Genomic DNA, 288,358 nt, shown 5'->3' on the forward strand with positions numbered 1-288,358 from the left:
TAAAATTACCATTTATGGAATTGGTAATTTCACCGAGAAATCTCGGTAAAATTATTGAACTTTCTCGGTAATTTTACTGGACCTTGGCAAAAACGCCAATATTTTTTATCGATTGTGGTAGAATTACCGAGATAAAATGGCAAAGTTACCGAGAATTGATCACCAATGAAAGTGGTATTCTTACCTGAAAAAAAACAGTAAAAATACCGGTTTTTAGGTCAGCTTACCAGTCTGTCTTGGTAAAATTACCAATAATTGGTAAAAAAGTGAGATGGTAAAGGTACCAACGGACCTCGGTAAAAACGCAGAGAATTTTTTTTCAGTGCACGTAACTGGATTTATGACGTTCCAGCTTTCGTGTCACGATTATATTTGGATAGATTTGGCCAAATTACCCTAACTGCATTGCGCGTTGCATGGTTTCCTCTCATTTTTTTTTTTTTCAAACAAAGAACTAAACAACATGGCGTCTTGACACTTTCTTGAATTCTCCTCAGATCATGAAGATTGTACTTAAAAAATTTCAAGTAAGAATGTTGCTTAATTTTCTGGAAAAGAAATAAATCATGACTTGAAATTAGGCAACGTTTGATTGAGTTCGACTGATTTTGATTATGTTATAGTTAATTTACTCTTAGAAAGCAAATGAACTTTTACCAGACTTTCTTCTGTTGCCCAAAAAATGAGATGTTATTTTACTTCCCAGAGCGGGGGTATAGGTGTAACCCCTCCACCCTTTTTTTACTTCACAAGGGTTACTTTACAAGGTGCTCTAGCGATAATCAGCGATACTTTCCGAGACGATTCTTCTGATCAAAACAATAGTTTCCCCCTTTTTCAGGAGTAAAACCCCTTCCAAGAAATAGCCACCCCGCCCCTAAAGTTCTATTGAAGCAGTTGCAATTCGTCTTATTTTGATAACCATGAATAACAATGAACTTTTTGAGAGCCACCTCGTTTATTGATTGCAATTGAGGGACTTGGAGGACAATACGCATCCGTGCAGTTTTTGATCTTCCGAGAAAGACGTATTTGAAGTTTTGAAATTACAAGGATCCTTATGGCGAGAAGAAAGTTCAAACCGACTTTTAGATGCTTAAAAATCGGAATTTCTAGGGTTTTCTAGCGGATGAAGGAGAGATTTGAGTGAGATGGGATTTGAAAGGATGGTTAAAGTATCGGCAACTCAAAAGGTGCCTTTGACCTCTCGTTGATTACACCCTTTATCGGCACGACAAGATGCACAACTCAGAGCACCGACCAATCGCATAACTCCATTCTCCTTGAACTTGTCTTATCCGATCAACAAACACAAAATCACAACAATCAAATGTCGGAGAGGTATTCGTATCCGAGTATCCGCATACAGTTAGTTAGTTAGTATATTTTGAGACATTCAGCGTCATAGGCTATTAACGTCTTTACAGAGAATTTTGAAAATGGGAGTAAGTACGAAAATTTAGATTTTTAAATTAAGAGAGGTGAAGAGTTTCAGAATTTTGGTAGTAACATTGGGTTCATCGCATGTACGTGGGTTTTTATTTCTGTTGATTGTATGGGAGTAGATCTGTGATTTGAGGTATTTGAGGGCAGAACAGTCCATAATTACGTGTTTGATGGTTAGAGGTGATACATTACAGAAGGTACAGATGGGTTGATTTTCTTCGGAGATGATATGATTGTGAGTGAAAAAAGTGTGACCTATCCTGAGACGCGCAATTTGGACTTCGCATGATCTTGTGAATCTACTACAGAGTTCCGAAATACATGCATAAAGCAGCTTATACAGCGCAGCCATCCGCTCTGCGACTCCCAATCCTCATTGCCCCCTATCCTCCCAGAGATCATTAGGCAATTGACACCTCCTGATCCGAAAAGAAGAAGAAAGAAAAAGTTCCATAATTCGAAATGAAGTTCGCTTTGTGGGTGCGCATCTATCGATGAGCGTTGAACCGGTGGCAACGGTGGACGACGACAGTAGCCGCAGAAGACGAAAGAGAGGCGTCTTGCCGGTGACTTTCTCTGAAAATCGGTGGCCGGCCGGCCGGGCCGGCACAGCACCGGCTGCGGCTCGTATAGGTCTGGTCTGGCGCGGAGTCACGTGGCCCCTGATCGGCGGGCAACTCGCACAGCCGCCAGAGACGCGGCCGCCACGCGTGGTAGTCGTGCGTCACTCGACAAGCCGCCAGGACCAGTGGCAATCAGTGATCAGTCCTCCTGTGTCGCGAGTGTTGTGCTGTGTTGTGTCTGTGCCCAGTGCTCCCCGCAGGACCCCCGGATTTTATCCTCAGCGGTAAGTCCCTCTACACTGAAAAAATATGTTGGATTTTACCATATCGACGGTGAAACTACCAAGCCACGTATCTCGTTTGCGGTGTTTAAAAATCTACGCTCGCATTTTATTTTTTTGAAGTAGACCAAATCAATATCATTCCTTGAATTTTTCACGGAATTTTCTCCGCACGAAGAGGAAAAATCACAGAAATTTTCAAGACTGGACGTTAAGTAGTTTTTCATTTAAAAAATAAAGTATGACAGGAAGTCTGCGACGTCGCAAACCGAGATACGTGGTTTGGTAGTTTCACCGTCGATATTCTGATACAGTGATACGAGTATGGTAATTAACACCAGACTCTGTGGTGGCATTTTCCATATCGTGGTAATTATCACCATAGTTCTGATGAATACAACCATGATTCTGGTTATTTTCACTGAATAGTATCACTGTTTAAGAAATCAGTGGATTTATAGTAGATGTTACCATACACTGGAAAAAAACACATTGGATCTAGAGTCCAGACTCTTAAAAACATCTACAAGAAAAAGTTCTCTTGATTCAATCAGAATCTAGCTTAAATCAGGAACCAAGTCTCTTAATTTAAGCGGATTTTCTTTTGATTTAAGCAAAAATCCGATTGAATCAAGAGTATTTTTTCATGTCAATGTTTTCAAGAGTCTGGACTCTAGATCCAATGTGTTTTTTTTCCCGGTGCAGTAATACGAGTATGGTAATGAACGCCAGACTCTATGGTAGCATTTGCCATATCGTAGTAAGTATCACCAGAGTTCTGATGAATACTACCGTGGTTATTTTCACTAAATAGTACGTATCACTGTTTAAGAAATCAGTAGATTTATAGTAGATGTTACCATACTTTTTTTTTTCAAAGTAAGTAGCAGTGTCTTACCAATTCATCCGCCCAAAAATGGTGAGTGCCTATCTTCTGAAGATAGCATCGTTTACGTCAATTTTGGGAGGAAAAAGAATATTTTGTTGGGGTGGTCGAGAAGAGAGAATAAACAACACAAAAACACGTTTTTTTATTCAATCACTAGGAAACAGAATCGACCAAGTATATGACAACCATAACCACGAGCTGGACTTCGAAAAATCATCAACGAATGTGGGACTCTTAAACGAAAGGACCAACCCTCAAACTCAGCACCGCCACTATCGCGCCAAAAACTTTGCCGGTCGAAGAAAGTCAAAGAAAAAATTTCTCATAATCCACCGTACAACAAATGGGCTACATTTTGCAATCAGGAACTAAAATTACTGAGCCCATCCGTAAATAAAATCATGTGCTTGGAGAAACTAATGGTACATGCGTCGTTTCTAAACTGAGCCAGATATTGCAGTTCCAAATTGCAAAATGCAGTCTAAATGATCTGAGTATATTGCCTCATTGCAAGAGGGATGCCTACAGAGAAGAAACAAACCATATACAGTTGAAGCTGAGATCCCTAGGTGTTGCTTTTTTACGTGTTCAGAAAGTCCAATGGGAGAAACCAAAAATAATAACACTTATTATCTCCATTTATTTCGATTTTTTTCACAACTTTGAAATAGTCACAAGAACAAATATGCGATGAATTGAGCTTAAAATAACTCTTCACTCGATCTCTCTCTAAAATTTGGCTCGGTGCATTTTCACTTACATCGGTCAAAACACAATAATCACAATTCTTCCTCGTCGCGCACCGCACGTTAGAGGGCGCGAAGCGTCCTCGGAGGGTTGGCCAGCGTAGCGGCCAAGGGACATAGCCCCCTAGAGTATAAAATATAAATATTTGCCGGACATTAACTAATACTGTAGAAGTATTTTCGAACACAAAACTTTATCATGCAATGCTAAACCTCTTCATCCCCTCATCATTCCCATGCGGTCCGGTTAAGCTGTAAACCAGATGGACGTATTTATGCTAAAAGGGACTATTTACATCGGGTAAACGTGCAACATAGTTCCTTTTAGCATAAACACGTCCAGATCTTCTCTGCTCTTATAGAATGACGTAAATCGAGAACGACTTCTTGACCATGAGGATGGTAAAAATGTGAACAAAGTGGAAAACACAAGATTAGTCCGTCGAGCCACGTTGAAAAAAAATAGGAGCAGGAACTGAAAATATGTTGCAAATATTAAAAAACAATTCCTCATAATGTTGCGATGGGAGAAGGGGAGGGAGCTGGCGTCGGAGAAAAATTAACCTCAGTTGTTAACCGCACCGTTTTTATTCGCATTCTTCAGCCCACCTGTTCTTACTCAAAAATGCCGTGGATTCATCAAACTTAGGTGATTAATTAAAATAATTGATCAGGTCGAATTGTCTCCTCGTAAAATAACATGTGGCTCAAGGTGATTCCTGTCGCATGTAACTTTTAAGTGTCTTTGTTTTATTATTAGCTCACCGAAGAGGACTTTAGGAGGACTTTATATGCGTTAGGATATTCGAACAAACTTTTACGGAAGAAACATGAAATTAACTGCAAGTTTGTTCAGCGATTAACTATATCATATTAGTCTCGTCTTGCCGGACCTTCTTTTTAAGCATTTAAGAAATGGACCAAGCTCACCAGAATAGCGCCAAGTTTTAGCGAAAGGTTTGAAGCTTTATTCCTCCGCAAGACTCAATGTTAAATAAGAATTTTAACGAATATTCCAGCGTTTGAAATATTTGGTCTCAATTTTGAATTTTTGACGGGAGAAAATTTACGGTTGCTTGAATCCATAGTCAATCCCAACTTATTGTTTTTCCAAAATGCGACTTGAGGCGTTTCTGTTAAAATCAATCCAATCGAGCCTCTGCAAAATCCAAGAAAAATAAAACTAAATCAGAAAATGAAAGTCAAATAGTGCGCAAAAATTATGAACAGCTTGAATGTACATCGACGGAAATGTTCTTAAATGCCGCGAAGATAGTTCAATCAACTGGAAATACCTTTTTAAGTGGTCGGTTACATCGCTCTTTGATATAACGAACAGGAATACCGCTACTGTGTTTTCCGATCTCCGAAGGAAAAAAAGGTATTTTCTGTTTTTTCGAAATTCCTGCCACCGTAAGTTAAACAGGAATTCCTGATGATCCAACATGGATCATCTCTCAATTTAATTTTACAAGTATTAGGTTGTCATTGAATTTTAGCTAGCTGATTCATCAATATCTAAAATTGCATGAGTTTAGGGCAAGACTCTTATTTTGATCAAATTTTTGAAACGTTTCATGTCAGTTAAATACTTCTGGTGCCTAGGTTTAAAATCTATCAGTTGAAATGTGCATTAATTGCTTTGAAAATAATTTTTTTTCTCCAAAATTTAAATTAATTATTCAAGGATTAATATGATGTCTTATGATAAAAGTATTCATATCACCATTTTGAAACGCCGCGCGCCGCACACAATCAAATGGAAAAACATTTCCTCCATTTCTTTATCAAAACATTTACACGCACGCACATATCACAGCACATGTAAACACAGTTGATGCTTCATCACGCACAAAAACCTCGTGAAACGAAAGATATTTAACCAGGAAAATAAACAGAAAATATTCAGGTTTTCCCCCAAGAGTGTAACATAGCCTGCAAAATAAAGCCGAAATCGGGACTAAGAGTCTCGCATTCTGGCAGCTGGCGGTTTTCACACGACCACTTTTACATTGCTCGTGGAAACTGAAAACGTGAAAAAATCGTCCGGCGCTGATTTTTCGCGTGGACTTGGAAACACTCAGTCTTATTCTCACTTCTCCATAGCCAGGAATGCTATTTAGACAGTTCAAAACTCCGTGCTTTCCTTCGAGATCAAAATGTCACAAATTGTTTTTAATTGAAACGTTTTTTTGCTCCCCACAAAAAAGCTAAAAGTTTGCATGGTGGTGAGCATGAATTTTCCCATGAATGTTGGGACATTAACATTCCATGGTTCCCTTTAACATTCAATGGTTGGATTTGAAGATTCTTTTAGTAACCTAATAAGTTTACCATTTATATATTTTATATTTTCAGTGTAAAATTCGTCGTTCCCCTCACGAAAGAATGTAACTCCAATGGACTGCATTTTGCAATTAGGAACTATAAATTCTAGCTCAGTTTAAAAACAACGTATGTACCTTCGGGTTCCTTGAGCTTATAAGTGTTTTTACAGATGAACCAGAGATTATGTAGTTCCGAATTGCAAAATGAAGTCCAACTCACCGTTGTCAAATTTTCCCTCGCAAATTGCATACTGACCGGGATAATCTTAGGAATTTCTAATTAAAAATCTATCTGATTTTCCTTCAGATTTCATGCGAAAATAAAAAATCTACTGGATGCATTGCACACGTAATTTATTTTAAAACGAATTAATTGTTTGTTCAATCCGGCAACCTCGGGATAAAGTTACGTTCCTTCGTTCGGGCGACGACGAATCGGTATTAAAGCTCCCCTCGTCAACTTGCGCCTCCCTCGTCTCGCTTCTTTTTTCTCGAATTTTTCTCCTTATTTTCGCTCCAATTTTTTCCCTCCGTCTTCTCCCTCTCATTGTTCGTCGAGTCTGTTGTCGTTCACCTGAAACCCAACAAGGCACTTGACACGGCGGGCGACGGGTGGCACAGAAACGCGTGCAATGTGACGGCGATAATTACGCAAGGAGCCGCGTGCCGGATGGCGAGAAAATTCAAAATTCCACCTTCTCCAACTCTGGACCGGGTCCCGTCGATTTTAAGGTTAAGTCCGTCAACCTCGACACCCGGCTGGCGTCGCGTTCCACTAGAGGCTCGAACATTTGTAAAAATTATTTAAATAGCTCGCGCCGCTGACCTGCCTGAATCTGTAATTTCATGAAATCTGGAGCGAATTTACAAAAAGGGCTCCAAGACACGCGGAGAGCATATTAAAGACGGGCTGTCAACAATTGGCCAGAACACAATGTTGGAATTAAGGCACTTGGTTGTATGAACAACTCGCGACGAAATGAGTGACTTTATACGGAAAAGTCATCTTAGAAAACTTTGAGATTTGAAAAATATTGCAATGGGGAAAAAAACACACTGGATCTAGAGTCCAGACTCTTAAAAACATCGTCAAGAAAAAATACTCTTGATTCAATCGGATTTTTTATTGAATCAAGAACCAAGCCTCTTAATTTGAGCGGATTTCCTTTTGATTTAAGCAAAAATCTGATTGAATCAAGAGTATTGTTTCTTGTCAATGTTTTCAAGAGTTTGGACTCTAGATCCAATGTGTTTTTTTTTCCAGTGTGTAAATACCTGATTTATCTAGGACAGTAAGATAAAACGCAAGGAACAAAGCTGTAAACGGCAGTGAAGGAACCTGAAAAGATGGGGGTTCTGGTTTATTTTAATATTTTCTAATTTGATGTTTTATTTCCGATCAATGATGATCGAGTGATAAGTCTAAGTTTTCCGGGTTTTTATTTTACCTTCTTTAGCCCTGTTACAGACCTTATTTATATTGACGGCCACAGGGAGAGATTAAAACATTGGTAAAAAAGGTTGAAAACATCATGAACATTAAAAAGATAGAACGTTTCGGGACATTCCCGGCTCAGTTTCAACAAAAATCAACAAAATAATAAAAAATTGAGAGGCTACCTGACCCAGTCGTTATCACGTAACCACTTAATTTATTTATTTGCTTTGATTTCTACAGCTATAAATGAGCCGGCAGCAGCTCGAAACGTTCGCTTTCGCAATGATTATGATGTTTTTAGCCTTCTTCTCCCATATTTTAATCTCTTTCAGGTGTGTTCGTAAATTCGAGCTATGTTTTCGTGGGCTTTATGACTAACTCTTTTGAAGACCGTCTAAGCTAATCCTCCGCACAGATTAACTTTTTCCCCAAAAATGTCCAACAATCCGTTGCAATTTAACAGGGCCTAACTTCTCCCGCAACATTCCTGAACGATGCGCCGCGGCTGGAACTCGGGCGGAACTGCAGAGATAACCGGGTTGATTTAACTTCATTACACTCGCCCGGGCCGCACAGTGAAACGAGCCAATAGGAGAGGTCGGACATGAAATTTTCGGCTGAAATTTCAAAATTCGATGTTTATTTCGTCACAAATTCAATTGCAAGGGGTGATTCCGCAAGGAAACTTCATGAAAAAACCAATGGACCCACTCTTAAACTTTCTTGCCACATGTTTCCGATAATATCGTCATTCTTCCCTCGAAAGAACGTAACTACATTTCAATGTTGCCAAATTTCCCCTCGCAAATTGCGTTTTTACCAGGCGAATATTGGACATTTCTATCTGAAAATTTCACCGCTTATTCTTCAGGTATCATGACAAAATAAGAAAAATTCTTGACAAAAATTTTACAGGTATTTTTTTTGTGGAAGATTGAATTTTTCAAGTCAATTGTGCAACCCTGGAATGAAGTTACGTTCTTTCGTCCGGGGAACGACGATATGAGCTTTCAAAGTTGTCGGATTGTGTCCGAACTCTACTAACTCGACCCACTGTGGGCCGCACTTAAGCTCGCAGTGAGTAACTTTGCATAGCCACCCCCGTCGCCTGATCAACCCCATTCAAGAGACCGGCACATCCGCACGAGAGAGAAGTTGGCCGGACCCCCAGATAAAGGGTCGACTCCGCGTGGGTGAAGTCAGTCGTGAATCCGCTTCTCACTGGGAGCCTCTCGACAGAAAGACGTAAGTGTAGGTCTTCGTAGGGAGGTATTTACGTTTTTTTACGGGACTGCGAGTGGAGAAGCAACTTGGTTGTCAGCTGGATGAGGGGTCATGGGGGCTGATGACGGAAGGGGGTGGGGGGGGGCGGAGTGAAACAAGGGCTCAATGCTGAAGATATAATTGAAGGGCTTTGGTGACAAAGCGCATTAGTGCAGTTTTTGCTATTTCGAAGGACACGTGTTGGAAGTTTCGCAATTACATGGATCTCTATTGCAGGAAGAAAGTTCAAACTGACTTTTTGATAAACTTAAAAATGGGAATTTGGAACCGAAATTTTTACAGAATATGCATTGAGACTAGTTTTACTTGAAATCGATAAAATCACATTTTTTTTTCAAAAACTGCTTTTATGCGTCTTTTTTCTAAGCACATCAATTCAACTGCATGTACACCAGAAAAAATACACCTTTTTTCGACGTCTGATGAGGTCTCCCTGCATCTCAAGTTTTTCTGTACTACTTTTTTCTTAGAACTAATATTTGCTTCTCAGTTGTTTGGTGAAATTTTGAATTTGAAACCCCTGATTCAAATTCATCAAAAATGTGCAACAATGAATAATCATCGATTCCCTCTGGTAGCACTGAGTTCCCGCGAAAACTCGAAAAATCAAAACCAAAATCTCAAAAAGTTGTGAACCTCCAAAGTTCCTCCAGGTCAGAGATGCCACCACTTCCCATTACATTGAGTGGTGGTGCGATTTTTGTCTCTCACAGTTTCCTCATGATTGTATCGTGGAACATGATCCTCTAACACTCGGTCTATCCATGCCTCACATCGCTTCTGGTAATTAAAAATCACAAACACAGCTAGCCGCGCACGCTGGAAGACTCACCCATAGTCCAGCCTGGGAGCTACCTGCTAACAAGCCCTCTTCAAGGAGCTATGGTGCTTATTTTAACAAGTTAATCATCTTTTTTCTCGAGTTTCTTGATTGTCATCTTCCCTTCTTCTATTTTTATTGCCCTCCCTCCCTCGCGATCTCCTCCTCTCTGCGACCCACCTTCTTACCACTCACCTTCACCTTGATTTACAAATCATTGCAGTCTGCGTTTAACGTCGCTTTGGATTATTCCATTTTTTGCCGCGGTTTCTCCCACTCGCGAGAGTGCCAAGTCATTTTTGATTTCCCGACATTTATTCAAATTGGCCTCTTGACGAGGTATAAATAAAGTACTACGTAAAACGTTTTCTTTTTAAAACACGGGACCACCAATATCACAATGAAACGTCTGGAAGTCAACTCCTTATAACAAAATAACATCGATCGAATTTCAAAAATACAAATTATGTCATTTCTAAAATTTGATCTATGTCGAAAATACTTGTTAATATCTCATTTAGGATTCGATTTTCGAGTTTTTCTTAATGTGCATCGTTGTTTACGTGAGATTTTGGTAAGAAAACATGTCCGCATGTTTTCTTTTCGCGGGTTGTTGTGGATATTTTCCCTGCTTCAGACCTTGTTCAGTGGCCCATTTTGTCCAGAAGCAACCGATGAGCGCACCTCATTAGCCGTTGGGATGTGCGAATTGCTCTCTCTGGATCGTAGAACGTTAGTTGCAGGGTGGATAGCCATATCGTCTACGTCCCGCTTCAAGTGGCCGGAACGCCTGGTTCGGAGGTCATAAATTGCAGATTTAGGAACCGTAATTCCAATCAATGAGCCCAATCACGGGTAGTAAAAGCACATAAAGGAAAGATGGCTTGCGTGATATTAGCTCTCTCGAGCACTATTATTCATGTCTCCATAAAGAACAACTTAATCAGCCAAAACACACAGTAGAATAACCATTTAATTTGGGGTGAGGCTGCCGGTTTTTTTTTTTCATTTATTTATTCTCTGTTTTGTGCCGCTTTTTCCCAAATTAAGTTGTTATTTTTTCTTGTCTATATGTTTTTCAGTGAAAAGAAGTGCGGTAGAACTGAAATGTAAGGGGTAGTATGGAACCTAGTTTTAACTCATACAAACAGTCAAATTATATTGCTCGCTTAACCAAACTATTTGGTTGAAATAACCGAATTTCTGATTTTCGACTCAGCAGACCTTTTCGTTCTTTTGAGAAAAGCCAATGATTTGGCTGGGTGTACGAAATGAAAATAGATTCCAGCTATTACTAGAGCAATCTAAGGTCAATTTAAACCGAGAAAACATGAGCACACACGCTTTCCTGCTTTCTTCCGCAAGCAATTGTGACATCTGAGAGTATACCACTATTCGGCCACTTAAGAGCTCGGATTGCCTACACTGAAAATTGAGGGCTAACTGACACTGCGAGGTAAAGTCATCGCTCCGCACACCTCGGTTTCCTGCTTTCTCCCTCGAGCAATCGTGACATCTGAGAGTGATATCACTTTTCGGCTACGGAGGAGCTCGGGTTTTCAATACTGAAAACTGAAGACAAACTGACCATAAGCTAAAATCAGGTATGCGTTTTGCAAAGTTTTTCCAGGTGGTGAAAAAAAATGTCGTTCCTATCCCCCTCTATAACTACATGCCCTGGTGCTTATCGCATTTTTTGGACAAAATTTACGTCTGACGATTGAAGTTTTTTTTTTTAAAAAATTAGTCAAAAAGGCCCCCGTTTTCCGTAATCGTGGGGTTATTCTGTACCCTCATCCCCGCCCCCATTCGCTGTCGGGCCCGGACCCCTTGGAGATCCTTGCAATCTGGGCCTTTTTCGACTTGCCCGCCCTGATTGCGTATACCGAACAGAACTAGATTCTATATCATCCGAACAATCTTAACTAGGTCTCAACGTTCTTTTTTCACTGAAGATCCCTTTTGCTTTTTGTTTAAAAAAAACTTACCCATTTGGCAACGCGCATTGCTGTAAAGATGCCGCAGGCTGTACTCCTCGCTGCAGTTTCATGAATTTCTCAATTTTCAATTCCGATAAGGAATGAACGCCGCCGCGTCTCTCCTGAAATTTTCGCGGCTTATTTTTATTTTCAGACTGCTCCATCTGCTTCAAGAAAGCGAAGTCGTCGGTGATGGGGCCAGTTTCCCTTTGTTTCGAGGGCGTGGTACGGTCTGTAGGTCAACCGGACTCAGACGAGGGGGAAAAAAACGAACCCGACCGGGCAGGAATCGCATCAGTGACAGGTTCCCGGCGCACAGTGGATCGAGTCGATTAGAGAGGTCGAATATGAAATTGTCGACTACAACTGCAAATTTTCATATTTATTTCGACACATTTCAAATTTCAAGCGGTGATTTGAGAAAACAATTTAACGAGGAAACCGATGAAATCACTTTCAGTACCCCACAATTTGTATAAATGGAGTTATAAGCGTTTAAAGTTTCCTGATTTTGTCCGATCTCTCCTATTTACTTGATCAAGTGTACATACGGCGCATAGTATATCGAGTCAATTTGAGAAGTCGGACTTAAAAATTTTGACAAAAACTGCTAATTTTTATGTTTATTTTGTGAAATTTTAAAGTTTAAGGGATGATTTCTGAAATAAGTTTTCCGAGAAAACCTATTCAATCAGAAAGGTCGGGCTTGAAATTTTTGACCAAAACTGCCAACTTCAATATTTATTTTGTGAAATTTTTATGTTTGAGGGGTGCTTTAAAAGTAAATTTCACGGGAAAACAAATGGGATCACTTCTAAGACCTCCACGTTTTGTAAAATGGAATTTTGAGCATTTGAAGTTTCCAAATTTTGTCCGACTTCTCCCACTGTTTTGTTCCATTGTGCGACGCACCGGCCCTCGCGGGGAACCGTGCGCGGTAAAAAAAACATGAGTTCGAACATATCGACGATGGAGAGCGGTCCGGGATAACGTAATAATGCACGAAATTAAACAGGAGAATAAGCACAACATGCAAATTCGAAAGGGCAAGGCTCTGATGAAATGCACTGAGATTGACCAACGCGAATTACGAGGGCAGAAATATAATAATTCAGAATTCTAATCTGGACAACGGAAAAAAATGAATTCTCAGAAATAAGCAGTACAATAGTTCAGTTAAATATCACATTAAACCTCATTAGCATATTATAAATGTCACTCATTTCTCCTCGTGTACTCATCCTTCGATCATAAAAAGTAAATCCGCCAGAATAACTCGTCGTTTCCACCACAAAGGAACGTAACTTCACTCCAAGGTTGCAAAATTGACTCAAGCAGCTCAAGTTTTTACAAGAATGTACCTGTGTAATTTTTGTTCGAAAGTAGCATTTTGCATGGAATCAGAAGAAAAATCAGTGAAACTTTCAGTTAGGAATGCCTAAAATTCTTCTGATATTGTAATTTGCGAGGGAGAATTTGGCAACATTGAAATGCAGTTACGTTCTATCGTGAGGAGAACTTCGAATTGGCCTCAAGCTATAGTCAGAAAACGTGTTCAGTTTGATACACGCCACCAAAATACAAGACAGCATGAATCGTGAAAACCACAAAAAAGCCTTTCTCATTGATTGATATCGCAACACGTGTAAAATTCAGGTTACCTCTCAACAACACACTCATGACTTACATTTTCAACTCACGTAAGTAGAATGTTTTTTTACTCACTGTGCGTAAAATAAACCAAGCGAACTGCATGGGTGTACATTCCTTTCCTCCAATCGCACCCGCAAAATTACACCACATTATATTGACTATCACGATTCGCATTTGATCATTTGTAACTACTCATTTCACAACTTAATATTGAATACAAAATGATTTACTTACCCATGAAGATTGGAGCACGGTTTCGCTGTTGTTACAGCTCATCAGGTGAACTTAACCCATAATCACTTTGTAGTATCGGTAGTACCACGACCGTGTGTAACCTACTTTATCGACATTATAGGAAGGAGATTTCATTGTTGTTACAGCTCATCAGGTGGACTTAATCACAATAAGATAGTACCACAACCATTCCTTAAATAAAGCTCACCGATTCAGATTGTGAGAATCGGTGAGCTTTATTTAAGGAATGGTTGTGGTACTATCTTATTGTGATTAAGTCCACCTGATGAGCTGTAACAACAGTGAAACCTCCTTCCTATAATGTCGGTAAAGTAGGTTACACACGGTCGTGGTACTACCGATGATACAATGTGATTATGGGTTAAGTTCACCTGCTGAGCTGTAACAACAGCGAAACCGTGCTCCAATCTTCATGGGTAAGTAAATCATTTTGTTTTCAGTATTTAGTTGTGAAATGAGTAGCTACAAATGATCAGATGCAATTCGTGATAGTCAATATTATGTGGTGTAATTTTGCGGTTGCGACTGGAGGAAAGGAATGTACCTCCATGCAGTTCGTTTGGTTTATTTTACGCACAGTGAGTAAAAAAACATTCTACTCTCGTATTCAGCGTGAAGCATTATGGAAGTAAATTTCAGACTTTTCGAATGCCCTCGTCGCAATTATAGAGCAAGTTCCCATACAAGGAAACTCATCTTTTTCACTGTAACAAAAGTTCGTAACAGGACCATTACTCTTCTTTAGTGGAAGGAACCATTAGAATGCTCGGGAGGTTCTAAGTATTATTTCCGATTCCGCTAAAACCCACGCGGTACCGTAAACCTCGGTTTACGCGAATTTCACTCACGCAGATCTTGTAAACATTTCCTCCCTGACTTCTCGACTTGGCACGTGGAAATCCAGTTGTGTTAATGTGCTGGCTGCTTTTATCGCGTCAGCGATATGGCTTTTCCGACCGGATCCGAAGGATTTTCCCTATCTCATAGGTCGAATAAAAAATTCTCCACCCCGACGATGACTGCAAAATCATTATTCGCTCATCGCTCGATGGCCCTTCCGGGATTCCGTATCGGAGGGCTGAGACCCTGCCGGAGCTTACAAGAAGTCTCCAATATCGAGATTAAAATGAAACCCGCTCACGGAGTTACATTCTGCTCTGCTAGGAGAGAACGCCGTATGAACATCCGAATGTTGCCAAATTTTCATGGATAAAATGGATTGCATTTTGCAAAAAGGAACCACTAGCATTGCAATGATGCTAAGATTGTGCAACTTCATCCTTTGCAATAAAATTGCGGAAATCGTGAAAAACTAAATTTAGATGGTCATTTTTGTCTTAAATTCACATTTTTTAGCGAGTAAAATAGAAACAATCAATGGATAATCAAGTTGCACAATCTTAGCAACATTGCAATGCTAGTGGTTCCTTTTTGCAAAATGCAATCCAAATATATTTGAGTTTAGGACGTGTTATCAGTATGCAAACGTCCAAGAAAACAGGGATCATAGTCCAATAAAACTGGAAATTAAATTATTGATACCGCAACATAGAGGAATAGTCGACAAGCAATTAGAGGGACCAAAAAAAAAATACCCCAAAATTCCAGGCCAAACTGCGGAGGTATGGTGGTTAGAACTTTTTAGATGAAAAAAGTCAGGTTGAGAAAGAACTATTTGAAATTCTGATTTGATATGTTTTTGCTGCATTCGCTAAATTGCCGAACTGCAATTCAATTTTACATCTTTCAGGTACTGTGCCACAAAATTTGAGTAAATCGTTGGAAACCGGCTTATTACGTTTTCCTCCCAAATTCGTTTCTAGCCGAACTTGACATAAATAATTGGCTTTACTAAGAATTATTTGTCACTGGAAACGAAGAGATTTTTCACAGTGGACAGTTACAGATGCTACATTGACATTTTTTTAAACACGCCGAGTTACCTTACGAATACAACTTTTTGATTTTAGAGAGCAAAATCCCCAAATTTTCCAAGAGATCCGGTGTTAGAAGTATTTTTGTAAGTTCCGAATGCTCATGTCGTCACCTTCCGGCCAAAGTATCACAAGTGCCACGCGACGTTCAACAATTCCTGGCGCCATTGTATTTTTTTACAGAGAAATTATTCAACAAAGCTTTACAAAAATCTCACTGAATTTTCTTCGTGCTGCCGATAAAATTTAGTGAAATTTTGAATTAGATTCAACCAAAAATTTCTCTTTAAAAAAAAAATGGAAATTGTGGAACGTCACATGACGCTTGTGATACTTTGGTCGGAAGGTGACGCTGAGTGTCTACAAGTCCGGAAAGTCTGGAAATAGCACTGGTTTTTTAAGAGCGGTCCGGAAGTACTGACAAATTGCGGAAATTCCGCAAGAAGGTCCGGATTTTTTTTTCACTTTTTTCGCAATTTGAGCGAGAAATTCAAATTTTTCAAATTTTTCAAATTTCGTCAATTGGAGGTACTGAAAAAGTACTGAATTCTTCTGTTAAGAAGGCATTGAATTTCTTGGGAATGTACTGAAGTACCACTGGAAGAGTACTGATTTTTGGCCAGCCTGTTTTAGTGGACATCCTGTGACGATATGACGTTTTTACGAAAGATATTTGTTCATTTTGGGGGAAAGCAAGCTCGGCAACAGTGCCGAGCGTGAGATGAAAACGGAGTCTGTAATTGCGGAGACAACTTTTTACGGTTGCAGCGGGTGGCGGACACCCCCCTTCCCCATGCGGAGGCACGGGACAGGGGAGGGGGTGCTCATCGAGTCATCGTGGCCGCTCAATGTGTTGCATCCTGTCTACTGCAGTTGCTCGCTAATGTTGCGGCTAAATGAATGGAACTCGACTAATTCAACCCGGCGCATGTAAACTCGCGCTCATTACACGCTCGCCTGCTCTTTCCCACACGCCGCTCCACCGCGGGTCGATACTATCGCACCGGCGCTCTATCTTTCCCGGCGAAAGTATCGAAATTCGAGGTATCGAAACCGATGCATTTCAGACTTAATTAAACGAAGTTACGTGTGCGTGATGCAATGATGTGTATCTTCCCCGGCTTATGTATCGTAGTTTTGTTTCCGATGCATTTCGGGCATGATCGTGCGAGCGGTCGATGGATCGATTTTCTTGGACACGGCTCGGTGAAAGTATCGAAGTGCAACGTACATGTCGATATTTTTGATTGAATGCATTTCGAATTGATCGACATTACGTATTCGAATTTATGTGCGATGCAACGGTGCATATCCTCCCCGGCTGCCGCATCGAAGTTTCGCTCTCGATGCATTTCAGGTATGATCATCCGGGTTCATCGATGAATCAATCCTGGACGGAGTATCGATGTTCGAGGTATCGATGTTATTGATGGAGTGCATTTTGGACTTAATTAGCTGTGTTACGTGTGTGGATTGTCGCGTGGGGTACGTGTCCTATCCTCTACGGTCTATATTGCTGGTCTCGGAAGTTGGTGGGGGATCGGCGCGATGGTCCGTGGGACGACTGGATATTTCGGTCGGGATAATTAACCGAGTTTCCGCGGGCAAATCGCGCATATTAGTTGGGGTTCCCGAGTCCTCCTTCCGGGTAAAGCTCTTACCAGGGCGTTGAACTGTGTTTTTGGTGACTTGTTGGGATAATAGGAGGTGTTTGGCAACTTACCGAACTATTTGAATTTCAGTTAGGGGAAGAAAATGCCGAACTATTTCTGAATTTTCGAAGTTTTAGCACAATTATCGAGGTTATAGATTTTATCACGCAATGCTCTTGCTTGGGTAATACAAGGAAAAAGGAATAGGCAAAATAAAGTTTAAAAAATTAGGAGATGAACAGAGACAAGAAACGGACCGGCCTCTTGGCGACAGGTGGAAGCTTTTAATTTTGGGGATTCAACAGTTCCATATGAACAATTGTAAGGGAGCAACAGTCATCACCCTAATTTCGGCTGTTGACCTACCTGCATGGAGGATGATGAGCTTCGGGTGACGTCATGGGCCAAAGAAGTTTCCCAAACTTCGGCCAATTTCGGCTTGTTTGCAAAACGAAACTGCCAACATGTAGTTGAACATCAACCACGTAGGTAAGTCAACAGTGGAATGCTGAAGTCCCGAAAGTAAAAGTTTTCTCCATGGCCAAGATACGATAAGATGGGTCTCTTGTCTCTGGAGATGAAGGACAGCTATCTGTGTAAACTAGCTCCTTTTGGGAGAATTTCATCATCTCTGAATACATTTTTTCTAGCTGGACTTAACTTTCAGGTCAAATTTGTTTTCAAGTTTGATAGAAATTCATGACTTCAGTGACAAGTGATGCAGATATTACTGGTGCCACAAATAGTACTCGAGAGGCGACGCGTAACCATGACCTTTCAAAACGAAGGTGCTATTTTGACTAATCGACCCCATTTTCAGCTTATTTTGGAACTTGAAAAATCAAATCTAAAGCTTCAGAGGTATTGGTTACAAGATTTTGATTTTATTTTTAGCGAACGCGGAGATTCAATATTCAGACCCTCAACTAAAAGGAACTATGTTGCACGCAAACCCTATGCACATAGTTCCTTTTAGCATAAATACGTCCAACTGTCAAACAGACGGAAACAAGTGGGAGGGAGGTGGGAGCCGGGCAAATTAATACGGACGGATGTTAAATGACGAGGAAGACAAAAAGAAGTCTCAATCGATTTATCCAGCCCCCCCCCCTCCCCCACTGCATCGAGGAGGACTATTTGTTCCACGGGATGCATACCGTAGTTCTCCACGTTTGCCAGATCTGGTGGCGCCTTCCTTCCGACGAGATGCCTGCAAACCACTCTGAAGCTGTGATTGTCGCATTTTCCTCACGTTGAGAAATACGAATTGGTCGAATTGTGTAGCTTTTATACTGTTTTCAATGGATACTGGGCTTCACATCTCTCTCTCTGTTCCTTCTCTCGTTCTTCTTCTTTCCCGTATTCACCTTATTCCATTTCTATTTTGATTCTGTTATACCAAGGGAAAACGCCGTATAAACCTCCAGGCGTTGCCAAATTTCCTTTGATTAAATACAAATTTATTTGGGAAATTGTAAATATTTTTTTGCCGATCTTTCAGACTATTTTGTTCGCAATTTAATCAAAAATATCTGAAAATACTAAGGGAAAGTATACATATATATCGTCAAAAATCCATGTTTTATTCGGGGAAATTTGGCAACTCTCAAATGTTCATACGGTGTTCTTCCTTAGCACGGCAGCATTATTGTTTTTCTGACTTGCCTTCTTTCCCCTCCTCAGCTTTTTCTTCTTTCCTCTTTAATTTTTACTTTTTTTCTTTCCTTCTTCTTTCTCCCTGTTTCTCCTTTTCCTTCTTTCTCTCTACTTTCATCCTCTGCCTCTTTCTCCCGACTGCCAATGCGTCAATGTGCAAGTTGCGTTAAGAGTCATAAGAACCACATTCGTCAGACGAAAGTTAAATGGGCAAAGCTCAGTCATTAGAACTCGCAAGAATCTTCACAGCCAGAACGCCTTAAAATTTACGTTTATGCAACACGGACATCCGTTACGTTCGAATAGTTGCATCCACGCTTTATCGGCATTATTTTTGCTTCCTATGTTTCTTCTCTTCTCCCAAAGGATTTCCTTTGGCTGCCACTGGGAATCTGGGAAGAACCATTTTCTGGGTTCTGTCGTTTTGACCTGAAAACGCCCTCAGTAAAGTGACTTGAAGAACTCAGCTCAAATGTGCACGCCGTCCGGCGGCGAGATGATCTATTATCGATATTTCTTCATTTCAAGCTATGATGAAGAATCGATTTCTAAGGTGTTTGTTGTGAACATCCTGTTGATCGATCCTTTTTCATGGGTTTGAATGGCAGATGAATCGAGAAATTGCAAAGCACGCCGCGGAGTAGCGAGGCGACTCATCTGTGTTTGACCTTTCCTGCTTTTCAATGTGCGCAATAATATGATTTCACGGAATGAAGCCACTCCAATGAATGTATGAATATATGAATGTATTCCAACGAATGCGGTTTTCTGTATCTCTGTGATCTCACACTGCCTATTCAGACCAGCGCGCACATCACGAAGCGTCGAGAACCAAGGTTGGAGCGCTGAATTCTGAATCCTCCACCAAGCTAATCAGAGGGGATCCTGTATCCCACCCCTCGGCTACTGGGAAGCTCCCTCCGAGCCCCCCCTGAAACTTATCTAATCTAAAGTCTGGGATATTCAAATAACATTTTTAGTTCAATCACATAAACATGAGTAGTCTTGCAGGGACGAACCAATCTCCCGTGCTAAGTAAAACACCGTATGAACATATATGCGTTGCCAAATTTCGACTGTTGTAAACCGAATTTCCTTGAGTTAATATATATTTTTTTCCAGAAATCCACATGCAATTTAATGTTGTGTTTCCGAAAATTTCTAGATAAAATATTCATTGGTTTTATTCACATTAAGTGTTTTGTTAGAAGTTTTGGAGCCTTCGAATGTCCGTGCGGCGATTTTTCCTATAATATATGGCATAAAACGCCTCTGTTAGTACTTGCGGTTTCGATTCATTTTCCTGATTAACGTTCACTAAAAGTGATTTAAATCGTTTAGGTACATTAGAAAAGTCACAATTTTGTGTCGTGGTAATAAAAAATGTAGGTCATATATTACAAATGAGAGAGCTGATAATTGCTCTATAAACAGACTGTTGATATTTGTAAAAATGATGAAAATTGAACGCAGGTTTTTGAAAAAAGTATGAGCAATAACTAAAATTTCAGTAGTCAAAGAGCTTGAAGTAATAATTATGATTGAGTATGCGAAGGATTTCAGTAAATTTCGCGCTCGAGGCAAAAATGCGACCGTCACTTTAAACAGCACTGTAATTTGCATATTCCTTAACAGTCCTAATGAACACTCAAACTTCCGCTGCGATTCTCGAAGGTGCGAATCGGAGAAGTTCAGCTTCTAGGCGTAAAAAACGTGTGATGCAGAAGAACTTGGAGACACCTAACGTTTCGCGACTATTCCTGGATATAAATCATCATCATTCGCCAATTTGTCATCATCCATTCTCCAAAAAATAGGACGCCACGTACCGATTTTCAGTTGTATGTGCCGCACAGTGGATCAAGCCAATGGCCAAGTTTGTACAAATTTGAAAACTTTAAAAGCTCATATCTCCGTTTATACAAAACTTTGAGGTTTCAAAAGTGGCTCCATTGGTTTCCTCGTGAAATTTTCCTGTAGTGACACCCCTTAAAATTTAAAATGTGACTATTTAAACATCAAAATTTTAGGTTTTATTTGAAAATTTCGTGTCCGACCTCGAGTTAGGTTAGGTTAATTGACTCTAATTGACTCGATCCACTGTGTGCCGCAGTCCTTGGTCCCCTCTCCGATTGTAGCGCAATCTTAGACCCCTTCAACCCCTATGCGTTACGAATTTTCCTTCACCCAAAAAAAGGTATGACTCTGAGACTCAAAAAAAAGGCTCGGAGATCCATAATTCCTAACCAAAGTGACTTATGCTCACTGGGAAAAAAACACAGTGGATCTAGAGTCGAGACTCTTAAAAACATCGACAAGAAAAAATACTCTTGATTCAATTATATTTAAGCTTAAATCAAGAACGAGCCTTTTAATTTGAGCGGATTCCCTTTTGATTGAAGCTTAAATATGATTGAATCAAGAGTCCCTTTTTCTTGTCAATGTTTTCAAGAGTCTCGACTCAAAATCCAATGTGTTTTTTTTTACAGTGCTTTCTGAGCCATACTTTATTGGTCTTGAAACCTATTAGCATGGCTCCACGAACTATATTTTATGGCTCCATGATCCATAAATCGGCCGGTAAGTCACTCTTCCCATATTTGTTTCTTGAGTGTAACGTCCCGTCAGGTGAATTTTTGTATCCGCTTAATTTTGGGAAATCTCGGGGCGTTCACTAAATCTCACGCGAAACTTTAAGAGGGGAAAATACACGCATGGCTCATCCTGTCTTGCCGTCAAAATCTCGTAGCTGACGGTTCGTTTTTTGGATCTTTCCCGGCGGTGCATAACGTTTGCGCACACTTTTCTTACCGATAACGTTTGCGCACGCTTTTCACGAATATCATTTGCGCACACTTTTTACCGATAACGTTTGCGCACACTGCACTATTTGGCAACGCTGCAATGATGCTACGCGTGTCACCCGAAAACCGGAGTTTGTTTTGATCCGGGCGGTCATAGTATCGCTTGATGATAAGACACACAAAAAAAAGATGATGAAATTATTGTTTTAACCAATTCGTATCTCGATAAGGACCTGAAAATTACGGAGTTTCTGGAAATGGTTCGTGAAGTTAAATACCCCGACAAAAATGATTCAGACGAAGAAAATGACCCGGAGGCTGTAAATGACTCTTTCAATGCAGACGAGCCTGGTGAATCCATTTCTGAAAATGGTGCTGATGAAACTTGCTCTTCAAATGCAACCTGCCCTAAAAACAGCCCTAAAACCCGTCCTTGCACTGAAGATGATTCCGGTGAAGACAGTGACAGCATTTTTAGCTGAAGTAACAGCGAAAAATCTGTGAGTAACCATATACCTTATTTTCTTAACTTTCTTCATTTTCTATTTTCTTCTTATTAACTTATTTATTCATTTACTTATTGATTGCTTATTGGAATTTATTTAAACGAAAATTTCCCCTCGTCCGTTTATAAATCATCCGTCCGTTGAATTGTCTTATCACGAAGCGATACTACTGACGCATCATTGAAGCGTTGCCAAATAGTGCAGTGTGCGCAAACGTTATCGGTAAAAAGTGTGCGCAAATGATATTCGTGAAAAGCGTGCGCAAACGTTATCGGTAAAAAAAGTGTGCGCAAACGTTATGCAGCCTTTCCCGGGAATAACGGGAGTGACACCTCGGAAGCCGCAGAACACGCGCTCATTGATAATCGGCGGAAGAGCATCGGGGCATTTGGTGGCGTTCAATATGCGAATCAGGCCCCGATGCCGTTTGTCGAGGGAAAAAGTAGGATGAGAGATGAGACAATGACTGCATTAATCCGACATTCCCAGCTCGTCGACGCCGTCACGCGAGTTTGCTGTTGATTTATTCCTCATCGACTCATCGGATTCCCCTGTTAACGTATCCTCACGCCGCCGAGTCCCCCGCGACGCAACCCGCACTACACAGAACTCCGCGTTGCCCGATTTTAAGTGGAATGGACCACTCATGGTGGCAAACAATTTCATGAAAAATAAACTCTTGAAATTTCACGTGAAATATTTCATGAAATTTCAAGAATTTATGAAAGATATTAAAAAATACCGGTTCCTTTTCATGTGTAGCAAAATGTAAAAATTGTGACTTGCCTCTATTTTTGTGTGTTTGAGTTCGAGTTGCATACTCTAGCCCCTGAAAAATATGAGGGACTAGCCCCCTTTCACGAAATATTACACTGAAATTTCCAATCTTTCATTTCTTTCTTACGTTTCATGCCACCCTGGGACCACTAGACAGGATGAAAATCATATTTAATCATGACATCACTAATACTGCCGTGCTAAGGAAAACGCCGTATGAGATTTCAGACATTGCCAGATTGTACGAGATGAGCTCCAGTTGAGCTTCGTCGGACCATTTTTAAGGTCAGGACGGCATCAGTATGGTAAATTTTTGAACACACCCTCGTATACATCCTCGCAAAAAGAATCGCATTTTGAGTTGGCTCCAGCCCAGAAATGCCAGGAATTCTCACGAATCTGCAACACAGTTATTCAACATCCCCTCCTCCTCATTCGCACATTCGTCGCTTTGAATATTGAGTTGGACCGCGGAGCAGTCATTGAAATGCACGGTGGGTTGATTGTAACCGAGTAACTTGGAACATTACCACCGCGCTAAGCAGAATCCGCGTAACTGCAAGCTATCCCCATTGGATGTACGTGGTTTTTACCTAGCATGCCGAGTATGTTGGCTGCGAATTCTGGCGAATTTCACCAGCCTCGAGCTCTCTTAAAGGACTGAATTAGTGGTGACGACACTGCAATAAAACACAACTTGTTTCGGCTGAAATAACGGTCTCGATCGCTTTTCGGCAACCACTTGCATGTGGCATCTATTACGTAAAGTTCCAGCTTATTGCTAAGCAGTTGATGCTTGAGAACGTGTTGAGAACTAACATGAGAACGGAAGCTCCCAATAACCATGTGTTCAGGTTAACAACCTTGTATTTACAGGCCGTTTATTAGCAATCTAAGCAATGTAATTGGGTGAGGCAAAAGTTAGTTCTGGAAGGCAACGCTACACTGGAAAAAAAAAGTCACTTGGAGTTCAGACTCTTAAAAACATTGACAAGGAAAAATACTCTTGATTCGATAGGATTTTTGCTTGAATCAAAAGGAAATCCGCTTCGATCAAGAGGTTTGGCTCTTCGATTCAAGACAAAATCCGATCGAATCAAGAATATTATTTCTTGTCAATATCCTTAAGAGTCTGGACTCTGGATCCAAGCTACTTTTTTTCCAGCGTACTTTCCGCTTGATGATGATTGATGAGGAACTTACTATGTATTAAAATTTAATAAAATTTGACTAGTGATGAGATGCTGGGGGCTGACTATATTTATCGCTCGTTTTATACCTCAAGCTTAGTTTTTCTTCTCTCCATTCCCCATCTTCAAGATTTCAAGATTTCATTATTTTTTTACGAGTATCACAACTCACTCGAGAAGCCTACAGGAACAGGTGCACCCTCCCGCCCTCCGGGTGACGCGACACTACACTGACGTGTCGAGAAAAAAACGACGTAACAGCATTAGAATGTTGCCAAATTCATCCCGAGTAAATATATATTTATGAGAGAAGGTACGAATATATTTCCTTTAAATTTTCAGAAAATGTATATTAAATTACTAATTAATTTCTCAGAAAAATTCAACAAAAACATTCCCTAATTTTCCAGAAAATTCGCGTTTCATGAGGGGAACTTTGACAACGTCCACATGCACATACTGTGTTCTTGCCTAGCATGGCAGTACGGGACGAGCCGGTGCAAAAAGCAGGTTAAGAGTCGCTGCCTCCGCATCCTGTTGCATCGTCGTCGGCCGTTGCGGTTGGGAGCGAAACCCGATACGCGTAAAATCGACGCACGGCTCTCACTTGTTGCATCACGGACCACGTTGTCTCCGCCCTGGAAACCCCGCATTTTCGCCAGTCGCAGGTCGAAATCCCACGTTTCCTTGCACAAAAAGGCAAATGCTGGTGATGACTCACCACTCGGGACAACACTTGACGCTCCAACGCGAAAGGGAGCTTGTCGATCCCCCGGGATTTTCGGGTTTCCAGGAGGTGTCGAGTTTCCCAGATTTCCGTTCGGGAGATTTTGTGGAACAAAGAGCACTGGATATGTAGCTAGTGGAGGATGTCGACGCACACTGGACCCAGTCAATACTGCCATGCTAAGGAAAAACGCCGTATGAGCCTTCAGGCGTTGCCAAATATCCTTTGATAAAACGCGAATATTATATTATATATAATATTTAAATTCCGCGAATATTTTCCTCCCAATTTTTCAGATCATTTTGTTCGCAATTTCACCGAAAGATTCTGAAAATTTAAAGGAAATATATACAAACATAAATGTCGTCTTATAATTTTAACTTCCGCCGCCGCACACGCACTGTGTTTGATGCAATGCGTGAAGTATTCATGAAGTCTAGTAGGCGCTACGGGCTACGCGTTTCACGCTGACCGCACTGTTTTTGACGTAATGCGTGAAGTATTCATGCAGTCTTGTAGGCGCTATGTGTTCCATGTCGACCGCTCTGCCGTCCTAAGGAAGAACGTCGTATGAACCTTCAGGCGTTGCCAGATTTCCTTTGATAAAACGCGAAAATTCCTGGTAAACTTATGAATATTTTCCTCCCAATTTTTCAGATCATTTTGTTCGCAATTTAACCGAAAGATTCTGAAAATTTAAAGGAAATATATTCATAACTTTCTTCAACAATAAACATTTTATCGAAGGAAATTTGGCAACTCTCGAATGTTCATACGGCGCTCTTCCTTAACACGGCAGGATAGGAGAAGTCGGACATAAGTTTTGTAGTTATCGGGAGAAAAACTGGTGAATCTTTGCGAAGACATGACAGTGTAACCACCCTGCTCCCCCGGCTTCGGAAAAAATCCAGAGTCCGAGGGTTTCGCCCTATCAATGTGCAAGTGGTAGTTTTTAATCCCCAAAGGTAAAAGGTTCAACCTCTAATCAGAGGCAACCTTTTCGTCTTCAACTGGAATAGCCAAGACGCTCACGAATAACCGCGAGGATCCCTCCCGACGCGAATTTCGTCTTCGTTATCCGCAAAGGCGTCCCGGGTCCAGGCCGCTTTCAAAAACGAGCGGAGAAAGTTCGCGGCATTCGCTCGAACTTCCAATTTCACCGCACGGCGCGGCGTTCGCCATTCATCGCGAACTTGAGCCGGGCATAACGCGAATTACGCTGATAGATTCTGCAGTGACTGACCGCGATCGTCGCGTTTATGCTTGGACGCTGCCGGATTTACCAGATTAATCGAACATTCCTCGTTTGCTATTTGGACGGGACGGGCTTTTTCCTCGCGATCTGGCAAAGCGCGCGCAGTTAAGCGAGGGCGGCACGCGATGCGCCGACTGTTTATTAGCTCGAGCTGGTAAGTCTGGTCGCGCGAGCAGCGTGGATAGTATATAAACGCCTCTCCATTGTTTGTTGTTTGCAGCGCGGCGCGACCGGTTATTGAATCGGCGTTTTGTTATTGATTTTCCTACATTTTTACCGTACAAATCCACAGCGAAGAGCTGTTTTTCCGATGGGTAGAATATTGATGATAATATTTCTGAAACCACGTATCTCAGTTTGCAATGTTGCAGATATCCTGTCCTGCAAGGAGCAGTGTACTGCATCTTCAGGAGCCACCTTGGCCGGAAATTCCAATATTTAGGAGCGATCTAATATTTTTAGGAGCCAAATCAAATTTTTGCATACGGGTCATGGTGATGCTGCGAACGGTGCGCACATAGGAACGCTTCATCGATACCGCTGCTTCCCGATTGCGAGGTCAATCTGTGAAATTTTTTAGGCGCCACGATGCCCCCCCCCCCCTCCCAATTTTTAAGCGCGAAGGTCCGATTTTTAGGCGCATTTGGCGCATGGCGCCCGGGGAAGGCAGAACTTTGGCAGGGAGTCGAAAAATTCGTGCTTGAGACCTGAAGTTCGGTTCATGAGGACTTCGGAAGTTTTTCGGCTCGTGCACCCTAAAATTTGAGGTCCAGATATCAAAGTTCCAGTCACGCACCTGAATTTTGGTTAATAGTTTGGTTTAAACGTCTATGGCGCGGCCGGCGTCAGCCGAACTTCAGTTGAGCGACCTGAACTTCGACAGATGGATCTCAAGTTTTAGGATGCACGGGCTAAAAACTTCCCAGATTCATCAGATTCGAATTTCGGGTCTCACCTTTGCCCTTCTGCGCCTTCTCCAACTTCTTTCGCCTCGCGTAAAATTACGGAGTCTTAAGATGTCTTCTCTTGGCAACAAAAATGTATAAAGCTCAGTCCAAATGCTAGTTAATTCATTCAAAAATGTCTCGCTCTGCGTAAAATGAGTTTATGCTTATTTTTCACACCACCTCTCGTAAATAGATAAAACGTTAACCATTTTTATTTATCGATTTCAGCACGGTTGACACGGATTAGTTACTCTCTCCTGAGCTCTGTCAAATTTTACTCAGTGGCGAATATCTTCCTAAATCTCATCTAGCCTTGAATCTTGAGATCAAGGTTTGACAACGCTGTAAAATCGCGAATCGTGCCGCGACTGCAAGTTCGCGGTCTCATCGACCTTACGCACTATCCACGTCCACGCTACGGTGTGCTGTTCCACATTGCATCCGAAGGTGAAGATGGGGTTACAGGAAGGGGGAATACAAAAGAATGGAATCAGATATCTTCCGTTGCCTCAAAAAATATTTAGGATAGAATTAGAATTGGGATGGATCTGCGACTCACAAATACCGCCATAATGTACACTAATGTACAGCTTAGCAATTTTTTCCAATAGGTACCGATCTAGTATATGCACTGGAAAAAAAACACATTGGATACATTTGGACACATTTGGAGTCCAGACTCTTAAAAACATCGACAAGAAAAATTACTCTTGATTCAATCAGAATCTAGCTTAAATCAAGAACCAAGCCTCTGAATTTAAACGGATTTCGTTTTGATTCAAGCAAAAATCCGATTGAATCAAGAGTTTTTTTCTTGTCAATGTTTTCAAGAGTCTGGACTCTAGATCCGATGTGTTTTTTTCCAGTGTATGAAAAAAGGAGCATCTATTCTAACGAAACTATGACGATAAAGATTCTCTCTCCTCTTAGCCATCATTGACTCTCATTTGAGAATTTTCTCTGTCTTGACCATAAACAGAAATAATAAATAAGTAAGAAAATAACTTAGGGTACAAATGTATTCTCTTTGGTATAATAACAATTAATTGGACGTATTTCTGTGAAACGGAATTAAGCGCCATAGGGGGAGGAAGGGAGAAGGGAACTTGGATTGGCGGGTGTTGCGGAACGCGATGCTCGTCCCGTCCTATTCGCGCAATGCATTTCCATGGCGCTCAGTTCCGTTTAACAGAAGAACGTCCAATTGTGAAAACTCGACATACATTCATAACTCCTCTCCCCCAAAATCATACAGAATCTCATCGCCGATTAAGAAATAGGAAAAGAGTATATGTGCCTCAAAGTTACCTTCCGCACGAATACCTATCCTCGTAAAAAGTATGAAATGTTGTACAAACTAATTTAAAGTAGGAACTCCATTAGAATTAAGCAGTTTTTTTCGTTGAATTTAGCTCAGACAATATTCGATGCATTTAGCAGTTTTTGTTTCTTTCCACGCGATTCAAATTCTCCTGGATAATATGCCTGCATCCTATATAACTTCGCAATTCATCGCCCCTCTGACGAAACGGCGATTCTCGACTCCTTCTTGAGCCCTGTTTTACACCTAAAACGATGCTTTCTGGGGCTCATACGGATATCAAGATACGTCCTTACGTCGAAGGAGCGACGATTTGTCTAATTTGCATTATGTGTTTCGACCAGAATGATTTTGCAAAGTTAGTGATACATGAGGAATGTATGGTTGCGATTTTTTTCCTCCTCCCATTTTTTGCTCTTTTTTTCTGTCTGGTCTTTACATTCTAATCCACGTAACGATCTCAGATCGGCAAGAAATTAAGAAAAGCGCAGCTGGCCTACACAATTACCTCAAAGAGATTATACATAAAGGCATGTATGTGTGCCGCTACCGGCCGTAAACATTAATATACCGCTGCATTAAAACACTTGATTAACGTTCATGTAAGCATGACTGCGGAGGTGCCCGCCATAAACCATTTTATGACAGGTCGAAAACCATTATCATCCGATTTCGGGTCAGAAACGATCCGGCCCAATTCTTCTTAGCAGTAAACGCACAGTCGCTGATGAGTTTTGCAACCGGCCAAGAGGGAGGAGTTTTTGGATGCTGCTCTGCGGGATAAAGAACGTGAAAGTCCGTCCCAAATTCAAGTTTTTCTGTCAATTCTGCAGATTTAGGGGACCGCGGTTTGAAATCTGAAGCAGTGAGAGAATATTGACCTGGGTGGTTAAGAAGACAGACGAACGGATGTGAGGTTATGGTCTGACCCCTGTTGGGTGGGTTGCGTGGGGGCAAAATCGTCCGATTATTATCTTGGTTTGCCTGTAATTACGCGTAAGAATCGTCAGTTCGGCAACATTTGGTCCCGTTTAATCGATGATTCTCTTCACAAATTCTCATTACATTGTTTTGCTTTCACGGTATAAATCAGTCACATGAGTAAAAAAAATCGCGATTTGATAGTGGAATCTAACATACGGACAGTTAATGATATTATCTGTACAAACACCGACTTTTTATATCCTTTATGAATTTAGATATCATCCTGTTACTTTGGAATAACGAGCAATTTTCGTAGACGCGGTGCAATTAGGGAAGCAATACTGATATGTTCAGTGAACCTGGAGTAAAAAAATTGTGGTGCCTCTTTAAAGGAAAAGAGGTATTGCGTTAAATTACTCAGCATGTTTGCATATTAGACTAAATATTACACCAGACTGAAGATGACAGGAATAATTCACCGAGCGTGGCGTACGGAGCGGTGACTTTAACTCACTGTCAGTTTTCCTTCAATTTTTAGTGTAGGCAATCTGAACTCCCACGTGGTCGAATAGTGGTATCACTCTCAAAATTCACGATTACTCGTGGAAGGAAGCAAGAGTCCTCGAACCAGGAGGACGTTTGACGTGGAGAGCGATGACTTAACCTTGTGTTTTTTGTCATGGAAACGGAGTTTTTCATGGGAACGGAGTTCCCCATGATATTAGAATCGTTCCGTTGCTTTCGCTATGGGATTCCCTATACCTCTGCGACCTTGAGCGTTTCGCCCAGTCTCCGATTTTTGGTTGATTTTCCGATGTATCAAAAACCGTTGTATTTTTTAGCCAATCATGTCTCTACGTCAAGTTGTGTTGATTGCTAAAATTCGCTTTCAGCGAGTTTTTTTCCACCTTGAGATGTCGTGTCTGACTGGTAAATCTGCGCAGAACCACGAAGTTCCGTTTTTAGGCAAATTCTTTTTTTTGGGAGGTTCCGATTGGTTATTTTTCGCCATCAGTTTTCTGTTCGTTGGTGCAAAAGATCGCCTATCTCGTTGCTCTTGAGAAGCCGCCATTATCCCACCTCAAATTTTAAACATAGATATAAAGAAATAATAACCATCGTACAAGGTGGAAAATTGCTCTGGAGGACCCGTTACGGATATATGAGCCAAAATCAGAACTCGATTGATGGATTTAATCCATGAATACAGAAATATTGCCTCAGTTTACTGCCGCGATAGCAAATGCATGGTGAGATGAACCTTGTGACACATGAAAGCATAGGCAAACAATGTCTCACAGAGAAATGCGCTTAGCTCATTTCTCTCATAAGCAACAATGCGTGAAGGTCTCTTCTGATAAGTCCCGCCCATTGCCCGAGTCTTTTGTATGCTATTTTTACTACATCTCCAGTCGATCCGTTATCGCCTAGTTGACTAAACCGCCGGAAATTTTTGTTTAAGTGTGGGCAATAGGCGATCGGGAGTTCGATACCCGACGATAGGTGTTACTTTTTAATGGTTGTATTGAATGTTTTAGACTAATCATCAAAAAATAATTAATACTAGATGATAAATGTACGAACATTTTCTCGTGAGTTAATATGTTAAACAAAAATACTGGAATATACCTCCTTCATATAATCAGCCACATGTTCCCCCAAATTAATGACGTTATTTTCTTTTTTCAATAAAGTTCATTTGCATTCAACGTTCGTAAGTTAAGCAAAAAGTACCTATTGATACAAATAGAAAGACATGAAAATAGTATGTCTAACATTTCAGTTGTTTTTTTTTTTTATTTATTTTTTGTTTTTTTGTTTTTTCAATAAAACAAATTGACTGAGACTAGAATCATTGTATCTCTGAAGACAAAAGCTATAAGTTTTTTGATACAGAAATACTAATATATTCATCCTTTATATAATCAGGGAGATGTTGACCCAAATATTGATGTATATTTTCTCTGTTCGCCCAAATTAATGATGGTATTTTCTTTTTTCAATAAAATTAATTTACATTCCACGTTCTTAAAGCAATATTTTTTCCAAAATTCAGCAAAAAATAACAATTTATACCTACGCAAAAAGTAAATAAATAAATAAATAAATAAATAAATAAAGCAATGACATGAAAGTAGTATAGGTAGTACACATCTAACATTTCAGTTACATCTATTTGAATGAAAAAAATGGGAACTTAGGAAGCACATAGGTCACTTATGATGCGTATTTGGGCATATGCGTGGAGTAAAAATATCATACTTTACGCCGAAAAAACGAAACTGAAAGTTAAATGCGTTAAGTTCCAAAAACCATACATAATCCAACGAAAATAAATAATTGGTTAATAACAGCTTTCTTGTATGCAAAGAAAAAAAATTAAAAATGTTAAAAAAGAGATGTCGACACAAAATTACATAGCCCCTTCAATTCTGAAGATACTACAAACGAACTGTACCTTAACATTTTCATATTCCAGAAGCAAAAGTTCCCATGACGAATATTGCTATCGCTAGCGATTGCAAAAACCAACTTGTTTATTTTTGCAAGGTATTTTGCTGCATAATCACTATGAAATTTACATTCCTGAATCGATGTAATTGTGTACTGAAGTATTTTTATGATTACAAATCTATGAATAAATACAAACAATAATTTCAAACACATACAATGATTAAAATTGACTCATATAAAAGTATAGTTTTTTTGTGTAAACAGGGGCGGGTCTATAATTTTCCCTTGGTTGGGCTTGGGTCCTTCGTGCATGTAGTAATTTTTACTCAGAATGAGTTTCACGGAGATTCCAGTGCTTTGGTTTATCATTCTTTTCTCCTCTATTCTTTGACATTTCCATAATATCATTACCATCTGGGCCCAGGGGCTCGCAGACTCTGAGGCCAGGGTGCCGATCGCCACCCCCGCATTATGCCTTTCTTGCATCAGTAAAAGTTAAAACTATGCGACCGAAATCGGCAACATAAAAAGGCGATGTTCCATCTTCATCAGAAGCGATGCATATGAATCACGAATCTTGGAAAAAAGAAGGATGTGAAGTGCGACGTGAACGGCATGAATATGAATTAGGGCTAGAGGAAACAATGCAGAGAACGGCAACAGAAGAGCAAACAGTCACCCTCCCCCTGCCCGCGAAAAATTCAAGATTCAAAATGGTTACGACAAAGTTGTCAACTTGCTCTGGAGAAAGTCTTCAACGAAACAATAAAATTGGGCGACCTTTAAGTTAACGATCAAAAATTTACCACTGCGCACTGGGCGGACGCTCGCTCGTCGAGAGACGATGAGAGGATTTCCACAATACGTATGTCGCAAACTTTTACTGGAGTGAGAAGAAGAGTCAAACTGCATTTTTCAATGGGATATTACTTTTTCTGGCACATTCCGATAACATAATTAATTGAAATGTGAAAGATTTAAATTGTGTTACAATTTAAATAAAAACGAATATTTTAGCGAATTCTGATTTTATCAATAGAAATTTGGTAACGCTCAAACCCTCACACGAGCTTTTGCAAGGCAACCCTCCTATCCCTCGTATTAACTTGAATCGAGTACATACTGTCTCATTGACCTAAAACCGCATTACTCGAATGGGAATACTATACATGGATCTGCGATTTTTCTTAGGTTGGTAGAACACATCCCTCACGGGAAGCGTCTCCGATGACGTCACATTCGTCCCCCGTGAACACGGTTAATCTTCTTAATGAAAAGAACGCTCTGAGTCGTTCGTATTTGCGGAAAAGCTTTCGCAGAATCGCATGACCCGAGTGGCGCAACCTGCACACCGCACTTGGTGAGCTTTTAATTGTATACATTCGCGCTAAGTCGATGGGTTTGTTGATCAATACGGATCAGATCAGTCTGGGCTAATTCTGATCGGATAAGTCCTTTAATTTTATTTGACGGTGATGTAGTTTTGATCAATGAAAAACTTTCATCCATAGAAAAACATCGTCATGGCCTGGAGCTCAAGGCTACAGCGGACTCATTGTTGGAATTGGTAGACACAGCTACAGACAAAGAAAACATAGGGAAAATGGAGCTATCCTATTGGTTGAAATGGGTGGTTCTTATAGACTAAGGGGGTAGCTGATGGACTAACTTTAGGGTCTATTTTGGGTTGACGTTAGTCAGTCTGTTACCTACCTTCCATACCTATTGTAACCACCCGCTTCTACTAATGGGATCCCTCCATATCCCTCTTGTTTTCTTGGTCTATAGCTTTGTCTGTCAATTTCATCAATCAGTCTGCAGGATATGGTATTTTTTCGCGCGATTCAGGATCAAGACTGTGGCAAAAAAGGGTGGATTCTACAGGTAATTTATAGAGAATACCTTTCTAAAAACGATTGACTTTTCGTCGAGTCGTGAGTTCGAAGTGCAGTTCAAGATCGTGCCAGGCAAGGCCGTCCACATCATCTAGTAACACTGTATCATGGCGTGTATTTAACCTTAAGTTGAATGGCAAGTGCATGCAAAACCTTAAAGTTGTCTCCTCTTCTTCTGTGTATATCATTATGACAGTGGAAAGCTTTGAGCTATGTTATAGATGTCTTGGAATGATAATTTCATTAATTAATAGCTATCCTTTAATACTTTGATTGTTACCAAACTGAATTTCTGATGCACCTTGTAAATTACAAGGGAAATATCAAAATTTCGTAATGAAATTTCTAATTTTCGTACCAAATTAAGAGCTCCCTCCCCTCCTCCCTTAGGAAGAAAACTGCTCGTTATGTCCTCTGCTGTGGTAGTCTACTGTCCATCACCCTCTGCATATTTCCATCAATCGGAAAAATATTATACTTGCTCACTTACGTTTAGTCCGAACTTACCATACAACTAGTATTGTTGCAAATAAATAGCTTGCCTTTATCCAAGAATCGCAAGCTTGTTTCCGTTCCCTGCCGGATTGACTTTGCTGAGTCCAATGCTGTCGAAACGAACATTTTTTTTCTACTTACTCATCAACAAATGAAAAGTCAGCGTTTTTACTTAAATTACGTGATTAGATTGTCTGGCATCGTCATGCACCACTCCATTAGATTCAGCACACTGGAAAAAAAAATACATCGGATCTAGAGTCCAGACTCTTAAAAACATCGACAAGAAAAAATACTCTTGATTCAATCAGATTTAAGCTTAAATCAGAACCAAGCCTCTTAATTTGAGCGGATTTCCTTTTGATTTAAGCATAAATCTGATTGAATCAAGAGTCTTATTTCCTGTCAATGTTTTCAAGAGTCTGGACTCTAGGTCCAATGTGTTTTTTTCCAGTGCAGGATCTCAACGTTTAAAACAAATTTTAGCGTCATCCGATAAAATTAATGGTCTATAAGCTCCAAAACTACCAAATTGGATGAAAAAAACCCGAAATTGTTGATAACTTTAATGGTTCGAATCAATCCAATCGGAGAAGAAAACGGTATGCACAAACAACGCATCAGCGTGTTTTTGATTCACCATTAACTCTACGGTGAGTTTGTGACGTCACGGTTTACGCGACGGTAAGAACCTGCTAGCGTTGGACGCATGACGACGACGCGGCGGCACAGCCAGGGACAAAAACCTTGACTCGGCTCCAAATCCGAATTGGCCGGAGTGAAAGTAACCCCGCAAGCAGGAGCGCGAGCGCGTCGCGACGCCGCGCCGCGCCGGCCGACGCGGGTCGGGTCTTGGGTCGGGATTTCATGCTTGATCAAGGCGCAGATATGCCGCGCCCGTGGCAGGTGCACGCCGCGCCGCAACGCGACGCGACGCCTTTGCGTTTTGCGCCACGGTTTTGTTTGTTTCTTGCATCTTGCGTTGCAATCAAGGTGACTTGATTACGCTCGCAACGAGCATGTATAATGGGCTAATTGCCGTTCCCCGACGCGACACCGGCCGACCCGCCGACCGACCACCCAAAACTCGCCCGCGTGCGAGCGCTCTAATCAACGGGGTTTTCGCGGGGGAACCTTTGAACCTCCCCAATTGAGTTTTGAGAATGGCGGGACTTGCAATCCGAGTTATCCCGTGATTTCGAGGGACATGCTACGGCTACTGTTTGTTATGGAATTTATTCCTTTGCTCATTAAGAGCTCTCAAAGTTGCGGTGGTAATGCCGGTTAGGGTATGTGATTACTGCCGAGTCCATCTACAGTCCGATTCTTCATGCACGATTAGGGCTGGACATACGATTGCGAAGTCGCAGATTCGCGTTCGTGTTCTATCTCTTCTTTCTCATTTTCTTACTTGAAGGGCTTGGAGAACAAGGCGCACAAGTGCAGTTTTTAAAAAAATTGAGATATTAATGGTTTCAAGTAAATGTAGTCTCAATGCATATTCAGTGAAAAATTCGCTCCCAAATTCCAATTTTTAAGCATCAAAAAGTCAGTTTGAACTTTCTTTCCGCCATGAAGATCCATGTACTTTCGAAGCTTCAAACACGTTTTTCTCGAAACAGTAAAACCTGCACTTGTGCGCCTTGTCCTCCAAGCCCCTCACTTGTTCATATTTTTTTCCAAAAAACTAGCCAACAGTTTCCCTTCATTTATACGATACAATCTCTTCACTTATCCAAAGATTAACTTATCAGTAAAGCCATTTTTCTATGCATGGTATCTACGTGCTCAATAAGCAGTACCTCAATGAACCACAATCTGCTCGCAGTGAGTAAGTGAGGAACTTTCTATAGGTGGAGTGGTGTCCTGAAGGTGACCCTTTTTTCGAAAGTATAAATGTAAAGTTTGCATTTAAGGCTGATGAAACTGTTGATTTGGCGCAGATGAATCAAATTCATAGGTTCTGAGAATGATTTTCACCCACCAATCTCTATCGATGATTTTCAGGCTGATTCTTGAAATTGTCAGACGAAGTTATAGACAAAGGAGACAAAGGGAAAATTGAGCAATCTTTAGGTTGAAACGGGTGGTTGGTATAGACTGAGGGGGAAAATGATGCACTAACAGGGTCTCTCCTGGGTTAGTCCTCGGTAACTTGACTTTTTCTAGCCGTGAATTTCCCACTTAAAGGATTACGCAAAGAGAACCAATATGCTATACGTTCTACCATGTTTATTTAAGCTATGAATTCATGCCGAAGCTAATCAAACCGCCAGGGTTCATCTTCAGGGCGAAAATGTATAAACAAAAACCAAACAAATACAAGACAAATTAACTACCAAGCACTCTTACTAAGCACTACATTGCAGACATTTCTCGCACTCAAAGGTGAGTGAAATCACCTGCGAGAGGATAGCAATCTGCCTCTATGAATCAATCTTCTTATGTTAAATGACCATGGACTGCTCTGCCCTCAGATATCTCCAATCACAGATCTACTCCCCTACAATCAACAGATATACAAACCCACTTACATGCGATGAACCCAATATTACTACCAAAATTGTGAAACTCTTCACCTCTCTTAATTTAAAAATCTAAATTTTCGTATAAACTCCCATTTCCAAAATTCTCTGTAAAGACGTTAATAGCCTGTGACGCTGAATGTCTCAAAATATACTAACTAACTAACTAACTAACTATGTTTTTGTTATGTGTTTCAGGGACCAGAGACTGATGGGTTAATCGGAGCCACGCGAAGCGGAAGAGCTGAAAATGTGGTTCGAGGACCCAGGGACTGAAGAGTTCAGGGGCTTGAACCTGAAAACGCTGGACGTTGACGAGGCCTACTTGAACATCACTCTCACACCAGATGCTCCTCAATCGCTGCACCTTTACTCTCTCACGAGCAACTGCCATCAGGTAAATAACCGACCAAGACTCCGGCTCGCTCCAGATCTGACATTCACTCCTTTTTCGTACAGTTCCAGTCTCGTCGATCCTCATCCAGGGATGTCGGGTCTCCGAAAGAAATTGCACGATTCCGTGTGGGAAAGACTAATAGAAAGCGACTCACACATAGGCTGCATTTGTCGATACCCAAGTAGCATTTTTCAATGGAAAAATTGCTGCATTTCAAAATTAAAATTAGATTTTTTTTCACGATTTTGCGGCAGCGATTTTATCGCCGAAAAATCCTATAGGATCCTATAGAATCCTATAGGATCCTCCTAGGATCCTGTTGATAATCCTATAGGATCATCAACATCTGAGCAATTGTCTTTGTAATTGTCGCGATTGCTTCTCTATAAAATTGCGTCCAACAAAATCGAAATTTGATCTCAATTAATCACTATGTTTTCTTCGATAATATTGCGATAAATAGTCGTCAATAAAATCAAGATTCTATTGAAAATTTATGCGATATAATCGAAATGTTTTATTTGATAATTTTTGCAACAAATCAACGTCGATAATCACTTATCGCGAACACTGATACTGGGGAAGGTGGGGGCGTAACGAAACCTCGCGTTAGGTTATTCTTGAGGAATTTCAAGGCTCGATTCTAAAAAAAAATTGGCAAATCCTTAGACGCGTCGCTACACTCGACAATTAAAAGTCGTGGGAATTGGTCGGATAGATATCCAGAACTCACTGATAGGTACAAAAAATCGCCTCTTTTTGAAATATATGTAGTTAAGGTTCAGAAATTTTGTGCATAAATAAATATGAATATTATTTTAGAAGGGGAAAAAAATAAAGATACATGGCGGCCAGGGACCCCCTCATTTCTCACTAAATCTGATCCAAAGTATACTTTAAAGTCAGAAAAACTTGCTAGGTAAAGTTTTCCACCGTTAGGCTGCTTCAATTATCAACTGCTTGGAGCTTTAGCAGTTACTTCTGAAGGGCTCGCATTTTAAATTCCTGACAATTTTATTTCAAAAAGTCCCAATAAATATGTCTCTCTCCACATCTTAAATTTTGACTAGAGCGTACATATCTGCGTTTTTCTCTCTCAAAAACAAACCCGAAAAATCACGTTTCGCAGCAACGTGGCGTGTAAATTTAAATTATGACCGCGATGCTTGACAAGAGTCAACAAAAAGAAATTTTCCACGAACTACACAATATTCTCCACGTGCAACAAAAAATTACACGGAAAAAGTTCCCGCTCCGGCAAGTCAGTTAGCGAATCACCGAGAGCGCTCGATAAGCCGACGAAATCTTGACCGGCCGTCGTGTATCCACCCGTCATCTGTCCTGCGAGCCAAGAACCACATAACCGCAATGTAAATACACCTTTCATTTGTGGTTTTTGATTAATGCAGATGATGGCGCCCTCTAGCTGGATAAAACCGCTTAACCTCGATGGAATCTTTACGTGTATCCGCTGTTTTCGTAGTGATGCGAGCGCGCTCTCTCCGACACCGGCAGCGCCGCGGAGGAAATAAATCGTGTGATAATTACCCGGACCGGTCTCATACGCTCTCATTAAATTACGACGATTACCGCTAAAGGTCATAAATTCATCATTCGTCAGTTTTCTGCGTTTTCGAGGATGTCGGGACCTTGTCGAGGCGGTTCGCAGGCGCCTCCCGCGAATTATCAGTCGCGCGTCGGTGAATGGTCGCAATTACTCCCGTACTCCTGTTCCACACCGCCGTGCTAGGGAAAAACGCCGTATAAGCCTTTAGGCGTTGCCAAATTTCCTTAGATATATCACGAATTTTCGGGAACTTTGAGAAAAATTTCCTTCCGATTTTTCAGAGAATTTCGTTCGTGATTTGATCCAAACAGTGTAAAAATTCCAAGGAAAGATATTGGTAACTTTCTTCAAAAATAATCATTTAACCGTAGGAAATTCGGCAACTCTCGAATGTTCATAGGGCGTTTTTCCTTCGCACGGCAGTACAGTGCTGAGGAAAAACGCCGTATGAGCATTCGAATGTTGCCGAATGTCTCCTTAGAGGATATACATTTTTGAGGAAAGTCGTGATATTTTCCCTTGAAATTTCCAGACACTTGAGATCGAACTACGAGCAAAATTGTCTGAAAAATTGGGAAAATAATACCTCCAATTTTCTCTGAAAATGCATGACGTGTCAAAAAAAATTGGCAACGTCTGTAGGCTCATACAACGTTTTTTCTTAGCATTGCTGCGCTCTGCCGTGCTTATGGGTAGATCGCAGTGCATTTGAAGACTGCCAAATTTACTCTGGTGGATCAGGAATTTTTTGGGAAGTTTTTAAACATTTTTCTTTCTATTTCTGGAAGAGTTTTATACGCAATTTCAGCTAAAATATATGCAAATTTCAAGAGAAAATATTTATAAATTTCCGCAAATTTCAAAAGCGTAACGGAGGAAAATTGGACAACAATTAACTGTTCATGCGGCGTTCCTCATTCGAATGGTAGTGTCCTGGAAGAAATAGAGGGGCAAATAATCACTTGTTCGAATGTTCGTGTTCCTTGCATTCTCATGATGATTGAGCTTTTCAGAGGGTGACTGATCCGAGTTATCTCAGGTCGTTTGGATTAAAACCCATATGGGAATTTAAATCCATTAAAAATGGATAATTAATCAAAAAAGGCATTGGATCACGTCATGGTCCTTCCTCTCTCCTTTGGCGTTTCATACTGGATGGGTAGATGAAGTAGCGAAACGCACTCTAGATCATTATTCCATCTCTAGGCTTGTGTTCATAGACACCCAAAAGGAGAACTTTAGGCTCTGTAAAGAGAAAATTCAACTTAAGCTTGTTTTCAAAGAGTCAAGAGAGTAGAAACTCAACACCTTGAGAAAACTCAAAATCGCCAATTTTGACATTTTCCCTGAATCCAGCTCTCCTGGAAGATTTTCTCCTGGAAGGTAAGGTCCCTCTTAACATATCGCGTAACAAATGGATCATTCTCAAATTACTGCGGGGAATCAATGCTGCCATGTGCTCGTAATGCAATCAATTGGACGTATTTCTGCCAAACGGAACTATGTGTATTAAGACATGAGCCCTGAATTCTACACTGAAAAAAAAAATATGCTGTTTTAGCACCTAGGATGTCAAAAATGTGCCTGGTGATCCCAAGATGCTGCATTTGCTGCCCCCGCAGTTAACTTTACATCCTATAAATGCAAATTCAACTCCGTGGGCAAAATCCTAGGTGCTAAAACAGCATACCATTTTTTTCAGTGTATACGAATATATGCATATCAGGGCTCACGTCATAATGCACATAGTTCCATTCGGCAGAAATACGTCCAATTCTCGGCGAGTTTTGGATCTCCAAATTTGTCTTCGGCGAGCTCCTCCCGGTAAAGTGGCCCTATTTAACCGCGCGTCACCTCCTCAAGTAGCACGATCATGTCACAGCCCCGGCTTTGTTTTCGGCTTTCACATTTCACGCGGAAACGGAGGAAGAGACATCTGCATCCATTGTGAAGCGTGGCGTATGGACGACCATGCGTTCGTCGGGCGCGGGCGAAGGATCAAGTTTTTCGGTTCAACTCCCGTGAAATGGAGGAGTTTCTCCTTCCGCAAACGAGTAGAAACCCGCGGATCGGTAAATTAAAACAACGCTCCGATCCCGCGCCGCCCCCCCCCCCCCCCCGCCCATGCCCCCCGGGGGCGGCCCGTGACCACTCATCCAAAGAGAATCGAACGAGAGGGAAATGAGTGCCGTCGCGATGCCGGATTTTGGAGCGTTGGTCGATTCTCGGATTCGTCTCTTGTTTTGTAACCTACTTTTCGTTTGGACAGATTTTCATTAATATTTTCTAAAATGCATACACTGGACAAAAAAAGAATCTTAAATTTGCCGCCGAGAAGTATTTCTTCTTAAATCAAGAATTTTGCTGGTTAATATAAGCTACTTTTTTGCTTAACCCAGCATTAATTTTCTTGAATCAAGAAAAGTCAGCTTAAAGCAGATAAAGAAAATTCTTGGCGGCAAATTCAAGAATTATTATGCTTGATCCACGCTACTTTTTTGTTCAGTGTACGCCAATCAAGGGGGGGGGGGGGCGTAAGCCCCTCCCGTTCGCCCGAAAAAAAGATGGACGATAAGAAAAGAAAGGAAGTCGGGAGGGCGCTTGTTTTTGGTAATTATTTATGACGAAATTGACTCAAACTGCACATTGCTTTTAAATTTTGTAAATTTTCCAGGGAAAGCCTCTTGGGCCCCTTCCGCCCAGCCCCCCTCCCCCCTCCGTGCTAAGTGTCTGGACCCACCTATGCGAAAATGTATTTAATGTTTTCAACAATTTACTGGAGAAAAGACTCTTGCATTGAGAGGCTTAAATTGGAGGCTTGGCTCTCAATTTAAGAAGAAATTCGATTGGATCAGGAGACTTCGAAGTCTTGGATCATTCCGACTTAAAATTTTGTTAATTTTTCCTTATTATCAACGGCGAAATTCACGGTGGGTTTTTTGACGGTATGCTTTAAGTCTTTCAAAACTAACCCTTGAGAACAAATTAGGTGACGTGAAATCCAGAAACTAATTTCGCTGGTTAGATGCGTCCATAAATGTGTAGTCGGATAAAACTATTAAGCCTTCCACCGCAAGGGGTTGGGCCATGGCGGCAGATTTAGGGAGCGGCAAATTTTACAATTATTTTAAATTTAAGTATAAAAAAAACTTCAGATTCAGAAAAAAATTACAAACGAGAAGAAGCGACAAAATCTCTCGTTTTCTGAGAGTATAGTGATTTCCAATTTTGTCGTCTTTCAGTGATACAAGAGACAGCACCTTTAATTAGTCGAGTTAAGAGACAGACCGAACACGCAATTTGGCCTGGAACGGGCGCGACTGAGAGAGAAATGATGACGAGGACTTGAGATGAAAAGGAGAAGCCCTCGGCGCGGCGGTCGGCATGTAACACATATTAGCGCCTACAAGACTGTACGGATACTTCACGCATCGCATCAAACACAGTGCGGTCACTGCGGTCAGCGTGAAACGGATAGCGCCTACAAGACTGTATGAATACTTCACGCATTGCGCCAAACTGCACAGTGCGGTCAGAGCGGCACGGCGGCGAAAGTTAGGATTATTAAACCACATTTATGTTTGTTCTGTCATAACTTTTTCGTTCATTTCTTATAAATGGAAGGCCTTGTCCACACAGAGATAGGTTTACGGAACTTACTTTCGCGCAAAGTTCGGTGAACTTTTGCTAGTAGTGTTAACAAGGCTTTCGCATAAAATGTGTCGAACGTGACTAAACGCGTCTTATGCACCCCTCCCTCTGTTGGTTTTTATTGATATTTCAAAACGAATGAGAAGGGGGCGGCAAAATAAAGATGGTCCATGGGTGGCAAGTAGGTTAATCCGGCCCTGGTGTAGTCGCGAGGTATCACGGACATATGAAGGCGATTTTATATCCTACATGCGCAAAGGCATGGCCCTGAAAGAGATGCTGAAGGGAGTTGAATAGCCTTGAGTCCAAGGCCGTCTCCATCCTGAAATTTTTTTGAAAAAGGGTAATTTTGTGCGATTTATAGGGATGTCTTATTTTCATCAATCCGCTTTGTGAACTAAGATCATTTCTGTTTACAGAAAACGCTTACCTTCCATGCCAGAATTTCAAAATCTCAAATCCTCCTTTCTTAGATTTTCTCCTCTCTCCTAGGTCGGTTGGCCAGAAATGCATTCTTTTTTTATGTGTATCGCTTTGAAGATATACTTTCACTTTGATGATGCCCATCAATGTTGATAAAATGTCAGGAATGCTGAGCAGGAGCAGAACTAGACACTAAGCCTTATCGAATTCGAGACAAACAACGCTTGATTGGAATAAGACTCATCAAGTATGATATCATCCAGCATACGTGCATCCAGTAGTGCGATAGATGTTGTTGATTTAGTTCTTAATAATGATTGGAAGTCATCTTGAATTACAAAAAATACGATTTTACAAAATACTATGCTCAGGGATGGAAGTAGATATTTATTTGAAGGAGCATGTACAACAGGATAGTCCACTCTGAGGCGCACAGAACCTTGTCCGCATAAAATGCACCGGAATAAATGCCGTGCCAAATTTTTCAAAAACCTAACAAAAATTCTCAGTAAATCTTTGAAAATACAAAAATTAGAGCCTTAAAAATAATGAAATCAATGAAACCTAAAAATCCGACCAAAATTCAGGAAAACCGGCCTAGTTACTGAAACTGCTCACATAATACATTTCAACATTTTGAAGATTTAGTCCATTTACAGCCATGCTAAACCGGGCTCCATGCGGTAACACGTCGATGTGCTGCGTTCTCGAAAAGATGCACCATCGCACAGTGAGAACAAAAAGAAATCGTGTGCGTCGCAAATTCTGGAGAGGTCGGGTATGACAAATTCACCCATTTAAGTATTTTGTCACATTTAAAATGTAAACAGATGATTCTTGAAAGGACATTTTAGGAGAAAAGTCCTTGTTTCATGCTCTTCTGTTTCGTATCAACAAAGTTATAAGTTTCTATGAATGGATCGCATCTAGCAAAAAGGAACCAGCGCGAACACTGTGTTTTAAAAATGTTGTTTCTTCACACGTATCTGAAAATTCTCCGAAAAGAGCAAATAGTTTTGGCATCCCACCAAGAAATTGTTAATTTTGAAGGAAATAACTGTGTAAATTGTAATACTGTGCATATACTAAGTATGTTTAAAAGAAAAGTAAAAGTTGCACCATTTTGAGAACACTGTAATCGCGCGGCTCCTTTTTGCTACATGCAATCCGAATGTGCCCTATCATGTCCGACTTCTCCAATTGACTTTTCCAGCTGTGCTTCACATCGGAACGGGAGAAAATCACCAAATTTCCTGAAGATTTGGCGGCCGTGATGTGAATCCGAGCGCCGCGTGGCGCGTGGGTGACAGTCCGGAATATTCAACAGGTCCGACCGCGACGGTATGGGGTGGGGGGGGGGGGGGTGCAGGGCAGGAGGGGACCAGGGGTCTAGCGGAGTGGACAAGCATGGGTTTCCGTTCGGAGCACTGATTGTGAATAACTGATTCTCTATTTCTAATTCCTCGGCTCTGATTTCGGATTCTTTTTTTGTCTCGTTTCAGTGTCCCTACTCGCTGGTGACGAGCATCGCTTTCTCCACGATTCTGACGGTCTCCGCCGCATGGCACACCAAGTGGCGCCTCTACGCGGACAAAAGCGCAACCTTGCACAAACCAGTGTCCGACTCCAGGTAAAAATCCGTCGCTTCATCTTTTATCTGATCCTAAAGAGTTATGATTGAGAAAAAAAAATGGGTTCGGCGACGCAATTTCATGTTTCCATATTAAAATAAAAATTAAATTTAACCATCGGCACGCGAAGGCTCATTTTCGAAAACGCAATTTCTTCGATTTTGTCTGTGACAATTTTTTCCGGTTTTCTTGAAAATGGACCTTCCAATTCTGTCGAGCTAAATTAAGGCGCCGTGTGAGCGCTCGAATGTTGCCAAATTTCCTCTCAGACATAATTAAATTTGGAAAAAAGTTCCAAATTTTTTTCCTTGAAATTTTCAGGCTGCTTAGATCAAATTATGAACTAAAGCCTCTGAAAAATCGGAAGAGAAATATTCGCAAATTTTCCTGAAAATTCAAGCTTTGTCGAAGGAAATATTGCAACGCCCAATGGATCATACGGCGTTCTTCCTTAGAAGAACGCCGTTCTTCGGCGTTCCTGGCAGTATTATTGAGATATGAAAGATGATTAACTCTCATGACAACGCTTTCGTCGACCGAAAATGGAGTATTTGGACCGAAATTGGACGCATCCAAACGAATGTAAGCTATCTACTTTTGAATATTTGAAAACTGACATTAGAGCAATAGCTTAGGGCTTGCAACGTTTGCTTTATGTATGTACCTCTGAAGTGTATTTGGTATACCCCCATTTTCAAAATTCTCTGGAAAGACGTTAATAGCCTATGATGCTGAATGTCTTAAAATATATTAACTAAGTAACTAAAAACAATAGTACGTTTAAGGACTAGGAAACAATCGAGAGCGCAGCTATGACAGCCAAAGACCAAGAAACATGAGCAAAAATAATACTGTTAAGAGCTAAGTTAAGTTGAAGTTGAAGATTTTACGGAGCAACATTAACCTGTTGATTATTTTTCTGAGCTAATTTTTATGTGAGACAACCGGAATACCCGCACGTATTTCTGATGAGATTCTTGTAACGGCAATGAAAATTCCACGTTGGAAAAATAAGAGTGCCGACTGTGTCAAATAAAAATACGATGAGAAAATTATATTCAAGATGTTTTACTGACGCTCCGTGCAATTTTCCTCCTGGCGAGGGCAGTATCACGCAAAATATAGGTTTGCAAGCGTGAAAACTTCGGAAATAGCCATCCATCTGCCACATGCCGACTGCCGTGGCGTGTCTTTCTACCAATTTGATCTCCGTTTGTGGTAGCTGGTAGCCCTTTTACATGTCTCAACGAAATTCCAAAAATACGTCTACGATTAAGTGCGTCCAATTAGACACGTGCAAAAAAAGTATAATTTTCATCATTTTCGGTTCAAGAAATGAACGTATTTCTGCCGAACGAAACTATGCGCATTACGACGTGAGCCCTGTTATGTATATATTTTTATGGGTCTCAGGGCTCATGTCTTAATACACATAGTTCCGTTCGGCAGAAATACGTCCAAATTTTAAATTGCCCACAAAAAATTGATGCGATTCCTCGACTCTTAGAACTCGGTGACAAATGTCTAATACTCACGGAAAAAACGGATTGCTGATTTAACAATAAAATTATTAGGAAATATTTCCGACATATTTCAAATGTACATTTTAAAATAGTGGAAAGCCAATTTAAACACTTGGGAACTTGGGTGGTTAAATTAGCATTTTTACTTGTAAAATCTACATTGAAACATGTCGGGCACTATTTTCAAGTACAAAATTCTTAAATCAGCAATTCGACAGCGTAAGTCCGCAATCGCATATTTCGTTTGCGGTGTCTGAAAATCTCCGCCTCTGTGTTATTTTTTAGAGGAGAACAAATTGACATCATTCCTAGAAGTTTTTGCAGAATTTTTTTCCCACAGAGAGGGAAAATCACGACAGTTTTAAAGAATTGCCGCTGAGTAGTTTTCCGTTTGAAAAATTAAGTATATGACAGGAAGTCTGCGACGCACAGTAAAACGAGTCAAGCAGAGAGGTCGGACATGAAATTTTTGACTAAAACTGCAAATTTTTGTGTTTATATCGTCACATTTCAAACTTTAAGGGGTGTTTTTTGAAGAAAAGCTCCTAAATAAACCAATGGAACCACTTTTAGAACTTCAAAGTTTTGTATAAACGGAGTTATGAGCGTTTAAAGTTTCCAAATTTTGTCCGACCTCTCCTTTTGACTCGATCCACTGTGCGACGTCGCAAACCAAGTTATATGATTGCCGACTTACACCGTCGAATTTCATTTTTCCCGTGCTCATGAATTTGAAATCGCCATTCTCCCTCATCGATCACGGCCCCTCGCCTCAACTTCACTTTCGGCTTGCAGGTTGCTGCACTGCGAGTTCTCATCTCCGGATTTGGGCGAGTTCGGCGTCTACGACGTCCTGGTGACCGAGGACAGATGTCACGTCCACACGGCCAAGACCCCCGTCAACATTTACGCACGTAAGTATACTGACCTAGAACCACTCGCCTCCCTCCTTCCTCCGGGTTCCGTATCCCTCCCCCGCACGGATGAGCCGCGGTGCGGCGTCATCGTCTTGATCCTCAACCCAGTAGCCCGATTTATTGCCCTCGGTGCGAGCCGCGTTCCCGAAACCGCGTAACTAGCAAGGGAACGGTGGATGGGATAAGTGGTTTCGGCGGCTCGGATAAAAAGCCGAGCAACAGCTGCCAAGCGTCTGCGGGAAGAAGGTTAACGGCGATAAACCGATGCTCTGCCGTGATAGCTGAGAGAGCAGTAAGTGCATGCTGGGATGAGCCCTAAGACACATAAAAACATGTACTAAGCATGGCTCATACAGAAATGCACTTACTGCTCACTTCGCTATCACAGGAGTGCCTTCTCTCGTGAAACCTTGGTTTTCGTACTCTGTTCTATATTGAGGTGAATCTACATCGGAGGCAAACAAGCATAGATTCGAGACATTGGACAAATTTTACTAAAGTACTCGTTTCAGCTTAAATTTGTTTAAAGTCATTTTTGCATCAGATTAGTCGAATCGAACACATTTCCAAGTCTTCCTCTGGAAAAAATCGGTGCAATTTCAAAAAAGTAACTAAATGACATGTAGCTTTCCAACCCTTGACTCAGATCCAGAAATAACAATTACCGCAAGAAAAAATTCAAAGAAGAAACCTCGTAAATACATTTTGATAATCTGCCATGCTGAGGAACGACACCTACGAATATTCGAATTTTGCCAAATGCACTGTTAGAAAACACTAATTCTTGAGAAAAATTATGAATATTCTTCATTGAAATTTTCCGATACTTAAGATCAAATTACGAAAAAAATTATCCAAAAATTTGGAAAAAAATTCTAACAAATTTTCCCAATGATTGGTGGTTTGCCAAAAGTAGTTCAGCAACGCCTGAGGGCTTATACGGTGTTTTTCCTTGGTATGACAGTAATCCAACCTAAATTATGACAGGAAATCCAGCGGAATTAATAAATCCCAAGAGCAACAGCGGCACCCTCAGATTTCCGTAAATTTTAAAATGAAAAACTTCCCGGGAACATTTTTTTTTTCGTTTTTATTTTAAACCTCGTATACATAAAAAATCATAATGAACTCGATGATATTAATGCTCCTACCATGAGCAAATCAAAACGAATAACTTGGAAGTTTGGTTACAACTGGCACAAGCCCAAACACGCACTCGACCACTACGCCTTGCCCCGCACTACCTCCAGGTCACTGATGACCTCCTCGATAATTCGACTCATCAATGTCTTGCACGACTTGCAATGACGGATATGATCGTAAACGCCGTACACCCGTTCAAAAAACTCCATCACGATATCCGCATTGACTGCCACCACATTCTCTCCATCACTGCGGAACCGTCGTGATATCTTCGACTCAACCGAGCAGTCCGATAATTCCGATTGCTTGCGCCTGCTATTATGCCCGGTGAACAAGCTTCGTCGCAGCTTTTCGTCCCTCCGTCTATCCCGGCACAACGGTCGGAAACACTCGGGCTCCGGTCGCTCAGTCGGTCTTTGGCGACGAGGGCACTTGCAGTCCTCCTTCAGGGAGTCGCGTAGGAGGGTCAGTTGCTTTTCCAGACTTTCGTGGCCTCGGATCGGCACGGCCTTGATATCGGAACAAGAGTATTTCCTGTCGTGAGACTCCCATGAGCTGACGGAGTCGCCAGGCACTTTCATTCTGGAACTCATTACCGTTTGGTCCGACTTCTTACACCCTCTGCCTCGGGTATTTCCCTCGCGGCTGCTTGAAATACTACAGCAACGGTCCGCACCAGCCCTGACTCGCGCGCACTTTTCGTTCCTCCTGGAGAATATCTCACTCGCCGACCTCCGAATCTCCTTGACGAAAGTCTCGCATCTTCTCAGCTTCGTCTCTGGCGGGGACTCGAACTCGATGGTCCTGAAATCACTGTCGCAAGAATCAAATAAAGCTATAGTAGGAGGTTTTTTGCCCCATCCTCCAGCTCCAGCGTTTTCTTCCAGGGGTTTCTCTGCCGCTAGCTTGTTTCTGTTCAACTCGTGGGTTGAGTGATTTTCGGGCGCAGAGCCACTTCTGCCCCTCACCCTAGCGCTTCCAACTACCGCAGATGCTCTACGATTAGCCGATACTGTTTTACTCCGTTCGATCTCCGCGCACGATTGATTGAACGCGCATTCGACCTCGATATGGTAGGCCAGATCGGACTCAGCGGTAGGGATATCGTAGAAGATCTCCGACCCTGTAGAGAGGTAGGAGGTGGACCTAGAATTCACTTTGTTAGGTGACAGTACTTTTCTCAGACTACTAAACCAAGGTTTTGTCGACGACGTGACGTCAACTTTAGAATCGAGTTGGGTGTATTCCGTGGTGCGTTGTTCCACCTCCGAGGAATCGCTGTTCAAAAGGTCCTGATCGTCCGTTGTCTGAGATGTTTGGTTCTTAAAAATTGAACCGGGGCCATACGAGGACATCTTGTCGACAAAAGTCTCGTCTACGGTCTTCAAAACTGTTACGAAGCTGTTCCGACAACGGGGAGATGACTGAGATTGCAGCTCTTCCGATCGTCGTTTGCAGTTGAGGATCTTCTCACAGCTGTCCATAAGGTCAAATGCCGACTTGATGAGGCGCTCATGGCTCTCTGATTCAATTGGAGGTGAGGCTGATTCTTCCGAGCTGGCTATGGGTTTTGGATGCTTTTCAAGTCTTGACGATTTCGGAGATGTGTTGGTCGATTTGTTTAATGCTGGCTCTAAAGCAAGAACACTTGTCGTTGCCTCTTCGTCGAGGAGAGATTTGGTACTAGCGGAAATTAAGCGCTCATCAATTGAATTTTCTGAGTATTTCTTGGAATTTTCATCGAAAAGACTGTGGCTTGAAGTAGGAAGGACATTTTCAGTGACTTGAGATGACATCTTTACATCTTCTTGCTTTTGCATACTGATGAACTTAGGTTGAGGTTGCTTGAAATTAATCGGTCCGGTATGTAAACTGTTACCATGGTGTTTCTTATTAACGACGCTTGAGTTTTCAATGTCCCTTTCTCTGTTACAGTTCCGAGTAAACTGTTTACTGATTAATTGAGTTCCAATGCTACGATTTTGCTGACCATTTTTCCCTGTGCTTTGTAAGCTCTGATCCTCAGTGATCTCCCTTCTGCTTTGAGGAAAATTATTATCAGGTTTTTGAATTCTGGCACAATCACTTACTGCTAATTCTGTCACATTCTGAATGATAATCAGTTCTGAGGAATTCATTTTCATTTCCTCCTCGACCATTTTCTCAGTTTCTGCGTTTGTATGGGTTCGTGTGATTTCGTTTTTAATGAGTGAGGGGACTCTTGATGATTTCGGCCGAAGTTTATGAATCAACATACCTGAGTCAGACTCCTTCACTTTTCCATCAAACCTACCCTTCAACGTGAGGTTTGAAAGGTTCCGTTTTGTGGTGAGTGACTTTACCTCTGCAGGCGTCATCTCTACGTCAACATCTGACGTTTTGTACCTCCCCGACAGTTGTCCAAGTAATCTAATTTTGGTTGACAATCGCCCTTGTCCATATGGTAGCCTTTTGAGTTTGATGAAGCGAGAACTTTCAGCATTGATGGGATCTCAAAGCATGATGTATTTACCTCGTCTTGTATTAATTGCTTCCAATTGCTTTTCGTAAATACAAGGTGGTGCAAAGGCTTTGCATCAGAAATATCAGGTAAGGTAGCTGGGAAGGAAAATTCGCTTGAACTGGGAGTTTTAGGCACCTTATCCGGCTCAATCTTTGAGTAAAAAACACTGCTAACTGGAAGTGTATCACCCGGAGTGAATTTTTTCGGCATTATAAAAGACTTACAACCAATTTTTTCACAGGTGAAGTTTGCGCTACTAGTATAAACAGATACACTAGAGGAGCTCTTTGGATCTCGGTCTGCTGATTTTGGATGTAAAATTTGATTGGACTCGCTTAGGAATTCGATAGCTTTTAACACTCGGTCCTCTGAGGAATTATCTTCCAAATTTTTTTCAGGTCGTTGAGCGTCCTTCATTCGCCCGTCGTTGCTTTCAAAATCTGACAAAAATCTTTCAATATTGACAATTCTCTGTCCAAGTGACTTGATCGAATCGTTAAAGTCCATTTCCGTTTCTGAAGTATTTATGCCACTCGCGCTCGGATTTTGTGAAATAACAGAGGTGTTCTCCTCAGGAGACATCGCTTCGACCCTCGAACTATTAGAGTCCATTGACTTCTTCAACCTAATTTTGTCAAAGCTTGATCCGGAGACTTTTTTGCTGATTGATGACTTGGCCGCTAACTGGAGGCAGATATTTGAAATGCGTGTTTTGCAAACTGTATCTCCACGGATGACTAAAAATGCATTTTTGTTACAGTTGGCGTTCGAGTATATCGGAGTTCTTTCACAATTGTCACACGAATTTTCGTTTTTAGTTCTTTCGCTGATCTCTTGCCATAACCTCTGCGGATTTACAGAGGGTTCTTCTGAATGTCTACCATTGTTGGAACTTCCATTGATATGTGAAGAATCATCCCCTCCAGAAGACAGCCGAGATTTGAATTCCTCGATCATGTCGTCCGAGAAACTGGCCACCGTTGAGTCATTTCCTCCGTTCATATTAAGGAGCATCGCGTTAAACGATTCATCTGAAATAATCTCCGACGTTTCTTTCATTTTTTGCTCGTATTTTTTCAAAACTACCCTTTTCACTACCTCCTCTAACATGAGGTCCATCAGAGTTCCTGAATTATTGCTCGTTATGGTTTTTCCTGAGATGCTTCCGGCAGAAAAATATTCGTCACTCGCCTCCTTCGTCGACTCCCTCAGGATAACCTCCCCCTCTTCCTTCAGTGGAGCTATAATAGATCGAAGCATTTTTATGATCCGCAGTATGTGTGCAAATTCCGTCGACAAGAAGTTATTGAGACTCGAATCAAGAAGGCATTCTCTTAAAGAGCATTTTGAGATGTCTTCATTTAGTATGGGTGATTCTTTTAAAGTATCTCTGGGGGGAACATTAACGTCATGCTTTGCTGAAGTTGAGGGAAAGCACTGCCTATTGACCATCTTCACGTCGCTGTCCAATCCATTCTCAATGTCAAAAGACTCGGATTTCTTAACGCTCTCGGGCACTGAGTGTAAAATTTCAGAAGATTTAAACTGGAAAATGTCCTCGATAGGTGCGTCTTTCAACGACCCCGTCAGAAGCATTTCCGTTGCTTTTTCTAGGCTCTCCTTGTGCCCAAACTTCATCAGCTCTACATCTGCCTGTGACAAATTTACTATCGGTTTTCGGCACATGCATTCTTCGTTGCACAATACTTTGTGCAAGATCATCCTCGCCTCGAGCAAGTACACGCTATTGACCTTACAAAGCATACTCAGACGAGAGCGCACTTCATATTTGAATGCATCATCTTGAAATGACCCTAAATCGTTGCCTCCAACCTCACGCACGGTCTCACTTGTAGTGGACTGCGTGTTGTCCGAATCGCAGCAGTCATTGGTCTTGTTCTGCCCCTCTGAAAAAGCACTAAACGAACGGTCACTAGTGTTTGAGATAGAGCTACTTTCATCTTCCGAGGACAGACAACCGATGTCTACATAAGACGAACTTGTAGCGTGAACTGGAATATCTAGCGATTCCTGGTTTTCAGACGTCGATAGAAACTGATCAAGCTCTGCTTCAAAATGACTCGATTTGATCGTATTTTCCTGATCTTCCTGCGTCGCTCGCCATAGTGCTGATAAAGAACTGACGTTGGTATTAGCACTGGTCAGTGAGTCAAACATTTTACTACGGACCGCGATTGCGTCCGCGCTGACACATCTGTTGCTGTTGGTGAGCTGGAACGAGTTATCGATATCTTGCAGACTAGCGCAAAGGTGGGCTAATATGTGACGATAGAGGTGCTGATCTGTAGATGTTTCTCGCTGGATCCTAGCAATGGTGCTATGTATCTCCTGCATGGGGAAAGTACCTCCATAGAACCATGGTTATCAGTGATGGCCAAGGCTTCCTGGATCTGCATGATTGTTTTCAGATCATTTTTTAGGCCTTTCAACTCGAAGTCAAGTTCTCTGACAGACGGGTGATTTTCAGATTCTTGGTTGACGGAACGGGGGGAATTGTTCAGGATCGAGTCGACAGTCTTCATGCGGGGAAGGATCTGCGCATCAAACCGTGGTCGGTCACAAAGGGCGAGCAGCACAGGTTCGATGACATTTCTTATGATGACTTTGCAGTAGGTGTAAACATGACTTTCCACCTCGGCGATGAGCTCAGGGCTTGGCACCGAGGCTGTTAAAACTGAGTTCCCCTGGGTTTTGGTCATGTTTTGTTCAGTCAAGTTCAGACTATCTAGTTATTGAGAAGCATTGGTGCAAATTCGATCTGAAAGCAAAACAAATTCTGTAAATCTATGAGTTCATTCCATTAGAAACCTACGCTGAAAAAAAAATCCGGCCTTGGGAGCCGCAATTACGGGCTATATAGACATGCTGTCCGTTCCGGGCTTAAAGGCCGAAAATTCCGGCTGCTGGAGCCGTAGCTTCGGCCTCTGAACCCAGAGCAATCAAAGCTACGCCTCTAGCAGCCGGAATTTTCGGCCCTTGAGCCCGGAACGGACGGTATGTCTATATAGCCCGTAATTGCGGCTCCCGCGGCCGGAGTTTTATTTTTTCAGTGTGAAGTAACCATCTCATTGGATTATCATTATAGAAATAGTTTCGAAGTTCAATGAATCCTAGTAGTAGTAGTTGAATATTCACGGTGTCTCTGAGTTAGTGTGCCAGACTTCGGGGATCGATTTTTAGGGTCGAAGTATTACTTTTTTCGTCCATAAATTTTTTCTAAAAACGCTTTTTTTATTCTCCCACGGCACACCCATCAAAATTGGAGATTTCCCCCAAATTTTTCATAACTCTGTCTCAAAGCGTCACAATGAAAATTGAGTTCCTTGGATAACTTTTAGCTTAATTTTCATTTTTTATGGTTTCAAATCCCTAAAATTTCGTGAAAAGACGGTAGGCAATATCTGTAGGTACATTAAAAGTGTCTGTAATTTTTGAATCGATGAAATTTTTTCAATTATAATCGCACCACGTGAAAGCAAGCTAACATTTGATGACAGACGGTTATTACGTTTATTATTACGTTTTACCAACAATGTATAGAAAAGCTCTTCTACTGCTAGCTATCTGTTACTTGGGATGGGCGAAAACATATGATTTTCCTTCAATTTTGTACGATACCACATACCCACTCCGGAGTTCAAATAGTTGCTCGCTTCATTTCTGCTAGTTAAAAGTGACGAATTGCAAGAATTCAATCTCGCTTTCACGAAAACTATGGAATGTAACCATCGGTTTCCTTTTATAAGATTTATCAATGTTGTGAAAAAACAAAATGAAAAGCATTAGCGATGATCTAAAATTTTGCAAGTATGACTCGTGTGTTTCGGTGAACTATGATAGAAACAGAAAGCAGGTAGAAAATGTCGAAGCGATGTTCTAGTTTTGCTCCACTGTCAGTACCGCATCTGCAGGCGCAATGTGACCGAGCCGTCATCACAGTATAGAACGCCTTCAATCTAGCAAGCGGCAATGTGGACATCCCCCGTGGTTAAATAGTTGTATCAAGAGCGCCTTCCACGATCGGAGTCAAATATTGATGAAATGCTCGCGAAAATCCCGCTTCTCTTCCGATTGCAACGTTGCACGCCGTCTTTATGTTTCATTTTGGTTTATTTAATTTATTTTTGAAGCCCAACAACAGCTTCTCTCAAAATTTTCCGAGAATTTGCCTAAATCATTTCAAAAGAGAAGATAAAAATAACAAAAAGTAACCCCAGGCAACGTGAAAATATTTTTATACTTCGAAATTTTATCTTTGATGGAACTGGGTCTCAGCATCATAAAAACTTCACAATGTAGAATCACATCGAAATAAACTTTACTAGTATTGTGTCAGGTTAAGTATTCCCTGTTAATTGTTTTTTTTTTTTTACATTAATCCTCACAATTGCCAATCGTTGTTCTAAAAAATCACTAACTTTCCTTTTTTTCTCAAGCTAAAAGGACGGTATTTTTCTAAATTCATCACAATTTTTAAGCAATCTGTAGCAAAACAAAATAACAATGATTTACCTTTTCAAATATATGTGGAAAAAAAAAATTAGGTTTGTTCCGGAGAAAAAAACATTGTAATAATGGGACGAATCAGCAACAAGGCTTAGATCAAGGTGGTCGAGTTGTGAGAGTGGTGGAAACTTCTGTCACCATGGATTCCTAAGATAGGACACGATGGACACTATAATTTGCAACGCAAAACTCATAAATTTGGAGAGAAAATTTTTGGAGCCACTGACATGACTGGATTTCAGTTTAATTGAATTGCGCGCACAAATAATTTATCAACATTTAAGTAATTGGGTGTATGTTAAAGTAAAAACGAGGATTTTGAATGGATTTCGGGGTGCAATTCCTCGTAATGAAGTTGTTCAATGTTTCCGAATTTTTATCCTTCTCGACGCGCCCCTTAACCTTTAAATCTGATAACCTCAAAAATTGCTGAAGATTTTTTCATTTAGTTTTGGGTGCATTCAATATTTGTTTTTAAAACCTATAATTTATTCCGTTCTGTGCGTATCTGACTAACTATTAAACCTATGACTTAATGACTTTTTCTGTTTTTCTTTTTTAATTACATGCGCCACAACTTGAAAATTTCCGCGGGAATTTTTAATAGAAGTTTTTCCTTTTATCAAGCCAATATCTCAACTAATGGCGCTTGCCTCTCTGATTTTTGTTTTTGCTGTTCGTTGAAAACTATAAAATACAAGCATGTGAATAGACTTTTCGCTAAATCAAACTTATCTCAGTTTTGGAAATATCAAGGGCAAAAGTATTGGAAGATTCTAAAACTTTTACTAAATCGTATCTCATAATTATTCTTTTCGTCCACCCCACCCCTTCCTCCCCTCCTTTTCTCCGCCTGTTTTACGAGTCCGTCCGAGCTCTTAGAAATACTTATCTATAAAGAGATGAAAATATGATGCAACTTTCTTCAAAATAATTGAGATAATATAACGAATCCTGCAGAACTTAAACAATTTCTTCGTTAAGATTTTTGGACATAATATTTTTTATCGAACTCACATGCGTCGAAGTTCATATCATTGCTCAGAATGGTAGTGCTCAGCAGTTTTGTGGAAAAGGGCATATCCACTAAAATTTTAAAAGGACTTTATTTCTTGCCCAATTCCTACGACCCTGTTTGTGCGATTGTGATCTCATTACGGAACGAATGTAGAACACCGGTTAATGTTTCGAACAGAAACATGAAAAATTGTTGGATAATAATGTTTCTTAAAACTATGTTTTTGGCGATGAAGCTCTTCTTCAAGTTACCTATTCAATTAATATGTAATTTTATGTTATTTTTCTTTTCAGCTCTGATACTAGCTGTCCTCGCAATTTTAGCGCTTTTGACGGGGTACATTATTTTGGAAAACTTCTTGGAATCACGGAAAAAAGTCATCGATGAGGTAGGATTTTCGTATTTTTTTCTCAAACATTTCTACATAGCGAGTACACGAGCCCTCCTAAGCAAACCCTTTTTTGATAATTCAAATATTACAAAACCTCACTAATAACATATTCACTTTCCGAGGAAAGTTTTAAATCAATTTCCTCGAAATTTCCAAAATCTTTAGGTCAAAATGTGAATACAACGCTCTAAAAAAATTCGAAGAAAATTGTCTCGAGCTTTCCAGAAAATGCATTTTTTTTTTCAAAGTTTGGCAGCCTTTGAATGTTAATATTTCGTATCTACATGGCAGCGTTGATCTTGATTCCTGACAGCGTGTATCCAAAATTGGCTCAAAGAGCAGCAAAACCACCGTACGTGTCAATGCACATCCATAATTCGTCGTCTCTCTGACGTTAGGGCGTATCTCAATTTCCTTATGAGCTCTGTTTTATATTTAAAGCCATGCTCTCTGGGGCCCATGCGGAAATCGAGATGCGCCCCTACGCCAGATGAGCGACGAATTTCTCGCACCCGATTGGTACCCATTATGCATCTGAAGCGACTTGATCCCGTCAAAAAGTGTGAGCTTTGAGGGATTGATCCTCGCTATCCGAGTCAAAGTTTATCGATATGCGGGTGTAAGATCAAAACGTACCTTTGAGGTGAGCCTTTTAGTCCATGCACATGACTCTATCTCTCCAGCGGACTGATTATTGAAAGTGATGGACAAAGCTATAGACAAAGAAGACATAGGGAGGGAGTATGGAGCGATCCTATTGGTTGAAATGGGTGGTTCCTATAGACAAAGGGAGAAAATGATAGACTAACTGTCGGGTCTCTCGTGGGTTGCCGTTAGTAAGTCTATGACCTACCTCCTTTGTCCATTGCATCCATCCGCTTCCACCAATAAGATCTCTCCATATCTCTTTTGTCTCCTTTGTCTATAGCTTTGTCTATCAATTTCAATAATCGGCCCGCAGAGCTCACATACAAAGGTAGTTACGTTATTCTGTTGGCAAAATACCAAATTGTGATGATCCGCGAATTTGTCACTCGATGTGCTCCCGACTAAACGCTCATTCTCTTTAAATGTACAAGAAGTGCCAGGAACGAAATGGAAAGCCGCTCTGCAGCCGTAAGTTTAATCTGCAATGCGAGTTGAAACGGTGCCTTTCGACGGCGGGATGTGTTTAGGATCCTGTAGAGAGGGCTGAAAGGCATCGGTGGATTCAACAACTTGGCAACATTGTTTTTCACCATTTAAACCCATGTAAATGTATCGATACATTGAGGGGCCAGGTGCTCCGATAAGAATCGATTATTTAACATAGTTTAAATTGAGGAAACCGCGTGTTGCCAAATGGCTGGATCCGCTCTGTGAAAGGGAGGCTGGGAGCGTTTTGCGTAGGATTCGAAGGAACATCACAATCAAAAGGTAAAAGTTGCGTAGAGTCAGCCCGGGAGTAAAAATGATTTTTCTGACCGTTCACTGATGAATAGACCTTAGTCAACTGGAGTGGGATTCTCCGAGGCTATAGTGTACATCGTTAAAATGTCGTTTTTCTCACGGCAGAACGTAACTACATTTCAATGTTGCCAGATTTTTTCGCGCAAATTTCAGTTTTACAAATATAATTTCGAGAATTTCTAACTGAATTTCACTGACTTTTCTTCTAATCCCTCGCAAGAATCAGACAAATTTTTGACACGAATCATGTAGGTTTACTCTCGTAAAAAATCGAAATGTTTGAGTGAATTTTGCAACCTTGGAACTGAGTTTCGTTCCTTCGTCCGAAAAATGAAAAAAGGACAACTGTTCACGGAACACAGCGGTTTTTGTCACAGTTGGTAAAAAAAATTGGATCCAGAAAATTCCGCGGAAAATTCTCTCGAGTCCTCCGAAAAATATGTATTGCAAGTTATTTAAATCAGTTTTCTGCCAATTAAATAAGAAATACTTCATTATAACTCAACAATGATGGATTCAAATTTTTAATTTTACTCCCTTAAATCCACGTTTTTTGAACTTCAAACTGAGATTTCCACACTTCAAACGATCGCAGTTTTCATCCGACTTGAAATTCTCAGTATCCTTCATCCCATAAAGTTTGTAAACAACTTCTTAGTTACGTTCTGGCGTCGATGACGCATTTAAAATATTTCGTGGAATAAGGTCCTTTTCCACGTGGACAATTAAATATTATTCGCAAGCTACAGGTTTCGTATTTTGGAGGTCCGCAATTGATGTAAATCAAAGCGTCACGTTTCGTGACCAGTGAAAAGTAAAATTCGATCACATAGCCTCCACGAAATTTTCGCGGTTTTTGGCGGGTTTTTGCGGTGCATAAATGTTTTTGCAGTCACAAAGGATACTGGCTCGCGGTCATTTGATGCAAGCAATCCCGGTTGCTCGTGGTTTTTCGCTGTTTTTCGCTGAAGAGAGCACAGGCACACGTGTCATAATGGCAGATCGATCTAGAGCATAATTACACTTTCCATGTTTTCTATTTGTGGTAGTCTCTTTGGAAGAGGATTTTACTCCACAAAGACTCAACATTGAGCTATATTCATACCAGAGCGAACAGCTATCAAAATATGCAATCGGAGTCATGATACAGTTTAATATTTTAAGTTCAAATAACGGAATTTAAAGGAAAAGCTACTTAAATTTCTTGTCTTCCGTGTGAAAAAAATAATTATCAAAACTGTTAATTTTGTTTCTTTTGGACATTGAAAATATGTTTATCACCCTAACTCGCAAAAATCTTGCCACTGAGCTATGTGGACTCAGGTATCTTATTTCCTGGACAATTCCTTTGGGCTAGAATTTTTTTTCGTGATAATTCAAATTAATATTTTTGTGCTCAGGCAATTGCACGTAAAGTCTGACATCAATCCCACGATAAATACGCTTAAAGCACCGATAACACAAATTGATTTCATAGCAAGTTATTGATACTGATACTGACATTAAAGTATGATGTCATGAAAATCTTGTCTGAGCGGGCCGGCTATTGGAATTGATAGGTAAAGCTATAGACAAAGAGGACAAATGAGATATGGAGTGATCCTATTGGTGGAAGCGGGTGGTTGCAATAGACAAAGGAGGTAGGTAGTAGACTAACTGAGCGCAACCCACAAGAGACCCTGTAGTTAGTCCATCACTTTCTTCCTTAGTCTATGGAACCACCCATTTCAACCAATAGGATCATTCCATACTCCGTATGTCTCCTTTGTCTATCGCTTTGTCTATCAATTTCAATAATCAGCCTGCTGAAAGGCGACCGAAACTGTGGAAGCACCAGCACCTCATCGGACCGGAGGCCGGAGTGCTCAACGACGTGGATGTTGAGGTGCTCTTGTTTAATGTTTACGCAACAATTACCCGGGCCAGGAACGAACGGAACACGAGCAACTTGGAATACAAGTGGCCATAATCGTTTGATTGTTTAATTGGGCCCACTCCGGCTCCCTGATGTAGCCAGCGTCTAGCCTCTCATGCGATGTTGCCGTCCTGCCTGTAAATATCCGCAATAACTGGAGGAAGTTTGACTTCGCAAGCTCAGGAAGTTATTTGCTAGGTCTTTTGCCTTGACGGAAGGAGCACTGGGAAAAAAAAAAAAAAAAAAAAAAAACCTTGGATCTAGAGTCCAGGCTCTTGAAAACATTGACAAGAAAAAATACTCTTGATTCAATCAGTATTAAGCTTAAATCAAAAGGAAACCGCTCAAATTAAGAGGCTTGGTTCTTGATTTAAGTACAAATCCGATTGAATCGAGAGTATTTTTTCTTGTCGATGTTTTCAAGAGTCTGGACTCTAGATCCAATGTGTTTTTTTTTCCAATGAGGTCTTCGAGGGACGAGATTGGCCCTTAGGTGTTTAGGGTTGAGGCCAAATCCGCTTCCTGGATTTAAGGACAATATTGTATATTTTTGGGATCCTGCACTAATTATCTCAGGGATGTTATCGAGTCCAGTCAAATTTCAATTCGGAGCTCAACAGTTATTTTTTACCCAATGATGATTAATAACTAACTTGTAGAGCAAAAAATCAAATAAAATTCGCCTGATTATAAATTTCGGGGTGAGTATTTTGTCTCCCTCCGACCTGAGTGTCACAAGCGCCATGCAACGTTTTAAAAAAATTCTACAGCGAAATTGTTGGTTGAATCTGCTTGAAAATTTCATTGAATCTTATCGGCAGCATAAAGGAAATTCAGTGAAATTTTCGGACAGCTTGGTTGAATTTCTCTGCGAAGATATAGAATGGCGGCGGAAATTTTGAAACGTTGCATGGCGCTTGTGATACTGCAGCCGGAAGGTGACGATTTTGCGACGCGAGTTTTTGCAAAGGAGGTTGGAATTGCGAAGTCAATTTTTCAACTTTTTGAACTTCAATCATACAAGGAAAAGATGCTGAGGGATTTCAAAAGATATTGTCTCCGACAACCGCATGAGGTTAAGGAACTTTGACTGGGCGGGCAGAACAAGTTTGTTGGTCTTAGAGGTACGGCAAAGTGGCCGAAATGTTCGGCCAAAGGGCTTTAACTCGTGGCTTTCTTGCTGGGACAATCCATTCTCAACCCTGTGTCAGCAACAAGATGCTCAAATTCACTGCGCGACCTAGGAGGGGCGCCTGAGGATTACTTTGGACCCTTAATTGGCCGTATTTCGACTTCCCGGCCAAACAGACAGTATTTTTGGCCCTAAAGGCCGTTATCATGTGAGTTACTTGTAGAAATGGCATTACGTTTGCCAGAATACCAATTTAAATGTTGCTTCTCTCAACCATACCACGGCAAAACACCCACCTGCAATTTGGATATGATTTTTTTTTTTAACATGAGAGAAGTCAATCGACGCAAAAATTATCTCGCCACCCTGCTTTCTTAGTATCTATCTTAGTCGCTATCTTAAGATCTGATAGAAAAACAACCTTTAAACTTCAAGGAAACTACGACAAATGGCCTATTTAATACCTTGAAAGCGGCAACCTGTTAAACCCGTACTTTTCCCCCGGAAAATATGAAATTTCAGCCTGACATTGCAACCCTAGCTAGTAATTACCTCGCAGCATTCAATTATACCACTATTATTTCGACTCAACTTGCAAACTGTTGAGTCAGCCCACGACCTTAACTTCTTCCCATTGAAGTAAAAATGCGGCCAAACACCTCCGGAATCAAAAAATTTAATTTAATTAAACCTATTGAGGCGTTTGAGGTAAAGCTGGAGGAGAATACGTTAGTAGAGTGGAAACACTCGGACAGCAGATCGTACCAATTTTTTGTCTCTCTTTCTCCTAGAAAAAGTCTGATAAATTCTGAGTTTTTTGTGGGCCAAGGTTTTCTCCTTGTAGACAGTCACACTTTTAAGGAAAATAATTCGTCATTTTTAAAATAATTATATCATGGGCTAAGACTACAAAGAAATACATGGATTGCTGATTTAACAGTTGAATTGTTAAAAAAATAAAAAAATAATAAAAAGTGTCCGACATGTTTCAAATGTACGTTTTAAATTAGTGGACAGCTAATTTAACCACGAGGGTGGTAAAATTAGCATTTTGTTATCGTAAAATCTACATTGAAAGATGGCGGGCATATTAACTACAAAATCGTTAAATCAGCAATTTCATTTTTTCTGCGTAACAACATTTCTGTTCATTTTTTTCCAGATAAACTAATTTTATTTCAGTCACAGAAGTATTAACCTCGCAGACTGATGGAAACAAACTCAAGATTTGGTGAGAAAAGTGACGGAAAAATGCACTCACATTTGAAATAATAGCTTGATAAGTGAATCAAAAATTTGAAATACTTTTAATTTATATAATATGTTTGCATATTTATAGGACGATCCTGACTATGAAAAAAGTCCGAAGAGAAGAGTGAACTGCGTTGACACGTTTCGAGGGTGAGTTCTTTAAAGTTTTGTTTTTTGTTTTTTTTCTTTCTCTCCAAAATAATACTCCATCAATGGGCACATTGATTACGTTTAGTTAATTTTGTTTTTGGTACTTGGGATATTTGCAATCTCAAGAGGACATTTGAAGGCCCTGGTAAAACTTGGCAGTAAAGAATCTGTGTTCCAAAATACCATAGACCTACAGCCGACTGTAAGATTTCCAATAGCTTCTATAGCCGGCAACACAATTTCTTATAGCTTTTTATAGCCGATGGCGATTAAGAAACAGCCTGACGATAAAGTGTATTCTATCCGTTACTAATTACGGATGCTAGGACTTAGTGAGTTTTTGGACTACCGCTCTCTTTTTGGGCCGTAGTATCTTGATTTATTTTGCGAGGAAAGCTTCGTACTTTTGAAGGATGCCTGCCATTCCTAATATGCTGGAGCGCCTTCAATTTTGTACGATACTGTGCAATACCTCTGGTGTGAAATAGTTGCTTCAAGCGCCGTGGTACGCTGCGGCGCAGCGCGGCGGGCGGGCAGCCAGCGCGAAACGCGAATTGGCGCCTACAAACCTAACAGGGATACTTCACGCATTGCGCAGTGCGTGAAGTATCCCTGTTAGGTTTGTAGGCGCCAGTGCGCCGCCGCGCCGCTCCACTTTGTGTTAGGCTCTAATATTTAATCTCGTGGAGTCAGCGTTGTTCAACTCATGATTTTGAAATGTTTGCACACTCTGTATGGATTATTCTCATTTTAATCGATGAAAACAAATATATAGTAAAGGAAAATATAATGTGCGTTTTGTAAATATTATGGTGATTCCGTTCAAACTTGCGGATTTACAAAGCACACAAATTTCTACACAATTTCTTATAGCCTTTTATAGCCGATGGAGAAAAAGCAACAGCCAGGCGATAAAGTGTAAAGCCCGGTGACAGGAACTATAGCCCGGCTTTTTAATTTTGTATCGCTTCGTGTAGCCCGACCGTATGATTTTTCCACTTTATACAGCCAGCTATATAATTTTCTATCGCCTTCTTCAGTCGGCTTTAAGTACTCCTATGGTATTTTGAAACGCAGCTCCTATCGCCAATTTTTACCAGGGGGCAAAGAGGCACAGCGCAGCCTCCTTAGGGAAGGAGGAGTTGCTTGAGGAACACGGCCTTTAGCCACTACTTACCAATAAAATAATAAGAAGAAAAACTGAAACCGGAGGAGAGAGCCTTTTAATTTCATTAATTCTCAAAGACCACTTTGTCATAAACATGTTGCAAAACGGACGGCAACAGATGCGAGAAACGATAAGTGTCCGCTCGGACCAAGAATGGGTGTTAATAATGAAAGCGTGCGCGCGCTTGGGAAGTTGTGAATAGTGCACTCATTAGGTCTCCTTGCGTGATCAGCTGATTGGAACTGGATGATGACGTAATGCTTTCACGGCGGCAGCTCCACATCGTGGGAGGACGGATGAGACAGGGTGGATCGCAATGAAAGGAAGTTACGGGAGATTCGAAATTTCAGGGAGATAATTCATGAAAATCCAAGAGGTTGTGAAATATTTCATATTTTTCAGTGGCTGAGAATGCAATCTGCACTCAAAAACACAGATAATGCACACAAAAAATTATTCGTGCATCTGCAGGACAAAAGAATCAAGTTTACATATAGTAGCCGTACGTGCATATATTTAAGCAATTTCAGCTGCATTATAACGTTTTCTCGAAAGTCGAAAATTGGATCGCATCAAACGAAAAGAAATCAGCGCGATTACAGTGTTGTAAAAATGTTGGTTCTTCATAATTATCTGAAAATCTCTCAGAATAGCAAATAGTTTTTGGTCCCCACCAAAAAATTGTTAATTTTAAAGGAAAATAATTATGTAAATATAAAGACTGTACATATATTGAGTATTTTCAAAAGAAGGGGAGAAGTTGCACGATTTTGAAAACACTGTTATCGCGCTGATTCCTATTTGTCAAATGCGATTCAATTCACATTTGCAAAAAATTTCTGCATTTTCATGAGATTTTTTAGAAGAATTTAAGATTACACATTCAAGAGAATCTCCCACCTTAGCCGGAAATAATGACTGAGAGGGAGGTCTAGACTCACTGAATTTCGTGTATCCAATAACCTGTAGTTCATCCTAAAAATGAAAACGAAAAATGCTATATTTAGATGTTGATTTATTCTTGAGTCCTCTCTCCATCCCCATTCATACTTTTGATCGTGAATCCCCCCCCCCTTCCTTTAATGAGATATCGTTGCCCCTATGACGTAAAGTCGTATATTAATTTCAACGTGCGAGCCTTTTTTTACTTATGAATCCATGCGTTCTGCGGCTCATGTGAACATTGAGCTACGCCCTCTCGTCAGAATGACTACGATATGTGGATTACATTTTGCAACAAGCAGCCGCAATCTCTGGCTCTTCAATAAAAGCACCTTTCTGCATAGAGAAACCGATGATTCATATACATTTTGTTTATAAAATGAGCCAGAAATAGTGGTTCCTTATCGCGAAATGTGGTCCATACGTCTGCCTATTATCGCAGATCCGACTGAGGGTAGTTGTGATTTTACGCGTATTGTGAATTGTATTTATTGTTATTTTCACGTTATATAATTTTTATTGCTTTGGTTTGCTGTTACAGGTTTGCGATCATCTTAATGATTTTCATAAACGACGGAGGGGCTAGTTACGTGTTTTTGGAGCATGCGACCTGGGATGGCATTCATCTTGCGGACTTCATTTTTCCATGGTATTTCTGAAATTTACCAATTGCATTGGGACGAATTGATCATCAGCACTTAAGCGATATAAACCGTTATCAATTTTGCACCAGTAGTGGTGCCGGAAATAGGCATTGATAAAAAAGAGAGTTTAAAGCGAACTAATGGACGTTACAGTGCATTGCAAATTCTGGTTCAGAGTTCATCGCAAAAACTCTCCGTTAGAATTGAAATTAATATACCGATCAAACAGCAATGTATTGCAATCATAACTTGTTGGGTCAAATTCTTAAAAACGCAATGCTGATAGAAATTTTCGTAAGTAGATATTTCTGCTATCCTCCCTGTAAATCCATCAGAAATAATCTGTTTTAAGTAAGATAACCTGCCTCGATATGTATAGATTGTTTTACATGTATTCAATGGACTAGGCTTAGTTTCGCAAACTGAAGAGAATCTACATTACTTTTCGTCCATTTAAATCTGGTATAAATAATCGGTTTTAAGTATGACACCCGCTTCTAAACATCGATTTTTTACATACGTTTAAACGGGCAAAGCTAAATTAAGAGAATTGCAATGATATCAGATTAGCACTCATCTCAATGATGATCCACGTCCACAGACACGAACTTTTCAAATGAAGTTGAATATTTTATCAGCTCATACTCATCTTCATTCGATCCGTACGAAAACGATAAAAAAACTCATATTTCTACTGAGGCACCGGTGAATAAAAGAGTAAAATTCTAGTTTCATCAACGATATCGTCCAAAGACCGGAGACGAGGTAACAGCACATAAAATCGAGAATAATAACTTGCGACGACTGAATGAGTTCGGTTCTTTAAAAAAGGTCATAGTTTACGATCCAAAACTACCCTCCGAGTTAAAACCAGCAGTCTGTCTCTCTCGCTGGTGACGCCACTTCGCGATGTAAAAAATAACAGTTCATTAAACTCAGCTCGTAGACGCCATTAACGTGAACTCTGCGAATAAATAGTCGTTTTTGCGATTAAAAACAATACATTATCCCAAGGATCGAAGCTTTACGTCCAAATGCGAAACTTTGCGAGGGCTTTTGCCATGCTTTTACGTAGATGAAGTTTCTAATGGCAGCCTTTAAGAGCTGGCATTTTAGTTCAGACGTATTCTTTTTCCACAACTGAGGTGCTTTTGAAACTCTTTAATTTTCCCAGGAAATATACTCACTCTCGAATGGTGTTCGAAAAAATGAGCAGAAATATTCTTTCAAATCTACAGCATAATTGGGTCTAATTCTTAATGGAGAATTCCGACTAAATATATTAAAAAATTACGCAGTACTCCCTGAGTCTCCTCCCCGCGAGTCAATTGACGGCTCCTCTTCTCCAAAGTCAAAATAAAGATAAATCCAATGTGATTAAACTTTGCATCTCTGAATCTTAAATAACCATAAAATGGGAATGTGAAAAAGGTTAACATGCGTCGAATTTCTGGTGCTAATGAATGTACTTACGTACCTGTATGAAGGTGAAGCTTTGAAATTAACAATTTTGCTGATCAGTATTCGATTGTAAGAGATTTAAAAATTCCTAAAAATAGCTGAAATTTCCTGGCGAAAATGGGCGCAGTTAAAGATTCAAAAATACGAGCAAATGGATTATTCCTTCTTTAATTTTTGTTTGTCTTTATTAAGTCCATTTTTAAACATTTAACTGCGTTGTCAGAGGCTCCAAAAATACTTGCCAAATTTCTAGTTTTTGACTTTGACAGATCCAAAAAACTGCCGTTACCGAAAAAACTTACGATTCCGCCTGATTAGGCGAAGTCATTAACTAATCAGAAGACCCCAGTGTTTCGTGACGATATTGGTTCAATTTTTTGTCAATAAACCAAAATAAAAAATAAATTTCTAAAAAAAAAATTAAAATTCTGATAAAATTAATTTTTTAAAAACTGTTAACCTTGATTCTTTTTTTTGCGTCTTAGGTTCTTGTGGATTATGGGGGTCTGCATTCCACTTTCCGTAAGGTCAAGTATGAAAACCGGCGCGCCGAGGTATCAAGTGCTCGGCAGGATACTCAGGGTAAGCATTTCACTAATTCACTACTGAATTCAACAATTAAATCACCATTACAAGATCAGGTATAAACGGAGTAATCTCATAATGATCAACACGAACCTTAATTATGAGGATCAGGATCATGCCCTCTTCGGCCACACGACATAATAGCTACAGGCGATAATTCTACCGTCCAGAGCAAAAATATCATGACTTCATCCTAATTTTTTCATTTTTCTCCGACAGCATTTTACGTCAGAAAAACCATCGAGGATTCATCTCTCATATTTTGCAAATTGCTACATTTTACTTCAGAGAACTTGAACGACAAAATGAAAACATGTTGAAGATTAAGACTCCCCGTTATGGAGCAGTATGTGCAGTAGAAAATGAAAATATTTAAAAAGAGTTACGGTGTTGATGCGGTGGGCGGCAGGATTGGCACCAGAGGTGATCAATCTAATAACAGCCACGATTTTTTAGTTGACCAACGCACCGCACCGCCCGGTCCGTACGCCACGCAGCTCGACGAGTGAGAGTGACCGACTAATGTGCCCTGCTTGGTAAAAACGCAGTATGAGGCATCAGACGTAACCAAATTTCCATCGACAAATCGAGAATTTTCACGAAAAATTGTAAATCTTTATCGTCAAATTTTTCACAGGATTTCGTTCGTAATTTGATCTAAAATGTATAAAAATTGCAAGGTAAAATATTCATAACTTTCTTTAAAAATTAAGATTTCCCAAAAGGAAATTTGGCAACATTCGAACGCTCTCACGTAGTTTTTACTTAGCATGGCAGTGTGGCCGTGCCGAAGAAAAACACAGTATAACCCCAAAGACGTCACCAAATTGCCATCGATAAAACTCGAATTTTTCCCGAAACTTTTGAACACTTTATCACTAATTTTTCACAATATTTTATTCCTTGTTCAATCCACGGTATCCTGAAATCTCGAGAAAAAATGCTCCTAACTTCCCTGTATAATAAATATTTCACCGGGGGAAATCTGACAGCGTTCCGAGAATCATAAGGCAATTTGCCTCACCACGGCAAGCCGGGTCGTGACAATCGTGACATCGCGATTTGGACAAGTGTGAAATCGTCATTGATTTGTCCCCCCCCCCCCCCCCCGCGCGTTGGTCTGTCCTTTCGAGCCGGGTAATTACTTTGTAATAAGCCTTAATCTGGATGAGCGCACGAATGCCCTTTCATCCAGTGGAGACGTGAGTGATCGATTATCGATATTTCCCCATTTGAAGCTGTGGTAAAGAATCGATCATCAATGTGATCGTTGCGAACACCCTGTGTATCGATATTTTTCCATCGGATTAAATTACGGATCAATCGATGTATCGTAAAGCACGCCACGCCACTGCTTTCGTCGCCTGCCTTCATCAAATAGCCTTGCCTCATACAATTTTACGCATTACCACCCCCCCCCCCCACGGGCGATCATGAATTTCTATTCCCCCTCCTATTTCTTTCTTCCGTATCCCTTTCCCCAACCACTTTGGTTTGTTGAGATTGAGCTTACAGTGGTTTTTCGCTGGATTGTAGGCATACAAATCGATGGTGAGCTTACGAAACCACAAATCTGAGTTTGCGACGTTGCGAATTTTCCTTTTTTTTCAATTGCGGCTGATTGTTGTTAGCGCACAAATTTTCTAATGATGTTTCCTGGAGCCGAATTTCGTTGGTCCTTACTCCGTAATTAAATATCCTTAGGGTACGTCTCGACTACACCTAAGAGCGACTCAGCGCTTCTGATAGTCGGTGGTGCGTTTGAACTGGTGATGTGAGAGACTCAAAAAATCGGCCCCTGACTCGTTCTGGTCCAGTCTCTGAAAAAAAATGCGGTTTTTTTCCTACCTACAATGAACGGCAGTAATTTTAGAACACCAGCAATGGAGACAGGTTTTTATGCAGCTCCGCCGTCAATTTTCATCTTACATTACTTAGAGCATTGTTCATCTTTCCGCCATTGCAGTTTGAAAATGATACCATACGAAATGCTTTTTTATTTAAATGCCATTTTTACTTATTTCACCCAGCGCAGATCAACGTCGAATCAAACTATTGCAGTGACCTGAAGACGAGGGACTTAAAAGATTCTAAAATCGGATTCATCCCTCGAATTTTAATTCGATTTTCGATCAAAAAAACCGAGTCATCGTTGTGACGTTGTTAAAAGGGGAGAAACGGTTTTGGAGTTAGGTCTTCATTCATAAACGTCAGACCATCAAAGCGGGTATATTTCTTTTGGGAGGGATGGGACATTTTTACTAAATTTTCAAGCCCCCTGCATGGAAGAGAATATCATCACCTAAAAACAACTCTTCACCCTGTCGTCCATCTCACCAACCACTTAAGGAGACAAATATTTGTTTTCATACACATTCAAATATGAGAGTACATAAATATTACTTACAAAACGCGCTGTATAGCCCCTTGGAGATCCCATAATCTTCCCCCCAAAACCAACTCAATTCCACTTCTTTCATTCGCATCCCGGCCCCCGCCCCCCTGAACCCACCATTATTCGAAAAAACCACTCATCTGTATGCTGTCGTGCTAAGAAAAAACGCCGGGTAAAACCGCGGATGTTGCCAAATTCACTCCTTTGAAACGTTTATTTTTTTAAGTAACCCACGAATATTTTTCGTTGAAATTTTCAGATACCGTAGATTAATCGCGAATTACTTATTCTGAAAAATTGGAGAAAGGGGATGCCTACAAGCTCTATTAAGGGTGCGTATTTTATCGGAGAAATATTGGCAACGTCTGAAGACTCATACGTCTTTTTCCCCTTAGCATGACAGAATGTAAGGTCTTTATTTGCGTTAAGCGGCGCCTGAGCTCAGCGCGGATGCCACCGTTAATGCACTCGTATGCTCGCACGACCGTAAATTCATACGAGCGTCATCGCGTTGAGCAAAAAGAACGTAACTGTAACAAAATTCCAGCGTAAAAGCGTGTTTTTCGTCTTGGGCAGGAGCGCGAAAGTGCACGGTATCTTAATAAAACGACGAAAGATTTACGAGGCATTTGGCCCAAAGGACGAGCGATGAATACCGTTGGCCATTAGTGAATTACAGCTTTTGAGTCCGTGCGCTCTATGCAGTTATGTTTTTTCTCCTTTTTTTGTTCAGCCACGACCGAAGGATGAAATAGGGACTGTTATAACAGAGAAATTTGGTTCGGAGTTATTTATGGGGCGGAAGCGAGAGAATTCAGGAATATTTGCATGCGCAGTATTATTTTCGGGGGTGTGTGTGACCCGTGCCTTGCACAAAAGGACCGAGATATTTGGGAAATGATTCTTAGGAGGATTCTTACTTATTCAATACTTATTTCGTCGTTCCCTCCACGAAAGAACGTAACTACATTTCAATGTTGCCAAACCCTTCGCAAATTGCATTTTCTCCGGAAGAGTCTTGGGTATTTTCGACTAAAATTTTAGCGGATTTTTTCTAATTTAATGCAAAAATCAGAAAAATTGTGAACATAAATCGGACTGCATTTTGCAATTTGAAGCTATAAATTCTGGCTCATCTGAAAAAAACACTAATGTGCGTGGGGAAACTAATGGCACATACGTTGTATTTAAACCGGGCCGGAATGTATAGTTCCTAATTGCAAAATGTAGTCCAATTGCACAGGTCTGTACATTCTTGTGAAAAATCCAAAATTTTCAGTCAATTCTGCAATCGAGTTGCGTGCCTTCGTCCGGGAAACGAAAACATTCTTAGAAAGATTCGTCGTTAATTAGAACTCAGTTTGTTATTTTTGCTTCACTTTACTCCCAAGAATTTTTAAAACATAACAGAAAAAATGTGACTGGTTGTGCCGGGATCCTAATTTTTGAGGCCCGACCACAATTTATCGAAAATAATGGTCATTTCTAATCCATTGGGGCAGAATCTCAATCTGAGTTTTGGCTAGACTGAAAAGCGTTGTGGTTGAGCCCCAATAAGTTAACGTTCAGCCAAAACTAAGTTGAAATAGTCAAAATTCAAACCAGCCAGTCCTTGACCACTTATTGTCAATGAAGACAATCACACAATTCTGAAAAATTTATGAATTTCTACTTCGATAATAAGTCGTGTTTCTGGTTTTTTTATCAGCGGACGTTCTTACTTTTCCTCATCGGCGTTGCACTGGGCACGGTGGTGGACAAGCCTTTCCTAGAATCAATTCGAATCATGGGTGTGCTTCAAAGAATAGCGATTTGCTATTTCGTTGTTGCTTTCTTCGCCACAATCCTGTACTTCAACGTAAACTTCAAGGTGCGTATGTTAAAATTTACCGGGAATTCAATTAACTTTTAAGAAGAAATGGCATCGAAGTTTTGCTCACAGTTAAAGGCTCAGATGATAAACTCCGGGGATATTTCTCCATAGAATAAATTCGTTTTTCATTTTAAGCCTCACATATTTACCATGAAATCATAATGCATCACATACATACGACATCCGTTCTTCCAAAAGTCTGCAATTGCATAATCGCCAATTTAAGGGAAGAGTAGGGGTCTCTTTCGTATTACTACTCGTTTTGCGTGATAACATTTAACAAGTGCACTCTTGAATTATGGGGAATAATTATAATTTAGAAATAATTTGTTTGTTATTTGTTGTTGTTGTAATAAGTTGTTTGTTTGTAATTTGGCCCTCTCCAGAGGAGTTTGAAAAAAAAAATAATAAAATTTTACCAAATTCACACTGAAAACTTTGCGACCTGTACATTTGCTGCCATATTAGAATGTGCCAACGCTAAACTACAATATATGAAGTGAAACAAACTCCTCAGAAAATATTTAACAATTTTCTTCGTCTTTCGTTTATTTATTTGTTTATTTTTTAAATAATTTTGATTCCCAATTTGTTCAATGGTACTCGATATGCATCTCTTAAAACTCATTTAGCGCACGTGATACAACTATTTCAACTCTCGTGTAGTCAAAATTACATACCCAATGAATTGAAGGAAAACTCGATTTGAACATCCAGTTCCATTCAACTGGACTCAACCACTATCTGCTGTGTCCTTGTGTCCTTCCGAAACGAGGTAGAAATAAATCCTCCAAACGGATGAAAGCACGAACTTCCATCTTCATCGTATAAAATTTGTAATAATTATAGACGCTGAAAGTGTCGAGGAGAAAGTGAAAGTCAGATAAGTGTGATTGAGCTTTAATATAATGCTCACCGCCTTAGGAAAAGCAGAGGCCACAACTTGGCACCAACGGCGAGGATCTGAATGGGATAAATTATCTATACCGAGATTTGAGTTTTCTTTTCTTTTACGTCTAATTACACTCAACGAAAGGGCTCGAGTTGTCCATTGCGAAAGCCACGAACCCTTGTGACCAATTTCTTGAATTCAATCTTGAGCCGGTGTCTCCAAACAAAAGGGTCAAGGGTCAAAAAATCTAAACATCACAGGGAGCTACTTTCAATGAGGGGATACTCTTCCTTCGCATTCTTATGACTCTTCTCAAGTCGATGAACTGGGGCTCAACCATTTTCTTTCCCTCTTTTCGATGAACCGTTGGCAAAAAAGAAGAGGTTACAATCTCAAGTGTCCTCTGACTCCATCTTAGGTCCTTCCAGCTTGAAACAGGGACGGGAGGATTGACTGTGTAATTCGTTTTGAATGAATTCCCGGTTCCACGATTTTCATCTTGAGTTGTCTGACTTGGAGAGAGAGATTATAATTAGGTACTTGAGGTCAACAATTTAGTTCCCCAGTTTTTTCTGATAATTGAACGGACTTATTTTCGTATGCCCGTGTTCAAGATTTCTTTCGTAAATACTCCTGAAATTAGAGTACTTTATGGTGAAAGTATGGACTAGCTCTCCTTGACTGCGCGGAGCTTGTAAGATGACAAAAGAATGGCGGACATCGTATATGCAGGCCATCCAAAATGACAGGGAGTTTTGGAATCAGCATTTAAAGGCAGACTTTATTTGATTGAATCACTGTGAAATTTACTCAAATTACATAGTTAGGCGTATTTATACAGTTTTGAAACTAATTATGTGATTGCGTTTGAAATATGCTTTTCAACCTAGACCTTTACTATGGCGAAGTTGGCAAACTATGCATCAAGCGATGACTGACAAAGTTTGGCAACAACTTCCTTCCATCCAAAGCCTCCGCCATTTTTCTAGTACCCATAGGTTTCCATGCGACCCAGTGGGCTAGCTCCATAAAGGCACTCTAATTCTGCTTATCAAAGTATCTGCAAGAAAGGCACAAAACAAAAAGCATCAGAGGCCCTTATTCGCAAGCCTTTTAAGGCTACGTAAAGAGAATGAATATTTCCCAAAAATCCCGACAACGCATTAACCGCCTCAATGACGAAAAGGTGGAGGGGAAGGGGGGTGAGAGCTGAGGCTCCAAAATTTCAGCTCAAATCCCAAGGGTCCAATTAGAGGGAGTTCTGTTACGTTGCAGGCCTGAGCCCACTCGAGAGAGGAGCAGCATCTCATACCGCCGAAATTTGATACCCAGCAAGCATTTTCAGCATCTTTCAGTTCGTTAACGGCCCAATCAAGGCGCACACAGAACACAGATCCCTTTTCGGAGATGCAGCATTTTCTACCCTCCCGCCCCCCTTGAGTGACGTATTAGGCCCCGTTGACAACAAATTGAGTCGGTGATACATCGGAACCGATGCGTCGAGTGTCAGATTTGAAAGAATGCTTCGAGAGCATCATATTTTTCGGACTGAGTTTTTACTTTCATCCACGTAAGAATGGAGCTCAATCTCTCATCAATTTACTTTCCTTCCCCCGAAGAAAAAATGCTCCGCCCGTTGGTACGGAAACTACGACAGGCTCTGCGTGGGGGCATAAGCTAATTTTTCTTGAGGTGTCTCAAAGTTTTGAGAGTGATCTTTCAATTTATCGGGCGGACATTAGTCAACTTCACTTCGTCCTAGGCGAAAGGAGGTTCTTGTAACGTTGGCAGTTTTGACCAACGGGTGAAGCATCATTGCGAGGACTAATAACTAGTATTCAAGAAGTGAGGTGGAAAAATGACACTTTTAGGTTGCAGTGTTTCAGAATATCCCCTGCTCCTTTATTATAAGAGAGACAAATGAAGCATTTTCTGTTAATTTTGTTCAGTACACTGTAAAACTATGAAGAACATTCCGTAAAAGTAACGAATTAGATACATTTGCTTTGGTCATGATGGACAGACGTTGGTGAAGATTCTTAGACATAATGAAACAGCAAAACGCATGCCCTTTCTGCACCCCACGCTTTAATCGTGATATTTACTTTCATTGACTTCGTCCAATTAACGCACTTGGCTTTTCATTAGGTTGGAAAGTTAAAAATCTTTGGTTAATTCAATCGGGGCTCATCAGTACGGAGTTGGTTTACTTTTTCCACCAGATGAAAAAAAGCTTCAAGATTGTTTTCAATGTCTATAAGCAATGAACATCCTCATTTTTATTTTCTTGCAGAATAAATTCCTTGTCGCCCTCAAGGACCTTATCATTCCGCTGCCACAATGGGTTTTCCACGGTGCAATCGTTGCTTTCCACACCTGGGTTGTCTTCACAATCGCCGCCCCTGGATGTCCCAAGTAAGTCCCTATTAAAATGGTTTTTAAATAGCACGATAATTTGTCTGGAATCGGGTAATAATCAGCTCTTCCAAGCCGAGGCCAAAATGGAAGGTAGCAATTTCTGATTTGGAAGAATTCATTTTTATCTTCACACTTCCAAAAAAATTCGTACTTGGATGAAAATGCTAATTAATTATGAACATAAGCAAATTTACCATACCTGGACCGCCTTCAGCTGAAAAGAACCAGACCGCGTCCGATATTGCCAAAAGCTGGGCAATGTAATTTTTTACAAGTCAACGTTTGTGCAGATTTCTTTGGAAATTTTAAAGAATTTGATTCGTACTGTACAGAAAATTCACTGAAATTAGCACAACAATCCGCTGTTTTCATGTAAAAAATGCATTGCCCATTTAAATTTGGTATTAAATTGTATGTGGTTTGGTTCTTATCTGCATGACACGGTCCAAACGATGATGCTAGTCAAAAAATTTCTGTAAAACTATTTTTTGGTACTGAAGGCATAAAGTGTTATACCCTAGAATAACTACATTCGTTACCTATATGCAAACTGCAAATATTTTATGTCTCTGATAAAACTAATAATGTTGCAAATCGATGGTAAAACTGCCAAACCACGTATCTTGATTCGCAACGTCACAGACTTCCTGTTATAAAATGAAAAATTACCTGACGTCAATTATTGAAAAACAGGGTAACATGAAACGTAAGAAACAAATGAAAGATTGGAAATTTCAGTGAAATATTTCATGAAATTTCACGAGGCTGTGAAATATTTCATATCTTTCAGCAGCTAAAGTATGCAACCCGCACTCAAACAAACAAAAATAGAAGAAAGTCACAATTTTCACATTGTGCGAAACATGTAAAGGAACCGATATTTTTCAATATCTTTTAAAAATTTCTGAAATTTCATGAAATATTTCACGTGAAATTTCAAGATTTTATTTTTCATGAAATTTTGCCACCCTGTTGAAAACTTAAAATATTCCATGAAAACTTAAAGGATTGGTATCGATTAATTCTCTCTCAAAAAAACAAGATGGGAACAGAGATTTTTTAACACCACAGACGAGATACGTTGTCTGATAGTTCACCGTCGAAATGCAATATTTTGAAGTGGCAACAAAGTTTGGAGGGACTCAAAAACGGGTCTGCTTCGAGCGGAAGGTTTGAGCGGAAACCGGAGTCTGGCGTCTGGGGCCTCGGCGGCCGTTGACGTCCCAAATTGCAATTTCCGATTAGATCTTCCGCCCCCGCGATGCCACCGCCGCGCCGTCGTCGCGTCGTTCACCTCCAACCGAAAAAAATCAACCCCCGCCCCTACGCCCCCACTCCCGCGAGTTGCTACTCCAAAGACACTCTACGCACGGCAAATATACGATTTACAGTCGTGCAGTGACAATGGACCACCAGACAAGGTACGATTTTAAACACTCTGATACATGTTTCGAACCAGAATTTAATGTAGAAAACGATTCTTACATCAAAAATTACTGAAATCCACTCCTAACTAAGATATTAACGTTATAATTGGACGTATTTCTATCAACGGAACTAAGCGTCAAAGGGGGAGGAAGGGAGCGGGGGGCTTGGATTGGTGGAGTTGCGGAACGCGATGCTCGTTCCGTCGTATACTCGCAATGATTTTCCATGGCGCTTAGTTACGTTTGACAGAACGCGCTATCCGGGATTCTAAAATCCTTAAAAGGAACTCAATTTGGCACTTAGTCCCGTTTAACAGAAATACGTCCAATTTTTACATTGGTCACAGGAAATTTGAATTGCTCGGTCACGAGAAACTCAATACTCTACGTGAGTCAAATCGCGCCTTACAATGGTTTCGGCAGGCTTCTCAATTGAGCACTGTTCCTTTCTCAACCTTGATCGTTCAAAGTGTAAACAATTTGCTATAGCTGAGCCAAAGCGTCATGATTGAGGCTACTATATTTCCGTATTGCAGAGACTGCCACGGTAACGTAACGTGCGGTTTGACTCAAGCAGACCATTGAGTTTTCATGTGCGGGAGGTTTGAATTCACGTGTCAAGAAACATTAAATATCTTGATTAGGAGTCGATTTCAATAATTTTCGTCGCGTGAATTGTGTTCTACGTTAAATTTTGGTCGAGAAACATGTATCAGAATGCTGAATTTTGTCCCTTGTCTAGTGGTCCATTCTGAAAAGTTGGCAACACCGGTTTTCCTCTGCAGCCTGCCTCACCTAGTATCGATATTTCTAATGAATTTAAATGGAGGAAAAACTTAACCACCAACCATTTAGCCACACTAACCACACTAGTTGGAAGCCAACTTGCCACCGTAGTCGAGGCACCACGCAGGATTCTAAATTATTTTGGATAGGATCCAAACCAATGACAATGTAGGGTGTCTTAAAATAAAGCGCTAAGCCAACAGAGCCGCCCGCACTGTATTTGGCGCAATGCGTGAAGTATTCACACGGTCTTGTAGGCGCTAATATGGAAGTCGAGCCGACCCAGCCGACCGTACCGCGTTTTGCGCAATGCATGAAGTATTCACTCAGTCTTGTAGGCGCTATTATAGATTCCAAGCCCACCGCACTGTGTTTGGCGCTCTTATTCAAACGTGCGGAGTTACGTACTTTTAATCTTGCTTAGTTGTTTGTGCCGATGTACAAAGGCCAAGACCCCATCACAAGGCAGAGAATCGATAGTTAAAAAATAAAAAGAACTTGTTACTAAAATGGAGTTTTTGCGCACACTAAATGGATTATTGTCATTTAAAATGTATACCGGTTGGTTTTTTTCAGTGCGCAGTGAACTGGACCGCGTAAGCAGAAAAGAACCATGCTACTTTTGCTATTGCCAAATTTAATTAATAGGGAAATTTAATATCTTACACGCGAAAACGGTTGCATGGATTTTATGCAGACTTCAGGGAATTTTCTGCATACTACGAAGTGAGTTCCCGATAATTTTCAAAGGAATCCGCACAAACGTTCTCTTATGAAAAATTGAATTGCCCGATTAAAGTTGGCAATATCTGATGCGGCTTGGTTCCTTTCTGCCATTCGCGGTTCAACTAAGGTGGTTTTCCCGTGAACGAAGACATATCGCTTTCCCGGGAACAATAACATGCACAATGTTTACTATGACCGCCAACTCCTGGAGGCGGGGGAAGAACCACTCCGTGTGGTCGCGCGCCCCCGCCTACACGATCGACCTATTTCAACCACCGCCTAACATCATCACTTCCCCAAAGCGCCCAAAGCGCATTCGGGGTGGAAAGACGGGGAATATGGAGATGTTGCATGTGTGAGGAATTTGCGATTTGATTGTTGATTCTCATGTAAAAGTTCGCGAGAAACACGATGGTGCCACTGGTTTTCTCTAAAATCAACTCCCAAGCTCAAAAAAAGCTCTCAAGTTGAGGCCAAAATGGAGGGGATATCCCACGCTATCCTGAGCTTCATCAAGACAAATTCTCCATGCAAAGATAGGGAGCAAATACATTAGCAGTGATGCCGTGTTTTCAGTTTTGGAGTCCCCAAATAAAGTGGCAGCCCTGTCAATGTATTTGCTCCCTATCTTTGCATGAAGAGTTTGTCTTGATGTAGAGGTGGACTCTCAGGATAGCGTGGGATATCCCCTTCATTTTGGCCTCGACTTGAGAGCTTTTTTTGAGCTTGGGAGTTGATTTCAGAAGAAACCAGTGGCACCATCGTGTTTCTCGCGAAATTTTACGTAAGAATCAATAGTCAAATCGCAAATTCCTCACACGTGCAACATTTCCATCTCAATCTAACCGACAATTCTGTTATGAAAACGAAAAACGTCTTAAGAACGTTCGGAAGTTGTCAGATTCCTTCTGATAAAGTGTAAATGTTCTAAAAAACTTGTGGTTATTTCTCAGAAAAATGTATTCGCGATTTAAAATTGGAAACGACGAATCGGACAAAATTAGGCCAGAGCAACGTAGATTTTTGAAAAATGTATGTCTTTGTGAAGTGTTACTAATCTGTGTATTTCTTGAAATCTATTTCAACTTTTCTGATGTATTTTTTTCAGAGGGTACATGGGTCCTGGTGGCATCCAAAACAATGGGATTTACAAGAACTGCACTGGAGGGATATCCGGTCACATTGACAGGACGATCTTGGGAGTCGAACACACGAGAATCTTCCCATGGTCTGGAGTGGTCAACGTCTACAAGGGTCTACCTTTGGAGTCAGAGGGAGTCTTCAGTAAGTATGAGCAACTAATGACTGCATGGCAGTGGTTAATTTATGCCAGAAAAGACCCCTAGGCAGCCGTAGTAATTCATTTGAGTATTGGTGTATCAAGCTATCCAAAATTGTCTTGCCTCATACTTTGTGGTTAATTATTTTCAATTCACTCAATTATCTTCATGCCATCTCTACTTTTCTATTCTGCAAGTTTCAACGATTGATCCTAAATATGTAAAATGAAAATTAAAATTCCACTTAATTTTTTGGGGAAGCTCACAATCTCCTTAACGTCCACGCGGAAGACACCAATAATCACGGTAGGGTCCAGAAATAGCTCCGAGAGAATATCAGCACGAGCATCAATCTCTATTCGCGGAAGAGAATAGAAATAATGTCAAGATAAATAAAAGCAAAGAAGTTCAAACAAAGAGAAACCTCGGAGAGAAGTACAAGTTACACTTCCGGCTCTCGGGGAAACGTGGGTTTACTCGGAACTCGCAGCAGGACGAATCCGAATATATTTAGTGAGAACGCAATTCTAAAAAACGAAGAAACCCTAGCGAAGTCCTTCTTATTTTATTCACGCGATTCCATTCATAGATTCGAATAAGCGTAATGAACAATTAGCACTATCGAGGCGAGTTAGGTGCACGAATGGGAGCCGGATCCATTCACCGGCTAAATCTGGGAACCATTCGGGTACCTCATAACGACCGACGGGAATTCTAATTAAAAGCGGGAATTGAAACTATAACGAAGTTCATAATTTTGACAAGGCACTCAACCCCCCTCCCCCCCCCCGCCAAGCTCCGCTTCCGAGCGCCGCGTGACCGATTTCAATATTCTTTTATTGCCGAAACTTCGCGAGTCCCGTTCGATTATCCCCGCCAACATCTGCTCGGTAGCGAATGACTCGTCCGGATTCTGCCGATCTGTAAAAGTTGTTCCCGTTTTTCCGGGGCTGCAAATCAAACTAACAGAGCTTTCTCGAGAAATCGGTGGCGGATTCGCATCGTGGATTCTCGGGAGATCCCGGTTTCTCGTGAATTTACGAGCGAGAGAGCTTTTGAGTTTTTAACCTGACCCGCTTCAGAAAGGGACTGAGTATTAGCCCAGTTTTGGTCGCTCTTAATTGGATTGAATTAACCCTAATCTGTCTGACCTGAGTCTTTTAAACTCAAGTCCGTATCTTCCAAACGAGACGTATTAAGGTGATTCGATGGACGCCATATTTTGTGTCAGAACGGCATGCGGTATATCGCATCAATTGGTTCCATTTTTTCAGCTACTCGTCATTTTTCTCTAATTTTGAGATCGCAATTCTGCTGTCAGGAGACTAAAGCACTCACTTACCAATATTTACAAAGAAATCCAACGTAATAAAGGCGTGGTTTTTTTAGAGAGAAAACATCGCATTCGAGTGCAGTTTCGATATCAGTATCGAATGCGATGCTTTCTCTCTAAAAAAAACCACGCCTTTATTACGTTGGATTTCTTTGTTAAAATTGGTAAGTGAGTGCTTTAGTCTCCTGACAACAGAATTGCGATCTCAAAATTGGAGAAAAATGACGAGTAGCTGAAAAAATGTAACCAATTGATGCGATATATCGCATGCCGCTCTGACACAAAATATGACGTCCATCGAATCACCTTAATTCTGAAAGGAACTATGTTGCTCGCAAACTCTCTATGCATATAGTCCTTTTCAGCATAAATATGTGTAATTAACAGACACATACGAAGAAAAGAAGGAATATAAAAAAATAATTCCTTTTCCCGTTTTTCCCTTCTACTCCTTATTCCTTCCTCCACTCTTGTCTTATATTTTTTCCATGTTTCTATTCTTAAGGCCGTAAAAATTAGTATGCTCTATATAATGAATGGCGATATTCATTTACTGATTCATTCATGAGAAAGTTAGATACTCATCTGTTTTTATGATGTGAACCTGACTGGATCTCAGATTCTCCTTGGTATTTTGATTCAACAATCATAGAAATAGGTCGTGACGTGGTTCTTCATCTTTATAATATATTTATTTTGCTTTTATAAATAATTTTAATTTAATGAAACAAACTTACGACATTGTTAGTTTGATAAGTTTGCTGCGGCTGAAAACATTTCCCCTGAGGATTCATAATAAGAAAGCGTTGTTGCCTTCTTCTTAGTTTTCGAATGTTTTTCCTCTCGCTCTTCCCGCTAGTTTCCCTTCTATTCTTATCATTTTCGAACATCAAAAAAGAGTTACGTTACCGACAGAAAAGAAACTAAAAGGAATAGTAATATTCCGTGTAAACTTGGTATTCTCACTCCAAGCAAACATAAAAATGGCAAAATTATTTTAATCGATATCAGTGATTGTCCATAGAAGAAGAGCACTAGCACTTCTTCTACAAAAACTAAAACATGAACAGTTATATCAAAGCATAAAGAAGTGCGTATCACACACATTTTTGAACAAAGAGCTTCCAAACACTCCAAGTTAGATCAGAAATGTGGCAATTTAAAGTTCGCCGTTGAAAAAACAGTTTTAAGAAAAATGTCCGCGTTTGAGGGCAGGTAATCGCCGGATTATATTGCTTCTTTACTCTCTCCGTTGGCACGTATACTGATCGCAAAGTATTTTTTAGTCAATAGGTCCCGGGTTCGAATCCCGGTGGTGGCGTCTAATTTTCACGGAATTGACGAGTAGATCTGCTGAAACAGATTCTCCTCGGTCCTAATCCCTGAAAATTGGAAAAGCCTGGAGCATGCACGGAGAAAAAAAACTTCGTGCGTGGGACCCGAAGTTTAGGTCATATGGATCTCTGAAGTTTTCGGATTGAGCATTCGAACTCTTAAGGTCCAGCTGCTGAGGTTTCGATCACACATCTGAAACTTCAGTTCTTAGGTCTGAAGTACTTCGGTTTTCGCATCCAAAGAACTTCGGTTCTCACATCCGAAAAACTTCGGTTCTCACATCTGATCTCACATCTGATCGGAGATCCCACGATGTCTACGGGCACTAAACATTGTCTAAAGGTGGCTGAAGGTGCTAGACACGAAACAATTAAACCAGCAGAAAAAAAAGTATTTTTTACAACACTGCGACTGAGATAAAAATCCACCGGAAATCCAATTTTCACGATCCAACTCGATAAAAATAACTTCACTGAAAATCCCTCGGTGAGCATAGGATCCTTACTCCTTTAGGAAGTATATTCCTAAAGTTTTAAAGCCATATCGGGGAAAAGTCAAGCCAAGTGGCAAGCTCCAGCAGCCGATCGGAGTAGAGTTACTCAACCAAGCGAGCGAGTTCGTCAAATACGAATTAGACGCTGCGCCGCACTCTTGCGGCAAGTTGACCTGCAAAGCCACCACTATTGCATGCTGCCTCGTTGAAGGCGCAGAGAACCTCTTCACTTGACTGCGCTTGAAGTTACTCGGCTTCATGTTGCTTTGTACCAGTCTTAGTTCTGAGTGATGCTTGGTAGCGTTACACTTTATACGGAAAGAAAATATCGTCGTCTTGAAGGGTAAGAAAAATTAGAAGAGAGGAAACAGAAAAAAAAACTTGCGAAAATCACTGTAAACTTTGATAATTATACAGTTAATTATTCGAATCAGAGTGCCCTAATAATGACGTAAGTAACCCCGCTAGTTAAGACGATTTGCTCCTTGTTAAATTGATATCAAATTGTTTTGCAACATTACACTATTTTTTCATTGTTTTTATTGACTGAGAACGAAGTATCCTGTTGGTGTAACTTCCCAGAGAATTATCGTGCAAGGGTAATCCAGAATTGCATATCACATACGGAGAAAAAGAGTATAGGAGTTATCCCCTAAAATTGCGGTAATCCAATTTGTTGGATGATATGGACACTTCCAATTCATTGCGCTAGTGCCGCAACATTTGGGTTAGTATCGGTAATACCACAATTAATTGGATCACCTTTACAATTGATCGGAAATGTCCATATCATCCAACAGATAGGACTTAACCCTTACCTCTTTTTCCCCGTGACTAACATACGCATCCAAGCAAATTACGAGTAGAGCAAATGTGAAATTTCTACAGTTCCGATTTGATTCGTATCAATAAAAGTCATTTTCAATTTTCAGGTTCCCTCCTGGCAATATTCCAGACTTTCTTGGGAGCTCAGGCTGGCTACATTCTGTTGCATCAAAAATCGGTAGCATCTCAAGTAAAACGATGGTTCCTGTGGGGTTTCACTTGCGGTTTGGTCGGAATAGGGTTGAACTACCCTTGGAGTAACCCCCTTATTCCAATAGTAAAGGATCTCTGGTGAGTTTGGATTCATGACATTTACATTAACTCCCTGATGTAAGAAAGTAATTCGATTTTGTCACCTTGGTAAGGGAACGGTACTTAATGAGTGTTTGAACGTTGAGAAAATTCCTTTGATAAATTATTTATTTTCTACATAACTGCTAACGTGATCTCTGGACACTCCCTCTTAAAAAATGTTAAAAAAAAAAATCTTGAAAAAAGAAGAGCAGAATAATCAAAGGGAATACACCATTTATTCAGTGCGATATTGCTCATTCTAAACCTCAACATTAATTGCTTCAATATAAACCACTTTTACGCCAATTTTGCATCGCAGTCTGCGGCTCGGATCACTGTTCGCCTTCATATAGGCGATTAAACAAAAACAGCTCCTACGTGTCAAAATAGTTGCCGATTCACTCAAAATGAAGGTGGATCACGTTTGTTATTCCGCATAGGAAGGATGACTTCTAATCCGTGGTTCCACTAGTGCCAATTCTGGTGGGTTGGCAACTCATTTCCTCCATTTCAACCCATTATTGTCAATAAAAGTCTGCAATTGATTAATGAAATTGATATACAAGACGATAGACAAAGAAAACAAAGAGCAAAAATTGCACGAATCTATTTGTTGAAACTAGTGGTTGATATAGACCGAGTGGAAAATTATAAAATAAGGCAAGCCTAGGGTGAGAAATAAGGCAAGTGTAAGGGTTGCTGTTTTAAGTCTATTACTCGCCCTCTTTGTCTATTGCAACCACTTGATTCCTCCAATAGGATTACTCATTATCTCTTTAACTTCTTCGTCTACGGTTTTGTCGATGGATTCCATAGCCCGCGGGTAAGGTAGCCTGGTTTTTTTTTTACCGACCGTTTTTACACATGCATTTAAATGAACAGAACTTTAAGAACTGCAAGAACCTTCAAAGGGGTTGAAAACATTGAATTCGCTTTTTTGTTCCAATATTCCAATTATTTCAAGAAAATTTGGGCAGATATTAAAAATTGTTGTTGAGCTCAGTAATAAAGTACGAACTTCTTGTAATTTTTTATTACATTCCTTGTAAGTTCTGACTATTTCTTTAAGATTTTGGCATTTTAAAGGAAACTTATTGGCGTGTCTCTCGTAATGGAACGATACTCATTATTTGTTTTTTCAGGACTATGTCATTCGTTCTGATCACTTCCTCGCTGGCCTTTTTCTTCTTGGGGATTTTGGCCATAATCTGTGACCACAGTCGTATATGGTCTGGCGCTCCATTCAGCTTCACCGGTATGTTTTGCTTGACACTTTCGCGGTAACTTATTCAGTTTTTATCGAGAAATGTTTTTCGGAAATTATCTCAGAGAGTCGAATCGGGTTTCGAAAAGGTTTATATTCCGGTGTTGCAAATTGATTCATACTTTGATCTTTAACATTGTAATAATCAATTCCACCCTCACAAGTTATGTCATTTATGGTTAACATAAATAATCATTTAAAATACTTTGCAAATCCGAGGGTCCATTGCGCGTTCACCTAGAAAATATTTGCAAAAAATATATCCAAAAAGCTAAGACCAATATTCATTTTTACATGTATTGAAGCCAAAGTATAAATTAAGTTTAATATTTTCTAATCTGCTTGTTATTTTCTTAACAAATCTAGAAGCTCGTTCTATGAAAATGAAAAATTATTGTATGATTGGGATAAAGCTAATCATGAACTTTTTTAAACGTTTATTTTTCTATCACACTCTTCACACCCTTCATCACAATTTAACAATACTTTTGCGCGGGGATCTTCAAATTACAAAATGATTTTCTAAAAAAAGGTGATAAACTTTCACCCGTAAAATTCCAAGAAACCCTTATTTTTTAACTTCAAATATATTGAAAAATGTATGGCTACACTAGAAGTATGGTAGACCGATTTTTGACACATTGATACTGCAGTGTAAAAATAACCAGTCATCCGGTAAAATTTACCATACTTTTGTTAAATACTATTACATTTACAGTATTTGCTCATTGAGTCCGTTATATCACTATTGCTCGACCTGGCTTTTTTTCGGTGTAAATTTGAAATCGATTCTTCCTAATTTTAATAAATTCCTAATTTTTTACATTTTCCTATTTTTCTAGGTAAAAATTCCACATTCCTGTACATCGGGCACTTTCTGTGCTATCAGATGTTCCCATGGCACTGGATATGGGGGAAGATGAACACGCATACCATTCAGCTCGCCGAAAACTTGTGGGGTCTCTCTCTCTGGATCCTATTCGCATACTATCTCCACCGCAAGAAATTCTACTTAACTTTGTAATCAGGCCCATTTCATATAACCTCATCATCCATTTTCCATCATGAATTATATCAAAAAGGCAGATCATGTTTACTTTGTTTAACATCCCTTGCCTCAAGACTGGATGACTCCACTTTTGTGGAACACCTCTTATCATGTCGGCACAGAATGTCAACCAAAATATTTTTGGTACACTAATATTTTCGCATTCAAGACCTATTTAGTGCCTCTATTATTGAACGAAGTTGTGTTCAGTTCATGCCGGAGAAGAGTAATACTCTCTTTCATTCAGCTGTGTGAACAATAAATCTATATGTCTCTGTAGTACATAGAAATTCATTCAACTGTGTGAACGTTCAATGAGTTTTTGAGTTCTGTGATCTGAAAAAAAGAACGTAATTTTTTTAATCATATCATTACATTTTGTACATGTTAGTTTGTAAGTAGGTATTTAAGTATTGTTTTCCTTAAATTAATGCATCACCTATGCAGGCAAGAAATAGGAAGGTTTCACTCCTTCAGTTACCTGATAAAAAATACTATAAATTTATGGAGCAAAATTTGGATATAAATAAAAATTAAAAAGCAATATCAAAAGTTACACAAGTTATTTTCTCAGATATCGATATATTACATTCCTCGCTTCATTTGCTCACTTTCTCTGTAACTAACGTGTTTCATGTAAAATAATCCGGTCATATTGATGAAGAGTAGAGGCTTTTTAAAGAGTTTTTTTGTGAGAGGTTTCAAATTATTACTAGGATTTCGTGTTATATTTATAATTACAAAATCACTTTCGATGGTCTCAGAAAATAAAAACAATTTATTTCATTTTTACACGGCGAAAAATTTTTCGTCCGTTCAAACATTCATGCTTTACTTCATCACATAGTTTTCATGTTATTTATTTTTAAATACATATTTTTATTTGTAAATAACAACGTGTGTTTTTTTACTATCGTCCATCCACCCATCCACCTAAAATATTTTAGTAAAGAAAAATGCTAGTTTTGTGACTTCATTTGTACTTGAACAGTTTTTAAGAATTGTCTCTATGTGACGTCATACATTGATTTTGTTACAATATAATATACCAAGTTTTTGGGTTCTGACAGTTGCAAAATGTCCTGTCATATTTTATTCTTTCAGAAGACGGCTGTTCAGCTTAATGCTATAAATATGTAGATTTCTCGAAGCCTCTCAGAATGTTCTGTAAAATTTTCATTTGTGGACGTCAAAATGATATTTCTTAAAGGCATTTAAGTAAAATAGTTTTGAAAATTTTGAAAATCTGTCATCAAGAGACGTTATCCTCTTCTACTAATACACCAATTCTATTGAACTTTTAATAGGCTAGCATCCCAAATACACACACATATTTTGTAACTATTCTGAAATGCCGATTTTACCTTACCTAATTCTGTTACTTCATAACTAGGATTGTTAAACTTACATGCTTGGATACGAAGTTATTATCAGATTATCATCATTTTTGCACCCTGAGTGTTTGCCTCCACTACGGCTGGGAGACCAATTTGCCCTCTCAATGGTTGGTTCATATGCCTAAAAGACAGTGACCATCTCGAAAAATCCCCTTTGAGGCAGGGGCAACCAGCTGGGGTCCGCAGGATTGCCAAACCTGTGATGGTACGCGCAGTCTCCCATACGGAACCCAATCAAATATCTTTTTTGGCGTACCTCCTTTTGTCATCTTTTAAACATGACCACAAGACGGTAATGTCGGTAATGATGTCGAAAACGATATCATTTTCGACTTTTGTGATCAGTGGTGTAGCGTGCTTTGCGATTTATCAATTGTTATGCCATTTAAACCTATGGAAAAGGATCGATAAACAGGGTAACACCTTATTAATTAATAGGTTTAAATGGCATAACAATCGATACATCGCAATTCACGCCTCGCCACTCTTTGTGATCCGATTTACTCTACCAGCACAGGTTCATTACATCCCACCCCTATTCATCTTGAACAACGAAATTGCGGAAGTTTAAAACAATAACCTTTATTTGTTTTGATGCGGTTTTATCGCAAATCCTTTTCGGTTTCAAGAGCTTCACGATAGTATGTATGTTCAGATGTTTTCTGGACCAATTTAACTTCACTAAAAAAAAAAAACACATTGGATCTAGAGTCCAGACTCTTGAAAACATTGACAAGAAAAAATACTCTCGATTAAATCGGATTCTTGCTTGAATCAAAACGAAATCCGCTTAAATTAAGAGGCTTGGTTCTTGATTTAAGCTAGATTCTGATTGAATCAAGAGTAATTTTTCTTGTCGATGTTTTTAAGAGTCTGGACTCTTGGTCCCATGCGTTTTTTTTCCAGTGTTACGCGCATTTACGAACGCTTCCAATCTGCTCTCGTGCATATTGCCATAAAAAACAAACATTCGATATCCTCCGACAAAGCTTTTGAAGCGGTCCCAATCTTCACTTTTCGAATCGTTCCCGTCTTCAAATTTCGGATCGGAATTGAGACCGTGGTCGTTATAACAACCAAGATACAAAGCGCTTTGAAGTTGAGTGAATTCTCTCACTCACCTCCCCCGCATCAGTGCAGCACTTACTACCATTCAACCAAGGTTGCCAGATTGTGTGAAAAAATCTGGAAATTTAACATTGAGTATAATTGAGAAATGTCCTGAATTTCCAGCACAATCTGGCAACAATGATTCAACCGTTCCGTGAAGTCTGAGACGGCCCAAGGGGAATTCTGTGAAGATCGCACAAGCCTGGATGCGATTCCCATCGGCAAACTCTGAGCAAAGTGTAAGAGAGCTATTTTAACCATGCTAAGCTCAATGAGGGCATTTTTAATATGTATCCAGAGACAATATGGACGTATTTCTGCCAATGGGACTATGTGCATTATGACTTGAGCCCTATTATGTATATATTCTCATAGGTCTTAGGGCTCATGTATTAATGCACATAGTTCCGTTTGACAGGAATGCGTCCATATATTTTAAAAAGTGACTTATGGATGTCCATGTTTTGCATTAAATACTACTTGGTTGGCTGTGTTCTATCGCTGCTTTGTCGTACCTACATCGGATGGAATTACCGATAAACTAAAGGCACGAGTTTCCCATGGTGCCCATTCTACCCGAGTTCTGCAAGACAAAGCCGACCAATCACACTCCGCCATTTCACCTATGTCATCTATGTCCGCCCGATAAACATAAAATTTCAAGAATCGGCCTGCTGCATGGGGAAACTTATTGCTTTATGCTGCTTTTGACACGACCCAGAAATTGCCGTGTCTAATTGCAAAATGCAGTCCATTTATTTAACAGGCCTAACAGAATTTGTAAAAACTCGCTTCGCAAAAATGCTCACTGCTATACCCTGGTAATAATTGGCAGTAGAATCTATGTTCCAAAATACCATAGATCTACGGCCGGCTATAAGATTTCCAATAGCTTCTATAGCCGGCTACGCGATTTCTTATAGCCTTTTATAGCCGATGGTGATTAAGCAACTCACAGCCAGGCTATAACGTGTATGCTGAACGTCACAAATTACGGATGCTAGGACTTAGTGAGTTTTTGGACCACTGCTCTTTTTTTGAGCTGTAGTATCTTGATTTATTTTGCGAGGAAAGCTCCGTACTTTTGATGGATGCCTGCCATTCCTAATATATTAGAGCGCCTTCAGTTTCGTATGATACTGTGCAATACCTCTGGTGTGAAATAGTTGCTTCAAGCGCCGTGGCACGCTGCATTGCGGAAGGCGGGCAGCCAGCGAGAAACGCGCATTGGCGCCTACAAACCCAACAGGGATACTTCAGGCGTTGCGCAATGCGTGAAGTATCCCTGTTAGGTTTGTAGGCGCCACTGGGTCGCCGCTCCGCTTTGTGTTAGGCTGTAAAGCTACGGAACCTTAGGCGCGTCTGGACGCGGCGTCCTGGACGCCGGCGGAAAATGCTGCTACCGAGTCGAGGGCGAGAAGACGCTCACATTTTAGAGCACGGCACCTTAGGAGCGGAATCCGTGGATTTTTTCCGCTCTGTCCGCCGTCAATTTCTCGAATTTTCGTTGATCGGACAGTATGCTCTGGGCCGCGAAAATGGCTGTACGCGCTTTTTTTTAGGAGGGTGTGGATTCGATCGACAAAAATCGACCGAAAAATAAAAACGTGAATCGATCGACACCAATCGATGGACAAATTACTAAAAAACTGGTGTCGATTCGATCGACAAAAAATGTGGATCGATAGACGAGAAATGATTGACAATTAAAAGGAAAACCGGTATCTAGTCAATCGACATGAATCGATCGAAAAACCAAAACGTGAACCAATCGACGTAATTCGATCGATTCACAACTTGGTCGATCGATTCACGGGTTTGTCGATCAACTCACAGGTTTGTCGATTGACTCATAGGTTTGTCGATCGATTCGCAGGTTTGTCGATCGACTCATAGGTTTGTCGATCGATTCACAGGTTTGTCGATAGACTCACAGGTTTGTCGATCTATCCACGGCTTTTGTCGATTGATTCACGGGTGGGTCGGTCGATCCACGGCTCTTGTCGATCGATTCACGGAATTTTCGATCGATTCGCGGCTTTTGTCGATCAATTCACGGCCTTTGTGATCGATTCGTGGGTTTGTCAAACTAAACACATTCAAAAATTGGTAGGAAAGGCAGCGGACTGAGCGGAATTTCTCGGCATCTTCGCTCCGATCTGTTCGCGACAGATCGGAGCGTCCTCGATCGGCGTTTTCCGCAGCGTCTCTTCGCCGCTAAGGTGCCGTCCCCGCGCAAAAATCATTAGACAGATTTATCGGCGTCTGGACGCAGCGTCCAGACGCGCCTAAGGTTCCGTACCTTAACATTTGATCTGGCGGAGTCAGCGTTATTCAACTCATGCTTTTGAAATGTTTGCACATCCTGTATGGATTATTCTCGTTTTAATTGATGAAAAAAAATATTTATTAAAGGAAAATATAACGTATGTTTTGTAAATATTAGGGTGGTTCCGTATCAAACTTAATGATTTCCAAAGCACACGAATTTCTACACAATTTCATATAGTATTTTATAATCGATGGCGAAAAAGCAACAGCCAGGCGATACAGTGTAAAGCCCGGCGATAGGAACTTTAGCCCGGCTGCATCATTTTTTATCGCTTCGTATAGCCCGGCCGTATGATTTTCTCCGCATTCTACAGCCAGCTATATGATTTTCTGTAGCCTTCTTTAGCCGGCTACAAGAATTCCTATGGTATTTTGAAACGCAGCTCTTATCGCCGATTTTTACCAGGGTAATCATAATTCATCATCTGGCAAATTTTACACTCAACAAGTTGCTCATCGATCAGTATCGGTCGGAAAGAATCGTTGACCTCCGAGCTTTATTTTTGCCTCACTCGATTAAATTGCTCGAATGTTGGTGCATGGTTTCTAAACTATATATTGCCTCTGTATGTTTATGTTTCCTGCCATGCTAAGGAAAAACGTCGTATAGCCGTTCATCATTTTCCAAATTTTTTCTGACGATTAGTGTATTTGTTTTAGAGAGAAGTTATGTATTATTTTTTTTTAAAAAAGACGTACAGTAAAATATTTTTACACGTTTCTGCTGATTCTTGCACGCAACATAAATTATTTGCTCACAGAATAGAAAAATGGATGCACTAATCATCCTTCTGAGAGGAGTAACTCAAAAATTGATCAACTTCTTAAGGAAATGTAACGTTCCAGGGGCGATAAAGTTTACTCAAAAAATGCTCCGCTGGCCTCCGTTTCCAGTTTATGACCTGCTGATTACTGAAAGTTTAAAGCTGCACGATAAGATATCGAAATGCGATATATTACATGATTAAGATAGGGTTATGCATTGTCTTGTCGTATCGACATAGATCCAATAATCGGACCGCTAGGGCTTCATAGAATAAAGGTCTGGCTGGCCTCCTCCTCTACTTCTAGTCCCTGGCCAAGTAGATGTGACCTTATGGACTTTCCATTAAATGGGCACCACTAGTCCCTCCTTTTGAAATAAATCGGTCTGCTCAAACTGCTCATTGAGTAGAGATACTCAATTTCCTGAATTTTAGTTCAGCGGACAAAATACTTCGGTCGAGTAAAACGAGGAATGAGATTATGCGTTCCAAAAAACTAGTAAAAACAAATTATTTCTAAAATGGCTTAAGTTAAACCCTTACTTAGATACGACGTAAGTCGTCTTTCTTCATTTTCGGAGTAGACTCACTGCTTATTCTGATCTTCTTTTTTTTCCACCACTTGAGTAGGATTTTCCTCTTTTCTATTTGTAAATAGACGGGTGGTTTCACGATAACTGGAATAGTTTTGTCACCGTAACAGACAAAACATTTTTCGTTCATGTTTTTAGCAGTAATGATAATCACTCGATTTTTTTTGCAAGAATCTACACAGGGTTACGTGTTATAACGCTTTTCAAAGATTTATTGCTCTACTTTTCAATTTTAATTTATAAATGGTCGACAATGAGTTGTCTGTTACGCTGACCGCGTAACAGACAGCACATTTTCGGAATTTACATGATATTAATTGAGAAGTGGAGCAATAAATCATTAGAAAGCGTTATAATACGTAACCCTTTGAAGATTAATGCGAAAAAATTCGAGTGATTATCATTTCTACTAAAAATATAACCGAAAAATGTTTTGTCTGTTACGGCGACAAAGTATTCCAGTTATCGCGAAATCACCCTTACGTATTTATTTAATTTATTAATTTATTTATATATTTATTTTCTGGATTTTATTTTACTTTCCTTTTTTATGTGGAAGATCCTTCCGAGAGCATTACCGCATACCGCACCCTTTTACTTTCATCCACCCGAAGATTACGTCACCCTCGGAGGATGGTGAGACTGGGGGCACGGGCTGAAAGTGAGTACAAATCGAGCGACGGCACGCGTAAAAAAAGGGGGGGGGCACACCGGGGGGGAGGGGGTTCCGGCGTGGTTACAGAGAGAAATGAGCGTATATATACAGGTGTAGTGACCTCAATTCCCAACACTGCGCGGCCTTGTACTTGACAGTGACCGTTTCACCGCGAGCTTGCGCGCGTCTTCACTTTTCGAATCGGAACCGGACATAAGTCACGAGGTAAGTCCCTTATCCATTTCGGGCTTTCCCTCCCTTCGACGCCCCCCGGGAAAACGCCGGTGTGAATAACATCCCTTAGCGCCTTTTTTCCGACTTACCCTGATCCGTTGAGCCACTTTAGACCCCCTCGTGCGGCTGCCCATGGTTGTTCCAGCTGTCTACCTTAATTCGAGGATATTGATGATCCTTTAAATTCGTGTATAACATTCAAATTTGGTTACGGTTAAGAGCGCAGTACCGTAGATTTCAAAGCGATAAAATCAACGAAAAAAGGGGTAAATATCACGTTGGATTGACGCTTTCAGGTTTTGGCGGCAATGCTGCCGTGCTAAGGAAGAACGCCGTATGAGCCTTCAGACGTTGCCAAGTTTCCTTCGATGAAACCCGAATTTATTGGGAAAATTGGGTATATTCTCCCCCAAAATTTTCAGACAGTGTTTTGCGCAACTTAATCTAAAATATCTGAAAATTTCAAGGAAAAATATCCAAGAATGTCGTCAAAAATACGTGTTTTATGATGGAAAATTTGGCAACTCTCGAATGTTCATACGGCGTTCTTCCTTACCACGGCAGAATGTATTACTCTGCTGTGTAACCGAGAAAAAACCATCCACAAAATTTAAAGAGCATTGGTATAGTTGTGCCTGATTGCCAATCAGGCACAACTAACATCGTCCAATCAGTGATTGGACGATTTTATTCAGAAAGTCCACCAGGTCTGGTAAAAGTGCCAATAATCAGTTTAAATAGGAACTCGTAGAAATACTTAGGATAATAATTACAATTCAACGAATTCTACTTTGAAGTATTTTTTCGATGTGAGGTGAAACAACTGTGGGTGCTATATTCGACATGCTTTTATGATTACTTTTTCGACAAATAACTGGCAAGTTTTAAGGTTAGAAGTTGGCAAAAAAAAGTACCCATACAACATCAGAAAATACGACCATCAAGCGGAATAATGTGGACTCGCTGCTGTATTGTTGAAAATGACATCAACTCATGCATATTTACTGCTTTTATTGTCAGAGTCCAGAAAGTAAAAATTCCTCAGTCCAACTAAAAACAAAACAAGCAGGAAGCTCCAACGCATTCGCGTCGGAAAGCGGCTCTGGCGACGGTAGGTAGTTGTTACGCGTTTACGGTTTCCTTGGTAACCTTTGTTTGCTATCAGCTGATGTCGAGTAGTATGACTAGGAAGCTCCAACCACGGCATTCTTCGAAAAAAGCGCGAAAACTTATAGATTTGAATTTTCAAATTTTAAACGTAAAGTACATTTTTTTCAGTGCGAGATTAAAGCACAGACCCGTTTTGAATTATTGACAGTATCACCATGATTCCAAAAATACACTACACAACATAGCATTCGCTCACAGGAAAAAGATATCAATTAAAATAAAATCAGTCCCCCCTAAACAGCAGAAAATGGCGCCGATTCCCATCAACCAACACGCGGTCTCTCCAATGTAACATGGTCCGTTGATACTCCCCAGCTGGGACCGTCCGGAATAGCAGCTCTAGTGCAAGCACCAGAGCCGCTAAAAGGCAAACTGAGCAGTGCATAGTTAGGTACTGATCAAAGTTATCTCACGAGATCGACTCAAACGGGCTTTTGGAAAAATATAATTTTTTTTTAATTTGTTGATAATCTGCTCATTTCCTATAATAGTGAAAGTTAAAACTGCTTCATTTTAAACGTTTTTACCAGGTTTCCCGGTTATATTTGCATCGTAATCCTTTTAAGTTGTGCGGAACACGTGGCTCCTCAGTTTCTTAAACTTTTTAATCACCACGTGTTCTCACGATAGGCGTATATGGGAGGTGGGCCCGGTCCTGTGGGCCTGCCCGCCGAATGAGACCGTATTTGATCTCTGGGCTCTCGTAAGGAGTAGATGCAAATACTGCCTCCCTCACCCCCTTTCACCCGAAAAGACCCTTGTAGTCATGAAAATGTGGAAATTTCTATATTTTAAAGTTTCTAATGAGATTTCCTCATCCTTCAGTATGCCATGAAGCAGAAGAAATAATGGGACACTGAGGGTTCACCCACAGAAAGAAGTAAAATTGCTGATTCAACAATCTTGTAGTTAAAAAAATGTCCGACATGTTTCAATGTACATTTTACGATAGAAAAATGATAATTTAACTACTCCCGTGAGTATATTAGCTTTTCACTATTGTAAAATGTACATTTATAACATGTCGGACACATCTTTTAACACTTTAATTGCTAAGTCAGCAATCCATTTTTTTCCGTGCCTCACGCAATAGAGGTACCTCAAAAGCTTCATTCGATTTTAGAAGGAGGTAGTTTTTCCGTTTGATATTGCATAGTAAGCATTTTCTCAAGTTTTTCATACCGTGTGTTTTTTCCGAAGGAGCATGAGGGCATTTTGCTTGCTACGAGCCTGTTACAAAAAGACGGTGGTTGTGGTACTTTGGTATTCTTCTCCATCCCTAAACTAGCATCCGAAGTGGTTTCAAGGGTTCTAAATAAATTTTAAGACAAAAAAGTTTATCTCAAACTCGTGTTTGCTGTGTTTTCAATGAATTATTTCGTTATTTATCCAAAAAAATAATGTCGAATCCTCCAATGAGTGTATCCTTTGCACAACCCGTTAACATTACCGGAAGCAAAGTCCAAGAAGACTGTTTGGTGACAATGCAAAAAAAAAGAGCCAAAATAACTAAACTTTCCTGTTTGGTGCGACAGTGCAAAAAATAAGAATCATAATAACTGCACTTTCATCTAATTTTGATGTTATGACCAGGAGCGTCATTTGAAGCTAAAGGTAGAATAAATTCCACGCATTAGAAATTTGGGCTTTTATGGTCGTGTATTCGTGTATAGCTTGAATTGTATTCCAAAAAAGGGTGGGTTACCCTTAGAACATTTCTACTTAATATGCACCGAATTGAAACTTTCGATGCGCAAAAATAAACTATCTAAGAGACATTTGTTCTTAAAATTCATTTTTGGAACATTCATGCGTTCAAAATGAGGAGAAATAGATCGCATTTTGCAAAAAGGAGCCAGCGCCATTACAGTGTTCTCCAAGTGGTGCAACTTCTTATTTTCTTTTCAAAAGACTTAATATCTATACAGTATTGAAACTTACACGATTATTTTTCTTTAAATTTAACAATTTTTGGGGGGAAAGCCAAAACTATTTGCTATTCTGGGAGATTTCTTGGATAATGATGAAAAAAAAAACATTTTTACAACATTGTAATCGCGCTGGTTCCTCATTGCTAAATGCGATCTAAATGGCCGATGACTTTTTAGACTTTTTGTATGAAGCCACCCTGCATAAAAATAGCTGCTAAAGGAACCGATGATATGACTTTAGAACTTCAATGATCCTTTAGCGAAGTATCCTCATACTCCAGGCTCCGTTTTGCGATGTTGTTTGTCGATCAAGGACATTCGACAAGCTATCGATAACGTGTCGATTACGAGCCCACGGATAATCATTCTTTCGACGGATCGTGGCGTCGAACGAATCGCTACCATCGACTGTCTCCCCTTCCGGCTCCTTCCGGGCCGAACTTCAAAAGCGAATGCAATCGTAAGGAGCTCCGTGTCGTGATCGCGATTCCGAATTAGCCCTAATGGTCTCGGATCCTCCGAAACGAGGATTCGGTACGCCACAATCACGTTTCAGGTCATCACTTCGCATGCTTTCGGTTTTTTGGCTCGGCACTCATAAAATTAGCGCGAGGGAACCCGCGCTGTTGCCGGATTGGTCTACCTCCACCGGCTTCTGTGGGGCTTAATACTGCGCCGTGCTAAGGAAAAACGCCGTATGAATCTTCGGGAGTTGCCGCGTTTCCGTTGGGAAATCACGAATTTCCTGGAAAATTTGTGAATATTTTTTCTCCAATTTTTCAGATAATTTTGTTGGCAGTTTCACCTTAAGTTCCTGAAAATTTCATGGAAAATTATTGATAACTTTCTTCAAAAATAATTATTTTGTGAGAAGAAAGTTGGCAACTCTCAAATGTTCATACGGCGTTTTTCCTTAGCACGGAAGAATAGTTATATCAATACACTTTAATGAAGGGTTTTTTCTCTCATCTAGTAAGCATAAAGTGAGGATAGAGAAAAAGCCAAATATCATACTCCTTAATATAAAATAGCGAGAGTAAAGTGTAACGCATAACGCCTATATAACGCATAATAACTCCTGAGGCGCAGGGCGCTTCAGGGGTTGGACCACGAGGCGGTTAGGGGGCGTGCCCTCTAGTGCTGAAGGAATGGTCTGTAGCACACAACTGCGGCTAAAAGAGTAAATTTTTTAGCGCAAACCTGCACGCATAATCAATATGGATCATTAAGTGATCATGACCAGTGTAAGTGATCACAAAGTTAAAATTCAGGAAATAAATTTTACGGCAAAATTTGGCTGCTGTGTGGACGGAATTCCAATCAAAATTGTGAAGAAGAGCTTATCCACGTTTGCCAATTTGTTGCTTATTTTTTATTCTTTTTCTTTGACAGAGTAGTGTTCTAACTTTACGAAACATGTTTACCATTTGTGGTTTTCACAGTTGGTCACTTGATTAGGAATGGAGGGTCGTCTAACATGATGAAAATTCTCTTTACGAATAAATCCATTCGAGAGGGATCAGATGTTACCCCCGCGGTTTTGGACGCAGTGGCATAAATCAAAGTAATGTAGATATGGCTGTGACCAAGTACGATTTAACGGCCATTGACCATGCTTCACTCCTGAAATAAACCCCGATGGTTTCATAAGACCATTACGTCTAAAGATCGCTGAAAAATCCAAACTTTTATTTAAATTTATCGTTAGCAAGTCCTTTATTTATTAAAACCAATAGATACTTGATAAAAATGACGCCTTCAAAATAAGTCTATTAAGTCAAGGGAATTCTAGAGTTAGAAAGGTTGTGCAATAGTCCACAGACAGGCAAAAATTTGCCAAATAAAAGTTAGAAATTTACTTGGTACTCACTATTTAGCGAGAATGTGTTTAATATATTCATCGCAAGCACAGCCATGTGCTCTGAAGCGTTTTCCAAATAAACCTTGAAAACCGTACACCACGTTTGACTTAGATCCAAAAATAATTGATCGTTCATTTTTTCAATACCAATTTATAACGCAAAATTTCCACGCGAGGGATCGATGTATCAGTTTTGATCAAACCTAACACTACGGAAGACTTAAGTAATTTCATTGAAAAAAAAACGCTGGATTCATTTTCTAAGTTCATTTTTTCAATACCAATTTATACTCCAAAATTTCCACGCGAGGGATCCACGTATCAGTTTTGATCAAGCTTAAAAATCCGAGAGACTTCAGTAATTCCATCGCCAAAGTTGACAACGCTGGATTCATTCGCTGGGCCTTAGCAGCCGCTGATAAAATCATTAGGCAAATAATGATGTTAATGATACTTTTGACACTTTTATTATTCCGCGTCGGAGCCCGGTTTCACTGTCATTTTTCGATGATACGTCTATGCGTCTGTGAGTTAACGTTTGGTTCGTTAAGTTCAATATATTCATCCAGACTTTCTCTTTCTCAAATTCTCGGGTCCTCCGAAATTTGATACGTCTGCTAAAGGGCACCAGGTGAGAGAATAGATTTAGACCTCCGTCAAATGCAGGAATCGAATATTGTAATGGTATCTCATTCATTCCCGTACGAAATTGGTGAGATTATGGGAGTAGAGAGTCACAGTGTGTTCGAGGTCACGGCCGAGTTGCTTGTTTGGTGCGAGATCGTGGTGGAAGGATGATGGAGAAGAAGCCGTCGAAAGAAGTTTCAGATGAGATTCTTAGTAGGGATGTTATGGGGATGTTCAGCGAAATGCCAGAGTCGGAAGGTCTAAAAAGAATCACGGGGGAAAAAAAGACAGGGTGTTGGATGATATGAGGATTTGCAATTAATTGTGGTAGTGCCCCCAAATAATTGCGGTTTAACCCCAATAAATTAAGTTACTAATCCAAATGTTGTGGTACTGCCACAATTAATTGCAAATGCCCGTAACATCCAACAAATTGATTGGGTAGTCTTATAATTTTACGGGATAACCCCTAACACTTTCTTTCCGCGACGAGAGGCTATTAGCAGTGAAACATTTTTTGGCAATATCTTCACCCCAACCCCAATAGTCTCAGTAATTGAGGACAAGATTCTCTGTCTTGGTCTTTGATATTCAGAAAACTGCTGAAAACTTAAAAGGTATACCACCTTTGTTGCAGAATCATAGAATTTGGGTGACTGAATGTCTGTCATGACTGAAAATCTCGGCTCCAGCTGTCGAGGGTTTGGGGTGCGATTATTGCCGAAAACTTTTACTTTTGTAGGATGATAGGTAAGGTGTTGCAAAGCATCACAAAACCAGCAAAAAAGGGCAAATTCAATTTGCAAAGTAATGTGTAGGAACGGTTTAAACCAGAGCCACCTCAAAACAGGGTAAGTAAGGCTACATTATTGCAGTTATTCTGGTTCTGATTGAAAACTTCCAAACCTTGAAACGCAGCAGTGCTTAAAAGCTTTATTGCATCATTGAGAACTATGCGAAGCCATTTTGCCGTAACGCAAATGGAAGCTAAATTACAAGAGCTTCCCTCATCGATAGTCAATGGCAGATCTGGAGAAGAGCCGAGGGGGTGGGAGGTGCGTAGCCATTCGGCATATTCAAATTGGGGGGTCTAACGAGAAATTATGGCCGAAGAGTGTAGGACTGGACTGAGGGGAGTTATGAGTGTTGTTCATTGACCTCTAATACTGCGCATTTTAGGGAAGAACGTCATCTTATGCGAACATTTTGTGTTGCCTTTTGGCTGATAAAAAGTCGAATAGTTTTCATTGTTTCCGAATCATTTTCTATAATTCAAAATGTTATGCATATTATGTTAAAACGTACTTAAAGCGTTTCTAAAGAGAAAATTGTACGATGAAATTTGGCAACTTCCGACTGCTCAAACGCCGTTTTACCTTAACCAGGCTAAGGAAAAGCGGTGCGTTGTTTCTTGACCGAGCAATCAGAGAGGGAAAAATTTACGCGAAGAAAGGAATGGGTATTATGGTGGCTGCATTTTTCCTATTCCCCTTCAATGTTTAAGGTAGGCCAGAAAACATTCTCCGCGCGGCCAGCAATAGTTTTCTGTTAGGAATTGCAGTCTTATGCGTCTCCAAATGTTGTCGCTCACCTGACGTGAGGACGTATCTCGATTTCCACGTAAACCCTGTGCTCCGTATATTTCAATGTTTCTTTGGGCGCATGTGGTAACAGAGGTACGCCCTTACGTCAGAGGAGCGACAATTTGTCATGCCGTAAATTTTGTTGCACTTCAACTAAAAATATTGATGCTTCCTTTTTTTTCGAAGTCTCAAGGATTGATAATAAATACGCAAAACTTAAACTTTTAGGGGAAGAGATGCTTTTTTCCTAGCGTGGACGTAGAAAACTCCACCGGTAAAGAACTCCTACTCTGCTCTGCCAAGGAAGAACGCCGTATGAGCCATCAGACGTTGCCTGATTTCTTTGGGCAAAACACGGACTGTCAGAGGAATTTGTGAATATTTCTCTATCGATTTTTTCAGAAAATTTCAGTCGCAATTTTATCTGTAATATCTGAAAATTTAAAAAAATAATATTCCCAACTACCATCAAAAAATACAAAATTAATCGCGAGAGACTCGGCAACATTTGAAAGTTCATACGTCATTACTTAGCACGGCAGTACTTGCCTCTTGCGGGAGCCCGGGAGATTTGAAAACGGGCGCTCAACACCATCCATCGCTCACGAGGAAACGGCGCATCGTCGACACCGGTGCGGCGTAGCAAGTGGACGACATTCCGTAAACGGGCCCAGCCGGCGAAAAATTCGTCACACGAAATGTGCGTCGTGAGGAGCGTGGCGCGGCGCGTCCTGGGCGCGACTCGAGAAATATTTCATAAAAAATTCAGCGCATCCGCGACGAAAGTTGTTATGAAAGTGGCCGCCGCCGCTCCGGGCTGCGCGCAGCAGGAAGCGACGCGACGCCGACGGAGCTTCCGAGAACGAAACGAGACTGACAGGACGCGCGCCGCGACGCTACACCACGCCGCGCCGCACCGCGCCGGCCGGAGCGGGCCCTGTGTCTAGGGAACAGGGAGGGCCTTTGATTTGCCTGTACTCGACGGGGCCTGCCCACTGGCTACTGTTGAGACCCGCCGCATGCTTCCTTCGCGTCACGTTAAAATAATTGGACTTACCATGAGTTTCTTGTGATTGTAAGGCCCTTGAAAAATGAAGTCAATAACCGATTACGTAGGTTGGTGATTGCTCGCGTTAGGTTAGGTTAGGTTAGGTTAGGTTAGGTTAGGTTAGGTTAGCATGATTCCGTATATAATAGGAGCGGAGACAAGATACCCTCCACTGGCCTCTTGGTGATAGGAGGAAGCTTTTACTTTCGGGGGTTCAACGGTTCCTTATGGACAATTACAAGGGAGCAACAGTCATCATCCTAATTTCGGCAGTTGACCTACCTACATGGTGGATGATGAGCTTCGGATGACATCATGAGCCAAATGAATTAGCCAAACGAATTTCCCAAACTTCGGCTATTTTCGGCTTGTTTCCGAAACGAAACTGTCAACACGTTATTGAACATCAACCATGTAGGTAAGTCAACAGTGGAATGCTGAAGTCCTGAAAGTAAAAGCTTCCACCATGGACAAAATACTATAGTGGAGGGCTGGCCAGAGGGTCTCTTGTCTTTGGACAGGAGTGAAGACAATACGAATCCATTTCTGATTGGTCCCCATATTTTTAGCCTCCAAAGTGTCACAAACGGGAATATAGATTATTTCACCGATTACATTGATTATAAAATAGAATGGATCGGGGAATTAGGGGCACGGCAAGGAACATGAGAGAGGGGACGGATACAGAAATTCGGGAATTGTTTTCTACGTGTAAGTTCTCTTTTCCCCGCGCAGTCAATATCCAATGAACGGCATTCCTGGCTGCATCGCATACCAAACTCTACTCTATAATACTTTTGTGCTTAGGAAAAACGCCGTATGAACCTTCAGGCGTTGCCAAATCTCCTCTGATAAAACACTAATTTCCTGGTAGACTTATGAATATTTTCCTTCCAATTTTTTAGATAATTTTGTTCGCAATTTCACCTAAAGTCCCTGAAAATTTCAAGAAAAAATATTCATGACTTTCCTTAAAAATGAACATTTTATCGAAGGAAATTTGGCACCTCTTGAATGCTCATACGGCGTTTTTTCTTAGCACGGCAGAATAGTGACGCGTAACGCATGGCGCTTGAGGTGTGAAGCGCCTCGCGGGTAGGACCACGAAGCGGTCAGGGGGTTCACCCCCTAGTGATTTACAACACCGGATATTCACCCTGAATGAAATCCCCCAGCTCGACGGCTGTGAAATGCGATAAAAAAAATGGAATCAGCCGAGCACCAGGTTCCTTCGACTAGATTGATGTGCGCACGGAAGCAATGAGGATTCAATGAAGATCCTGGAGTGCGCCTGATCAGCGATATGAATTATGGGGCAAGATTTATGTGAGAATACCTGTCAGTTACTGATCGTCTCAGTGGAGAGGTTAATAACACCGACTTACCGCGTTGCCCTGTTCGGGGAAGAAACAGCGAAACTCCAATGGAATCCTTGCGCAGGATTGTGGTTCTTGCGGCAGTTGAGGTTGCGAGTAGCTTCTGGTCGGATAAAGGAGGAGCCGTGCGCACTGGCATGGTTACGCCTACACTGCTCTGCTAAGGAAAATGCCGTATGAACATTCGAGAGTTGCCAAATTTACTTCGATAAAATGTTTTTTTTTGAGAAAAGTTATGAATTATTTTTCCTTCAAATTTTCAGAATCTTTTGGTGAAATTGTGAACAAAAGTATCTGAAAAATTGGGAAGAAAATATTCATAAGTTTACCAGAAAATTCGCGTTTTATGAAAGGAAATTTGGCAACGCCTGAAGATTCATACGGTGTTCTTCCTTAGAAAGGCAGTGCACTGCTCTGCTAAGGAAAATGCCGTTTGAGCGTTTGAATGTTACGAAATTTCTTTGGACGAAATTTTCGATTTTGAGAAAAGTTGTGGCTGTTTTTTCCTTTAGGATTTTGGGAATCCTTGATTATACCGCGAGTGAAATCTGCTGAGAATGTAGGACGAAAAATTGCACATGATTTTCGGGTAATTCATATTATATTTGAAACAACTTGGCAACATGAAAATCTTTATATGCTTTGCTTTCTTAAACTAGGCAATATACCTTATGCTGAAGAAAAGGTGTCGTCAAAACACTGAAAAAATTCCCAATTTTCACCAGAAAATGAGAATTTTTGTTTATTAATTTTTTTTTTTAAAAAAAAAAACTTTACATTTGTTAGACGAGCTCTAGAATTCAATTGAGCTGGGAATAGAGCAGAGCCTAGCAAGAACCCATTAATTAAAACAGTCAGAAATTGGATTGACAAACGTGTCCGGCTCGTACATAATTTTTTGCTTTTTTGAACTTCTTTTCATTTTTGGGTGTCCATACACCCACAGCAAGAATATATGTTGAATGCAAATCTCACAAATAAGTCGCGTACTTGAATTTCCACCCAAAAAGATTTGATCCGGAAAGGCAACAGTTCTTCCTGATAAACGTTCCTTTGCAACTCTGCTCAGTTTATTCTGAGTAAGGGATGGTGGGTGGCTCATCAAATGAGGTAATTTAACAGCTTCCTTGGCTTTGTTTGCAGTTTCGAAATCATTTTTATCAATTGTAGTTACGATGCGGGATGCAGCTTTATTGACACATAGTTGCCGTAAACACCAAGAAATAAGGTTTCATGGACGTATATCTACCAAACGGAACTATGTGCATTAAGCCATGAGCCCTGAGACCCACAAGAATATATGCATAACAGGGCTCACGTCATAATGCACATAGTTCCGTTCGGCAGAAATACTTCCAGGTGTTCTTCTCATCCGGAATTATTTAGTGCCCTCGTAAAATTTTTCAGATAGCTGCATGCGAGGTTAAGAAGAAAAAAATGCAAAACAAAATTCTTACGGTTTAAATAGCAATCGATAGCAGTTTTTTTCCACTTACGCTCCATGTGAATCAAACCCTATTACGCTCCTCGAATTAGCCATTAAAAAAGCAGAAACTTCATTTGACACGCCACACAGTAGATCGAGTCAATCAGATAGGTCGAACATGAAATTTTTGGCCAAAACTGCAAATTTTGATGTTCAATTCGTCACAATTTAACTCTTAAGAGATAATTTTAGAAGGAAATTTCACAAGGTAACCAATGCAATCACTTTTAAAATCTCAACATTTTGTTTAAACGGAGTTATAAGCTTATACTATTTACAAATTTTGTCCAACCTCTCCGATTGACTCAATCCACTGTGCGCCATCACAATAAATTAAAGCAAAATATTATGTCAAATGAGTGAACATTTAAAAAAAATTAGGATCTTGCAATTGGCACTTGCTCACACGCTTGACGCAAAAGAAGAATTTTGATTTGAATTTCTACGGATCGTGCTCGATTTGAGCTTGTTGGATGTGGCATCAATGATAACATGCCTCGGTATGCCTGTGCTGTAATGGCATTAGACATAAATTGGATTCCGGTCTATAAACAGCGTTGCTGAATCTGGTCTAATCTCCTTTTCACTATAAATATAGTACAATAATGCCTGCAGTCTATCTGGCATTAGTAGTTGCAACAACACCAACAACAAATAGTTCGGTCCTATAAAGCGTGTGCCAGGTGTTGGTCGCGCTTTTTTAAGGAAACAAAACTTTCGATTGAAGGGACCAGGCTGAAGAATTAGTTTGGTTCGGTTTGAAAATCCCTTTAAAGATTAATCACAAGATTAATCCAGTTTGAACTGTACTCAAAATTTAAACCACTGCACGTACGGTTCTTATTACCTACGTCCAGGCCCGCCACAAGGGGGGGGATACTGGGTCCTTGGTACCGGGGCCCGGGCCCTGGAGGGGCCCGTGACGCAGGTGACAAACCACTACGAATTCATTTGTAACCCTTGTCTCGCAAGGAAAAGTGAGAAAATTACCCTAAAAATTCCGCAAAAGGTGAATAAAGTTTCAAAAACACGATAGGGCACTATACAATTTTTCTTACTTTTTTAGAGATTTCTATCTATTTTCAAAATTTTGAGTACATGTAGAATGATATTTTTAGTAACTGCGTTTCATTTTCTTCCGTTGTCGAATGCTAAGAGGCTCCTGTCTGGGCATCCTCGACTTCAATGGCTCAACTCCCTTGCCATAGACGTACGGAAGGGGAGTCCAGGGGGGCCCGGCTCCCCCTAGAATTGAAAAGTATCATCTGCCCCCTCAAAAAAAAATTTATAGATGTTTTGAATGCAACAATTCGAAAGTATTTGATGCTGAAAGTAAAAAAAGGCGTTATTATTCTACAGAAATTGGTGGAAAATCTCCATCAAAAGAGCTTCAAAATGCGTCCAAATAGATTTAAAATTTCAAAAAATTTTCCGGGGGGGGCCCCCGGACCCCCCTCTGTGCTAGGGGCCCGGGCCAGAAAACTGGTACCAGGGCCCGAGATGGGATGTGGCGGGCCTGCCTACGTCAGGTCTTCTCCTTGTAGCATGGTTCGAAATGTACCCAATTTTCCGGGGAATAGGAATCAAGGATCATTTGTAAATCATTTAAATGTGCATTTTAGTTGGCATGTGGAAACTAAAAAGTCATGCTTGAATTGAAAATTGATCTTTTTGCAAATATACATTTTCTTTCGTACAAATAAAAATATATACAGGTGAACAAATAAAATAAAAGTAATTAAGGTTGTTATGATGGAGAAGTATCACTTGAAACTTGTCGCTACTAACAAACCAACACATAAAGTTAACCTGAAAATGCAACGAAATGAAACAAATTATATCCTGGAAAACTTCAAGATAGGGTCCATGCTCAACTCGCTGATCAACTAGAAAGTAAGAATAATCGCCAATTAATTGAGCCTACTGGCTGACACCAAAGATATCTCACTAGAAGTAATCTCAACACAGAGCCCAGTTTTCATGCTCTTAGTCAGCAACTTAAGCATATAGGATCAAATAGGAACTGATTTCTTCTATGGCGAGGCCGGAAAGCCATCACCGATAGCATTGATAAAATAGTGATTTTTTAAAGATTAGAGCCCTCGCCACACAAATTGAAAGGAATTCGTGAACATTTTGAAAATTTTCCGAAAATTACATGAGACAGAAAAAATGAATTCTCTCAAAACGTCTGTGTTGAAAAAATTAAAGTTACGCGCTTCAAGTTTTATGATTAAAATAGCATACATTTTGATGGGATTTATAATGGCGAAAAAAAGTTAGGATCAATATTGCAAAAATTCATCCTTTATAATTGAAAAATCTAAAAAAAGTACACGCCTAAAAATCGTGTATCTCTATCCCCGATCTGATATATCTCTTCTCATGCTTCTATTTAATCTGTAAATAAAAAATCTCCTTCCACAAATAAGGACAAGATAATAGTTTCCCTCGGTTTTCCGAAAGGGTGTAAGAAGTGCTTTGAATCCTGCTTCAACTTGTCTGTGTACATTTACAATGTTAGTGACTTTTTCACCATTTTTTGTTTTGAAGTTACTGTTAGAGAACCTAGAAAAGTGGGATAGGAAAGAGAAGAAGAAAAGAAGTCATCCCGAGGATAGTCTCGCAGGCAGCCACCTTAAAGGCAGGGCAACAAGAAATACTTAGGAAGAGAAAGAAGAAGAAGAGATGTAGAGTGAGAAAGAGTTGTCGAGAGAAGTTAAAAGGAATGTGAAGAAGAGAGAGGAGAGAGAGAACGAAGGGGCGTGAGAATGAGGATCGCCCTTGATGATAGAGTTCTTAGCGCCGTAAGGCCTAGCGCCGAAGCAGGGTGCCGAAAGAACCTGGCAACCCTGAAGAGGAAGTTTCTTGGCGCCGAAAAGCGTAACGCCGGATCAGGGTGTCGAAAGAACCTGGCAACCCTGGAGAAGAGGTTTCTTGGCGCCGAAAAGCGTAGCGCCGAAAGAGTGAGAGATGAAGTGCCGAATGGAACTGGCAACTCCAAGTACTTACTTGATACTCACTTTGTTTAAAGAAGTTGATTGTTGAGATGCTGGATCCTGCTCTTGACTTGTCTTTGGAAGGCTGGACAGCTTGCTTGACTTGATTGGCTTGTGCAAAATGATTAGCGAACCGGGCACTGCCCAGGTGAATCGAGACGCTGCCCCGTTGACGGGGTGGCCGAGCACGGATCGTTGCCAAAGGGTTCCATCCGAGCCCCTGACCCGGAAATCCCGGCAATATGAGAGAGACGTCCATAAATTATGTGTTTACTACGTCAAAGGGGCAAAGGTTTCGGTTTGTGCCCTTTAAGCGGCCTTTGAATGGACCGCAACGGCAGGTCTGCGGGGAGCGCGCTCTAGCGGCGAAAATAGTAAGCGCGGATCGCAAGTGTGCTCGCCGCGCAGTCGCCCGGGTTGTAAGGAGGCGGACAAGCTGATCCTTAACATCCTCCCCGCTTTGAACACCCGTGTTCAACTATATTTGACGCAAGGGTGTGGACCCAGGTGCGGACACCGGTAGGAGATCGCCATCTCAAAGTTCTGATGAATTTTCTCGTTTTGCGGGAGGAGAATGATTTGACTGGATCATCGTAAGAACATGGTGGATTATGAGATGGTAATCGCTTGAATTTGTATTTTGTTTTTGGTACGTCAACACGGGTGGATGAAGACCAGGAGCCATCCGATAATGGAGAAATCCGTGTGGGCCAATGTCGTTGAGGGGTAATTTTGTTGGGCGAAGAACGTTCGCTTTGTTTGGGGATAACGGAGGAGCTTGCCGCTGTTTTGATTCTAGGGGACGCATTTTGGGTCCGCAATTGAGTTAGGGTGAGGTTTCCCTTTGATTTGAAGACACTCTTATTAACGTCGGAGTGCGACGACTTGAATTTGTTTTCACGGTTTCCGACGAAATTTTTCGGTCGATCAGCTTGAATGTGAAATACTTTGTGTATCACAGGTGCTTCCGCGTTTAACAGTGTATTGCAGTGTGCACAGTGCAAATGCTGTGCTTGCACCGCCGTGGGGCCCATCAAGGCCGTGCCAAAAATGGTCGGTATGGCCATTGGCATGTTTGCACCTAAGACCACGGGTGCTCCGAGGCGTAGATATGGTAGGAGGTCGGCTCCACACAGCATGTCGATTTCTCCAGGCAAATCAAATTGTGGATCCGCTAGTTTGAAATCTCGAACCTTTGTATGCACCTCTTGTGATACCCGTTGTGTGGGCAACGGGGCTGTGATGCTGTTCAACACTTCGACTGAACAGTTTTGAATGACCAACTCCTTCTCAGCCGTTTTTAGGGCAATCTCAGTAGTGCCTTTGAGTTTGACAGGAGTTTCTGAGACGGCGTTGATGACTGCTGAAGAAGTTGTGCACTTGAGCTTCAGATATTTTGCGGTTCTTGTGGTGATCATGGAGCGTTGAGCGCCCATATCTATGATACCACGAATGATTTTGGTTCGCCCCGAAGGAGCTTCTATTTGCGCCAAAAAAGTGGCTAGGAGGACTTCAGATTTGCGAGTTTGGTCTTTGCCATGATCTGAAGACATCATTACCTTTGGTGTAGGCTGAGGTTTTTCTGAAGTTGTGGATTGCGTGCAAGTCGTTGTGTGGTGCCTCTTGGAGCAAACCCGGCAAGAGTGTTGTGAAATACACTTTTCTGTAGGATGAGGTCTTAAGCAATTTTGGCAGAGATTATTTTTGTTTATGAATTCTCTACGCTCTTGTGGAGTTTTTTGCAAGTATAGCTCGCAATAGGGCAGAAAATGAAACTGCTTACACAGGATGCATGCCCGTTTTGGTTGGAGGGCTTCATTCCTATTGTCACTTGTTTGTGACGGTGATGAGCCTCTTGAATGAAGGGCCCTTTGCGGCCTTGAAGGCTCATTGGTAGCTATGAGCGCATGAGTTCGTTTTGATTGAGCTGACCCGGACGAGTTTGATTCGTCAACTTGAAGGCATTCCTTTTCCAGGAATTGAACTAGCTCCTCAAGTTCTGGGTATTTTGTATCAGCGCCTCTGAAGTCGTCGAAACGCCTTCTGAAATATTTATTCATTTTTTGGACGATGACGGCGGTCAAAAGGGATGAATAATCCTTTAGATGCTGCTCGAGGCCTTCGAGGGCCTGCGTATGCTCTCGAAATTTTGTTAGGAGTTGTGGGATTTGCTCCACTTTTGTCAGTTCTGGGAGCTCAAGCAAGCCCCAAAAGTGATGGTAAATATGCCTTCTTTCGCATTGGTACCTTTGACACAACAAATCCCAGGCCACAGTGTAATTGGCTTCTGTGATTGCGAGTCCTTTCACTAGATCTAGAGCCTCCCCGCTTAGAGCGGTCAAGAGATATTGGAATTTTTGAACGGCTGCAAGATCCGTGGTTTCGTGAATGGAGACAGTGAAAAGACTATGGAATGAACGCCAGTCCTCGAGTTTGCCTGAGAATTTTGGCAGAACCAGCTTTGGTAGCTGAACGCGTTTTGAAGTTTGCATTGAGAGTTCGGATAAAACGGAACTGTTCAGACTTTCAATTGGCCTGGGTTTGTGAGAGAGATATGACCTTTCAGTTCGATAAAGTAACTCACAAAATTCAAGTTCACTAGATTCTGTTTCAATTTGAGAAGCTTCCGGTAGGGTTGAATTTGTTGCGGAGATCTCCTCTTGAATCTCATCAAATTTAGCCTTGTGCGAGGATAAATGCCCAGCGAAGTTCTCAAACTGGTAGAAATTACTATCAGTAAGCTCCGTTTCGAAAACCTTCAGAATCGAATTCACTTTCTGAAATATTGTGGCTCGTCTCGCTGCGAGCTTATTTGCTTTCTGTATGTTTGAAGGGGCATTTGGAATGACGGGGGTTTCCCTTGTATTGTCGTCGCTGAAGCTTTGTTGGCGATTTCTTCGTGTTTTCACCATATTGCCGATGGAATAACGATGACCAAACTTAGCAAAAGTCGACTGTTTTATTGATTGAGAAAAATACTTTATTTATTTTGTTTGAAAGATTTGTAAGAGAATGAAAGAAAAAATGGAAAGTAACACCTTAGTGCCAGTGTCACAATCTCACCGGATGCACAGTGAATCCGGCCCGAGGGACCATTTAATGTTAGAGAACCTAGAAAAGTGGGATAGGAAAGAGAAGAAGAAAAGAAGTCATCCCGAGGATAGTCTCGCAGGCAGCCACCTTAAAGGCAGGGCAACAAGAATAACTTAGGAAGAGAAAGAAGAAGAAATGTAGAGTGAGAAAGAGTTGTTGAGAGAAGTTAAAGGAATGTGAAGAAGAGAGAGGAGAGAGAGAACGAAGGGGCGTGAGAATGAGGATCGCCCTTGAAGATAGAGTTCTTAGCGCCGTAAGGCCTAGCGCCGAAGCAGGGTGCCGAAAGAACCTGGCAACCCTGAAGAGGAAGTTTCTTGGCGCCGAAAAGCGTAACGCCGAATCAGGGTGCCGAAAGAACCTGGCAACCCTGGAGAAGAGGTTTCTTGGCGCCGAAAAGCGTAGCGCCGAAAGAGTGAGAGATGAAGTGCCGAATGGAACTGGCAACTCCAAATACTTACTTGATACTCACTTTGTTTAAAGAAGTTGATTGTTGAGATGCTGGATCAGAGAGTATGGAAGGTTAGAGGCCCGACTCAATGCTAGGTAATTGAAACAGAAGCGCTCGCAGCGCGCTCGCTGGCGACGTACGCAACTACTATTTTCTATTGTTTTCCAGTGACTAGCGGCGGGTATGTTGCTGCCGGGCCACCTCCACGTAGGCAATATTTTATACATCGTCCGTCCGCAACTCTCGCTTAGCCAATCAGCGCAGTGGTATGGGATTCCGCTCGCCGCGCACTCTCGCGCCAACGTACGCAACTGCTTGCTCACGGCTCCAACTTCTGTTTCAATTCTTCCCTATCCAGTCGGGCCTCTAACCTTCCATACTCTCTGTGCTGGATCCTGCTCTTGACTTGTCTTTGGAAGGCTGGACAGCTTGCTTGACTTGATTGGCTTGTGCAAAATGATTAGCGAACCGGGCACTGCCCAGGTGAATCGAGACGCTGCCCCGTTGACGGGGTGGCCGAGCACGGATCGTTGCCAAAGGGTTCCATCCGAGCCCCTGACCCGGAAATCCCGGCAATATGAGAGAGACGTCCATAAATTATGTGTTTACTACGTCAAAGGGGCAAAGGTTTCGGTTTGTGCCCTTTAAGCGGCCTTTGAATGGACCGCAACGGCAGGTCTGCGGGGAGCGCGCTCTAGCGGCGAAAATAGTAAGCGCGGATCGCAAGTGTGCTCGCCGCGCAGTCGCCCGGGTTGTAAGGAGGCGGACAAGCTGATCCTTAACAGTTACTACTGTTAGTTTGGATACATTTTCCGCTCTCTACCAGCTGAAATTTTGTATTTTGGTCTCAATTTTTCAGCGTTGCATGCGAGGGCGCCTTGAATAGTCGACAGCTGAATTGTTCCGAAGAACCTTCATTCCACCGTCGTAAGGTCGCGTCAGAACTCGCGAAAATCACCGCTTCAAGCCGGGGAACCTTGTATTTCCCGCCGGAAATTGGCAACCATGTTTTAGTGGGAGAAAAATTTTATCTTGATTGAAGTCCCGATGCTGAGTCCCTTGTTCCTCGTGTCGACCGAATTCTAGTTGTCACACCACACCTTTAAATATCTCACTTTGGTAAAAAAGGGTTTTTTGTGCATTACCATGAGCCTCGTATTACGTTGATTCTTATGATACCAATGGCTCATGTCAAAAGAGGAGACAGCAGAAGGTTGAGCCACGTATTATCCGCCTCGATTTAGGTCTTTTGCAGTTCTACATTTAAGGGGGTAAATTTGACATCAACTTCAAGCTGGGTAACACCTGTTTGTCACAGTTTTTCAATTCGTCCCTGACCCTTTCATCTCACCCAGAACTTCGACTGAAAGTGACAAGCGTATAGAGGACAATCTGTTCAAGAAACCGAAGGCTGAAGTTGAAACTCGCGTATCGCCAGCTTGATGTAGTGGTAATGCTACCTGTGGAGAGGTGCGTTGTGTTAAATTTTTTAAGACGTAATTTTTAGTCACACAGAGGTCAGTCCAGAGGTAAACAGCCCGAATATTTTGAAAAACAAAAAGACTCAAAATCAAGCAGCTCATGGAGTTCTTAAAAATTTAAAAAAGTTTATTAAAGTTAAAAAATTGAATGAACGAATTGTCGAAAAAACGCTGCTGCATTTTCAATACAGTTTCAGGGAACGTCTTTAAAGTCCATCTGAAGATCCTTTTTTCCGGTAAAATTGAATGGTTTCAAGCATTTCTGTGTCCCACTAAGATGGTTCACTAAGTTATGTGAGTTTAAACAACAACAAAAAAAAAAAATTAAAAAAAGAAGTTATATTTTAGTCTAAAATCACATTTTTAACCCTCTTATATAGATATATCTTAGCCATTTTTGGTAGATGTACAGCACTGCATTAAAAACCTCATTCTGAATACTATCATTTCCTAATTTTTGCACATATTTCTCGTTGTATAAACCAATCAGTACAAATGATCAGTGAAAAAATCTCTATCAAGACCCTCCTAACTTCACATCGCGCTATCGTTTGACTTTACGGTCCTTTCGGTGCACTAAAATGGTCCTCGGTTTGGCTGAAACGGGCCGAAATCCGCTCTCGTCATGTCGATGAACGGGAACGAGGTTGTATAATAGCGACAAGCAATCTGCTTGATTCATTGACGATGGTCAAGTGTGAACCTGGTCGCTTGTTTTTTCACGAACCGGTCTCTTGTGCATATTTCGTGCTTGTTTCAAACGGTGTCTTCGTGTAATCATTATATGACCAAAGGATTCTGAAATCAAGGAAAATTGACGTTGGCGTTGACGCTATTGGCAAATTTTTAAATAAAGCGATACACCTACAGTGCTGTTCTGAAAGTACCGTCCCCTAAAAATCACGTTAGGTGACGTCATCTGCCGCGGCTATCTTCCATTTTCTTTATATGCTCAGATGGAGATGATATAGTTTGGATGCCACACAAGTTGGCAACATCTTTACTCTATCTGAATCTACTATAAACGATCGAACCTTAGTGGAGTAAAGCTTCCTTCGATATAAATCGATACATGTACTTACAAACATGCCGTTTCAATGGTCGAAGCCCAGGACTCCTACGGTTGTGAGAATAGTATTTGGAGCCGCTCATAAAAATACGTAACGTTCCGAGGAGGATGAAGACTGAGCCTGCGTCACGAGTGCGTCCAGTCTGCGCTACGTAACTCTAGTAGGCGCGTAACGCCACTTTACGAAAAATCCAAGATGAAAAATCAACGCGAGGAAGTAGTCATTCATCCAATATTTGCCTTTAACGGGGGGGGGGTTTAGGGGGGGGGTTTAGGGGGGGTTTAGGGGGGGTTTAGGGGGGGGGGGGTTATTGCACTGAACGTTACGTTTTTTATGAAAATGGGCCTCCTGGCCTGCTCCGTCCTTCGATCGAACGAAATCAGCGGCAGTCTTGAGAGATCTGCGCAAAACTACAAGTACATACAGGGTTATTCAAAAGTCAAGCACCACTGGCCACGAGGGGGGGGGGGGGGTGGCAATTTGAAATTTTTGAGTTGCCCCCTGCCCCTTCCCCCGAGGAGATCAAAAACTGGAAAGTACCTAAATAAGTTTCCCCCCTCGATATGTGGAAAAACGTCTTAAACCGCAAGTCGATATCATAATTAGGACTAAAGTTATGGCAAGTGGTGCGAGACTTTTGAATAACCCTGTATGTATAGAAACGTCGCGGAGGCTCTTGTCAAGCCGCATTAGCGCACGTCGCACAATGGGAACGAGACAATACGAGAGGTCGCACGAAATTCGGAAATTTTCAAAGCTTATATCGAGAATATGAAACTGAGAAGTCTGAGAGTTGTTCCATTAGATTTTTCGTGAAATTTCCTTTTCGAAACACCCTTTGATATTGCATTATTGTGACGGAAGAAGCATCAAAATTTTCAGTTTTAGTCCGAAAATTCATGTCCGACCTCTCCGATCAACTTGATCCTCTGTGCGTCGGCAAGTTATACTCTCGCCATAATCCCAGTTTGGAAGTGAGGATTTCTTGTTCGACGAGCTCACAATCAGATCCAATTGATAAAACTCTGACTTGCCTGGAGGAAAGATGAGTGATGTCAATAATCGGAGGTCTTTTGCCCTGAACTGTTCATGTTTCATTATTGGAATGTGTATAAGTAAGCCTCGACTGCCACCATTTTAACTAAAAAATGACACGTATCTCCCCATTAAGGAATTCTCCTTTCGACCACTCAACCTTTTCTCAATGAATGTCGTGTAGGATGTCTGATAAATCTGTTTGATGGTGAATTACTCAACTCGTAATTTAACAATAAAAAAGAGGATGATTAACTGTTGCAACCTAGAAAAATTTCATAAAATACGTGAAGATAGGGGGAAGGCTGCATTACGCAATGCTAGAATGGGCTGGGCACGTAGCGCCAATTTTTTTCAAATCTAATTGTAAGATTAAAATGAAATTCGTGGTGGTAAACAGGACCGGATGAAGGGGGTGGCCACACGGGCCGCGGCCCATGGCGGCAAATCTATAGGGGGCGGCAAATTTTGCAATTTTTTTAAATATAGGTATAAAATAAATTCGGATTAAGAAAAAAAATATAAACGAGAAAAGGCGACAAAATCTCTATTTTTCTGAGAGTATAGTAATTTCTACTTTTGTCGTCTTTCAAAGATATAAGTTTTAAGTCGATTCGAGCTATTAATTGGTCGAGTTAAGAGAAACACGCAATTTGGCCTGGAACGGCGCGACTTACCTAGAGAGAAATGATAACGAGGACTTGGGATGAAAAGGAGAAGCCCTCGGCGCGGCGATCGGCATGCAACACATATTAGCGCCTACAAGACTGCACGAATACTTCACGCATTGCATCAAACAGATGGCGGTCATTGCGGACAGCGTGAAACGGATAGCGCCTACAAGAATGCATGAATACCTCACGCATTGCGGCAAACACAGTGCGATCAGCGTGAGACGCATAGCGCCTACAAGACTGCGTGAATACTTCACGCATTGCGTTAAACACAGTGCGGTCTGCGAGGCGCGGCGGCGGAAGTTAAAATCATTAATCCACATTTATGTTTGTTCTTTCATAATTTTTTCGTTCATTTCTTATGAATGAAAGGCCTTGTCCACACAGAGATAGGTTCACGAAACTTAGCTTTCGCGCAAAGTTCCGTGAACTTTTGCTAGTAGTGTTGACAGGGCTTTCGCAAAAAATGTGTTCCACACGAGTAAACGCGGCTTATGCACCCCTCCCCCGCTGGCACTTTCATTTTGAGCGGCCCATGGGCGGCAAGTAGGTAAATCCGGCCCTGGTGGTAAATTGTCATCTACGTAAAATCAACCACAAAATGCTTCTTGGAGGACAGGGGCCGAGCTGCGAGCTGTGTAATTTTTTTAAGCAGGGGATGTGACCTGTCACGGGAGTGCATTCAACTGAATTTGAGCTGAATTCGAACTGAGTGCTTTTTGCTGTTGGCTCATTAATATTTTAACACATTCTGTCAGGAACCTCTGAAGTCATACCTAGTTTCTATTTATTGTCCTTAAAAATTAAAGGATAGCACACTGGCACTTAAATCCTCTAGACTTTCAAATTTTCAATGATTGTTGCCGAGTGGAATATGTTGCTGCAATTTCACGTTAGTTCCGTAAAAATATGTCCCTTCTTCTGAGATCCGAACCCTTGTCTTCAGTAGGGTTAGACTCACTGACCACTAACCTGGCAAACTTGGCCAGCGATCTGAACTAATATTCAATAATTACTCATCATATGATTTTTTCTTGTGAGTGACGTAGCTTACGATGTTCACCCTCGTCGTCTACAAACAACCTGGGCCGATTGAGGAAATTCGATAGAATCTCTTGAAATACTTGGCGGTGTCATAATCTTCCCAACCGTATCCTTTTTGCCCCTTCCGAATGTAGTGGAGCACGTCTCCCGAGCAGTTTTTGCTTGCGTACAGTGAACAGCACTCCACGTTTGCAATGAACGATTGGGATTTCTGTATTGTAGCTCCGCCCCCGCCGGTGCATACATTATTGCACTTGCTCGTAACAGCTACGTTGCAAGGTTTTCCTTGATAGAGTTTCTTAGGGAACAGAGCCACCGATCCATCAGGAACCTGTGAAACGCAGCTGATAGAATTTTGTTTTTGAAGTATGAATCGGAGCAGAGCACTAACTTACTAAGTTGCACTGCATTCCTGAACAATATAGTCTCTAATTTGTTCTTACTTACGGTGTTTCTGAATTTCTTGAGTTACAAGCTTTTTTTCCTCTCGAAAATGTGCAACCTTTCCCTTGCATTCACGGAAAAAACAACTTAGTGCTAAGCCCTAACGCTTAAGGTAAAGTAGCGCAAACTACAGGCAGTAGGGCAGCTTCGAGGGCTGGACACTAAAGCTGTGGGGCTCAGCGCTACTGCCTGTAGTTGGCGAAATTTTACCTAGAGCAATGAGGATCAGCGCTAAGCTGCTCAAGTGCTCATTCCGTGTTTATACACCATTTATGAGTCCACCCTAAATTTTTCTCTGCAGAAATTTTCAGTTTTTTTCATTTTTTTTTTTATTTTGATTAATGAACACATAGCATGAGAAGATACTGAGAATACTGTATAAAAATTGTAATTTTCGTGGTTTTGAAAATTGGATTTTCCATGGGAAAACAGTGTTATTTTATCTAAAAATCTCAAATTTCAACCTGTGTCACTTGAGTCGTTTGAGCACCGGGTAATAATTGTTTTAAATTTTTTTTCCTTGTGCGAGGCTTCTAATGTATCCACACATCAACTTTAAAGACCAGGACCTCCTTCGAATTCGAAAATTTAAAAAATAAGGAACACCCTAACCGACCTCCTTAATGAGCACGTTCGTGCCCTTTCTTTTGGTGCTATAATGCATATCATCGGACACTGATAACGGAATTATAAAAGTGACAAGTATAATAAAAAATTCTTTACTCCAGTCTCTTGTTTGCAGTCTCCGATCGCTTTCCACTCAATAGCTGGTGTGTCAGTCAAATTGTCAATGCCTCGGCCATCGGATTCAAACATCTTGAATGCACTTCTGTATGAGACAGGTGCTCCTGAGCAATCCGCAGTGGTGTAGAATTTCATGCATGTTCCTTTGGTTGACTGCAGTGACTTAACATTGCCAATTAGCTGCTTGCAGACAGGTGTACACCCCGGGAAAAAAACATTACATTTAATGTTACCGGTGAAATTTGTACCCGAATATATAATCACGTCGGGCGCCTTGTGTCGAGGCTTTTGGACCTCAAAAGCCGCTGGGTGGAATGCGAGAAAAATTAAGGAAATCGCTGTCGGTACTAGGAGCGAAACCAACTTGTACCCTCCAAAAAGGGTCCACATCAGGAACCTGTCAAAAATTAAATAATTTTAAAATTGGTCTGTCGCACATATAAAACACACCAGATAGGGTGTACTGAGAAAAAGTGCGAACAGCACATAAAGCGCGTTTAGCCAAAATAAAAAAAAAAAATAAAAAAAACGTAAAATCTACTTTTGAGTTGCATTTACAGATTAAGTGCAGTAAATAAACATCGAGGTGCCGGACACATTTTGCTGAAATACGGGTTTCTTTTTCAATCTTTGACAGAGGACGTTTCGATTATACCTGCGGCCATGTTTCAGCCAATCCAAAAGGCCATTTCAGCTATTTATTCCAAAAATTCTTATTCATTAACCCTTAATTGGACATATTCCTGCCAAACCGAATCGGAACAGGTGGGAAAGAAGGGGTGTGTTCGATAGTCGAAGGCCGTAAGAATGAATAGGAACTATAAGGCGCCAGTGACGTCAGCTGCGACGAAGCCGCCACCACGTCCGTATTAACTCATGATCCCTGTGTACAACGCTCTTGTCACATGCCCGCAGCTCATGATTACTGCATACAGTTGGCGCTTATTTCCATTCGGGGAATGTAAAATCTCGCTTTTCCATTTCTTCACGGGGAATCACGCCCACTTTTACATTGTTTCTTACGGAGCTTTCCAAAGCACAGCCCATCTTTCCATTCGTCTACGGCTCCGTTCAACAGAAATACGTCCAATTAAAGCAATAAGTATGTTAACGCAAAAATTGACCGCTCAATTTGACTTATAAAATGTTATATTTTATTTTTAAATATTTTCTGGTTTATCTCACGGTTTGCAAAATAGATTTTTTGGTAAGAAACAGCTGAAACGTAGCACCTCTGCTGAGTATTTTTGTTGATCAATAAGCTTAATATACCACAAAATCAGGATTTTGTAACCGGTGCAACTGGCTCATTGTCATATCTTGTAATTTCCCGCGACGACGGTCTGAGGGCTGATTGTTAAAATTGGCAGAAAAAGCGATAGACAAAGAAGACAATAATGAAACAGAGGGATCCTATTGGTGGAAGAGGGTGGTTGCAATGGACAAGGGAGGTAGGCAATAGACTAACTACCGGCAACCCATGAGAGACCCTTTAGTTAATCTATCATTTTCTCCCTTAGTCTATAGGAACCACCCATTTCAACCAAAAATTGGATCGCTCTGCACTCCTTATGCGTTCTTTATCCATCGTTTTGTTTAATGATCTCAACAATCAACCCGCAGCAGAAAGAATATTTCGTATGGCTGAGCATGAGGTTTATATGTATACAAGCACTTAATCTGAAATACACAAAAGATACTTCAAACCGAGTAGAATTACTTTAAAGGTAATGTAACATTGATCATCAAGAAAATTCTAAAGTCAATCAGAAAATTTTAAAGTTATCCTCTTATTTCAAAACTTGCCTATTTTGCATTAATCATGCATATTCAAAATTAGTTTTGGTTCCCAAAAATTATGTTTTCCCGTGGAGATATGTAAGATAATCAAAGTATAATAATTAAACAATCTTGTAAGCTATTTTCAATTTTTCACGAGCTCTTATGGTGTCAATAATCAAAAGAGATAATTTATTCATAATTTAAAATGATTTAAATGATACACAAGGAATATTGATAGCAGATAACCAGTCCCTTAGGTCAGGTTTTCTCACACATATATTTCTCCTCGCAATTTAGGCGATCCACGACTGAGAAAAAAATTTAAATGACTGGGGATGTCGGCACTTTAAAAAATACACATTATAGATCTGTAGATGCTTAAAAAATTGCTTTATACTTACAAGTTTTTACTGACGGCTTTTTATCGCTTAATGCTATTGAGATCTCTGTTCTGAGGGATAATCGTTTAAAAATAACACTAGAAAAACTAGTTTGGCGATTGTCACAATAACTAACGTTTTGAAACTTTTCTCCTCCTCGCAAAAAAGGACAAATGATAACAAGAGAGAGTGCTGGAGATTAGAATTTCAGAGATTGTTTCTACCTGTTGTATTAAAATGTTAACATTTCATGACTGAGCACGATGAAAAATCTCAGAGGTGCATGTACTCGTGTAAGTAAATTTACTCATTACTTAGTCCATACGGCTTAAATTATTTTGTGAAAACATGCAGCTGAATACACAAGGTCATGTAGCATTTTCCCAAAGTTTTCGCTTTTACTGTGTGCCAACGACTCGTGAACGGTACTTTGCAAATTAATAAATCAACCAATGAGCCAGTGTCGCACGTAGTCGCGTGGTAATTTCTACATTTTCCTGTTGTCTTTTTATTGCTGGATTATGAATGATGACCCGTTGCACAATGATTCATTATCATCGCGGCTCCATGATGTAGCCTTAAATAACACCAAAAACGGATTTAGTGCGATTTATTGCCCTTAATGCCAAATGGATATCATTTAACCGTGGATGGAATTGAGGAGAGGCTGAAAGGCCCCCCAAAAATGTACTTAATCTCCCCTAGAAAACGTGAGGAATTTTTTGTGAAAAAGCTTGTGATTTTGTTGTCATATTTTAAAATGTATTTTGATGAATTAATACCAAAAAAATAGCTCTAAATTTCTCTTGAGGTGTCTTAACGTCTAAAATGTTCCCGCCGGAGTCATACCTCAGGAGCTTTAAGAGTCCCTCCCATGGTGAAGTGCTTTTCCATACCCCTCGAAAAAGATCCTCAGAACCACCTTCGCCGCAGACGTGGCATATTTTCTCATCCGTTCTTTAATAATTTTGAAATAGCGAGAAAATTCAAAGCTAGAGAGTGGAGGCTGGAAATGAACCCAAGAAACGGTCGAATTCGTCGTTTTCTAAGCGAGAGAACGTAATCCCGTTCCAAGATTACAAAATTGATTTACTAGACACTAACTAATATTAGAATTACTTTACTAAGGAGAGGCCGAAAGGCTCTAGCCTCCCAAAAATGTATTTGATCCCCCCTAGAACACTTAAGGAATTTTATGTGGAAATAATGCTTGTGACATTTCTGTCATATTTTAAAATTACTTTAAGAAATTCCAATTTCACGAGGAGTATATCTATGCAATGTTGGTCTGACATTTTGCCAATTCTTCGTATTAATAGATGATAAAATCACTATAGAGCTACGGAACCTTAGGCGCGTCTGGACGCGGCGTCCTGGACGCGGCGTCCTGGACGCCGGCGGAAAATGCTGCTACCGAGTCGAGGGCGAGAAGACGCTCACATTTTAGAGCACGGCACCTTAGGAGCGGAATCCGTGGATTTTTTCCGCTCTGTCCGCCGTCAATTTCTCGAATTTTCGTTGATCGGACAGTATGCTCTGCTCCGCGAAAATGGCTATACGCGCTTTTTTTTAGGAGGGTGTGGATTCGATCGACAAAAATCGACCGAAAAATAAAAACGTGAATCGATCGACACCAATCGATGGACAAATTACTTAAAAACGGGTGTCGATTCGATCGACAAAAAATGTGGATCGATAGACGAGAAATGATTGACAATTAAAAGGAAAACCGGTATCTAGTCAATCGACACGAATCGATCGAAAAACCAATACGTGAACCAATCGACGTAATTCGATCGATTCACAACTTGGTCGATCGATTCACGGGTTTGTCGATCAACTCACAGGTTTGTCGATCGACTCATAGGTTTGTCGATCGATTCGCAGGTTTGTCGATCGACTCACAGGTTTGTCGATCTATCCACGGCTTTTGTCGATTGAGTCACGGGTGGGTCGGTCGATCCACGCCTCTTGTCGATCGATTCACGGCTTTTGTCGATCAATGGGCCTGTTGCATGCAAGAGATACAGCCATGCGAATAGACTTTTTAGAGGTTAAATGGCACGAAAATTACGATGGTCACATTGAAAAAGTCAGAAATACACTCCTTACTGCGCAATTTGCGTTGATAGGAACGCGCTTTTTCAAATTTCCCGCGTCTGAGGGCAGTTTTCTAACGGAAACAATTAACGGCAACTCGCGGCTATTTCCGGTCAACTAAAACTGACAACATAACCTAAAAATCGGAGCTCATGATATCGTGAAATGAAATATAGAAGGATTGTGTTGGATATTTAAAAATTGATCGATTTGGTTACCGCATAAAGCGTATATGGACCACTATAAGAGATCACGTTGGGTTTGTAAACAAACTGAAGGAAAAAATAATAACAACAACAACAACGACTCGGCATCTTCCGGAAATCACTGAGCCCGCCGTTTGCTCGTTTCCGGTGATTAGAAAACTGCCCCCAGACGCGGGAAATTTGAAAAAGCGCGTTCCTAACAATGCAAATTGCGCAGTAAGGAGTGTATTTCAGACTTTTTTAATGTGACCATCGTAATTTTCGTGTCATTTACCTCCATACAGTCTATTCGCGCGGCTGTATCTCTTGCATGCAACAGGCCCATTCACGGCCTTTGTGATCGATTCGTGGGTTTGTCGAACTAAACACATTCAAAAATCGGTAGGAAAGGCAGCGGACTGAGCGGAATTTCTCGGCGTCTTCCTCCTCGATCGGCGTTTTCCGCAGCGTCTCTTCGCCGCTAAGGTGCCGTCCCCGCGCAAAAATCATTAGACAGATTTATCGGCGTCCAGACGCGCCTAAGGTTCCGTACCTTGAAATTGTCAGTCAGACACGTCCAACTACTCCCTAGCATAAATAGATTTGCACCTGGAAATTTCGAAACGTTGAAATGCAGTTATACGTTATCTGTGCTGGGAAATGCGTTGCTGCGAAGCACGCCGAAAATTTTGCTTAGCCTCATGGCGTCAACACTAGGGATCAACCCTCACATCGTTCCCAAAGTTCAGGGTACCGGAGACCCGACCTTTGGACATTGACCAAGTGCCTCAGTGGCTCTCCGGCGGCCGGCCCCAGAACTTTCGGGCACGGAGCCAAAAGCGAGGGACTCGGTCCAAGCTCCAAGCTCGGGCTCTTATGCAGATGAGGAGCGGCGAGTGGACAACCTTGAGTCATTAATCTTTGGGGGAGAGTAAAAACAAACGGTCCAGGATGAGACGCCGGGTCGCCGCGGCGGCGTCATTGTCCGGCCCGTTTCACTTTCTTTCGATCGGAATTCCTTTGTCAGCTGAGCGGTGGCTTTTTTAAAACCAGTCATAGCATCGCCGCGCCGATACGCTGCTGCCAAGCGGCGCCTCCCGTAACCATGCATGGACCCCCTTGGTCATGCGTCACGAGACGCAACGAATGCCATTGACGAATGACGTACGAGTGACCTTGGGTTCCTTTCGACAATTATCTACAGAGACAAATAAAGGTCCTCCATTATCCACGTTGGTGAGTGGAACATTGCACCATGTTCACGCCGATAATAGTAATGAAATCGGATAATAGTAATGAAATTAGAAGATTTGATAATAGTAATGAAATTAGAAGATTAAAAAGACGAAAACCAGAGAGAGGAGTTGGCCACTCCTCGATTAGACTTGTATTTTTAATTCCTCTATGTACCTATAAGTTTTCTATCTGTAACAATGAGATTTATACTCATTTATATGTGTTAATGTGATTATTAGGGACAGGGAGGGCTATTTAGTGGTAGTTTGCTACTTTTACTCACCTTAGTTACCTTCTCATTCAAGAAGTAAGAAACTTCTCTGTTGTTTCCTGTATACTGATTTACCTTATTGTAAAGACATTGTATATAATTCCTTTGGAAGTTTACAAAATAAACATTTTTAAAAAAAAAAAAAAAAAAAAAAAAAAAAAAAAAAAAAAAAAAAAAAAAAATGTTCACGCCAACCATGCAGAGACAAGATATCCTCCACTATCTTGCCAACGGTGGAAGCTTCTACTTTCGGGACTTCAACATTCAACTGTTGGCTTACTTACTGGATTGATGGTTAACAACGTGTTGGCAGTTTTGTTTCGCAAACAACCCAAAGTTTGGAAAACTTGTTTGACTCATGACGTCACCCGAAGCTCATCATCCCAAATAGGTAGGTCAACAGCCGAAAAAAGAGTGATGACTGTTGCTCCCTTATAATTTGTCCATAAGGAAGTGTTGAATCCCCGAAAGTAAAGCTTCCACTTGTCGCCGAGAGACCAAAGGAGGATCTCTTTTCTCTGACGTCAACATGGTAGCAACTTGCTACCAACATGTCGCCAACTTTGTCTGAACATTATCCTCTGCTGGTGCCACGTTGGTACCATTTTGGCAATAGTCACGCTGACCAAGTTGGTTCAATGCTGGTAACAAAATAAACCCGCCACGGAAGCTGGATCTCAAATTAACAAGACAGTCACCTTACTCATTTTCCACTTATTGATACCGTGTTGATACCATGTTGATACCACACTGGCGTTAACATGTTATCATGTTTCACTCATCAGCATAGTTGCTGTAAAATACTGATGACGTATTCGTCCATGTTGTATTGTACCCTGTTACTTCTTGCGACGGCATCTGCCGGCTTTAGTGGTCAGTGGTCAGTGCCTCTTGGTGCCCTGAAGGTCTAGCTCCTCACCAGACCGGGGACTCCGGGGAGCACCGCGAGATCGCGACGGCGCGGCGCGGCGCGACGTGACGTCGCGGTGCCGCGATGGCTGGCTGGATCCGATAGATGAATGGTAGGCGCTGGTTCTAGAGTGCCTATATTAAGAGAGTATGGCCACTGGGTCCCATGGAGAGGCTTAGGACCCAAAAATGGCGGTGCTTTGTTTTGGTTTTTGTGGATGGGAGGGGGGTCATTGCCAACTTTTGACGGTTATCACCAACCGCACTCGCTGCCAACCTTACTACATCTAAGATAATTTTTCTCGAAAATTGCACACGATTAGCCTTAAAAATACTTAACGAGGTCGCAATAGTGCATTTGGGTAAATTTCTCGTTACGATAAGCAAAGACAACTACATTTTGAGTCATTTTGCATTACATTAACTTATGGCGTCCGCCATTTTTGGGTCCTAAGGGCTCCATTTAGCCTAAGATGGCTGAGCCAATCAGAGGTGGTAACTCCAGTGGCCATACTCTCTTAATATAGGTACTCTAGCCGGTTCCAGCTGATAGTGAGTCGGTTCCCACCTTTTTTGTCGCCACGCGAGCCGCTTCATATCACTCTTGATGCGCTTTTTTCAACGAGAAACATTTATTTAATTCGTTTCTTAATTCTTTCAGCTGCTAGCCACGCTGCATAGAACTACACTGAAAAAAAAACTCCAGCCGTGGTAGCCTCAATTACGGGCTATATAGACATATCGTCCGTTCCGGGCTCAGAGGCCAAAAATTTCGGCTGCTGGAGCCGTAGCTTCGATTGCTCCGGGTTCAGAGGCCGAAGCTACGGCTCCAGTAGCCGGAATTTTTGGCCTTTGAGCCCGGAACGGACGGTATGTCCATATAGCCCGTAATTGCGGCTCCGGCGGCCGGAGTTTTTTTTTTTCAGTGTATCAATCTATTTAAGTGAGACGAAGAAATGTGCTCTTCTCCTATATTCAAGCACCCCAAATTTGCAATTTTTTATCCTTATTGGTGCTCTTTTTCCGCTGGGAAAAGTTCATGCCGAGACTGATACGCAACCAACGCGACTGAGCGTTTTGTCGATGTTGGGTGGTATAAATCGGAAGAGCATTCTCTCGTTTCCCCTTTCTTGGCTATCGACAAGGATTCTTAACTGCATTTTAACCAGTTAAAGTTTCATTCTGGCTTTACACACGGGAAATAAAACATGCTAACAGGAAGAGCGGTCCCAGTAATGATGAAATTAAAAATAACTTCTCGGTTGTAAGATCAAAATGTGGGTTCTGGTAACCAAAGTGTGCATCAGGCACACTAGGATAACGCCCCTTAAAGAGCGTTTCGGTATTATCTGAACCGCGCAGCACGGATTCTATGACCGAAAACTTTGTCACCCTTGCCAAAAACATGGGTTACCTGGACCAAAAATGTGGGCGCTCCGGATCACTGGGAAGAAAAACACATTGGATCTAGAGTCCAAACTCTTAAAAATATCGACAAGAAAAAATACTCTTGATTCAATCAGATTTAAGCTTAAATCAAGAACCAATAAGCCTCTTAATTTGAGCGGATTTCCTTTTGATTTAAGATTAAATCTGATTGAATCAAAAGTATTTTTTCTTCTCAATGTTTTTAAGAGTCTGGACTCTATATCCAATCAGGGCCGGATTTACTTACTTGCCGCCCATGGGCCGCCTGTATTTTGCCGCCCCCTTCTCATTCGTTTTGAAATATCAATAAAAGCCATCAAGTAAACGTGCCGGAGGGGGAGAGGCGTATAAGACGCGTTTACTCGTGTTGGTCACATTTCTTGTGAAAGCCCTGTCAACACTACTAGCAAAAGTTCACGGAACTTGGCGCGAAAGTTAAGTTCCGTAAACCTATCTCTGTATGGACAAGGCCCTCCATTTATAAGAAATAAACCAAACAATTATGAAAGAACACACATAAATGTGGTTTAATAATTTTAACTTCCGCCACCGCGCCGCGCTGACCGCACTGTATTTGGCGCAATGCGTGAAGTATTCCTACAGTCTCACATGCGCTATGCGTTTCGGGCCGACCGCTGCTGCACGCACTGTGTTTGACGCAATGCGTGAAGTATTCATGCAGTCTTGTAGGCGCTATGCCGCTGCTGGCCGCAGCGACCGCACTGTCTTTGGCGCAATGCGTGAAGTATTCATGCAGTCTTGTAGGCGCTAATATGTGTTACATGCCGACCGCCGCGCCGAGGGTTTCTCCTTTTCATCTCACGTTCTCGTCATCATTGCTCTCTGCGCCGCGCCGTTCCAGGCCAAATTCCGTGTTCGGTTTCTCTCTTAGTCTTAACTCGACTAATTAAAGGTGCTGTCTATTGTATCACAGAAGGACGACAAAATTAGAGATATACTCTCAGGAAATGAGAGATGTTGTCACCTTTTCTCGTTCGTAATTTTTTTGTCTGAATCTGATTTTTCTTTATGGCTACATTGAAAAAAATTGCAAAATTTGCCGCCCCCTAAATTTGCCGCCATGGGCCGCGGCCCATGTGGCCACCCCCTTAATCCGGCCCTGTATCCAATGTGTTCTTTTTTCCAGTGATGAACCAAAGTGTATAGTCCGGAAAACACAAGTTTCTTTAGCCGTGCATGGTCCCAACTTTGAAAGCTTTCCGTGAGCTTCGGAGTAAATTTTAAGCAAATCCAGCTATTTCATCGTTTTTTCTCGAGAAATTATACGCACGTTGAACAATCAAATGAATGGCATCCCTTCCAATTACCGGTACTGCAATGATATTCAAAGCCAGCGCCGGAGCCGGTGCCAAGGCGGCTCTGGCCAAGCGTAGAAGCATGTTTTAAGCGATGCACTGCCTTACTAAAGAGAAAAGCCGTAAGAGTCTTTTAAGTTGCCAAGTTTACTTTGACAAGCCATGAATTGTTTACATAATTTATAAATATTTTCTTTTAATTTTTCGGATAATTTTATTCACGATTTGATCTTAAGTATAACTGAACATTTCAAGAAAAAAATCTGCCTGTGCATACTTAAAAATGAATATTTTACCAGGGCCGGATTAAGGGAGTGGCCACATGGGCCGCGGCCCATGGCGGCAAAATTAGGGGGCGGCAAATTTTGCAATTTTTTTAAATGCAGGTACAAAGTAAAATCGGATTCAGAAAAACAATTACAAACAAGAAAAGGTGACAAAATCTCTCATTTCCTGAGAGTTCATTAATTTCTAATTTTGTCGTATTTCGGTAATACAAAAGACTGCGCACCTTTAATTAGTTGAGTTAAGAGAAAAACCAAATACGTAATTTGGCCTGGAGTGGCGCGACGCAAAGAGAAATGATGACGAGGACTTGAGATGGAAAGGAGAAGCCCTAGACGCGGCGGTTAGCATGTGACACATTTTAGCGCCTACGGGACTGCATGAATACTTCACGCATTGCGTCAAACACAGCACGGTCAACAGCGGTCGGCGCGGCGTGAAACGCACAGTGCCTACAAGACTACATGAATACTTCATGCATTGCGCCAAACACAGAGTGGTCAGCGCGTCACGGCGGCGGAAGTTAAAATTATTAAACCACATTTATGTCTGTTCTTTCTTAATTTTTTAGTTCCTTTCTTACAAATGAAAGGTCTTGTCCCCACAGAGATAGGCTTACGGAACTGAACTATCGCGCGAAGTTTCGTGAACTTTTGCCAGTAGTGTTGACAGGGCTTACGCAAAAAATGTGTCCAACACGAGTGAACGCGTCTTATGCACCTATCTTGCTCCGGCACGTTCACTTGACGGTTTTTATTGATGTTCCAAAATGAATGAGAAAATGGCGGGAAATACATGCGGCCCATGGGCGGCAAGCAGGTAAATCCGGCCATGTATTTTACTGGAGGAAATTTGGCAACATTCGGATGCTCATGAGACATTCTTCCTCAGCACGGCAGTGCGCATGTGGAGCTCTTGAGCATTGTTATTGCGGTGCATCGGAACAGAAAGACAACGCTGAATGGCTCGTTTGCCGGCCACTTCGGCTCCCGCGGCCATAAGAAACGAGAGCTGATTGTTAGCCCGCTGAGCAGAAACCGCTTGGCTCGAATGGAATCCCCTATGCAAATATGAGGTTTTTGCTTAGTAAGGCAGGATGGTGACCGCTCCCGAGTGCGCTCGGCTATGAAATATGACTGCTTCCTGTCCCTGGAGCACTTCCGGATATCACGGGTGCACTTCGCTTGGCTCTATGTGGGCGAACGATTTCAAAAGCACCGCAATCGTCCGATAAAAAATGGAGAATTTTGACGGAGAGAAAATTGTCTGTAATATTCACACGCCGAAAATTTTGGCAGCTGGAGCCGAGATTCCCGGTCCTGGCTGCACTGAGAGAAAAAGTTCAGTCACGTGAACCGGACTGCATTCTGTAATCTGGAACTACAATCATTGGCGGTTCCAGCAAATTGGCAACATTGTCTTTTCTCCGTTTAAATCTATGAAAATGTATCGATTCTTGGAGGGGCCAGGTGCTCCAACAAGAATCGATTATTGAGCATAGGTTTAAATGGAGGAAATCCAGTGTTGCCAAATTTCTGGATCCGTCGCTGACTACAATTTCTAGGAAGAACGTCGTATGAGCCTTCAGACATTGCCACGTTTCTTCAAATAAAAAAACCGAAATTACATGGAAAATTGTGAATATTTTTCCTCAAAATTTCCAGATAATTTTATTCGGACTTGATTCTCAAATATCTGAATAATGTGCATTACTTTTCTCAAAACTACATGTTTCATCCGGGGAAATTCGGCAACTCTCGGATGTTCACACGGCGTTCTCCCGTAGCACGGAAGCATTAGTTTCTCAATGTGTATAAATGTTTTCACCAATGAGCCAGAGATCATGGCTCTGAATTGCAAAATGTTGTCCAACTGTAAGTACAGTGTCTCATATGTATTGGCCGCAAACGACGCGAACCGTTGGTCTCGGTCCTGGGAGCCGGCGAGTTCAGTTTTGTTCGAAAGTTCAGTTGCAAGAGCCGAGGATACGGTTACGCGAGCCGAATAGCACGGTCAATATAGAAAACCGTAGTTACGATTCATTTGACCGAACATTTATTTCTGAGTGGGTTCTAAGTTCCGTCTATGATGTTGAGCAAAAACACGAATTCTCAAATCCCGTGCCACTGAAAAGAAATTCTCGGCCTTTTTTACCAAGGTCCGTTAGTACCTTTACCATCTCACTTTTTTTACCAATTATTGGTAATTTTACGAAGACAGTCTGGTAAGCTTACCTAAAAACCGGTATTTTTACTGTTTTTTCAGGTAAGAATACCACTTTTATTGGTAATCAATTCTCGGTGACTTTGCCATTTTATCTCGGTAATTCTACCACAGTCGATAAAAAATATTGGCGTTTTTACCAAGGTCCAGTAAAATTACCGAGAAAGTTAAATAATTTTACCGAGATTTCATGGTAAAATTACCAATTCCATAAATGGTAATTTTACCAAGAAAAAACTGGGATCAAATAGAACCCTGAAATCTTGGTAATTTTACCCTTTTCTCAGTAAATACACTGAAATTTGTTTTTCAGTGATGAGGAAGCTAAACGGTCTTCGTGAAATGGAGGATCCAAAGTCATCGAAAACCAGGAGCTCGATTTCTGCGCGTATATTTATGTATGCATACTGCTATGTTGTATTTATTTATTTACTTTTTTTTCGAGCGCTGATTATCATCACTTGCACCTGATGTGTCGCAAATTCAAAAAGATAGCCGGATATTTCGGCCCGCTGCGATTAAATATCAGCCCGAGGCCCTTCAGGAGGGCCCTGTCTACGATGAACTGTAAGTTTTTGCCAAAGAGGTGCCATTCACTATTCGATAAAATTAAATTTAGTCCAGAAAAAGGAGGAAAACCGACCGAAATGTCCCGAAAAACCAGTTTTTTACGGCATGTCAATACAGATGCGACCGATCTCTCACCAGGTGACGGCACGCAAAACAAAGCGGACATTCTCTTCGAACTGATGCTTATGTCATCGCTCAGTTCCAAGATCAATTATCTTATATCAATCAATTTTTTTGGCGAACAAAAGGAGAAAGGATTTGAATAATTTATTAAGTTCCAATCGTCCGAGACGTTTAACGTCTGATTAACTATCATTTTGGTCAATTTTGAGAATACGTATTCTATATAACTGGGCATCATTTCTCTATTGTAACCTTCCCTAACCCTAATCGAACCGAACTGGTTGAACAAGAAACAAGAGACCCTCCACTGATTTCTTGGCAGTGGGGGAATCTTCTACTTTCGGGACTTCAACATTTAACTGTTGACATACCTAATAGGTGGATGGTTAACAACGTGTTGGGAATTTCTGTTTGCAAACAAATCAAAGTTTGAGAGACTTGTTTGGCTCATTCCGTCACCCGAAGCTCATCTTCAACCTACTAGGTAGGATGACTGCTGCTCCCTTAGAATTATCCACAAGGAAGTGTTGAATGCCTGAAAGTAATAACTTCCACCTGTCGCCAACAGGCCAGTGGTGGGTCTCTTGTTGTTGGGTTGAACCCACAAGTTTTCGTTTTTCGGTTCAAAGAACTGTCGTTTATATGAACCGCCCTCATCAGTTGATAGAATAGAACCAATTACTTCAGTTCGGTAATTTAAAGCTGTAGCCCAACGGACCGAAGCATCAGTTCAACGAACCGAAAAGCTTTGGCCGGTAAAAAACAAATTCTGCAGAACCCTGTTCACCGAGCCGGTCGATTCCGCCGTAACTGGTCGGTTCGCGTCCCTGAAGAATCAAGTCAACCCGTTTCTTTCTTGCTTTTTTTGTACTGCTTTTTAATAGTGTAGTGGTTTTTACAGGATCAGAAATTGAACATTTTTGAGATTCCGCATTGGCACTGCTATCTCCCTAAAGAGCATAAACATGACTTTTGGAGGTCAACACTCGAATTTGCTTAATGGTGGCGGGTGACGAAAGAGTTGAGCAATTGGATCACATTCTACAATTAGAAACTACAAATTCTTCCTCATATTAGAAACAACATAATCGCCATGTTTAACTATCTCCCTATATAGTGTAAAAATTACTTTCGAAGGTCGTAACACTCAAATTCAGATAATGGTGGCTGACGATCAGAGAGTTATGCGCAATTGGATCACATTGTGCAATTAGAAACTACAATTTCTTGCTCATTTTAAAAACAACATAATTACCATTAGTTTTCCCGCACAAATATGAGTTTTTAAGGACCAGAATTTGTAGTTACCTTGCAAAATGCAATCCAATTGATTGAGTAATCCCAGCCTAATTTGCAGAAACTCGCCTAGTAAAGTGCACACAGGCGCAACATTCATCAGTTGTCATTAGGTGAATTTCATTGGATCTTTGCTCAACAAGCTGCTCATGAATCATCAGTATCGGTGACTCTAAAATTCAACTTCAGCCTCACCCGACTGCCTTGCTCAGATCGATAGTGGAGGGTCCCTGAAAACTGTCTTTCCTTCGTGAGTATTTCGGACCGGTCATACTTTATGACTGCTTATTACGCATCTTTGCGTAATGGGAGCGGCGGCATTTGCCCCGCGTTTCGGCAACGCGGGCTGGAAGAAAGTTAGCGATGAGCGGTGACCGTCCGAGCGGTGGATGTTGACGTCCGAGCGCTAATTTCCCGTTTTACGCGTTTAGCGGGACGCACGGTGGCTGCTTCGCGACGCGACGCCGCGACGCGCGGGACGCCGGGTTTCGTGCGAAAGCTTTCGCTAATTCTGGTTTGCCGATCGCCGATTCATCCGATCGGCGCCGTTGTCGATGTCAGGCCGATCCGTATTTTTTTTGCGCCGACGCACACTGGAACGAACCAACAGGGGAGGTCGGACATGAAATTTTCGGCCAAAATTTCAATTTTGCCCATTTAATTCGTCACAAATTCGATTTCCAATTGTGTTCTCGCACTGGAAAAAAAAACACATTGGATCTAGAGTCCAGACTCTTAAAAACATCGACAAAAAAAACTCTTGATTCAATCGGATTTTTGCTTGAATCAAGAACCAAGCCTCTTAATTTGAGCGGATTTCCTTTTGATTTAAGCAGAAATCTGATTGAATCAAGAGTATTTTTTCTTGTCAATGTTTTCGAGAGTCTAGACTCTAGATCCAATGTATTTTTTTTCCGGTGCGGAGGGAAATTTCATGTAAAAACGAATGGAGCCGCTCTTACACTTTTTTGTTTCATATTTTCGAAAATATGAGCTTTCAAAGTTGCTACATTTTTTCCGTCTTCCCCTATTGACTCGATCTACCGTGTGACGATGGAACCGAGAAATCCTCCGTCGATAGAGGTTGGAGTTCCTTTGAGAACCTGCAGCGGTCAACCCTGCGGGCCGGTTATTGAAATTGATAGACAAAGTTACAGACAATGAAGACAACAAGGATATGGTGGGATTCTATCGGCGGGAGTGGGTGGTTGCGATAAACAAAGGAATTAAGTCATAGACTAACTAACGGCAACCGACAAGAGACCCGACAGTTAGTCTATCATTTACCCTTTGGTCTGTAAGAACCACCAGTTGCAACCGGTGGAATCGATCCATACTCCTTATGTTTTCTTTGCCTATAGTTTTGTCTATAAATTTCCATAATCGGTCTGCAGGTCTGACAGACTCAAGTCCGCTGGACCCGGGGCACGCGATGGGTGGTTTGAATTAAGTATTAGGGGACAGATGCGTGGGGGGCTTTGAAAAACACGCATGTGCAATAGAGGAGGACATCTAACAGACGTCACGTTAAGGCGCATTAGAAGTAGAATGAGAAGAGGAGGTAGTGGTGAAAAAATAAGCATTAGAAAAGAAAGAGGGTGGAGGAGAAAGAGAAGAGGAAAAAGAGAAAAATAGAGAAAGCAGGAAGATGAGGAAGAAACATACATACAATTATTAATATATTTTCCTTGTCTCATTCTTCGTCTCCGTTTCCATCCTCTTCCTCCGTTTCCTTCTCTCCATCTTTTCTTCTTACTTTTTATCACTATCAACTGCATCTGCCTCTTCCTCTCCTTTTCTTCCTGCTCTAATTTCTAATGCGACCCCGTCCAATATATGTTACAGAAGTCCTAAACAATTGCACTATCATGTTTTTTTTTTGTTTTGTTGAAGGGAAAAAAAAAACTTTATCCTGTTACTTATTCCTACGTAATTGAGGGAAGCATTAGGTCCATAAATCTGAGTTAGTCAGACCAGGGTACATGTGTTAAATTTCTCTAATTGGCTTTCGCGTCTCAAGCTTCCACCAGAGGCGTCATTTCAGTCATAATAATGGATAATAATGAATAATAAATGAATAATAATCAATAATAAATGAAGAACTATAGGCAAAGTCTTGAGGCAATAATAGAACATTTTCTTGTGCGGACCGATAAAATTCAGCCTGATTTCCAAGGAAATGTTCGTGCCAGTTCAAAAGGAAATTAGTGAACAGCTCCTAGGAATTTAGAAACATTACATTGGACTTGCGCTCTTTTCTAAAAAAAATGATCGAGAGAAATTGAGATAGGCTGATTCTGAAGAAAGCCGTGCGATCGCACCACCAACACAACCTTGACTTTGAGAGTTTTTTTTACGGACACACAATCGCGAAGAGAACGTGCGTTTACTGGTTTAGCCCATCGGTAACATCTACTTGGAAAAGGAGCTGTGAAACCGGCCCGGAGCATTGATATCTCGCGAGGATGGTGCAACTTTGTTGCGACTCGTTGCTTAGCATGAGAACAAGTGGCAAGTGCATGTGTACCTCTCGAAAGAAGAATGTGGCGGCGCTAGTGCGTGTGAGAATGGAGGAACATGAGTTGAACACCGAACACGCGGACATCTGATAAAACTGCATGTTTCGCGCGGGCCCGATAGGATGCTGGGGGAGCAACCTCCGGTAGCCGATTGCTGCTGATTGGCTGGAGCGATGCCAGATTGCCGCTTTTAGGTCTTGCAAGCTTAAGCTTAGGGACCATAATATCGTAGCTCATTAGTAAGATCGAGAATACATATTTGAGGGACTTGGAGGACAAGGCGCATAAAATCAGTTTTTGAAATTTGAGATATTCATAAATTCAATTAAAACTAGTTTGAACGTATACTGCGTGAAAAAGTCACAACTGGACGTATTTCTGTCAAACGGAACTAAGCGCCAATTTGAATTTCTTTTGAGGAATTTAGAATGCCGGATAGCGCGTTCTGTCAAACGGAACTAAGCGCCATGGAAAAGCTTTGCCCGACGCCCGGTTCCGCCGCCAATCCAAGCCCCCCTCTACCCTCCTCCCCCTATGGCTCTTACTTCCGTTTGACAGAAATACGTCCAACTGAAGTTCAACTTCAAAGCATCGAAAAGTGACTTTAAGCTTCCTTTCGGCCATAAGGCTCCAAGAAGTTTTGAAACTTTAAACACGCATTTCTTGAAATTGCAAAACTGCACTCATGTCCCTTGTCCTCGAAGCCCCTCATTTGGACGGAGTTAAACAGAAAGGAACCAAGCCCGGGATTGAACCGAGAAAAAGAGGTTAAAAGTTTGGCTCCTGCATAAGACTCAATGTAAAAGATAAACTTCAAGTTCAATTGCTGCAAAATTTGCTCCAACAAAAACTTTGAATTCTTAGCGATAGATAGCAGAGCAGTGGTTGAGTTCAAAACCACTCATAACTCAATTTTTTCCAAAATGTGGATTGGTTCCTTTCTGCTTAACTCAGTCCATTTGAGGGACCTGGAGGACAAGGCGCATAAAATCAGTTTTTGGAATTTGAGATATTCATAAATTAAACTAAAACTAGTTTGAACGTATACTCCGTGCAAAAGTCACAACTGAAGTTCAACTTTAAAGCGTCGAAAAGTGAGTTTAAGCTTCCTTTCTGCCATAAGGCTCCATGTAATTTTGAAACTTTAAACACGTAATTCTTGAAATAGCAAAAACTGTACTCATGCCCCTTGTCCTCGAAGCCCCTCTTTTGTGGCTGGCATATAGGTTTTGTGTTTGTAAGAAAGAATAATATTTGCACAAACACGATATTTCTAAGGACCGGTAATTTTTGTGGTTGAAATTAAAATTTTGACCCCCCACGAAAAAAGTAATTATGATAAAATGTGCCCTCCAAACTCGTACACTATGAAAAGTCGTTTTGAAAAAAGTAAGAGGGGCTACTCTACCTATGATACGCAGAGAAATCTATTCATATTGAAGTCTTCATAGCTCCGTTATAATTCAGGAAGCTCTCACCGAAATTTTCAACAGTATCTTTTTAAGAAAAGTTTTGAAAGCATACTTTTTTCCGCGAAAGATATTTTAAATGTGAACGTTTAATTCTACATTTATTACTCTCATCGAGTTTTGAAGAGAGATTAAACTGAAAGACCTAATTTTTCAAATCCATTCTGTTTTGTTTCAAGCACTGCTTTGAGGTCCCACAAGAATGTGAGGCAGCAAAATATCAATTTTAAAAATGAAACTTTCTCTTGTTTTTCAAAGCGCAGGATCCCACTTTGCCCAATTAACATACTGTGCAATGACAATGTTTTCCCCGCCACATGTAGCCTGCTCTGCAAAAAAAAACTGTGGTAACATCCACCATGAGTTTACTGGATTTTTTACACTGCAGTGATACTATTTAGTGAAAATGACCAGAATTATAGCAGTAGTTACCAGAACTCTAGTGATACTTACTACTGTACGGCAAATGCTGCCATAGAGTCTGTTGTTAATTACCATGTGTCAGAGTATGGTAAAAATCTACCATAATTCACCTCTCTCTAAGACGCGGAGCGTTGAGCGCCTTCATTTGATAGCGTAGGCAAAACCACCTCCGGAGCGTCAAAAAAATTCGTTATGCCCCTGTGACCCTTCCACTAGCGTTCGTAACAGGATTCTTCAAACAAATCAAAACCCCAGGGTGCAAAGAGACTAAGCAGACAATCATTTTTGGCAAGACTGAAATACTTGTTCCTCCAGGAAGCGTTTTTTTCTTCGGTAGAAATCAGCGCGCCCTTCGCGAAACTGGGTTAAACGCGAACATGCTTTTTTTGCATCTTACATTTCTATTGTTCGAAACGCATCGAAGCCGTTTAATCATCCGAAAAGGCTTGGAGGCATTTTATAATGAAGCGTGGATCATCGACTATCGATGTTTTCCCATTTGAAATTATGGTAAGGAATCGATTGTTAAGGTGCTCATTGCGAACACCCTGATAATCGATCCTTTTCCATTGGTTTAAAAGGCAGATCAATCGATCCAGCGCAAAGTACTGCAGGCTACGGGAGCATTCCGTTTACTCCGAAAACGCGTGGCTTTCCATTTTGATTGCTTTCCTGCAATCCGCAGTCGTTCCTGGAATCTCGAACACTCCAGAGACGTTATTGGCATGCACTCGCCCCGATTTTTACGGGTCTCTTGCAGTCATGAGGCTCTGCAAAAAGGAAGCGAAGGGGGAAAGTAGTGGGTCCTCAATGCGATGATTGGCATGATTTGGTTAGTTTTGGTAAGAGACCTTCGCAAGTGTCCTGTTCAATTTCTGATATGACGGTCGAACTTAATTTCGATGAAAGGGACTGAATGAGTGTAAATAACTGTTATCAAAAGGAACCACGAAGCACGTCGCACAAAGGATCGAGTCAGTTAGAGAGGTCGGACATGAAATTCTTTACTAAAGCTGCAAATTTTAGTGATTATTTCGTCACATTTTGAATTTCAATGAGTGCTTCCAACAGAAAATGCCACGAGGAAAACCAATGAAATCACTTCCAGGACCTCGAAATTTTGTAAAAACGGAGTTATGAGCTTTTAAAGTTTCCAAATTTTGTCCGACCTCCCCCATTGACTCGAGCCAATGTGCGCCGTCTCGGTTCACTGCACATAATTCCTTCTGATATATTTCAGTTGTACATAGTTCCTCTTGGAACGACAACATCTAATTTTGATAGCTATAACATCCATTACAACGGTGCTCCCAATGTAATGGTGGTAAGGCGCACAATGATGATACTAGTCTCAAACCATAGAAATGGACTTGGGTAAAGCAAGGGTTCGTAAAAATATTTTAATATTTGACGTTTTTAACACTTAAACAATACTTAGGGTAGGTTTTTTCAGATACGTAACGACAGGGACAATCTCAGTCACATTTAATCGTGCGTCAGACGATGCTTGAGTTGTCTATCTTCAAATAAAATCGATAGGTTAATGTTAGAAATGAAGCCCGCGTCACATGCCCAAGAGCGCGATGTCCAGTCATGATCGTTAACTCTTCGACTTCGTCGAAAATTTTGAGTAACTGGTGTATTGGGGTTGCCTACCTTCCAGTGACACAGTCATCAACCTCTCATGGCTATTAAAATTACCGCGAAGGAAATTAGATTTATCACTCAATCAACAGATAATACTAATCTCCCCATGCCGTATCATTTTAATCTGCGGAACCGATAATTCTCACAAAATCCCTCTCATAGACAAGAAGTCATTCGCGATGAGTGCAAGAAGCCGAAGACCCACTACTAGATAAATCACTGATCGCGACTAATGAAAGCTGCCCTCTGTAAGTTTGTAGCCCTCTTACAATCATTGAAATATGATGAGTTCTTCGAGACGCTGCGAAAAAGGTCCTCAGTGCGAGGGCGTTGCCTGTAGAGCAAAATTGTCTACGGAATTTAACGATTTGGAGATGTGATTTCCACACGCGGTGGCAACAGCTCCATGGTGCCATTTCTTGGAAGCTATTAATCACGAATCTTATAACAGTCAGTAAGTAGCAAAGCCATCGCCACCACTTTCGATCCCAACCCGTAATCTGGTGACTAGACGCGCTGCTGAGAGCCGAGATGGTTTCCCGTAGAAAAGGTCATATCGCTGTTGCCTGCTCAGAATTGGACGAAAACAAGTGAGGAGTGGAAATAGAGGATTTGCAGGTGTCTGAAATTGTGTGAATTTCATTTGTAAAATGAAATTACCGGGAGAACTGCAGACGAGGAAATCCTTGGTTTCTAAATTAAAAAATCATTTGAGTAAATATAACCAAAAAACCTTATCCGCTAAAATACACGTTAAAATGAGAAATGCCGCCAGATGATATCACAAGGCGGCAATATTTTTCTCTGAATATTTGTTTCTGTTGATTTTTCTACAATTTCCTATTTCAGAACTCAGCTCATTAATCACACTCAGATGAGGCCATAAATTTTGTGTGTGCCAATTCTCCAATTCAAAAACCTGGTAAGCGCGATAAGGTGTTGCTAAAATTGCGCATAGTCTTCGTCAATATTGACGAGAGCCTCTGAGTCTTGCACTAATAGCGGTGAGGCTCAGTAAAGTTTTGAGGGAAAGATTGTTCTGTTTGATTGTTCTTTTGATTTCCCGGTTGAAAATACGCTTGTTATAGTTGCGGAACTTCCCGGTTTTTTATGTTGTATTATTCTTCGCGGTCTTAGTGGCGTTTTAAGCTGAATCTTTTGTATTATAGTTTCGGGCCGATTAAGTTGTTTTTCTTTATAAGAGCATAAATTCTCTAAACTTAAGAACTTTTTTCTGAGAATTCTCTCTATCCTTCGCTCTTATCTTCAAGAAGAAAAATTGTTTTTTTCAGTTCACTGCATTCCCGTTAAACGAGTAATATTTGTACGATCTTAGCAATTTATTTATCTACGTGTTTAGCTTTCACAATTATAAAAGTACCTCGAGACACAAATACAGCAATGTAGGAATTTACACATTTTCACAGAACTGTTTCAAAGCAATAAGCAGCAAAATAACTCGCAAAAATAAACGAAAATACGAGGTGAAGTCACTGCTCCTGAATGGGCATTTGGTGAAAAAATCCTACTTTCATATTCGAGCAATCTTGACATCTGAGAGTGATATCCATTACTCGACCACATGGGAGCTCAATTAGCCTACACTGAAAACTGAAGGAAAAACGACTGTGAGGTAAAGTCATCCTCCACATACCACGCTCGGTGAATTATTATTCCTGCATTCATCCCCGAACAATCGCGACATCCGAGAGTGATACCACTATTCGTCCACGCGGGAGCTCGGGTTGCCTACACTGAAAACTGCAGGTAAACCGAAAGTGCGAGGTAAGCTCACCGCACGCCACGCTCGGTGAATTATTCCTACCACCGGTATGCCTTTTGCGGTGCGTTGTGAGCACATGCGGCTATATTATAGGAACACGATCAATTATAATAATTCTTTTCCACGTGGTATTTCATTACAACATCCAATGCTCGCGCTCTAACTGCAGGTTCAAGACTCAATTACCTCCCGGACCCCAAGTTCCCATCGTCGGTGCTCGGTGGAGTAAAGAAATTCATCATTCCCGCTCGGGATCTATCTTTCTCAGCGAGGATTTCTATTTAATAAAAAAGCAATTCATCATAAGTCTTTATTTCGAGCCCGCTTGATCAAAAAAGACGTATCTGTCTCATGAACTGAGCCCTACAATGCTATTATCCTCGTGCTGCCCAGGTCCCCCGTGCATTTTGCACTTTTGGGCCGGCAGAGCGCGCGGCCAGTACGGTTCGACCTGCCCCTCGCGATCACATTTCGAGTAAATGAATCAAACTTTCGCGCGGGCCGGCTCTGTCGCATTGTCGCGGTGCTTCTCCAGCCGAGTGAGTCACATGCGACATTAATATCCGAGGAGATTAGCGCGATAGCCGATTTCGTATCCTATCCCATTTGCCGGGACTTTCTTCTGATTGTTTATTAGAGAGTCTTAGGTTAGGTCCGTGCACGCCGCCTCAAAACAACGGGGTAACAAAGGAGCTAGGAACAATCTGGAGTCATATTTCTTTAAACCATTAATCATGTAAGAGATTTTTGTATCAGGAGATAAGTTTCTGAGAGAGTAGTGGGTAGTCCGAAGTTTCCACCTGTCAAAATAAAGCACGAGCCTACCTCTGGAGTTCCCTCATTGAGAGAGTTGCAACATCCCTAATTCTGATCTCACAAAAGGTCGGACCAATTTTAAAGTTGGTAAAGTTTTTTCATGATTTTTGATCAACCTCATCCCACAGTCCGTTCCCCCATCCTCCCCCTTCCCTCCCTCCGACTATTTTCTGTCGTATTCATGGTTTTCTGGTTCGTGTCAGTTTCTAATCTTTGTAACTGGTTCAAAAATTGTAAATTTTTCGATCCTTCGTGATATCGTAATTGACTGTCACACCATCAAAGTCATCAAATGGACAAGGTCAGAAACTTTTCTTTCAAATACCATCGACCCGCAGGTATTTGATGTCATGACTATTCGCTAAGTTGGCTAATCAGAGCTCACCCCTGCCATTAAATACCCATGAACCGCTGCTATTTGAAATAAAAGTTCCTGACCTTGTCTATTAGATGGCTTGATTTGTTTCTGTATGACACTGGTTACAAAAGCCAGTTGGATACGAAAAATCGGGAGCTAATCAGAGATGGACTCCATAGATCTTAATTCTAACCACAAGAGGACTCCAGAAAACTTTACATGTCTGCAGACTCATTTTAACTCTAATCACATTTCATATTTCAATACAGTAACGATAACGAACTGTTTTTTTTTTCTTTTTCTTATATGATCTGCATCAGAAAAAACTGCACCGAGGAAAATATTTCGATTGTTTGATGAAGCGTGGGTGATACGGTGCTCACTATCAACCTTCATCGAGAATGTACGGTCCTCAAAAATGAACATCTTGAGACCAAAAAATAAAGCAAATAAAAACTAAAATAAAAGAGATGAAGTTTGCCAATGTTGGACCCTCACAAATTCGTGTTAAAACTGATTAAAATTCGATGTAAATGATTTTTGGCGCGTATACGTAGTATACCGCCTTTGCGATCGTTTCGAACCCTGCTCGATACAATAACCGAGTCCCTTAGTTCCTTACCGAAAAGTGACTACCGCGAACTTCTGAGATTTTCCAAAGCGTGTAAAAAGTTTATTTATCCGTCAATAATTATGATTTAAAGTTGTTTCTCATTCTGGGGCTCGCTAGTTTATGTGCAGTGAATACCAAGAGTCTACGTTACTTGGTTTTTTTAAAAAAAGCCTAAGAGTAGGGCGCGCTGATTTAAAATATGCATATATAAGCGGAAGCAAGCGAACTGATTCGAGGATGGCTGACCAGTTCGGCACTCCTTGAATGAGAATTTCACTCACTCAGTTTTGTTCACAACGTTGCTTTGTCATATCTCCACACCACTGTTATCCTTTTCAAAAGTTGGTACTCCTTGCTCTGATAGCCGGGGCCAGCAGGATAGTGGTAAGTGCAATCTGTGATGAGCCTCGAGACTCATTAGACCATTTGCTAAACGTGGCTCATACAGGAGTCCACTCAGCCCTCTCGTCCCCACGCTCCTGATCACTGCGTCGGCGTCACGAAGAACAATGGCCTTGGGCCGCCTTGGGTCGCCTTGGGTCCCAACGCGGCCGATACCCGTACCCCAATTACTCACGCTTCATTAACCATTTCACCGTCACGCTAGGATTCATCCAATTTTCAAAAAAAATTGTTTCGCATGTATTTATCAATTTTTTCCTTACTCTCCGTTAAAACACAGATAAAAAGAGACCTCATTCATAAAAATCGGCCGAATAGAAGAGAAGTTACAGTAATCGAAATCCGAAGAAATCAACAAAACCTCGACTCCTCGATACGAAAAATAAAATGAAGGGGAAAAAAAGACAGTATAAATTACAATTAAATATAATTGACCTCAAAATTTGACAAGCAATTCATTTACATACCTAACGCTGAAAAAACTGGGAGAAATTACAAAAAATTCGCCTCTTGCAAGGGGCTTCTTTGTAAGAATTTTGACCTGAAGACAACGGTCGAATAACAGCAGTACTCCATACAATACACGGTGTGCCTGAACGAGTTAAACATTTTTTATACGTCCAAATCGAAAAATCTTTATATTTTTAACTACAATGTTTCTTGAATCGTTTAAGCCAAAAAAAAAAAAAAAAAAAAAAAAAAAAAAAAAAAAAAAAAAATTCCGTCGAGATTCTGGAACGCAAAGGCGCTTTAAAAGTATTCTGGGGCTATAATAGCTAAATCACCGTAGTAAATTCGTTATATTATTAAAAAGAAATTGACTCCATAGTTTAATTCCTTAGTTTCTTGAATACGATTATTTTAAGCACTTAAACATTTATACCACCAATTTTAGCCATGGGTGATTTCCTGAGAGCCGATAATATCACGAATTTCTCCATAGAACCCTTCAACAGTGGCTTGCTTTTTTGGCAGCCGATTCGGCCATCGAACCGGAGTTTAAATGGAAGCTAATAATAACCCAAAGCTCTGAGAAAAATTTTGAGATGAGTATAAGAACGGTTTGTTGTAAGTAACGAGGAGAGGCGGGCAAAGCGGCTAAAATCCGATCTAATTTTTACAGTTTTTCTGTTGAATTAATGTTGCCGCGGGCTTCTGACTATCCACACCTAGTTTCTATTCAGCATATCGATACATAAGTATTTACATACGTAGAATCTAATTTTCACGTCGGGGAGTTGACATATTTTGATTTTTTCGATTTTATACGGAAAATTGATGGTTTTTCGGGATTGAAATTATTATTGTTTCATGAAAAATAAATGCACCCAAAATGACTATAGCATATTGATTCTTACACATTTGCACTCACAAAATTGGTTGGTAAATTCAACGAGTGGGTGCATCGACCTGGTATATCAAGTTTCTGCAATTTTTTACGGCAAATCAGTAGATTTTCGGGATGTAGATTGCTTACTTTCAATTCATGAATGAATAAAGCAACGACATGGTTGAACTTCTTTGCATGGAAATACGTTTAAAATAACAAAATCAAGACTATTATAATGCAATTGCATTTATATCGAGTTAATTTCTTTTCAATAATATAACGGGATTTTTACTACCGGTGATTTGGGTATTTTAGCCCCAAAATACCTTTAAATCGACTTTATCTTCTAGGAGTTCGACAGAATTTTTCCTTTCTTCGCTTAAATTATTCCGTAGCACTTTTCTTCAAGAATCTGATAAGATTTTGCTTGAGGCAGATCAAAAAACTTAAATTCGATCGAATAGCTTCCTACTTTCACGATACACGGTCTCGTCAAGGTGCGTCTTTGACCTCGCAGTGTTGGATCGTGAATTCTCTTGTTGTGCTGTTTGCCTATTTTGAAATCTCTGTAAATGAAAACTAAAGGGGTTGATATGTGCGAGTTAATGACGCGCCTTATCAAACACATTGTGTTGGAGTTCACTGCTTGTTTTTTCTTTCTTTCTTCCTTACAAAATTTTCAAGAGAAAACTCGCTGTGTTCACTTCAGCTCCGAAAGGTGTCTTCAACAGACACCATCCGCCCGACATCGCCACATGACTGCCACTGCTTTGTAGTTCCTTCAAAAATTTAAGGGCCTGTCCGGGAATTGAACCCGGGACCTCTCGCACCCTAAGCGAGAATCATACGACTAGACCAACAGGCCAGGTGGAAATGAACGATGAGTATTAAAAACAAAAGAAAGTGAAATTTCGATCAGTGTAACGTGCCAGTCAGATTGCGTGTAAGACGAATTCACACAATCAGCGAAAATCAGCCGCGATGCCTCAGGAGGTGCTAATCCGTGGCTCACACCGCCAGCGCCGCGAGAATATCACGGGGCTGCCGATTCGCACGCGATATTCTTGATCTAGACTATAATAATCCAATACTTATTGGAATTATTACTTTCTCAAACTGAATTTCTTATTTCTCGTAATTAACAAAAGAACTGATAAGTTTTTTCTCAAAGATTCACTACTGTATGGAGGACAAAAACTTCAAATCATATTATGTACCACTGAAGTTTTCTGTCCGGGTATCTGCGAAGTTTTCAGTGCTGGGAACAGAACATTTGGCAATAGCAATTCGTGTTCCTCTCTGAAGATTTTGGTCGTCTAAACAAAAATCTGCTTTCTGTGACCGAAAACTGTTCGGTTAATCTCTGGAAAACCGAAGTCTTTTCCCCGCGCGTGAGCAAATAAATTAACATTTCTCGACTAAAAATTTAGAGGGAGCAGAATTATCGGAAATTGAGTACGGATGTTACGCATATCGCCATTTTGCCTTCAATTTTCGAGATCGGCCAGAAAACCTTCGTGCGGCAAATAGTTTTCTATTCGAGGATTCATAACTCGTGTTTTTTTTTTTTTTTTTTTTCATAATCTAACTCGCGATAAATTATTTGAAAATTTACGATTGTTGACAATTGCTTTTGTTTTCTTACTAATTGTAAGCCTTTGTGATTGATAATAAATAAAAAATTTAAATTTAGCAACAGACCAAAACAATTTTTCGTAGAGGCATTGTTTTTAAAATGTAAAATGCAAGAAAGGAAGTTGCCTCCTTCATAAAAAGCGAGTAGCGGACAGGGTTAGAAAAATTGAAATATTTTGGACAAAGCTGACAACTATTTTTTATTCGACTCAATTGACCATGAAACGCGTGCTAGATCCCACACTTTGAAAAAAACCGCGAAACGATCAGTTTTCCCTTTCATCTTACTCTAGTTATTACGGCCTATCCGCGAGCGTTTAACAATTGCTGAATTATGCATGCGATGGGTAAAAGCTTTAATTAGATGCAACGCAAACGCAACACATACTTAACTCATCAAGCCTAAATCTATATGTCTCTTTTTAATTTTCAGCGCCCGAATATTTAAATGTTTTTATTCAGTATAGCACAATGGTTTATCCACTTTTTAAATTATGCTGATGAGTCTTTGTGGATCAAAGAGTTTATTTTTCCTTGAATGATAGTTTCCAATTATCTGGAAAAACTTATTTATTTAACATCCAAATGGGGAGGAAACATCTGTTTGGTAATCCCTGTGAAAAATACCATGGATAAAATCCTCACCCTGTTACACATGTTTCAATTTTATTTTCAATAAATTTAAATGTATTTTAAAATTTTCTGTTACAGAGTGCCGGAGAACGTGGACTAATAGTAGAGGAGCAGTGTTTTTTTTTAAAAAAAAAATAATAGTAATACCTACAAAATACGCAATCGGATTAACGCAAAAAAGGTAATTGCACGATTATAATGCCTACCGCTTCTTTACGTTATTTTATCGGAATGATGCTACACCTTCACTTTTGAACTTTTCCTTAATTTATATTACAGAATTTCAATAGCTTGAATTTTTTTAAGGAAATGTGTCAAAAGTGTAACAGTGAATCTCTGAAGAGATTTTGATAGGACTTTAAAATCCATGTAACCATATTTTGAAGTAGGCCAATGAATATATTTTGGTCGTAAATGATGAAAGATCCTCTAAAAGATTCTTTTCTTTCTTATGATTGAAAATTTCAGAGTAAATTAAAACTTCCGGATCCCATTGTCCGAACGAGTATTTAAATTCTCCGTCAATTCGCAGTCTCCTCGAATGTGTAATGAATATGTGAATGTTTCTAGCATGATATTCCCACTTTCAATCTTTCTTTTGAAAGGGAGAAGGGAATAGCAGAAAAACGTTCATTCATGAACGCTGGTTAAGACAAATTTCAGCGAATTGATCATTGTATAAACATTCCAACTTTCCGTCATTTTTTCAATGGACCTAATATCTCAAATGTACGTACAGTCGCACGTAAACATAGAAGCAATTCGTAATGATACAAATCGACCAATTTTGTATTGATACAAACCGAACGATTTTGCAAAAATCCTCTCATACCATATCTTTTGTTTAAACGATTGAAAGCTTATGTGCAGTTGTGTATCTAATGCGAGCAACCAGCAAATCTGGCAATGCAGCATATCTTCATAACACTCACGAGCCATAAGGAAAATATGACTGTCGCTTTTCTGATTTAATAAGATTTATTTCGGAGGCGCCGTTTTCGATTGCTCTATTTCTGTTGGCTAGTTACACGAGCGCCACTATAAGAAAAACAATTGGGTTAATAATGCTCAATAAAAGTTAGGCAACTCAAGATTGATTCCGTGCACTTCAGGTCGCTTTATGACGCAAGAGAAATGATAGTTTTCACTTTTCGTTAAAGTGGGAGTTAGCTCAAAGGATGGTATACTCTTGTGCTAAAGAAAAATGCCGTATGAGCCTCCAGGCATTGCCAAAATTTCCTTGACAAATCAACAATTTTCAGGAAATTTGTGCGTATTTTTTTCGAATTTCTCAGGTAATTTTGTTTGTAATTTGATCCAAAATCCAAAAAATATGAACATTGCAAGGGAAAATATTGATACTCGTAATTTTCCTGATAAGTAAACATTTTATAGGAGGAGATTTGGCAACTCTCGAATGTTCATCCGGCGTTCTTCCTTAGCTCGACAGTGTAACGGTCCGCAAAGAAAATCGGAGTTTTGAGGTTAAAATAAGGCGGTTTTTCCGTGTGTTTCCCTATGGTGTTCCCTGGTTATTCCGTGAAATTTTTGGTTATACGTCGTTCTTTCCGTATTTTTCTCTACTTTCCTTCTTCCATAATGACTATTAACGTCCGTCACAGCTAAGTTTAAATCATGTTTTACCAAAATCACCATTTTTCCGTTTCAAGTACAAGCTGTCAGCATTCGCGTGGAATTGCACTAGACCCGAAAACGCGAAGATGAAGTTTCTAGATTCGCAAAAACAGTTATGCTTGGCACGTATCTCATTATCGTTGTCGCCAATTTCCATGATAAATCGAAATTTCATTTCAACAGCCGCAGTTCATGTATCAACCTAGCCTCATACGGCAATCTTGAACTCACATGTAGCGGTCATATTCATACATCATCAAGCGTCTTTAAGGAGACGCTAATCGATTCATCAACGTTGCCGGTCCGTAAATTAAAACGCGTTATTTTTCGTCGTACTTTTTTGTAATTTTTCGACAAGTATAAAGGGTATTTCCACTCATCTGCTCAATTGGAAACCAAGCTCTGTTGCTCATAACATGTTCTGTGCAAGGGAACATTATGCGTTCGCCTCCAATTTCTTGCATTGTCAAAATCAGCTCAAAAGAGTATAATTAGTTGCCTATCAGGTTGAAATGACGAGAGGAAGCTTATTACATTTACATGAAATCGAAGCAATAATTAGGTATATCGACGGCGTAAGTCCACAATCACATATTTCGTTTACGGTGTCTGAAAATCTCCGCCTCTATGTTATTTTTGAAAGGAGAACAAATTGACATCATCCCTTGAAGATTTTGCGGAATTTTCTTCGCACAGAGAAGAAAAATTACGTGTTTTAAAGAATTGCCTTTGAGTAGCTTTCCGTTTAAAAGATAAAGTATGACAGAAAGTCTGCGACGTCGCAAACCGAGTTATGTGATTGCCGACTTACACCGTCGATATGTAAACCAAGAGAAGAAAATTAGTTGGATTATACGTAGCACGTTTTAAATGATAATAATCCATTCAGTGTGCGCAAAAACTCCATCTTAGTATCAAGTGCTTTTTATTTTTTTGACTTACGATTTTTTGCCTTGTGATGGGGTTTTGGCATTTGCACATCGGCACAAACAACCAATCAAGTTTAAAAATATGTAACTCCGCCCGTTTCAAAAAGAGCGCCAAACACAGTGCGGTGAGCGTGTAATCCGTAATAGCGCCTGCAAGACTGAGTGAATACCTCACGCATTGCGCTAAACACGGTACGGTCGGCTGGGTCGGCTCGGTCGGCTCGGTCGGCTCGACTTCCGTGTTAGCGCCTACAAGACCGTGTGAATACTTCACGCATTGCGCCAAACACAGTGCGGTCGGCTCTGTTGGCTTAGCGCTTAATTTTAAGACACCCTACATTGTCATTGGTTTAGATCCTATCCACAATAATTTAGAATTCTGCGTGGCGCCACGACTACACTGCCATGCTATGGAAGATTGCCGCATGAACACTCGGGAGTTTTCAAGTTTCCCTCGATATAAGGTGTATATTTGAAGGAAGTTATGAATATTTGTCCTTTAAATTGTCAGGAACTTTATGAGAAATCGCAAACAAAATTATCTTCACCTCTATGTTATTTTTTTAAAGGAGAACAAATTGACATCATTCCTTGAAGTTTACGCAGAATTTTCTTCGCACAGAGAAGAAAAATCAGGCAGTTTAAAAGAATTGCCGTTGGGTAGTTTTCCGTTTAAAAACAGTAGCGAGGCGTGAAAGATCGATCATCGATACTTCTCTATTTGAAGCTGTAGTAAAGAATCGATCATCAAGGTGTTCGCAGCGCACACCTTGATAATCGATTCTTTTCCATATATTTAAATGGCAGATCAATCGATATATCGCAAAGCACGCCACGCCACTGTTAAAAAATAAAGTATGACAGGAGGTCTGCGACGTAACAAACCGAATTATGTGATTGCCGACCTACACCGTCGATATGAGATTTAATGAGTACACCATTTATAATAATTCACAAAATCTTCCGAGGCGTCATGTTGTTATAATTCCGATAAAAAAAAGTGCAATCTGAGAGGAATGAAAACAGCGTTCATCGTAGGTAGGTTGACTCTCTGGATCTGTCCGGAAGAAACAGTGCCCAGAATCAGTATCCTCAACTCAGCTATTTATTGACTTGACTAATACGACTTTTTCATTCCGAGTCAAATCGGGGGCCGTACCGCACTGACTCTTGATTCAGATCCACGGGAGCTGTTTTCCATTTCCGTTGAGGCCCGCGTCCGCTTTCACTCTCGAAATTAAGTCACTCTCAAACCTGAAATTTTCTGTGTATATTCTTCATAATCTAGGACACATTCATGGCTTGTTCTACGGCGTCGTGTTGTTCAGTTTTCTGTTTAAAAAATACAACATTGGGCTGCCACGGGTTAAATGTGTCTAAAGAAGGTACTCGCCCGTCGATCCTGTGATCGACCGATTAAAAAAGACTGTCCACAAAATTAATTTTAGAATCGCTACATCGAGTGTTGCCAGATTTCCTCTCACAAAATATTTCTTTTTGAAGCGAGTTCTGAATATTTTTCATTGACATTTTCAAACTTCTTATATCGAATTACGAACGAAATCCTCGAAAAAATCTGCAGAGAAATATTCACAAATTTTTCTGGAAAATTTGAAATTTGCCGGATAAAATTTGGCAACGCTTGATGGAAAAACGCCGTATGAGCATTCGAGTGTTGCCAAATTTCCTCTCAGAAAATATTTATTTTTGAAGAAAGTTATGAATATTTTTCATTGACATTTTCAAACTTTTTACATCGAATTACAAACGAAATCCTCCAAAAAATCTGAAGAGAAATATTCCCAAATTTTTCCAGAAATTCGAGATTCGCCGGACGAAATTTGGCAACACTTGATGGCTCATACAGCGTTCTACCTTAAGGTCCAGTTACATGATCAAATTGAGCCATCAAATTGGGCCTCTCATTGGTCGCATCCTCACCTCAGGTCTTTTTCCACCAATCAGAGCTTCAGTTTGACGACTCAATTTGATCGTGGAACTGAACCTTTAGCACGGTAGCATATGATAGAGGCTCCAAATCTTGACCTCTCACTGGCTGTACTCAGAGTGGACTACTCCGACTTTTTCACTCGACATAAAATCCGGGGCCGCTCTCATTGACTGACCTCAGGTCTTTTTCCACCAATCAGAGCTTCAGTTTGGTGGCTCAATTTGATCGTGGAACTGAACCTTTAGCACGGTAGCATATGAAAGAGGCTCCAAATCTTGACCCCTCGCTGACTGGACTCAGCGGACCACTTCGACTTTTTCACTCGACTTAAAATCCGGGGCCGTTCTCATTGACTGTTGATCGAATGTTTTCTGTTTCACGGGAGCTGTTCTGTTTTCCATTTCCGTCGAGCCCCGCGCGGCGCTTTCACTCTCGAAATGAAGTAACAGAGGCGTCCTCTCCTCTCTTTCACCCGGTTCTCGTTTTTGTTTAATTGTCCTCGGGAGCCTCAGCCTGAATCTTGGTCAAGGATTCCTTCCCGCTCCGAAATTCTCGGCTCCAGATTTCCTCCGCGGAGTCGAACTCCGACGACCCGGCCCCGGCGCCTCTTAACCCCTGCTCCTTTGATATTTCGCGCCCGACGCTTTTAATTAACTTTTTAATTAACTTTTTTCCCCGTATGCAATCGTCGTTTGTTTCCCTCTCGATTCCGGTTCCCGACTTTGAGCTGCGTTCGGGTTCGGGCCTCCCGCGCCACCTACCTAAGAAGTATCTTTTATCTCGAGTGGGGATGAGGGCCGAGGCGGGAGTTGGGGGTATCAGGGTAGGGGGCGTGGGTGGAGCAAGGTTGCCAGGTCGTGCGGAAATATGGATATTTTGCAATTGTTTAAATTGTCGTTTCCCATGGGGTACCTGGTATTGCCACACTGGAAAAAAAACTCCGGCCGCGGGAGCTGCAATTACGGGCTATACATATAGACATACCGTCTGTTCCGGGCTCAAAGACCGAAGATTCCGGCTGCTGGAGCCGTAGCTTTGGCCTCTGAACCTGGAGCAATCGAAGCTACGCCTCCAGCAGCCGGAATTTTCGGCCTTTGAGCCCGGAACGGACGGTATGGCTATATATATATAGCCCGTAATTGCGGCTCCCACGGCCGGAGTTTTTTTTTTCAGTGCACCTCTGTGCCGCTCTCTGATTGGTTCATCAGTTTTAGGCTATCGTGGAGCTCCAAAGTTGGCCCAATATAGAACTTTGTAGAAACTCGTCACCATCTTATTTGTTTACATTTGGCCAAACTAGGAGCGAAGGGGCTGGGGTTTGTTTACATCTGGCCAATTTTGGGGCTCCATGATAGCCGACCAATCAGAGAGCGGCACACTTTTTCTGTAGTAAAAGGATTGTGATGACAGTACTCTTTCGTAGTCCCGTATACAGGTACTCTAGTTTCCTTACGAAAGAACCTAAGTAAATAGCAATGTTGCCACATTTCCCTTCGCCAATTTTATTTTATTTTAATCAGGTAAATTAGGAGCTTTTCTAAATCATAACTTCACAGATTTTACCTCTGATTCTAGACAAAAATCAGAAGAATTTGTACAAAGATTTCACCAGTACTCTTTCAAAAAATTGAATTGTTTGACAATGAGTCAATTTTGTAACCTTGGATTGGAGTTACGCTCCATCGTCCGGCAAACGACGGAATGGGGAAAGTGCTAATTTTATTCAACACAATCTGGCAACAATGGGGCGGAGGAGGAAGTTGCGGCGCGGGGGAGGGCGCTCTGATTTTGACGCAGTTGTAATAATGAGTGCCCCTTCTTTACGAGGGGACCCTTTGACGTAGGTTGCAGGAGGAGGGACAAATTTTACACCACCTTGCAACGTTGCAAACAAAAAAGTTTTCAAAGACACAAAAAACACTTATAATGCAGCACCAACGACACAAACTTGAAACACGCTTCGGAAGCGCCGCTCTAAAAAATCGGCTCGCGACCTTCAAGTGAAAGAACCGCCTGGCATGAGCACGGTGCACTGGCCTAGATCAAAACAGTGAAACTGAACGGATCCAACCAGTCAGTGGCGTGGCGTGAATTGCGATATATCGATTGTTATGCCTTTTAAACCTATGGAAATCAATCGACAAACAGAGTGTTCGCAGCGAACACCTTAATAATCGATTCTTTAGGTGTTCGCAGCGAACACCTTAATAATCGATTCTTTACCATAGGTTTAAATGACATAACAATCAATACATTGTAATTTACGCCACGCCACTGAACGTAACTACACCAGGCGTTGCCTAATTTTATCTTGTAATTTATTTTTTTCACAAGAAAATCAAAGATACTAAATGAACATTGAAGAGTTTCAGTGCACGACTGAGGAAGAAAGCTTTTATTTGGTAAATTTAATTAATACGAATTTTTGCTATTTTTTGCTTCTTCACGGTGTGCACGGAGAAAAAAACTTCGTGCGTGGGACCCGAAGTTTAGGTCATATGGATCTCTGAAGTTTTCGGATTGAGCATCTGAACACCTTAGATCTAGCTGTCGAGGATCACACATGTGAAACTTCAGTTCTTACATCTGAAGTTGAGGTTCTCACATCCGAAAAACTTCGCTTCTCACACCCGAAAAACTTCGGTTCTCACATCCGAAAAACTTCGGTTCTCACACCTGAAGTATTTCAGATGTAAGAACTGAAGTTTCAAATGTGTGATCCGAACCTCGACAGCTAGATCTAAAGTATTTAGACGCTCAATCCGTAAACTTCAGAGATCCATATGACCTAGACTTCAGGTCCCACGCACGAGGTTTTTTTTTCCGTGTGGGCTCAGCATTATTCTAGCACCCTGTTGTTGAAATTAAGTATTTACTCGCATGCACAGTTTCTATTTAACTATTTTAAAGAGGAGACATAATGAACAGAGAGAGGAGAATAGAATTCCAGTCTGTTGGGTGCAAATTGTATCGTGAACGTGGGCGGGTTTAATTGCCATTGCGAATTCTTTTCTTTTACAGAGACAGGAACGCTTCGTGAAGTGCCGACACCGCCCGCGGCGTAACGCTGTTTGGCACTTAAAGAGTTAAATATTTTATTTACGCAGCCGGGGGTCGCTAATTGTGCTTCAGAATATTTTTCGCGAGGAATATCTTCAAAATTTCCATGAAAATGTCTAGATTTTAGATGCCCACAAGTAGAAGAGCACTCCAGATGATAGATTTATAACCGCATTGATATACCTACATCGTTCAAGTTAGTCTTGAATCAAAAATCTTGATGCAGCAAAATGAAACCATTCTTCCCCTGCGGCGGCAAATTAATTATTGGCTGGAAAAAAATTACATTGAGGGAGCTTTTATTTTATAAATTAATAGCTCTCGTCATAATCGGCGAACTTCAACCTCTTCCAGATCACGGGAAAGAGTTATTTTTGTGCGATAGACGCTGAAACCTACTAAGTCTTAAGAAAACGGATGGAGTCAAAGCAAAATCACGAATCACTAAGGCTGAGGATTCATGAATTGGACACCGTGGGCTGAAAACTTTTAGAAAGCGCTAAAAATAGATGATGAAAAAGGTAAAATATGAAAGAGTCCCATTTTGCTGTGCATGTTGAGTTTGGCTTGTATTTCCAGCAGCCCCTAAACGTATATATGCCCCCTTATCTTATACATTCAGTCCCTCACCTACACCCGTGACGTACCGTAAGAATCGAGGTATGGTTGTTTAAAAAAAGTTATGTCTCGATCCTGGCAGCTTGATTATAACGTGAGGCCAAGGCGGTTCCAAACGCTCTGAAGAAGCCGGCTCCCAGTTCACACTTCCGACGCCCAAAGTAAAAGTCACGTATCAACATTGGAATTTCACTGCAGTTAAGCTTTTACTGCTTTTCAGGACAGAGTTCTTACCAAGATTGAGACCTAGACGACTACACGATAATTCAGACAAAATTAAATTAAGCCGCATAAAATTATGGGTTAACAGCGGCGGCCGACTCAACGATGCGGTTCGACCCAACGAGGATGCATCTGCACACGTGCCAGACTTACAAGGAAAATAGCATTTTGGTAAGTGTGTCAATTAATAAATTAAAAGCGTTTGGCACGTATTGGCAACCTCATGGAACCGTATTGTCTCCGTCGAAGGGGCCTGCAACTTTCGCGGAGGAAGCTCGTTCCAAGAGACAGAAAGGAAAGAAGACTTTAACGAAATTTACAACGACCAAAGTCAATAATGTTTGGAACTTATAGGAAAAATATCAGGTCCCTTCGAATAACAGTCCAAGGAACCAAAGGAATCCGTAAATTTTGCATCATTACAAAATTACAGACTTATGAATGTCCAAGGTATCCTGCTCTCCGTCGTGATGGGCTAAATTGGGTTTGTCCTGTAAGTTGTAGTTGTGGGTATAAAAACTGATGTTGATTTACAAAGCTTCCTGGCTTTCTTCAAAGTTTACCCTCACAAGATGGCCATCGTTGCTGTCCTAATCCACCGAATTCCAAAGGAAAATACAAAAATATTCTTTGCAGTATTAATTTCTGTTTTGACCTTGCTCTGAAAAATGTTTTACGTTATGAGTTGTTCTCCGCGACTCCTGAAACAAGTGCAAACGGCGCCTAAAAATTAAGGTTCGTGACTAGATACCTCCTAAAATTGTGATGTTGAGGTAGAGATACTGCCACTAATCGATCACTTATTTCTTTCAACATGCTTACGCCGCGCGCCGTCAAATGTATAATCGTGAATTTTGAAGAGTACGACCATTTGAAGAAAGGAGGTGAATCATAGTTCATGCGCCAAAACTTCTCCAGCCGTTAAATGTTCACTGACTGAGAACTACCTCTCTGTGAATGCGAAAATAACGTCATGAATCATTCAAACTTTCAAAAATGTCCGTGAATTAGATATGCATTGTAAAACAAAATATTACGAGCATTTTTCATCGAAATTTTCAATTACGCTAGATTTCATTGCGAACCAAATTCTATGAAGAATTCAACGTGAGGAGGTCTTATTTCTGTGTGTAGACAATTTCTGTTTTGTCAGGAATAATCTGTCGACGTCCGAATGTTCGTAAGGCGGTTTTTCCGTAGCGAAGCAAAAAGCATCTGACGCCGGACCCAGTTTCACTCTTGAATTCTACCCTTCATATTCGGAATAATGTTGATGAGTACCCAAAATACCTAAGACTTTAAAAATTTCTGAACTTTGATCTATTCTTCAACTTACCGGATCCCGACATAAAATTTGACATCTTTGTAGGAGTCGGAAATCTAGCGAAAGACTTAACGGATTAAGACGGCGGATCCGTCTAATGAGGTCTGCGGCTTGGTAGCTTACTCGCTAATCGAAGTCAGGTCCTCGTCATAAAGTCGTTTCTCGCTTGTGAGTAAGCCACCCCCCTTCATCCCACACCCCCATTTCCTCCCCCTCATCCTACACCCTCATTTCCTCCCCCTCGTCCAGGCTCTTGAATGTCTCGTGCCGCTGTTATTCTCGACATCGACTCTTGATCCCTTTGCCTACGTTGAAAATCACAATATCCATACAGGGATGGGGTTCCAAAAGGAATATTGCGACAAGATTCGATCCAAAGCTCGTCATCGAAAGACTCGTCGGAAAAACTCAAATAGCGAAAGTTTTGTTCGAATGTCGAACAAAAATTAACGCCTGGGTTGGTGACAAGGGGTGGAGGAGGAGATCAGAAGATGCCATAATGATCTCTGGGAGGTTAGGGGGCAATGACGATTGGGCGTCGCAGAGCGCGAGGCCGCGAGGCTGCGCTGTGAAAGCGGCTTAATGTATGTAATAATAGCGAAGATTTTGAAACACCGCAACCGGAACACGCATTTCTGCAGTTTCGTCGTCTGTTTATCGACGGCGTAAGTCCGCAATCAAATATCTCATTTACGGTGTCTAAAAATCTCCGCCTCTATGTTATTCTTTTAAAGGAGAACAAATTCACATCATCCCTTGAATATTTTGCGGAATTTTCTTCGCACAGAGAAGAAAAATCACATGTTTTAAAGAATTGCCGTTGCGTAGTTTTCCGTTTAAAAAATAAAATATGACCCCTAGTAAAAATTGGCGGTATAAAAAAGTATACAGTCGGGCTATAGTTCCTATCGCTGGGCTTTACACTTTATCGGCATTGGCTATAAAAGGCTATAAGAAATTGTGTAGAAATTCGTGTGCTTTGGAAATCATTAAGTTTTATACGGAACTACCTTAATATTTACAAAACACACATTATATTTTTCTTTAAAACATATTTTTCTATCAATTAAAATAAGAATAATCCATACAGAATGTGGAAACATTTCAAAATCATGAGTTGAAAAACGCTGACTCCGCGAGATTAAATATTAGAGCCTAACACAAAGCGGAGCGGCGACGCACTGGCGCCTACAAACCTAACCGGGATACTTCACGCATTGCGCAATGCGTGCGAAGTATCCCTGTTAGGTTTGTAGGCGCCAATGCGCGTTTCGCGCTCTCTGCCCGCCCGCCGCGCCGCAGCGTGCCACGGCGTCTGCAGCAACTATTTCACACTAGAGGTATTGCACAGTATCATAAGAAATTGAAGGCGCTCCAACATATTAAGAATGACAGGCATCCTTCAAAAGTACGGAGCTTTCCTCGCAAAATAAATCAAGATACTACGGCACAAGAAGAGAGCATGGTATTTTGGTATATGGTATTTTGGAAGACAGATTATACTGCCAATTTTTACTAGGGACAGAAAGTCTGCGACGTTGCAAACCGAGTTATGCGATTGCCGACTTATACGCCGTCGATATGCGATTCTCTGTTTGCGATTTTGTTGATCAAGAAGTCCTTATTCTTTTGATGAGCAGCTCTTAAAAGTCGCATGGACGTCCCATTTTGATCGACTCCCTTCAATCTCGGGAACATGGCTTTTAAAGTTTGCAACGTATCATCGATATAGCGAACGATTTGCATCTCTTTCGATGGATGATGGATTGACGAGGTCGTGCCACGAGCCACGGCTCACACATGTTCAGAATTTTGAATGTCTGTGAGATACCGGCGCAGTTTAAACGAGGAGTCAGGAGTGATGAGCGGGGGAAAGTGGGACATTGTCGGAGTGCAGGTGACTTGAGGGAGCACGGTGCAAGCCCCCCTCCCCCCTTCAGGGGGGTGGAGGGGGGGGTCGGTCGTAACGATGCGGTGGAATTCATAAGCGCTGATTTTTAAAAAGTTTGAACAAGAGAGATGTTGCCGAAGTAGACGGCTCCCGACACAACGTTTAAAAAACTATACACTGAAAAAAAAAAATCTCTGTGTGTTTATTAAGAAAAGGGTAAAATTACCAAGAATTCAGGGTTCTATTTGATCCCAGTTTTTTCTTGGTAAAATTAACATGAATGGAATTGGTAATTTTACCGAGAAATCTCGGTAAAATTATTGAACTTTCTCGGTAATTTTACTGGACCTTGGTAGAAATGCCAATATTTTTAATCGACTGTGGTAGAATTACCGAGATAAAATGGCAAAGTTATCGGGAATTGATTACCAATAAAAGAGGTATTCTTACCTGAAAAAAATCAATAAAAATACCGGTTTTTAGGTAAGCTAATTTTAGGTAATTTTTCTCTGAATTTCATTCGCAATTCAATCAACAGTTTGTCTCGGTAAAATTACCAATAATTGGTAAAAAAGTGAGATGGTAAGGTACTAGGGTTACAAATGGCTATTTTTAAGATCGACGGTGAAAATAGGTTCTATTAGAAACCATAAGCCAAAATGTTTCCTGATTAATATATTCGGAATTCATAAAACTTTGGAATCCTACGTTAGTGGTCTTCGAACACGGAAAAATCGTGGACAATTTCTGGCTACGACTGGTTTGTGTTCTTTGCATCAAAATACTTTTCAAACTCTCGATGCGTTTTACTGAAGATGAAAGAAGTCGCGCTTAATCCATTTTGTCTGGGATGCACTTCATGCAATTGGAATCTGAAAAAACATGATTGGCATGTTGTTGAAATTTTTCTAGAAAAATTATAAGCTTGCGTTTTCCAAGAAATTGATCTTCTGGCCTCATTCAATTCAGAAATTATTGCAATAATTATCAACTTTCTGATACTACCACCCTTCAAACGTTATCTAAAAATTATCTCAATGCCTGTGAAATCTAACCTTTTTGATCTTGTACTGCACTTTTGTTCCCTCTCGCAAAAATTCACACAATAAAACGATTGTAATGAGACACAATTTATACCAATAATTTTGTATTGAAATCATGTCATTTTTGATAATGTTTTTACCTAATATAACATGTAGGATTGAAATTCTTCCAAGTACCGAATCAACTGAAAATCATACTATTACAGGGAGAACAATTTTCGGCGCTACTAGGATTTTCTTTGAAATAATAGATTTTCTGAAATGGAACTCTGGTAATCGTAACAAAAATTTCGGTTGCCCAAGAGAGAATTTTAGCGATGGACGTTTTTGTGAAAAATTCTTGTTAATTTAAACGGAATTTTTTTAAGTATACGTATCGGGATTTAGGACTGAGGTTTATTTTTCCCTGATCGAACATTTAGTTTGAATGAACTTTCACGGGAACTTAAATTTGACAACGAGGGATCATCTTGGCGTGAGGAGGCATATTCTTCGCGCCACACGATGAGTCCTAGTTCCGAGCGGAAACCTCGATTGAAACCCGGTTGGTGTGCTGCCGTGCTAAGGAAAAACACCGCATGAACATTCAGGCATTGCCAAATTGCCTTCAACAAAATGCGAAGTTCCTGGAAAACTTCCGGAAATTTTTCTCCCAATTTTTCTCAGAATTTCATTCGCAATTCAATCTACAGTTTCTGAAAATTCAAAGGAAAAATATGCATAACGCTCCTTACAAATTAACATCTCATCGGAGACAATTTGGCAACTCTCGAATGCTCATACGGCGTTCTTCCTTAGCACGGCAGTGTGGACACCTACGGATGAAAATGTCTAATATCACTGTCACTATTGCCAACTATCATGATAAACCCGCCGTAAATCAGTGCTGTAGTTTCGCGCATCACGTTGAAAGCACTTATGAGCGACGTTGATGTGACTTACCTTTGCAATCTTCATCTCTCGCATAGAAAGTGACAGCCTGCGTTTTCTGCGTTGTACCAATGCTGCGAAAAAGATGCAGAAACGTTTCTAACTTGAGAGAATTGCACTGTCATGGAGAGCGAGGCGAGGAGAGTAGACCGATAAAATCGCTGCGATTATAATTTTTAAAGTTGACCGTTCGTCTGAGAGGGAGCTTTAGTGCACGCGTTTCGTAAGCGAAATTTATGGTTCAGAGGCTGCCCCCCCCCCCCCCTCCAGCAGCCCGATCACAGACTTTGACTTCCATCGATATCGATAGAACTCAGTTCCATTCCAATGGAATACCCCATTGGAATGGAACTGAGTTCTATCAATATCGATGGAAGTCAAAGTCTGTGGTCGGGCTGCAGGTACCAATTTGGCTCCTCATGAAAATGAGAAAAATGTTGCTGTAAAAAAATGTGCCTAACATTAATTTCATATTTCCGCAGTTGTATCTCCATCGATTCTCAGTGATAATAGCTCAAACTTGCTCCCGACATGGCTCAATTCTTCAATATTATCATGGAACGTGTCATTTGCCATTAAACCAGCAGAAAAAAAAAAAAAAAAAAAAAAAAAACGTGTCATTTGCCTCGTGATCTTAGGCAGAATCGGTTGCAGTTTCCTTTGGGATTCGTATAGCGGTCTTGTGCGCTAAATTAGCGGATTGGTAAATATATCACGGAAAGGTTTCTCGTACCCCCTGTGCAGCTAGGTAGTACTTCAGAATCCCCCTACGGAGCGGCAAGGATCCCCCAGACCATTTTCCGTTATGGTGTATTTTTGCGGTGTATTATGGTGGTGATGAGCGATTTTCGTCGAGTTGGGTCGAAAACTTTTAATTTGGATGTTCAATGAAAAACACTTGCAATTAACTCCTATTGATACTCATTACGCGTCATGAGAGGGGGTGAGCAGGAATACTTACATTAAACTTTCATTCCGAAATATGTGAAACTCGTCCTTTGTAAAAATAAAAAAGGACTGATTTTGAACGGTTACCATTTATTTTTTATTATTTTTAATAAGTATAAATATGACAGCGCTGCCTCGGGAGGGCAGTGTCCAACTCCATAGTGACCCTAGATGACAAGTGGAACGTGCCTCCCGCACAGATCGCGCTATTCAAACCCATTATGGCCGAGGAATATGCATACAACATTCACTCTGGTGCCATTTAGGTAAGCTTTCACAGGGGATGAGGACCACATAGCGGGGGTTTTGTTGAGATTAAATAGATTTTGGTCCTTTCACGTCCTAATAGAGTATACTTGATTGCATAGAGCAGAGATAATTGGACATGCTTTTTGATGGAGATGATCAAATGTGATGAACATTATCGACTGAAGTAGGGTTTTACTATGCATGAGTGTCAGAAAAAGGGGTTTTGAAAGAGTGTGAAATAGTTTGATGTAGCAATATGAGATCGACCTCGGCTAGGTCAAAGCCAAAAACTATTTATAACATTTTTCATCCTTCAATGCTGTCTCATTTTTTGTGAAAGGATGGAGAAAAAGTATGCAAACGGACAAAACTGGACCCTGTTGTGTAATCAGCGATCGTCAAGAACTCTAGACGTCATGATTTCATACCACACGTAACTGACCCATTTCGCTAAAATTTCCAATCCGAGCATCTAAGATCCTCGGAAAAAAATTTCTCCTCGTACAGCAAATAACCCGGACAACTGTCTGGAATACGGAAAGCCAGAGAAGTAAGGTTGTAGTGTATATTTATTTATTTACACTCAACTCAAACTACCGGTTCGCAACACCGAGTTTGCGACGAACCTCTTCAAAATAACGTATTCCTCGCCGAATTTCAACTCTATTTAGCTGGTAATGAGGTGAGCTCAGCCAATCCGGTTCCAATCGTCTTCACTTCTCTCTGAAGCCCTAAGATTATGCATCTTCGAATCAGTTAATGCTCAAACCGAAAATGTCCATACTTTGATGAGCCCTGGAATATAGGCGTTCTCATAGGGTTCAGGGCTCATCAGAGAACGGGCTTACTTGGTTTTAAAATTGGCTGATTACAATGTCGTCTTCGGGTCGAGTGTTTTGGCAAACAAGGAAATTTTGGCCACTCGAGACGACAACCAACTTACGGGACCTGCAGGTATCGAGAAGACCAACAGCGTGTGCCCGGACCTCTGATTAACCGGTTACCTCCGGCAATTTTGCCAATTTTTCACAAAATGTTGGCCGCTCTCCGCAAGTACCACAAACTTCAGAGAAGAGGATCAGGTAAAAAGACTAATTTTGGATTAAGGGAAACTTATGAGTGAGAATAATTAATGTTTTGGTTGAACTTGTCATACGTTCATCCATCACAGGATACAATGTAAATGTGATCAGATTTTTCATCGTCTTCCTCTCAAAAGTCTTCCCACGTTCAAAATCAGGCGGAGCTACCAAACTTTTCCGCGAACAAAAAAAAAGTGTTTAAAAATTCACTATTATGAAACGGATTTTCTGCAAAATTGTGCATGATTTTTCTTAAATTTGGCAGAAAATGATTTAGATGTACACAAGCAATGCATCCGCTCTTTCTCAACGAACGCTGGTTCCTTTTGGCATATTGCCATCAATGACCCAATGGGTTCTCCTAAAAATGAATATGTATTTTCTTTGAAAGAAATTTGCAACGTTTGAATGGTAGTATATAAACCGTCTAAAAACTACGTCAGGCTTTATCCCCCGATTTTCCTACAACTCTCACTTTGCACATCAATTATTGTCAGGTAAATTTCAAGCAGCAGTGAAACCTCCCTTAAAAGTTACATCAAGTTTGAATCAACTCCCGATCTCATGTTACTCACGAAAAATCCGCCGTTCAACACCGTTTACAATCGGGATTTTTCTTGAAAAACGAACGCTTAGCGTCAATTTTAGCATGGCGTAAGTTCAGCTTTTCCCATGCATCGTCCCCTTTCATTGTCCGGTACATGTCAGGCATCCCTAGACTGAAACCCCCCCCTCCAGAACCCTGACGTCAATTCTGCCGCGTTAAGGAAGAACGCCGTATGAGCGTTCAGACGTTGCCATACTTCCTTCAATAAAATCGTAATTTACGAGGAAAGTTGTGAATATTTTTTCTCGATCTTTTCAGACAATTTTGTTCGCAATTTTATCTGAAACGTCTGAAAATTTCAAAAAAAATTAGTCATTATTTTCCTTATGTTTTTTCATGTTTTATCCATGACAATTTGGCAACTCTCGAATGTTCATACGGCGTTCTTCCTTAGCACGGCAGAATTATGGATGGCCCTTAGTGCGCTCCTCTTGGAACAGCAGAAATGTTGACAACAATCGGCGAAACCCGGCAACGCCGCCGGAAGCATGCGCTTTTCAATTACCGTGGCCGTAAACGTGTTGTTGTACGCGGCGTAGGCACTCTAATTGAAATACCCGGTAAATTGTGCGGTCTGGCCGGTCGCCGCCGCCGCGGCCGTCGGAAGACGGGTCCACGCACCGACTTACGCGGCCACTACGCGGGACTAAAACGACGCAAGTGCCGGGAGTTTTTCACTGGACTCACGCGTTTTCAGCCGGGGGGTCTGGCGCGAGGGTGGCCGTGTGATTAGGAACACGAAGTCGTTTCCGACTCGCCGAATAATTATTGTGTTCCTGGTCGGGAACCACCCGTATCGTCGGGATAAGCCGGATTTAACGGGATTTGCGCCATGATTGGTGACGTTTGTGCGGCTTTTATTGCGTGGACTCCGAAGAGATGCGGATAAAGATACGGAGACGGTGTGGTCAAAAATAACCTTTATGCTGGGTATGGTAGTTTATTTATTGAAGCTGGTGGAAGTTTATTTTCTTTATTTCGTAGTGTGTTTGCGGTCCCCAATTTAAAGTGATCCTGATGATGATAACTAAGTCTTACAGGGGAATTTTAACCTAAATTTAACCTCACTCATGAGAATTTTTGTCTTAGAACTACAGGACGTGACACACACCTCCCCCCCCCTTAATTTTTGAGCTGTTGGGTCCAACTTGCGCCAAAATTTCGAGATTGTTACACCCTATGCAAAGGTACCACTGGCTCTTTGTATTCTTAGAAGGTAAGACCCCTTTTCCCGGATGCGACCATATGAGGTTTTTCATCAAAATTTTACAGAGAACATATCTGCGATGAAAATTATTGAAAGTACATCCTGACTACGACGTTTTTCGATGCATAATCAAACTTCTTATTCGTACAAAAAGCTATTATCTACTGAAAGTAAATCGCACACGATAAGTTGCCAGGACAATTTCTGCTCTATGAAAAAAGCAACATTAGTCTCGGTGCTTTGTGGCTCAGCTGTTGCGCGTTACTTCCTCTTTCAACAACATAGCGCGTAGAAGGAACACATCTCGATCAAGGAATCTGCCAAAACTGTTGTAGTGCGCGATTTGATTTACGGGGATTCCGTTCGTTCATGTATGCGGAAAATTCAAATTTTTCGTAACCAGTGCCGAATTAAAATGTTAATCTTGATCGGGGTGCTTTGTAGTAATTTTCGTTTCAAGATCTTGTTTTACGTAAAATTTGGAGGAGGGTTGCAGCGAATTCAAACTGATGAACTTTTCGCACGAACCTATGATGCGCCCTATGAACACATAGTGCTGAAGTTCACAACTTGTTTTTTTGCTGAAAAGAGGCCCAAAGAACCGACGTGACCCCACACGCAATCAACCTGTACCGAAAAAGCCACGAGGGCCTCAGGAGTATTTTTTTTTTTTTTTTTTATTCAACAAATTATGTTACAACCACCTGTTTACAAGTGTAAATTAACTTCGTTTTACAAATATAATAACAAACAAATTAACCATTTTTAATTTTCATTTTTAACTTTTGCATGTATAACCTATTCTCACACAGCACCCAGACTACATTCATACACCTTAAAACTAAAGCAGTGGATTAGAAAAAAGAATTACAATAAACAATGAAAAATAAATGAGAGAGAGAGAATAAATAAATGAATTACTTTTGCTTTCATGCGGAATTCAGGAGTATTACGCAATTTCTTCTCTGCTCTCGAAAATTATTTTTATCAGTAGTTTTCCGTTTCCGGTTGGATACAACTCAAGGATATACTTACTTTAAGTAATATGATTACGTGTAATAACGATGACATTTTTAAAGTAGCCCCCAAATAATTCGCACGTTTTGGTTCACTAATGATGCGACTCACAGCCTAAGATCTCTGTCACAGATTCTCGGGCGTGTAACGATGTAACATAACAAGCACACTTTCACTGATCTGTTTGCCTTCCCTCTTCGCCCCTCAAAGCTTGAAAAGTATAATTATTTCACACACCTACAATTCCCTCATAATAACAGTAATTTTGGAAACCCGAAAAGGACAGCGGTCGAGGAAATTATTGTCCTTTTTTTCTGGGTCCTAATAACCTCTTGTTTGTTTGGGCTCACCGCTCACGGGCTTAAATTATGTTAGCATAGAACAAATCATGAAAAAGGAGGCGGTAATTATAATTGGAAAGTATGATGTGATTAAGTTGACCACACGTTTGCAATAATATGTAAGGCGCTACATTCGTCGAACATATCTTATTTACATGCAGGAAACAGTAACGATGAAATCGGCCAATGTTACCTTTGTTCAATTTAAAGAAACTGTAAAAAGAACCACATCATCTCTCCGAAGTATCGCTTGAAAAATAATACTTAGACATTGTTTAGTTTAATCTACGATGAGCATACACAAATATCGAGATATATCGGACACATATTGCTAAAATGCTTATGCTAATGCTTTAAATTTTGACATTTAACGGATCCACCTCACTTGAGGGCATTAAATAGAAAAAACAAACGCAAGACCACTCTTTTAAATGAATGTATTTATGCTAAAAGGAACTATGTGCATTGGGTTTAGTTCCTTTTAGCATAAATACATCCAAATGAAAGTCAAGTTTTTCTAAATTATGCAAAAACAAATTTCCTATACACTTACTGCGAAATCGTGGTTGCTAACATTTGGTGTGGATGTCAATTTTATAACCTCGACTTGAATTTGAAAGAGGGACTTTCGTAGAGAAAAAATTTACATAAGATATTTTCAACTGACTCACTTAGTGATGCAGCTAAAACAGTGGAATGGCCATACTGACGAGAAGTCGAACTGCAAAACAATCAAAGGGCTCAGCTCCTCCTGACATTTTGAACAATTAATCTTACGTTGCTTTTACACCATATTCTGGTCAACGGCCTACTGGGATGTTGAATATGCGGTTAATGAGGCGTTATTAATGGCTAAGCCACGTAAATGAGTCATCATCGCCGTGTCTCATATATTTCAAATTCTTGTCACATTCACAAACGTCTTTAAGAATTGCGAACAGCTCATAACATTAATGTGTCTTCGCCTTATTGCAGCACAGATTTTTGATCGTAAGAAATTGACACTTTCAAGCGGAAGACGTCTATCCGTATTGGGAGTGTTGATGGAATATATTTTCGCAATAGTTTATACACTGTAAAAAATGAAACGCCTCTGAAAACTTCGGTGATTTTTTTGGACCTTGTGTAGTGAGATTCCTATATGTGTTGCCAAAAACACACCCGTGTGTCTGCTAGACCACCTCTGGTTCCTCGGGCATGTTTGGCAACAATGTAGGGATCTCGACTCCCACTGTGTGCTACTGGCAATATGTCTTTTGTATCTAATGACGAACGATCTAAAAATCAACACACCGGTGTTTTCAATTTTATTTAACAGTGTAATTATTAAATTATTCGTTTTTGGTGCACGCACTTCCTACCAATACATGATTTCGTCCGGCTAAAAACCGATATTTTACGTATCCGGCTAAAAACATGATTTGTAGAGCAACAATTCGTACCTAAGAAATTTATTCGAAGTGTAAATGAAGAAGTTAAGGCATTTTAGATCCTCGCAGTAAAGACTGCCCGCACATTGGAATTAGTTCAGAGAGGTTGGACACAGGGCCGGATTTACCTACTTGCCGCCCATGGGCCGCTTGTATTTTGCCCCCTTCTCATTCGTTTTGAAACATCAATAAAAACCATCAAGTGAACGTGCCAGCGAGGGTGGGGTGCATAAGACTCGTTTACTCGTGTTGGACACATTTTTTGGGAAAGCCCTGTCAGCACTACTGACAAAAATTCACCGAACTTTGCGCGAAAGTAAATTTCCGTAAACCTATCTCTGTGTGGACAAGGCCCCCCATTTCTAAGTATTGAACGAACACATTATGAAAGAACAAACATAAATGTGGTTTAATGATTTTAACTTCCGCCGCCGCGTCACGCAGACCGCACCGTGTTTGGCGCAATGCGTGAAGTATTCCGACAGTCTAGTAGGCGCTATGAGTTTCACGCCGACCGCTGCTGAACACACTGTGTTTGACGCAATGCGTGAAGTATTTACGCAGTCTTGTAGGCGCTATGCGTTTCACGCTGACCGCACTGCGTTTGGCGCAATGCGTGAAGCATTCATGCATTCTTGTAGGCGCTATCCGTTCCACGCTGACCGCAGTGACCGCACTGTATTTGATGCAATGCGTGAAGTATTCATGCATTCTTGTAGGCGCTATCCGTTTCACGCTGACCGCAGTGACCGCACTGTGTTCGATGCGATGCGTGAAGTATTCGTGCAGTCTTGTAGGCGCTAATATATGTTACATGCCGACCGCTGCGCCGAGGGCTTCTCCTTTTCATCTCAAGTCTTCGTCATCATTTCACTCTCAGTCGCGCCCGTTCCAGGCCAAATTGCGTGTTCGGTCCATTAACCCCAGCAATTAATTGTGACAGGAGCCCTGTCATGCATGTACTCTTATGGATCTCAACGCTCATGTCGGAATGGATATATTTCCTGTTGATTTGAGAAACGTCCAAACACGCATAGCAAACTTACATTATTGTCCCAGCAAATTCAAAATTCCCAAAAATTTCAGTTCATGGAGTGATCTACCGTGCTGAGTGTGAAGCAAAATCCACATAGCTCTACAATGTTCCATTGAAGCTGCGCGGTTTTTGCTGAGTGCGGAGGTAGATCTATTCTCAAAAATTGCAAGGTTCACGTCAGAATGGATATTGTTCCTTTTGATTTGAACAGTCCAAACACGCATAGCAAACCTATATTTGTATCAAAAATTCAAAATTCCCACAAAATTCAGGATCACGTCATTGAGTGGTCTACTGTGCCAAGCAAGATCAACATATCTCCATAGTGTTCCATTGAAGCTGCCTGGTTTTTGCTTAGTACGGAGGTAGATCTAGTCTCAAAGACCGCAATGGCGCGGTAGGTAACCCTTCTGGATTTGACACGGTTCAAGGAGAAAAATACGAGACAGCGTGGCTCCGCCGGTATTGACTGGAGTTCATTGATAAACGGTGCGCCACACCGCCGCCGCCGCCGCCGTGCCGTGCGGTCGTTAATGAAACCGCCGCCACGGAGCGGTATAGCTGTCGGGGGGGGGGGGGGGGGCAGTGAGTACGTTTGTTCCCCGCGGGTCCCCTCCCCCCTGAGTGGGTCACGCGGTTGACCTTGAACTTGCTTCGGTAGTGAACTTCGCTTTACGGAGGAACCGGCACACGCCACAGGGATTGCGTATGCTTCACCGTTTCATTCACACGCAATGATGTGCATGTGGCGATGAGAGATTGATTGTGAGCCACGTCATTTTCCCGATTTTAAGGCAAGATTAACCGTAGTTATCAAATTTTTCTTTAATAAATAGATTCTGTTTGAAAATCCATTTTCTTCTTCTTCTTCTTCTTCTTCTTCTTCTTCTTTCTCTCAAAGCTTTTTGAGAGCGCTTCCATGATAAAGTTTGACTGAAAAGATACCGTTGTTAACCGCCACTCATCCTTGCGACGAACAATCAAATCCCTCGTAATATCGAAAGGCAAAGTGCGATCCTACGTATTTCCGTTCGCGACGATGCAGACTTCCTGTCATACTTCATGTATTCTTTGAAAAACTAAACAACGTAATTTCTTAAGAGCCTCCCTGCTTTTTCCTCGGTATTAGGAGAATATTTTGCATGAAGTTCAAGCTGGAAAGTTAGTTTGTTTCTCTTCAAAAGAATAGAAGAAAAGCGGACATTTCGAAAAACCACAGTTAAGGTCAGCGCTCCCGTTTCCCGCAACTAGTTCCTAATTCCGGGACTTCTGAAATTATCCTGAATTTTTCCCGGAACTTTTGAAATTCCCGAAATGTTCCGGATCTTTTGCATTATCATGCAGGAACTTTCTCGGAACTTTTCATCAAATCTAGAGGGAATCCTGGAACTTTTGAAATTCCCGAAATGTTGCGGATCTTTTGTACTTCAGGAACTTTCTCGGAACTTTTCAAAAAATCCAAAGGGGATCCCGGATTTTTTGACGGTCATGGATTGGACGAAATTGGGACAAAAAAGATCCGAGCCCTGGAACTTTTGACGGGCATGGAATTGGAGCACTGATTAAGATACGTATTTTTGCACCTTCATCATCGATGCACAAAAATTTCACCCCACCTGGGGCTTAAAACTCTGAGAGTAAGGGAATAAAAGCGATTATTCCACTCGAAGCGTGGCAACGGAGGATGTCACGCAGTGCGGTTGAGTACCGACCCGTCAATTTAGAAAGGCACGGCACTTCCTCGGTTCAAATCCGCACCACTAATTGCCACCCTCATAAAGAACGTACATGAGAGGTGTGGACGGGAAAAAATGTTCAGCTCGAGATCGTCAGTGAAAGGTAGGAGGCGAAATGCATACACACAAAAATTAAACCGCGCAGAGGCGAACTTTCAAAAGTCCTAGTAGTCTTTTTGGTAGAGATAATTGGTATAGACACATAGATACCTCCTCTAACTTCTTAGCTACAGGTGGTATCTTTTACTTTTGGGGATTCAACAGAATCAAATGACTTTTCGCAGTGCCTTGCAAGGAGAAACAGTTGGGGAAATACGAAATAAGGGTGGTAAAAATATACAGGGTGATCCAGAGTTAAACGGCCCGACTGAAGGAGCGTGTTTTATGGGTCAAATTAAGAGTTTTTTGTTGATAAAGCTTTTTCCAACAGGGCCCCCAATCAAAGCTACGAATCCCCCTAAAACTTCGAAATGTAAATCGTTTTTCCTGAATTCTGGCAACGGTTGTGAACCAAATCTCATGGAAATTTGTACCACCCTGTACTTTTATGCCCTGAATTCATAAACGATCTAAAAAAAAAATCGAAATCTCAATTTAAAGAGGGGGTTTGGGGGTGTTTCGGCTCCTTCAGTCTGGCCGTTCAACCCTGGATCACCCCGTAATTCACCCCTGGTAAAAATTGGCAGTAGAATCTGTGTTCCAAAATACCATCGACCTACAGCCGACCGTAAGATTTCCAATAGCTTCTATAGCCGGCAACACAATTTCTTATAGCCTTTTATAGCCGATGGCAATTAAGCAACAGCTTGACGATAAAGTGTATGCTAAACGTTACTAATTACGGATGCTAGGACTTAGTGAGTTTTTGGACTACCGCTCTCTTCTTGGGCCGTAGTATCTTGATTTATTTTGCGAGGAAAGCTCCGTACTTTTGAAGGATGCCTGCCATTCCTAATATGTTGGAGCGCCTTCAATTTCGTACGATACTGTGCAATACCTCTGGTGTGAAATAGTTGCTTCAAGCGCCGTGGTACGCTGCGGCGCGGCGCGGCGGGCGGGTGGGCAGCCAGCGCGAAACGCGCATTGCGCAGTGCGTGAAGTATCCCTGTTAGGTTTGTAGGCGCCAGTGCGCCGCCGCTCCGCTTTGTGTTATAGGATCTTCTCGTGGAGTCAGCGTTGTTCACCTCATGACTTTGGAATGTTTGCACACTCTGTATGGATTATTCTCATTTTAATCGATGAAAACAAAGATGTAGTAAAGGAAAATATAATGTACGTTTTGTAAATATTATGGTGATTCCGTACAAACTTAAGGATTTACAAAGCACATGAATTTCTACACAATTTCTTATAGCCTTTTATAGCCGATGGCGAAAGAGCAACAGCCAGGCGATAAAGTGTAAAGCCCGGCGACAGGAACAATAGTCCCGCTGTTTAATTTTTTATCGCTTCGTGTAGCCCGGCCGTATGATTTTTTCCACTTTCTACAACCAGCTATATGATTTTCTATCGCCTTCTTCAGTCGGCTATAAGAACTCCTACGGTATTTTGAAACGCAGCTCCTAGCGCCAATTTTTACCAGGGACCCTCTCGTTCCAAGAGTAAAACATGTCTTGACGTTGAATGCTTTGACTATAAGAAAATTCTGAGCGCCTTCATTTATGGCGTACATGCACTACTGACATCTATGAAGCATGAATACTTGTTTCCAGTGGTGTGGATTTGAGGATCGCCTTCAAATGACCGCGTAGAGAATGCAGATTAAACTTCAAACCACTTTTTCTCGGTTCGAGTCGGATGTGATTCGGTTACTCTTTGTTAAAGCCGATCTAGTTGTTCTCACTGTAACTATGTAAGTTCTGTGGAAACACAGAATTCGCGCGATGCGGTTTTGTCTTCGCAGGTTGGAAAGCACCCAAAATCCCGGTTCAGCTAGGCGCGAAAATGCTCTGAAAGTCCAAACATTGATTCAAAAGGGGAGGCACCGATTCGAGAACAGTCATGTTACAGAGACAAAAGCTTTTGTTGCTCTAGCGAGGCACGAGTAAAACAGGGCGCGCGATTTGATCCATTGTTGCAAGATTATTTAGAGAAAGCGCTTTTTTGTCATTCCGTTTGCTCACTGATTATTTATTTCTTCCTCGACAAAAATTGTAATTGTGTTCTTGTCTTCCCTGTGTCTTCAGTTACTTTTAATTTTCCGGTATTCACTGCTGTAAAGTCAAAAAAAAAAATCCTCGCGAAAAAATCATTTGCTTCCACAGCATTCCTCACTAAAAATGTTGTAAGCTCTCTTAAAAATAGAAGAAAATATTTAAAGTGGAAATGGAATCGGTTGCGAAACTCAAACCGAAACTGGAATATAAACTTTGACCTCGGGGCGATCGGAACGAGTCCTAACCGAATGCCCCGAATTTTTGGGAGATTTTTCCGGGTTTGCAGCCCTGCTGAAAGTTCCTAGCAGCCTACCTAGGGGTTTCACTTACACATACATTTTTAACAGCAGTGCAGATTTTGAAAATTGAATGTTTAGAGATATCAAATGTGTGTCGATTTGAATTTGTTTTATTTTTATGCATAGGAATATTCACCCAATTATTATTATAAACTTTAATCAAATTTCGGTGTAATTTTGATGTTATTTCAATCAAATGTTCGTCTCCAAATTCTCAAACATAAGGATGGAATGTGGTCCAAGTGGTTGAAAAACTTCCTAAAATTATGATACTGGTGGTAACATTGGTTGTCACAGCAAATACAGTAATAGAAAACTTGTGCATTCGGTATTCGGATTTATCAAAAAATTTTCCTCTCAATTTAGTCTGGTGCTTCTACAAATTTTATCGCATTCAATACTGATATCAAAACTGCACTCGAATGCGATATTTTCTCTCTAAAAAAACCACGCCTTTAGTACGTTGAATTTCATTGTTGAAAATTGGTAAGTGAGTGCTTTAGTCTCCTGACAACAGAATTGCGATCTCAAAATTGGAGAAAAATGACGAGTAGCTGAAAAAATGGAACCAATGGATGCAATATATCGCATGCCTTTCAGACACAAAATATGGCGTCCATCGAATCACCTTAAAAAATGTATACCGGGAAATTTGGCAAGATTTAAGTGAACATACGCCATTTTTCCGTGACAGGATGACAAACTAAGAGCTTAAGAGAGGGATGAAGCGGGGAGGGGGGGAGGGGGTCGTGCTAGCTCTCTCTGCAGAGCAGGTTGCTTTAAATGCGTCCAGTTAGGGCTTGTCAGAGAAAGCAGCGACGCCGTCGCAACGGAGAACCAAGAAGCGCGCGCGAGGTGCCGGCCGGGCTCACCTCGCCAGTGTCCCGAGCTGGTTCCCCCTTTCATGCCTTAAATAGGATGCTTTAAAAATCCCCGTTTGTCAGCTCGCACGGGCCCGCTCCGATTGTTTCCAGTGGCGTGGCGTGATTTGCGATGTATCGATTGCTATGCCATTTAAACCTTTGGTAAATAATCGATTATTAAGGTGTTCGCTGCGAACGCCCTGTTTATCGATTCTTTTCCATAGGAATAAATGGCATAACAATCGATTTATCGCAAAGCACGCCACGCCACTGATTGTTTCGTCCGACGGGGTTGCTCGAGCGGTCAGTCTCAGACCGTGGTATACAAATACTGGAAACAAAATGAATGGAATGGATTGCTATACGGCCGCACTGGGGAGGAAAAAAACACATTGGATCTAGAGTCAAGACTCTTAAAAACATCGACAAGAAAAAGTACTCTTGTTTCAATCAGAATCTAGCTTAAATCAAGAACCAAGCCTCTTAATTTAAGCGGATTTCGTTTTGATTCAAGCAAAAATCCGATTGAATCAAAAGTATTTTCTTGTCAATGTTTTCAAGAGTCTGGACTCTAGATCCAATGTGTTTTTTTTTTTCCAGTGTAAGGAAAAACGCCGTGTGAGACTTCAGGCGTTGAGATATTTCCTTCAATAAGAAACGAATTTACTGAGAAAATTTTCAGTATTTTTCCTCCGATTTTCCAGGTGATTTTGTTTAAAATTTAACCTGAGACATCTGAAAATTTCAAGGAAAAATATCAACATCGACTGTGAAACTATCAGACCACGTATCTCGGTTTGCGACGTTGTAGACTTCCTGTCATAATTTATTTTTAAATTGAAAACTACCCAACGTCAATTCTCGAAAACTTCCATGTTTTTTCTCTCTATGGGAAGAAAACTCTGTGAAATTTTCAAGAAATAATATTGATTTGTTTTCCCTCAAAAAAATATAATGGGAGCGGAGATTTTGAAACATCGCAAACGAGACACGTGGTCTGGTAGTTTCACCGTCGATATCTTTCCTAAAAATAAATATATTATGGAGGGACATTTGGCAACTGCAGAATGATCATACGGCGTTTTTCCTTAGTACGGCAGTATAGAAGGGAGAAATGCACCGAGATTAGGTTTCAGGAGTTTTTTTGACAAATAAAAGGTCTGCTTGTTGGTTGCAGGGGCAACATACGTTACAGATCTCGAACTGCTACCCTCCATACGATGAAAAAGTTATACCCTCATAGGTCAACGCTCAGCCAGTAACAGTTGAGTAAAAGTAAAGTTTCGTAAAAGTTGAGCGATTCGTTTCGCAATCCTAATCTGATTTGAAAAAACTCGCGAAACTTGCAGAAACTCGCTAGTACATCAGACGTGTAGAACCAACATTTACCTACTGAACAGCGTTTAACTCGTTAAAATTCTTTCTGATGATGCACCTGAAGTTGTTTTTCCAGTAGGCCATTCGATTAAAAAATCTCCGTAAAAAAGATGAATGAGTAAATCGAAACTGAGTTACTGGACCCTTTGTTTCCCCTAAAATAACTTGGTTTCTTTCATCAATCCCAATTCAGTATCAAATTTCATGTTTCTTTATGGAAATTTTACGAGGAACGAAATTTAAAAATAGCCAAAACGTGAAAATGTATAATTTCGAAGTCCCGCCAAAAGGACCTTCAAATCCCTTCCTTGGTGGTTATTTAGCAAGTTTTGAGCAATTCAGAGTACGAAGTCCTAATTTCGTCAAATTTTGACGTACAATTCAACCCAATTCTAAACAGCCAACAAAAAGGTAACATGAGTATTGACTCGATTTATAGTGAACGCATTGACGCAACCGTGCCTGCTGTGAGGATGTGCAAAATGTATACACGAATAATTGAAGGCGCTTCTGTTATTTTGCGTTCACTAGCGATTTGCGCTGCGCGGCGCACCTGCTGACTGTGAACTTTACAGTGAACTTCATCGACGAATGAATCGACACATAGTTTCCGCGAGATAAAGCCACCGTTAAACAGCTCAATGAGTCCAAATTTCGTCCGGAAAAAGGCTTGGAGCTGGGGAGGTTTCAAGTCGTGAATAGCGCAAATGAGTAGAGTTCTGCAGATGAGGGCGTTCATAATTGCTGCACGGAGACCTTATGTGCCGTCGTAAAATGCGCCACCGAACTAAAAAGCTCGAGGCTAGAATTCACAGTAAAGCTCTTCATCCTTTCAACGCTTTGCGCGGTTGCCTTTTCGGGATAAAATTCGCTCAATTTAAATGTCTCTTTGTTAGACATGTGCCAATAACTAGTTATCACCTGCTATTATTAACTAGTATTTTATAATAACGGTTACATGTTATGCATCACAAAAGCATCATCCTTTCTCTTTAAGCATCATTCTAATAGGGTTTGTTTAGAATGGCATTTTCTAGAAAAATAAATAAACTTTAGTACAAGGCAGTAACAGTCGTCAAAATTACACGATTGAGAGCACAACAGATCATAACCATATGAAAAATAGCTCTAACAAGAGGATGAGATGGGATAACTTTTTGTTTGAACACCCTCTAGATATTTGCTGATCGCATAGCATAACTTGGATGAATCCAACCCGAGTCAAGAGATTTTTGAGTCCAAATAACGGTTATATATTTATGATTTCACAGTTGATTATTGAAGAACAGTTTTAAGCTACCAACTTTTACGAGAGGATGCTTGTGAGACACATGTCTACTTCTTTCAATTTCTTAATCGGTGAATGAGGCTAAATATTGTTATTTCCTCTTGAAAAGTAGCAGAAAATTTGAGCATGCGCCCTCCTTCGGGTGAACAATGTAAATGTTCACTTTTTATTACAGTTCGTTCTAGAGATATACATATACGAGGCCGATTGTCACAATTGTCACGGCTATCGACAGAAAATATTCCCTACAGATGAGTCCGCTTTTTAGCCTTAGAGAGCGCGAAGCGTCCTTTGAGAGTCGGTCTGCGTAGCGGCATAGGGGCGTACTCCTACCAGATATCAAGGAGACTTTAAGGCCATGCAGCAGTTTCACTTTTTACAAAAATGGCAACGCTGATTTTTCTTGCCCCGTTATACGTGCACACTCTTCAGAATTAGAGGGACCGTCAATAACTACGCTAGCACTACCCGTCTTCCTAGTCCGATGTCAATATCAGAGGAAAACTATGGGAACGCCTGCAGTTAAATACTCATATGTATGCGATTCAACGACATCCGCTGTTTAAATAACACATCAAGCACTCTGGATTTGGGTTTATTGCACTGCGTGCGGTTGCCGGGCAAGTCTCCAGTCTTTGTTCCACCGTAAATTGTTTTCCTCTGTGAGAGTATTCAAGAGGGTGAAAATATCGTGAGGTTCCTTGACTTTTGGGGCACTAACGAGGGAGGGAATTCATATTTTTCGGCAGTCATCCGACATTAATTTCCGCGCATAGTATCGTAGTTTCCCAACTGAAGAGCCGTTTCTCCGTTCGAAGGTTAAAAAATCTACGTACTATTCTTTTTGAGCTGGAATTACAATATTTGCCTGGAAATAAATAAGAAGACACTTTGGGTAACATCTGAAATTTAAGCTCTGTCTCTTTAACGAACATGACCTTTTGTATGATCGTGTAGTTTGAAAATGCGGCATTTCATTTAATTTTTTTTTTTTTTTTTTTTTTTTTTGCTCGCTTCAAGTAAAAATGTTCGATATGACTGTTATTGTTGAAAAGATACCTGTTTAAAATCGACGTAATATTCAAAGATTCAGCAACATAACAGATACACCAATAATCTTTTTTTGAACGGAACACTGTACTTATACATATCGACGGTGAAACTACCAAACCACGTATCTCGTTTGCGGTGTTTAAAAATCTACGCTCACATTTTATTTTTTTGAAGTAGACCAAATCAATATCATTCCATGAAATTTTTACGGAATTTTCTCCGCACAAAGAGGAAAAATCACAGTATTTTCAAGACTGGATGTTAAGTAGTTTTTCATTTAAAAAATAAAGTATGACAGGAAGTCTGCGACGAGGCAAACCGAGATACGTGGTTTGGTAGTTTCACCGTCGATATGTTTATACCTTGCTTATATTCATAGAACTGAGGAAGCGACCGAGTTAGAGAGGCACTCTGTCAGAATATCAGTCAACGGATGCTAAAAGCGCCTGGATGCAACTACCTATTCGTGTTCCATTGATATCAATGTTGCTTCCACAATAATTGAAGGCGCTCCGGCCTCTCATGCCCTCTAATAGCGATGGACGCATCAATTAGATTAAGAGTTAGTGCCGATTACGTGCCTTAATTTCGCGTGAAGTGCATGAAAATAAAGACATATTAATATTTAGACTCACGCGATTAAATATGAATTTATTGGAAAAGTTGCAATCATTTTCCTTCCAATTTTTCGACCATTTTCTTCGCAAATCAAACTGAATATCTGAAATGTTTTTAAAAAAATATGCATAACTTTCCTCAGAGATACATGTTCCATCCGGAGGTATTTGGAAACTTTCGAATGTTCATACGGCGGGCTCCCTCAGCACGGCAGTGCAGGACTCACACTGAAAGTTACGCGGTTCCTCATACAGACGACAAAGTTGTGCTTCGTGTTCGGTCCTGGCATAAATGACGGAGCCTCGAAGTTTTTGTCCTTTTTTGATTTCACATTTCAATCGGGAGGATATTCCCTTTCATGCAGATCGTACTTTTGCCGGACCTAGCAAAGAACAACGTTCACACATGAGGTCCCCATCGAAAGTTACGCGGTTCTTTCTAAATACGGCAGGGTTATGAGTTGTGTTCGGTCCTGGCAAAAATGACTCATCATTTCAGCGAGACGGAAATTCAGCGAGCCCCGGCCGTAACTCATCCAGCCTTCGTTTGAAGTGAAACTGAGTTTCGACTCGGAGCCCTCGGGACGCGGCGCGGCGCACAATGGATCGAGTCAATGGGCGAGGACGGACAACATTTGGAAACTTTAAAAGCCTATAACTCCTATCATACAAAATTTTGATGATTTAAAAGTGTTTCCATTGGTTTCTTCGTGAAATTTTCTTCAACAAGCACCCCTCACACATTAAAATTTGACGAATTAAACGTCAAAATATGCAGTTTCAGTTAGAAATTTCATGTCCGACCTCTCCCATTGATTCGATCCACTGTGCGGCGGTCGAATCTTCCTCCTGACGACGGTAAAGTACGCAACTCAAATTACAAGGCGCGGTCGCGGTATCCAAAGTCGACTCAACAATAGGTCAATGGGCCGCCATGGTCAAGGCTGCCGGATGTATCACGGTATTTCAGTTTTTTTTTTTTTTTTTTTTTTTTTTTTTTTAACTGAAACATTTCTTATCAACCACCAGTTTTTTCTCGATAACCTGCGATGCGCAAAATGGGTGGTCGATATATTGTCAAAGGTCTAGTAACCCACGAGTAGTACGGCCCGTAAAACAGCGGACCCGGGAGGTTTCACAGACGCTTCTAACGGGAGGGGGGAAGGGGGGCTCCCCAAGTGAATTTTTAAAATTTTAAAGCATCTATAGTATGCAGTTTGAGTCAATTTAGTCATGAATATGACCAAATGTAAGCGTCCTTTCTTCTTCTTTCCTCCGTTCTTTCCTTCTTTCTTTATTCCCTTTTTCTTTCTCCTTTAGGAATACCTAAATCAATGAGAAAACTAAAGGGGCAAATTTCCCGATCAGCGACTTTGCGGTAGGACTACAATTTGCAATAAAGACCGACTATTTCTGGATCATCGATAAAATCAGCAAAAAAACCACCTAACAATTATTAGATTTTATTCTATTCTATATTGAAAATATAATGTTTTTAGACTTGATAACTAGATAATTTTAATTAAACTGTTTTAAAATTTTAAAATCATTATATTTTTTATCTGCATAGGGGAACTAGTGGAACATACGTTGTTTTTAGAATGAGCGAGAAATTGAAGTTTCTCATAGCAAAATGTAGTCTTTGCCCGCGATTTTTACTTTTTAAGAGACGAGCGGTGGTCTTTATCGCAAAAAATTCTGCGTAATGTTTCATTTTGCTTACGAATGTTCTCCGAAAGTTTCACGTCGAAATATAAGAAAAAATTATCTGAAAATAATAGAGACTGAGCGTTAGGTATGATAGCCTGCAATCGAGATTCGTATTTTCTGGTTTCACGATATCAACACTGGAAAAAAAGTCGCTTGGATCTAGAGTCTAGACTCTTGAAAACAATGACAAGAAAAAGTACTCTTGATTCAATCGGATTTTTGCTTGAATCAAAAAGAAATATGCCTAAATTAAGAGGCTTGGTTCTCGATTTAAGCAAAAATCCGACTGAATCGAGAGTATTTTTTCTTGTCGATGTTTTTAAGAATCTGGACTCTAGATCCAAGCGACTTTTTTTCCAGTGAATACTTAAATCTTTAAAGGAAACATGACAACGTGCGCATGCATCAGCCCGCGGCGACTACTTGTTCATTCATTCATCAAGACCCGCGATTATCATATCTTCGAGTTCCATTGATACAACAACATTAAACAGTCGAAAACGAAGCATCGTATCGTAAAGATGCCCTCTGCACTTACAAAATAAATCCAGGTCAAATATCAATCGGAGCTGCGGGGTAAGGTCTGAGACGTGACTTGACCTGTGTCACGATCTCCATGGAGGAGGACATGCCTTCATATCCAGGAAGAAATGGCAATTAAATAATTCCTCCCGACCACGCGGAGGCATGATTGCCCGTGGAAAATGGATCGCTTTGACACCGGCGTCGGTATTCGAACGTAATTAACTGCGGCTGGGGAGGGAAATGCAATGAGGACCACGTTCAGGCAACGCAGGCTATTTAAAATAAATAAAAGATCAATCTCTGAAAATCCTTCCGAGTCGCATCTTTATTCATGAGTGATGCCAGTGAGCCAGGAATGATTTTTGAGAGATTTTACCGCAAGCAACATAGTGATAGCACTAACTAAGCAGATCTGTGATTAAAAAGGAAAGAAGAATCAAGAAGGCCCATAATATTGATTGTTGTTCCTCTTAGCTGTAAAAATATACCCATTGATCGCGAGATCAGCAATTCAGTAAAGGCAAGAGATGTCAAAACGCCTTCATTTTAATGTGTATGCAACGCGAGCTCAGTCGTATCGAAGTGCTCATATCTACGTTCGTTACGTCGCATGTGGCAGCGGAAATGTCTCATATTCGCTCGTGAATGGAACGCAACTATCCTTTTTAGTTCGTTCCTATTTTAATGAAATGAACCATTGCAGCGATCTTTAAACACCAGTGTAATTATTCCTCGGAAAGACGCAAAATTACGAACAATATCAAAAGATAGATCGACTGTTTTTTTTTTTTCCAGCAAAAACACTCAAAACTTGCTGAACTGTGAATTAATGTATTCCTTCGGACTGGCATCTCAAAATCCTGAAAGCGCTGTATAGTTTTTAAAAAAAAATGTACACTTAACAGATGGACAGTTTGTTAAGGTATAAAAAATGTTATAAGAAAACCTATCAAAATAGTTCATGTTTTAAAAAGGAGACGGGTCAAACAATTTCCTAATCCACGTCGCCAACAGTTTTACAAAAAATTTTGGGTTAAAACAAATGAAACGCCAGGAATGTCAATTTAATGTTTTTCTCTGGCAAAATTATCTGCCAGAAATAACACGTGATTACGTCTTAATTTGTTTATTTTTTTCTGTTGCAGATGATTCGAGATCTAGTGTTATTCACTCTGCTTGTCCATGCTCATGGATACGTCTACCCAAAGAACACCCACCACAACCAGCACCAGCACCAACACCAACACCATCACAGACCTGCGAGGCAAGGACCACCCCCACACCCCGCAATGGCCAAGTACTACCAGGTGCCGAAAGGCCCCGGCGCACCCAAGTACCCGCACCCACCCCCACCACATTGGCAGAATAGGGGTGCACCTCCTAACCACGGCCGCCCTGGGGGGAGCCCCGTGGGACCCGCGCGTCCCGGCTACTACGGACCCCCGAAGAACGTAGTCCCCCGCTCGCCGCAACCCTACCTCCACAAACCGCCTAACTTCATCCCCTTGGGCAGTCACTACAAATCCCCCGTGCCAAGCCACCGCCCCAAGGAGCCCGTCTACGCTCCCACGTACCACGCCCACCCTCCACCCCCACCCCAACCCCACTCCCGATATCACGACGACGAACGCGGACCGATCAGGACCATCCCCGCCCCCAACCTAAACCCCGCAGACAAAAACTCCCAACACTACGACTACCCCTCGTCCGTACCGGAAGTGTCCCCCCACATTCACGCCCAGACCGCTCACCTGGAATCCTTCAACGGCTACCAAGTCACCGAGGACCCCAGCTTGCACAAACCCCACTCCGGCCAGGACTCCTACTTCGCGCCAGACCCTGACCCCCACGTGCCGACCCTCAAGGTTCCCCCCACTACCGACCCTCACTCTCTCCCCAGCAACGGAAAGCTACCCCTAGATATCGCGCTCCAGCAGGAGGTCGACCAGTCGAACCGCTTGACCGCACAAGAGCTTTTTAACCTCATGAACGGCTTCCACCCGGGTACCGGTGGGGTCAGCGTCGTCCCCCAGTACGTCCCCGCCCAAGCCTTCCCCCAGATCTACCCCGCTCCGGCGATAATTATGCCCGTGGTCGCGCAGAACCTCGACCTCCAGAATCTGGAACCCCAAGCCATGCCGAGCAACTTCAGCCCGCAGATGGAGACCTTCAACTACGACGAGAGGACACAGCAGGGCGCCCACGGAACCGACAGCTTCCCAGAGGCCAGCTCGATCGACATGCACCGCGAGATGGAGAAGCAGGCCAGCCAGCGCGCCAATTTTTTCGCCAAACCGGAGGAGAAAGCGGAGAAGAGCCGCTTCTACAACGCCAACAACGACAACTCCGGGGAGAACGATGAAGGGGTGGCCAGCAACCAGGTTGACTTCGAGCCTGCAGAGCGGGCAGCCGCCAAGAAAGCTCAGAAGCTCCTGTCGAGTAAACACGGCGCGGATACCTTGGCTACCCTAGCGCAGGTCCAGTCTTTAAGTAGCGAGGAGGACAGCCACGAAGAGCGAAAGACCACGCCCGATTCATCTCCCATCTTGGATATCGTCCGCGGGGAGGTTGTCGAAGACGATTCGGAGAAGCCACCCCGAGAAATCGTGGAGGAGACCAGGCCGGTGTTCAACCCGAGCCACTACCAGAACGCGTACAACTCCCAGTACAGCGAGGCCGATCTCCAGAAGAACACATCGAGGGAGGAGGCCAGCAAGACACGTGTCGTGGAGATGGCCTACTCGTCCAAGATCACCGGCGCCAAGGACTACGCGCAGAACCACAAGGAGGAGGCGGACAGCTCTTCCTCAGAGGAGGACTCCAAGGAGAGTCGAGATGGCGGCAGCTCCATGGAGATCATGGAGGCGACCGACTCTGGAGACGGAATCAAAGTGATCTCTCTGGAGACGAGTTATAGCAGTAGTGAGCCCAAGCCGTTGAACTCCCATTCGCAGCTTCCGTACGGAGCAAGGCTAAGGGTCAAGGATTCGTGAAAGCTCAGCCCTTTTCTCTTGAAAAAGACGACTGATTAATTTAGTGTAAATAGTCTCAATGGTGCCAAATGAGAGAATGTGGTGCAAGAGATCGGTCGGCCTGTCTAAAGAGTTTGAATCCTTTGTCGGAATCACTCTCTGATTGGCGTGAGAAATTATGTGCTCTGTTGTACTGCCTTCGCCCTTCTCTCTCTTTTTAAAGGTGTCGCTCAAGTCTCTTTTAAAATTTGGAATCAGATTTCAAAAATAATTTGAATTTAAAGATCTCTCGAAAGGATTTACCAGGATAATAAATCCTCAAATGAGGGCCGTGTAAAATAAACTGTAGACAAAATGTGCTCCTCTACATTTCTCCCTAATTTCTCTTTCCAAGGCTCAGTAATTTTTTTTAAAAAAATGTATTGTTAATTAACTTGCTCAAACTATGAGAAAATAGGAGAGAGCCCAAAACTTGAATACTTCTTCACACCTACTGGCCTTCTCGAGCATTGGCGAATCCTTCAAATTGGCAACATTGTTTTTCTCCATTTGAACCTATGGAAATGTATCGATTCTTGGAGGGGCCAGGTGCTCCGACAAGAATCGATTATTTAACAGAGGTTTAAAAGGAGGTGTTACCAAATTGCTGGATCCGCCTCTGTCCTCGGTAATGCGTGTAATTATTCCTTGTACGTTGGAACGCAGGTAACATTTTAGCGGGTCTGTGTTTTTTTCGTCTCTGCCAGAGGAGTTAGTTACCTTTGGCCTTACCTCCTAAAGTATAGTTTTACAATAGGAAATATGAATAATACTTAGATTGAAAGGAATATTCAGTTGCGGCACAGACCTCTCATCTGGAAAACAGTGTCCACTATTTGAAATGATGGACAAGCATCAAGCATTTACGCGTCAAGCATTTTAAATGCAAAATAGTACCTGCTAATTTTATGTTGAGAGAAATGGTAAAAAAAGGAAGAAATATGATTTCACCAAAAAATATCATGGCTCAAGGCAGCTGTGTTGTTGTATTACAATGATCGAAATGATAGATGCTGAATTTCTAATGTAACATAAAAGTACGCAATTAAGAACCTAGAATTTTCACATAAACTAAATTCCAATAACTTTCTGATGAACATGATATTTTTAACTGAATACAAATGTAAAAAAAAGTGCCAAAAAATTGACAGCATTTAATTCTATTAAAAACGTTCAGGCATACCTTCCTCTAACAACAAGTAGTATGTTTCATCAAGTGGTTAGTTTCTTTTCTAAGTAAATTCGTTAAACTGGGTTTTTGAAAAACTCAATTTGTTTTTCTTTGTTATGCGAAAGTCTGTGGCTACTTCTTATCCCACACTGTTAAATAAATTACTCAGAATGTAGTTATTTAATTTATATTTTTTTTTTTTTTATTAGTGAATCTGAGGAGGTGTTTTACATTATTTTAATATTTCATCACCATTGTTTCCAAAATCCCCCCGGAGTTTCCTCTTTTTATGCAATTTGCTCCAAAATTTGATTGGATTATACACTCTGAATAAAGAAAAAATAAACAAATAATGCATAATTTAGTATCTAGTCCTTACAACCTGTCGCTCATTATTTGAAAGTTCTTAAGTAATTCAGCTTTCAATGCATTTAACAATTAGAAAAATTTGAAACTGTTTCCTGTAAATATGATCATCTCACAGTTAAGTACTTTCTACTTCCACAAATTTACTCATGAGTATAAAAAGGCAATTCATATGTGGTTCTGATTTTAATTTTTTTTTTCTAAAAATATACTGTCTTGTTAATTTACTCCTGGTTATTTTGCAGTGTTTTTCCCCCTTTAATCCTTTTCAAACGGAAATCATATTTATATTTTCCTTCGTTGAGAGCATTTCAGCACTTCTTTTATTTGAAGAATAAAATTCAAGATTTGCAATAAATAAAATTGTAGGAAAATGAATGTAACAAAATATTTATTCATAGTAAAAGACATAAAATTAAAAGAGACTTTTAGAAAATATAAGATTGAGAGGCAAAGTTGAAAGATCATTAATATAAAAAAAGAAGAAGGAAAGAGATGGATAGTCCTGATGGTGGTATTCAGTTATGATCAAATTTTTTACAACGCTCATGAGGGAACCTGATAAAATTACATTAAATGAGATTTTTCAAAACTTGGACGAGACTTTGATGAGTTTGTTACTCATTGAAAAAAGAACAAAATAAGTGGTTGGCTGAACAACTGATGAAGGTTTTCATACAAGATGATAATCAAAGGGTCCAAGGCATTGAAAAGTTAAGTACGTATAATACTCGAATTCTGAGAAAAACTGGTTTAACTTGAAAAATTACATGGGACTTCATGACTTTGAAACGTTTAGACTGAAGTTGTAAACTTGGGGTGTAATGTAAGTAAAATTTCCCCTTGATGAAAGTAATTTCTGGCTAAAAAACCAACTCACTAAATGCAATTTCTTACACTGATAAGATATTCAACACATAAAATACGAAAATCACTTCAAAGATGTAGTATGACAAACTTCTTTCACTTTATTTTTTCCTCAAAAATAACTCAGTGCTCATTGTTCACAGAAATTCCACTGCCTCACAATATCCCTCAACCAATGTATGACATATGCTTAAAGATGCGTTGAAGTAAGAGAGATGACTATGAACACAGCCCAAAACCTCGTAAAATTTCATTCGCAGAGACAATTTCCGCAAAGATGCTATTTCGAATTGTTTCACATTCTCACACCACAAACCTTTTAAATCAATCATAATGTCAATGACAAATAAAGAAACATTTCACCATAAGGGTACAGACGTAGGATACAAGTTTGCTTCTGCTGGGAATTATAACTTCCAATATACAATCCTCACTAATTATCCTCATTTGTACATCCCCGAAAATAAAATTGATTTCTTGCAGAAGAATACAAACTAACTAACATCACAATACATTTCAATTGTCCTCTTCCTCATAACATTGAGCCGCTGCTTATAATTGTTGAAGTCGTGAGTATATTGAAATGGAGGCAATGCATACTATCCCCTGAAAATTGCACCAGAATCACTTAAAACAACAGGGCTTCATTTTTCAATAAGGAACTACTGTCTCCGGCTCATTTTAGAAACAGCATATGTACCAATAGTTTTGCTGTGCGGATAGATGTTTGTATGGATGAGCTAGAAATAGTAGTTCCTTGTCCCAAAATGCAGTCCTTCTAAATAATACATTCCTCCTCCTACAATTAAGCTAAGTGCTAAACTATTTAAGATACAATTTTAGTTTGAAAAAATGATCACATATAAAGGAGCTGATTAGACTTGATCTGCGCATAAACAGTTGTTTTGAAGGGAAAAAAAATGTCTAACACTGCACAGTTAGACATAAGAGATAGCTCTTAGCAGACGTTTAAGCGTAAAGTTTAAAAGACTCGCCTCAAACACATTTCCTCAATTACAAGAATACTTTTAAGATCAACTTTTACATCAAATTACACAATAATCAACAATGATGTTCAAAAGAAAAATCCATTTTGTAATCCAGGAGGTAACTGGAAAAAGGCCCAAGATAGCCATTTGAGGAAACAGGCTCTAAGTTTCAGTTTCATTTATTATGCTAGTAAATTATAAATAAGAATAAGTCATTGAAAAAAAAATTATTGCACTTGTTGTCAATTTTAAGTTTCCACGATGAAAGTCCTCTCATTTAAAGTTATGTTTAAGAGATAAGAAGGTCCTCTTGCATAGAACAACATCCTCAGTTCGAGTGCATGTTTAAAGATATTATTTAAAGGAAACATCCCGTGTCAAACGTTAAAAGTATATTTTATCATGAAAAACCGTGAATTTAAGGATTCAATGCTTAAATACGAAAACTACATACCTTAATTGAATCGGGACATGCAAAAACCACTGATGTCTATTTTTCCAGTCTTCAGTTTTTTTGAGTCGATACGGACATAAAAGAGATAAAAGGACTCGTTTTGGGATTGAGGTAACCCGGAGACGAGTATTGACGCCACTTTTGTGGTTGCATTCAACTCTGAAAAGTGTTATCAACTCAAAAAAACTGAAGACTGGAAAAATGGACATTAGCGGTTTTTGCATGTCCCGATTCAACTGTAACTTTTAAAATTAGCGATTATAATTTATTATTCTCTGCAAAATGAATTAAAATTTTCCCTTGAAATTGTATACAATTTCTTTAGAACGCATGAAGAAAATGTCAATAGGGACTGTAAGTTAGTTTTCCTTTTTAAAAAATAAAACATGAGTAGAAGGTTATAATGTCTCAATCTCAGATATGCATTTTTCGACTTCAGCCATCATTACGACACTTATTTACAAATTGAAAGGGACAAGGGAAATAACACTGAAAATATGAACTCCTAGACTCATAGAGAACAGAGGAAACTTAAATAGATACTGTCAAAAAACACTTTGATGCAGAGGTCATATTGGGTGTTGGGTAGGTCCTACAAATGATCTCTTCACCTCTACTAAAATCCGCTAATCTTGCTCAATTTTTGACATAGAACGATAAAATTTTGTAAAGATATTCCATTGGATATGGAGAATTGGATGAGTAGTTTCCCACAAACAGACCATTTGAGCCCTGAGGGCTTTCTTGTGCCTACCTCCTTAATTGTAATGCAACACGACAATATAAACCATTTTCACGATCGGATTTTTTCCTTACAATGACTACACAAATTTTTCTCACATTTTTTCTTACCAAACTTACAAAATAAAAAACTTAAGATTCTAAAACTAAGCCAACATTTAGAAAAAATATATAAATAAGCTTCACTTTCTTAGGAAATTACCTCCAAATTAAGTGTGTTAAGCAAAGAAGCCCCAAAATGGTTTTGATCCAACATAAATACATAATAACATTGTAGAACATTAAACGTAAATTAAAAAAATAAGATAATTCTTTCTTCCTCAAAATTAACCTAAATAATCACAGTTGCTGATTTCTCATGGTTTTAAATTCGGACTAGTTAAAGTATACCATTATATGTTGAAGCTTCCCCTTCTGATGGGTAACACATTTTAAATTTAAAGAGAGAATTTCCAACTCAGGTAAAGAAGGCCACATACACTACACCAGATCCGGAGGGTCGTCCAGGGAGTAAGTTTACCCACTCAATATCTCCTCACTAAGATACAGGAGAAAATTTGTCCAAAAAGCCACAACTTAGCTTTTTAAGGCACTGTAGAATTTTAAATTTGATTCAATAGAAATCTAAAAAAGTTGGTTTTTCTGAACCGACCTCCTCTCCACGCAGGTCCCAAATAATGGAGTATCATCAGCAAATTCCCTGCTGCATCATCGCTTACTGCAAGATGATTCAATTCTAAACAATACACATGGTGTAAAAGCCTATGAACCTTGAATACCTCCCTTTAGGATGAGATTATCTATTATTTAAAATATAAATTCTTAAATTAATTGCAATTTTGAAAAGCTTTCAAAACATCTCCAGATCAGATAGTAACGATCACTTGGACATTTTTTTCCAGTCTCCTAATGTAAGTTCATTATTATTTGATCATTAAAGGTTCAATTTTTTCTGGAGTATATCAGGGTTGTTTCACAAGGTCAATCAGTACAAAATCAAAATGCTTATTATGATCTGAAACCACGAGAAATCTCAGCTTTTACTGACACCTCAAAACCGATATCTATGGATCAACAAGACACTTCAATCAATTCAATGACAGCATTCAATGAATTCTTCTTACACCAGGAATATTTTAGGAGAAGTATCTTATCTTTGTGGAAACAAAACTAGTTTAGACTAAGGAAAAGAGGTGTGCGTAAAAAAGGAAGTACATATTTGATTTTAACATTCCTTTCGAATGTAATATTTTATGTGATGATTTCAAACCTTAAAGAATACTGAATTGAATTAGAGTGATTTAGTACTTAAGGAAATGCCAGTCCGCGGAAAATATATAATTTGGCGACAGCAGGATGTTAGAAAATTGAGTTATGTTGCATTAAATTAATATTTTAACACAATAAAAAATTGGCATTAGTGCAAACTCTGAAGTTTAACGTTCAATGATCATCTCAATAACACCCTTTTGAGAAAACAATGGATAAAGCCGGGGTTTTTTTTTAAAGCAGAAGTTTGGTTCTCCATGGACAAAGGAATTTGCCATAAGAGAGAATCTAATAACCCTTTACTAAATTGGACGTATTTATGCTGACAGCAACTATGAGCATGGGGTTTGTGTGCAACATAGTTCTATTTAACATACATGCGTCCAATTATGGGATACAGCCATTAAAACACAAATATTAAACACATCAAACTGAGCCATAGGAAATTTTCAGTGCTGTATAATTTTTTTCTTTTGGGGTGGATTCAGATTATTTTTCAATTTGAGCTTGTCTAAACAATAAAACCAAGTTTTTGGGAGAGAAACTTAGTGGTCATGCACATTAAGATCACAGTTAATTCTTCTCTGCACAGAGAGCAGTGCTGAAACGAAGTAAAATTTGTACACTAAGATATGGGTAAAAAGAAATAATACATTTACCGCTAGAACTGGAGCATTGACGGAGACCCCAAAATTTACAGGGGCTAACGACTGGACTAAATTGTGATGAAGAAGCCTTTTTTGTGGAGAGCAAATGCTATTAACATCCACAAGGCTGTAGCCCAAACATTCATGAACAAAAACTCAAAATGCGAAGAAACAGAGTGAGGTTTCCAGCTCCAGGGAAAAACGTCATGGGTCACATCGTGCCCTACGTATAACAGAATTGCGTTCATTCCTGGAACAAACAACAGATGCTGTGATCACTTTTTAAAACAAGCAATTTAATTCTACATAGCATATTGAAAGCTGAATTCTTATTTCAAGGATCCTAAATAACCTAGACAAGGAGAGGTTGGTAGCTGCACTTATTAAATTAATCAAACTTGAAGAAATCTTTGGGTCTCCTCCTTCTAATAAAAAAAAATAAAAGTAATCTTTTATGCTGTAATTTTGCAAAAAATTACTAGTTTTTCAGTGCCGCAACAAAGTGATAGCGATTTTTACTCTCTCTAAATTCGTTTGAATTTTCCTTTTTTTCCTGAACAAAACTTTATATTCCGTGACCATAAGACTCCAATACCCTGTCTTGTACTTCACAGACAGCAGGGTAGGGGAGAGACATGGCCATTCCGTTAAAGTCAGTACTTCCTGTTCGGCTGTGTTGCAATAAAATCATGAATCATAAAGTGCGCGACCGTCAATATCACCTATCCGTGGGAGATGGAAACAACAGAGCCCTACTCAGTTGGAACATGGCTGACTCCCAAAAATTCCGCGCCCAGTAGCGTCTGCTAGAGTTGTCAATTGATGCAACCTATTGTTGGCTTAATTGAGGGCCGCTGAGCCATGCGGGAATATATTAAGTGTCAGTTGTATGAGTCAAGGAGCACATTCTAACTTTGAGGTACTTGATGACAGTTGCCAGTGCCTCGGTCCATCTACCGGTGAGCCCAGTTTAATCTAGAGTCCCTACATACTGAGAGTAAAGACAACGCGAATCCATTTCTGATTGGTTCCCGTATTCCAGGCCTCCACAGTGTCACATATGGGAATAAAGATTACATTTCCACCAATTGCAATGATTATAAACTGGAATGAACAAGGGAATTGAGGGAATGGCAAGGAACAAACGGAATGAGAGAAGGAACGGAGACAGAAATTTAATAGTGAGTTGATCAAAGATTATGAAAAACGTTCAATTTGTGTAATCTTCATTCCCATTTGTGACATCCATGAGCTGCCTTGTCTTAACTCTCTCTATAAAGGGACTCTATTCTAGTCCAGTGCAACTGCTAATTTTAATGTCAACAGTATCACACATGTATCATATTTTGTGGAGCATTGCTTGACATACATAATTAAAAACTACTTACCAGCTTGTCTAAAGGGTGTGCCAGACCAGAGCTGGAAATGATCGATGAGGAGGGATAAAGCAAAGAAAATAAAGAATGCTGAGCTGGCTGTGACCAGGACAAATGAAAACGACCACAAGTTCTTATTGATGGGGATGTATCCTCCTTCCTTAGCGAATTTGCACTGAACCGCAGCCATTGCAACCTAAAGAAGATGAAGCAAGTCATTAATAAATAGACCTAGAAAAAATACTGTAGAAATTACCCCCTTGTTGCTACTTGGTCCAATCCAAAACAGAATTTGTGCTTTAACATTTTACTTGAACCAATATTTTAAACAAGGATGTGGAAACTAAAAGAGTTGCAACATTGCCGCCATAGTAAAATGCAGATTATTGTACCTAGTTGTGCATTGGCGTAATTACATTGACAATAAGGAAATTTTGAAGCGTTTAATTTTATTCACGATTCAAGGACACCACAAACCGATATTTGTAGGCAGCATGTCCAATCTATCCTCTTTCCTAGCTGTCACATAAAGTTCTTCTTTCAATAACTATGAAAATATAGGACTGAACATACCTTTCCACACATCTTCAACACATTTCCACATTCCCCACAAACCTGCCCTCAAAGTTTTTAAGTTTGAAAATTAAAATCTTCCTCAAAAGTTGGAAGCCCTTATCAAATGTCATGGACACCTCTCTTTAATCTATAGCTTGGATTAGTACTTCAGACAAAAATGCGAGAAATTGACCTGATATAAACGGCTAGTTTTCTATTGAAAGTAAGTTTTACTCAGGGAGAACATTGAAAGTATTAAGTACTGCTCACAGAATACCGATTAGTAGGAAAAATTGTTAAAATTTCACTCACTGTTAACACACTCCAAAAAATCCAGCGTTTCACCCTTGCATCTGTTGATTGGTAACAGTGTAAAATTCTCCCTGCTTGGACACCCAAAAACATGAGGAAAACTGTTGGGATAACTCCGAGTAAGCCTGAAAAATATCAATTGGAATTAAAAGAGAGCTTGAGATCCAAAACCAGCTTTGTAAAATTACTACGTATTTTATAATTTTTTTTTTTTTCTCCGTTCATCGGCATCAAGAAGAAAATAAGATTCTCGAGCTTGGTAAAAAAAACAAGAGGAGCTAGATAGGGTACAATATTAAACCATACAATGCATATTTTGATACAAAAATTTCATGAGGAATATTCATCCTAAATCTAAAGAAAAAGCTTTTTCCAGTGCATCAATACACACCTCCTGCTTAAAAAAACCTGAAGTCTACTTGAGTTGAATTTATCACTAAACTAATTTCAATGTGTCTTACAGAAGAGGTATTTTTCTGTGCATTGAGATTTTCTTGAAAAGTTTACAAGCTCTGTAAAGTAGAAAAAGGTAGAAAATTTGCTGGACAAAATGCTGTTCTCAAGCTAATCGTTTCCTGGCTAATTGTTTTCAGTGCCATTTTTGCCCCTTATTGATTTTAGATTCATGGCGAGAGAGCAGTTTGAGTTGATTGATTTGGATGTAAAGTACAAATGCTGTTTTCTTCTATGTGAGTAAATATCAAAAAGTTCCATGCGTTCAATATCTTTTGATTGAAATATTGAAATAGCAATGCATGTCTTGTAGGAGTTCGAATTCTTCTCGTACCTGACGGTCCATGTGGTACATGCAAATCATTTCAACAGTAAAAGTCTAACAATGAACCACTAGACAAGGTACGGATTTGCGCATTTGGATAAATGTTTACTCTTCAATGTTTCACATGGAATAGAATTCACATGGCAAAAACTATTAAAATTAACTCTTAACTACGATATTGAAGGGTTTTATTTAGCACTAGTTACCAAAAATTTAAATGGTTACTCACAGGAAAAACCAGAGTCTAGGCGAATACATCAAGCACATTTCGACGATTTTGGCAGGCTTTTTAAACAAGCAGTGTTCTTTCCCCACTCTGTGTTGTTTAAAGTATAAACAGTAAGCGACACCGGAAAAGCCGAGATTGAGAATGCCAAATTTACATACTACAAAGACTGATACAGTAACATTATAGTCTAATTCACACTGTTAAACTTTTCATTCAACTTTTCTTCAAACTTTTAAGTATTTGTAAACATTTGAAACATTTTTTGAAATCAGTTCATTTAAAAATGAAACTATCACTGTTACCTTCTGGATCGAATGGGATGGTCGATTTATAAATTTTGGCCGATGTGGGTCGTTGGTAAAGATGATTTTCTCCAAAGACCAACCGGTCGATATAGCCAGTAGCTCCACCTGTGCAGTTGAAGAAAGCGGAGTGGTTGTGGAGCCCACCTGGACCAAAATAGCCGGTTGGGCAACCCGGAACAGGTAGAAAGAGAATAATAAGAAAGTACGTTCCAAGCAAGCATTTTACCACGAACCATTGAGCTCTTGATTCCAGCATGTCTGGCATGAATATCCATCTCGCAGACTAGAAAAAAATGGAGCCAAGTTGAAGTTATTACATAAGATGACTACAAATTGATACTCACAATTGTTTTAAACTTGATACCGAAGAAGAATTTTGAAGGCCATAGAAGTCCTGACTAAAAACACAAACCATTGCCCAAAATCAAAATCAGAAGGTAAGCTACGAGCCCTGTTGAACTTGGAGGATTGAAACTATAATAATTCATGTAAAGCTCTCAAAATTTCAATGATGAATGGTATGAGGTACAGTTTTGATTAAAAAATTGGATTTCTGAGAAAATGGGACCTTACTCACATTTTGATCGACCGTTTGTTTCTCCATGAAGCAAGTCTCAATGGATGCTACTATAAAGTAGGCCAAGCCCAGCCTCTGCAGAACGCCAGGGAGCCTCATTTGTGAGAGATCGTTTTGATGCTGAGAGTTCAAAATAACCCCTAGAATAATGAGGACGCACGCACGGCGGAGAACACTGATAAATATTTGCTTCCTTTTAACACAAGCCCGAAGCTGCGATCTCAAGGATATTGCTATTCCAACACCCATGATCCAAGTAAACCTGCAGAGTAAGAATTCATTTAATCACCAGTAAAAATTGCAGAATGCTTGAATTTCCACTTTCTTAGACTCAAATTTAATCACTGACTAGGTTTACAACGCAAACAAAAAAAGAACTTAGTGCCAGCGTAACAAACTGTGAGTGTAAAATTGAGGAAAAAGGGTAGTATTAAAGTGTGTCAAATCAAAACTAAAATACTCTGCTCACAAAAGTCTTTTTAGAGGGCTTTGATTCTATTAATTCGGCAAGCCAAGTACAGTAATTCCTAATCATACAGTGTATCGCAGGTTGTATCGTAGCATCAATCGTAGTTTCTATTTAAAAACTATACAGTCATTTCTAACATCAAGAATATTTTTATTTTTGCTCATTAAATCTTCAGAATTGGGAGAAAATCAAGATAACAAGTACTGATGGTAAAAAATGGAAGAGTGGTGGTGTATAAGGTACTTAATGACCTCAAAGATGGAGAGTTGCCACTTTATGGCATAAAACATAATAGATGAATTAACTCAACTTACCATGGAAATACTAGATCTGCAAAAGTCAAACCATTCCATGCTGAGTGTTTAAAGAACCAGTACTTTCCTCCGCCATAGTTGACGAACATCATGAGACAGATTGCAATCCTGCAAGTGTTAAAGGAAAACTGAATATTATTTTCAATAGTGTCTACATCAAAACAAAGAGAGCTTATGACAAACAGAAAATTGCAATAGTGATCGTTGAATAACATCTCTTGACAACAACTATTGATACAGAATAAAAAATCATTTAAAAATTGTTTTGCACTACTGTTTTATTTCTCAGTATAATTAGTGGACACAGTAACTGTCAACTGTTGATTTTAAATATTTCACCAGACTTTAGTGTACAACCAAATGTGCTTTATTCAAATTTCAAATGAAAAAAGGTTTTGAATTCCTGAAAGAAAATCAGGTTTCGCAACATTTTTCTATGGAACTGGATACGAAAATTTTACTAACACTCCCTGAAAATAAAAAAAAGAATCTGTTACCATGAACACGATTACGTGCATCAATGATTAGCATAAATTAGACAAAGCAGTTATTGATAATTACCCTCTAAAAGCATCGAGAGCTTTGACCCTGGCTTTATTTTTTTTCTGAGGTGTTGGGGGTTCTGTCCTAAGTAACACAGCGGAGTCTCCACCACTGCTCACGCTGCCAAGATCCTGAGTAAACAATAAACAAAAAAAGTATCACTTTAGAGAATTACTTTTGTTCAGTCAATAAATGCAATGTTGAGGCCCGGTCCAATATCCTACATGTATTCTTTGCCATTTATAGAACTAGAAATTTCTTTAAAATTGCTTTGAGGTTTTGCCTGATTTTATTCAACTGCATCGTCCCAAAATAACAATTTTTTTTAATACTTAAAAAATATGTACCGATGAAAAACTGAAATTGTGCCGCTCTGCCATGGGAGGACAGAAAACATTCTGATGTTGACCAGACAATCTTCAGAACTATTAATGGAAACTTTACATTACGTTACCACTCAGTTTTCGGTTTAAAAAATAAAAGATAAGAGAAAATTAGGCAACGTCTGATGTAGTTAGGCTAAATATGTCTAATGGGACTCTAGACGAGGTATGAATTAAAACACTACACATGATGTTTTCTCTTCAAAATTTCTCGACAAAAACACACCACGGCATAGAAAGTCTGAAAATCAACTCCTCAGCAAGATATGAGTGTTTACAGGTATTTTTATTATATTTTATATATTTTCCTTTTAATACATGGGAGCTGCAAGGCTATGGTGTAGATCATGGACACAAAGAAAATATCACAATTCAACTCGGCACTAAATAACAGAGGACATTTAAACACTTGAAGATGGCAATTACTAGAGCAGCTAAAAAGGACAGCTATTCATCTTGGAGGGTGTTCGAATTTAAGCCTTTCAGCACTGTAAGACGCATTTTTGAGGAAATGTTGCGCAAACTTATTTGGAAAAGAATTTACTTGGCCATTACAAAAGATAGATTTTCATTCCCAAGGAGGGGTATTAAACATTTGGATCAATGAGTACTTTACACTGTGCACTGTTGAGGACAGTCTAACCTTTGAATCTTTGATGTTTTTATATCTGCTGTTATAGGATTGGGCAAGAAAGAGTTCTTTAGGAGCAATCAACTTAGTAAAGATAGAGAATTTAATACACTCAAATTAACATTGGTTAAATGGCAAAAATACAAACGAAATCATTCTTATGATCTAACTTCCTTTTGATCTGCGTTAAAAATATTTGCTAATATCTCATTCAAGAGTTAATTTCCAAAATTCCAGTTGTATGTTTCGTTTTCATTGTAAAATTTTGAAGAGAGTTCATGTGACATTGATTTCTAGTTCAGACTCTGTCTAGTGGTCCATTATAAAGAGAAGTATCCTGATTTGGCTAATCTAGTGACAGTAAAAATAATGGTGCTTTGGCCTGGAGAAAATGAAAGGCAAATAGGCCAGATGTTGACATCATATTCTACATAGAACATTATCAATAATTACGAAAATTAAATTCATTAATAAAGCGTCTGCTTTGATTGATCGAATACATAATGAATTTGGTACTAACATTTCTGATTTCTGAGGATATTAAACTGCTACGTGATCGCCAAGACAAGAGGAAGACATGAGAGCATTTAAAAAGTTGGTATAGAATCAAACAGATCACATACGCTCCTATCAAGTGGAGAAAAGCTGAAAACAAAATTACAGAGAAAAGCTTATTATTCATGACAGGGTCAAATTAATTTGCAGGCAACTTTGAATCTTAACTTTCAAAATGAGCTACTTAACGGCCAATTTCATATTGACGTCATCGTTGAAATAACTTGAACAAAAAAAACAAAAAAAGAGGCTATTAATAATTTTAAAATGTTTTGCAATTTCTCATGCGACAATATTGACGAACAAAATATTTGTTCCACCCAAACAGCTCACTCAGCTAAAATATACAGTTAAAAGATATGAATTCGAAGTTTGTCCACTGACGATGGTGCACAAAAAATAAAATGACAAACATGAATACTCACGGGAATAAATATTGTGTGGGGGTTCGATGGTTTCAACTGGTGAACAGGTATTATTTGAGATATTTAGTCGATACAAGCCATGTTCCTCAAAATGAAACTTCAAGCTAGAAAAAACAGTAATTAATCATTATCATTGTGCAGACATATGATGATAGGTGAGAAATGCAGAAAAGGGACACTTTAGATACTCAAATTACTTGATTCTACATTCTTTCTCATTCGATGTCTGAAGTGAGTGCCTCTGGAAAACTCCCCCCCCCCCCCCCGCTTTTTGTCTCCTGCAGTAAAATTTTTTTAAATGTATTTAGAACCTGGTTGTCAAATACATGAAAGCAAAAAAATGGTGTAAATTATTGGTAGAGGCACATGTTACTTTAATTTTTTTTTTTTTTTAAATACAATTTCTCCCGAAGATCTAGGAAAACAAAAACTATATCTTCACCATTTGAAAAGAGGAATGTTATTTGATGTACCTTGAAATATACCCTCACCGAAATTATACATTCAGTTCATGAAATGGAATTTTTTATGAACTTAAAGACACAGAGCAGTAACAAAAAAATTGAAATTTGACTGTTTGGAGAGTCATACATTATTAAGAAAATCAACAGAGGTATTTTTACAAATGTTTTATTTTTATTTATATTTTTCTTCTTTTTTAAACACCCCATTTACTTTCCATCCACTGTGCTTTCACATGCTTACTCATAAAAATCTCCATACAAACCAACTATAAAAGCCAAATTTTGAGAGAAAATAATAGTAAGAAATGGGAGAAAGATGAAGTACTCACTGGCACAAGGGTTGGTCATCCCTGTCATCAACAAAGGCAAACTTCAATGGATAAGCTGTATTATTAATTTTGAAGTAATGATTCCCACCTTTCGCTGGTAAATGCCCCAACTCCTCTAGGTCACACTGTAAAATAAGGAAAATTATTCATTTAGTTCCAAAAACATTCATCAGTTATTCATAAGAGAAACCACTCTGAATCTGGCATAAACGCTACAGTTATTCGTCATTATTTGTATCTATTTGCGCTTCAGCTTCAAGATTTATTGAAAATTTGTTAACCCTATGCCCACCTCATTTCAAAACACAGTTTGCAAATAAAGAGCATGTATGGTGTATTGCAAATCTTGAAAATCTTAACGGCAGTAGCACATTTTGTTATCTTGAAGTGGTATATTACGTTGAATATTTGACCAAATAAGCTAAAAAAGGTCTCATTAGAACCATATGTTGGTCAATCATAACGATGTCAAAACCGGACGTTGACAACTTTTTTGTTCTCTAAAACAGTGATTGTTGGATTGCTTTCAAGACAACCTGGGTAGAAGAAAGCGTGCGATAGAATCATCCTTCATAAAGGTATTCCGGGGACTTCAGAAAACGGAATAGAATGAACATTATGGTATTCGACCAGCCTTTCAGCCTTTGTCTTTTATCTAAATGGTAGAGAGTTGGTAGCACAGCAGCAAATGTGCCTTGTATATGGCGCATTGCACTAGACCTCAGAGTCTTTTGAGTAGTGTCTAAAAGATTACATTGTGTGAGGGGTATGTTATTCACCACGTTGACAGGTGATGAAGGTTGAGAAGCTCTGCTGCTACCACATTGTTCACTCAATCCTGATTTTTTAAGTCTCTTTAAATTCTGAACAGCGTGTGAGTTTTCTGGCTGAAATCGCAATACAATTTCAAAGTTGCAGAATTTTAGCTTATATTTAATTTCAAACACAAATATACATATGGAGAATTTGGTTATTCACCCAAATTTTAGAGTTTAAACTCACCAAATAACACTCTGCAGTTTGTGCTAAGACCTTAACTCCATGCTTTTCACTGCTGTTAAAGGCCACTTCAAAGCATGCCTCATCATACTTCAACGAATCAAGCCTAGGGCAACCCTGAGCATGTGCCATGGAGGTTTGCGTCTTAATATGTGTCTTAGGAGGTTTCATCTGGAATTGAGAAAAAAAAAGTCAGTTTTATGAGGAAAGTTAGAATAAGAATACAAATCATTTTCTAGGCAATAAATAATAAAGTTTAAGTCCACGCACTGCTCAGTAATTAAATTTCCATGCATTGCACTGTCTGTAATTGCAGTAAAAAGGCAGCTACAGCATCCCAGGCAGGAGCTTAGGTCGCATATTGTACCCTTAAAATATTTTATTAAAGACTAATCTTCAAACTGACTTTGAAATTATCAGAGGAGCTTTCCTAGCCTGTTCAAAAATAAATTAAGATTTGCTGGGCATAACCGATAAACCAAGTTAGAAAAGCGAATGGCATCTTGCAAATACTTCAAGCCCCACTCTACAACATAATTACATGATTACACTCCGTTGTAAATATATCAGGGTTGCAGTTCATATTCTCACCAAGCGATGGCATTTATCAGATGTCTCACTTCAGTAACACAGTGAGATCCTAGGGTAACTAGGGCCCGTTCGGACGTAGAATGAGTCAACTTCCCCAAGTTAATATCAGGTTCACAGGGTGCAAAATGTGCAATAGTAATTACAGGATTAAATACAGTGCACGCTCACTATAGTTTGAAAAGCTTGATGATACAAAGAAAAATACGGTTTCTGTGAACCTCTTCAGAGAACCTCCATATTTTTTAAAAAAATTAATAATAATAAAAGAATGTCCACTAAACTTTTTGGACATAAAATCTTCGGACCTGCGTATGCAGATGAGTTAGTTCTAAAATTCAAAATAAAATGGCCAAGACAATCTGTCATTCAAAATGAAGGTCATGATTCCATATTTTGAACTGGCAGGACCAAGTGCTCTATGTTTCGAAAACGTTTCAGCGAATTACTGTTGATTCAATGGACCAAGGAGAACACAGCATATCCATATCAAGCTTGTGATTTTGAATTACAGAGCAATTGGCCTTTCAACTTTAACTTAAAGCACTTAGGTATTTAAAAATCTCTTTTTTTCATTTTCACTTCGAGACAGCAAGCAAATAATGATTTGAAACTTCCCAAATACAAAAAGAAATGATTGATTAAAAAAATCCCCAGTCCTTTCAATTTCAAATTGCGATATGAAAATTAACAAGAATGGAGACCTTGAACAAATTGATCCGCAACTGGCTCAGATGGAAACCAATGTCCTTGGAGTCATGAAGAAAAGCATCTACTCTTTTGTACTGTCCTCCTCAAATCAAAAAAGTCCGGATACTCCTGCAAACATGCAAGACAATTAATGCATTAGACTCAAACCGACATAAAAAAGGAGAAATCACATTCAGTTTTGTCTTGTGGAGTAATCTGTGAGATGCACAGAGGTGATAAAAATTTCAGGCATTACTTAATACTTCAGCGGAAATTCAAAACATTAAAAAATCTATCAGGTTTTGAAATGATACTGCATGTTGTCCTTACCATAGAATCTAAGAGTTGCTTACATGATGGCCCCTTTCATCTATCTGATATTCCTGGCCAGCGAGGAAACGAAGCTCTCCTCCCTCGCCAATCAGATGTTGCAACATTTCTACTACGTACTACTTTTAGAAACATTGGAAGTCATTTTTCAGCCCTGCCTTTCTTAAAATTGGTACACAGAAATTTTGATTTTAAAGGCTCATCATGCTCAGGAGGTCATGCGGAAGATCATGTCAAAAAATTATCAAAATTAAGCCAGTGGCGAGGTACCTGATATTCCATACGTAGCTTTTTAACGGCAATTTACAAATCTAAAATAATTATACATTATTCCTCCATTTTACAACGGTCAAAATAGACTGTTTGGATTAGTCTTGTCCGAGACTATATAAACACTATTTTGTCAAAACACCGACTGATCTCTTGGTGGTTTTGAACTAGACATACTTAAGTACCTACTCCCAGCAAGAGTAAATTTGATCAAGTTACTTAGTTAGTTACTTTAGGAAAGTAAAACATCAAAATAAGAACCATGTATTTGATGATCTAGGACTATTGAGAATTCTATGGATCGTTCCTTTCAATTTGTTTAAAGTCCTTCACCATACGAATCACTTGTGAACGTCACCTCTCTACTTCCTTCTTACTTACTACTCTCAGTGTCACCGGTCATTTTGGACAGAGCTGTTGCTGAGCCCATTAAATAAATTGGACAATCACCTCTGTAGAGAACTTTGATAATATTGCGCTGAGGCGCCTATCCCTATTGAAAGAATTTGGTTAATTTCTGTGGAACTCTATACAGCCTGCAAAGGGGCATGCCATCTGCCCGACCAATTTACTTACCAATCAGACCAGAAGTAACTTACAGGAAATGTTAACCATAACGCAAAAAGTAGAAACTAAATTCACATACGGCAGTGACGAAGAGACTTCTGATGCACTACAAAACTAGGTGACGCAGATTGAGTTTGATTATCACCATACACTCAGAGGTAATTCCGAGAGTTATGTATGTACTTTCAACTGATTAAAGATGAAGATGATCGGGGGAATGTCAATTAAAACTGCATCGAAAGGCTTCATATCTGTATTCTTATCAATTATTTGCAGTTTGGAGTTCAATTGAAACTAACCTGCCAGGAAGAGATCTGTGCAAACTCTAAGAATCGCCAAACACGTTACCTAACCGAAACTGCTTCTCGATCAAATAGGACGGATCGTGAAGGCTATTAACCTTCGAAAAGCACGAGGAAAACCGAGTAAATTGGGAAATTTCACTTATAATTCCTTTAAACTTTATCAAATCCTGTTATCACTCATTATCAACTACAACTCTTTGTTTTGATACTCTGACGATGCGCTCTGGTGGCGATTCACGACAACACAGATTGCTGCGCGCGCATCACAACATTCCATCAGCGGTATCAGAGGTCCGCTGCTCTACCTACCTCTCATAGTCCAGGCAATCTAGCTTTTTAGGTGGAAAAAAATCGGAAGCAAATTCCAACTAAAGGGCGTTAATGTACCCCAGTAGGAGTGTAGTTTCTGAAAATTCCCCAACTTTCCGACGTGCGGAAAGCCCTGAAAAATCAGGGAACTCCCTGAAAATTCGCCAATTTTCAAATGCACATAACTTGGCGTCAAATTATCGTATTGAGATCATTTTTTTTTTAAATTGTCAGAAATTGAGTCAGGTACATGTTAACGACAACTAAATTTGGAGAAAAAATTACCATAGTTGTCAAATTTACGAAAAATTGAAAATTTGTTTTTTCTAAAAATCTTTAAAGCTGATTTCAGGTCCCAAATCGTTAGAAATCGGAAAAAATGCCTTCAATAAAAGTTGTAGAGAATTGTTTAAGCTTTAAAACGGTATATTAACGAAATTTGTACGATGATTTGTTGCCAAACTACGCGCAAAAAACCCGGGATTTTTTTTCCGCGCGAGAGCGGCAGATCCTTCCGACTCAACGCGTAGCCACTTGTTAAAATCTAAAATTTCTCCAGGATCCTACTTTTAACATATAATTATGAAATTGGGAGTATTTACTTGTTTAATAAAAGTATGAGAACACCCCCTCTCCTTCCCTCCCTATCCCTTGTTGCCATAATTATTATAAAAATGTTATCTCTATCGCGTTAGTCAGAGAGAAAGACGGTTTGACCCGGAACAAATGCATAACACACTTTTCGTATGTAAACGTCATCAGTAGATCCTCCTGAATAACATACTAAAAATTTACCACGGACCGACCCCGGAGCACCCCCCAAAATGCCTAAAATCAAAATGGCGGCCATAATAAGGCCGTATGGGATTTCGGTATTTTAAAATGTTCCTATAGTGTCATGTGAGGTATCTTTTCCTGTGTAATTTTGGTCGCAAATTTCATATATGAAGTCAAAAAAGCCCCCGGGTCAAAAGGGGTGCCCCAAATCCAAGATGGCGACTAAATTTGAAAGGCAAGGGAGGTCATTTTTTAACTTTTACGCGATTGCGCGAGTGAGGTATCATTTCCTACATAATATTGGTCGTGGATTTCATTAATGATGTCAAAACAGCTCCCCGATCAAAGGGAGTGCTCTAAATCCAAGAGGGCGGCTAAATTTGAGAGGCAGGAGGGGTGCATTTTTTAGATTTTTGCGTGAAAAGGCGGGTGTGGTGTATCAATTCCTGGATAATTTTGGTCGTGAATTTCATTATTGATGTCAAAATAGCTCCCCGGTCAAAGGGAGTGCTCTAAATCCAAGAGGGCGGCTAAATTTGAGAGGCAGGAGGGGTGCATTTTTTAGATTTTTGCGTGAAAAGGCGGGTGTGGTGCATCAATTCCTGGATAATTTTGGTCGTGAATTTCATTATTTATGTCAAAATAGCTCCCCGGTCAAAGGGAGTGCTCTAAATCCAAGGGGGCGGCTAAAATTCAAAAATCAGCGTGCTGATTCCAATTCTGTGTCAAGCTCGTCAGGATCTTTCACCTCGGGTCTCTCCAAGTTTTTACGGTTGAAGTTGGCGCAACTTCTGCGAAAGTCGGGGCATGACCTTACAAGTACGCTGCATAGTGTCAAACCCTTGCTTAAAATAACAAGGCAAGGAAGGTGTCTTTTTCCGTTTATTTCTGGCCCTGGAACAGAAATTAGGTGTGAATAGGTCCTTTAATAAAGCAAAGATCATAATAGTACGACTGATAGGAGTGTATGCTAGAAAACGCGCGTTCGCCCTACCTATTGAATTAACAAGCAAAACATACTCGCTTCCAATTTTAGTACGTCTCTAGCATTCCTTAACTGTTTCTGCAAGGGGATTTATTCTCTTTTTCTTAGTCTATTTCCTATTACTGGACATTGCATGGGCTTAATTAAAATCTACTTATCCATATTTGGCACACACTTCCAATCCATGGTGTAGGGTGGTGCATGCGAAAGGATATGCAGATGCTGATATCGTTGAAAAGGGTGTTTAAGCTTGCAAGAGCACCGCAACAGAAATGTAATATGAGAGAATCTGGACCCATTTGATTTTTGTTAAATTGATCAGAAGACATCAATTTTTCTTTGCTCTTTAGAAGTGATATTACTTAAACGCTAATGAAAGACGATAGCTCACAACATCCCTTGTATACGGCACAGAATCAATCAACGTTTATGTAAGCAGCTACTGTTCTTGAATGCGTATACTGGTTGCGATTCGACCTGCCACATGCACGGAATCATAAAAGGAACTACATTCAATACGCGTGAAGAGATCTTTACCTGCAAGAATCTACCGAAAGGTTCTTAGATCCCCAGTAAAGCCTTGAACGAATATGGAAAGCTGAAAAAGGCGCAACATTCCTTCTCTATGGTGCCACAAAAATGAAACTCTCAAAAACGTCCGTCATCACGTTTTCAAAGGAAAAAGTTGCAGCTTGCAAAATCTTCGTCGCAAATAGAGAGATTAACTCCGACATTTTCAGCCATGAAGCACCATCAATATAAGGAGCTACAATCCAACTGTGGACGGGACAAGTCGATCTGGATGCGCTTACCAATCGGGATGAATGTATGAAAACAACTAGATTCATTCCACTTTCGACCGACCTGCCTCCAGCTCCACAGTCGTTCCTCAAAATCCTCCGTTTTTATTTTAAGCAAGGGTTTGACACTATGCAGCGTACTTGTAAGGTCATGCCCCGACTTTCGCAGAAGTTGCGCCAACTTCAACCGTAAAAACTTGGAGAGACCCGAAGTGAAAGATCCTGACGAGCTTGACACAGAATTGGAATCAGCACGCTGATTCAGATTTTATCCTATCTTGACAAGAAACGGCACGTCTCGTGAGCGAAAACAATTCATTAGATGCTCCTGTTAAATTATTTTAATACCGTGAACAGCCATGATGGTCACCTGCTTGCATAACACGTACCATTTTTTGAGTAAAATTAATCTTTTACATTTTTCAGACTCGCGTTGAATAAAAGAAGACGGAAAAAGACACCTTCCTTGCCTTGTTAGGTGAATTTTTTTTTAAAAAAAAAAAACACCCATCCACCTCTCAAATGTAGCCGCCCCCTTGGATTTAGAGCACTCCCTTTGACCGGGGAGCTATTTTGACATAAATAATGAAATTCACGACCAAAATTATCCAGGAATTGATACACCACACCCGCCTTTTCACGCAAAAATCTAAAAAATGCACCCCTCCTGCCTCTCAAATTTAGCCGCCCTCTTGGATTTAGAGCACTCCCTTTGATCGGGGAGCTGTTTTGACATCATTAATGAAATCCACGACCAATATTATGTAGGAAATGATACCTCACTCGCGCAATCGCGTAAAAGTTAAAAAATGACCTCCCTTGCCTTTCAAATTTAGTCGCCATCTTGGATTTGGGGCACCCCTTTTGACCCGGGGGCTTTTTTGACTTCATATATGAAATTTGCGACCAAAATTACACAGGAAAAGATACCTCACATGACACTATAGGAACATTTTAAAATACCGAAATCCCATACGGCCTTATTATGGCCGCCATTTTGATTTTAGGCATTTTGGGGGGTGCTCCGGGGTCGGTCCGTGGTAAATTTTTAGTATGTTATTCAGGAGGATCTACTGATGACGTTTACATACGAAAAGTGTGTTATGCATTTGTTCCGGGTCAAACCGTCTTTCTCTCTGACTAACGCGATAGAGATAACATTTTTATAATAATTATGGCAACAAGGGATAGGGAGGGAAGGAGAGGGGGTGTTCTCATACTTTTATTAAACAAGTAAATACTCCCAATTTCATAATTATATGTTAAAAGTAGGATCCTGGAGAAATTTTAGATTTTAACAAGTGGCTACGCGTTGAGTCGGAAGGATCTGCCGCTCTCGCGCGGAAAAAAAATCCCGGGTTTTTTGCGCGTAGTTTGGCAACAAATCATCGTACAAATTTCGTTAATATACCGTTTTAAAGCTTAAACAATTCTCTACAACTTTTATTGAAGGCATTTTTTCCGATTTCTAACGATTTGGGACCTGAAATCAGCTTTAAAGATTTTTAGAAAAAACAAATTTTCAATTTTTCGTAAATTTGACAACTATGGTAATTTTTTCTCCAAATTTAGTTGTCGTTAACATGTACCTGACTCAATTTCTGACAATTTAAAAAAAAAATGATCTCAATACGATAATTTGACGCCAAGTTATGTGCATTTGAAAATTGGCGAATTTTCAGGGAGTTCCCTGATTTTTCAGGGCTTTCCGCACGTCGGAAAGTTGGGGAATTTTCAGAAACTACACTCCTACTGGGGTACATTAACGCCCTTTAGTTGGAATTTGCTTCCGATTTTTTTCCACCTAAGGTCTAATTTTATGCTAGATTGCCTGGACTATCAATCTCAATACGGAGGGTAGGTATGGATTCGATCGACATGAATCGATCAAAAATTAAAAACGTGAATCGATCGACGTGAATCTATCGACATCGATTCGATCGACAAATTATTTAGAGGTGTTTTCCAGAGGTACAACGTCGCGAAGTTTCATAATATCGTCTTTTTTACTATTTTTTGCTATTTTCTTCAATTTTCTCAAAAAACAGTCACACGTTTGCAGGTCTTAATATTATCAGGGAGTAAAATACGTGGTGTGCATCGTTTTTGGATCGGATGAAACAAATCTAGGAAGCATCACGGTCCATTTTCCGAAGTTGCCCCGAGTGGATCACCTTAGCTCATGATGCCCTGCGCGGCGCACCGCGGCGCCAATGAATCCGCTCTCGTGACCCCCCCCCCCCCTTTCTCCCCCCCTCACCATGGGTCAGATGTGTGATTTTCTCATTCACAATAAGCCTTTAGGTACCTTCGTGGGTGAAGATGAAGGTATTTGTATTTTGGCGCATTTTACAGCCGAAAAACGAAATACCGCGGATCGGCCCATTGTCGCCCCCTTTAGGTCAATGTAATTTTTTTGGAGATTTTCAGCCTCACGGCGGCACCGGGCACGTGTTAATACTGTCGGAGAACGAAAATATTTGGCAGGTATCATATTTTGACGGTAAAGATCTAATGTAGGGGGCGCCTCGGTTCATTAAGCGGAAAAAAAAAAATTCCCATGTTAACTTGGACCACCCTATAGCTTGCGTCTTGGCCCGCGCTGGCCCATAGCCTCACGTCGTCATTGGACCGTTTGTGACCTTACGCTTGAAGATACGCCAAAACCAGGGACCAGTTCTATAGGACCCTGGACTCCCGTAAGAGTCAATGTAAAAATTCGTGAGCAGGTACTAGTGCTGCTATCGCGCGTAGGATCCTCGCAACTCACTGCTGTTATCAGTTGTTGGACTTCATTAAAATCCGTAGGATCGCGTATAACTGCGAAAAATCGAATTTTTCCTCGTACTATTAAGCTACGGAACCTTAGGCGCGTCTGGACGCGGCGTCCTGGACGCCGGCGGAAAATGCTGCTACCGAGTCGAGGGCGAGAAGACGCTCACATTTTAGAGCACGGCACCTTAGGAGCGGAATCCGTGGATTTTTTCCGCTCTGTCCGCCGTCAATTTCTCGAATTTTCGTTGATCGGACAGTATGCTCTGGGCCGCGAAAATGGCTGTACGCGCTTTTTTTTAGGAGGGTGTGGATTCGATCGACAAAAATCGACCGAAAAATAAAAACGTGAATCGATCGACACCAATCGATGGACAAATTACTAAAAAACGGGTGTCGATTCGATCGACAAAAAATGTGGATCGATAGACGAGAAATGATTGACAATTAAAAGGAAAACCGGTATCTAGTCAATCGACATGAATCGATCGAAAAACCAAAACGTGAACCAATCGACGTAATTCGATCGATTCACAACTTGGTCGATCGATTCACGGGTTTGTCGATCAACTCACAGGTTTGTCGATCGACTCATAGGTTTGTCGATCGATTCGCAGGTTTGTCGATCGACTCATAGGTTTGTCGATCGATTCACAGGTTTGTCGATCTATCCACGGCTTTTGTCGATTGATTCACGGGTGGGTCGGTCGATCCACGGCTCTTGTCGATCGATTCACGGAATTTTCGATCGATTCGCGGCTTTTGTCGATCAATTCACGGCCTTTGTGATCGATTCGTGGGTTTGTCGAACTAAACACATTCAAAAATCGGTAGGAAAGGCAGCGGACTGAGCGGAATTTCTCGGCGTCTTCGCTCCGATCTGTTCGCGACAGATCGGAGCGTCCTCGATCGGCGTTTTCCGCAGCGTCTCTTCGCCGCTAAGGTGCCGTCCCCGCGCAAAATCATTAGACAGATTTATCGGCGTCTGGACGCCGCGTCTAGACGCGCCTAAGGTTCCGTAGCTTTACATGCGGCGGGCCCTGCCTTGTCGAAAGGGGTCGAAAAACGCCAAAAATATACTTATTTTTCAAGAATTCAGCCGCCTTATGTGTTAATTTTTCAATCTCCGCTTAACCTCACTTTTGGAGCGGGCGATGGATGAGTCGAGGTTCGGGGGGAAGGATCCTCTGAGTTGACTAGGATCCTACGCGAGAATGCGCTGCAATCACCAACAACAGAACGGCGTCCTATAGAACTCGTCCCTGCCAAAACCGACGAAATTTCCGCCCTAAGAACCGCAACATGCGATTTTACCTCAAATTAATACGTCGGTTGCCAAATTTTTTTTAATTTTGGATTTAGGCCCTTTGAGGCACTGGTAAACATTTTTTTAAAAAATTTTCCTTTGAGGGGGTTCTTTTAGAGATCACATAGAAACTTTTTATGGGATGAGCAACTTGATTTTCGCAAAACTCAAAAATAAGGCACACCCTACCCCCCCCCCCCTTTCCCCATCTTGTCATTAGATCTGATTAAATGACAACGGGAGGAGTGCGAAGAATTAAGTTCAACCTCAACTCTGTAGATACAATTTAAGCGGCTCAGAAGTTGAAATAGTTGTATCCTGTATATTCGCAAATTCTGTACACCCACTATGGTCCGAATAGCCGGTTTAAGCGGCATTAAATCAGATACGTATGTTTAAACCTCGCAACATGAATTTACAGGGGTTTTTAGGGTCGCTGAGTGCAAAAATGCTAATATTCTTCAGGAACAATCCATTTTTAACATTTTTATACTTTATATAACTGTGGTAATAATTTGTTCAGAAACCTTAAATTGAGGCTAACAATTCTAGCTGATGCGGTGGAGCAGTTGGCAACGCATCTGACGTATTTTGTTGATGTCCCGGGTTCGATTCTCGGTAGAATTTTTTTTTTTTTTTATATAAGTTTAAAAATTAATTTTACATTGGATGGACTATAAGAAGCTAAAAGTAGAGCCTCGTCAAACACTACTATCAAGGGAACTTGAAAAAGATAGCTCAGGATAATACTTCTACGTTTCATGGCTCCAGAGGCCTACTTTCAAGTCCCACCGATCAGCCGTTTGAACTTGTTTTCGTCTGCCAAGCGAAACTTAAGCTTAAATATATCCATTTTGATAGATTATTTGTTTGAAACATGGGTAAACGTAAAAAAAAAAACGTTTACAGGACCTCAAAGTGGCTTTCTAAGACAATTTCATTGCTCGGGAGCCTTACTTTCAAGTCCCACCGATCAACCGTTTAGACTTGTTTTCGTCTGCCAAGCTAAACTTATGCTAACATATATCTACACTGATAGATTATATGGACGGAGTTAAACAGAAAGGAACCAACCCACATCGGGATCGAACCGAGAAAAAGAGGCTTAAAGTTTAGCTCCTGTATAAGACTCAATGTAAAAGATAAACTTTAAATTCAATTTCTGCAAAATTTGCTCCAACAAAAACTTTGAATTTTTGGCGATAGATAGTAGAGCAGTGGTAGAGTTTGAAACCACTCATAACTCAATTTTTTCCAAAATGTGGGTTGGTTCCTTTCTGCTTAACTCAGTCCATATGTTTGAAACACTTAAAACGTCAAAAAAAAAACTTTTACGGGGCCTCAAAGTAGCCTCCCGAGGCGATTCTTTGCTGTTCTTGAGCACAAAGTTTCAATTGGTCCCGATCAACCCCTCAACTCGTACTATTTCTGCCTGGGCAGATTTAGGCTCTAATGCATTCGATTTGCTAGAATATGACAATGGAACATGATAAAAGTCATCGTCAATGGCATATGATAGCTAATTGTAGTAAGTGACAAGAAACGCGAAAACGTCATTTTTCATGAGAAATAACTTGAGGCGATTGTGTGTGATTGATCTGCCACTCAGACTAAAAGGTAGTATAGAGTCATGACAATAACTTCCGAGTAAAATTACGAGGTGCTCAGAGGTGCAAAGGATATTTTTTGGGTCCTACTTTTGTGATTTTATTGAAAAAAGTGACTATGTCTAAGGGTTAATCTAGAACATTAGATAAGATGAAAAAGAACAGTTTCAGCATGAAACATCTTAAACTTATCTTGTATTTTGTGAATCAAGTGCCCAAACACTTTCAGGTACGGTGAAACGACGAAAACAAGCCCTTAAACACAGCACTGCCGCTCGGTAACTGGAATCGCACTCATAAAGTGCTCCGCGCGCCGCACCTCCCAGGCTTGTCACATCTTTATTAGTGCTTTAATCGAAGTGAAATTTTACAGGAGTCTTCTCTACAGTATGTACTATCGATCTACCTCTTAAAATCTAACTCTTTCCAAACTTCACTTTTTCGATTTATTGCCGCTTAAACCGGCTATTCGGACCATAGTGGCCCCGTTTGTCCATACCTGTAGTAGAGTGGACCTTGGTGCATAGCAGCAGTTGGGAAGCATTCTGCGTATTCGCTCACTTTTATAACGTGATTGTAAAAAATCTGGGTCCTATTTCCAAAATCTGATTAGAGCGGGCTCATCTCGAAATAATCACCCGCCGATAGCCGCAAAAATCATGGAAATCGGCTTAGTAGAAGGCTCAAATGAACCGTGAAAAAACATGAAAATTTAAATTGTTTAAATGGGAGAATTCGCAACTTTACCACGTAATAAATATAAAAAAAAAACCTGGGTCATATTTTCAAAATCTGAATAAAGCGGGCTCATTTAGAGATAATTTCCCATCGATAGCCGCAAAAATCATGAAAATCGGCCCGGTAGAACGCTGGAACTAACAATAAGCGTTACCAGATATGCAAAGGAGGAGAGCTTATATAAGTCGCAGGCAATTCGTAATCGCCGGCAATTTACAAGCTGGTGGTGGATAAATATAGGAAATCATAAAATTCAAAAATGAAAGAACGAGATTAAAGTGCTGATTATGTTGCCTGTAATGTGAATAGACACTTTTACATCCTTAAAAACATGGCAGGAATATGCACACTTAGAGGAGCGTGTAATGAACTCTGTGACATTAGTTGGATTGAGATCGGACAGGCAACTAAACTAACATCGTGACAAAACGTAGAGTATCACAAAAAATGAAGGCGCTTCGAGCCGAGCTCATACTTTTGAAGACCATAACCCTCAAAAATTGCGTTATGCCGATGCGCATCATTGCGATTTATGGAAACAACGTGTGAACCGCTTGCAAATTGCCGGCGATTGCTAATTTCCTGCGACATATAGATAGATATTATGTCCTCTCTCCATTATCATTGCAAAACCAGCCTAAACGAACAAACACAAAATCGACCAATTTCTCGAAATATTACTTTGCACATAGGCGGTTCCAGACCTTCATGCTTGGAGGTGCCCAGAGGTGGAAAATGTCGGAGACCGACCCCGAAGGGGACGATCGCTCAGGGAGGCCTGAGTTTCGGCCCTCAAGTTTTATCCCTTTCCTACCCTCCTTTCTCTTTTTTTCTCCTTCCTTTCTACTTAAATGCCTGTAAATTCAATGTAAAAAATGTTTAGCAAAACTTTCGATCAAAACTACAATTTTACGAGGTCCCTTGCCTCCCATCACTCCTTGCCCTTAATCATTGAATACATGCAGATTTCAAAAATTCATAAAATAAAATGTTGCCAATTTTTTGCGCTTCATAATACGATTTTTTATCGACGTTTTTACTTGCCCAAAAGCCTCTTTCACGGTTCCGGTAACCGTACTTAATTTTTGCTTGGGGGTGCACGGCACCCACTGGCACCCCCGTAGAGCCGCCTATGGCTTTGCATCAGCACAGAACAAACTGAACTATGTTTTCGTCACAAAACTCCAACTCCGTGCTCGAAGCTGCCAAATAAAATTTAAAGGCTACGCTCAGGGGGCCGGAGCCTACTATTTTCCAAGAAGCTCCGGCTCCGGCGCCCTGAGCTACGAAAATAAAATCCTTGGATTGGCTCCGGGCTCCGGAGCCGACTTATTTTTTCAAGAAGCTCCAGCTCCGGAGCCCGGAGCCAACTATTTTTCTCATGAAGCTCCGGCTCCGGAGCCCGGAGCTGCAAAATCAAATCAACTGGCTCCTCTCCGGAGCCCGGAGCCTTGTAGTTTTTTGAAGAGGCTCTGGCTCCGGAGCCTGGAGCTGCTAAATAAAATTGACTGACTCCGCCCTGGAGCTCGGAGCCAACCATCCCTATCAAGAAGCTCCAGCTCCGGAGCCCGGAGCCAACTATTTATCTCATGAAGCTCCGGCTCCGGAGCCCGGAGCCAACTATTTTTCTCATGAAGCTCCGGCTCCGGAGCCCGGAGCCAACTATTTTTCTCATGAAGCTCCGGGCTCCGGAGCCGGAGCTTCATGAGAAAAATATGCAAGCTCCAGCTCCGGAGCCCGGAGCTTCATGAGAAAAATATGCAAGCTCCAGCTCCGGAGCCCGGAGCCGCAAAATCAAATCAACTGGCTCCTCTCCGGAGCCCGGAGCCTTGTAGTTTTTTGAAGAGGCTCTGGATCCGGAGCCCGGAGCTGCTAAATAAAATTGACTGACTCCGCCCTGGAGCTCGGAGCCAACCATCCCTATCAAGAAGCTCCAGCTCCGGAGCCCGGAGCCAACTATTTTTCTCATGAAGCTCCGGCTCCGGAGCCCGGAGCCAACTATTTTTCTCATGAAGCTCCGGGCTCCGGAGCCGGAGCTTCATGAGAAAAATATGCAAGCTCCAGCTCCGGAGCCCGGAGCCGCAAAATCAAATCAACTGGCTCCTCTCCGGAGCCCGGAGCCTTGTAGTTTTTTGAAGAGGCTCTGGATCCGGAGCCCGGAGCTGCTAAATAAAATTGACTGACTCCGCCCTGGAGCTCGGAGCCAACCATCCCTATCAAGAAGCTCCAGCTCCGGAGCCTGGAGCCCAATATTGGGTCCGAGAAGCTCCAGGCTCGGAGCTGGAGCCTGAAAAACGAGAAGGAGCCGCTTTGGCTCCGGCTCGCTCCGGATCCCTGGGCTGGGGGCAGTGTCGCTCTCGGCTCTTGAGTCTTGACCCATCAAACTTTTCTACTCCTGCGTTAAAATCTTTGAGTTAGCCGAAAAGAGATTCTCCTTCAGATTGTCGGTATGTAATTTTATCTTCTCGGATAGTCGTATCGCGCGATTTTTCCCATTCAACTGTTACTCTCTCGTTAAAATATGCGAGTCAGCGGAAGAGAGACCAAACATTTTTTTATGGATGTGTGAGAAAGTTCTGCTGCTTTATGATTGAGATCAGATCCCTGATTAGAGTCCTCGTCTTCCGGAAGACAATTTCCGAAACTTTGAACTTTGCGGGAAAAACGTCCACGGAAAGCATAGGCGGTTCTACAGGGGTGCCAGTGGGTGTCGGGCACCCCCAAGCAAAAATTAAGTACGGTTATCAGAACCATGAAATAACTGCTTTTAAAGATTCTGTATTCGCTCACACTGAGAAAAAATCCCAGCAATTATTTGAAAATGTTTTAAACAGAATTAATATTGATAGCCGTGTTTTACAAAGATTCTACTGTTTTTTTATGGTAAGATTGTAGTTTTGATGGAAAGTTTTGCTAAAAATTTTCTACATTGAATTCATAGGTATTTAAGTAGAAAGGAAGGAGAGAAAAAGCAAAAGGAGGGTAGGAAAGGGATAAAACTTTAGGGCCGAAACTTAAGCCTCCCCTAAGCGACCGACCCCCTCGGGACCGGTCTCCGACATTTTCCACCTCTGGGCACCCCAAGCATGAAGGTCTAGAACCGCCTATGACGGAAAGTGCCTGCAAAACTGAACAGTGGCGTGGCGTGAATGATCGATTATCGATATCTCGCCATTTGAAGCTATGGTGAAGAATCGATTACTAAGGTGTTCGCTGCGAACACCCTGATAATCGATATTATTTCATAGGTTTAAATGACACCACAATCGATATATCGCAATTCACGCCACGCCACTGAAACTGAAAGGATACTTTAAACATCGCGCAATCTCTACAAGATCTCCAATCTCGCTTTCGACTCATGACTCGCGAATACTCTAAGTTCTGAAATGCGCACGCTCTTTGGAATGCGCAGGACAGCGCGCGAACATAACTTCTGAAGGTGCGCGCAAAAATGGAGCGCACTTTGATCGAAACGTACTAAATTTCATATCATCCATTATCCGCAAGGTTGTATAGCCCACGAAATTGGTCTGTCTTTCTGTATACCCACCCATTTCCGGGTATTGATACTTTACTCAGGACAAGTTTTTCCGGGAGAAATTAAATTTACTGCAAAATTCATGCTTCTTTGCCAGTTTCTCCCTGCCGAGAAAATGGAACTCGAAATTTTGTGTTCCTATTCGTAGGAAAATCTTTTTTAAATTAAACGGAAATACTTTTAATCTCGGAGGGGGGGGGGGGGGGGGGGTCAGAGGCGTAGCTAGGAATTCTTTTAGGGGGGGGGGGGGTCAGAGGCGTAGCTAGAAATTCTTTTAGGGGGGGGGGGGGGGGTCCATTCAAAAACGTGACGGTATAATTACATTATTACGTGTACGCCCCTGATAATATTACATGTCTGCCCTCCAAAAGTAAAAAAAGGTACAATTAACGAGGCTGAGGGGGGGGGGGAGGAGTCCAGGGGGTCTGGATAACCACCCCCCCCCCCCCCGTCTACGCCACTGAGGGAGTCACCTCTGTTGCTCTCTTCAATGCTGCATTGCTAGGGAAAATGTGCTAATAATATTTGATCGTTGCCAGACCTCCCTCAATAATATTTATTTTTAGTAGAAATTAAAGATTTAAGGGGGGGGGGGGGGTTGATAAGCCGGTCATTTAAATATTAGGATATGGGAACGGTGTAAAAATGATAGAAGTTTTTCGAGGCGGACAAAGACTAGTGGTCGCATTTCGATTTTGGCTGCCACCTTGAAGCGTTGTGACGTCAGGAAGGCACGGGTTTTGCCGTGCGATCCGAGGTTGAGTCGCCCCCCCCCCCCCCCTCCCCCGGCCTCGACCGGCCCTACCGTGCTACGTCCAGAGGGTACGAAATGCGACCACCATTATGCATCCGCCTTGGCAACATGAGATTTACGAGAAAGAGATCAAGCCAAAGCTTGTCAAATTAACATGGCCAAATTTTGCAATTATTACTTGATTTTTCAGATCGGTCTCGGGAAGGGGGGGGGGGGGGGGGGCTATTACAGGAGTGCTCACTGCGTGAGCAGACACGCAGAACATCCGCTCGGCAGAATCTCGGTTGGGCGACGCGGTGTCGGCGAAAATTCTCTTATCGGGAGTCGAGACTCATGTCAGAAGCAAAAGGACATCGGTCTAGTTCAAAAGAGGTAGCGCCCGGGTGGGTGGTCAAAACACCCGTCTGGGACACTTGAACAAATCACGCCAGGTGCCAGGGAAAACTTGCGAAAGGAAGGGTTACATAAGACAGGTCACATCTCCCCTACGCACGGATGCCCATTTTACCTTGCTAGGAAAAACGCCGCGCGCCGTATGCATATTCGAGAGTTGCCAGATTTCCTTCGATGAGACGTTTGTTGAACGATATGAATATTGGACGGAGTTAAACAGAAAGGAACCAAGCCACATCGGAATCGAACCGAGAAAAAGGTTCAAAGTTTGGCTCCTGCATAAGACTCGATGTAAAAGATAAACTTCAAATTCAATTTCTGCAAAATTTGCTCCGACAACAACTTTGAATTTTCGTCGATAGATAGTAGAGCAGTGGGAGTGGTTGAGTTCAAAACCACTCATAACTCAATTTTTTCCAATACGTGGGTTGGTTCCTTTCTGCTTAACTCAGTCCTATTATATTTTGAAATCTTTAGATGATTTAAATCTGATTGCAGATAAAATTCTCCCTATCGTTCACTGGAAAACGCATGAGTTTTAATTTAATGCGTTGTCATGTTCTTAGTATAATACAGTTCCTACGCCCCTATCAGTCATTCAAAATCAGTTCAGCACTTCCACTGCGAAAATGTTTTAATTGCGAATCGCATTGAAAGTACATACATACAATTTAGCTCCGATCGAAACATGCTGCAGACAGCCGATTTTTCTTGCGTAATACGGAGGCAGGGAGATTGGCCCCTGGCGTAATTTTTAAGAAAGGATTTAACGCTGATTGATATGGGCCAGTGACGTGGCGTGAATTGCGATATATCGATCGATCTGTCATTTAAACCTATGGAAAAAGATCGATAGATAGGGTGTTCGCAGCGAACACCTTCATAATCGATTCTTTACCATAGGTTTAAATGGCATAACAATCGATATATCGCAATTCACGCCACGCCACTGATATGGACCGCGTTAAGCAGAAAAGGGAACTAAGCCACATCAGCTATTGCAAAATATAATTGAGCAATTCAATGTTTCATGTGAAAACGGATATGCGGATTTTTGTGCAAATTTCAGTTTTTCTGCGAAGTGCGAAACGCGGTCCATATGTGCTTGACGAGAACCACGTGCGGGGGGGGGGGGGGGGGGTGTTGAAGAAAGGGAAAAAACCGGCCGTCATTTGGACTGAATTTAACAAGACATACTAAAGTAGCATTTGAAAAAAAAGAAGAAAAAAAGAGTTGTGAGTATTTTTGAAATCAACCCGGACTATCGTAAACATTTTCAATTCTTAAGTCCGAGATCGAGAAAAAATATGAATAGGACGAGAAGAAAATTATAAAACTTTGTCCTGAGTATTAAGTTTTTCAGTTCATAAAACTTCGAACCTCTTTAACTCGGCCGAGACTTGATGCAACATTTTTTTTTAAACTCGATCCATTCAAGGACAGAATTCGACGATGAAACTACCCCTACCACGCATATCTCGTTCGCGGTGTTTAAAAATCTCCACTGCCTTTCTATTTCTGTGAAAGAGACCGAATCAATATTATTTCTTGAAATTTTCAGAGCTTCCCACGCACGAATAAAAATCACGGAACTTTCTAAGAACCGACGTTGAGTTGTTTCCCATTTAACAAATTATAAATAACAGGAAGTCAGCAACTTCCGCAACCGAGATCCCTGGTCTGGTCGTGTCCTCGTCGGTGTAATTTTTTGGATGTCAATTATTGGTATCTTTGAAAGCCTATTTTTAATTTTTTTTTAAAAAAAAAAAAAACAATTTCAGGTGCAAAGTGCACACCGAAATATTGAAATACTGGAATCGAGGAGCTGAACATATCTTTCTTTATATATCACAATTCCGATAATCGAGGGACACTGTCGAATATCAATTCATTTTTAATTTTTAGCATGACTTGGCATCTGGGAAAAGTCTCGGCCGTTTTGACGTTGGTTTCGTTCCGATGGTCCGGTGGGGAGTCCCGGGAGGGGTAAACCACGCCACGCAGCACGCAGCCCGCCTTTTTCTGCCCGAAAGAAATCGGCACGCGCTTATCTCTCTTCGAGGGAGCACGGCCGAACCTGACGCGACGCACGGTGGATCGATACTGCAAAATGTTGGACATTTGAATTTCTCAAGAAGGCATTTTTTTGATAGAGACCTCCACTCGAGGAGTCGTATTTTATGGTTTGATTATAGGTCTCAATGCAGTGGCGTGGCGTGCTTTGCGATATATCGATCGATCTACCATTTAAAACCTATGGAAAAAATCGATTACAGGGTGTTCGCAACGAACACCTTACTAATCGATTCTTTACCACAGCTTTAAATGGGGAAATATCGATATTCGATCATTCACGCCACGCCACTATCTCAGTGGCGTAGACAAGGGGGGGGGGAGGGGCTCCAGGGGGGTCTGGACCCCCGCCTCCCTCCTTAGCCTCGTTAATAGTGCCTTTTTTTTACTTTTGGAGGGCAGACATAATATGTTATCAGGGACGAACACAAAGAATGTAAATTTACCGTCACGGGCGACCCCCCCCCCCCCCCCCTTTCGTTAAAGAATTCCTAGCTACGCCACTAATTGGTCTTTCATTTTAGTGCGCTGTTAAGTGCACACAACCTCTCACAGTGGCTCTAGAACTCCTGGGAAATCGATGACCAAAGTGAGAAACCACGTATCTCCATTTATGTGCCGTAACTTCCTGTCATACGTTATGGTTTCCTTGAAAAACTAATTCATCGACAACTTTCTTGGTTTTTTCTCTGCTCCATCAGCGCCTAGCGGAACATACTGTCAAAATCACAAGCCATTATATCGGGTTGAATCTCATCGAGAGGCGAGAGGGAGTGGAGGGGGAGATCAGACGGTGTAATCTGCCCGATGATTTGTGGGAGGATCGATTCCGATGGCGATTTGGAGTCGCAGAGCGCTCTAGTGCGCTGAGGTAGCGGCTTGATATGTATGTGTATGTAGGTATGTATGAATCTCATCGAAAAAATAATATAGAAGCAGACCTTTTGGAGCATCGCGATGGAGATACGTGGTTTTGCACCTGAGCCATCAAAAAATATTCTCAGGCACAATCCTCCTATATAGCACAGGAAGGGAAAATTATTGCACCCTAGTGTCAAATGGAGCTTAATTCTTTTCAGTACCCACCGATCCTTCAAAAACTCGCGCTTTTTAGCACCGCATTTTTTTTTTTTTATTTTTTTTTATTTTTGGAAAGGTAGATTCCTTTGGAAAATTCAAGGGCATGGGAAAATAAAGACCATTTAAATTTTAGCAGCAAAAGTGAAGTTGAAGAAGTTCCATATGAGATAACTAGAATGTAAGCCCATCTACAGTTGGAGTTATAATAAGGAGAGCTCAGTCATTGATGCATCGTATTTTTCTCCCTTGCCTTCCTCCTCTCATCACTTCGGTAAATAAAGGTTGAAGAAGTCGCACGTGTGAGTTAGATGATTAATTAACATTCCAAAAGAATTTTAAACGTGATTCAATTATTTATTCATGCTAATGGGAGCAGACTGCCTTAAACACAGACGGATCCCGTAAAAAAGGAGGAGGAAATAAGGAGGGAGTGAGATGGAAGGAACAGAGCAAAAAAGAAGATATTAGCCTATAATTGGTAATTATCATGACGAAATTGACTCAAACTGCATATTGAATGTTTTCAAATCTAGAAAATTTTCCAGGGGAAACCCCCGGGCCCCCTTCCGCCCCCCCCCCCATTCGAAGTGTCTGGATCTGCCTAGGTATGCCTTTTTTTTTTTTTTTTGAGTTTTGTGGCTTCTATTCCTTTATATTATTTTGATAGGAATTTACAGCCATCTATAGACAGAGGAGGTTATATTGAAGCTAAGAAGGATTTGAAAGAATAGGAATGTAAAGTAGAATTTTTTTAAGGGTTTTAGAGAGTTGGGTGGGTATATAGTAAAAGTAAGAGTCCCCTACACCAGCTTCACGCTAAGAGGCTCGACATAGCGACTAATAAGAAAATAATTGACTGAGCCTTGGAGAACATACCAAGTGAACAATCAGCACAAGGCCTATGCCGTTACAGTAAACATTTTAAAATCCGATTCAAATTAGCGTAAAAAGTGACAGTCAAACGAGAGACCAAGTATCTCGTTTGCGACGTTGCAGACTTCCTGGCATAATTTTTTGGTTTTTTTTCCCCTGAAAAAGACATCGTAATTTTTCCTCTCTGCTCTGTCAACAGAATATTCTGTAAAAATTTCAAGCTATGAAATTAACTCGTTTCTTCACGGAAAAATAAAATTGGAGCGGAAATTTTGAAATACCGCAATGGAGGTACGTGGTTTAATACTTTGCCCAACGATACTCAAATTATTCTGCTAATGTCAAGATGTAATCTCTCTCGCTAAAACTAGGTTAAAATACGCGTCTAGACGCAATAATCAGTTAAATTGTCGTGAAAAATGAAATCTGCGACAAAAAATGCGAAAAGATTAATGTCTTTGAAGCGGAAATACAACGTAAGGGACGAAACCAAAATGCGGAAAATACAATGTCCGCCCCGCTCATTACTTGACCCAGCGTGCGACGCCAACAGAACATTGTTTGTCAGTCCTCCGCTTCCTCCGCAGTAGGAGCAGACAGTTAACACGCGCCAATCGGATCTGCAGTTGAGATCGTACGTAGGCCACGCTTGCTCCACCCCACTCCACGCGTGAACAATTTGACAGATTTTCGCCGACCGCCGCCGTACTCGGTTCACGATCCCTGTCGCGCCTGAAGTCGGCATCAAGCATTCTTATTTCTTGGCTCTGATTCTCATAATTTCGGGACAATCCGTCATTAATACCGTCGTCGTGTCGTATTTAGTACCTCGTGTCTTGTGTTTCGCGAAAACTTTTCGGTGTGTGGAAACGATCGTGAGTTGAAAGTTTGTCTTTGAAATCGGATGTTCAACGCCGGTGAGCATTCTCGAAATAGAGACTCCGTTGTTTTTTCGTTGCTTGTGTGCCCTGCGTTTGAGTAAATCGAATGTAAAATCTCTAAAATGTCAATCGGTTTTCGTCGTTTCATCAGTGCGGTCTTCGGGTGTGCGCATTTTTCAATGATTCGCGAGATTCGGTGCGTTCCTCCATGGGTTCACTTGTTCAGTTGTCCTGATGAGTGGAAATCGTTTGCAAACGCAAAGTGGCGACGGCGACCACAATCCCAAGTTTCGTACTTTCTTGCTTCCCTTTGTTTGAACTTTGATGCAAGTACTTTTCGTGTGTTATCGGTTGTGTTTGTTCGGGAAGGAGGGACGGTCCTTATTCCCTCAAGACATCGGCAAATTTGCGTCCTCGTGTTACCATACTCAAGAAGAAAATGTCGGGACACCTGTTTCTCTGGTCACAACCGTTTTAGTGCTGGTGTTCGTGGTTTTGGTTCTGGATTGTCAGGTTTGATGTTGAAATTCCTTTCTAGTAGCTCGCTTTTACTTACATTCTGCCCAAATTTGGTGTCATTTTTCACAACATTGTACCTCTATTTTCCTCACATTTTATCGTAGGTAGGTATAGCTCTGCTCTCCGCAAATGTAAGGGTACTTATGTGCGTGTACGAATCTTACTGCTATGTTCTTACCTATATATCCACTCACCGACATTCTGTATCTATGAAAGGTTTTAGATTTTCGCAGGCATTTTTCTCCTCTAGGTACTCTAATTGAGCTCAGCAAATGTCTGCCTCAATCTGAACCCATTAGGTATGAATTTAGAGAAATTTTTATTTCAACATAGTCATCGGCATTTTGGCAGCGATAGTGTTTTCTAAGACTGAAGTCTATCGATTAACACATTGACGGTGAGACTTTTTACTTAAATGCTTACTGTAGTTTGGGACGTTGCAGATTTCCTGCCATACATTATTTTTTCAAGGGAAAAATACTTACGAAACTTCATTTCTTGGAACCTTCCCTGATTTTTCTGCTCTGTGAGTCTCTAGACCCATGAAAATCTGGAGTTATAGTGGTGGTTTTACTCTATTTGGATACATAATTTAATTGAGAATTTGAGAGAGTAGGTTTTGAAACACTGCAAACGAGATACTCAGATACCTAATGCAGGCTCATAATACACCAATGTTCATAGTTTTTCCTGAAAATTTTAAAATACATTTGTTCAGAATATGGAGACGAAGATCCCAAGAGCGCCAGTTCCAGTAAATCGGGGGGCGGGTGGGCGAAAGTTCATTAAAGGATATTGCCGGCCAAAAATATATCCGGAATCCCTCCAACATACGCATTCATTGTCTTACATGGAAGGGGGGCTTTTACCTTCTTGCCCTACCGAAAAGTCTCATTTTATTAAAACCGATTATTCTCAAGTCTAGAATGGTCGTCCCCTGCCCTACTCGTTTGGATAATTTAGGGCCTTTGAGGATGAAGCCTTATTGTGCAGTTTTTAAATGAGAATGAGATAGTTTTGATTTCAACTACTCAATAAAAGTAGTTTCAAATTATATTCCGTATTAAATTCACGAATGATATAAAATGTTTAAGCATCAAAGTGTCAGTTTGCGCTGCCTGTTCGCTATATGGCTGTATGAAATTTTGAAACGTTAAACACTTATTTTTCAATGTAGTTAAAACAACACTTGTGCGCTGTGTCCTCAAAGCCCCTCAATTTTAACTTGCCTCCGCAAAGAAAAGTCACTTTTGTCCCCAAAATTTGTTCATGTTCAAGGAGAAAATGCCACATGATATTCACAATATCGCAATCACATTTTCGCTTTTCTATTTTACTTATAATTACTGTTCATCGAAAGCGAGAGGTATTTCATTAGGTTTGAATGCCCATAAGATTTTTTTCATGTACGATTAGAGAGCAGGAAGGAATTTGACTACGTTTTGGAATTTGAAACTACAATTTTTGTCTCAGTTTAAAAACAACGTAAGCACCATCAGTTCCCCCATTGACGCATGTGTTTCACGGATGAGCCAAAAATTATAATCCCTAATTGCTAAATGTAGTCCAATGCTGCCATGTTAAGTAAAAACGCCGTATGAGCATTCGAATGTTGCCAAACTTTCTCTTGGAAATTATTAATTTTTTATAGAAGTTAGTTATATTTTTCCTAGCGATTTCCACACGTTTTGGATCGAATTAAGTCCAAACCAAATCCTCTAAAAATCGGAAAAGAATTAAGTATGCCCGAAATCTTCTTGAAAATTCGTGATTAATTTAATGATAGTTGGCAACGCCCGGTAGCTCATACAGCGTTCTTCCTCAGCTCAGCAGAATTGGCGGGAACCGGAGAAAACGAACTCCGGTCAACTCACCCTAGTCGTACCCGACTCTACCGGATGCGGTAGGCACGGACACAATCGAACCTTTCTAGGAATTCGCTCAGGCTCCGAAGGTTTCAGCCAGAAAATCCAGCTCTTCAGTCTTATCTGACTCTTTCAAGTCAATTCGCTCGCTCGCCGCCGTCTGCCGATTTTTGTTTTCCTACTTAACCCGCCTTCCTGTCGCCGCAGAGTCGCACATCAAACGTCGGGTACCTCTCACTTCATCCCCTCCCCCATTCCCTTTTCCTTTTCCTCGTCATATTCAATCACGGAACGGCACTGTCCCGACTTCTTACATTTTAAGGTGATTCGATGAACGCCATAATTTGTGTTAAAACGACGTGCGACATATCGCATCGATTGGCTCCATTTTTCAGCTACGTGTCATTTTTCTCGAATTTTGAGATCGCAATTCTGCTGTCAGGAGACTTACGAATTCTCTTACCAATTTTGACGTGCAAATTCAACGGAATTTAGGCGTGTTTTTTTAAAAGAAAAAATATCGCATTCTAGTGCAGTATGAGTATCGAATACGATATCTTTCCTCCAAAGAAACCACGCCTTTATAACGTTGAATTTGTTTTTCAAAATTGGTAAGTGAATTCTTTAGTCTCCTGATAACAGAATTGCGATCTGGAAATTCGAGAAAAATGACGTAGTAGTATAGTATAGTAGTAGCTGAAAAAATGGAACTAATCGATGTGATATATCGCATGTCGCTCTGACACAAAATATAGCCTCCATCGAATCACCTTAACTGAATTTATGTTTCTTTTTTTCATTAGTGGATCTATTTTTGAAAATCATTACTAACCCTTTGATTTATCGTATTTCTTTAATTGTGTCTACGTCTGTCTCGTGTTTTTTGTACCCATGTCTGAGGTTGATCATCAGCTTTTTTTGCGCAATGCATTCTGGATAAGATCGATATTATTCAAATTTTAACCATTTGGTGGATTATCTCAGGAGAATTAAAATTTCAGTCCGTATATCTATCGTTAAGGAATATTTGTTCCGAGAATCATCTCCCAAAGACTCAAAACGAAGTAAAAAATACTGTTTCCAGTTTGCAACCGATTTCAAGGTGTTGATTCTGATTGTCAATTGGAAACAGTACCGTCGACTTCGTTTTAAGGCTTTGGAGGATAATTTTCGGCACGAAAATTCCTCAATGCTTACCCCACAGACTGAAATTTTGATTTTCCTAAGATAATCCACCGAAAGTTAAAATTCGAATTACATCCATCGCACACAGGATGCATTGCACAAAAGCTGAAGATCTACCTCAAGGTGATTCGATGGCTGCCATTTTTGTGTCGGAATGACATGCGATATATCGCATCGATTAGTTCCTTGTTGTCAGCCACTTTTCATTTTTATCGAATTTTGTGATCGCATGTCTTATGTTAAGAGGCTAAAAAATTCACGTATCAAATTTGGCAAACAAATTCAACGTACTAAAGGCAAGGCTTTTTCGAGGAAAAAAATCTCATTCGATACCGGTACCAAGATAGCACTTGAATGCGATATTTTTCCTCTAATGAAAACCCTGCGTTTATTCCGTTGAATTTTTTTGTCAAAGGTTTGTGACATCTTCGGTCTCGTGACAACAGAAATGAGATCTCAAAATTCAATACGAATGATATGCAGCTGACAACACGGACCTAATCGATGCGATATACCGCGAGTCGTTCTCTCGCTTGATATGACGGCCAACGAATCTCCTTAAATTTATTGTGTCTTAATAATTTCATTTTATTTCAGGTTTTTAGATCTTGAGTGGGAGGAAGTTGACCCCTCCCGTGTGGATGTTGTCTGGGGGGGGGGGGGGGGGGGGGTGTTCTAGAATGGATTGAGCGGTTGTGGTTTGTTCGACGGTCGGGTGGACAGTTCGCCGAACAGTCTGTCGATCGCTTTTTCCCCGGAAAAAGCTTTCGTTGGACCGTTCAGCGTGCTGCCCATCTGACGGTTTGACAAACGGTGCGGTGAGTGCTTGTGGTTTGTTAGACCGTCAGATGGATTGTACGTCGAGCAGTCTGTCGATTATTGTCTGTCTTTTTCTTCGGAAAAAGCTTTCGAGAGGACATTCGGCGTACTGCCCATCTGACGGTTTGACAAACGGTGCGGTGAGTGCATGTGGTTTGTCGGACGGTCGGATGGACAGTTCGTCGAGCATTCTGTCGATCGCTTTTTCCCCGGAAAAAGCTTTTGAGAGACCGTTCGGCGTACTGTCCATCTGACGGTTTGACAAACCGTGAGTGCATGTGGCTCTCGTTACACCATCAGGTTACGATCATATACTCCCATCATTATGGGGTCAGCGATGACTTCATTTTGATGGGAGCTTGAGTGTAACCTCTTGATGCAGCGAGCGCTCTTTTGATCACGTGGTAACCTGGGAGGCCGTTTTTTTGTATGCACCATCCACCCTGGGTACACCTGCCGCCGAGAGGCAAAGTCTGGGTCGAACTCCCGCCGGAACTGGCCTGGGGTCGTCGCGTTGGGCATCATGGCCGTGATTTGCACGTCTACCCGGGTTCCGTTCCGGCTCCCCCGGAACGGAACCCGGGCCACAGGGAGCTTTTCCGGGGCCGAAAACCCACCTCTCACCCTTTATCTAAGGCACCTAATATATTTTCATGGAAACTCTGCATCGAACTTGCGTCCCGCAGTCAAAAAAAAAAAAAAAAAAAAATCACAAGTGTGTCCTCTATAGTGGACTCTCGATAATTCGAAAACCTCGTTAATTCGAAAGTCTGTTTTCCTTGAAAATCTCTCGATAATTCGAAGAAAATCAATGTATTTTTCTCCCCTCGTTATTTCAAAATTTTTAAGCTGGCGCGGCCCTAATTTATAAGTCGAAATTGCGACGAAAATTATCTCTGCAATTCGAAGTGTGGGAAGTAAATATGGTCCTCCCTCTACAATTCGAAATAAGACGGTACATTCCCTCTACAATTTGAAATCAACAGTTCATGTACCTGGGTGTCTGAAAGAGCTGATAGGATTGTCAACATGTAATCAAGTCCCGTGAGTTTCCCCGCGAAAGGCTTGATCAGCTGATCAGTAAGCAGCTGATTAAATATAAATAATTAATAATAACTTAGTGTAATGTTTTACTTCCGTAAAGAAATAAACTTATATTTTTGGTTATTTTTGGCGTAAATCCGTCCATTTGCCCCGCCTCTATATTCGAACCTCTCTAATTCGAAATGTCTTCACATGGAATCTCTTGAATTCGAACTGTCTTTATTTCGAATTCTCGTCAATTCGAATAAAAAGCCGATTCCCCTCAATTTCGAATTATCGAGAGTCCACTGTAGAAAAAAATGACGACTCACTTCCTTTCAGCCTTTAAATTGGGGACATACTCACTTGCGTCCCGCAGTACAATCACAATATTACTTATGTTAATCAATTGCAATACTGTATAGTATTTTTGAGAGTGCAAAAACGTTTTGAAGTGAAAACTAAAACTTCTGACTAAATGCAATCGAAGATAGTAAAATGCGCAAGTTAGACTATATATACGGTTGACTGGAAAGGCTGGAAGTTAACAATTCAGCTTTGCATTTTGTTTTAGAAGATAAATGTAAGAACTCTCCAATCTCCTCGGCCTGAAACTAAGGCTTTATGAAAAAAATGAGACGATGAAGAGACATTTACAATAAATTATCATTCTGGACCTCAGCAATAACTAGGAATATGTAAATTCTGTAAATTGAAGATTGATTGCGAGGTATGAACTCTGCCCCTTGTGCCCCTTCACGAATCAATACTGAAAATCATGAACCTAGCCAGATGGTTTACAAAACCAAAGATGTCCACGTCAAGTCACATTAAACGCACAGGGTAACGTTGCCGGCTTACAGCTTTCGCATTTACCTACTTTTTCATGCGGGATGCAAGTGAGTCTTCGTCTAAATGGACCACGGGACCCAGTTCGAATGCAACCCTCGAGAAACAATTTTTTTTAAAACTGCTTACTGATTAATCCTCTTATACAAAGATGATTATTTTTACATCATTATATATACACTATTTTTACTACTAAGACTACTACTACTACTGCTACTACTTTACTTTTCTGTACTAAGGACCGCACAGTGGCTCTAAAATTTTCGAGGCACCGGAGCGATTTGTTAATCCGCCTCACGACCTCAGAATCATAATTTTTGCGTTTTAATTAAGTTTGAGGCGCTCTCTCGCAGTCTCACGGACCCGTCTGGTCCATCTTTTCTCTCTATAATTATTGTCAGCCATGTTTGGCAATCAGAATTTCCGAAAAGGCTTGAGATTTGTAATGAGGAAGTTCCAAATTGCATCTGTTTTACCTTAAATTTTAAAAATTCACCGGAAGAATCCCCTTCTTGGAGATTCCATTTTACAGGCGGGGATTTCCCCTCGGACATCCTAGTGGCCCGTCGCTTCAATTTTTCCCGGGACCCATCTGTTGTTGTCGTTCATATTTGTTGCTTCTTGTACTTACTGTCTACCGAAGAGTTTTTTAGCATCACACATTTCCCGAACACGTGTTCCTCTTAAAGTCAATATACATTTAAGTTTGATTTTTTTAAATTTATATTTTGCTAGTTTAATAATGAAATAAAAAAAATGTACTTGAATTTATCGTTAGAATAAAGCCACTAGCTCACGGAGGCAACACGTTTCCAACTTTGACGCGGAATCCCAAAGGAAACACCGTTTCCATTTTTTCTTTAAAAATGAAATAAATTAATTCGTTTGAAGTGATTGTAGGGATCATAGCTCACTTGAAACTTTTCACCGATGACCTTGAGTTGTAGCAAAGAGAGCTTCAAAAAAGTAGTAACGCACTTTTCCGGCAATTTTGACCCCCCTCCACCTTGTAACCCTTTGTAACGCAACCCTGGACTCCCTTAATAATATATGTAAAACTCGTGACAACACCCCTCCCCCCCTTTAAGATTCCAAAAATGTCAGAGACTGTTGAATATATGGCTGAATACAATTTGAAGTATTCGTAATGCTAGTGTGACGCATAACGTCATAGAAATAAGAATTATTCATTTTGGGCTTTGTATGTTTTTAACCAACAGAGAAGGCTACGTAACATTGGCACTGATCCCTCTTCCCCTTGTAACGGAGGATCATACGACCTCCCCCAAGAGCGTTACGAAATTTTTGAACACTATCAAAGACCGTATCCCCTAGGGCATTACGAAATTTATGAACGCAATCAAAGACGGTAAAAATGTCTAATAATGAATAGTTGCATGTATCACGCCGATTTCCGTCCTGATACTAAATAGACGCTTTTACCCCAGACTTCAATTTATGAATAGAAGGGAGGCACAGAAAGGTGGAATATTGCTAATATAATTGAGCTTAAATATTGTAAAACTTCACGGTGCTGGAAAAAATCCGAAGTTGTATCGTTCAAGGTCGCGTGTAGAGAAGGGTCCGGAACGTTTCATTTTGTTTGAAAAAAGCTCCTATCTTTGATTACTTGAATTGAATAGTTCTGATTTCGATTCGCTGTCGTTTATTTGCCTTACTCAATCCATGATTTGGGATGGAATTATTAGTAAAATGGCCAAGTCATTTTATGAAGGAAACTGAGCAACTACTGTAGGAAAATCGGCAATTTCTCTTCTCCAATCGTTTTATTTTAGACAGGAAAATTCTTGATTTTCGACTTGCTAGTCGCTTTTGCTTTCAGCTACCTTTAATTTTTGGTCACGCTCCTTCATGCACTACTGTTTTCTAGGTTACTATGAAGCATTTCGTGTCATCGGTGTCAACGCTTTTGTTTTGTCAATAATTCAATGGTAGACAGGAATGTTATCTCAAACTTAGTTCTGCAAAATCGCTTTATTGATCCGGGCAATATGCGAGGTTCATTTGTGCATGTTTGGAACTCACTTTATTTTGGTATAAAGTTTGAATTAGATTGACGAGAGTGGTTATTTTAGGGTAAACTTTTTGGATAGAATTCTTCAAGGAAAAAAATCCTTAATTTTGATATCTGGCTTATAAGCTTACGAATCCAAGCAAACCTAAATCGGCCGTCGATTTGGCAAAGGGTAGGTTTTTGTGTTTTTCGTTAATGCTGTCATTTTTCTAGAATTTCAAATCGGAGAATTTTGAAACTAAAAAATTCACCTCCCCCCCTTCACCCAGTCCTCGTTCTTAATCCAAAATGAGTTTCCGTTTTTTAGCAAGTATAAAAGCACAGGCGGAACTTAGTGGGGCCGGATGTCGTGCAATGCAATAGTAAGAAAAGCGCTAAGTCGCTACTGAAACGACTCTATTTTCACCTGAGCTCCTGTTTTGAACTGCAGAGGATTCTCACCAATTCCCCTCAACAGGGTGTTATTTAATTTCCCTTGACCTCCCTTGACAAGGTGTTGTTCTGCCCCCCTCCCCCCCCCGAAAAAAAATATCCCCACTTCCGCCCATTGATGGAAGCTCCAATGTTTGTCCGGATCCTCTCTATGCTAGCAGCTAACTTTCCTTCATTTGACGCCTTACTTTCAAAACTTCAATATACAGGGTGTACCAAAAGTCCGTCCCACCCCTGCTAACTTTTGAACGAATTGAGCTAGGGTAATGAAACTTTGGGAATGTTCCTATCTCAAAGGGGACCATCTTTTGGGGGGGTCAAAATTTTGGTCCCCCTCAGGGGGGGCGCGGGGGGCCCCCAACTTTTTTTTTTCAAATGGCAACCCCTATCTGTGATACATCATTCAAAAGAGCATAAAAAACTAAGAATTTTGGCGCAAATACCGCAGATCAATATCTTAATTTTTGACCGAATTATGATAGGTCAAAGGTCAAATTTGACCTATTTTCAAAAAATCATAATTCCGGTTCAAATTATCGTAAAGAAAAAAATAAACCGGGAAAATTTACCAAATTGTGTCCACTTGAAGTAAAAATTGCAGAAATCACTTCGCTGTAATTTTATGGGGGGGCCCGGACCCCCAAATACGTCAATTCAAAGGTCATTCAATTTTCCCGCGAAAAAAGGCAATTTCCCCTAGATTTGCCTCCACATTATCTCAGTAAGGTCAAAATTAGTTCAAAATTACGTTGGCAAGTCCCCAAATTTCGGGAAAAGTTAAAAAAAAAACGAAATTTAAGGTGATTAAATTTGACCGTTTAAATTTCGTTTTTTTTTTTAACTTTTCCCGAAATTTGGGGACTTGCCAACGTAATGTTGAACTAATTTTGACCTTACTGAGATAATGTGGAGGCAAATCTAGGGGAAATTGCCTTTTTTCGCGGCAAAATTGAATGACCTTTGAATTGACGTATTTGGGGGTCCGAGCCCCCCCTTAAAATTACAGCGAAGTGATTTCTGCAATTTTTACTTCAAGTGGACACAATTTGGTAAATTTTCCCGTTTTATTTTTTTCTTTACGATAATTTGAACCGGAGTTATGATTTTTTGAAAATAGGTCAAATTTGACCTTTGACCTATCATAACTCGGTCAAAAATTAAGATATTGATCTGCGGTTTGCGCCAAAATTCTTAGTTTTTATGCTCTTTTGAATGATGTATCACAAGATAGGGGTTGCCATTTGAAAAAAAAAAAGTTGGGGGCCCCCCGCGCCCCCCCTGAGGGAGGACCAAAATTTTGACCCCCCCCCCCCCCCAAAAGATGGTCCCCTTTGAGATAGGAACATTCCCAAAGTTTCATTACCCTAGCTCAATTCGTTCAAAAGTTAGCAGGGGTGGGACGGACTTTTGGTACACCCTGTATTAGTAGCCTCGTGCTCATGTTTTCTTACTCAGTCCGCAAGAAAATTATCATTAGCATAATATTTTGTTACACTGCCATTATTACTGATACTGAATACTTACATGTCAGTAAGTAACTGACGTCGAGGACGTGAATTTCGATTTAAGTCTTGCGTTTTATTCAAACGTGGCAAGGTCTGACAGTGATCGTTGACTTAGACGCCTTATTTTCTTCTGACTTAGTCGCCTTATCTTCTTCTGTAAGTTTTCGCTTTGTGAATAATGCAAATATGATAACTGTGTTTAGTTTTTTCTGTACTTGTATACTCAAAGTTTGAGTTTTTGAAATAAACTTAAACGTGGCGATTTTTGAAACTGGTATCGGGGAGAGTGTAGAGTAAGTAGACAACAATGAAGTAATGGCAAATGGAAACTTTCAAACATGTTTCGTATGGTGATGATGAATTTCTCTCGACAGTGGCATTACTGAAACTGAATGTGTCTTATGATTTTAATTTTTGTGAAATGTTAATATTTGTAATATTTAATTTTAACCGAATCAGCGATGAAAACTCGCTAAAAGTTTACTTCCTGTACTCGGTATACAAAATGCGTGAATGCTGTACATTACGTAACGCGTGTTTTGTGTTCCCTTGCTCGTGCATTTAGTAAGGGTTGATAACTTTACATTCTAATTGTAAGCTCATTTTTCCTTTCCACAGTGTTTAAGTGGTCACTGCGGATTTTAATCAACTTTTATCTCTGTTTGGCCGAACAGCTTGGTTTTTTCTTTCTTTTCGTAGAAAATACTAATGAAACCAAGTTTCCAGAATTTCGGTCGAAACTGATTGCAATATATATAGCACTGTAAATTGAAATATTATTATGTTTTAAATACTATTTATGCGAACAATTTTTCGAGCTCAGGCTGAGCTGGGACTTTAGGATTTATCTCAGAATGGCCAAAATCGCTTCCTGTATTATTTTAGAAAGATTATTTTTTTAAATTTTAGGAAGGAAAACGCGTTTTCCTTCTCTTTCTAAAACTCTCGCTATTTTTTCATAGCACATTAAGAAAAAACAAAACAACTTAAATAACACATTGAAAATACCTATCCTCTGAAAAATAATACATGAAGCAATTTTGATCATTTTTAAGACATCCAGAGGTTTTTAGCACAAACAGAACTAGATATATTTCTACTGTGAGCTCGAAAAAATTACTAAAATTGATTTAAGTACGGAGAAAATGTAGGATGAATCCGTGATAATCAATTCCAAAATATTTTTTATGGAACCTCTAATCAAGATTAGAAAAAATTAGTAACTGGGAATGACATTAGTCTCAGTATTGTCTTCGCGTGCTTTCGACAAAAATCCAAGTAAGGAATTGATATAAAAATAACAGTGATAAAATAAAATAAAATCAATCAATCAGTAATCAAATCAAATTTATGGAAGCTCAACTCGAGTACCTCCTTAAGGTACCATTTGCCTAACCGTCAGGGGCTGTCGACGGATACTCATCGCTTCCGCGTGTTTTGGAGACGTCCAATTTGAATTATTTTTGCAATCATTAGTAGGCATTATTTCTCGCTCATTCATAAAAATCGCCTATCTAAAGAGGGGAGCTAATGGCACACGCCTTGTTTTTAAAATGAGCCGGAAACACCAGTTCCAATTCCTAAAATTAAGTCCAACTCTAGTGGAGCCTACGACACTGAAGTGTGGAAATGCCAGTAGCGCGGCGTGCTTCGCGATATATCGATTGATCGGCCATTTAAACCTATGGAAAAGGATCGATTATCAGGGTGTCCGTAGCGAACACCTTAGTAATCGATTCTTTCCGTAGGTTTAAATGGCAGAACAATCGATATATCGCAAAGCACGCCACGCCACTGGTAAATGCCCATAGCTTGCAGCGGCTGTCTGCAGCTTTATTATTCTACTTTGTCAAGGAAAAACGTCGCATGAGCCCTATGATGCCAAATTTACTTCGATGAAGTACTTCATTTCAAGGAAACTTGTTTTTCCTCCAGTTCATCAGTGGACTTCCGCATATTTAATCACGCTTCATTCTACTTTTTCTGAAAATTAAAAAAAAAAAAAAAAAAAAAAAAAAAAAAAAAAAAAAAAAAAAACAACAACAAAAAAATTGACAACTTTCCTTTAAAATGAATGTAGCAGAGGAGAAGTTTTGGCAGCGTTCGGGTGTTCATGCGGCTGTTTATCTTAATTCTGTAATGTTGTAAATTTTGTGTCGATAAGTATAGTTATTTTTCCCCGTCTCTGGGTTTCATGCCAAACATCTCCATCGCCGCAACGTTTCCAACCTTTTCTCCCATCTCCTCAGTGTGCTTCAACCGGAGTTTCAACCGAATTTCATATCAACTATTCGTTGAACTTTAATCATAGCGAAGCAACTGGATTGAATTACAGCAACCGGTATCGTATGAATGCACCCACGACCAAGTGCTGTTGAATTATTGCCACATCGATTTTGCCCAAAACGTGACTGTCAAATGAAAAATGTATGAAAAACGTCATTGAACGTATCCTGAAAAAGATATTCTCCTTGTAAAACTCGGAGAAGGAATAATGATTCTAAGATTAGATTCGTTCATACACTCACGAAATAGTTTTATACACAATTCATGTGAAAATTACAAGGATGTATTCTGATCTATGGCTGGCTAAATTTCCCTCCGAATCAATTGAAATTCTGTCCAAGTTAAAGTCAAACTGTTGAGCAAAATCATTGAAGTAGCGAAAAATTCACAAACCTGTGAAAATATCCTGTTGGGATAGCACGTCAATGCCGGAAACGGCGTTATTCAACGATAAGCGCTATGTGAACTGTTGGCGCATCTTTGCGTCCGATGATGCAATGTTTGAAGTATCCATACGTTTTGGCAGGCGCTCCAAACGGTCCATGCTAAGTATGCGGACTTGAATCAATTAGCGCATCTTCGCGTTCGATGATGCAATGTTCGGAGTATTCGCACGATATTGCAGGCGCTTCAAACGATCCATGGTGACTTAACTTCGTTGGTGTTTTACGTGACTGTTCAAAATCACGGTATCCGCAGTTCTTGACTGTGTTGACATTCGATGATAAGGGAAGTCCTAGACTTAATCTCGAGAAAGTTCCTGTTTCCATTAAATTGCTGACGGTACATTTTGCGAGGCATTCAAACCTGGAGACATCAACTCGCTCGGTTGTTATCTCTGATACGTCGGTTCAGCACTCAATATTTGCTGAGCCATCTGCAACGCAGAGATTTTGTTCTCGATGTCTGATTATACTCGAGTCGCCTTCAAAATTTGCAAGAATGCATTACGCATGTTTTTTTTCCGTAGCAGAAAGAAGCCACGTTCGTGACCAGAAACCTGGGAATGCGGTCGGATAGTCACTCTGCGTCCGCCATTTTCAAAACTGAAATTTTGCTCTCTTCAACTCTGTGCCCTGAAAAATATGACTGCTCCAAGAATTTTAGTCTGCAGAATTCTAGGCTTAAGGTTTCAGCCGCCTGGGTTGTAGCAACAACCAATGCCACAGGGACCGTTGATCAAATCAATACAGCACGACAAATTGAACGTTTTCTCCTGGAATTGAACATCAGCTCGCTGACTTTCGTCAACAATCTCATAGACGCCACACTTTCATCGACGTCACAATTTCATCGTTCAGAAGAATGATTGAATGATTGATGAAGAACTGAAAATTGGCACTGTCAAGCATGACCGTATCTCAATCGGATGGAAGACCCACTTATGCTGCTCTCTGGCCTGAATTGAAAAGCATGCATTTACATTTGTTTTGATGCCTCCCTCAACTTTTGTCGAGCTTTAAAGCTCGGGAATTTCCACAGACATGGCACGGCGGTGAAGCGTTGATAAAATCAGCACAGCAGAATGAATGGATATCACGGCGAATGCCCATTTTTCTGACAAATAAAACAGGCTCGCCGACTTTTGTAAAAAATTTCAGAGACTCCACAATTCAGTCGCTTGGAAAAAATGCGTACCCACAAATACCTGTCAACGTCCGTGGACCTTTTATTCGTCATCCGAGCAAGGCTGGCGTTCTTCGTCGTGGACTACATGTCATCATGGACGTTTTACTTGAAAAATATTTGCTGCAAAGCCACCGATTCGGTGAGCGTATCGAATGTCATGCTGATGTAGAAAGCCTAGGAATTCGTCGATGGACTCGGCAGCTGGACTGAAGAGCTTTTGGAGCCCGGAAGGATTTACTTCTCTCAGAGGCACCTTTACTCAAATGTTCCAAGTATACACGACCAGGACTGCGATTTTTTTTCCAACAAGTTCCAACGATGGTGCAAGAAAAACGCCCGAGTGGTACACTCAAGATGGGAGATGGAGAAGAGGATGGCTACTAATGTACAGAAGATCTGGATTCAAACGGCGTGAAACCCTAGAAGTGAAGTGAATTTGCCGCAGCGAATTCCTTTAACACAGTGATTCACACAAGACCTTCGAAGAGAAAGCATTGTTAAAAGCTTCCGTATCGTATATTAGCACGAAAGTCATTCGTCGATGCCGCACTGGCAAATTAGAACGTTGAATTACTTTCGAGCCGATTTACAATGCGGAAGTTTTATTTTGATTGTATTATTAGGTATTGTATGTAATTGTAGAGCAAGAAAAACAAGAAAACAAGAAAAAAAAAAAAAAAAAAAAAAACCAAAAAAAAAACAATAATAACAAAAAAAAAAAAAACAAAAAAAAAAAAAAAAAAAAAAAAAAAAAAAAAAAACAAAAAAAAACAAAAAAAAAAACAAAAAAAAAAAAAAAAAAAAAACAAAAAAAACAAAAAAAAAAAACAAAAAAAAAACAAAAACAAAAAAAAAAAAAAACAAAAACAAAAAAAAAAAAAAAAACAAAAAAAACAAAAAAAAACAAAAAAACAAAAAAACAAAAAAAACAATAAAAACAATAAACTACAATAAACAAAGTTAACAAAAAAAAATAATAAACAAAAAAAACACATTGGATCTAGAGTCTAGACTCTTAAAAACATCGACAAGAAAAAATACTCTTGATTCAATCAGATTTAAGCTTAAATCAAGAACTAAGCCTCTTAATTTAAGCGGATTTCCTTTTGACTTAAGCTTAAATCTGATTGAATCAAGAGTCCTTTTTCTTGACAATGTTTTCAAGAGTCTAGACTCTAGATCCAATGTGTTTTTTTTTGTCAGTGCGTACAATTTGTTAAGTTAAGTGCATGCGAATTAATGATTACTGTTGAGAAATTCATTCATCACCAAAGTTGCCAACACGACGGTTTTTCTTCCTTTCATCCGTACATCTACACTTCGGTATTTCTTAATCCTCGCCCGTCAGTTTACAATTTGCCATTGAATCCCATGGAAAAGGATCGATCATGACGTTGTTCGCAACGAAAACCTTTAGAATCGATTCTTCACCATAGCTTCCAATGGAAGAACGTCGAATATCGAAAGTCGATAATTCACGTTTCTCCATTGCATTTATCTACCCTTGTGGGAGACTCACGGTGTGTCCTCGATGCTGCCTCGTGCGTTTTCTTATTGAGAAATAACAGCAGAGGCGGATCCAGCAATTTGGCAACACCGGATTTCTCCATTTAAACCTATGTTAAATAATCGATTCTTCTAGGAGCACCTGGCCCTTCCAAGAATCGATTCTTTTCCATAGGTTTTAATGGAGAAGAGACAACGTTGCCAATTTGCTGGATCCGCCAATGAATGACAGATATAAAACGATACAAATTGTCGCGTTTTAAACGATGCTATGTACAAATTCAGGTATTACTCTCATTGGCGGGCCGAAATCGCCGCACTGTGTGCGGGCAGAGACGAAACAGTCAGTGAGAGTAATTAGGCAAGATATTCTGCGGGGAAATTAAGGTTAAAAGTAAGCACTTAGGTCACCAAATGAACTCCAAGTAGTATCAGTATCAGTGCAAGGTTGAGATGCGAAAGTTCTCAGCTCAGGTAGATGCATTGAAATACCTTAAGTATTTACCAATGTATGTATTATTATTGTCTGATAGCTTTATTCGGCTAGCTGCACAAGCTCAACTTCTCTTATATCTAACTAATAATAGTAGAATAATAACATCAAAGTGCAATTTTTGAAGTAACTCAAAATTTTAATAAATACAAGTCCTTGATCAAAGGATTAATGGGCGTTTAGGTTTTATATCTGATTGACCTTAATTTTCCCACGGAGAAGTGTGGATCCAGCTCTATTTTACCATCCCGTTACTTACAGTATTTGGTCCACAGTCTTAGCGTTTTGATCTTGTAATACACTGGGGGAAAAAAAAACACATTGGGTCTAGTGTCCAGACCCTTGAAAACATTGACAAGAAAAAGGACTCTTGATTCAATCAGGTTCAAGCTTAAATCAAAAGGAAATCCCCTCAAATTAAGAGGCTTGGTTCTTGATTTAAGCTTAAATGTGATTAAATCAAGAGTATTTTTTTCTTGTCGATGTTTTTAAGAGTCTGGACTCAATGTGTTTTTTTCCAGTGTAATGTTAGGAAATATCATTAGGATTTAGGACACAAACCATAAAAATAATTAGAAAAGAATAGGACTTTTCTTTTGAAGTGAGTTCGCATATGAGGCACATCGAGACACTCTCCCCGAAGATTTGGCGGCTAAGTCACGTAGGCCTTCGACACCATCAGTGTCAACACTAACCAAAACAATAATTTAAACAAGATATATTGAAAGTCCGAGTATTTTTTCTTTTGTATCTATGCATAGTAATTGAATCGGCTCTTGCGGATACTGCTTATTTTAATTTTCCATCATCTTGTAAAAACTGCGGGGGGGGGGGGGGGGTGTTTTCCTTTAATCGCGTTTATTGCTCTCATTGTCTGGCCGAAATCGCCGCACTGTGTGCGGGCAGAGACGAAACAGTCAGTGAGAGTGATTAAACTTTTATTATTGGGATTAAGAGTGCTCGAATGCCAACCTCCAAACCGCAAGGAGTCTTACAAATCGGAAAGCTGTATGTGTAAAAAGTATGAAATTAGCAGTGTTCTCAAGAGCTGTTCAATGGAGCATCTTCAAATTATTGGATGCATCGGTGAATTATTTTTGAACACGTATGATTCTTTTTTGTTTCCCTCCCACGGTATATTTTTTTTTTTTTTTTTTTTTTTTTTTGATTGATTGATTCATGGCTCGTCATACATAACTTCTCGTGTTGCGTTTGGATCCTGACGGACGGACATTGGAGTGCTGTAGTCGTACAGTAAAACAACAACTTAGGTCTCGAAACTTTTTTATATCATTTAGCCTTGAGCTTCGTGTAAAATGCCGAAACCCAATTTTTTCTTCCAGTTGAAACAATCGTACTCTCTCCGAATCTTGGTCCTTCTTTCTTGGAATCTTTTCCTATTAGGAAACACTTCGGTTTTTGAGTAGTTCCGTCTCTCAATAGTCCTATAAGGACAGTTGTCATTTGATTTTGGAATCGAGGGAATTTTGCGTCAAAAACAACAGTTTGTAGGATGACTGATGACTCTCATCATTCAGTTGTCAAGTTTACAACGTATTGAAACACCTATTTAAAGTTATTGCGCCCTTTTATCGATTTAATGTTTTTTATTTCTCCCTTATCAAAGGAGGCACTGCCTCTCTCAGTGCCAAAGCAAGGTAAAGCGAGTCGCCAGTTTTTGCGCGTTCTAATGTTCAGGAGGTGTTGCTTTTTTGATATTTTCTTTGTCGGTCATTTGGTCGTGCGTGGCGTCTGATCAGCAATTTTTCTCCTGAAACTTAACTTTTTCGCCCCTATCTTGCCTTCGTTTTTCGTGTCTCTATGTGTCTTGCGACACATCTCTATAGCAATAGATCAGTAACCAAAATATTAGGGAAATAAGCTCTTTTCTGTAGCTCCGCTGCATAGATTTTTTGAAAGCCCACTTGAGTTCTGGTGTCGTAGTTTTTTTTTTTTATACCCGGTGGAGTAGCCAGATATTGTTCAACGGAAGGAGTTCATAATTCAGAATTTCCCATGTGAATGGGAGGGGGAGGGGGGTCCAAGCACTCTCTCGATACCTACCCCTTCCCCGTACCACAGTTACTACCTTATGTCATTTGAAAGTTCAAGTAGCTATTATGCTGATCTCCTAATCAATACACCGGTTTTATTTTTATCATAGTTTTCTGCACGAATAATATTTATGCTCTTTCCCCATGATCTGTAATTCAAGGGAATAAATCGTTCAGAAATATTACTATTGATTTTTTAAATGGATCAAATGTTAATTGAAGCTCCCTATAAAAAAATGAAAGCACATTTTTGCCCGAGCTTTTTCCTTATTATCAAAGCATTCCCCCTCTGACGAAGAAATTAGAATATTTACAATACGATGTTCCTTATACATTTAAGACTAAGCATTAACTAAGACCTAAATCTAAGACTATTAAAATATGTTGTTGCCTTCAAGTGCTTGAGTTGTTTGAACGAGCCCTTTCAGATTATCAATTCGCATATATTTAAATTTCTAACTTAATTTTTGCAAGTAGTCATCGTATTTTAAAACATTTTCGGTTTTTTTCCTCCCTTATTTTCTTTAAAATCAACATGTTTAAAGTAATTTGTTTAAATAATGAATCTGAGAGAATTTTCCACTTCTCACGCGCACCTTTCCGCATGGAAACAGAATAAAAAGCAGGAAAACATGCATTTGATTGACGCGATACAAATATTCATGCCTGACATTACGACGTATTACATCACTATTGACTCATCTTATTTCTGTGCATGTGGATTACACTTTGCACTTTTGTTGTCGGCCTCCTATGGTGTAGTGGTTGTAGCGCTAGCTGTATGATCGGGAGGTCCCGGGTTCGATTCCCGGCCAGGAGACCCGAGTTTGATGGTCTCAAATAATGTTTGCCTTGGACTGGTTGTAGGGACGGAGGGGCGACGGGACGAAAGCGCAAGGATTAGCCCTTGTGGGCTACTTGAAGTAGTAAAAAAAAAAAAAAAAAAAAAAAAAAAAAAAAATGAGGAACCATCATCTTTAGCTTTATCATAAAAGCACATTACTGCACTGAGAAACCAATGGCAAATATGTTGTTTCTAAAATTAGCCAGAAATAGTAATTCCTTATTGCAAAACGTAGTCCATGTATAGGTTATGTAGTAGCAGTAGTAGCTTATTATTTATTCGAAGGTGCCTTAGCAACTTCCATTATTCACGTCTTAGCAATTTAAATTCTTGAGAATTAAGGCACAATTGAAAGTTGATGCTTAAGTAACTTGGAAAAAAAATAAAAGTTAAAAGCACTTGAGCATCAACTTGAAGAAAATCTCGAGGGTAAGTGCCTTTTAAAGGAAGGGCGTAGAGGTTAGAGAAGCTGATTACACATGCCCCAAATAAGAGCCGAGGCGATGAACCTGACTCATCGTTTTGACCCCCATTTGGGACATGCGTAATCGGCGCATGTGCTAGGGTCAAACTCACAGTGTGGAGCTCAGGTTCCACGATCAAATTTAGCCCATCAAAATGAGTCATAGATGTGACTCTTGATTGTTGGCTCAATTAGAGTGATCGGCTCAATTTGATCCCGGTTTCCAGGATCAAATTGAGCCGATGAATCTAGTTGAGCCAAGAATCAAGAGTCACATCTATGACTCATTTTGATGGGCTCAATTTGATCGTGGAAACCGGGCTCCACTCTGTGAGTTTAACCCGAGCCTAAGGTGATTCGTCAAGCTCAAATGACGTGGTCGAAGTGGAGTGCGATATATCGCATCGATTAGGTCAAAAATCTCGGTAGATTTTTAATTTTTAGCAAAAAAAAAGAACGATAGCCCCTGCGCATGAGCCCAAAGAATCATTCTAAACCCAAAAATCAGCAAAATTCAGAGAAATGAAAGCAGAATAGTGTTTGGAAAAAAAACCTCGCATTCGATACAGAAATTGATGGCTGAATCGAATGCGAGGTTTTTTTCCAAACACTATTCTGCTTTCCATTCTCGGAACTTCGTTGATTTTTGGGTTTAGAATGATTCTTTAGGCTCATGCGTAGGGGCTATCGTCCTTTTTTCGCTAAAAATTCAAAATCGACCGAGACTTTTGACCTAATCGATGCGATATATCGCATGCCAGTTCGACCACGTCACTTGAGCTTGACGAATCACCTTAAAGAGGTCTCGAAAGTTCCGCATAAGCCGCGACGTGCATTTCACGGCCGTGACGCACAACGACGACGACCGCCGTCAGTTCCGGTCATAGTGCCTCACTTACGGTCCGACGTCCGACGAACGGGTGGACACCCGCTGGGCGCTCCGTCGACTGCTCTACCGTGATGACAGTGCCTCCGTATCAGCTTCACTTTCAGGCCGGGGCCTCTAGCCTCGGTCTGGAAGTAAAGTTGAGTCGGAGGCTCTGTCGTCCGACCGAGCACTCGACGAAGCGCCCGGCGCGCGGTCGTCCGCCCGGTCGTCGAATGTCGACGTCGACGTCCCAAGAGCGGGTGGACACCCGTCGGGCGCTCCGTCGACTGCTCTACCGTGATGACAGTGCCTCCGTATCAGCCTCACTCTCAGGCTGATGCCTTGAGCCTCGGTCTGAAAGTGAAGTTGAGTTGGAGGCCCTGTCGTCCGACCGAGCACTCTACGAAGCGCCCGGCGCGCGGTCGTCCGCCCGGTCGGCGGATGTCGTGTACCGTCTGGAGGCACTAGAGGAGCGATCTGCAGACACCGCCCCGGCCGCACGTCTGCCCCGGTGGATGGTTGCGGGCACCGTGGAGGTGCCCTTTGTACCCTTGGTCGGTGACCTTGGGATTGGCTCCCGATGCCCAGCCTGGGGCATTGTTACCATTCTCTTCTTTCTCTCTTTTTTTCTTTCTTCTTTCCTTCCTCTCCTTCCTCTCCTTCCTCTCCTTCCTCTCCTTCCTCTCCTTCCTCTCCTTCCTCTCCTTCCACTCCTTCCTCTCCTTCCCCTCCTTCCTCTCCTACCTCTCCTTCTTTCCTTTCCTTTCTCTTCTCATCTTCTCTTTTTTCCTTCCTTTTTTTCTTACTGTGATCGACTGATCGACTGCTTGCTTGATTGATTGATTGATTGACTGACTGATTGACCGATTAACTGATTTGGTAAGGTGAGCTTCATGAGCTTAGGGGTCTGCTGGAGAATGAGTGTTTTATTCCTCGCCTTCACTCACTCCTGATCATATTCCTCTCCAATCCTTGTTTTTTGAGAAAGCAAGGATCAGAGAGAAAGTGGAGAAAACGTTTCTCTTTTCTCCACTTTCTTCTTTAGAGTAAGTATCTAATTTTCTATTAGTTTTTACGTGTTTCTAACCATGATTTTCTTCTCTTCTCTTCTTTTTCCTGTCTAATTAATCCACTTTCTTCCGTAGTTTAAGTATCTAATTTTTTCTTAGTTTTTAAGCGTTTCTAACCATAATGTTCTTCTCTTCTTTTCCCTGTCTAATTAAAATCCACTTTCTTCCGTAGTTTCAGTATTTAATTTTCTCCTTAGTTTTTAAGTGTTTCTACCCATAATTTTCTTTTCTTCTTTTTCTTGTCTAATTAATCCGCACTTTCTTCCGTAGTTTGAGTATCTAATTTTCTATTTAGTTCTTAAGTTCTTCTACCTATCATTTTCTATTCTTCTTTTTCGTGTCTTATTAATCAATTCATTCATCCTTTCCTCATAGTATTGAATAAAGTAGCCTAGCGTAACTCATTAGTAACTGTTTTAGAATTCTGTGCCGTTCCGAATCCCTCAGTCTTTTCCCTCATTTCAGGACCCATTTGCAATATTCACTCAACTCGATCGAAAAGCCGTATTCTTTGTTTCTTGTGGTTACCTAGACAGTAGCAGTAACAACGACAGTAGCAGTTGGAGAGGAATAAGTAATAGCAGCCAGCAGAAGACGAAGGAGAACCAGCAGAGGAATCAATAAAACTGCAGTAAGTAATAGCAGTTTCAGAGGAACAACAAAAAATTATCGGCACAAATGGCTCAATCCATGCTAAAGAGAGGCAGCAAAATAAAGATCAGAAAAATAAGCTGAAGAAAAAGAAGGACGAGTAGAAGAAGGAGCAGGAGTAGAAGCTGAAAAGGAGTTGAAAAAAGTAACAGCGAAAGCAGTAATAGCAACCTCAGAAAAAAATAGAAACATCACTAACATGGGAGGATCTAAACCAGGCTGAAAGAAAGGAAACAGCATCAGCTTGAACTTGAACGCTGATGTGTGCCTCAGTTGCATTAATTCAATATGTGCAACAATCTATAGATCTCCGAAATATTTTCCAGAAGTTCATGCAAGCAGTGTTGTACATTGAAAAAAGAAAATCGGATTTTTTTAAGCCAAAAGAAAAAAAAAACATTCTCACTGCAGTTATCTTCATTCCGAGGAAAATCCTCGTTAAATCAAGAATGTGACTTCTGTCATCGGATGTTTACTGGTTGTGATGAAACATTTTTCATCTGGCAACCAGATATATTTCATCGCAAAATGGAAAAATTCGCTGTCACAACCAAAACTTGACTCAGCTTAGTAATTCGTTTCCTCAACACAACTAATATTTTTCTCAGTGTAATGAAGCACTGTCAAGTAAACTGTTGTCTTCGTTGTAAGTAATGCACGAGTCTCTTAGTATGTAAGCAAAATGTGAGTTGGTTAAAAGGTTGGAAATGGAGCCAACGTGTGTTACAATTCAGTAAATTGAAAATCGCAGCACAGATGGAATCAGCTCATACGAGCACAATTTTCCCTCAAAGAGATATGCTGTTTGGTGCAACATTAGTTACGACCATTCAGGACGGCATACAGACGCGTTGCGGGTCTAATTGGATCCATATAAGTTTGTAAATACACTGGAAAAAAACACATTGGATCTAGAGTCCAGACTCTTAAAACATCGACAAGAGAAAGTAGTCTTGATTCAATCAGAATCTAGCTGTAATCAAGAAGCAAGCCTCTGAATTTAAGCGGATTTCGTTTTGAATTAAGTAAAAATCCGATTGAATCAAGAGTATTTTTTCTTGTCAATGTTTTCAAGAGTCTGGACTCTGGATACAATGTGCCCCCCCCCCCCCCCCCCCCCCGGTGTATTCTAGATCCGAGCAAAGTTCGTCATCCAATTGAGTGAAAACATGGATGAAGCTGCTATTCAAACAATCGAGAATTTGCACACGAAACTTTTTAATGCTTCTTCTGAGAGTGCTTAGTGAGCTGAGTTCTCAGTATTTATCCCAGTTTTTTTCTGAAATGGGAAATTGGTGAAAAATTGATTTAAAAGTGAGAAAATGTGCCACCTTGCAACGTCACCTGGGGGCATTTTCCTTTTCAACACATATATTTTAGCAGATTAGGTTATTTTGTCAAATTTCTTCCAATAATTGTTCAGTTTAGAAACCAAGTATATCTTCGTGCTCGTTTTTTTAGCAGTTTCATTTTAAACATGGAAATTACAAAAATTCGGACGCTTGCAAATTCTGCATCAAATCTTGCGCCCCTTTTTTCTCTCTCTCCTAAGAAGATTTAAAACAAGTCGTTTTGTTAATGGTCATCAGGGCTGCCGATTCCTGAGTAACTCTCATTGCGAGTGATTTGAGCATCAGTGAGTCAAACGTGAGTAGAATGAGTAATTCACGGGTAATCTGACAATTTGGGAGTAAATTTCTATTAGTGTCTCGAAAAGAATTGAATAGATCAATGAAATGAAGAATGATTTTAATTAGCTCATGTTTAGCAAGATTTGTATGAGTAGTAATCGAGTAAAATCATGAACGGTGAGTAAAGAGTGATTATAATTGAGAATGATGAGTAAAGAGTGCGTATAATAAAGAAACGATGAGTCTCTAGTGAGTAAAATCGAGAAGCACAGATTAAGTGAAATTGACGACGGTGAGTAAACAGTGAACAAAATCGAGAAACGATGAGTAAAGAGTAAGTCGAGAACAGTGAGTAAATGTGAATAAAATCGAGAAATGATGAGTAAAGAGTAAATTGAGAACACTGAGTAAAAGTGAATTAAATTGAGAAACAATGAGTAATGAATAAGTCGAGAATAGTGAGTAAAGTTGAATAAAATTGAGAAACGAAGAGTAAAAAAGTAAGCAGAGAACAGTAAGTAAAATTTGTGAGTAAAATTGAGAACAGTGGGTAACAAGCAAGAAAAATTGAGAACTGTAAGTGTCGGCAGCCCTGGTAATGATGAGCAGTCCAGGGTAAATAGTTCTTAAAGTCATTAAATCTGGACAAGCTAGGGGAGTTTACGCCTAACGTGGAAAAGTCAGAGATTTTTGTTGAGGAACCTTGAATTATTCTTTCAGTCGATAATTAATTTCTGTCATTATTTTGTCGCCTTCCACCCGAACTTCTTGAATTTTCGATTTTTCGATTTTTTCAAATGTCGAGAAATCTCGCGCTAATTTTTGTGTGTTTAAAGCATATTCACAAGAAATTGTGCCAAAATCTCATTGACAAGTCGTGGAAAAATCAGGAAATTTCATGTTCCAAAATTCTGAAAAGTCCTTGACCCAGATATGACGAATTCGAGTTCGTCATTGAAGGAAAACGTCACACTCCATTGACTGATCTAAAGCCAAACGATGAATTTGCATGGATGCAATTCCCAACTATATTGGGGTGTTTTTTTGTTCATTAATGGTGCTTTATAACGTGCACAAAAACAATGCAAATGGTACTTTTTTTAGGACGCCAAGAAACCAAATCAACTGGAACCTAAATAGTACCTAATTGAAGAAATATTGCATCCCCTACAGAACGAGACGTTATTACAAAGGAAGAATCCATGCCGTTATGGTTATTTATTGTATTTTTTAGTTTCTTGATCATCCAGAGGAAAAATGGCACCTGATTATATTTTTTATTTCAATATACCCTTTGGTTATCATAATCATAATCATAATCATAATCATTTTCATCCCCAATTTTATTTTTACGATTTTTCTTCATCTTATTCTTGTTTGATTGTTACAAATTACGTTGTAATATGTATTGTAAACACCTTATTTGGGCAGAATTTAAGCAAGCTAAGCACGTAAATGTATGATTCGCTTCCTGGCGAACCCTACAATTTTCTGAAAAAATTAGTCACTATCCAAGTATAACTATTTCGTGGCTAATCTTTTAGTGCGCAGTGCGGTCGTGAGTGCTTTCAGCTTGGCGTCGGGCAATTGGATAACGCTTTCCTGGTACGTACCTCATGATTTTTTCATTCTTGTATTTTTTCCTTCATTGAGCCCCTTCAATGCTGTGCAAAGGAAAAACGCCGTATGAACCTTCAGTCGTTGCTAAATTTCCTTTGATAAATCGGGAATTTTCAGGCAAATTCGTTAATATCTTTTTTCCAATTTTTCAGAGAGTTTTCTTCGTAATTTGATCTAAATAGTCTGAAAATTTCAAGGAAAAATATTCATACTTTCTTTAGAAATAAATATTTTCCGAAAGGAAATTTGGCAAAATTCGAAAGTTCATACGGTGTTTTTCCTTAGAACGCGGCAGTACAGGCATGCAGAGTGTGCTCGATCTCCCGATTCGTTGATCGCGGCGTGGGAGTAATTTGAGATAGGTGAAACGTTAAGATTTTCCTTCATTTCTGCATGATACCACATCACATACCTACTCCGGAGTCCGTGTAGTTGCATGCACCTGCACGATTGATTTCCGCTTGATGCGACAATAGGGCCCTCATTCATTTATGTTACGGATTTTAGACAGGTGAACCGTTAAGATTTTCCTTCATTTCTGCATGATACCACATCACATACCTACTCCGGAGTCCGTGTCGTTATACCTGCACGATTGATTTCCGCTTGATGCGACTATAGGGCCCTCATTCATTTATGTTACGGATGTTAGACAGGTGAAACGTTAAGATTTTCCTTCACTTCAGCGTGATACCACATCACAGACCTACTCCGGAGTCTGCATCAGCGGAAAGACCGCTATTTTTTTGAAAAAAAAAAAATGAGCGCATCCTATCCTAGCTTCACATCCCACTTTCCAATTTTGTGCTCAAAGAAGAATTTTAATATAGAGAAAGTAAAAGTTATGGGGCCGGTTGCGTATGCAGAGGATGGTCAAGAATATTGGCATCGGGAGACTGAGCATAATTTTACCTAAGGGAAAGGGAGGACATCGCACACCGACATATTGTATTCCCCCCCCCCCCCTCACAGCTCGCTACACGACACGTGTAATGAGATGTAAAAAAAAAAAATTAAAAGTAAGAATTGTAAAAAAAAAAATTAGGTGCCCCACGCATTAAAAGAAAATGGCGAAACTAAATTTTTTTCATTTGATCAAAATATGTCGCCAAAAAGAAAAAAATGTGGCTTTTTTTCGACCTGAAGAAAAATTTCCATTACTTACTTGCAGTATTCGTATCCAATTAAAGATATTTTCTTTTAAATTCTAACGAAGTTTCTCTTTGGACGCCCCTACGAAAGTTGAAAATAAATCGGCTCGATAGAGGAAAGTTAAAAAATTAAAGTTGTGATGTGATTTTTTATGATTGAAAAAACTATTTTAACGAAAAAAAAAGTGTATTTAACACGAGAAATGTTTCTTTTTGATAAAATAATTCTTCTTCATTATTTTGAGATAATTTTTTATCACTAGGTATCATAATTAAAGTGAACAGCTTTTAATATTTTTGGTTTAGTTAAAAACAATTTTAACCATTTTTGTAGGATTTTTTTGGTAATTAAAAACCTATGTTTTTCAAAAGAAGAAAATTAAAGACAGTTAATTTGCGAACAATCCTGATTCCGTGATGCATGTGTTATGACACATTTTCAACTCTAATGAGCTGTGGGACCTAACGCGGGTGTAAGCGCACTTATTTCGATAGCACCTGAGAGTCACATACTGTAGAAAGAAAAAAAAAAAAAAAAAAAAAAAAAAAAAAAAAAAAAAAAAAAAAACCAAGTCGGAGCTCATTTCCCATTTCTCTTCATAGCTCGGCGGCGAAAACTTTTTAATTCGGCAACACTTCCGAAGTTGTGAGCAAGATTTATGCCCGTTACCACCCTCCGCCGCGTTTTGACGGTGGCAATTTGGGTGCATTAAGACAAACGCACGCCTTGAAGCGAGCGACCGGGGGGGGGGGGGGGGGGGGGGCGTGTCGCAATGCGAGGCGCGAGATGCAACCCTCAGCCCGTGCGGCCGCAATCCTGGCGGGCATAAATCACACGAAATAAAAACGCAATACCGCCGAAGGAATATAAATTCGCGAATTTGCGCGAAAACTCGCATCTCAAGAAGGACGTCGTCACGGTGCGAGTGATGACGTCACAGGAGCCGCAACGAAGATCGATTTGCGTCGCTGCGCGCCGGCGAGACTAGATTTGGGCACTGTGAAACTTTTTCAAAATTATTAATGAATAGCAAACCAGTTCTATCTACATACATTGTAAATTTTGAATTTTTGAAAAAGGGCTCGTGTGCAATAGTGCAATAATGGTGATACGCTTTAGGTATAGAGAGGCACAACTGCTGGTACGCACAATAGTTTTTCCATTACTCTCTTTTAATTCAATGCATTGTCCGTCTGCGTAGCTGATAGTTGCCGGACATGTTTTAAGCTAATATCGCAGAAAATACGCGATTTTTAAATCAAAACATATCATTCCTTAAAGGCAGTAAGTACTGAACTTTTCCTGCGAAACTGAAGATTATTAAAAATTAAACGATTATCGCGGAACATGCGCGATTTTGTAAAATCATTGAAAAACACGATATTATGCACTTTCAATTTCGCGGAATATACAGTACTTTTTCGGCTTTTCATTAAGAACACGTTTCGATCACACAATTTCCAGTTCAATATTGTGAAAAATACGCAATTTAATTCAGTAGTTCGGAGATAGGTGAGAACCGAAGATTCTCCTTCATATTCGAGTGATACCACATCACGTACCTGAAGCAGAAATCGAATTTTCTCGCGCTTTGTTTCCACCCTTTACGATGCGGACGTAATATCAACATCCACAAGCGTTTTCTACTTTAAACATCAATTTTTCATCAATTTTATGGATTCCTCGCCCCATCCAGAAACCACCAAGGAAACGGTTTTCTTGTGATAACGAACTAAAATCTCCTCTGTGCAGTAGTGCATGTCCGGCAAGAAGACAGTCGAATCCTTGACTCCTTTCTTATAGAGATTTCATTTTCATTGCCGCAGACGTTCACTTTACTTTTGTAAAACATTTTTCTTCGTTGACATAAATAATGATCTTTCTATTGTCTTTTTTTTCTTTTTCAGAGTTCCTGCTTTAAAAACTGCCGACTGCTTATCGGTATGTAATCATATTTTTATCGCTGCTTTCCGCATTTATTAAACTCTTACAGAGAAATAGCTCTAACGTAAAGTACTGCTAGTTGGAAAAAATCTATTTCAGCGAGGATGGGAAGGATCAAAAAGTGGTACGAAACTTTTTCATTTTGTATTGCTTAAAACATTCAACCGTTGCAAAACCATGCACATCTTTTATAGAAAATAGTTTCTAGATGAGCTCACTTCAATCGGATTTTAGAAATATGACCCCTATTTCTTTAAATAACGTGGCACAGATGCTAATTTGTTCATCCAATCAATGTAAATGTTCATCATTCGTCACCGTTCGTTCTATAAACTAGCCGGGCCGATTTCCATGTATAATTTTTGCGGCTATTGTAAGGAGACTGTCTTTATTGTCAGATGAGCCCGCTTTAACTAGATAAACTCACAAGAGACCGTGCCTTTAGAGGGCGTGATGGGAGGGGGAAAGGCACGTGACGGCTGGGGGGGGGGCACGTAACGACCGGGGGGGGGGGGTAGGCACGCAACGGCCTGGGGGGCGAGATCCGTATTCCTGAAATAAACTTTAAGCGACGTTTCTTCAAAAAAATTTCATGAGAAAACAGCTGGAACAATGGAGATGTTGCATGTGTAAAGAATTTGCGATTTGACTATTGATTCTTACGTAAAAGTTCACGAGAAACACGATGGTGCCACTGCTTTTCTCTGAAATCAACTCTTAAGTGCAAAAAAAGCTCTCAAGTTGAGGCAAAAATGGAGGGGATCCACGCTATCCTGTGAGTCCACCTTTACATCAAGACAAACTCTCCATGCAAAGATAGGGAGCAAATACATTAGCAGTGATGCCGTGTTTTCAGTTTTGGAGTCCCCAAATAAAGTGGTAGCCCTGTCAATGTATTTGCTCCCTATCTTTGCATGGAGAGTTTGTCTTGATGAAGAGGTGGACTCTCAGGATAGCGTGGGATATCTCCTCCATTTCGGCCTCAACTTGAGAGCTTTTTTGAGCTTGGGAGTTGATTCCGGAGAAACCCAGTGGCACCATCGTGTTTCTCGCGAACTTTTACATAAGAATCAACAGTCAAATCGAAAATTCCTCACACATGCAACATCTCCATTTTTTTCCACGTTTCATATTCACAAAAAGTTAAGCTTCTCAAGTGAATAAATGGTGCCCGACATCTACCACCGCACCGACTAGCTCCCGCTGTGCGTCTCGTCGTGTCGCACACCACAACTCGGCCCCATCTTGCAGCAGCGTATTGATTGGCTCAAAATCGTTTGAACCGAGAGGCTTTGCGAGTCGAGGGCCAATTTTCGCCTCGATTAGAGACAGCCATCAGAATCCAAATTAATTGGGGTCCGCACCCTGAGGTCCGATCGTGTCCCCTCCCTCGGCCCTGCGACCCTTGGTGGTCGTTTTAAGATTACAACTTCCTGATCGCCGTGTTCCGCTCTCCTTTTCGAGTGTATACAATGTATCGAATAGTTTCGAGCGTCTTCAAGTTGGTTTTTCTCTATCTTGATTTTTTTAAGCTAAGAGTCTGTGAAGGAGTCGCGGAAGGGTTTTTTTCCTTCTTCTTTTTTAATTTGTCTCATTAATTATCCTTAGCCAAAAACAATTAGACTCGCCTAAAGCTTCCTCACTCAATAGTAACAGAAGGATTCCTCTTTGAAAGATTAGGTTGATGACGTGGTCTGACGCTCTGGTAAAAAAAATAGATTGGATCAAGAGTCCAGACTCATAAAAACATTGACAAGAGAAAATACTCTTGATTCAATCGGATTTTTCCTTGAATCGAAGAGCCAAGCCTCTTGATTTAAGCGGATTTCCATTTGAATCAAGAGTAATTTTTCTTGTCAATGTTTTTATGAGTCTGGGCTCTAGATCCAAGCTACTTTTTTTACCAGTGCGGTATAGAGAGCATCAGGACTAGATTTTGCAACTAAAAACCACTATTTATAGTTAATTTATAAAAGCATCTATCCGGAAAGATGACACACACATTGTCTCTAAAATGAACCGGAAATGGTCTTCATTTTATTTTTTTATTTTATTTTTATTTTTATTTTTTTTTTGGAGCATTGCAGAGTGTGGTCCATCAATGGTGTCTCCCGCCGTTCATCCATCGATTGGATTTCTCTTTGCAGTAACCGCAGCAAGTTCTACGAACATGCATTTGAAAGACAGAAATTGTAAAGACATATTTCTGTAAAATATTGAATTTTTCAGTCAATTTTGCGCCACCTAGGGGTAGAGTTACGTTACTTCCTCCGGAAAACAATGACTCTCCAGTGCCATTTTGAAAATGGAGTCATGTCGTTTTAACACTGTATAGTGATGACCTGGAAGCGCGGGTCGTCCCAGAGAAAAATGTCGTACGATCAACCGTACGTTGCCAAATTTCCCTCTCGAAAAGATAATAATTTTCTTTGAAAAAGTTATGAATATTTCTCCTTCAAATTTTCCTAAATTATTTAGTTCTAATCGTAAATAAAATTCTCTGAAAAAGTTACAGGAAAATATTCTCCAGTTTTCCAGAGTGCTCGTTTTTTTCTGGGGGAGGAAATTTGTCAACGTCTGTAGGTTCATACGGCGTCTTTCCTCAGCAAAGCAGAATACTGTCGTGCTAAGGAAAAGTGCCGTATGAATCTTCGGGCGCTGCCAAATTTCCGTCAATATTTACCATAATTTCCTGGTAAACTTAAGAATATTTTTTCTCGAATTTTTCAGATAATTTATCTTGCAATTCTACAGAAAAGTTCTGAAAATTTCAAGGGAAAATATTCATAATTTTCCTCAAGAATGAACATTTTATCGAAGGAAATTTGGTAACTCTGGAATGTTGACGCGGCGCTCTTCCTTAGCACGGCAGAATAGGGAGCCCCACTCTCAATATTTACTATAATTTCCTGGTAAACTTACGAATATTTTTCCTCTAATTTTTCAAGATAATTTATCTTGCAATTCTACTGAAAATTCTGAAAATTTCAAGGGAAAATATTCATAATTTTCCTCAAGAATGAACATTTTATCGAAGGAAATTTGGTAACTCTGGAATGTTGACGCGGCGCTCTTCCGTAGCACGGCAGGATAGGGAACCCTCCTCATCGAGAACCCTCGACGAGCCCACAATGCCCGGAGAAAGTATCGTTTAAGGGGAGATTTTTACTTTGAAAAAAAGCGAAGGGGCAGCTCGAAGCACGCCGCGTCGCGGAGCCTTTCTCCTCGGGCCGATTTTCATTAAAATTTATCGCCGCCCCTCGGCCGGAGTCTGGGCCTGGGCCGCGCTCTGTGTTTTATTGCGAGCGTTTTTGATGAAAAGCCTCGTTCCGAAGCCGAGAAGTCCATTAGGGACCCGCGACGCCGGCCGACTTGCCAGAGTGCGTCCTCCCATCGCCGCCATCGACTCCGCTAGGCTCTTCAAAATGGACGTATTTCTGCCAAACGGAACTATGTGCAGTAAGACATGAGCTCTGAGACCCATAGGAATGTATGCATAAGAGGGCTTACGTCATAATGCACATAGTTCCGTTTGACAGAGATACGTTCAAATGTGTGGTATCGCTGGGTCGTATGGGTCAATTCCTCGTTATACTCACGAAAGAACGTAACTGTATTTCAATGTTGCCAAATTTCACGCGCAGAGTGCATATTTGCCGGGCAGGGTGTCTACACACAGGAAAAAAAAACACATTGGATCTAGAGTCCAGACTCTTGAAAACATTGACAAGAAAAAATACTCTTGATTCAATCGGATTTAAGCTTAAATCAAAAGGAAATCCGCTTAAATTAAGAGGCTTGGTTCTTGATATAAAGTAGATTCTGATTAAAGCAGGAGTACTTTTTCTTGTCGATGGTTTTGAGAGTCTGGATTCTAGATCCAATGTGTTTTTTTTGCAGTGTTGCATAAATAGTACGATTTTTTAAGGGCGGTCCGGAGGTACTGAAAAAGTGCGGAAATTCCGCAAGAAGGTCCGGAGTGTTACTCATTTTTTGTCATTTTTGTCGCAATTGAGCGAGAAATTCAAATTTCGTCAAATGGAGGCAATATGAAAGAACTGAATTTTTCTGTTGAAGAGATGCTGAATGTCTTGGGAATGTACCGAAAAAGTACTGTAAACGCACTGATTTTTGGCCACCCTGTTTTGGTAGACATCCTACTGTTTAAAATGCGTGCTTCGCTAGGTCGTATTGGTCAATTCGTCGTTTTCCTCACGAAAGAACGTAACTGTATTTCAATGTTGCCAAATTTTCCCGCGCAAAGTGAATTTTTACCGGGATAAGAGTGGGATTCCGATCTGAAAATTCCTTTAGTTTCTCTTCTGATCTCAAACGAGAAAATTAGACACATTTTCAATGAAAATTATGATGGTCTATTCTCGTAAAATTTTGAATTGCTAATGTCAATTTCGCAACATTGGGGAGGACCTTCCAGAGTGCGTTGTGGCATCGCCACCATTGACTGATGAACACGGCTATTCAAAATGCGCGGTTCGCTAGATCGTATAGGTCAATTCCTCGTTTTCCTCACAGAAGAACGTAACTGCATTTCAATGTTGCCAAATGTGCCGGCGCGAAGTGCATATTTGCCGGGATAATCATGGGATTTTTTGATCTGAAAATTCCTTTAACTTTTCTCCTGATTTCAAATTCAATCCCGATATTCAGTCTCAAGGAAAATAGACTTTTCAACGAAAATTAAGTATGGTGGTCTGCTCTGGAAAAATAATGAATTGTTTACGTTAATTTCACAACCTTGCAATGGAGTTACTTTCCTTCGTACGGAAAACGACGAACTGCACGTGTCACAAAATCGCGTTTTGATGGGTGAATCTCAATATAATAGCGTAAAGTATATTTACCTTTTGAACCAATTGATATCGATATAATCTCCCCTGTTTGATGAATAGAATACGATCCATTCATTTAGAATTGTATCTATCGCAGGCAATTAGCAATCGCCGGCAATTTACAAGCCAGTGGTGAGTAAATATAGAAAATTATAAAATTCAAAAATAAAAGAACAAGATTACAGTGTTGATTGTGTTGCCTATAATGTGAATCGACACTTTTCCACCCTTAAAACATGGCAGAATTATGCACACTCAGAGGAGAGTGCAGTAAACTCCGTGATATTAGTTGGGTTGAGATCGGACAGGCAACTAAACTAACACCGTGACAAAGCGTAGAGCACGGAAAAAATGAGCTTAGGGTTGGGACCTACATGTTAGTGCTGGACACTAACGAGGGTTAGGTCAAATGGAGCCACCAAGTCAGAGGAGTGCTGGGCACTAAACAGCTCGAGGCTGGGTCACTAAGGAAGAAGTAGTGTCAAGCCCTAAAGTGACTTTGGAGCGAGCGTAAAATATGAAATGCCTCCGACTGGGATCGAACTCGGGTCGCGCCAATGGAAGACCAGCGCGTTACCACCAGGCTGTGGGGACTCCGACGTCTCATGGGTGAATTTACACCTATTAAGCGCAACTACGTCTCGCGGCATCTGATTAGCACTACTCATGTTCAGTGCCCACCTGTACTGCCTTCCGGTGTTGATCTGTACAGCGCTTAGACGCCAGCCCTCAACTACTCCCCACTAAACGGCCAGTAGTGCTCAACACTAGTCTTGTTTTTTCCGTGAGTATCACGAAAAATGAAGGCGTTTCAAGCCGAGCTCATACTTTTGAAGACCATACCCTTAAAAATTGCATTATGCCGATTATTGCGATTTATTGAAACAACGTGTGAACCGCTTGCAAATTACCGGCGATTGCTAATTGCCTGCGACATCAACCATTCTCATCGCGCAGACCTCCAAAGAAAGCTCATTCGTAACTCCCTGCATCTTGGATTTGACGCTTTCGTGCGTACGAAGCGGCATCGCAGAGCCAGGGTCCGGCAGGGATTTCCCCCGTAGCCAGGGTCCCGCACAGGGATTTAATAGTCCCCCCGAAAAACTTTCCCACGACGTCGTTTCGCTCGCGCCATAAATCGGTCCGCGACAGCGGTGAGGCGCGAATGATCGACTATCGAAATTCCCCCATTTGAGGCTACGGTGAAAGATCGATTATCATGGCACTCGTTGCGACACCCTGTTTATCGATCCTTCTTCGTAGGTTTGAATGGCAGATACATCGATTTATCGCAAAGCACGGTCCGCGACCGCCTCGCATCGCCCCTGCGGAGGAAAATCAAAGCCGGAAAAATCTCGTTGCATCAAGTGACGAGTCTTAAGAGATCTCGAGAAATCATATATACCGGATCAAAGAGGACGAGGGGTGGTTGGGGGGCGCGAGGGAGGGGGCGGGTGGCTTCTGGTACACTAAAGAGAATGAGAGAGTATTCAATCCTATTACGTTTATCGGACCGAATAAACCGTCAAATCCGACTTCTCTCTCTCTCGGATATTCGTTTTGCGTGTTCGGGCGCCAGGGCGTACAGTGTTGAGATACGCCGGAAGATCAGAAAATATTTTTGGTAGGGTTCGTGGACTTTCGGTTTTTTGGAAAACCTGTCAAAAACTGCATTTTATCAGGAGAGGGAAAGGGTAAAGCAATGCTTTAGCAAGGTGTCTACCAGTGGCGATTCTTGATTGGTAATACTGCTGTTCCTCCATTTGAACGTTTGTAGAACAATCGATTTTAGGCGAGGCAGCTTGTCTCACCTATAACCGATATTTTTAGTGGATTTAAATGGAGCAAAATCAGTTTTGCCAACTTAAAAGCATCGCCACTGGTGTCTACTTCAGTAAAAACCGGATAATATCAGGAAATTGGATAACTTCAGGAAAATTTGTCGTGAATAAGGAAATTCCGAGTGCGTGAAGCACTTTCAACTACATTCTGTTCAGCAAATGTAGAGGTATAACATTTTGATTCAACTCGTTACTTAAATGTGTTGATTTGTCAAATCAAAGGTGTGTCAATTTTATCGTGCCAAATATCTGAAAAATTCATTCCAAATCAGTCGAGAGATAATTAGGGAAATCTGCATTTAAATTTTAGTAGAAACCCTAATTTGCTTTGGTTTTAAGGAATTTTTGCCGTCGACCCGGCCAAAGGAGGGGCCTGTAAATGCTTCTAGTACGATCGGCCCCACACAGCAGATCTCTGTACGGATTCTAGTCAACTAATTCACAGTGGCGTGGCGTGCTTTGCGATTCATCGATTGATCTGTCTTTTAAACTTGTGAAAAAGGATCGAAAAATAGGGTTTTCGCAATGATCACTTTGATAACCGATTCCTTACCACAGCTTCAAATGGGGAAATATCGATTATCAATCACTTTAGTCTTGCCACTGCTGAATGGCTTATGCGACTAATCACACAACTCCCTACCGCTGAGTTTTGTTTTTCCAGCGAACAAAAACATAAGTGAGGCGTTGGGTGCAAAAAGGGCATTTCTTACTGGCATTGTATCAAAATCTTCACGGCTGAATTATATTTTAAAGAGAAAACTATTCAGTTAATGCTCCGAAATTTTTCATTTTTAGCATCGTAGAATCATGAAGAAAATTCAGTAAAAGTCTCAACAAAATCCATTCATTTTCTTCAATTATAGTAGATGAAAAGTTAGCGGGAATTCTGAGACACCGAGATCTAGAAGTGTCCTTTTTACACGCAGCGGCTCAATGGAGATGTTGCATGTGTGAGGAATTTGCGATTTGACCGTTGATTCTAATGTAAAAGTTCGTGAGAAACACGATGGTGCCACTGGTTTTCTCTGAAATCAACTCCCAAGCTCAAAAAAAGCTCTCAACTTCAGGCCAAAATGGAGGGGATATCCCACGCTATCCTGAGAGTCCCCATCTACATCAAGACAAACTCTCCATGCAAAGATAAAGAGCAAATACATTAGCAGTGATGCCGTGTTTTCAGTTTTGGAGTCCCCAAATAAAGTGGCAGCCCCGTCAATGTATTTGCTCCCTATCTTTGCATGGAGAGTTTGTCTTGATGTAGAGGTGGACTCTCAGGATAGCGTGGGGTATCTCCTCCATTTTGGCCTCAACTTGAGAGCTTTTTTTGAGCTTGGGAGTTGGTTTCAGAGAAAACCAGTGGCACCATCGTGTTTCTCGCGAACTTTTACGTAAGAATCAAGAGTCAAATTGCAAATTCCTCACACATGCAACATCTCCATTTCAGTAATCGGAGAGAAGCGAAAATCGGCAACTTCCAACATCCGTACTGCTCCCAGCCTCCCAGCGACATAGGACCTCTGTAAGGTCACGGTTAAGCAGACTATCCGACTTTGACAATTGGACGTATTTCTATCAAACGGAACTATGTGCATTATAAGACATAAGCCATGAGACCCATAAGCATATGTGCATAACAGGGCTCACGTCATAATGCGCATAGTTCCGTTTGATAGAAATACGTCCAATTCTGCGTAGCGCGGGCCCGGGCCCGGGTGCGGTGTCAAATTCAGATGCGCAGCTCATTTTTTCCCGAGCATGGAACCGAACCGTGGATCGGAGGCCCCGCGGCCCTCTGTGCGACTGACAGAGACAGAAGCAGAGACGATCCGCGCTTGAAATGAAGCTCCCGATTTGCGGTGCCGCGGGATTATGCTCGCGCGAGCCTCAACCAAAGCGAACGTCGAGTGATTGAAAGAGAGGGAATCAAACGGATTCGAGGGCGACGCGGACAGGACACGCAGGGGAGGACCGGGACCCGGAGAGACAGCCGGGAAGAATTACACATGCCTACGGTTATAAATCCTCCTTGGAAATATCGTTTTGATTTCCTTTGAAAATGAGCGGGTTCCAAACTTGGGAGAAAAGAGTTGTTTCCGAAGGAAATAGTCCAGGAATTCTGCCGTGCTAAAGATAAACGCCGTATGCGAGCCTTCAAGGTGCCAAAGAGCGACGCCAAAAACCACCGTTTTTTGCCACAATTTGGGTCTGCGGGGATTTTTCTGAAACCGGGCCCAAACGATACCTCATGATACCCTAAACCACCATACCCTTAACTCGCCATGTAGGTGAGAAGCGAAGATTCTCCTTCATATTCGAGTGATACCACATCACGTACCTGAAACAGAAATCGAATTGTCTCGCGCTTTGTTTCCGCCCTTTACGATGCGGACGTAATATCAACATCCTCAAGCGTTTTCTAGTTTAAACATCAATTTTTCATCAATTTTATGGCTTCCTCACCCCATCCAGAAACCACCAAGGAAACGGTTTTCTTGTGATAACAACGAACTAAAATCTCATCTGTGCAGTAGTGCATGTCCGGCAAGTAGACAGTCGATTCCTTGACTCCTTCCTTAGATATTTCATTGCCGCAGTTCACGTTACTTTTGTAAAACATTTTTGTTCGTTGACACAAATTACCATCTTTCTATTGTCTTTCATTTTCTTTTTCAGAGTTCCTGCTTTAAAAACTGCCAACTGCTTATCGGTATGTAATCATATTTTTATCGCTGCTTTTCGCATTTATTAAACTCTTACAGAGCAATAGCTCACATGCCTACGGTTATAAATCCTCCTTGGGAATATCGTTTTTGATTTCCTTTGAAAATGAGTGGGTTCCGAACTTGGGAGAAAAGAGTTGTTTCCAAAGCCCAGGAATTCTGCCGTGCTATAAGGATAAACGCCGTATGAGCCTTCAGACGTTACCAAAGAGCGACGCCAAAAACGACCGTTTTTTGACACTATTTGGGTCGGCGGGAATTTTTCTGAAATCGGGCCCAAACGATACCTCATGATACCCTAAACCTCTGGTAAAAATTTTAGCTTGGGTATACGCACGGTTTTTGAGAAACTGGGGGGCAAAGTTGCCAAATCGTCATCATTCTGGACAGCATTTTTACAGCAAAAAGACTGAGAAAAAGGACGAAAGTCGGCTCAAATGGACTTTCCTCCGGTGCAAAATCAACTGCATGTTTCGTTGAAAGTGCAGTGTTCCAACTTTAACGGATTTTCTTTAAATGTGTTGCGAGTCGCGAACTTTTTCTCTATTTTATGCTTTTCCAAGGTGATTACGGTGATTTTTGCTATATTCCACCCGGGAAACATCTGTGTCTTCGGTGCGCAACAGACCCATACAACCTTATTAATAACTGTGCATTTCTCATTTTTTCGTTCTTGTTGATTAACAATTCGTCTTTTCCCGCTTGAGGGAATCTAACTCCTTTCCAAGGTTGCAAAATTGACTCAATTAATACAATTTTCTCCGGAAGTAAACCTGCATGATTTTCGTTGAAAATTTGTGTGATTTTTTCACGAGATCAGAAGAAAAATTAGTGAAATTGTCATTTGGAAATTCTCGAAATATTCCTGGTAAAACTGCAAGCCGAGCGGGAAAATCTGGCAACACTGAACTGTAGTTACGTTCTTTCGTGAGGGAACGACGGATTTACAACTTTTACATGTAACACTGTCGTCTCCCTCCGCATGTCAGCATAGTAATAGTTGAAATTCAGATTCTTAATAACAACGCGGTGTTTTTTGCCGGCACCGGCTTACGACGCTACGCGGAGCAAGCAGCCCAAGCCGTCGCTGCTAATTATTTAGCCAGCGCGAGGTAACGCAAATACGCTTTTGTTTTCCGCCTTGAGTGACAGACTTAATTTCTTTGATGCCGTCTGCGGGGCTGAGTTCATTAAAAGCTGAGACCTTCCAAGATTGATGAGGATCCCTACACGTGCATTCTATAATGTCGTACCGAAACTTTCTCCGTATCCATTTTTTGATCAAGTCTTTGCCGTCGCCGTTGTCATATCGAAATCTAATTTTTCCGTCTTGAATAATGCTTACGTACGTAAATGCGTGAGTAAAAGTGCCTTAAATAAACAGGGTGTCTACTGTCAGGAGAAAGTACGGATACCTTGAAAAAGTACGGATTTCGGAGGATCGTTACAGAAGTACAGAAAATGTATGGATTTTCCGTTGAAAGGTACGGAAATTCGAGATTTGATGTGAATTCTCTTTATGTCGATGGCTAAAGTGCAAAACCACGTAACTCTATTGCAACATCTCAAAATTTCCGCTCCTATTTTCTTTGTTCGAAGAGAAACACGCTACTTATATAGCCTGAAATTTTTACAAAATATCCTGTTAACGGAGGAGAAAAATCAAGGGAGTTTTCAAGAAATTGCATACATTAACTACCTCTCCAACGAAAAAAATCAAGTATGAAAAGAAGTTGCAACGTCGCAAACAAAGGTACATGGCTCCGTACTTTGGCAATCAATGTGTTATATATTGCCATTTTCGAGAAATTAAAACATAATCAGCCGCAAATCGAACGATCTCAGCAATCATTCGGCCTGGCGCGCCTTCAAATGTGCGTGATACTATTTGCATCACTCTCGAGTAAGTTTAGTGGTATGACCCAACCGAACCCAAGTTCCTCCATGGATCAGAGTGAAGTTTGCTATTAAATCATTTAAAGATGATCTGATTTTAGCGGCTCTGGTGCTTGCACTAGAGCTGCTATTCCGGACGGTCCCAGCTGGGGAGTATCAACGGACCATGTTACATTGGAGAGACCGCGTGTTGGTTGATGGGAATCGGCGCCATTTTCTGCTGTTTAGGGGGGACTGATTTTATTTTAATTGATATCTTTTTCCTGTGAGCGAATGCTATGTTGTGTAGTGTATTTTTGGAATCATGGTGATACTGTCAATAATTCAAAACGGGTCTGTGCTTTAATCTCGCACTGGAAAAAATTTACTTTACGTTTAAAATTTGAAAATTCAAATCTATAAGTTTTCGCGCTTTTTTCGAAAAATGCCGTGGTTGGAGCTTCCTAGTCATACTACTCGACATCAGCTGATAGCAAACAAAGGTTACCAAGGAAACCGTAAACGCGTAACAACTACCTACCGTCGCCAGAGCCGCTTTCCGACGCGAATGCGTTGGAGCTTCCTGCTTGTTTTTTTTTCTTTCTTTCTTTTTTATTTATTTTTTTTTTTCTAGAAGTAAAGTAATTTAAATGAAACGAATAAATCTGGGTTTCGATTGCGATTCGCCAAGATGTCTGTCCCGACTTGTTAAAAAAAAAAAATAATAATAATAAAAAATAAAAAGTAAGAATTTGAATCGTTTTCAGTTTGCACAACGGGAAATATATCAATTCCTGAGCGCGATTTTAACAAGTATTTTCAACACGTATCAAATAATGAAACACCCATATCTGGTATTGAAGTTAACTTCTAGATTCACGGTCATGCGATCGGTGATTCACCAATGTGTGTCGTAATTATATTCATTTTTAAGCAACTCATATTGCATAGCCGCAAAATTGAAGGCGCGCCAAGTTTTTCGGTTGGACATTTATCTTCTTGAAAGCCACTGTTTTCGCGGTCATTTTTAGGTTTTGTCATAGATTTCTGGGCAACGTCAAGCAAAATACGTTCTAGAGACAGAGGCTAGACGCCACATAATTGTTTTCGACTTTACAACGGCCAAATTTTAAAAGAAGTTATGAAGCGGTTTAACCGGCCCTAAATTGCTACCATCAACCTAAAACTTTTCACCGGGTCGCACATTATTCTCCATCAGAATTCCGAATACGGTACGACAACAGCGTTAATGCGTTCGAAACTTTCCAACTTCCCCGAAAAGTCGATGGGGGCACTATCAGCTACCTCGACTTTTTCAGGGCTTTCCGGGTGGCGGCGGCGCCGCGAGAAACAAACCATGCAAAAGATAAAATTAATACTTATTTTCGACAGGACTTTAAATATACCCCAGATAGGGCGGGGTGGGGGAGGGGCGTAGAGACGGAAAGTGTTGGAGTAAAACACATACTTTCCGCGAAATAAATAGGTAATAAAGTGTGGTAATCTGCGCTCTAAATCACGGTGAGTCTGTGGAATGGGGTAGTTCCAACACCAGCGGCGGCGATGTGGTCGCCCTGGAGGAATTCCTGCAAAACGGCGATGTGAAATAATCAAGTTTTGAAATTCATATCTTGAAGACACGCTGGGAAGCACCGTGGAGGCACGAGCGGAATGGATCGCTTCAAGCTAAATAACGCTATTTTATAATCATTGGTTTTCTGTTAAATAACCTAACTTTCTACAAAAGTAATGGGTGCGTCGCCTTATTGACAAAATATCTTTGAAACTATGATACTTGCTTGTATTGTAATATCTCGTCGTTTTACAGACGAAGCACAATAGATTGAGTCAATTAGATAGGTCGGACATGCAATTTTTGACTAAATCTGCAAATTTTGTTTTTTATTTAGTCAAATTTTACATATCAAGGGGTGCACTAGGAGGAAAATTTCACGAGAAAACCAATGAAACCACTTTCAGAGCCTCAAAGTTGTGTATAAACGGAATTATGAGCGTTTAAAGTTTCCAAATTTTGTCCGACCTCTCCTATACTGACTCGATCTACTGTGCGAAGGAGCGTAAATCTATTCTGAGGTGGCATAATTGAATCATACATAATATATATATATTTTTTTTTTTCTAAGAACATGACCGTGCAATTTCTCTCCAAAATTACTTCTAAAAAATCATCGAGATAAATCAATCATCTCATCAAGAAAAATATCATAAATATTGCCATTTTCGATAAAATAAGACATGTAAGCTTTAAAACGAACGATCTCAGAAATTATACGGCCAGGCGCGCTTTCGTATTTGCGTCATACTCTGCGCATTACCCTAGAGTCAGTTTTGTGGTATGACCCAACCGAACCCAAGTTCTTTCATTAACCAGTCGTAGTAAGATCATTGTTAACATTTTTTAAGGTTACTTAGCGACCCTGATTTTAAACCAAACCTTGAAGACGCCACGATATTATTTTGATATTGAATGGCAACTGGAAAAATTGCAACTGATTACATTTACACGTGTCTTAGAGACCCCGCATCTACGATCTAAGTGGAAAAGTTAAGTTCGGAGGTCAACGCTCCTTCTCGCTTAGTGATGGTTGAAGAGAAACTCGATAAGCGAATAAAATTCCAATAAAATTCGCCTGACGATGACTGATGCATGTTAGGATGACCACTTCGTAGGCAAGTTTTTGCGAATTAAGTTAGAATTGATGAAAAAATCGCTTATCTTTTTGGTAATCAGCCATCAATACGCGACTTTAAGCGTTGACTTCCGAATGTATAACTTTGACACCATAAGGAAGTCAGCAGTTCAGGTTTCTGAAATCTATTAGGTAGGTCTGATTACATAGACCACAAGCTCGGCTACACCAGATGGTTTGTAGGGCAGCGTGCTACGGTTCACCCGACGAAATGTTTTCCTCCACCACGCGCCCCGGGCGTGCTTTGCGATGTATCGATTGATCCGCCATTTAAATCTATGGAAACATATCAATAAACGGGGTTCCCATAACGATCACCTTCATAATCGATTCTTTATCATGGCTTCAAATGGGGAAGTATCGAAAATCGATCATTCGCGCGTCGACCCTGGACCCGAGCGGAAGCAAGACGCTAAGTCCTCTTTGACGGGTCTCACGCCGGCTGTCGCCGCGTCTGTTTTTCCCGCCACTGCGACTTCCGCCAATCAAATTACGAGATTAGGGCTTTGGTCCGTGGCCAAGATGAAGCTTCACCGGTCGCCTGGAGAAGGGGTGGGAGGTTGTCTGGAAGGAGGATTTTCAGGCAGAGGGCACGCTGACCTATTTGTTCGGCTCTATTAAGTGAGAAGAGTTGGCCGGGCCGGAGAAGAGTCACGGAGCCACCGCTTCGTCTTGATTATTCTGCCGTGTTAAAGAAGAACGCAGTATGAGCCATCAAGCAATGCCAAATTTCCATCGACGAATTACGATTTTTCAGGACATTTTTTAATATTTCTCGCCCGCTCTTCCAGAGGATTTTGTTCGTAATTAAATGTAAATATTCTGAAATTTCAAGGAAAAATATTCATAACTATCATAGGAAATCAATATTTTTGAGGAGCAATTTGGCAACACTCGAATGCTCATACGGCGTTCATCTTCAGCACGGTTGTATTGGTCTATAAAATTAGACCAAAGGTAACAGCACCAGTACCCGGAATGGTACCAGTATCCGGAAATTCGCTCAGCTTTTCGTAAAAAATAAGCGGTAGGTACATCAGTGCAAAAAGGGCATCAGGTTTTCACAATTACACTCAGAGGGCGCCACCTTGCATTAAGTGTGATGGTCGTGCGCTCCTTCTATTATCTGTACCATGCTTCTATAGTGACGTATTCACAGAGCGGTTCGCTTAGAGCTAGGAAAATTATCCAGGAAAGCGCGTCTTATCCACAAAGGAATACATCAATAATTGCACAATCTATCAACGTCAGATGGACATGGACATGTCGGCACCCTCCAGCCAAAGTATCACATGCACCATGCGCCGTTTGAAAATTTCCGCAGCCATTTTATTTTCTTATGGGAAATTGTTGGTTGAATCTGTTCGAAAATTTTACTGAATTTTATCGGCAGCACAAAGAAAATTCAGTGAAAGTTTCGGACAGCTATGTGTTGAACAATTGGATTACATTTTGCAATAAGGAACCACCCATCTCTATCTCTTCCATTTAAACACATATCTGTATAGGGAAACCAATGGCATCTATGTTGTTTCTGAAATGGGCCAGAAATAGTGGTTCCTTATTGCAAAATGTAATCCAATTCGTCCGTAAAAACATAAAATGGCGGCGGAAATTTTCAAACGTTGCATGGCGCTTGAGATACTTCGGCCGGAAGGTGACGATATGTGCTTTTCCTAAGTAGCCGCTCATGGAAAGTCAGTTTTTGTAAAGCACACAGCTTTGCCCAGAATTTAAAGTGGAACAATCACAGTTCAATACCTCGATGTTTGCGTATTCCCGGCACTTTACTTCTCCGCCCAAAAAAAAAAAGGTTCGCGCCAAAGAAATGCAACCGACACGAGTCGTACTGCAAAATAACCACAGGCGGGGGGGGGGGGGGGTTGCAAAAATCCGTCACTGGGATTTTCGGTGATCCCGCGAACCGGTCCACCCCGAGGTTCAAAGTTGACGGCGGCCGTCACTCCCCCCGTCGGGTAGCGGCTGGAGGGAGGGGGGGGGGCTATTATTGATTTACAAGCCGAGAGAGTGTTGGACTCCCGCTCGCCGGCACCGGTAGACTGCCCGCGCTGCGCCCGCGTATGGCGGTTGCGCACTGGCGGCTCGAAGGCGCGACCGGCACCGAGCGCCAGTCAGTCGGTGTTCGCCCTCCGCGCGCCAAGCTACGTCTCCGTCGCGACCCCACCCTCGTGCGCGTTCCTCGCATGATCGGATTCCCAGTACTCACGACCGGTGTTTCGTACCTGTGAAGTTGTCGAAAGTTGAAAGTTGGAGTGAAGTTCGGACTCTCTTTAGTGTAGTCTTGAAGTTTTGGATTTTTCGAGTTTCGCATTATTTTCGGGGTTTTCTGGTTTTTCCTGATTACGTCAAAAAATAAATTTATAAAAGTTGTTTCTGGTTTGTGTGGTGTCTCTTGGATTTTACGGCTTGGATTAAATTGGATAACTTTTTATACCAGGTTGGATATTTTTCATGGTTAAATTGTTTGTTATCTATTTGGAGACCGCACATCTCCTCGATATTTATAGGTTTGAAGACATAATGGCCCAGTTTCTGCGATCTTTATTAGAACTGTCTGATATACTTATTTTTACCGCCGGGTGTATGACTATGTAGTTCCTTTCTTTAATTTAGTTTTTTTTTCATAAACTTTCTCTATCAAAACAGGAAAGAACAGAAGAAAATCTGATTGTTGTTTTAATGTTTTGGATTTTTCTTGAAGTCTCGAATTTCACTGAACGCTGCTCATTGCGATTGAGCTGTTTTTGATGCTTTCACACATTTTAGTTCATCAAATCTGTTGAAAGATCTTAAAATCTATGGTGGTAGGTGTCAACTTTAGGTATACGTTAAACATTTCTGAGGGCCCAACTATCATAGTTGTACTTAACTGCAATTGGCGAATATGCTGAGATTTAAATCTGAAATTAATACTATCCGATTCATCGTTTGAAAGTTTCAAAACAGAAGCTAGAGGTAGCAAATGCACTCCTCTATAATATTAAGTTTTTGCATTCGGTCGGAAAAAATATTTAAAAACGTAGCATCAAACTGATTCGTCGAAAAAGACAGAAATGCAAACAGTAGAGGTACCGGGTTGAAGACGGATTTCTGCGAATCTGAAGAGATTTTGCTAACTGAACCTCAATACCATTTTCGTTTCTTGTTTTTCTCTATAGACACATTTTTTCGTGTATTTTGGTATTCATATAAGCTGTAAAACGAACGATCTCGGCAATCATACGGCCAGGCGCGCCCTTACATTCGCTTGATACTCTGTGCATTACCCTTGAAATACTTTTTTGGTATGAACCAACCGAACCCAAGTTCTTCCCGGTTTTAGTGTATACACGTATGTGATGTTTGCTATATGTGGCGGCGATGACCTAATACAACAGCTTGCGTTTAACCCTCGGCTCCCATCAAGAATTTGTAAATTTTAATGACTAGAGATGAATTGTTTCTTTTTATTGCTCCATTCAAAATAGAACTCAACAAAAGTTAAATTTTATCGCGATCAGACGTATTAAATACCGCCGTGTTTCATGAAAATGAAGCATGTAACCCGTAAAACAAACAATCTTAGAAGTTATACAGCTATAGGCGCGTCTTCACATTCGCGTGGTACTCCACGCATTATCTGTGAGTTGGTTTTGTGGTATGACCCAACCGAACTCAAGTTCTTCCAGGAATCTGAGTAAAGCTTACTTTCAAATCTTCAAAAAATGCTCAATTGTTTCGCCCTGAGAGTAAATTACTTTCAATAATTGAGTTGGGTTTCAATTGCGACGGTCTAAAATGTCTGTCCCAAACTTTCAAATACTGGAATATGTCCATCAAACGTTTCTCCCCGAAGATTTCGGGGTTTTAAAAGCATAATGCTTTTCAGAATAGCCGAGTACTTTTTCATTTATGTCAGAATCTACTTCGAAATAATTTTGAAGAGGATATTTAATGAAGTTCTTTTTGACTCGAGTAGGCACTGTCTTCAGTGCGAGGTATAGACGAAGAGCTGCTGCGCTCTATTTAAAAGGGGGATGTAAGATGAGCATTCAAATAAGGGTTAACAACTTTCTATTCACAAGCCCAAAAAATTATGTTAGGGACCTCAATTAAAAATTAAAGATTAAAAATAAATTAATAAACGAATTTTTATAAATTTTTTCCGAGGTTGACTCATTATGTTTCAGCCCCCAGTCTTCTTCGTGGACGCTAGGCACTGTAACAAATGAAAGTACACGGAGAAAACCACTTCGTGCGTGGGACCCGAAGTTTAGATCATATGGATTTCTGAAGTTTTCGGATTAAGCATCTGGACACTTTTAGTTTGGTTTGGATCACACATCTGAAACTTCAGTTCTTACATCTGAAGTACTTCGGTTTTCACATCCGAAAAACTTCGGTTCACACATCTGAAGTACTTCAGATGTGTGATCCGAACCTCGACAGCTAGACCTAAAGTGTTCAGACGCTCAATCCGAAAACTTCAGAGATCCATATGACCTAAACTTCGGGTCCCACGCAAGAGGTTTTTTTCTCCGTGTAATAATATTTTAAAAATAAATGGGGGGGGGGGAGTTGTGAAGGGGCGAATTGAGGACGAAGCTAGAGGCATTATTCAAAGGTGATTGGTCCTTTGCATGTCAGAACCCAGACGGATCGGAACAAAACCGGGCCCGGCTCCTTTTGATTTTTCAGGGCAAGGCGGAAGGATGCACGGCTCGAATTTCGTCGCTCTTCATTATTCGCGGCCGCGCGGTATTCACGAGCGACTCCTGAAAGGAGGGGAGATTCGATCCTTAAACCGCGTATGCGGGTGCGATTTCCATCCGAGTTAGGTTTTTTTTATCTCGCAGCGGGGAAATCTCCCTTCGAACCCCCTCCTGTGACGGTGAACTACGGAGTGAGCGAGAAATTAGAGCGCAAGGATGCCTATCTCCCGCGAGTTTCGGTCGCCTAGTTTTTCTCGGCGGCCGTAATGGCCAGTTTGATTTTTCCTCATCGTTGCCAGATTTTTCTGAAAAAAAACTCAGAGAGTTTATTGTTGTATTAACTAGAAATTCTTTCTCACCGTTGCCAAATCTAGCCGACGAACACTGAAAAAAAATTCTGCACACGCAAAAAAAATAGTTGGTGCTGATGGCAGAACCTTCTGTTCACAGAACTCCTACACTTTCTCCGTTATACTTGTAGGATTTTTCTGCCGTGAGAACAGAACTTCAGTCGTGAGCACGGAGTAGTCTGTTCTCATAACGGAAACTTCTGTAAATGTTACAGTGTTACACGGAGGAAAAAACTTCGGGCGTGGGACCCGAAGTTTAGGTCATATGGATCTCTGAAGTTTTCGGATTGGGCATCTGAACACTTCAGGTCTAGCTATCGAGGCTCGGATCGCACATCTGAAACTTCAGTTCTTATACATCTGAAGTACTTCAGATGTGAGAACCGAAATTTTCCGGATGTGAAAACCGAAGTACTTTAGATGTAAGAACTGAAGTTTCAGGTGTGTGATCCAAACCTCAGCAGCTGGACCTAAAGTGTTCAGATGCTCAATCCGAAAACTTCAGAGATCCATAGGACATAAACTTCGGGTCCCACGCATGAGGTTTTTTTCTTGGTGTACAAAGATTGTGCAGGATTGATCCAGAAGTCAGGGAAAAACTGTATTCCCGGAAATGGACGAATTCTCAGGCGTTGTTACACTGTTCCAGCCCTTGTTACGGCCGGCTGAGAACATCCTGAAATTATATAAACCATGATCTAATATTTGCCGGAAGTCAATGAATTTTCTCAAAATTGATCATGGAAAACCAATAAAAATCAAAGAATCTTAACCTTATTGTTCTATAGACATGCTTTGGCACCCACATGCTGGAAAAACCTAGAATCACAAAACCTATCAAGAATCGAAAGTCGGTCAAGGAAGTTATAAACCGAAACGTGGTATCTTTAAGTGTCAAAAACAGAAATTTTTTTCTCTTTCAGCTTCAAGTTAATTTTAATTTTTACAATAATTTGATGTGCTACGTTGGTTCGTCTTTAAATAATTATAGACAAGTTAAAAATCCGATCACTGTCTCGCGGACTTGGGAGAAGAATTTTATGTATTCCACAAGAATCTGGAAGAAAACGGGAAGTATCTTCAGTTTTTGCTATGGAAATCACTTCCTAGCAATGAAAGAAGTCGAGAAAAGTAAACTAAATGAAGGATGCTAAAAACCATAATTTTATCACACAGTCTAACATCTGCGCCTCTCGCCTCGCGCTCTCACTCCTAATAAAACCAGAAAAATACGTAGATTCGTGATTTTTTTCCGGTTTCCCGTCTCGATTGGATTGAATTCGGTGGATGGGAACGAAGTCTCCCGATGTGTCGAGTAGATAGTGAGGCCGTGCAAAAATAATTTTTGATTGGTCGCTCACCTCTGAGAGGGAATACTCTGCCATGCATAAGAAAAACACCGTATGAGCCTTTGGATGTTGCCGAGTTTCCTTTGATACAATTTTGTGAATATTTTTCGCACTTTGATCTATAATATCTGACAATATCGACGGGAAATATGCATATTTTCCCTCCGAAATAAACGATTCATCAGAGGATATTTGGGAACTCTCGAATGTTCATACGACGTTTTTTCTTAGCACGGCAGTACGGACGATTGAATTTTATTAACCTTTTTGAGAGACTTTTCCCCCCTGCTGATTCTGAAACCAAAAATTTCATGGCTGGCAGAAACAATCGACTTGGAATCCGATCACTATTGTTTGTAGCCTGTTGGTCAATTGCATAATCCTGTTCTGCTTTTACTTCCGGACACTCAAATCTGTTACGGGAATTTTCAAATATGATTCTCTTTTATGTTGTATCGAATTGGTGCACAGTCTATGTTTTCTCCTGTTATACCTACGTGATTTCTACAACAAAAGTGCAAGTATGCTAAAAATGAATTTAAAAGGAAAAATTATAAATATAATGGTCTCGCTTATTATTGATCATATCGGATAAGTAAATGCGTCACTAGGTCTGACTTTTTTTCTTTTTCTTTCTGTTTCTTTTTTTTCTTTTTTTTTTTTTTTTTTAAATAAATCAGGGTGTCTATAAGTCCGGAATTTCCGGAAATAGCACTGATTTTTTAAAGGCGGTCCGGAAGTACTTAAAAAGTGCGGAATTTCCGTAAGAAGGTCCGGAATTTTTTTCCTTTTTGTCGCAATCTGAGCGAAAAATTCCAAATTTTGAAATACCTCGAATTTCGTCAAATGGAGGTACTAAGTAAAAAAGTACTGAATTTCTCTGTTGAGGAGGCACTGAATTTTCTTGGGTATGTACTGAAAAAGTACAGTAAAAGTACTGATTTTTCCTGTTCTGCCTTTTCTAGTAGACACCCTGTAGATGCTTCAATATGGGTGACTTTTTCTTTGATATCAGCATATTTTCTTAATTTCAGAAAAAATTCCTCTTGGTGGCAAATCTGAGAATATTTTTGCTCAGATTAAGTCACTTTTTCCGATGCTGGGTCCCGCAAGGTTCCTCTCAAGAAAGCTCTCGCCACTCTCTCGGCCGTTGTGGAGCCTGAGCTAAGCTTAAACAAGAAGCGATAAGCTTTTTTAAAAGCGGTTGACGCCGGGTGGAGGCGGAGGGGGAGGGGTTGGTGGGGGTGCCAGCGTTGTGCCGGAAGGAAGGAACCGGATTGGCGATTAAGTTTTAAGCGAGATGCAACGAGGGCCTATCTGCTCATCTTCGAGCTCATCCGGGAGCAGGTGAGGGAGGAATTAAATAAATTCTCGCACTAGGCGACTTAACTCCGTGTCGGGTGCCCTCTCTCCCCCCCCCCCCCCCTGCCTCCGGCCTACGCTCTAGATTGACGGAAGCAATGCCGTGTTAGGGAAGAACGCCGCATGAACATTCGCATGTTGTCAAATCGTCGCTCCTCTAGCGTAAGCGCGTACCTCGATTTGCACGTGACCCCTGTGCTCCGTATAACTCTATGCTTTCTAAGACCCATGTGAAAATAGAGATGCGCCCTTACGTCGGAGGAGCGACTCCGATGAGGAGGAAATGTCCCTCAATTTAGTATTAGATGCCGAGAAAAATTATGAATATTTTCTCGCAAATTTTTCAGAAATAATAAATTGCATTGAATATTATTTTACAAACCAGCGTTGCTTGAAATCGATAGACAAAACTATACACAAAGACGGAAAAATAAATATTGAGGGATCCTATCGGTGGAAATAGGTGGTTGCAATGGACAAATGAAGTAGGTAATAGACTTACGAACTGCAACCAACAAGAGACCCTATAATAGTTCCTCTCAGTCTACAAGAACTACCCATTTCAACCAATTAGGATCGCTCTGTACTCCCTATGTCTTTTTTTGTATATAGCTTTGTCTATCAATTGCAAAAATTAGCCCGCAGCGGGCGTATTTTTGAAATTGCTCGACATAGAAGTCGAAGGGAAAATGGAGCGATACTATTGGTGGAAGCAGGTTATCGTGATGGACAAAGGATGTTGTAGACTAACCAATGGCAACCTATGAGAGACCGTATAGTGATGGTAAAACTGCAGAAATGCGTATCCTTGTTGCGGTGTCTCAATGTCTGCTCCTGTTTTATTCTTTAAAGGAAACCGAACCAACATCATGCCTTGAAATATTCCTACATAATTCTTCTTATAGAGAAGAAAAATCACCAAAGCCTTCAGTAATATGACGTTTAGTGGTTTTCCATGTAAAAAAATAAAATACAACAGGAAGTCTGCAACTCCGCAAACCGATGTACACATTTCTGCAGTTTCATCATCGCTAGGTAGTTAGTGTATCTTTTTTCCTCATATTCTGTAACAATCACACGTTTCAGCCAATGAAAACGCTCCATTCGCCCTATGTATACGTTGTCTATAGCTTTATTTACGAATATCAATAATCAGCCCACTAAGTGCAGGTATCATCATCAGTCAATTCTTAGATATGGCTCCACTCGCTACTCGAAAACGGGACTATTTCATGTACAGAGAAGGGATCTTACTCACTCGAGCAACTATTCGAACTCCGTTGTAGTCATTTTGCCTACACGTGGATTTGCGGGCGTTTTCAAAACTTTAGCTGCGTTCGCGGTACGGGACGTGGATTGCATAGGGAGCATAGAGCGTTACCTCCTTTGTCCCGTTTTTCAATTGCTTTATCTATCAATTTCAGTAATCAACCATTGTCTAAATTGGACGGATTTAATCAGAATTTCACGCTGTATAAGATTCTCTCATGTTTTATGAACTCCCCAAACGTTACAGAGGGAACGGTATATTTATTCAAAGTTACCGAAGAGACTATTTTAACTTTAATATGGTGCGCATCTTGATTGTGCATGGATTTCCTCTGGAGAATCACCCAAAACAAAGCTTCTGTGCGAATAAATTATAGAAATTTGCGTGTATAGACAGGGTGTCTACAAGTCCGGAATGTTCGGAAAGTCCGGAAATAGTACTGATTTTTTACGGGCAGTCCGGAAGTACCGAAAAAGTGCGGAAATTCTGCAAGAAAGTTCGGAATTTTTGTCATTTTTGTCGCAATTTTAGCGAGAAATTTAATTGTTTGGAATTTTTCGAATAATTTCGTTGAATGGAGGTACTGAAAAAGTACCGACTTTTTCTATTGAGGAGGTACTGAATTTCCTGGGAATATACCGAAAAAGTACTGTAAAAGCACTGATTTTTGGCCGGCCTATTTTAGTAAGCACCCTGCTAGATTAAGTTGTGACGGTCCACACATGGGAACGGCACGACACCCCCCCCCCCGCCCCTTTTCGCCCTCTTACTCCCTAGCTCGTGGGTGAAGGAAAGAGTATATTTATGACTGGTGTCATTTATTTTATCCATCACCACCACAGCTTTTAACTTGTGTTTTAACTCAAACAGAAATTAACACGTCGCTTGATTGCTCGAGTCGCTCGCAAGGAGCTCCCCTTATTTTTCATCCCTCCCCGCGCGAGCCTCCCCCCTCATCCCCCCTCGTGTCCCCCGCCCCTGTTTTGTTTGATTTATTGTTGTGCGTTACGGCCGTTTTCTTTTCGCTCCATCACATCGGTTGTCTCTCCCGTCAGTTCCCTCTCCCCTCACCCCCGCCCTCCCTAATTCTTTTTTTTTCGATGGGTAAATCGAGTTAGCCGTGAGGGTGCGTTTTGATCGGACGCTGGCCGGGATGTTTTCGCCCAGTGCGCGCAGAGCGACTTCTCACAGCGGCTCGCTTGAATAATTCGATCGTTTTAGGCCAGGGCTGGTGGAGGTCTGGAGAGGTAGAGGGTAGAGGTCCAGGAAACTCTTACAAGTCAGTAATTGAGTCGCACACCGAGAAAAAAGATTGGTAGAATTTACCATTCAAAATACACGCTAGAAGCATGGACAACTATGCACCAGTGGTGATGCGTGAGTGACCGATTACCGATGTTTCCCCATTTGAAACTGTAGCAAAAAATCGATTATTAAGGTGTTTGTTGCGAACACCCTGTTTATCGATCCTTTTTCATGGGTTTAAATGACAGATCAATCGATAAATCGCAAAGCACGCCACGTCGCTGCTATGCCCCTTACGAGGGGTTGCCTTGTCAGGATCCTTTAAACTCGAATTCGTGTCAATGTCCGAACCGCGAAAAAAGCCCGAAGATAATTTTTCCGCTAGAAAAGAAAATAAAAAAGAAATGTTTGGCATACTTAATCCCGACGCGTTCCCGCAGGACACCCCAGCCGTCGAAAGGTCCTCGCAACGTCCCCCGTTAGGGCCTAAACCAGGAGCCGGCTCATAACGTCTTCATCACGAGGGACCGATCGCGCGCGGAAGGGGGGGGGGATTTACGAGCAAGATTAAAATTCGCCGTTGCGGTCGGCAACCCGCCTAGCACTGACGAGCAATTAATGCAAATGACTCGTGGAGCCGGCTTATTAGCATCGGACCGAAAACATGCAAATTATACCACCCCCCCCCCCACCTCCACTCGGGGTTCATCCCCGGGACGAGTGGATAAAAAAGGGGGCGACGAGCGGCCCCCGGATTATTTATAATTGAAAGGCGGGGGACGGGAGGACGCGGGGAGGGGGGACGGAGGGAAAGGTGAATATTTCATGATTAATTCAAATCTTCGGATCTTCGCGTCCCGGCTAATGGACGAGTCCGAAATAAGGCGTTCAGGTGATGACGACGAGGAGGGGGGGGGGGGGGTTGCCGCCGCGGAGAAAAATGATCGTCGCTTTGGAGAGCCGCCCTGAAAGTGGTCGCTTTTCGGGAGCTCGAGAATTTCAGTGACACGCGGTTGGAGTATGGTGTAAGGGACGTCGAAAATACGGGGATGGATTTGTTGCACACGAGAGGGGAGATGGAAAAGCTTTGCCACCAGTGACGTGGCTTGCTTTGCGATGCATCGATTGATATGCCATTAAATCTATGAAAAAATATCGATTATCTTGGCGTTTGCTGCGAACAACATAATGATCGATTTTTTAACATACCTTCAAGTGGGATGATATCGATAGTCGATTATCACGCCCCAGCACCGATTCCCATGCTCCAAACGAAGTCCACATGATCTTCTAGACGAAATAATGCCAAATTTCCTTCTTTAAAATACGAATTTTCTGGGATACTAGTTCATGATTTTCTCTCATTATTTCAGATAATTTTGCACTCAATTTAACTAAAATTATCTGAAAATGTTGTGTGTGTGTATATATATATATATATATATATATATATATATATATATATATATATGAGAGTTTAGCGACGTTTAAATGTTCATGTGGCGCTTTCCTTCGGCAAGGCACGACTATACACACAACACAGTGGCGATTCTTGAAAGTCGGCAACACTGTTTACCCTCCATTTAAATGTATGTAAAACAATCGATTCTCGGTGAGCCAGCTCGCTTTACTTAAAATCGATATTTTTGATGAATTCATATGAGGGAAACACAGTGTTGTCAACTTTCAAAATTGTTACTGAAAGAGAAGCTAACCGAGTAGACTTTGTACGTAAGAGTGCTCAAAAATCGTGCTGAGCATGACCAAAATACACTTCAGCACGCGTATTTTGTACACTTACTTTTGTTCTCTTGATTGGTCGAGAATGTCAAGGAGTCACTATATTTATGAATATTTTCCCCTGAAATTCCAGGAACTTTCGGTGAAATTGCGAACAAAATTATCCGAAAAATTAGAAGGAAAATATTCATTAGTTTACCAGAAAATTCGTGTTTTATCCTAGGATATTTGGCAACGCCTTAAGGTTCATACGGCGTTTATCCTTAGCACGGCAGTAAAGGCCTAGATACACACGGCGCTTAATCGCCGCGATAGAAAGACGGAATCCAATGGGGAGCTTTGATTTCGATCCATTGACGTCGATTTATCGAAATCAAGGCTCTCCATTGGCTTTCGTCTCTCAATCGCGGCGATTAATCGCCGTGTTTGAAAGACGGAAGCCAATGGAGAGCCTTGATTTCCATCCATTGACGTCGATATATCGAAATCAAGGTTCTCCATTGGCTTTCGTCTTTCAATCGCGGCGATTAATCGCCGTGTGTATCTAGGCCTTAAGGGTCGCCGAATCTGAAAGACCCATTTTTCGCCGCGAGAGCTTGTAGTCGCGGAAATAGGTGGTGACATCTAACGTTACATCAAACACGACATCAGCTTCTTTGTCCTTTATGAACACGCGGCTTGCACGCCGAAAAGAAATGTTTCGGCCGCGTCTTCGAGAGCTTGATGACGGGCCCCACCATCGGAGCTCCCCAAAGCAAAGACGGCTTTTTCGTGAGATTCCGCGAAGTCGGGAACCCTCAAAGCAAGGTCGTCGGGGCTACGCCGGGCTTTGCGGGGAGTTTTGACCCTTTGATCGGGGAATGACTTGGCTCCAACTTTGACTAAATTCTACTTGAGCCTCGAGGGCTTCGGATGCTCATCCCTGGCTCGCCTCCCCCCCCCCCCCGCTCACCCCTCTCAGTCCCCAAACCTTATCCCCGCAAGCCTCTCAGCCGCTTTATTGTGTGCGGCTGATGATAGGTGCAGCTCCTCTCCGATTCTCTGTGCTACCGAATGTCTGATTCGTCGTTTACTTTGTTGTCGTGCCCGGTGGCGTGGCGTGTGTTGCGATGTATCGATTGCTGCTTGTATTTAAACCTATGGAAAGGATCGATTAACAGGGTGCTCGCAGCGAACACCTTGATAATCGATTCTTTACCACGGATTCAAATGGGGAAATATCGATAATCGATCATTCACGCCGCGCCACAGGTCGTGCCACCGAGGAGGGCAGTTTTAAAGCCAAATCGAGACTAAGTCATCAAAGATTTCTGTCTGACTTAGAAAGAAATGATGACGAGAACTTGAGATGAAAAGGAGAAGCCCTCGGCGCGGCAATCGGCATAGGGAGAAATGATGACGAGGACTTGAGATGAAAAGGAGAAGCCCTCGGCGCGGCGCGGCAATCGGCATGTAACACATATTAGCGCCTACGAGACTGCACGAATACTTCACGCATTGTATCAAACACAGTGCGGTTATTGTGGTCAGCGTGAAACGGATAGCGCCTACAAGAATACATGAATACTTCACGCATTGCGCCAAACACAATGCGGTCAGCTTGAAACGCATAGTGCCTACAAGACTGCGTGAATACTTCACGCATTGCGCCAAAAATGGTGCATGCGTTCGGCGCGGCGGCGGAAGTTAAAATCATTAAACCAAATTTTGTGTTTGTTCTTGCATAATTTTTTCTTTCATTTCTTATGAATGGAAGGCGAAGGCCTTGTTCATTAGAGATAGGTTTACGAAACTTGACTTTCGCGCAAAGTTCCGTGACCTTTTGCTAGTAGTGTTGACAGGGCTTTCCCAAAAAATGTGTTCAACACGAGTAAACACGTCTTATGCACCCCACCCCCGCTGGCACGTTCACTTGATGGTTTTTATTGATGTTTCAAAACGAATGAGAAGGGGGTGGCAAAATACATGGGCGGCAAGTAGGAAAATCCGGCCCTGTGAAAGACACAAGGTTTGAGAATCTGTTTTTTTTCTAGCGATCATCCTCGGAACATTAGACATAACAGGCGAATGAGAAGTCCTCCCTGCCGAACCGGGAAGAAAGAAAATTAAAAATCGATAACAAGTTGCAGGTAGAAAAGAAGATAGTCCGTCGGCTCGTTGCCCTCCATTTCCTGTTTTGTTATAATTACTTCCTAATGACTTTTAATCCTCGAAACTACCTATTTAACACTTTTATTGCCTTTGCCGGAGACTTGCTAAGCCTGCCTAAGCCCTGCTAACACCTTTTAATACCCTCGAGGACTGTCAAATCATTTTAGATCCGCAGTGGTCTTAACGGTAATTTTATACCCCGGATGAAGACGGCCCTTTTCAAGGGCTTGAGAGTCAGGAGCGTGTGAAATTCGTTGGTGCTGTAAATCATCCTCTAATTGGCGCTAAGACTTTGAACCTTTTCCACTCACTCGAATCTCTTCTTTTTCGAGTGCTGCAACTTCGGGGGAGACGATTATTCCGTCCTCGTTCTCGAAACAAACCGTCCAAGACCGGAGAGGTCCGCATCGGCAGTCTCGTAACTTCTTGAGTTTACGCTGTGTTTAAAATCAAGGTGGCACTAGTGACAATGCACACAGGTTTTTAAACTTTTTCCGTTTAAATTCACTGAGAATATTGGATTCTAGGCGGGACAACCCGCTTTGATGGCATAGATTGCTTCATATCATTTAAGAAGGGAAACGATGAGATTGTTAAATGTTAATGGGTTCACGGATCATTTGGCAATTTGTTTAACAGACCGGAGATGCTGAAATATATATGAAATTAAAATGATTTAATGCATTTTCACTCATTGTTTTCTGATGATGGATTATATGTATCCGAAAATACATTGAAGAATTTAAATTTTATATATTTTTCAGCATCTTTGGTCTGTTAAACAAATTTTCTAAGTAATACTATATGTATAGATGCCAATATGGTGCCTAAATTTAACGCTTTCGATGGGTCAGTCGCGCTAGTCCCGTTATGACGGTGTAAGCTTATACCGAAGCAAAGAATAATAAGATCTATTAAAACGATAAGTTTTTACGTCCAGCGTCAACGTAACTATTCCTCACTGATGAACACGGCGTATGACGTCATCTACCACGGTATTGCATGTCTTGGTCTTTTCCCCTTCAGTTTTATCAATCAGGGATACACTACACTTTTAATTTGGACTATATTTTGCAATTAGGACCTTTAATCACTGGCTCATCCGTAGAAAAAAACTTGTATGCGTAGGGAAACTAATGGTACATACGTCGTTTCTAAATCGAGCTAGAAATTGTAGCTCATAATTGCAAAATGGGGTGATGGCAACGTCCGACGTTTATAATGCGTTTTTTTCTGAACACGGCAGCATACTGCCGTGCTAAGGAAAAACGCCGTATGAGCCTTCAGGCGTTGCCTAGTTACCCCTAGCAAATCACTAATTTCCAGGAAAAGTTTTGATTTTTTGTCTACCAATTTCTCAGATTATTTTGTTTGTAATTAGATCTAAAACGTCTAATAATTTCTCAGAAAAATATTCATAATTTTTCTCAAAAATAAACATAAAATCGAAGGAAATTTGGCAACTCTCGAATGTTCATACGGCGTTCTTCCTTAGCACGGCAGCATAGGCAACACCATTTACAACTTGATTTCTCGCCGCTTCAGCTCTCTTGCGGATCAACTCTTAGCAAGCTCGATCTATGCGTCCTCCTTTCTTTCACATCGGCAGGGCATTATATGAGGTATATGGACTACGCGTTTGAGGAATTGGCTGCACTTCAATGCATTCGTAAATGCTGTTTGAGTCTATTCCGCGAGTTATTTATTGCGATCCTCCCTTTGCTATTTCTCAGATCCCTGAGCTCCGTAGATGCGCTCTTAATAGAAGTAGAAGTGAGTAGCAGTTCGCACCTAATGACCCGCATACTTCAAAGCAAGGCATCGACGTTCCACATCATAGTCGTCAAATTTCTCAACATTTTCCCGGGATTCCGCTCTTATGGAGAAGCAACACCGAAAAAAAATTGAGGTTGATTTAGCATTCTGGATGTAAAAAAAGTGTGCGAGAACTTATAAAATGCTGTAACCTGCAACAGTAGTTAGTTTTACATATTGGCATTGCTGAGGTGTCTGCTGTAGCGAGTAATTCAGCATTTTATAGGTTTTCCCACACTTTTTCTCACCCAGAATGTTGAATCAGCTTCACTTTTTTTCAGTGGAGGACTTCAAAATCTGGTAGCGTGTTGTGAAATGAAACTTTTTCCGAAAAGAAGTCTATTGCTTGAAAATGATTAGCTGAGCTCCGTTTTTGGGATCATGACAAGCATTTGCTCAATTTATATATTTTTTGCCGCGCTGTGTAGTAATCAGTGACGAGCAAATGAATTTTCTTTTCGAATGGTTCCTTTTTCAATGAAAAGAGCTGGATTAAGAACAGCCGAACAATTTAGTGATCGCAGTAAGTCGTCTGACTTGTAAATTTGTACCGATTGGAACATTGGAAACTTAAGTCAAGAGAGAGATGAACAGAATAACTTGAAAAAGCTCAAATTAAGGTTGATGGATACATACTTTCTCCTAAATATTCAGAAAATTTTTCGAACTGACCGGTAAAAGAATGTGGAGGTCACAAAAATGGCCAATGGACGTTTTCTGCCCTCAAAACCCCATTTTTTCAAAGGTGTTCATGAAAAATCCAAAACAATTGCCTTTCCTAACTTCTCTAGACACTCTGCAATTTGACGATACCCGTTTTGAGATGCAATCTCAACGAAGCTGAATTCCCTAAATACTTCGAGTTAAAACAAGTAGGATCCATCTCTGATTGGCTCTCGTGTTTTAGGCATCCCCGGTGTCATACACAGGAAGGAGGAGAATATTCTCCGCATGCAAAGATTACGAACTGGAATGGACCGGGAAATCAGGGGCACACCAGGGGAAAAGGGGATGAGAGAGGGACCATAAGCGAGGTGAGGGATTTGGGAATGATTTGATCTAAGATTACGAAACACGCTCTATCTGTGTAATCTTTTTCCCGATTTGTGACATCCCTGAGTCGTCGTGTCTTAAGATGAATCGATGGACGCCATATTTTGAGTCAAAACGACCTGCGATCTATCGCATCAATTGGTTCCATTTTTTCAGCTACTCGTCATTTTTCTCAAATTTTGAGATTGCAATTCTGTTGTCAGGAGACGAAAAAATTCACTTACCTATTTTGATAAACATATTCAACGTAATGATGGCGTGATTTTTTTGGAAGAAAAATATTGCATTCGATCTGATATCGAAACTGCACTCAAATGCTATATTTTTCCTCTCAAAAACCACGTCTTCATTGCGTTAAAGTTCGTCAAAATTGGTAAGCGAATTCTTTAGTCTCCTGACAACAGATTTGCGATCTCAAAATTCGAGAAAAATGACTAGTAGCTGGAAAAATGGAACTAACAGATGCGATTTATTGCATGTCGTTTTGAAATAAAATACAGCGTCCATCGAATTACTTCCCTTAAAATTTATTTATTTATTTAACATCAGTGTACATAAATGCCACATGTTGCGGCTCACAATACTTGTCAAACCCCCCCCCCCCCCTTAAATTTACACATTAATATAATATAGGTACATTAAAGATCATAGGGAAGCATTTGAGAATATTACAAAAATTTACAAAATAAAATAAAAGGGACAGAAAATTACAGTTAACTATACTAAAAATACTCCAGGTTTACTCCCGGCCGCTAAAAATCGTCGGGTTTCCACGTCGAACTCGGCAAAAGTGCCTCGCGTGACTCCTCAAGCACAATGGACGCGAATGAGCTCAGTTTATTCCCGTCTAATTAGGTTTCTTCGGATATTATCGGAAATAGCCACCGAAAGATCCGGTAATTCATACGTCGGGAAGTAATGCGACGGGGAGAGGGGTCGGGGGGCGGGTTTCAATCAAATGCAAAAGGGGACGGGCCCGCGTTAAATGTCTGCGCAGTCAGTGAGAAGATTATAATTAGGGCGCATTGAGATTTAAGTTCATCGAGACGGCGAAATGCATGTGATCAGCTTAATTGGGCGCTTTCAAAGCCAAAGCGGGGGACAACTCAGGCGCAGGCGAACCGAACGCACACCCGAGATCAAAACTCGGATGCATTCGCCTGTCACCGATGGATGTCCGCTGTCTGTGTATCATCGTTTGATGATCCTGCGGCTTGATCATTTGCATTCAGAGTCGGGGCTCCGATCAAGGTCATTGCCCCCCCCCCCCCCCCCCCCGCCACCCCCCAGACACCAGTAATTGATGCAACGAATGCAAATACAGTGTAATCGGCGCACTGACAGAAGTAGAGGATGTCAATGGCAGGGTGGCATGAAACGTAAAAAAGAAATGAAAGATTGGAAACTCCAGTGAAATATTTCATAAAATTTCACGAGGCTTTGAAATATTTCATATTTTTCAGGAGCTAGAGAATGCAACCCGCACTCAGACGCACAAAACTAAGCCCTCACAAGTGTATTGTAAACTATTACTAACTAATCGGACGATACCTCACACAGCATTTTCAAACTCTTCACTCCATTTTGCAAAGTGTAACTGAGTTTTTCATAGTTTTCTCTCTACAATCCTTGAGACTCTCCGATTTTCCCAACAAACGTGGTTGCTTAGTCTTGGTCCTGAAAAGCTGCCGTGAATCTTGTTCAACATTTTATCTCCGTACCTGAAATTTTCCCACACGGGACTAGATGAATCAGTGAGAACGAAAAGACACCAACTCGGTGACTAAAAAATGCTCAATTTTCATTAAAGAGAGTCAGTTTTCTTAAAGATCATTGAAGTTAACGCATCTGTTCCAACTCGGACCTTCAAAGTGTCCTCAAGTACTCGTCTCTCGGCACCAAAAATCTTTTTCTTGTGCTAACTTCTTCAACTACCGTTCAATTTTGCGTGTGTTTTGATTATTTTCATTTTTTCGAGTTGGTGTGTTTTCGTTATCACTGATTCAAATTCTTTCATTCTTTCTTTCATTCTTCCTCCGGATAGCCAATATTTCCCTCACTACAAAAAGGAGTCTGGGTAATCTCCCTCAAAGCTCCAGTTGACGAGGAAGCCGCACAAAAAGAGAATCACAAGTGCCTTCATCCCTAAGCAGCCCCGCAGACCCGGGGGGGGGGGGGGGGCTGGTTTTCCGCGAACCAACGTCGAAGCACTCCATCACCTGCATCGCGCATATCTCGTTATTATTTCCCCATGCATCACTTAGTCGGAGTCGTAAACTTAATTTTCGAGTTTCGCTAACGCAGTGTTTATAGCTTTTCACTCTCGGCCGTCGCGCAACGCGTGTCCCTTTCACGTTGGCCTAGCCTCCTCCAGTGGCGTGGCGTGAATAATCGATTATCGATATCGCGCCATTTGAAGCTATGGTAAAGAATCGATTACTAAGGTGTTCGCTGCGAACACCCTGATAATCGATCTTTTTTCATAGGTTTAAATGGCATAACAATCGATGTATCGCAATTCACGCCACGCCACTGGCCTCCTCGGTCCCCGGTCTGAGAAGTTTCGGCTTAATGAAGCAGCGTTGATGTTGGTATTCAAAAGCCGTGTGATATCCCGCCCCCGCCCCCCGTCCCCCGGATGCAGGTGAAATTGAACGTGTCGCGATTAACTTACTTAAGCCTCGCCCTCGCCCCGAGAACCAGCCCTCGAGGTTTCTGCTTTGAATTGGGATCGCTCGGCCCCGGTCGTCCTGAATACGGACGACAGAGCGGTAATGAAGCTAATTAGGTATGTTGGTTATGTTCGACAGCCGAGCCCGTGGAAAGGGGCATTGAAATATTGAAAACTTACAGATTTTTTAGTTTGAAATTTCAGAGGTAATTTTAAGTAAACATTTTCCCCATCGTAAGCCACGGTTACTGTGCATTCCTCAGCGTTCTCTATAGAGTACACAGAGTCGTAATGTAAATGGAGGAGCTGGCGCCACTGTTAAGCATTTTTCAGGTCCAGAATTCCGAGACTTTTGTCCTGTGTCACGCCGGGTCACTTTTCCGACAGGGTGTCTACAAGTTCGGAATTTCCGGAAAGTCTGGAATTAGTACTGATTTTTAAGGGCGGTCCAAAAGTACTGCAAAAGTGCGGAAATTCCGCAAGAAGGTCCGGAATTTTTTATCGTTTTTGTCACGATTTGAGCGAGGAATTCAAATTTTTGAAATTTCTCGAAATACGTCAAATGAGGGTACTGAAGAATTAGTGAATTTTTCCGTTGAGGAGGTACCGAATTTCTCGGAAATGTACTAAAAAAGTACTGTAAAAGTACTAATTTTTGGTCAGCCTGTTTTGGTAGACACCCTGCCGATACATAATCGATTGTTTTCAATACTCGAGGACCTGGTCATCTGATGTAAACAAAGAGGATAGGAATCACTACGTAGTCTCCATCGCCATTTTGGATCGAAAATGTATCGAAAAAGTGACCGAAGTTCGGCGCACACCGGGCTCGGAACTCGTCGACCAGAACATGGCGCCAGCTCTCCCATTTCCACTACGACTCCATGTTTTCTATGATAGCCCCCTAGCGACTTAAATTCCACCCAAATTCTTCCGCTTAACAGACAAGTTATTTCAAAATAAGTCCCCTGTTATCCAAATGTTAGTGAATGCATCGTCAACTCTTGGGGAACACACTGCATGGACTGTGCGTGAATGGGAACGTGTTCGGCAACTATGTTTAAGTGAGCAGGGTGTCTAGCATTAGGATTTTTCCGATTTTCCCGATTCTATCAGGATTTAATCCCGATTGCATCTGGATTTGAGGAAAAATCTGTCAAAATCAGGAATTGAGAAAAGTCGGCCGTCCGCTTATTTTCCGTTAATTATCCGCTATCCGTCCGTTAATTTTTCTCCGCAAAAAATCAGGATTTGGAAAAATTATAAAATCAGGATTTAGCAGTTGAAAATCAGGAAAAATCAGGATTACATCAGGATTACCCAAAATGAAAAAAAACTAGACATCTCGGTGAGGTTCATTCCAGTCTGTAACTGTAGCAACATGTAAAAAAGTAATTTTCGAGACAGTCTCTGACACCGTGGGAGCCATCCAAAGACGGAAAAACGGTACATGACTCGGTTGTTTAACGCTATCCAAATGCGTATTTTTCACAAGATTTCCCATTTAAGTACCCAACAAGGATAAACACGAGTTGACCCTAAATCAAGACCGCGGCCAACGACGGAGAAATCCGGGGACAATCAAGAACATCCTTAACACAGATTCTCAGTCCTTTCCTCCTTGTTTATAGGTTGTATACCCACAGCACCACAACGGAAGGACGGGGGGAGGGGGTTGAAAGGGGGGGGGGGAGCATTTAATCTCGGAACCGTCGCGGCTGTGACCGGCGAGAGAGTCGACGGATAATTTTTATCCTCATTCTTGGCGAACTTCAATAAAACTCCCAAGTTTTTATGTCCGGCCAGTATGATCCGCGCAGAACAAATGAAATTAGCGTTTTTACCGTCGCCTCCGGGGATTCCTGCCGTTCCGTGAAGTGAGATCAACCTTGTTTGTTTTTGTTTGAAACAACGTATTCAGCGTTGATTCCTCTTCATGAAAGCTGGAATTTAAATGTTTTCAAGCCTTCAGCTGTCCCTGGCCGGTGAACGCTGTTCAGTTGAGATCTGCATCGAATCAAAGGCATTTTCGTAGAAGACTCATTTTTTCGGCTAATTTTTAGAACGACGTATGCGCTTTTGATTGCATGCACGAATAGGCGCTTTCTCACGCATGGGTCATACATAAAGCTCTCGGAAATTAAATGAATAACTTGTGTGATCAGTAGAATTCTCTTTGCGGAAGATACAACCTGTGTTCCATGATCTGAAAATACTTCTGTGACATTCAGAGTCCCACCACAAAGTAGCAATGTTGCCCATGCGTTCAACTTTAGGGTGTCTGCAAGTCCGGTATTTCCGGAAAGTTTGGAAACAGTACTGATTTTTTTAACGGCGGTCCGGAAGTATTGAAAACGTGCGGAATTTCCGCAAGTAGGTCCAGAATTTTTCATTTTGTCGCAAATTTGAGGGAGAGATTTAACATTTTGGAATTTTCCAAATTTCGTCAATTGGAGGTATTGAAAAAGTACTGAATTTTTCTGTTGTGGAGGTACTGAATTTCTTGAGAATGTACTGAAAAAGCACTGTAAAAGTACTGTTTTTGGCCAGCCTGTTCTAGTAGACACCCTGAACTTTGTCTTGACAGCGTGAGTTTTATTGCGTGTCTCAAAATTTCGGTCGACATGTCTTAAAGAGACCTCACTGGATTTTTTCTAAAATTGAATAGAAAAGTTGAATGAAATTGGAAGTAGCAACATCATCTTTGTTTTTCCGGGGGAAAAAAATCACTTTAAAACACGGATTTCTCATTTTAAAAATCCACAACGGGGTTATCAAAAACGCACTCTTCTCGCACTCGACGTCGGCCAGGTGGGTGTAAATCAGTCAACACGCGAACGCACCACTAAACACTTTTCCGCTCCCGTTTTCCTCGGCATGCTATTAATCAACACCCACACCCCGTTGCCACATCACCCTCTAAAATCCACCGATTCTCGCGGTGGCTTCGGGAGAAATCCTCGCGACCGGACAACGCCGCTCTCCTCCGCGGCCGATTATAATAATTTCCGCGGCGATATTGATATCACGGCTTATATTCACACTAATCATGATTTAGCCACGTCTTGCCGGGGGCAGGGCGCGGGGGAGGGGGAGGCCTCTTACCTGCCGCAAATAAAACGAGTCATGAATAAATTTAAAAATCCCTCACTCTCAACCTCGGTGCCTCGCCGCAGCCGCACAGTGGACAGGGAGTCTATATTGGAAATAAAAAAAACACATCGGATCTAGAGTCCAGACTCTTGAAAACATTGACAAGACAATGGACTCTTGATTCAATCAGATTTTTGCTTAAATCAAAAGGAAATCCGCTCAAATTAAGAGGTCTGGTTCTTGATTTAAGCAAAAATCCGATTGAATCAAGAGTATTTTTTTTGTCGATGTTTTTAAGAGTCTGGACTCTAGATCCAATGTGTTTTTTTTTTCCAGTGTGTCTACAAGTCCGGAATTTCTGGAAAGTTCGGAAATAGTGCTGATTTTTTAAGGGCGGCCCGGAAGTATTGAAAAAGTGCGGAAATTTCGGTAGAAGGTCCGGAATTTTTCATTTTTGTCGCAATTTGGGAGAGAAATTAAAAGTTTTGAAATCTTTTGAATTTCGTCAAATGGAGGTATTGAAAAAGTACTGAATTTTTCCGTCGAGGAGGTACTAAATTTCTCGAGAATGTACTGAAAAAGTACCGTAAAAGTACTGATTTTTGGCCAACCTGTGTAAGTAGACACCGTGGTGGATCGAGTCAATAGTAGAGTACCTGTATAGGGAGAGTAGCGACAGATGTGAAACTCCGAAAGTCCATCAGGCCTTCACCGATGCCTCCGCGAATAAAGTTAGGGCCCAAAAGGGCAGCCAACCTATGAATTTCGAATGTCCAGAGCGATTTACAAATACAATTGTTACGAACCGTCGTTTAGAAAGCATGTATTTGGCTTACTTTTTGCATAAATTTACTTATTTTTGCGAAAGAACGCTCATTTATGTACATTCTTAGCCATCTTGGTTAGAATTGAAATCTGTAGGCTGGCAGTGAAATTTTGTGTGTTAGAAGTTGCTCAGAAGGGTGGCTGCACTTTTGGGCCCTAAGCCCTCCATGAACCGATCTGTCGCTACTCTCCCTATACAGGTACTCTAGTCAATAGGAGAGGTCTGACTAAATTCGGAAACTTTAAACGCTTATAACTCCGCTTATACACAACTTCAAGGTTCTGAATGTGGTTCCAATGGGCTCCTCGAGAAATTTTCTGCGTTAAGCACCCCTTGATAATTAAAATGTGTCGAAATAAACATCAAAATTTGCGGTTTTAGTCAAAAAAATTATGTCCGACCTCTCTAGTTGACTCGATCCACTGTGAGCCTCGCTTCGTTTGACGGTGGACGAATCCCGCCTGCCATGCTGAGGAATAACGCCGTATGTACTTCTAGTTGTTGCCGAATTGCCCCCAAAAAAATATGAATTTTGGGGGGTATTTCCTAATATTTTTTCTTTGAAATTTTCAGAGGAGTTTGACTCAATTCGATACAGCGTGGCCGAAAATTTTTGAGTGAAAATGTTAATAATTTCTTTTGAAAATTCATATTCTAACCGAAGCAATTTGGCAACGTTAGGATACTCATACGGCGTTCTCCCCTTAGACGGCAGTATTTTTCCAGAGTTCCTGGAATTAGGGCAGGAAAAATAATTGCGACGGCTCCTCTGTCCTCAGGTTGCAAATCGGTGAGCTTGCGGGGAAATTGGACGCTGAATGGAATTACCGTTTCGGTGTCGAGGTAGAAACAGCGTAGGTGCTCTTTATCTCAACGTGCAGATAGGTGCTTTTACACGCAATTCAATCGAGGGTGTTTTGTAACAGCAAACCAACAGCATTAGGAAGCGGCGAATTCACTCGTTCTTAGCAGTTAGTGAAGTGTTAGATTGATACTTTTGGCGGATTTGAGTGTACATTTTACCAGAAGGAACTCCTTTATCGGGCCCTTCTATGAAACGACGTATCTGCACTAGAGTTACTAATCTATAGTCAAAGTTTATAATGCGCAGCTACGATGTCAACGAAGCAAATCTTTTCCCATGCTACACTTTTCTTGGAAAATACTGACAAAACAGTTTTCCTTAAAATTGTCTGTGTCCGTTTTACACCCATTCAGTTGATAAGATGACATGACATGTAATTAATCATCGTAATTCTAATGCCACCTCGTGGAATTTCTTTAGATTTTACCAATGTTGCATCAATCAAAATATTTTAATTATCATTTAAATTTTTGAAAACCTTTTGAAAAAATTAAAAGTTACATTTTATCTGATTTCAGGTGAGTTGACACACTTTTCATACAGAATTGGGTAATTACATTCCTACTCCGACCGGTAAGTTAGAAATCCAATCCGTCCGTAGCTTTCAGGTAGAAATCAAATATATCGTAGTCGGCGGTGAAACTCCCAAACCATGTATCTCTGTTTGCGACGTTTCCAATCTCCTGTCACATTTTATATTTTCAAATGGAAAACAATTTAACGGCAAGTCTGAGAAACTGCCTTGATTTTTCTTCTACGTGCGACGAAAATTCTGTGACAATTGTAAGAAATGATTTTGATTTGTTTGCGCTTTAAAAAATAAAACAGGAGCAGAAATTTCAAAACACCGCATACGAGATGTGTGGTTTGGAAGTTCCACCGTCGATGTGTTTTCTCAACACAATTTTATGTAGAACACGGTACACATAGTAAAAAGTTTCAACTTGTCCTCCTACATGACTCAACATTTGTTTATGCTCGTGAATTTTAACTCGCCTCTTCAAGAGTTCGTGCTTTAGTCGAATCATATTGGGCACAGAACTAATTTCAGTGCATCTATTCAGCGACATTCTTTCATTTAACTGAATCGTCCTAGTTGAGGATGATCACAAAAACCGCACATCAAAGGAGGCAGCGCGATTTGAAGTTGGAAAGAACAGTTGGATTTAGAAACTAACCAAAGTCTAACCTAGGTATTGTTTATCTTATTTACGAAGATTTTAGAAAGTCTTCACTTTGCACAAGTTCTTTGCCTAAGATTTTAATCTCAGTCAACGTGTCTCGTGTGCCAATGAAGTGGACCACATTTTTTAATAAGGAGCCGAGTGAACCTGGCTCGTCCATAAAATCATCCATCTCCGTGGGGAGTCTAATGGCTCATATTTTGTTTTTGAAATTAGTCTGAAATAATACTTCCTCAATTCAGAATTAAAGTCCAATCCTCATTCTGTCTTTCTGTTCATTGTCTCCAAATCACTCCTTCTTTTGAAGCTTACGACCTCACAGTTAAAGTTTTAAAACCTGCACAGGAAATGAAGCATCTAAGATTTACAATGAATAATTGTGATAAATAAAAAAAAATGAAAGAGCGACGAAGTCTTAGATAATACTCGAGCGAGAAGATTTGTAAAGACCGCTTGGTAAAGATTCTGTAAAACTGGGTCATTTCTGTAAATCGTCTTTGACGTTATTGACATTGAAGGAGGGACAAAGAAGATGTGATTTAGCTCGGATCTCCGAATCCCGAAGATAGTTTCATTGATAGAGAATTACGGTCGAGAGAGAATGTGTGAAATAAAATCAAAGTGAATTTTTGAACCGTTCCGTGTCGGAAGAAGTTGCTCTCGCACTCCACAAATCCTAGATTTGATGATAGAAATGAAAAAGAATTCGCAGGGGTGCCACATCTCAATGATGTGTCGAGAAAGTTTTACGCTGAAATACATACGTCTGATGGTTTATTTTGATGCACGTTGCTTACCTAAAATTTCACGTAAAATACGACGTGCACAACGAAAATTACCGAAATCAACTCCTTCCAAAGATATGTAATGATTCTTGATGCGTGAATTCAAACCGCCCGCTCATAAAAACTCAAGGCTCTGCGTGATTCAAATCGTGGGCTAAACATCATCATGACAGTCTCTGCGATATAAAAGTCTGGCAATCTCAATCTTGACGCTTTGGCTCAGCTGTAGCAAATTGCTTATAGTTTGAACAACACATGGTGGGAAATGAACATCGCTCGGTTGAGAAGCTTGCTGAAACCGTTATAGTGCGCAATTTGACTCACGTAGAGCTTTGAGTTTCTTGTGAGCGGGCAGTTCAAATTCCTCGTAACCAATGTGAAATAAAAACGTTCATATCTTCGTTAGGAGTTGGTTTCAGTGATTTTCGTTGTGTGAATCGTGTTCCACGTGAAATTTTGGTTAAGAAACATGTATCAGATTGCTTAAATTTGTATCTTGTCTTGGTCCATTATCTAACGTGCTATTGCGGGATCAACTAGGGCCTTGACTCCACGGGACGTTTTCATGGGATGTGTTCCAAGTTCGAATCGCAGGATTGAAACTTCTGGGATTTTTCCCAGTTACCGTCTCCACGGGACGGGGCTCATACAGTCCTGCGACTAGTTTGTGCGGGAAGATAAATTAGTCAAAGTCGAGTGTTTCACCAGGATTAAAATAATAATTCAACTCAATTGACAATTAGACACATTATTTTAACTAAACAAACATGAGTAATGTAGTAATGAATAAAATATCGAACAATTCGTATTCACTTCTTCTTCTTCTTCTTCTTCTTCTTCTTCTTCTTCTTCTTCTTCTTCTTCTCTTAGTGGGTCCTAGGGATACAAGTACCATACTTGGTACTGGGAAAAATAAGTGGGATTTTTCCCTGGGACAAATCTCGTGAAAAGGCCCGTGGAGACAAGACCAACGAAAGTGATGAAGAATCGCCTCAATCGGTCATATTTTTGTCCATTTTTTCCGATTATTTTTTGTTCAATCCGGCAATTCTGGTGGAGGATTGAGACTGGAGAGCCGATATTAACTCTTCCGTTGAATGAGCATTTTAAGAGAGCCGGCAGGAAGAAGCGGCGAGAGCGGTCGAGGAGAATTAATCTTTTTTTATGAAATTTAGTCGGGCTGTCATATCCGGGGCCGGGGGCCCTCGAGCTTAATCCGGGCCGCGGTGAGCTGCGTGTTGCGTGCTGCACCGTTCGAAGGGGTCACGTTGCGCGAGGCGGGGGCCCGGGGGAGGGGGAAATCCTCTCTAATACATCAACGAGTCGTAAATCGTAAATCAATCTATTTCAATCTTATTGATGCTGCGTTTTCAGTCGAGTGAGAAATGATCCCTCTTGGGCCCGTCCAACGCGGTTTTGACTTCGGACCCTGTTGTCGGTTTTTCGAGGGAA

The 288,358-nt window shown here is 40.7% G+C and overlaps 5 protein-coding genes, 1 long non-coding RNA gene and 1 other non-coding gene across 9 annotated transcripts in view; 3 read left to right on the plus strand and 4 right to left on the minus strand.

Annotated features, from left to right (window-relative positions):
- Positions 1–2,135: 2,135 nt before the first annotated feature.
- Hgsnat (Heparan-alpha-glucosaminide N-acetyltransferase) lies at positions 2,136–86,416 on the plus strand. The gene is made up of 14 exons (XM_019040691.2): positions 2,136–2,293; positions 36,942–37,140; positions 44,284–44,411; positions 46,731–46,849; positions 56,337–56,431; positions 62,270–62,331; positions 64,983–65,090; positions 67,032–67,128; positions 71,235–71,396; positions 74,585–74,706; positions 78,757–78,932; positions 83,022–83,205; positions 84,351–84,463; positions 85,315–86,416. The coding sequence occupies exons 2-14, from the start codon at positions 36,994–36,996 to the stop codon at positions 85,494–85,496; spliced, it is 1,695 nt and encodes a 564-aa protein (XP_018896236.2). The 5' UTR covers positions 2,136–2,293; positions 36,942–36,993; the 3' UTR covers positions 85,497–86,416.
- Positions 50,352–55,661, minus strand: LOC109029962 (uncharacterized). The gene is made up of 2 exons (XM_019040690.2): positions 55,032–55,661; positions 50,352–53,277 (listed from the first exon to the last, which is right to left on the minus strand). Exon 2 carries the CDS (start codon positions 52,851–52,853, stop codon positions 50,355–50,357), a length of 2,499 nt encoding a protein of 832 aa, XP_018896235.2. The 5' UTR covers positions 52,854–53,277; positions 55,032–55,661; the 3' UTR covers positions 50,352–50,354.
- Positions 86,417–92,501: 6,085 nt separating the features above from the next.
- LOC109029941 (uncharacterized) lies at positions 92,502–182,369 on the plus strand. The gene is made up of 3 exons (XM_072298035.1): positions 92,502–92,595; positions 144,529–144,631; positions 178,740–182,369. Exon 3 carries the CDS (start codon positions 178,740–178,742, stop codon positions 180,585–180,587), a length of 1,848 nt encoding a protein of 615 aa, XP_072154136.1. The 5' UTR covers positions 92,502–92,595; positions 144,529–144,631; the 3' UTR covers positions 180,588–182,369.
- On the minus strand, positions 115,020–119,346 carry LOC140224157 (uncharacterized). The gene is made up of 3 exons (XR_011899410.1): positions 118,902–119,346; positions 116,698–117,115; positions 115,020–115,861 (listed from the first exon to the last, which is right to left on the minus strand). It is a non-coding gene; the product is annotated as an uncharacterized lncRNA (long non-coding RNA).
- On the minus strand, positions 142,976–143,047 carry TRNAP-AGG (transfer RNA proline (anticodon AGG)). Its single transcript has one exon. It is a non-coding gene; the product is annotated as a tRNA-Pro (tRNA).
- Positions 182,370–182,516: 147 nt separating the features above from the next.
- LOC109029940 (heparan-alpha-glucosaminide N-acetyltransferase) lies at positions 182,517–199,327 on the minus strand. 3 transcript variants are annotated; one of them, XM_019040659.2, is made up of 13 exons: positions 199,098–199,327; positions 197,646–197,760; positions 196,357–196,524; positions 195,355–195,479; positions 194,562–194,665; positions 194,102–194,226; positions 192,586–192,698; positions 192,025–192,132; positions 191,242–191,503; positions 190,662–190,947; positions 189,353–189,477; positions 188,498–188,681; positions 182,517–187,359 (listed from the first exon to the last, which is right to left on the minus strand). In XM_019040659.2, exons 3-13 carry the CDS (start codon positions 196,522–196,524, stop codon positions 187,178–187,180), a joined length of 1,782 nt encoding a protein of 593 aa, XP_018896204.2. In that variant the 5' UTR covers positions 197,646–197,760; positions 199,098–199,327; the 3' UTR covers positions 182,517–187,177. The 3 variants fall into 3 exon arrangements, with proteins under 3 accessions (XP_018896204.2, XP_072154137.1, XP_018896206.2); XM_072298036.1 differs by lacking the exon at positions 199,098–199,327 and adding an exon at positions 198,878–199,061; XM_019040661.2 differs by lacking the exon at positions 199,098–199,327 and adding an exon at positions 198,808–199,061.
- A 63,162-nt stretch (positions 199,328–262,489) lies between these two features.
- The window catches only part of LOC109031015 (neuroligin-4, X-linked), a 649,145-nt gene continuing 623,276 nt past the window's right edge, over positions 262,490–288,358 (plus strand). Inside the window, exon 1 of the mRNA XM_072298040.1 lies at positions 262,490–262,893. The gene's annotated coding sequence lies outside the window, so the exon portion shown is untranslated. The remainder of the gene's footprint in view (positions 262,894–288,358) is intronic.

The sequence above is a fragment of the Bemisia tabaci genome, chromosome 3, assembly GCF_918797505.1.
Source record: "Bemisia tabaci chromosome 3, PGI_BMITA_v3".
NCBI classification, from domain to species: Eukaryota; Metazoa; Arthropoda; class Insecta; order Hemiptera; family Aleyrodidae; genus Bemisia; species Bemisia tabaci.

Bases quoted from the DNA above. Each gene is read 5' to 3' on its own strand.
- Hgsnat (XM_019040691.2), top strand. From the start codon at position 36,994: ATGTGGTTCGAGGACCCAGGGACTGAAGAGTTCAGGGGCTTGAACCTG. The intron at 46,850-56,336 runs GTAAGTATACTG...TTTTCTTTTCAG, and splicing joins CCCCGTCAACATTTACGCAC to CTCTGATACTAGCTGTCCTC. The intron at 71,397-74,584 runs GTGCGTATGTTA...ATTTTCTTGCAG, and splicing joins ACTTCAACGTAAACTTCAAG to AATAAATTCCTTGTCGCCCT.
- LOC109029962 (XM_019040690.2), bottom strand. From the start codon at position 52,853: ATGCAGGAGATACATAGCACCATTGCTAGGATCCAGCGAGAAACATCT.
- LOC109029941 (XM_072298035.1), top strand. From the start codon at position 178,740: ATGATTCGAGATCTAGTGTTATTCACTCTGCTTGTCCATGCTCATGGA.
- LOC109029940 (XM_019040659.2), bottom strand. From the start codon at position 196,524: ATGAAACCTCCTAAGACACATATTAAGACGCAAACCTCCATGGCACAT. The intron at 194,666-195,354 runs GTGAGTACTTCA...TGTTTTTTCTAG, and splicing joins GATGACCAACCCTTGTGCCA to CTTGAAGTTTCATTTTGAGG. The intron at 189,478-190,661 runs GTAACAGTGATA...GATATTTTTCAG, and splicing joins CATCCCATTCGATCCAGAAG to GCTTACTCGGAGTTATCCCA.